The sequence below is a fragment of the Podarcis filfolensis genome (assembly GCF_964270895.1).
Source record: "Podarcis filfolensis genome assembly, chromosome: 7".
In the NCBI taxonomy this organism is placed as follows: domain Eukaryota; kingdom Metazoa; phylum Chordata; class Lepidosauria; order Squamata; family Lacertidae; genus Podarcis; species Podarcis filfolensis.
Genome location: NC_139603.1, coordinates 54797624 through 55085981, shown reverse-complemented (window position 1 = coordinate 55085981; position 288358 = coordinate 54797624). Strand labels below are relative to the sequence as shown.

The window sequence follows — 288358 nt, the reverse complement described above, 5'->3', positions numbered from 1 at the left end:
TGAAAAAAAGCTGCACTCTTTAAGTTTTTCTTTTTCAAGGGGAGGGAAATTTCCCCCCCTCTTTTTTGTTGTTTGTATGACTTTCAGTGGTGATCTCACAGCCTGGATCCAGCAAGATTCACCATAATTTCTAATGATAACTTGCATGAAGTGGTACATTCCGAAATTCAGCCACCTCAGTATAACTTTTTGTTCTGCATTGTGGCAATGGCTCAAAAAATATTCTAGAAAAGGAGCCATTCTGAACTGTATTTGTTATAATAAAAAAGAGCAGCAACAGCAGCAGCAAAAATGCTGACATCCTGGAATCCTGATGATCACATTAATTATTTTATTTTACATATTCCCACCCCATTTTTATGCTACAAACCCTCACAAAGCAGATGAAAACATATTTAATATTCTGTTACATATTTTTTGGGGGGGGTGTCAGTCTGGATCATATCTGTGAGTTCCTTCCTAGCCTGTATACAATGAAGTTTAGAATCTACTAGAACAAGCTGTTGAACTGGTCAGACCAGCTTCTCTGAAAGATAATGGCCTAAGCTGGCCAGCTAAGTACCTCCATTTACATGTCTGAAGAGGTAGCCCTGTTGCCACAGAGACAAATTGAGGTAACCCTCTTTCCGCCTCTGCTTCATCTAGTTTGAAGTGATGTCACTTTGTGATGTAGAAGGACAACTGGCAGCGGGGTTGGCTGGGGACACAGTTTGTCTTGCTGCATGATGGACCCCAAAGCCATGGCTTAGGGATCTCCCTGGGAACCTAATGGGAAGGCAAAATCTGTTACAGTGTTAATGCTGTGCACCCCTCCATCCTAAGCTCACATTGCATGTATGTATAAATGACACCATATATCCTAAAGTCGCCACTGTCTCCATTGGACTCATTCCAAGGAAATTGAACCCTTAGTCAATGCCAGCACCCCTGGAATCTCTTGCTGGGATGTGTGAAACAATACAAAGCAAAGCATCAAACCAGCAAAAAGAATAAGCAATACTTAATACATGAATCATTAACATATTTGTTTTTTTTAAAAAACATATATTACCCACACTTCATTGTGGCAATAATTCCAGAGTGACATGTGTAAATACACATGTGAGATCTGAAGGGCCAAAAGAGGATAACAGCATTCCCTCCATTGGTTCTAAAGCAGGGGTCAGCAAACTTCTTCAGCAGAGGGCCGCTCCACTGTCCCTCAGACCTTGTGGGGGGCTGGGCTATATTTTGGGGGGGAGTTGCAAGAGCACCACAAGCCCCCGTGGCTGCTTACCTGTGTCTTGTGAGTAGCAGGGGCTGGCCGCGGCAGCAGAGGGACAATGAGCATTGCGCGAAAGGGCCCTGGAGAGGGGCTGCTTAAAATGGCGGCCGCTCAAGTGCTGCTGCTGCTGGCACCAGCAAAGCCCAGCCCCCTTCCTCCTCTAGACAGAGCAGGGAGAAGCCAAGAGGAGGAAGGGAGGAGGTGCCACTGCCGTCACTGCTGTGTGAGGGAGAGGGAGGGAGAGGGAAAGAAAGTGCGTGCTCGTGACCCAAGTGGTGATTCCCGGACCATCTGCAAACCAGATCCAGAAGGCAATTGGGCCTGATAAGGCCCGTGGACCTTAGTTTGCCTACCCATCAGTGGCGTAGCGTGGGGGTACAGGGGGGGCCGGCCGCACCGGGCGCAACATCTGGGGGTTAGGGTTAGGGGGCGCAAATCCACGGGTTAGGGGGCGCAAATCCACGGGTTAGGGGGCGCAAATTACTTGCCTTGCCCCGGGTGCTGACAACCCACGCTATGCCACTGCTACCCATGTTCCAAAGGTTTGTCATTTTATGTGATTGGAGGAGTGCTGGTTATTTAAGTAGAGACAATGGGAAACTGGGGTGCTTCATTGCTTAAGTTGGCATCCTTGCTTAGGCTGCTGCTTAGGCTGCTGCTTTTACTGGCTTAAGTGAAATACTTTGCTTGCGCTACTCTAGGAGCTAAAGCAGACTGTGCTGCCTGATTAATACCAGTCTGGGTTTAAAAAAAGAGAAAAACCAAGCTTAGCGTCATCTTTCTTTCAGGAGCTATTATCCATCAAGGCTCTTTGTATATTAAAACACTGTTTATTTCTTCAGGCTCCACCACTTATATTTGGTCTAATGTTTTGGCATAAAGAAATTAAGACACAGCTTTAATATTTTAAAGACATAAGGGAGAAGTATGAAGAAAATGGGAATAAATTATTATGGGGTATAAAAAAAAATCTCAAAAAACCCAAGACCTGATTATCTGGGAAGAGATCTGCTCTGCATTGATATTGTACGATAATGCCTTGGCCTAAATGTCTTTCAGTGTTTTAACCAAATTACCCTTTAAATTATCAGCCAAGAGCCAGATGCTTTCCTCATGTATGCCCTCCATAGCTCAAATTCGTTCTTAATTTAAACAAGTGAGATGCGATAAGTGTCTCTTTAGTTTAAAAGAAGCACAGAGGCAAATTTGCTTAGCTGAATTGGAAAGTCAGCATGCTGATCGTCGCTTTCCTACATACCCCTCAGCCATTTTAGGGGAGTCTTTTTTTCTTGAGCTAACCAGGAGACAAAATCATCCATATTTGAATAGATGCACATGGAGAAAGTAATTATTATGCAATTGGCTAAATGCCATTCAAGGATATAGGAGCAGCAAGGTTTGTTTTATTGTTGGTTTTGCCACTGAAAGGGGGGGGGGGGAATGTGGTGGTTAAAGTGTCAGACTAGAACCTGGGATATCTGGGTTCAAATCCCCACTCAGCTCCCCCTTTCATCAATTGAGGAGAGGGTGGAGAGGAACGGAGAATTGCACTCATTGCTGTTAGGTGCCATTTTAATCTATTTTCTTTCTTTCTTTTAAAAATCTGATTCTAATTCCTGAATATTGGGGGAGATAACATAATGAAGTATAAAAGATAAGGTGGAGCGATTAATTGAAAATTATACCACAAAAACGTCACTGTTGAACAGATAGGGTAGTCACTAGGAGAAAGAAGAAAGTATGATCACATATTCAGATGGAAAAGAAAAATAATGAACACAATTTTTTTAGTAAACCAGTAAAAAAAATACCGCAATAATCCATGCAAGATAACATCAGGGGACAAGTTATAAAGAATAAGTTTTAGAGAAAGATAGGAACAATTTTTTGGAAAGATGCAATAGTTGATTACTTTCATTTAAGAAAATAGGCCAAGGTGGCTATCAACTTCGCTATTAAAAACAATAAAAATAATAAAAATAAAAATTAAAAACCCTAAAGAGCCTAAAGGTGATATGAAACAGTAGCAAAAGACAAACAATAACTGCAATTAGAAATTCACATGAGCAGCATAGAATCATATGAAATCAGTTATGAAACCTAGATGTTAATGAAAGCTCTTTATGATTGGCCAAAATATAATGATGAGGACAAAACAAACTTACCTTGGGAAATGTGGACAAGACCAGCCAATCAAAGAAGCACAAGAAGAGCAACATCAGACCAATTTAAAGGATGAAGATGATGATGATTTAGTACAGTGGTCCCTCGGGTTAAGAACTTAATTCGTTCTGGAGGTTTGTTCTTAAACTGAAACTGTTCTTAACCTGAGGTACCACTTTAGCTAATGGAGCCTCCGGCTGCCACAACACCGCTGGCACGCAATTTCTGTTCTCATCCTGAAGCAAAGTTCTTAACCCGAGGTACTATTTCTGGGTTAGTGGAGTCTGTAACCTGAAGCATCTGTAACCTGAAGCGTCTGTAAGACGAGGTACCACTGTAGTAGTAGTAGTGGAACCATTATTAGACAGTAGCAACAGCAAAGGAACTAATCAGAAGCAAAGAGGGAAAATAAGAACAGCGCTCCATTATATACTTCAAAGCAGGAAAGATCATTATGCCATAGGGAACTTGACTGCGGCTTTCCACAAGCTTAACTTGGCCACATTTATAGTGCTCCACTAAGAGTGTAGAAAAGTGCTTTCAGTGGCAGGGATTCAAAGAGCTACTTTAGGCATGACCAAACACTTGTGTACACAGCAGACTTTCTTGATTCTCCCCACTCCCTTACTTTGTGCAGACTATTCTAGAAACTATGCCATGTGTCCTGGTAGTCAGGGTGTGGGTTGCTTGGGCTCATAAAGATTCATTCCATGGTTCTTTGGATCTCAGCTGATGGCAGAAAGGCAGCTTCTCTGAAGTGGGGAAATTATCTCCCTAGAATGACAGCTGGGAGGAGTGCAGAGAGAAGAAATGCCATGGTGCACCTGTAGCAGCAAAACGGGATGCTTTAATCTGCCCCACCTGCAATAAAACATGTCTCTCCTGTATCAGTCTCTACCGACACAGCGCTACAGCAAGCACTGTAACTCTCCAACGGTTTGACTTCACCCCTCTTCCATTGTCTCCCAAGACAGACGGATGCAAACAACAAGAAGTCCATATTTTATCTGGAAGCCAAACTGCTAGATTTTAGGAAGATTGATTTTAAATATATTGCTGAACTAATGGGCTAACAGCAAGATAGTCCCCTCTGGATATATGTGATCATTTCACTACTGCTATTACAAGCTCAAAAGGCACACTCAGAAGCAGAAGAATACTGCAATGATTGTTTCTACATTCAGTGTTTTATGCTGCAGTTATTATAGAACTATTGTCCCTCTGAAAGTATCTATTGCCCCGCTATCATTTATATATATATATATATATATATATATATATATATTCTCATCTAGTGGTTATTTTTTCAGTTTATTATCATACAAATGCTTGATTATTAGAGCCCAACACTTCTATGCATCTATAAAGTTGCATACTGTACATGCTCTCCTAGGACTTTAGAAAGCTATTTTTAATGATACAAATGGCCAGCAATATTGCACTTGTCACCGACATGAAACAGGAGAAGTAATCTTCAAAATGTGTTGCAGTTTTTTGCACTCTCAGTTTGGGACCTAGGCATAACTAATTAGTACACAGTTCAGCTCGTAAGGGAAAGAAGAGAACAAGAAATTAAAGACAGGTGCTTCTGAGCTCCTTTCAGAGAAGTCAAACGAGGTGTTAGGCTGGCAGACATGTCTGTCAGAATACCAATTTCCTAAGTGTGTTTGATGAGGAGGTGAGGGATGCTGAACACTTCGCCATCGTGCACTTGTCCCAAAAGTTAGCCTTCCTTGCCACTGAATTTTGTTCCCAGTGGAACTTCAGCACCCGAATAATCCTGCCCAAAGACAAATGGCTGGGGCCATAGGAGCTAACTCCTAAGGGCTGAGGTCCCTTTGGCCCCCAAATAAAATATTTAAGGGGGCTTCCCCCCAATTTCTTTCATTCATTCATTATATTTCTATGCCACTTTTCACTCACACGAGTCACATAGCAGGTTACATACAACAAATAAGAACATAGTAGGACGTTGCCATTACAATATATATCATATAAAAGAATTAACAAATCATCAGCAAAGCAACCACCTTCTATAAAACACTATAGACTAAACAGCATCACCACAAGAAATGTCATATTATAAATTTTGCAAAGCGTTACAGCACTCATAATCCACAAAAGAATATTAAAAACATTAACAAACTAACAACCAAAAGCAAACTAAGCACTCTCTCCACCTCCATGACTCATAGGCTTCCACTCATTTCATCAAAAGATACATACCCATAATGCCCATGATGGCAACTCCATTCTGAAGGCTTCTAGCAATAGGCCCTGCCAGGTGTTTATCCTTATGCCCTGGCAAATGCCAAGTGCTGAAGCCAGCCATGATTTTAAAGTCTGAGGGGTACAACTTGGCAGGTTTTGATGAGTTAGGAGAAGGAGAAGCCAAATGAGTCAGAGTAGAGTTAATGGGGAAGGAGAAAGACATTTAAAATCCCTGTTCAAAATACTCAAATTGTTTGACCATTATTCAATATCTTTGGTCTGAGGCCAAAATACCACATGGACATGTAGTTGCAAACCCGACAGTTGCAAACCTACATTCTTCTGAAAATAAATAGAAGTTTAAGGTATTTTATTTTCATCTAATAAGTCTTGGGACATTTGAAAACGTCACAAATACAACTCAGTGGAATTTATGGTCCCAAAAATGCAAGGTTGCCACATTACATGCCTAGCCAGCTATATGAGAGTCCCTACATTATAAACTGTCAATGTCATTCAAGTCATGGGGTAAGAGGGGCTATCAGGGAAGCGAAGTTGGCGGAATATTCTCATTCAGTGACTTTTGAGCAACTTAACACCTTTTAACCCAACTCTCCAACCCTTCCAGGTTCTTACTGTAAGTGCTATGGACTGTGGACCACAAACATCCACAGCAATATCCTCCCACGCCTTGTCTATAGTAGTGACAGAGCAAAATTGCACAAAAAAGAAAAAGGGGCTGGCATGTGTCTGGTGGGACTGAAATAAATGCCTCACATATACATTCCAAGAATGGTACTCACCAATTTCAGGGACAGCCATTGTGTTGTAGTGGTTAGAGTGTTGGATTAAGACCTGGGAGACCAGGGCTCAAATACCCACTTGGCCATGAAGCTCTGTGAGTGACACTCACTCTCAGGGTTGTTGTGAGGATAAAATTGGGGTGGGGGTGAGGGTGGAGAACTAAGTACAGTGGTACCTTGGGTTACAGATGCTTCAGGTTACAGACCCTTCAGGTTACAGACTCCGCTAACCCAGAAATAGTACTTCGGGTTAAGAACGTTGCTTCAGGATGAGAACAGAAATCGTGCTCTGGCAGTGCAGCGAAAGCGGGAGGCCCCATTAGCTAAAGTGGTACCTCAAGTTAAGAACAGTTTCAGGTTAAGAACGGACCTCCAGAACAAATTAAGTACTTAACCTGAGGTACCACTATATGCCACCATGAGCTCCTTGGAGGAAAGGTGGGATAAAAATGTAAATAATAACTTTCAAAGAAGAGAGATGGGCAACACATGTTTGCTGTGGATACTGGAGTTCACAGTAAACTCACTACAACTATTTATTCTTCATTTTCTTCTTAGATAGAAAGCTGTTAAGAAAGAAAGAGAAAGATGAGGTTACTGGGAGACTAATAAGAGCTCAGAAATACTAAAGAGGTTCCTTGTGCAGGTCACCCTTTTGGTCTCTGGGGAAACTCTTCTCCATGTCTTTATTTTTTGTTTACTTCAAATGAAAGATTTATAAAATGGGACAAAGGTGGGGCAGGGATGAAAAGAAGGTAGGGAAAAAGAAAGTGGATAGACTGACAGCTCCTTTTTCTTAAAAGCAAAATACGGAGTATGAAGATGACAGAATTTTTGGATGGGCAACAAAGAGCCATCCATAGCAAGGGGTCGCGACATCTTCTCGGCCTTGTTCTAGTTCAATGAACAGCAGGACACTTATGTCTGCCTCAGTGCTAGACTAACCGGAAAAGAGATCATGTTAAAAAATATGAGTCAAGTGTCACAGGAAAAAGACTTACTCGCTTCATAAAATAGAACCTCTGGCATTTTCTTCCTCTTCTCTCTATTTCTCTGCCTTCTTTACTCTTGCTTTTTTCAAAATGCTATTGTTGATAGAGATCTATGAACAAAATAGCCAAAAACTATTTCTTGCAATTATATTGTTTCCAAAATGTTATCTCCCCCCCCCCGCCATATATATAGGGAGGGTGGGGTGGTGGCATGCAAGGAAAGTGAAACTTTGTACATCATCAAAACAGTTCTGTAGTAATACATAATTGGCTAATCAGTATCTTGTTTGTATGTGGAGGGAGGGAAGTTACCTGAATCAATCTTTCAGTCTCCCCCTAAGAGGGTGAACGGCAGCAAACAGCAGCTTCAGGTGGGGTAGGGTGGTTCCTATTGGGGGAATGGAAGTAGGGGTTAAATCAGAGGTGGGCAATCTTTTGGGGATCAAGGAATCGAGGGAAAAATTCTCTAAGAAGCAGCAACAAAAATACAATTTAAAATCAATTTATTGACTGCACTGTGCCTGTTCTTCCCAGCTGTTATTCTTCACAGACACATTATGGACCACCCTAATAATGCTTGTGGTCCACCAATGGTACACACACAACAGTTTGGGAACCCCTGATCTAAAGAGCACACTCTCTTCCTACTATTGCACTTACAGAATAAATGGGGATCCAAACAGATGATCTGTCATTCAGCAACTGTCATTCATACATGCCTTACTGTGTCAAGAATAATCACTGTCATGTTCCTGTGTTGTTGCTTTAGTTTGTTTTGGCTACTGGGTGTCTTATACCAACATTGCCCAACTACTAATTCTGGAGTAGTTGCACGGGTAGCTAAAATTAAACATGAAGGGGATTATAGTCCAAATTGCGAGTGAGGAATCTGTGGCCCTCTGGGTATTTTTGGACTCCAACCTGGCACTAGCAAAACATTTAAGCAAAGGAGCTTAAAGATGCATTTGGGGTGACTTTAAAAAGCAAGTGGAGAAGACCTGCATGCTTCTTTTGCCCATGTTTAGTGTGGGGTACCATTTGGTCTCACTGAATGCCTCCGCCTACACCACAGCAGGTAGCAGGGTAGAATAGGATCATGCTGCCACGACTAATTTAGAGACCGAGGGCAAGAGAAGGGGGCAATCTTGAGCCTGCAAAGACTGGTGACAATGACATGGCTGTGTAATTGTCATTCACACAGTTTTATCAGTTGTGTCCAGCAGAAAGAAGTATTCAGAGGCTTAACATTCAACAAGAACAAATAGCTAAGATGCATATTATATTGCTAATAAAGATCTGAACAATTAGCAGAAAAAGATTCTTCAGATTCAGAGCCTGGATTACAGTGATAAAATGAATTTACTGGGTAAATACTTGCTGTGGACAGTTTATTGTGTGTGAATACATCATGAACTTTTTAGAATAGTTGTACCTTTGACATGCAATTTAATCTTCCATTTATTCAGTATTTAAGGAGAGAGGACAATGCGTTAATTTTCTTTATCTCCTTTTTTTCTTCTTTTTTACCAAGCTGCTAAAGCCGTGCTTTCTTTATTGCAATTCATCCATACATAATCCTCTGTAGTAGTTTTTTTTAAAGTGCATCTAAAATTTTCAAACCCAACTTTATAAATTGGTTTGATTTATTTCTGTCTCTAAGGCCTAAAACCATTTATTAAAACAACAAAACATTCTGCTATTCTGGTGATGGAGGAACAAAGTCTCCCCGTTTACTGTGTAGTGAGAATTGACAGATGGCCAAATGGGGTGATAGATTTGATTTTAATGTGTCTTAAGAGAGTAAATGAACCAAAGGCAATCTTCATCTCATGTGAAAAGTTGGATTTTTGTGTGGCTTGTCTGCAACATTGAGGTGCAATTCTCACAGCACTTCATTGATTTTCCAATCAACCATGACCATTCAGATGGCAAAAAGCAGGGTCACAGAATTTTTATAAAGGCTCTCCTCTCTCCACCCACACCGCATTTCTCTGGAACAGCTTGCACAGACTTGGGTGCAGAGTGCATTTACACCATTTACTGTGTGCTTTTCTCCACCCAAATGTCCTTATGGGTTTTGCAGATTGCGAATTTCATTCTGCATAAAATGAAGCAACTGTGTCAAGAGAACCATTTGCATCCAAAAGTCAGTTAGAAGAAAACACATTCACACCTCCCCAGTTGTTATAAGACAGGTGACAAAGTGGATTGCATGATTGGTTGAAGCTTGGCAGGGGAGCGCATGCCAATAGTGGCACATGAACAACACCTGATGCTGCATACATGTGATATGCAATAGGACACTATGCCATTGTAATTAAAAGCTTCTGTTTTTCCTTTTAGAAGCCCCAGGCTGCTTGCTCTGGACTGGGGGAAAGGCAAACCTGTATGATTTATACAGCAGACATATAGTCTATCTGTCTCCCACGCCCCGCCCCATCCCTGGACAGACAGCTGAGCCATATCCCTGCTCTGTTTACATTGGAGTGCCCTATTCATCAAGCTTTATGAGTCCTAGGACTCAGCTACATTGGCAAAGGAAAAGCGCTTCATATTTGTTTGTTTACACCTTCTAACACTGTGACACCAGATGGCACTGTGGAGTCCCGTTTTTGCTAACCCGATTTCTCATACAAAGTTTGCAACGTGTTTAACTGAAACACTTCTTTGATGTGTCTAGATCCAGCCCTAAACAAGACAAAACATAATTATTTGACTAAGTAAAACCCATGAAGGAGGACTTGTCTACTATAGTGGACATAGTTCCTGCTCAGGTATTCTGGTCACTTGCTCTACAGAGAACATTCTCCATTTGCTAGAATAGAATCATCTGGTGTCTTCCACATGTGTCATAAACAGAGATGGGCAAACTATGCTTTGCCAGATGCTAAATTATTACTATGGTGGGGTGGTTGGTTTTATTGGAAGTTTTCTATTGCTAAGGCTGGATAACCTAGTAAAGCCCTGAAGAGCAGCTCTTGTCTCCCAGCTACAACAATATACTGATAATGAAGAGAAGTTAAAGAAAGTCAACAAGATGTATACTGTATTGCAAAGTGTACATTTCAGTGAGGCTTACAAAGAACCATATAGCACAAAAATAATTATCATTGTATTGAAGCATGCTCTAAGCAGCTGACAACAGACAGGTTTTCAGATAAGGTCCTGTTTTGAGGATCTTCCTCAGTAAACTTCTTCACATTATCAGTATATCGTTGTTACAGCCCTGTGACTTTCAGCACCTTTTCATGGTTGTTATATATAGCACTGGCCCCTTGTATGTGATTTTGATCTTGTCTCATTGCTGTCAGAAGGTAAGTTTTGGAGAAAGAGAAAGGGTTGGGAAGAACTTATATTTTGGCTCAGAACATAAACATATCTCCAGCACAAAGACAGGCCTGCTGCAATTCCAAAGATCAGCAGCACCCCTAGAGATACTGTGCCTGCATATCACAACTGTGATACATGCACGCTAGCTGTTGTACATGCACACCCCAGTCAGGCCCTCTGTATCCGATTTCCAACTGCTATGACTGTGGTTGTTGTTGTTGTTTAGTCATTCAGTCGTGTCCAACTCTTCATGACCCCATGGACCAGAGCATGCCAGGCACTCCTGTCTTCCACTGCCTCCCGCAGTTTGGTCAAACTCATGTTGGTAGCTTCGAGAACACTGTCCAACCATCTCATTCTCTGTCGTCCCCTTCTCCTTGTGTCCTCAATCTTTCCCAATATCAGGGTCTTTTCCAGGAAGTCTTCTCTTCTCATGAGGTGGCCAAACTATTGGAGCCTCAGCTTCAGGATCTGTCCTTCCAGTGAGCATTCAGGGCTGATTTCCTTCAGAATGGTTAGATTTGATCTTCTTGCAGTCCATGGGACTCTCAAGAGCCTCCTCCAGCATCATAATTCAAAAGCATCAATTCTTTGGCCATCAGCCTTCTTTATGGTCCAGCTCTCACTTCCATACATCACTACTGAGAAAACCATAACTTTAATTATACGGACCTTTGTCTGTATAATTATAAATATGACTGTGGTATATTTATATTAATATATTAGCAGTTTTCATTAAGTTTGCTAATTCACATAGTAATCTACCAATTTTCAGCATGCTGTTGCAAATCACTACAAAGGCAGTTGTGATAGTGAAAAATTAGTGGCTCTACATGGCAAGTGATTACTCACCAGTAGTTCACCACACAGAACAGCCTCCCCCTGGTTGCAGATCTCAAAAAGTTTCTCATATGGGAACTGAGGTCTTCATGTATCAATCTGCTATGCCCACAAAAAGCTAATGGCACAACAAATCAATTCACGTCCCAAACCTCTCTTTTTCTTTTTGCCGCTATAAACTAACGTGACAGCTGTTCTGGCACATGCCTTTAAACACTGTTCTCAGTATCACACTTGTGGAGTTATAATAGCAGAGATATAAGCATAGTTTCATAGATAGTTGGTGAGTCATGTACTTCTATAGAAAATGTGCATAGTGAGTAAGAATCATGTCCTGCAAGCCTTTGAAAATAGGCACATGGAGATATGAATTACATTTTTTAAAAGACATATTCTCTGTCTTGCTTTTCTTGCATGGAAAATGGAGATGATTCATTTCACATAATTACATTCTTGCCTTTACAAATGTAATGTGTATGGACCACATGGAACTTTGATTCTTTCAGCATTTGAATAGATTGGAACGTTTGGGGATATTAGTGCAGCTCACTGTAACAAAAGTCTGGAAGTCGTGAATACATTAATTTTTATCATGAAGAAGCATGCAATAAGACCGGACATTTATTCCTGCAGAGGAAAGAGAAGAGAAAATGTTTTCTACAGTGTCATCACTGAAAATTCAGTTTGACTATTGCACCATAATAATAGCTTCTGTAGGGTAGTGATGGGACTAGGAATGAGATTAAATGACTCAGCACCAATTGTGTGAGATTAATCATGTCTTTCAAAATTATCTACATAATTCATACACATATTTTCAACTGTTGTCATTTCAGATGTGCAACTACATAATATCATGGGTCCCTTTTCAGTACAGAATCTTTTGCCACTGTGATTCATAGCAAACTGGAGATTACCCGTGTGTAATTTCTCATTTGTTACTTAATCATCCTGACAGCTTTGGACAGAGGATAAATCCATTATTAGCTATAATAAATATGAGCCAAAAAGAAAACATTGTCATAATTAACAATAAATGACAGTTCAATTAAAAACTATGAATAACCATGTTTATTTTAAAAACAAAACATTACCATTACGGATGTGTTCTATATTCCCAGTCACTAATCATGGAATTTTTGCTATTTGTAGTAGTAGTATTTCATAGCCTTATGTCTTCAGGTCACCTAACAGAAAAAAACAAATTCACTTCAGTAAAAATAAACTGAATATATAAAAAATAAAAACAACAGAATCAGACAAACCACTAAAACAGTGTTACCACAATAACCAAAACCACCTCCCTTATTAACACAAATACAAACACCATTATAAAACTGACCATTAACCCACCACTAACAACAGCAGGAATATTGCTGTTTAAAATTACACAGAAGTATAAGAAAAAGGAATGGACTACACCCGACTCTGAAAAGATGGGGACACCAATGTGATCCACTTTGGGGGCACATTCCATAAGCAGGGGGCACCATGTAAAAGGCCTCTCTCTTGTCATCTCCCACTGTGTTTCTGCCTGAGGAAACCCCTCTGGTTGGTTCCAACACCAACTGCTCCAGGGCACAGACATTTAGGGTATCTAGAAAATTTACCTCTTTGTCATGAATAGAACACATATATAGCCAGTCTATGTGAAGGTAGTTGAAGACACCCATTACTACAATGTCTCCTTTATCAGATGGGTTTTTGATCCTCTATCAATTAGTGAGAAAAGAAATTGCATTCAGAAATTACCAAATTTCTCTTTGTGAAATCCTCATAGGTATGGTGCAGGGTTTGTGTTGTGTTTTGTGAGTATTCTTCCTTCCATTTTGCAGATATTCTCACCAGTGTCTTCTGCAGCCTTTTCAGGTGCCTGCATTCTGATGGAAGCCCAGGGGAAGACCTTGTGAGCTAACTCTTTTCATTGGACCTTTTCTGCTTAGGAAGCCTGGGCAGCTAGGGAGGCTGCAGAGTGCTGGAGAGATGGTTACTGCATAGAAGAACACACACACCACCTCACAACAACAAGGTAAGCTGGAAACCCCACATCCACAGAAATTCTCAAGCAATTCTCAAGTGAAACTGAGAACGAGGCAAAAAAACAAAAGCCTGTTTTCACAGAGGAAGAAAACCTTTGAGAAACTGGAGGACTGATTCTGGCATAGTACTAATCCAGAGTCCTGCAGGGTTCAGGGGAAAAAATGTAATACAAAGTGTACTGGGTTGGGGTAATAATAAGAGGTCAGTGATTGAGGACTCTCTGATGCACCACTTCCATGATTGCACTTTCCCCCAGCTGAAAATGAATCCATACATTTATAAACATTTCTTTGGCAGATCCTTTGACTTTCTCATGTTGAGACTCCCAACTTTAAAACATGCAAATTTCATATTCTTTTGGCTGCACAGCCAGAAATATGTGAGATTAACTGATAAGGCAATTCGTAATATCAAATAAATGTAAATGTATTCATCAATTCAAAGCAATGCACAGTCTGTTTATATACACAATACACTAATAAATAGCCATGCATTAAAAAATAATGAGGTTTTCTACACAACAACATCCTGTAGTGTATCAGGTCATAAAAAGATGCTTAAAAAAGGGACAGAAGATTATGGGTAAAATCTGATTAAAATACAAAATCCCTGTTATATTTGCAAGATAAAATAAATGTTTTATTAGTTAATTGTAAACAAAAGCACAAGTGCAGTAAAAGGTAATTAAAAATGTAAAAGTGCAGGGGGTGATTTATTTAACTGCAATAATTTTAATATTACAAGTGGGGTGTAAATTGGTAGCAGGCCTGTCATACCGAAATCATTGAAAGTTGCTCTTTTTTTTTTTAGAATGAGTTATGTTCTTTGTTCTTCTTTTTTACTTTCATTTTAAATATTTTAAAATGGCTTATGAATAATGCTGCTTCTAGGCTTTGTAGATCTTAACACAGAATCAGGCATCCATCCCCCTTTGTAGATGAGGATGTTTTAAAAAGACATCATAGAATTGGAAAGGACCTCAATTTTCATTTGATCTGAACAGATGTAAGGTCAATAGTAATAAATAAGATCTTTTAATAAAATACCTTTCAAGAGTCACTTAGATTTTCTTTACTATGTTGTTTTGACATTTTAGGCCCAGTAGCCACTGTTGTATGAAGTAACCTCTTCACTGTGCTCCATGTACCCAACAAAAAGTATTGCATGGTTCATCTGAGGACAACAGTATAGGGGAAACAGGTTCTAATACCTGCTGTGTATAACCAACCTCACAGGGATGTTGTGGAGATCAAATGGACCCCAAATAAACTGCTTCCAGTATCCTTGGGAAAAGAACAGGATATAAATGGAATGAAAAATGTTGACAAAGGATCATAGAATTCTAGAGTTGGGGAGGACCTTGAGGGTCATCTAGTCCAATCCCCTGCAATGCCGGAATTTCAACCAGATCATACATGACAGGTGGTCATCCATCCTTTACTTAAAAACTGCCAAGGAAGGAGAGTCCACCACCTTCCGGGGGAGTCCATTCCACTGTTGAACAGCTCATACTGCCAGAAAGTTCTTCCTGATGTTTAGCTGGAATCTCCTTTCTTGTAGCTTGGAGCCACTGGTTTGTGTCCAAGCCTCTGGAGCTGAAAAAAAGACGCTTACTCCATCCTCCATGTAGCAGCCCTTTAGATATTTGAAGATGGCTATAATATCTCCTCTCAGTCTCCTCTTTACCAGGCTAAACATACCTCAGCCGTTCCTCATAAGGCTTAGTTTCCAACCCTTTATCGTGTCGGTTGCCCTCCTCTGCACACATTCCAGCTTGTCTTCAGAACATCAGAACATTATAGCTCTGAATGTCAAGGTGAATTCACAGCTGCATGCATGTGTGAAATAGCCATCAAAGACCAAGTGCTGCAGAGTGAGCTTTCACATCACTGGATAGCACTGTACCTACTGTGCCATTTTACAGAGGAACTTTATATGTTCAGCTACAAGTCAACGAGTGATATTGGTAGCTTTAGGTCCCCGCATGTGAAATGGAAATGTCAAGAGACTGCCTCACTGGGTTCTTAAAATTTTGTTTCTGAAGATCATATAGCCTTAGAATTGGAAGGGATCAGGGGGCTTCTCACCACGCTACCTGCCATGCACAGAGTAGAATTCATAAAGTGTGAGAAGATGACCCATTTTAACATCATACTTCCACTTACAGCTCTAGCAAAAATCACAAAGGAAAGCCAGTGCCTTGGTAGAGTGTTAGAGAAGAACTTAACTGATGCCATCCCTAAGTAATCACCTTCACCCTATCAAACAAATCAGCTAACAAACTGATCCTGAATGAGCTATACTGTACTGTTAGGAGAAAGCAGAGGAACTTTAAAGCCATTCTTTAACTATCCTAAAATCACCACTGTCATTACATGAACAGTGCCCTAGAACGGTGCACTGTTGTGCATCCCCCACAATCTATGAGATTAGCACAAACTTAAATAACCAACACAATAAAGGAGAAATAAAACTGGTGACTTCTGCCCCGCTTCCAAAGCATCAGTTTGTGTTTCAGCTGTAGCATCAGGAGCTGATTCCTAGCCCTGAACAGGCCTGCATAACCTGTGATCCATCACACCAGAGGTAGTCCTTCATTAAGATATTATAGCCTACTAAGTGTTTAGTATCTCCTGTTTTACAGTTCCAGGCTGGCAGCAAAAACAGTTTTATTATACCCTCTGTATACTAAGCTGGTGAGTTGCATTTGACTTGGTCAGAAACAAGATATTCAGATGTAAGATTTGGGTGAACATGTCTTCTACATTACAGGGCAGAGTTCTCTGTATGAAGGCACCCGACATTTCAAGGACTGTATATGCTGGGAATCTGAGGTAAGAGATCCATGTAGCGGAAGTTGCTCCCATATCCAGTCACTACACAGTGACAGCTTAAGGTCCTAAATGTAGAACATTAGGCTTCAGTAATGCAGTTCTGGATGTTTATAAACACACACAGGCTTTATAGATAAAGATACAGATATATACAAGCACAAAATATTTCTGTTGCTTCAGTTTCAAGATGTAACACAGAGTCCGTCCGGCTCATGGACAGAAGCACAAACCAGGCACTGTATAGGGGGCACTGGGCCATTACCATAACAACTGGTTTACTGACCTTGCACCTGTTGGCTTATCTCATACATGGGATGATTTATGCTCATGAAGGAAATTAACCGCTTCCTCCATGTCCCATTCCAAGTCTGGTTTAAGATAAAGAACCATAACAAGGGCAAACAGGAGCTTTGAAGTTGTCCATTAACTGAGACTGAGCCAGCACCCAGATCACCTGATCACAGTCTTTCCTCCTCAGGTAAAATGGATTATATTTCTGTTTAAATTATAGCACTTATTTCTAAATTTGCATTTATACATGGAGGTGCATTCAATGCTGCTATTCTGCTAGTGCAGCAGAATTCCACTTGCATAATGGACCCCCCCTTCTTCTCTTATCCCCTGTAGCCTCCTGTACACTCTCAAAATCTCTTCCAAAGGGTAGGAAGACCCTCCAGAACAGATTCTGACTGTGCACAGGGAGAGGAGGGGAAGGGATGTCCTGTTGCCCAAATAGAACTCTGCATGCACAGTGTTGGATATGGTTAGTGTTGTCAGCTCTGACTGAGGAAAATTCCTAGAGATTTTTTCCAAACAGAGATGAAATTCCTGTGTGTTGCTTTCCCCCTCCAAATGCTGGTTAGAATTCACAGACCCCTTTAAACAGCAAGCCCCTAGGAGAGAGAGTGTCTCCCTAGACAACTGCTCACTCTCTGAGGCCATATCTGTCACCCTTCCTAAACTTGGGATATTCTCCCTGCCTGCATCCAGGCAGCTGGCACGACAGCTTCAGACTGAAGGACTTGAAATTAAAAGTGATGTTTTTTACCTTAAAGCTGGGTTGGCTTGCCCTCGGCAATGTGAAAGCGGCCACCTTACTTCAGATAAATATTTATAAATATAATGCATAAAGGGGGGGAATCTAAAGTGGAAAACAGGCATACCTCTTACATACTTTCACTCACTTGCTTCCAAAAAGTTAAGTAGCACTTAATTTCAAGTTATTTCAGTAGTTAAGCTTACATGTCTTTCTACTATTGAGGGCTAGATTTTTTATTATTATTTTTTGCTATGAGAAAGAAATTGTCCTTTAAAAGAGCTGAATGTTGAGAGAATTAGAAAAAACAGCAACACCTACCTACTAGAATACTCTTATAGGTATTTTGACTGAACAAACTCACCAAAACGATGAAGTTTCTCTTTCTGTCACTCAAAGGTCTGATTCCCTTGTACCTGAAAATACTTCCAACAAATCCATCTGGCACCCACACACTTAGCACAATGCATAAATTGCGCCTTTCTACTTGGAATCTACCATGGGTGCTTCCATTCTGTGACATTGGATACAAAGGTGACAGGTCCGTGTTCACGTCATCATGACATGATGTTTTCCAGGAGAAAGGGTAAGCACTTTTGACAGACCAGTCAGGTGACCATAATCTTTCTATCTCGTTTCTTGTTGATTGTGGCCACTACTGTACTAGCTTTTATCGTTGCATCACTTTGTTGTGGTGTTCTGATAAGTGCTGTCCCCCACCCAAAACAGAATGAAGCCCACTATCTTTATATGCTTTGATCAGGCAAAGGATCCAGCAAATAACATAGTCGCAAATAGTTATGTGGACAGAAATTATACATACACATTGTCTAGCTGAAATTTTGGCAGACGAGGAAACCACAGTCTAAAATGCATATATACATATAAACCATATTTCTTGATGTTATATTACAGGGATCGGTCTTTGAAAGTAAAGAAATAAAGGACATTCATTTAAATTGGGCAGGAAGGCAAAACAAATAGAACAAGTCTCTTTTGAAAAATCACAACTTATAAATAGCAACCCAAACTGTCTGTCTGACTTAGTGGGCATATGAGGTTTAATTTAGTTCTCAGTATGTCAATGAATTCCAGATGATTTTTTGCAGTCGTGTATTATGGGTACCATATCTCTGGGTTTCATAGTGTCCTCAGAAGCCAGAACTGTGGCTGTTGTATCTTTTAAGAAATGGTGTGTGAGTTTCTTTAAAAAAATAAAATTTAATAGGTAGTCAAATGAAACATGGCAGAAAAAATAATTCTCTCTCTCTGGAAAAGCAAAAAGAATTAGTGAAAGGAAATGAAAACTTCAGATGTTTGCTTTCTCATGTCTTGCTTGTATTGGCCCTGATTCTGGAATTACTTATGAGTATGTTTAAACTTAAACACCTGAGCAGCCCCTAGGAGGTCTGAAGCAAACGAAAATTACATCTGTTGTAAATTATTAGGGGGATCAGGTTCATGTTGCTGAGTGATAGAGACGGAATGCTATTCCTAGGAACACATAAAAATGATTGGGAGAAGTCTTCACAGAGTTATTAAAGCAAAGCACCCTTTTGCCCTGGGTGTAGGAGACAAGAATCAGGCTAAAAGAATCAATAGCAGATTGCACCAAAGTGATGAATCATGAAGTACCACAATAATAATAATGAGGTGGTGAAGCAAGTGATTGCTTAAGTGCTTTACCACAAGCATGGCTGGCCCATCCATTAGGCCAGATGACTCACTCCAAGCTGCAGATTTTGAGGTATTATTAGAGGGCGGCAAAGTATTGAAAGTTTACACACTCACACTATATATATATATATATATATATATATATATATATATATGAATGATAGAGGAAGAACATGCCATGTGGATTTTCTGTCTCACACATCAAAATGTCTTGAGCCATGTCTGATCACAAGCTTAGTTCTAAGTTAGGTACACCGCCATTTAAAGCACGTACACACAAAGGCAGTTGTTCAGACACCAGCTCCACTATCTTCACTTTTTATCTATGATGACAAGAAAAGTCATCATGGATAGAATAGAAGTCCGAAAATGAATCTCTGATTGGATATTTTGTTCTGATTTCTTCCTCTTGCATGTAACCAATACAAACAGAAACCTTAGAACCTCTCAAATGCATAGATGAAGCTGAAAGTCTGTGTTTTATAGTGAGAGATTTCATATTACATTCTCTCCTCCTGTAAAAGAGTGGGGTGGTTGTGTGTGCATGTACAATGAATAGCTTGTAGCAGAGGCAGATTTAGAGAAGCACAACTAGTTAGGTCACACTGGGCATGGAGCCTTGGGGAAACTGCAAGGGTTGCCGCAACTATGACTTAGAATGGAAGGTGAGAGGTGGAGAGGCAACAATTTTTGGTGTTGCACAGGGCACTGCTGGAATTTGAGACCCCAAGGACTGCCACTGCTTGGAAGACAGAGCATTCATGGTCTCTTTTTGGTTCTGGAATTCTGTTCCCACATATAATTTTGACCTATCTGGATCTTATATGCATCACAGCAACAACACTACAGCTAATTTTGAACAGGCACCATCATTCAGGCCTTTCTTCATGAGTGGCTGAGGTCATATGATGGCCATAGGAGAAGCCTGACCATGCTAGAGCCAAGCCCTTGATAATCCAGTTGTGTACACCTACCACCAAGTATAGCATTTGGCTTTCAGTCCATGTTGATAAGCCAGAGGCTTTTATGATAAGTACCATGCTTCCTAATGGCATGCGAGTGAATGGAATCTTAAGATAGTGTGAATGTGCGTGCCGTGATGGAGTGAAAATGATCCCTATGCGGGGTGGAATTTGCATTTCGACGCAGGCCATGAGAAGTGTAAAGCAGTAACACAATTGTGGTAAACTAATTCCCTAACTCATCGTAAATCTAACTTCTAATGCTCAGCGATGTATCTCATGGCAGTATAAAGAAATGAAAACATATGATTCAGATTAAAACATAAATCTGAAATATAGCGACAGAGATTGGGAAAGAGTATAATGAAACCACCAAAGTTTGTCCTTCTTCAATTATTTTGGCTAGACCAAATAAATTGTGATCCGTATGAATTCAGCCACCTTTAATATTTTCTCATGGAAAGGTAGGAGATATATATATAGATAGATCAGTAGATTGATAGTAGATGTAAAATGTAAATACAGTGGTACCTCGGGTTACATACGCTTCAGGTTACAGACTCCGCTAACCCAGAAATAGTGCTTCAGGTTAAGAACTTTGCTTCAGGATGAGAATAGGAATCGTGCTCCGGCAGAGCTGCTGCAGCAGCAGGAGGCCCCATTAGCTAAAATGGTGCTTCAAGTTAAGAACAGTTTCAGGTTAAGAACGGACCTCCGGAACGAATTAAGTACTTAACCCAAGGTACCACTGTATATAATGTTTAAAATTCATTTAATATGCCAGGGTTGCATTTAAAGCCACATCTAATGAAATATTAAATTTCACAGGAGCCTTCCCATTGATTTCCATAGGGTATGTGCTCTGTTTTCTTTCCCTCTTCAACTTTGAGAGCAACAAATGGACCAGCTATTAGAAGGTTAAGTGTCCAATCTTTCACGCTACATTGAACTAAATGGAGCTGGCAGTGGTGCAGTAGTGTGAAGATCACAGCCTAAAGGTGCAATCCGAAAAAAAGATAATTTTGGACTTAACTTTTATTGATACAGATGGGATTTATTTCCAAGTTTATGTGTTCAGAATCAGGACATGAGAGAGTAAATCCTAAGAGGAATACTGAATTAGAAATTCTTAGCCTGAAAAATAAGAAAAAGTGTCATTAAGTACTTCAAAGGCATTATCATCATCATCAGCATCAGCATCACTATTATTCTAATTATTATCAACATTGTTATTCTAATTATTATTCTAATTATTATCACCATCTGAGGACCACATGCCATTCTTCTATTATTCCACCACTGAGCAGCTCATATCACCAGGACGGTCTTCCTTAGGTCTAGTCTAAATCCCACCCCACCATTCAGTAATTTGAAGCCATTGGCTCAGGTCCTACCCTCTGGAAAAACAGAAAATGCATTTGCTCCATCATCTATATGACAGCCTTTTAGATATTTGAAGATGGTTATCATGTCACCTCTTAATTGTCTCTTCAGGCAACATAGGGAAAAGACAATTTTCACTAAATATGTCAATGACTGCTCTAAAACATATGCAAACATTGGTTTATACTGACTGACATGTTGATGTTCAGATACAGAAAACAGAAATGTTAAATGCTGTGAAACATAAGCCTCTTTCAAATTGTGCCATGTTCCATCATGAATGAACAGTGAACAAGGCTGTACCTAATAACCTCATCCCCAACAATAGGCACTCTGGCCTGCCCCACCCATTGGGATCCTGCATTCAGCTCAGATGTCTACAACACAGAAGCCTCTATGGGGACAGCAGTTCTCATGATCTAGAACATTATTGAACATTTGTCCTGCTTTGCTTATGTGGTGGTTAGGCTATGTCTAGTCTTTATTTAGCATTTGTTCCGATATGTCTGTGGATAGATTATATAACAATCAGCATGCACCCTGATTTGCTTGTAAAGTCCACCGATCATTTGTTCAGTGAAAGTCCTTATCACTAGCTGCAAAAAAGTGTGTTTCCATTGTAAAGTGGAATTGTTGTGCTCGGGTGACACAGTGATTTAGTCTGCTTTAGTTGTGTAAACCTAAATTTCCAGTATGTACTTGAATCGCTCCTGCAAAATGCTGACCATCTGCAGGTGACTTTTTGTTCCTACAAAGCTTTCTTATTGAGCTGGGCAGGCTCCAGTCAGATTTAATGGACTGCCCTAATGCCCCTATTTAAAACCTCAGTCTGCCCAGGTACAGAGGAAATGGATAATGAAGAACTCATAAGCTGCAGCAAAGGTGTTCTATAAAGCCTTCTCTTTCTGTTTTCTCATTCTCTCTCTCTCTCTCTCTCTCTCTCTAACTTGAATGTTTCCACTTCATTAATTTTACACATTTAAAAGTTTTGCCCCTCCTATCATCATTAGATACCTGAGAAAATGTTCTCATTGCTTATTCCACTTAAAGGTTTCCAAATGATTAACTTCTTTTTTTATGACATAATACTCATTGAGTAGAATTTCATTTGCTTTCGCAAGAAGGAGAAATGGGTAATAGCTACCCCCAGTTTCAACATAATACTACAACCTAGCTCTGAGATCCTGTGTAGAACACTATTCAATGTTTTGTAATTAGCCAATTTGCTTAAAACATCAAACCCAGTGGGAAGAGGTTCTATCCAGAGAAGGATTACTAATTAAACTATTCACCAAACTTAAGCATCAGTAACGAAGAGAGACCTTTTCAAGTCTTCCTGGTAGAGGAGTTCATTTAAGGACACTTCTTGGTGGACATACCTCTCTTCCATATCATCCGTAGAGACCCTTAGTATGCAGCCTACACTGTAATAACACATGGACTTTATCCTTACTGAAAGGTGTATGTTTTTCCATCATAATGTATTTCAGTAAATACTGTAGGTGAAAAGGATCATAATTTTTTTTTTGTACATGTCACAGCAAAATCTCATTGATAGGATCAATCAGATGCTGTGCAGTTATTTGGGATTTTAAAAGGGATACCAAGATAATATTATCATCTTAAATAGATACATTGAAATGTTACTTATATTTAGGTATATACTGCATCTTTCAGTATGTTTATAGCTGTCACTGGCAAACCTAAACATATGAAACCAGAGAGCTCACATGCTTCCATTCACATGCATACCTGGCATGTCCCATTTTCCAGTTTGCACTTTTGGCTACCAATGCCAATCTTTCCTTTCTACAATCTGAGGCTGCTTCAAGTATGTGAAGAGGAAGCTGATATACCTTCACCTTTCCATTGCATTCCATTTTGGCTTTTCTTGTTCTTTCTGGGGCGCTAGCTGGTATAAAAGCAGAGACATCACCTTGCCAACAAAGGTCCGTATAGTTAAAGCTATGGTTTTCCCAGTAGTGATGTATGGAAGTGAGAGCTGGACCATAAAGAAGGCTGATCGCCGAAGAATTGATGCTTTTGAATTATGGTGCTGGAGGAGACTCTTGAGAGTCCCATGGACTGCAAGAAGATCAAACCTATCCATTCTTAAGGAAATCAGCCCTGAGTGCTCACTGGAAGGACAGATCGTGAAGCTGACGCTCCAATACTTTGGCCACCTCATGAGAAGAGAAGAGTCCCTAGAAAAGACCCTGATGTTGGGAAAGATAGAGGGCACAAGAAGAAGGGGACGACAGAGGACAAGATGGTTGGACAGTGTTCTCGAAGCTACAAACATGAGTCTGACCAAACTGCGGGAGGCAGTGGAAGACAGGAGTGCCTGGTGTGCTCAGGTCCATGGGGTCACGAAGAGTTGGACACGACTAAACGACTAAACAACAACAGCTGGTATTATGAGGTTTCTCAAGTTTTGAGTAAAAGACACAAAAAATATCATTCTCCTTGTCTCTGCAGCACAAACGTGAGTTTTCATTCTATTTAGATCATGATGACACCCTAATAAAACACAAACAATATAATGAATATAAATACAGACAGTTTTCAGCAGACATGTGCACACTTCTTGCAGACCCCAAAAATTCTACTTTCTCCAGTGCAAGATGTTCAAGTATGTAACGGAGCGACTGCTTGTATTTCTCTCTTTTCAAAATGTTTTGTGCAGGTGACATTGTCAATTAGATGCTTTTGAATTAACTTAGAGCAGAAGTGGGGAACCTGTGGCCCTTCAGACAATTCTTATCAGACCCTAGCCATTGGCTCTGCTGGCTTGGGCTAATGGAAGTTGCCATCCATCAACATCTGGAGAACCACAGGTTGGTCACCCCTGACAGAGACTACAATAAGAAATATAAATATTTGTCTCATGGATAGGTTGCATCTATGCCATTGAGAGAATCAGAGGTCAGATGGAAAGACCAAGCTATAGAAAGGAATGGAGATTAATTCAATAGCTGGTGCTTCATCATTTATTCTGTTTCTGATGCTTTGGTTATGTCACCAAAACAGCACCACCTGTGTATGAAAGTGTGATACCAGCAGACTTGGAGGAAATCACAAGCTTTGTGGAAGTATAAACATATATGGGGCAGGGGGAGACAGGAACCTTCCAAACAGCCAACCAGAACTGTACATCTTCCAAGTGCCCCAGAAAAAATGGGATATCCTGTTTTTTCACAGAAGATCTGGGGGGCCGTTTTGGATGCCATGATCCTGTGTGCTCTCATGACAAAAAAGCACTTTTTTCAGGATGAGAGGAAGGCACAGGCCACGTGACTTGCCCAGGAACGCCTTCTGGAAGACACAAGATGGTTTTACATCAGAAAAACTTGGATGGTATGGAATTGTGGGTGTTCAGTCCCATGGAAGGCTTACTGAGGGTGGTGGGGAAACTATGGGAAGGAGCACTTGGAATCCTGAACATCACTACGCCACACTACCACATATTGTTGCAAGTCCCCCTTGTTATCATTTATTGTCATCCCCTTCAGATCTTCGGAACTGAAAAAGGCAAGGAATCAAACCCAATAAAAAATAAGATGCAACTGAACCTCAGCATATGTAACCAACTTCATATTCCTCCCTTGTTTACTCCTGACTTCCATCCCCTCTGCTGTTGAATTTTAGGTTGCAACTCCCTTGGGGCAGGGACCTTTCCTCTTGCAGTGTGCACCACACTGTGCTCACTAATCCAATACAAATAAACAGGCGATGCCTGTGCTGCAAAACATGACTCCTCCAGGCATTGTTCACAAAGTTCACAAGCCTTTTCAAACATGGTGGTGGGTGGTACTGGTTAGGAGCAGGCTATGTTTGAAAGAAGGAAATCCATAACAAGATAAGAAGAAAGCAGTATCAATTGCAGTAACAGTTGTAGCATGTTCCACTTTTTCTCTATACGATTTGAACCAAGTATAAGACCTAGCAGGGGTTGAAGATTATTCCTTTTGTCTTCTGAACAATAGGGTTTTTATCCCATCAGTTCTCTGTTACTTCCATCCACAAAGTTAGATACCCACCCAAGTTGTTTCAGCAATTATTAATGAAATATAATATATCTGAATTGCTGTTTTCACTGGATCTGTTACTTGAACACACAGTATTCAGAGCCCTGGTCCAGAAATTGATGGGGAAAAGAGTTCACATTTTTTAAAAAAATGCCCTAGGGATTACATAATGCAGCTGAGAACCAGGCTGTGTACACACTATACATTTAAAGGATGTTGAAAGCATATTATTCCCTCAAAGAATCCTGGGTACTGTAGTTTGTTAAGAGTTTCTGGAAAATGTAACACTGTGAGGGGTAAACTACAATGCCCAGAATTCTTCATGGGAAAATTTTGGTATGGGGTATACACAGCCCCAGTGTGAGATCTATTGAGCTGAGTGTTAAAGGTCAACCGGGGAAAATAAAAATGGGGAGAACTGCCAAATGGTTTGAATATCATTCATAAAAATTAAAAGGTGTGGTGCACATGCATCTGCCGGGGGGGCGGGGGGAGAGTCACCATTAGACTTTCCTGGTAGGAATATGCAAGTTTTATATCCGCACATTGATTTCAAAATTTCAGAATCATTATTAGTTCACAGTCCTGATTTCAAACATAAGTGATCTTCTCCTTATTGACAGGCAATTCATGACCACTGCACAATCTGACACATGTAGTTTGATCATATTGCAGAGTTTGTCATATATGTTGGGGATTTTCATGCAGTCTTAATTATGAATCCGTGCAATGTTTTAAAAGGAGTTATTCATTGCTAATGCTCTCAAAATGTAGCAAGTAAAATTGACGCTTCCTAAAACATGCTCCTATTCACAGGCACTTCATTCTGGGTAACCTATCTTCTGTATCCCAGCATATGCATTTTACTTAAAGCTATTGGTCAAGGAAATTATGCATTTTCCATGGAATTCAACTTTGCAAGTTTTGAATTCTCAAACTGGAGAAGTGTAAACCTCATGGGATTGTTTATGACTGACACAATATTTTATCTGCATACTGAAAAAACACACTTATCAAATGAAAGAGAAGAAGAGAAATTACCGGAGATTTGATCTCCCTTACAGCTCCTAATAGTAAAATACGCTGTGTGATTAATGAACCTGTCAGCTGTAATGGGAAGAATATGTAACAACTAACTGTGCATTACTTGTTTGTGATTTTTATCTTATATAAACTCAGCCAAGTGTAATATGATAAGATTAACTCTTTATACATTTAAGGTAACATTAAAATTATACATCTTTTTCTACATCCCTGTTCTTCCAGTTGCATTAAAATTGAGACTTCAAGAATGCATTTCCTTAAATCAGTCCTTATTTAGCATATCTGAGTCTTGCTATAAATATTAAGACATGAGAGAAGAAAGAGACGTTGCAATCTCTAATGTGTGCTTCCTTGTCACAGCTAGTTTGCTCCTTCAGGTCTGTTTTCTACTGCTCAATGACTGTTTAATTTAGTGATGCGGAGTACACCCTTGCAAGGACATTGCTGGCATAATACTGCTTGTGAAAACGGGTAGAGGGATTTTGTAGGTGAGCATCCTTTCTGAACCTCTCCTTTCTGAAAATAAACATACAATTTAAAATCATACAGCATCTAGCACAGTGCATTACATTTGCTACTGCAGGTAGAAAAATCATTATGTGGTCTGCCAAGATCACAATCTATTATCAGTTGGGCCCTGATAGAGGGACTTTGGAAACCACTGCCCTAAGGCCATGAGAGCTCCATCACATCTCCTTTCAGTGTCTGAAAACACACAAGGACTATACCTGCAGTCATGAGTTGCTTCAGGATACATAGCTCCTAACTATAGCTTGTGCTGTTAGGACTGGTAAGCACTACACAACCTCGATCTCATAATAAAGCTGTCCAATCTGGACGTAGCAACTGTCATTCATATCTGCCTAACCTTGAGGCTAGACTACTGTAGTGCACTCCTTCCCTGTGGGTCTGCCTTAGGGCAAAACTAAAGCTTACATGCAGTAATGGTCCTTTAAATGCTCCTTTTAAAAGAATGGGGGGCGGTGAGTGGGTGAGGGAGGGGAATTGCTTCAGGACAGAAACTCAGGATAAGAGTTTGGTGCAGTGTTCAGCCATTTATGCACTTATCTGTGGTGTTTCTGGTGCAAATTTGCCCACATTCATTGGTGCTTGACTTAGTTTATGCCCTTTAGATGACTGTGCATTCCAATGTGTGTTAAGATTACTCTGCTGCATTTGAGGGCCTGCCTTGCTTGTTCTGCTGAATGGAGTCCTTGAATTCTGTTCTAAAGTCCTTCCCTGCTAGCACCTCTGCCTATGTTTGGAACTCCACAGGAGAAAGTGCTTTGGAGTGGGAAAATTGCAAGCAGGCAAGGAAAGGCTTCTTCTTCTTCTTCTTCTTCTTCTTCTTCTTCTTCTTCATCATCATCATCATCATCATCATCTCGATCACTTCTCATCCAGAGCATATGAAAACTATGAAAACTATGAAAATTGTGGCTAATAGCTGTGTTCTGCCTCCACTGTATACCTCTGACAACATAAGTTGCTGGCAACCACAAGTAGGAAAGACGCTGTTGTGGTCAAGTCCTGCTTGCAGGCTTCCCATAGGAATCTGGTTGGCCACTGTGAGAACAGGATGCTGAATCAGATGGATCCAGCAGTGCCCTTATCTAAAGGAAAAATTTTTTTCCTTCCAGTAGCACCTTAAAGACCAACTAAGTTAGTTCTTGGTATGAGCTTTCGTGTGCATGCACACTTCTTCAGATACACATCTGTATCTAAAGGGAGAGAGTACCACAAAAATTACATTGCAGCCATGCTCCAGGTTCTGCAATGCAATTTCCTCTGGATGATGTTTTGCCTAGAAATACTTTAATAGCTTAGGTTTCATGCATAGAAAGAGACAGCCCTAGTCAGCATGGTCAATGGTCAGAGATGATAAGATTCATAGTCCCACATCCAGACGGCACTATGTTGACTACCTATGCAGGGTATTAATAGCAAGCAGAAACAGCAATCTAGCTTGCCAGAGTTCCCTTGCCCTACCCCCAGCTTTGCATCAGTTCCTCAAACTAGCCAGGTACACATCAAAGTCTATCAAATGCTGGTTGCAAAATGGGCAAAACTGAAGGAGACAGGAAAATAATTTCACTGACCCATTTCACTTGTTTATGAAAGGCCACTGCTTCTATCACTTCTCTGCTATGTCCAGTAGCTGCTATTAGAATCGGCAATTTAAGAAATCATTCTGGGGAAAATAACATTTGCATTCATACTATGATTAAACTTAAAATAGTCACAGGGTCTCTGATTTTATGCATATTTCAAAAAAAAAATATTAACAGATGATTAAGCACTTCAGAGAGATGGAGGGGGAAAGGCATTTACAAGGTTTGTCTTCAGTGTTGGCAGTAAATGCCTTCTCTGGCTTGTTTTCCTGCTGCTGCCATATGAGAAGTCAGTTAATATGTTAACATGTTTGGCATGCCAAAAGAAAAGTCCTTAAACCGCACCCACAGACATTAATGATAGACTTTGTAAAGGTTATTAATAATCTGCATTCATGTTTTACTGCCAGATGCCAAGAAAAGCACTCTGTTCCTTCAATAAAAGCACTCTGCTATTTGAATTTGTACCGTTAAAGAGCAAGGAAATTCTTAGGAAGGGTATTTTGAGTAACTATAATAATAACATTTCATTTGCATTCATGTCAGACAACGAGAATTTAATATTTAATATTTTACATTCTTATTCATTATTTACCACTAGGATACTGCAGGATGGAATGGGCATCAAGCAGCCCACAGAGAAGCGGGGCTCAAAGGAAATTAAACAGAGTGCAGCCTTCCTCTTCTCTTCTCTTCTCCTCCACTTTTTCTGGGGTTAGAGTTGCTGGGCTCACCTAGCAGGTTCTGGGAGCAGGCCAAACTCTCTGGGTCTTCAAAGAAACTCCTACGCATGTTGAAAGAAAACATGGAGAAAGTTGTGGGGCCATGTGGAGTAGCCTCACTCACTACTCCATCTCACCATCCCTTGACATCTTCATGTCCAGCTGGCATGGGAAGGAATTCTACCTGCATTCAGGTGCACAGGAGTATAGCTCTTCCACGGAGGGAAGGACACCAATCATTCAGGGGTGGGAGGCAGCAGAACGAGGCAGTCAGTTGGGGAGAAGGTGGGGGTGAGGAAGGGATGAATAATGGGGGAAGAACGAGAAAGACTGTAGGGCATGAGACCTGCCAGGAGGCTACCCCTCAAGGTTGGGTTAGGTGTATGGAGGAGGGACTGGTCACATGTGCTGATGAGTTGGACAAAAGGGCTGCCTGGCCATTGTTGGGATCAGTCAAATGGTCCTTGCAACAGTCCTCCTGATTGACTTAGATAACTCTGGTTGTCTCCTCATTTCTGAGTTTGGTGTTATACCCTGGATTCAAGCTTGGCGTCCCCTGAGACACATACATACACACAACACATAGTGAAACAAGGTAAAACATTCCACTTACAGCCCATGTGCTCCTGCTGTCTATGGACCTTTGGCTGGAAGTGGAGTAAAGAAAACTATCCTATGGTGTTTTACATTTGTGTGGTTAGGGAGCAGTGGTTAGGGAGCAGCTCTGTGGAGCTTATCATATGGGAACCCTGGGAGCACCCTCTGTTATGGCCAGTCATGCAAATATGAGTGGGACCACGTTACTCCAAGACTCAAACTTCCACCTCCTGCATCCCAGTTTCTGTCCTGTCTGAGGTGCCCCTCGATGTTGCAGTTGTTAGTGTGTGGCTGTCGCTGCCTCTTGTTGCATCCGCCCCAAAATGAGTTTTTTCTTCCCCAGAGGCTCTCAAACCCTTGTCCAGGAACTTGTGTGTGTTCTAGATGAGCTATATAAGCGTTGTATTGCATGCTCTTTCCACCCTTTCTGTGCTTTGTTCCAAACTGGTGCTTGTGAGGGGCACAATGGGATTTCAACCTCAAGGGATGCATGAAGACTGGTAGCTCCAAAATCATCATTCCCTGAGCTCCTGATGGCTCAGTGGTGCTGTGATGTCCTTTTGAATGCCGAGTGTGTTTTGATTCAGGGAGGGGTGCTGGGAGTAGAGATAAAAGGATCTGTCACAGTTCTCTCAATTTCTCATTTTTCCAATCTTAAATTCGGTTCTCACATTTCTGCAGCAATTTTGCAAATCCTCATGAGAATACATCTAATAAACACATGTTTGTATACACAATTGACTAAAGTACACATTTTTGCAAGCGCGGTCTCCTTTTGTATGTTATCTTCTCTAATGTATTCCTTCCTTTATATATCATTTTTATGCCCATGTTTACCTAGTATATTCATTTTTGTAAGCATTGATTGGAGAATGGCACCACAAAATTTGAATAACTGAGAATTTCAAATGTGACTCTGATTTGATATTGATTCAGAAAGTGCAAATTGGATGAATTCAACATTAAATGTGAACATAATCTGTTTTTTCTGCCATCCCTAGCTGGGAGTATATCCTTGGTGTAGAAAAGGTAAAGGTAAAGGACCCCTGACAGTTAAGTCCAGTTGTGAACGAATTTGGGGTTGTGGCGCTCATCTCGCTTTACTGGCCAAGGGAGCCAATGTTGTTTTGTCTGCAGACAGCTTTTCCAGGTCATGTGGCCAGCATGACTAAGCCGCTTCTGGCAAAACCAGAGCAGCGCACACGGAAACGCTGTTTACCTTCCCGCCGTAGCGGTACCTATTTATCTACCTGCACTGGCATGCTTTCGAACTGCTAGGTTGGCAGGAGCTGGGACCAAACAAGAGTAGCTCACCCCATCATGGGGATTCGAACCGCTGACCTTCCAATCGGCAAGCCCTAGGCTCAGTGGTTTAGACCACAGCGCCACCTGCGTCCTTGGTGTACTCATTATGAATTCACTGACTCCCGCCATGGGTGTGTGCCGTGGTGTTGGTGACTCAGGCACAGTTTCCTCAACTGAATGGGTATGCAATTCAGCAGTCACTCAGCTGATAGAGCTGCAGCATCTCCCAGGTCTAGCCCAGTGCAATTGATATATAGGATTGGCCTTGTTGGCATCCTTGTCTTCTTGGGAGTCAATGGAAGAGTGTACCTTTAGGGGTAAAGTCAAACCTTTGGAGAATTACAGCACCTTCTGTGGCTGTAGGGGGTGGGACATGTTTTCTTGCAGGTGTGGCAGACAAAGGCATCTGGTTTTGCTGCTACAGGTGCACCATGGCATTTCTTCTCTCTGTGCCCCTCTCAGCAGTCATTCCTCCTGTGGTCACTGGATACAGGACCTGGATACAGGATACAGGATACGGAACCTGACTGTCTATTTCCAGGCCCTGCGATTGTCTCCAAGTGATTCCCATATAGTGGGGTTAATGTTGCCAGCCTTGATGTCACGTTTATAGACATCTTTGTAATGCACATTTAGAATCTATCGGAATATCACCTAGCCAAACTGTGCATGGAATATTATTATTAACCAATTTTTCCTTGGTACATATACATTTCTCTAATTAACATCTACATTTACTTCCAGTGACTCCCAATTTCAATTATGTTGAAAGCTTTTGCTTTGATGCAATGCTTCTGTAAGTTGGTTATTTATATATATATTTTACAAGCATGAAGGGGGTGTTAGTCGTCAAGACATCATGAATAATATGATGAATGCCTAGACAAGACACTGAAAAGATTTTGTGGCTGTCATCATCCACTGGATAATGTTATCTGCTGCAGAATATGTTGTGCTGTGTTGTGTAATATATTGCAAGGACTGCACAGTATGATTGGGCATCTTAAATGCTTTCAGTTGCACAGCCATTTGCAACGAGTTTTTTTATCACATTATGACAGGGAAATAAAGGGGGGAAAGGGGGAAAATAAAGATGGACAAATAGTTTTAGGGCTGTTTGGGTAACAATATCTGGGTGCTTCTACAATGGTTCTGCATTAAATTTTAATCAGATGTTTTAATTTAGTTTCACAAATGTGACCAGTCTCTCTTAAATTTGGTGCCTTTTTAACCCTGAGCCATGCTAACTTTTCAGTTTGTAAAAAAAACCCCTTGAATAAATTATTCCATCAGCGCCTTGTTCTGCCCTTCTTTGCAAATTATAGCTTTCATTTACAGCACGGATGTGATATAGCAGAAATGCAGATTGTAAATACCACTTAATATCATGTAGGGAATGTCTGGAAAATAGCCAGCTTCAGTCAAAAGTGTTTTAGAGGCTGCCCAATTTGACTTGGGATTTGAGTAATTTCACTTCATAAAAAAAGGCTTCATTCCCCCCCCCCCCATTAAACATTTTTTAGGGGAAAACAATAAAACATTAAACATTTTTTAAAAAACTTCCCTATACAGGATTGCCTTCAGAGTCAAATAACTCCATACCCTCCAACATTTTCCCGATGAAAACAGTGACATCCTAAGGAAAAGTGGGACCTTCCAGAATCAAATCAGAAACTGGGACAGTTTCTCTAAATCAGAGACGTCCCTGGAAAATAGGGACACTTGGAGGGTCTGATCACTCTGCTGTGCCTGACCCTACCTATAGCTCTCCTAGTGGGGCCTGCTATAGGCCCAAGAGAAATGCCTTTCACCAGTACAAAATATACTGCATGGTAACACCATGTGTGGCATCTTATGCATGCTGGCTCCTTGCTCATCTCTTAATGGTCAAATATCCAACAGACCATCAATCAGAGGAGGGAGTGTGATGTTAAAGCCTGTGCACTTTACTGTGTTCCTGCTGAACCTCACAGGGCCAGCAGGTGATTGGAAATTTCCTGGGGAAAGACATGGCCCATGGCCTTGGATAACTATATTCTGCATAATACTTACTAGCATATTAGAATCACTATAGTGAAGAGGAGGGGAAATCTCGTTTTCCAAGCTGTATTTGCATTTTGTGCACTGGGAAATGGAATTTCCTTAAAGCAGAATTGATTCCTTGAAGGAAGATATCTGTATCAGCATAACTACTGAGAAATTACTGTGAATTCAATGTTGCAAAAAAAGAAAAAGAAAGATCTGGAATGACCCTTGCAAACTATGGTCCATAGCATACATTGTCAGTATTTGTGGATATTAGTGACTCCTTTATGCAATTCAAGTGACTTTATGAAAGCATTATGTAGCATTTTATGAATTACTTAACAATATATGTGTCTGTATTCTTTGCATAAGAATGTCTTGCTATGTAATCTCATAATGCTCCTGGAGCAATGCTGTAATAGCATTTTAAAAACACATGCACACACTAATTGCATCTGTATCCTTAATAGGACTCTGTGTTAACATTCCATACCTCTTTCCAGCTATGCCTGTCCATCCAACAACCAAAGATTTGTGCACAGCTGTTAAAATGAGTGTTATACACTTGATGGGCAACATTGAAAATATACTGGAAGAGGCGCTAACGCTGCCCTGTTTTAATTCTGTCTTTGTTGAACTAAGTCACGTGCCTGCCTCTAACTTTTAATCCTTCCTACTTAAAAAAAAGAGGGAGGCTCATGTGTTCATGTGCAAGCACCATGGGTCACACACGACAACTTCTATGCACCCAAGCTCTATGTCCAACTGTACATAGACAATATTTATTTTGCTGAGGATATTAAGCAGCCCATTCACATTTTAAATGGTTGCAAACTCAAATCAGAATCGGAAATGGAGAAGTAAAGGTTGTATGGTTTAGGATATGAAAGGAGATCCATGAGCTTGAAAAGGGTGAAAGAATCATTATCAGCTGTGTAAAACTATTAAGTGGAAAATATATTTCATGTTGTCAGTCATATATATTTCAACACAAAAATGTTAACTTCTAGTAAGTTACCTATTTGTTTTATTCTTGTGCACAAACTCTTATTGAGACATAGTGGCTGAATAATATTTTATATTTTAATGCCACGGTACGTAATAAACCACCAAGCCGTCTCTATTCCTTGAAGGGTAAGATTCTCTCAGTATGTTATTCACACTAACAGCATTAATGAAATACAAAGAATATAGTAAGATCTACACTGTTCATAATGTAGATGTTGTCTTTTCAAAGAAGGGCTGATTGTATTCTGAATAGGTCAGTCTGTGGGCCTGACATTTCTCTTCAGTTTTCCTATGACCTTTTAATAAGCGCCTTGTTCTTCCACTGTGGAAAATGGAACTGTCTGTTTTGAATCAGTAAATATGAGAGGCAGTTTGAACACCATATTTATTGTATTGCATTATTATAACTGCATTAACCTAATAAAGAAAAAAATGCATATGGGCACATTAGGCAATAAACAGTGGATCTGTATTAAGGAGAAGTGTAGAAGGGTAGAAGTAAATAGTAGGCTAGCAGCGCAATCCTACACGTTGTTCAATAGGACTTACTCCTAGGTAAGTAGTTATAGCACTGGAAATCATGTAGCAATCCTAGGAGGGTGGAAGGGGTGTGAAATGCAAAGGCGGTTCTATCACCAGGCTTAAGCCAGCAGGGATGGAGCAAGGATGGAGAAACAATCTTGTGTTCCTCTGTCCATTTTTCATTTTCTTTTTTTTAAAAAAATCACTCTTCAGCTTGTGTTATGTTAGGCATGTAGAACAGCTTTGGACCAAGCTGCTGCGCCAGACTCCCTGCACACACCCCTTTTGGCCATGAAAGTTAGAGCTCCAATGTCGGTTGAGCCAAGGCTAGGGCAGATCTGGCAGGGAGGCAGTGACCAACAGTGGACCTCCCTCTTTGATGTTGGAGCTATCTCTGACATCAGAGTAGATCCAATCTATCCTATGCAATGGGCTGCTCTTTCAGGCACCACAGGATTGCATCCCAAGTGCTGTTGAGTGGGAACTTGTGGCCCTCCAGATGTTTTTAGACTCCAGTTCCCATCAGTCCCAACCAGTATGGTAGCTGAAGTACAGCAACATCTGGATGACAAAAGTTTGCTTCCCATCTCAGCCATTGCTCAACAGCAAAAGCATTTCAGCTGTTTAATGCTGAAGAAACACGTGCGCTGTGTTGCCCAGCTGTGTTTAATGTTGAAATTAGTTATTTAGAACAATGTGTATGTTGGATATTAAACAGCAGTGAAATATTTTAAATACACCATTCAAACATTATTTTACCTCATACTTCAGGGACCAAGCATTAGATAAAAACATGTCAGCTCTGTAATGTAAAAAGTTCTTGGCTTGGGAGGTCAGCATGAAGAATGCTTCATTTTGTTGTGGCTAAAATAGTGTGTATATATCCCTAATTCCAATTGGCTATTTATCAGCAAGTATTATCACATTTTTTACACACATGCCTTTTGTTCTTGCAGAGTAAAATCAGTAATGCCTTTGCTGAATACATCTGTCTGTGGAATGGCCCTGTGAAGAATTAGCTATATAAATGTTCGCTAGCTATGTAAGGGAATTTGAAAATTAGAAGCTTTGATGTAATTTCTGATATTTCATAATATTTCATAGTAATGGGTAAGTCATTATCTTCTATTAGATTTCTGCTGAAAAGGAACATCAGTTGGATCTTGAGTGTAATAAGGAACAGTAGTGTCAGTTCCAGTGTGCTTTGTCAGAAGCCGCCGTATACCTAAAGAAACGGGGCTCACACCTGCTGTGTAAGCTTAGAGGAAGAACCTGCTGGCTTATTAGTCTTTCATATCATCAAAACCCAAAATGCAGCCTAACATTGTGGTAAAGTTAACTTGAACAGTAAAAAAGCAGCAAAATCTCCTGTGACCAGGTGGGGAAATGTTGGGTTACATTCTACAGGATATGTGGTTCATATATATAAAAAACTTGACATTATGTGAAAGTCACATGAGACAAAATAGGTCTAATAAGAAGGAGGACTCCTTTGTAAATACATACATAGTTGTAATCCCAAAATTTATATGATCAAATAAAAGGGGTGGTATTAAACTATGCTTCATGCAGATTCACTGAAATTAATGAACATGACTAAGTTATGCTTACTAATTTCAATTCCAATCAGTTTGCTTTGAATACAACTTACCGGGTAATTGAATACAACCCAAAGATTATTTCCTTGTGTGAGTGGTTCAGATGTTCATCTGTTCCCCAACTATTTTATGAGGAATGAGATCTGAACTCAACTATTTTATGAGTAGCCAGTGGTGGAGCTTCATGCTCCGGCACCGGGGGGGCGGAGAGCAGGCAGGGGCGGGGCTGGCACACATCCCGGGGGGCGTGGTGCGCTGCCCACAGGGGTGTGACAGGCATTCTGGGGGTGTGGTGCGCCACCTGCACTCCTCTTCCTCTGCCACTGTGAGTAGCAGACTTTCAGGATCAATTCTAATTTTCTTGTAGAACAACAGAGTGTATGAAGCTCCAAGCAGAAAACCCTGGGTACCCAAAGGATCTGTTGCTTTCAGAAACCAAATCAGTTATAGAAGAACAGCAGGGTAGCAACTTCAGTGAGAACAAGTCACAGCAGCGTATTCCTAGAATGAGGCTGCTAAGCATGGAATTAAAAACCCTCGTGTGAATTATATTGAACTGACCCAGATCGTATGAACCAACCCGGACCTGTGATCTTCATGTGCCTTCTGCATAAGAAGTCCGGAGGGTGGCAACACAAGAGCAGGCCTTTCCTGCAGTGGCTCCTTGCTTGCAGGGTGCTCTCCCCAGGAAGCCTCACCTGGCACCTTCATTACACATCTTTAGGCACCAGGCAAAAACATTTGTCTTCTCACTGACCTTTGGCTAATAAAACCATTTATGATATTTTAAAATGGTCTCTGTGTGTGTGCGTGCATGCGTGCGCGTGTGCGTGTGCTGCTATGTTATGTATTTTTGTGTTTTTATATTGTAAACTGCCCTGCGATCCTCAGATGAAGGCAGTAGAGAAATTCTGCTAGTTATTTAAGACTACAACAGAAAAGCAAAGTTCTGTCAGAAATGCTCACCAATTTGAGAAGGTCCCAAGTTCAGTCCCAGGCATCTCCAGGCCAAGCTGGGAGGGATTCCAGTCTAAAACCCTCAAGAGCTGCTGCCAGTCAGTGTAGATGACAATGAACTAGCTGGCCCAAATGTCTGACTCAGTACAAAGCATGCTCCTATGTAAAGAATAGGACTTTCACAGGGGCCTAGTCCAGAACCAAGCCAATCTGGGACTGATCCAACCCAGATCACTTTAGGGATGAGGGGAGGACATACTGCATCTCCCCACTGCCTGATTGCACTGCAGCCAGCAGGATTGTGGGAAATGCGTTGGTGAAGCAGACCCCTGCAGCAAGCAGGATTGAACCCTCTACTCATCAGTGGAGCTTTCCTTCCTGCTCATTCTGGCTCTGCATGCTCCTCCCCCTGCTGAAGACATGTTTGTGCAGCCAAAGAGCAGTGTGGGGCTGTTCGAAAGCCATTTTGCAAATCCCCCTATGCTGCTTGCGGAGGCTGCCTGCCTCTCCTTTTCCACCTGACCCCAGTGCCAGATTTAGGGCAGTGTGGGTAGTTTCCCTGCATAGGGTGCTGAGCCGAGGGTGCGCAAAATGGAGAAGATCCATAACTGAGAAGATCCATTTGGGGATGCCAAATTTTGGTCTTATACATGGTGCCATATCATGAAAGATTACTGAAGTCTGCCCCTTCCTGACCCCTCAGCCTTCTGACAGCCACAGATTGCTCCAGCCTGAGGCAATCTGGGGCTATCTCAACCCAAACTGACCCAAGCCTGTTTCTCTCCAAGTTGGCCTGATTTGGTTTGACCGAATCTGGTGTGCAGCCCTAGTAAATATAATTTTGAAGTAAGGTAGATGCACAATGGAAACACTAAGAAACATGGTAGTTAGTGCCAGTCAAGAGCAGAAGGTGTGTGGGTGTGTAAATAGTAATGTGTTAGGTCTGGTTTTTAAGTTTATTGTGGCTGTAATCAGACACAAGACCTAGACAAAAAGGCATTTGAACCGCATGCAAATGGATTACTGTGTACAAGGCGTAAGTAGGAGAACTTCAAAGCTCAGCCAATAACCTTCAGGGAGCAGACTGGTTTGTAGGCACAGCAAGCTGGTTGTGCCCTTCCATTCTTGCAATGCAAAGCCGAACAAATCAGGTGTGAATCATTTGATGCATGGAAAGATTAACCAGCATCATGAGTGAGAAGCTGGCACAGGAGGAAATCTGGCACCACAGACAAATAGACAGTTAATAGGAAATGTTGTCAAAAAACATTGAGATAATCTGATTATAATTCTACTGAAGCTTGGCAGTGGGCCTTATTTGTGATAATAAATTATTATTCTTGTTGTGTTTCCTGTTGTTCCCAGCTTTCTCTTTATTTTAGCATCTGCTACCACTACAAATCCAGAGGAGACTATTTCAAGGATTTGGGGAAGAAAGAAAAGTGATTATCAGACAGGTCACATGCAAACAGCTGGCTATAATCTGAGCACTCCGAGAATCGTCTGAATTTTCTTTATCAGGATAATCCCCTGTGTAGAGAAAAATCAGTGCTGATGATTTATTAATTTTTTGACATAGTTTCGCTGCAAATATATACTAGGAGATCTCTGTCTTCTTTTGGATGCCCTGGGGTCTGTGCATATTGCATGTCTGCTGAACAAGTGCCAGCTGCACAGGCAAAATCCACCCAATGGTGATCTGGAGGCTGGTAGTGAAATTAAATCAGTGGGGGTCTATTTAAGTAGAGCCAAATTCTGTGGTCTAGTAAATGGAAGCAAAGATCTGTGAAAGTTTTGCGGAAAGGCATTCTCTCTCGCATGTTTCAATGGGGTACCTTCAGCTTCTTTGGAAGGGAGTTGTCCTACTCTGATAGTTATGCCCTTGTGTCGCAAAAGAAATATGAACAGTCTTGCTGGATTGTAACGTTTATAAAGATTTCTGGGAGAAGTTGTTTGATCCACCTTGGGCTCATTTGAGAGGAAGCGTGGGATACAAATTTAATACATAATAAATAAATAAAAATAATGTATGGAAACCTATGGCCCACTTTATGTTGTTGGACTCCAGCACCCACCAGGAGAAGCAGCCTCCCCAGTGAAGCCACATACACACCCGGCCATCTTCGGCAGAACAAAACTGAAGAACTTTTTTTTAAAAAAATTGTTAATGGCAAAAGAGAAGAGAATTAACATGGCCAATTTTTATTTTTCCTTCCATGTAAAGTGCTTCTCAACCAAAGGGACAGAACCCATCAGAGAGTCTTCAGCCACTTTCAAGTGCACCTGAGTGCCACAGCCTGCCTGGGACCTCCTCTCTTGCTGGTCCTGCTTCCTAGCCATACCATAGCCTTTCACTGGACCAGAGCCACCAGCAGCACCTCTTTGCTTTCTGAGTGAAGGATGATGGAAGAGAGAGAAGTGGGGCGGGCAGGAAGAAAGGAAGATTTTCTTCAAAGGAAGTGAAAGGGCCAGAGGAAATATTGAAGGAAAAGTAGAAATTAAATAAAAGGGTAGTAGATGATGATGGTGATGATGATGATGATGATGGGCAAAGTGGGAGTAGAAAGAAAAGATAAGGAAGGAATCTGTCACAGGAGGAAGAAGTGAATGGAGAATAATCACCTGCTACCTGATTCCTTAACTGGTATTGATGGGGATTGAATCTGTAGCCTTCTGCATACAAAGAATGGAAATTCCCAGACCATGCCCCCCAATAATAGTACATGGCATAATTAAATTAGGCTTTCCTTTATAACTGAGGACATTGTTTGGCCATGCAGACTGGGGCTGATGGGTTCCCCATCCCTGGTTTAAGAGATCAATAAAGAACACAGCATTCTAGTTTTGCCAGCTAGTTGGCAGGCATAGAACCTCCCCTCAAGGTTTTCAGGGAAAGAATTCAAGATCTGATTTGTGTGTAATGTGAATATTTCAATACATATAGAGATTTAACCTGAGTACTTATAACAGGGAAGCATACAAAGGAGGTTGACGTGCTGGTGTGTGAAAACTTATTTTTTATCTCCTCCCCTTGGGACACTTTGGAACTGTTGTACCATTGTATTACCATTGTTGTTCAATGAAACAAGCCTAAGCCATTCATCAATTTACACACTTCCCCCATTTTTCTTTCACTTGCCTTCTCTCTCTTTCTCTCTGTCTCGCCTTGTTAATAGTTCCCCAGAAATCCTATCACTTTGCTAGAGGATTGATGTAAGTCTCCAGCAATTAACATAATTACAAGCCTGATTATCTTCTAATTGCATTATGAGTATTTGGTTATTCACTACACAAATTAGGGAAAATTAAAGAGGAGCAAGATCCTGCGGTGTGGGCGGCATGGTTTTGAAAACTGTTTATGAGCATCCAAATGCTACAATATAACAAGATGGTGAAAATATACACTGCATTTCTTTCAATTTAATGTTTTCATTGTCGTTGTGGAAGACTTTATTTTCCTCGTGCGGTGTTTCCCTGTACAGTTTCAAATTTATGCCGAAGATGCTAGGTGCTAACAGCACCATATTTGAGGTTAGTCTCTAATTTTAGCATGCGTCATAGAGAAGAGCTACAGAAATGCTATAAAGCACCCATCATCCAGGAATGTGATTGTTGGGTAATGTTCAAAGTGGTAAATAATATGCAGCAGAAACCAAATGTGTGATGTCTCTCAACGGGATTTTCTTTTTTAAAAAAGTGTTGCCTCCTATGGAGCAGTGCTGAAATAAGCTAGAAAGAGAGTCTGCACTGGTTTTCTTCCTCTTCCTACAGTCAGATATGCCACACAACAAGACACATATACCACAGATAGGCTTGCATTGGTCTCTTACCCTTGAAATAAATTTCTGTTTGATTTTCAAGAATATATACATATAACAAAATCAATTCTGAATCCAAATATCGCAATTGCTCTGAATTTCCTGACTTTCCCCCCATCTCTTCCATGGGTCCTATTGATACTATTTCCCACTGCATATCAATACTTCTCCAATTTTTAGTCTTTCTACATTATCCGTACATTCTGTTACATTACAAGTGTGTTAAAAATCCTGCCAATGTTTTAACCTACTTGCAATGATCTTGTATATAAATTATAAACTTTTCCCATTCTTTTTTAAAGTTCTTGTCTTCTTGGTTCCTGAGCTTCCCAGTTAATTTTGCCATTTCGGCATAGTCCATCAACTTGATTTGCTATTCTTCTCTGGTTGGGGTTGTCTCTTCCTTCCATCTTTGGGCTAGTAGTATTCCTGCCGCATTGGTCTACTACCAATTTGCATGTAGTGTGCTGATCTGTCGGCATGGTTCAGGACTACTGTGGTGTTGCCTAGAGTGCTGGTGCTACACTAGAAGATTAAACTCTCAACTCTGCAGAAAGCTCATTGGATACCCTTAAGCCACTCAACATATCTCAGCCTAGCCCATATCTCAGCCTTACTGTGATGCTAGCATAGAAGGGGCCCCCACAAAATGAGCAACCTGTGGCCTTCCAGACTTTGTCTACAACTCCCATCATCTCTGAATATTGGTCATGCCAACTGATGGCAGTTGGAGACCTACGACAAGCTGGGGAGCTCTGGATGAGGTTGCACTCCTTCTGATGGAATAGGTACATAGTTTGTGGGGGCTCCTAGATTCAATCCTGTCATCCTAGGTACTTCCATGGCAAGGAGTTCCTCTTATTAGCTTAGGTTGGTATGTGTCAACTGTGCCCTTTCCTGAACAAGGATAGCTTCGCTAAAGTGATGCACGCAATGGTATCTTCATAATGGAACTATAGATAATATTCTTCCCTTGGGACCAAGCTCAAGCTTGATGCAGAACACCGTTTCCAGGTGGTAGACTGGAACACCTGGACCTGTATATACTACACCTGTGCTGAGGGAACTGCACTCGCTGCCCTGAACTACTCAGAACTACATTGCACGAAGCATTACCTGCCCCTGTGTAAACCTGTAGGATCACTTAGATGAGAAGTGAGGAACCTTTTCCATCTTAAGGGCCACATTTTCTCACGGGGAAGCTTTAGGGGGGCTGCATGCCAGTGGTGGGTGGAGCCAGAGCCAAAACTGGGCACAGCAAGAGGATATAGTCCTTTATACAGACTATATTCTAGGCAGACAAAAATCAGACTTTAACACACTTTTACACACACTCCTTTCAATCTCCCATCCAGAAAACAAGATATGTTTTCAAGATTCAAGGACACATTCTAGCTAAGCAAAAGAACTTGAGAATGGTACAGTGAAGGGCCTGACCTAGGGAGGGTCTCAAGGTCCTGACAGACACATCTGGTCTCCTGGGCATGAGATTCCCCGCTCCTTATGATACAGAGAACTTTTTTACTTCTGGTGCCATACTGAACAGAATATTATAGGGCAGTGTCCAAATACATTTTCTTCTGTTGCACCTACACTTTGGAATGCTGTGTGTGTGGAAGGTTGAGCACCATCAATTATTTGCTTCAGACATCTTGTAAATATGTTTGTGTAGGAACTCACTACAAGCTAAATTAATGGCAAAGCAAACTTCATCCTTGAAGAAGTCTGAGGGCCTGCACAGGGTGATAAAACTAACTTTCTGCAACCAGGCTACGCTTCTGAGTCAGTTCTCCAGGAGCTGGCCTCCTGGCAGAGGCAGATTTAGGGGAGCACAATCGGTTTGCCCACACTGGGTGCCTCTGCAAACTACTCCTGCTAGTTTGCCAGATCTCAGGTAGGCACTGAACACGGCTCCGGAGCAATAACAGGAATCTGCCCTCAGGCATGCGCTTCAGAGTACATAAGAGGGCTTTAGATAGATGCTGGACTAATAGTAATAGTGGCTAGCAGCACAGAAGGATGGTGGCTTCTGTCCTTTTTCCTTTGCTCAGGGTGAGTGGGGGTAGATTAATCATGCTTATAATGCAAAGAGGGCATTTCATGTAATGAGATGGCCACCCACCCTGCTTCGTTTGTTTGTTTCTTCAGAAGGCAGCTGGGATAAGGAGAGATTCCCACACATGCATGGACTGTGCATGCTAATTGAAAAGAAGTTTAAGTCAATACAATTATCCCGTGTGTCACTGCAAAGAGGTGCAAACTTTAGCAGAAATAGCAGATAAAGAATTTGAAACCATATACCAAGATGTGATGTGTGGCTTGGAGAAGAAAATAAAATGTCCACTGTTTATTTTGTGTGTGTGTGTGTGTAAACTTTAGACCACCCATTTTCCTGTAGGATCCCAGGATGGTGTACAAATCAGATCTTTTCTTCACAGAACAGTGTGAAAATGGAAAATGCTGGATTGGATTCTGCATTTGACAATTAAAAAATCTGATATTTAAAAAATAGCTCCTTTAAAAAATAATAATAATAACTAGCTCTGGGAGGAAGGGTGTGATTCCTCAACTGGAGTAGGCTTGGAACAGGTGAGGGTCACATGCCTCGTCAAGTCCAGGTGCTGCAATCAGCATACAAAGCACAAAAAGGAAGCAGAGCTGGGGTGCTGTGTCTGCTCAGAGGCCCATGTTGACGGATCTCAGCTTGGAAACTCCAGGATCATTCTGGCATTGTGCTTTGGTCTGGACACATGGATTGACCCTGGACTGGGGACTTGACATACTGACTTCCTGCTAGGTAGGCCAGGGGTTCAGGACACAATGGGATATAGGCTTTGCCAAATTGATGGTGGCAGTAAAAATGGGGTTGGGGGAGAATCTGAAGCATTGCAGGGAGTTGGACAAGATGACCCTCGGGATCCCTTCCAATTCTACGGTTTTTTTCACTAATAATATCTCACTGGGTTGCCCCAGCCACTCTGGGTGGCTGTGAGATTTGGAATGTTAGCTATTTTCAGATAAAATATGTTCTTTAAGTGTATGGTTTCAGTTACATCATTCTCTTTGCTGGCTTAATTGACACTGGGTTGCCAGGTCACATGACCGAGCTGAGCAGGATTAGAATCCAGCATAAATTCTACCTTCCCCTGGCCTGCCATTCCCCTGGAATGCTCCTTTTGCTGGGCTGGGCTTAGCCAGCTGAACTGGGATTTGGGACTTATGTTGGCATATCTCTGTCTGAGCTGGGGTTGGCAGCATAGACTGGTTGACCCAGAGATCATCTGGATCCTAAATTGCTCAGCCTGGTGGATATGGGCTCACATTTTCTCCCATAATCTAGCAAGTGAAAATTATGTTTTAAATAATGGAAATATTTTTAATACTATATCCAACTGTGTTTAAAGTTATGCATGTGGTGCAACAAAAAAAGGAGAGTTTTTATCTGCATATGAGAGAGAGCTGTATGTGATTGCGTATGAAAGGAACTGGGTGGGCAACCACTTCCTGCTGTGCCTTTGGCAGCAAAGTATCTTAGGCTGGCATTGTTTTCCTGGTAAGCAAATTGGTGAAGTATTTTAAGAATAATTCGGCTGTCTACCAGTCTTTGGGGTTTACATGTAACCCTGCTTAAGGAAGGGTAGTGTCCTGTGTGCACCAAATCAAGAAATGCAAAATAAAAAATAAAAAAAATGACAAAAGCATACATTTACAGTAGCTCCTGAGGTGCACAAGATACACACATGCACTTCTGTGTAGCTGGCACAAACATTTCCAGGTCATGCCCAGTGGACCACTTGAAGTAACAGTGGGGCCATGCTCCTCTCCAGGCTTTTGTACCCTCGTCTGATGGAACACACACATGCAGCCTGTCTTCTCCGACATGGAAGTTACTGCTTTGTTTCCCTCTTCAAGCCCCTCCTAGTCCTAGGAGACACTGGGGCAGGGGACAGAGGGAATTCACCTGATCCATCCCTCACCTGAACAGCCTTTTCCTCTGCTTCCAGCACGTCCTGTGCCCTCACCTCTGTCTCGGACTGCTTGGACCCTTTCCCTTCCTGCTGACCTGGCCCTTGCCTCATGGAGTGTTAGGATATTTCCGTTCCACCTTAAAAGGCAGCAGGATGTTTGTGTCACAGCCTGCGTATTTCCTGTTCTCAGGATGTTTATGTTTGTCTGTTCCTTTCGTTTTCTGCTGTTTTGCCTGAGCAGTCGGAGCAGACGGTCATGTTTTCTTTGTTCTGACCAACGCCACAAATAAACTGTAAATATGCTCTCATGCTTGTGCAACTTTTGCTGTGTGAATTCTGCTGTTAAGAGTGTGCACTAAGGCCTGAGGCTTAGTGTCGCTAAATTGCTGATACTGCGTGACTACGGGAGGTCGATGGATCGTCCGGCACCAAGCTTGGGAGCTCAGATGGATTCTATCTCCCTGGCAGTATCCCAACAACAGGTTATGGGCCCAGCACGCTTCCGCTGCGCCACTCTGCTGAGGTATGTGAGGGAAAAGCAAAAGCAAAGGCTTTTCTGTTGCCGCGGCAGCCTTTTTGATGTCCGGCTGGCCTAATTGGCCTGGGAGCCGAGCCAAGCAGGCTTCGTGATTTATGGGTGCCAAGATAAGGAGTCTCTGAAGTGAAGAAGACTCACGGCTGACGTTAAGAGCTGGAATGGAGTTTTTCCAAGCCTCTGAAGCTGCTGAGTGCCCAAAGTTAAATCGGGACAATTATGAGACCTGGGCAAAATGGTGTGAGAGTTTGCTGCGTCAGTTTGGGTTGTGGCATACTGTGTCTGAAGCCCCTCCAGTTCCTCTGACAGGGAGATGGGAGGCTCAGAATTCGAGAGCCATAGACGTAATAGTCTTGTCTGTCTCTCTGGAGGAAATTGCTACGCTAGCTGGAAACACGACTGCACGTCAGATGTGGAATGCTTTGAAGATAGCCCATCTGCCAGTCAACCCAGCCCAGAGTTTGACTGCATCGGAGGTCCTGGCTGTTTCCCAGAATGCGAGTGAATGCAGGGATGCCGAGGGCACCGGTTGCAAGCTGCAGGGGGAGCTGACTGCAATGTCATCCCAGGCAGCATTCCAGCCTCCAGGGGGAGCCAAGGAGTCGGCAGCTGAGAGCTCTGTTTCCCATGGGAGCCAAGGTCAACTTTGCAGAGGCCGGAAGGCCAGACGTAAACAGAGACGGATGCCTGCAGATGGCCCGAAGCAGAAGGGGGGTGAAAGGCCCACGCCAGTGGAAAACAAGGCTTTGTTTGCTGGCACAGCTTCACCAAAGGCTAAAGGCACGTCTGATGGCCAGGAGCAGGGGGGCAAGTTGCAAAAGCCCACGCCAGTGGAAAACAAGGTTATGTTTGCTGGCACAGCTCCACCAAAGGCTAAAGGCACGTCTGATGGCCAGGAGCAGGGGGGCAAGCAGCAAAAGCCCACGCCAGTGGAAAACACGGTTTTGTATGCTGGCACAGCTTCACCAAAGGCTAAAGGCAAGCTGCAAAAGCCCACGCCGGTGGGAAACAAGGCCAAGGCCAGGTTTGTTATTGACTCTGGGGCGACGCGCCATCTCACCAAAGACCGCCATCTGTTTATCTCCTTCACACCTCAAGATGGAGAGGTCCACCTGGCTGATGGAAGGACTTTGCAAGCTACAGGAGTTGGGACTGTGAAACTTGCAAGTTTGCATACTACCATCAGAGATGTACTTTTTGTTCCAGGAGCTGCGGACAATTTGATTAGTGTACCACAGCTGACTGGGCGTGGTTTTGAGGTTTCCTTCAAGAGGACTGTCTGTGTCATCAGAAAAGGCAAAGAGGACATGTGGCATGCAAAGTTGATGGATGGTTTGTTCTGTCTAACTTATGATGATGTTGCTGTGTCTAATGCTGATACTTGTTGTGTTGCACAAACTAACAAGGTTCTTCATGCAGGGTGCATTCACGATGCACATAGAAGATTTTGTCACCTCTCTTGGCAAGCGCTAGCCAAGATGCCTGAGTTGGTTGAAGGTTTGGACATCAAACCTTGTAAATTTCACATGAAATGTGTATCTTGTGCAGAGAACAAGGTGAAGGTTGCTCCAAAAGGCAAGGAGTCTAGCAGGCAGGCTTCCAAACCCTACCAGCTAGTTCACGCAGACCTGGTTGGGCCTCTAGCGCCCTCTTTGGGAGGAGCAAGGTACTTCATGGTTCTAATTGATTCTTTTTCCAGGTACATTCATGTGTTTATGCTCGAGCAGAAATCGCAAGCATTTCCTAGGTTCAAGGCATTCTGTGCTTGGTTGGAGAATGCTCATGGTAAACGTATTGGCTGTCTGTTTACTGATCGGGGCGGGGAGTTCACTTCTCAGCAGTTTGAAGCTTTCCTGACTGAGAAGGGAATCCAGCATGACTTGTCAACGCCTAGATCGCCATGGATGAATGGGCTTGCGGAGAGAGCAAATCAAACGTTGCTGCAAGGAATAAAAACCTTGTTGCATGATGCCAACCTCCCTGAGAAGTTTTGGGGGGAGGCTCTCTCGAATTTTGTTTACACTTTTAATCGCAGACTGTCATCACCTATTGGCTGCACTCCCTATGAGAAAATGTTTGGTAAAAAACCTAACACCAAGCATTTGAGAATCTTTGGTTCTGACATGTGGGTACACACCCCACAAAGCAACAAGCTTGGGAAGCGTGGGGCACATGGTTTGTTCATGGGGTACGATAAAGGTGCATACAGAGTATGGATGACTAACTCAAAATCCATAAAGTTCACAAGGAGTGTTGAGTACAATCCTAAGTGGGGGGAAAATGTGGGAATTTTCCAGAGTTACCCAGAGGAGGACGAAGGTGATGTGAAGAAAGCAGATCATGCTGAGAAAGCTGAGGAAACTGAGGATGATGATGATGATGATGATCAGAGTTCGGATTCCAGTTCAGTGGGCGGCGCTGCTGCTGCTGTCAGTGACAGTGATGACACAGCAGACTACAAGAGCGCAAAGGCCTCAGTCAGACCATCTGATGCGTCTGACAATGAACTGGAAGAACCACTGTTCACCATTGGTCACTTTTCTCCTAAGAAGGAGGAGATGAGTCCAGAAGACTTGCGTCTAGTTCGCAGGTCTGAAAGGGCGACCAAAGGCAAACCTCCAAAGAGATTTGCTGATGAGTTTGCTAAGACAGCAACTGCTGTTCTTAGTAGCTCAGAGAAGGTGTGGGAACCTTCAAGCTTCAAAGAGGTCCAGGAGTTAACCTCTAAAGATGCTGAGCCTTGGCTTAATGCCATGAAAGCTGAAGTTAATTCCTTGAACAGGAACCAGACTTGGGAACTGGTACCGGTAGTCCCAGGGATGAGACTGGTTGGCAGCAAATGGGTCTTCAAGGCCAAGACAGACCAGAATGGCAAGGTTGTCAGACACAAAGCCAGATTGGTTGCCAGAGGTTTTTCACAGGTACCAGGGCAGGATTACCACGAGACCTACTCACCCACGGTCAAATATGAGAGCATTCGGCTGATGCTCAAGATCGCTGCGGAGGAGAAACTGCATGTTTCCCATCATGACATAAATACAGCTTTTTTGTACGGGATTTTGGCGGAGGAGCTGTACATGCTTCCACCTGACGGGATGCAGATACAGAAGGGAATGGTCTGTAAACTGCGGAAATCCTTATATGGTCTCAAGCAGAGTGCCAGGTGTTGGAACACAAAACTCACTGAAACGTTGCTTTCTCTAGGTTTTCACCAGGGCAAAGCTGATCCATGTGTGTTTGTCAAGGAGGAGGGGCAAAACAAACTGTATTGTTTATGTTTTGTTGATGATCTTCTGATGTTTTGGAAGAATCAGGCTTTCTACCAAAGCACCCTTGCTCAGCTGAAGGAGCACTTTGACATGAAGGATCTTGGTGAGGTATCCAACTATCTTTCTCTGCAGGTGGAGAGGGACCAAGCAGGTAATTTTCTGGTACACCAAACACAGAAAATTGCTGATGTATTAACCAGGTTGAATTTGGTTGATGCAAACCCAGCAGACACACCGATGGTGACAGGTTACCAGGTAGACAGTACTGCTGAAGCGTTTTCTGACACAACGCTGTACAGATGCATTCTAGGCAAGTTGAATTTCATTGCTAGATGTTCGAGACCTGACATTGCTGTAAGCACTAACCTGCTTAGCAGACATGCTAACAATCCTACTGTTCAGGATTGGAAAGCTCTGAAGCGCATAGCCCGGTATTTGAAAGGGACTATGCACTACAGGCTGAGGTTCACCGGTCAGAAGACTGGAGGTCTTGAAATCTTTGCAGATGCAAGTTTTGGAAGTGACACCACGGATGGTACAAGCACTTCTGGAGTATGCTACGTGTACAACCACTGCCTGTTTGACTGGTTGTGCAAAAAGCAGACGACAGTTAGCCTAAGTTCCTGTGAAGCAGAACTCAATGCTCTGTCATTTTCACTCATGGATTGTGAATGGTTGATGCAACTGTTTAAGGACATTGGGGTTTCTGTGAAATGTCCTATACAAGTGTATCAAGACAATAGATCTTGTTTGGCTTTGCTGAACTCGGAGAGTTGCAAGCAAAGGACCAAGTACTTGCAGATTAAGCTACATCGTGCAAGAGAGTGTATTCAGAAAGGACTCATTCAGGTGTCCTACATGCCAGGAAATGAAATTCCTGCTGATCTGTTGTCTAAGGTTGTTAACAGAGAACAACTTAAGGTTTACGTACAAAGGTTGCAATTGGGTTGAACCACAGGTACTACAGGTTACACGGAAAGGGGGAGGATGTTAGGATATTTCCGTTCCACCTTAAAAGGCAGCAGGATGTTTGTGTCACAGCCTGCGTATTTCCTGTTCTCAGGATGTTTATGTTTGTCTGTTCCTTTCGTTTTCTGCTGTTTTGCCTGAGCAGTCGGAGCAGACGGTCATGTTTTCTTTGTTCTGACCAACGCCACAAATAAACTGTAAATATGCTCTCATGCTTGTGCAACTTTTGCTGTGTGAATTCTGCTGTTAAGAGTGTGCACTAAGGCCTGAGGCTTAGTGTCGCTAAATTGCTGATACTGCGTGACTACGGGAGGTCGATGGATCGTCCGGCACCAAGCTTGGGAGCTCAGATGGATTCTATCTCCCTGGCAGTATCCCAACATGGAGTACCAAACCCCATCAATCACTGGCTCTCTCTTGCATCAGCCTCTGGTCCTGCCTCCATTGCACAATTGTCAGAGTCCTGCCAGTCTCTGCCAGGTAGTAATGGCATAATGTGATCAGGCTTTCCAATAATTAAAATGGCTACTAGTAAAACTTCTTAGTAAAACATAGCCCGCTCATGCATAAACTCCTGTCATGTTTAAGAATGTATTACAGTTTAGCCCAGAGGATGTGTAGTGGCACAGGAAATACGGGAGAAGGGAGACTTTATCTTGAACACTATAGTTTAACCATTGCTTGTCCTATTCAGGGTAGACTCATTGGGCGGTATTCAACTTCTGCTTGCGCAATGGGACTTTTCCCTTCTCCTCCCCCCCCCCCGGATGCATGTAGTTATATATTGCATCACAATCACCTACTCAATGACCCTTAAGGTATGAAAAGTATGATCATGACATGATGTTAAGTTATGTTAAATCTCTGTGCTTCGATCTGCAATGGCTGATCAACTTATGCAAATCATTTAAGTGAGCAACATCCATACATGACCTCACCTTATTCCATTTCACTTCATCACTGTTTTTAGGGTGGGCGATTCTAATCAGGACTTCTAACTTATCTTTTTAAGAAATATCACTTTAAATTTATTGCATTCGTTGTTGAAAATACAATGAGCATGATATGGACAATTGCTCCAGAGCCTATAACCCCTTATTGTATTTATCCGTTTAGCACAATTGCTGTTAATGCTTTGAAGCACTCAGTTCTGTTTTCTTAGATCCAGGAAAGTTTGGCCTTTGTACAACTTATTATAAGAAAGGTTAATTCGGCAGCTGTATTTACAACAACAGAAGCCCACAATGTTTCATCGAAGAACTTGAATCAGACTTTCCATATGCAGCTGGCCTCACCATTGACATATTATCCACTTTTATAATTTCCTCCTACATTAGAAGCAAACAGCAAAAACGAAGTACTGTTTCACTCCTCTTTATTTCACGTTCACCTTATTTGTTCACCTGCTGCAAGGTAAATAAGAGTGGGTGGTTGCTTTTTATTTGTTTAGCTTCTGAGAGACACCCATACCGACAAAATGAGCATAATCTCTAAAGCACAGCAAACCTCTTTTAGTGACCACAGCAAATGTTTGAAATAATACCTTGTGAAACACATATAATAAAGTTGTCCAGAAGAAATTAATAGTTGCTCAAACAATGTTGTGCTCCCTGCTTTGCAAAATAATCCATCCAAGCTGTTTCCACTTGTCTCCATATGTTCAGGATTTCTTTTGACAACAGCAGAAAAATCATAAAGTGCTGTTGATTTCTCTGCTCTGAAGTGGAGGTTGCAGGCAGGCCAGAAGAGAGGAGTGGGGGCAGGCTAGCCAATTGTCAGTGAGGTAAAATTTTGAGGGGTTCTACTGTGAGTCCCCCTGGTAGAAGCAAAGGAGGACCCTTTAGTAAAGTGTATTGAAATGGGATCTTCATTTCCAATCTGGTCTGGACCTATTACCAGCTTTGCAAAGCTCTGGCTGTAGGGCTTTTGCAGGATGAAATCTCTGAATCAGCCACATAGATACATGGCAAGAGGAGAAGAGGAGAAATGGGATAAAATGTTTCAGTGGTAGGAATGGTTTTCACACTTATAGTCCTAGAACACTGTCAGCTGCTTCATCCCTTGAGGATGTTTCTCCTTGACCCGAATATGGACTTTCCTCACATATATAACTCCACCCCTCACACACCTATTTGTAGAGAAGAGGCTGCCCACTATTCTCACTTGCTTATCTTACTTGCTGGCCAGTAGTGGATGGTGGGGTAGAGGTGCTCACTTGACCTCCAATCAATTGCAGGATGACTGTCTTTTGGTCCTCATATTGTTTCAGAAAGGGCAAAATTGATAGGTCTGAACTTAATCAACACGCCCCACCCCCCGGCATCTGTACTTGATGTTGGTCAAAAACCATGAGTATCCCATAGCTTCTTGACAAATAATCTTGTTTGATGTGCTTTCCCTCCAAGCAGATGCCATCCAGTTAGAAAATGGAAGCTACAGTTAAGCAGAGGTGTGTACATTTCAGGAAGCCCTTGAGCATGTGCACATGACAGCTTCAGCTAATAGGCATTCAGTGTGGGGAAGAAAATGAGGTAATGAGCATTGGATAAAGCTATCCCCATCTTCTCTCTGGTGTGAACAGCAACATCAAAAAGTGACTTGAAATGCAGTGCTGGGTGGGAGAAACAACCTCTCTGTGTTTCAAGCCACTACTGTGTACATAGCTTTGGTCTCTCAGCAGAATCAATGAAATGGCCCTTCTTTCCTTCTCTGCCTCTGTAGCCTGATGGAATGGCTGCTGCTTGAGAAAGGGAGGAGCTTGATGGAACCTCCCACCTCCCACTTCAGTGCAGCCTAAGTATTTTTCAGATACATGCTCCCAAACCAATGGCAATCTTCTACAATATGCATTTTTGTCATACAAGTACTATTTTTGCCCTATTATTAGATAGGAAACAGTACAGAGTTCTGCATTAAAAACCCCACAGGCGTCATTGTGCTGACTGTACATTTCTTCTGCAGTCTCAGCAGAGTGTGATGCCAACAATGGATGTAAAACCTCACAGAAACTTTATTATAAGGCTTACAATAACCGAAGAGTTACAGGAACCTTATACTTTCTTTTGCAATTTTCCTGAGAAATGAAAGTTTTTTTGTAAATTATTTAATCAGAATGAGAGTGTAAAGGATGACTCAGGCAACAGCTTGGCTGCTTCTGCCTACTACACTTTGACTATAAATAATAGCAGAGCAGAACTGGTTTTGTAAAGAGAGTGGTGGGAACAAGTGAAATGGGCTGTCTCAATAAGCTGAGTGCGGGTCACCCAATGGTTAAAAGGAAAATGTCAAGTTAAAGGCAGCAGTTTTTATTAGTGAACTAAATTCTTCTGTTTAAATAATCTCTATTAATTTTCAAATGGCATGCACCAACAATGACACCAACAGGACCAACACAATTTATTCCCATGGGATCTTACAATATGCTGATTTTTATTTATTTATTTATTATTTTGCAGTCCAATCACTTGTAGCTGAGTAAGATTTTCTTCCATAAACACAGTTTTAAAAGTGAGTCTGTAAGTGACTGTGGAGGCCAATGCTGGATCCACACATCCTTCCTCAGTGGGGACATAGGTTTCCAGGTGGCAGTTGGTCACGGTGAGGGTTTGCTAAGCGTGCATTCTTCTCAGCGCGTTTCTCCCTTTCGTCCTGGTTTCAAGCGTCTTCAAAACCCATGACACTTTTCGTAAAGGCTGTTCTCCAATTGGACCGCTTGCAGCCAGTGTTTCCCAGTTGTCAGTGTATATACAGTGGAACCTCCGTTGTCGAACATAATCCATTCTGGAAGACCATTCGACTTCCGAAGCATTTGACAACTGAGGTTCTACTGTACTACATTTTTTTTAGATTTGCAACTACACAGAGTACCTGGGTAGAAAGATGCTCCCTAAAACATCATCAAAGTCTTTCCAAAAGAAGGCCTGTATCTCAGACAACTTAAGTGACAGAACCTCCTGTTGATCAGATTTTGAAAATGTAACCAGCTCATCTTTGTGGGGACTCCCCTGAGCAGCTACAATGTGTTAGTCATGCAGGTAAAGTTGTTAGAGAAATCCAGTTTGAATTCAAGTGAGCATGCCCAATATAATTTTGGATCCAGTCACAACACTACAAGCAGAATTTTTAGGAAGTTTTGAAAAGTATGTTTTGAAAAGTATTTTTATGTTCATTACGATAATGCACATACTATCTATATGGTGACAAAGGTAGAAGTAAGGATGGATTGAGGGCTTAACTACATAATCAGCAGATTTATGTATCTGCTGCTGGACTATCCCATTTCAGAGTGCTGGTAAGAAAATTAAATATCTCAAGGCTCTCTCATGTTAAAAAATATCACTTCTGGATTTTCATTAGATTTTTATTTCTAAAATATTCAGAGTTATTACTGGTCGCTATGTCTACAGTATGAAGAAACCACACCTCATTTTAAATCATTTCCCCCCAAATAGAATGATTAAAAAGGTTCCTTTCCTAGGTCTTATAAATATTTATATAAAATATTTCTGTCCCACATTTTCATGCTAAATGATAGCCTACATCAGTGATGAAATTAATAAAGAAGGTGAAAATAAACTACTATATCTGACAAAACCAGGATCAGTATTTGAATCACTGTTTCCCCAGGAACAAGATGTAGATTTTCTCAACTGGATCACCAAGTCCGGGTACATAGCATTGTTTCTGCCAGATATTTTGTAATGTGGAATGAAAAATGTAATTTATTTTCATTTTTCATACATGCATTTTGCTTCCAATATTAAGCCAGAAGACAGGTGGTTAAAACAATAAATGAAGTCCCTACTAGTTGCCATACCAGCAAGCTAAAGTAGTATTTTTGTTGTTGTTTACATTCCTACACAAGCTGGTGGATGGAGAAACTGCTTATTTGCAGCTTTTATACACTCCCATTTTTATTCTGGGGTGAGGGGAATCCCCTGAATATATAGTGCATCTGTTATTGATAATTATGTATGAAAGTGGCTCAGTTCATATCATATCCTGAAATCTGTCATTCCTTAGTGCTCCACTTCCTGTGTTATTGATGTGAAAGCTTGAAGCTCAATAAGCTGGTCCAAACCTCCTCATGATTGATCTGAACAGAAGTTTCAACCAATTCTTTAACATGGACACTACTTCAATTTATTTCTATCTTGTTTAAGAAAAAATAATGCACAATATAAAATAAAAACCGTCACATTAAAGCAATAAAATAGATGCACTGGATTAACAACTTGCATAATTTGCTGCAGTAGAAAAAAATATTATGAAGACTAGCATAAAATAATTTAGGACAAAGGAATATTGAAATCACATATAGGGCTAGATGCTTGTCAGATGAATCTCAGCAGGAATGGAATTCCCTGTTGGTGGCACCACTACTTACAAGGCCCTGGTACACCCCATTTGAAACCCACCTAGCCTAGAGAGCAGGGCCTCAAAGCCAATCTCAGGGGCTGGATCAGGCAGGCCTTACAATATTGTGGTCTCATACCAATTAAAGCTTTAAAGGTTTGTGGAAGCATAAATTGAGCCTGAATATGAATCTAGACGGTGTAAGATCACTGTGATATGTTGAGAACTGTGTTCCCTTGAGTAATCTGGGTCTTCCTTTTGTATCATTTGTAGTAATTAACATCATTTAGTCCCCCTCCCCAGGTTTTTCCTGCCTGCATGACACACTTCAAAACACACATATCTTAATTCAGCATGGAATCGGTGCATCCTACTTAGCACAAAATGATATATGTGCATGACTGATTATAAAAAGGCTGGAACCTGGCCTGTGCATTATATTTACCCGGCTATCATACATCCATACAGTTGTCTGAATTAGCCTTTATTCTGGACTAGTGCTTCTGAAGACCGCTCTGGAGCAAAGGGTTTGCCAGTAGCAGTGTGTCAACATTATTACTATCTTTACTCATTCTGATACAATCGGGATACTAAAGGTTAAAAACTATCTCATTTTGATGTGTGATTAAAAATGAAGCGCTTCTTTTCTTTTTATGGCAGCTATTTTCCTCCAAAATAAATAACTTACTTAATTTCATCTTGATAGTGTGCTGTAGCACAGCAGATAATTATTTTCTGATGCATTTTTACTGATGGGTCTGTCACTTCAGCTGACAAATCAGGATTTATTGTCATGCTTAAACCTAAATGATAATGTAAAGTTCTCACTGTTGCTGTTATTGGCCTTGGACAGCACTTCACAATATATAAATTTTGTTTTTTTGCAAACAGACATTTATGCTACAGGTTTCTGTTTTGTTACTGATATTGGGCTGCGGTATTCTTTAGTGGGGTTTGTTGCTGTTGGTTTTTTGGATCTTTATTTTGGATCTTTATGTGGAAATTGATGAATTTGGTTGTGTACTTCTTGATGTTTTGTTTTTGTTTCCAACTACTTTTGTTATGATGTTATGTTGTAAGGTTACATATAGATAGATATGTTGTAAGTCACATTAAGCATGGTTTTAACTTTGGAAATGCAGCATACAAATAAAATAATTGATTGACATTGCTGGGTTCTCAGAAAGTGACAGATGACAATGGGCCAGATAACTGGATGGTGGGGGGTGGGGGGTGGGATGTAATGGGCCTAAATCTCCTTAAGCTTTCAGAGAAGATAACTTCTCTATTCCATTAATGCCCATGCAGGTGTCTAGATATATGGCTGAACTAGACAAAATGTTTGATCACAATGTTCAGTGTTAAGCATATTTTCCCCTGTTGTCTGCTTGTCTACATATTAGCAGGCATACAAAACACCCCCTTGTGCATTTTAATTTCTGTGAAATTATATATTGGCTTTTCTCTAAACTTCTCCATTGTGCATTGTTCTGCAGCTACCACTTAATGCTCAGAACAACCCCATTAGGTAGGTAAGGCTGAATACACACACACACACACACACACACACACACACACACACACACACACTGTGATTTATAGGCTGTCCAATAACAGAATTTCCAGGTCAGATTAATCATGGAATGTAGCATATTAAAACTCAAAACCAAAATTCCATAAAGTAATATAGACAAGTGAGCTTTGTGGTGGTGTAGGGATTTAAATATGAGTCTCTGCAGTTCTTGTCCACCACTTTAACCACCCCATCAAACTGAGCGCACATTATGAAATATGTGCAGAAGGGGATGTGTGTGTGTTATACTACCCCAAGATAAATGTATCTGTGCCCTGTACTATATCTCATGTTCCCAAGCACATGCATCAGGTTTAAGTTGACTAGAAATGGCTAGGATTTGCAAGGCATCCCCACATCAAGAGTTTTGTGCATTCTTCAAAGCAGATTATTTCAATGGTCAGGTTTCTGTCAGGTTCTCTGGCCTTCTCAAGTGTGGACAGCAACACAGCAAGGGAGGGCATGCCTCTGAGTACCTGAGACACACCCTCAGTGACATCATCATCACCTCTATGCCAAAGGATCTGACTGCAGAACTAGTCAATGGCACCTTAAGAGCAGAGACAGCTCTGCAGTGGAAGCAGGTCCAACAGCAGGATCCTGAAGGCTGCTGAACCTTGCTAAGACAACAGGTCTCCTTGTATACACTAGACAGCATCATCCAAGGTGCTCTTTCCAGGGTCCCGAAAGCTTCTGCCTTGCAGCATGTGACTCTTCCTTACTGGGTGCAACTCTTCCGTGCTTCATATGGCTGTCATATCAGTAAGTGTCTCTCTTGCAGACATATTCCTCTGTGAATCTTGAGTCTTGATGGGACATAGCAGTGCTGATGTAACTGCCTGTTTAGAGCCCTATTTGTGTCTAATCCCCAGTTGGCACTATCGGATGACATTTTAGTAACTAGTCAGGATGACATTTTAGTAACTGAGCAGGGCTTCCTATATTCTTCACCTGACATAACTGGAAAGGATGAACTGGTGAGCCTACATAAAAGGGTAATTTTTAATGTTTCCATTCACATCTTTAATGATTAGGTCAAACTGGATGTCATTATTTTTTTTTACAATGAACTATAACATTTCACATGCCAATCCGTCTTTTAACTTTTAACTTTTGCCCTAACTTTTGTGTTTCTAAAAAAGAGCATATTGTGTGGTTTTAGCCACGTTTCAAATTACTGATGGGCATTTTATCTTCACAACATCATCTCCATATTAGCATAATCTGACCTGACTCTTTCCGTCTTCTCAGGACAATGTGAATCACTTGCAATGTCATGCTCATAATTCCCCCTCCCAAAGGAAAATAAATTGTACAAAGTCCATATGGTTGTTTCAACAAACAATTACAATACTCCCTTTTGACTGAGCTAGTTTTGTTGTTATCTCTACTTTACTTCATTATTTCTTCTCACACTTAGAAAAAAAACCTAGCCGTATCTGATTTCACCAGAATATATAAACATGTATAGCAGTCATTTTTATCAACCACCAAAATATCCACCTGTCTCTTTGATGTAACAAACCATGTTATTCTGACATTGTTGCTAGAATGTGATTCTCTGAGGAGCCACTCACAAGCAACCAATTATTGCTTCAGATGATGAAAGAATTCATCTTTCATCAGAGAACTGCTTTTGGTACATTTTCAGGACAAGCCTCTGTTCTTCCCTTTCTACACTCACTTTCTTTTAAAATGCCTACATGTACACAGTTTACCCAATTTGTTTCATGACCTAATAAAATCTAACTTTCTCTGCAGCAGGCGTCAGTGTTTGTTTGCATGTGAAATTAGTTCTCCCTCTCATGCCGCTTAAAATAAGCTTTATGCAAAAAGAGCAGGGGGATGGTGTTTAAAAAACTTAGAATAGAATTGAAACGAGTCCCATTTAGTTCATCGCTCCACCATAAGGCAGAAGCATCCACCGTAACCATCCTGTGACAAGGCAGACAATAGATATGCCACCAAAACATGCCTTTAAAAAGCCTACTATCTCCAGATGACTAAAACAAAGTCACATACCATAGAAGGAGGAAGCAAACATCAACTCAGATAGTATCAGATAGTACAACACCAAAAACAAGCCATCCAATTGAACATGTCAGGGACATCATCAGAGCAAATCCTCTCGTCAGCATATCTGAGTGAAAGAAGGTTATCCAAACTCCTGGCTGTATTCTAGTCATTTGATGTCAAATACATTTTCAAGCTCAACCCATCCAGATGGAGTTATGTTGGCTGTACTGAAGCTACCATGGCTGCTTCTAGTTCATGGACATTATACAATTCTGTCCTCTGAATCCCCATTTTTCCATACTTCCTCTTTGTTTTTGTTTTTTCATTGCTGCCCTGTGTGGGCTTCAGTTTTGGGCTTCCTCTAGAGCACCGTGTAACTGACACACCCTAGTCCTGCTCCTGTCCCATCTGTCATCACCATAACATTCCCCTAACCCACTTCTCCATTCCATGACAGCTTTGCTCAACATCACAAAACTGCAGCTGGGCATGCTAGTGGCTGCTATGCCTAACACAACAGCACTGACTCATAAATTCAAAGTGCTGGTCCTTCCCTTTAATGTCCTAAATGGCTTAGGAACCAGGCTTCTGAAGCAACATGCCCCCTGCATGAGCATTAAAATCATCCTCATTAGCTATTCTCCAGATTCTCCCCACCGTCTGAATTGATGCAGGTGGTGATCAAGGAAATGGTGTTTTCTTGTTATGTCTCCCCAGCTGTTCGTAAAATATTCTGCCCAGAGATCTTCAGCTGGCACCAACCCTACTGTCCTTTTGGCACCAAATGAAAAACTATTCATTTGCCCCAGCTTTTGGGTCTCATCCTTAAGATGGTCCCGTCCCCCTCATTTCCAGAGTTGATTGTGGTTTTAATTGATTTTACTAATGCTTTCAAATATTTTATGTGTTTCGTTTTATGTTTTGCTTTTAGAACTTTTCTAAAGTCACAAGCTACTCTGAAAGTCTTTGGATGAATAGAATGGGATATACTTAACTGTAAGAAATAGAAGTCTCACTCATCCTGAGAGCTTGATTTCCCCCCACCCCTCTTTCTCTCTTCTCACTAGGTTCATTAAAGTGTGAAATATACATCAAGGATCGATTCCACTCCCACAACAACAACACTTCACCCTCTGCACACACACACAGACACACACACACCCCGCAACACCTAAGTGCCCCCAAATCTGTTCCATATGTTTGGGGGAACTCCCAGAGCTGATTTGGGGGAGCACATTGCATGAGCAGAAGTCTGCTCCCCTTATATGGATACAACCACAAGAGATTTCCCCTGAAAAAAGTAAGCCAGGCCACACTTATGAAAGAAGGCAATCCTCAGCGTTAATCTGATTGGTATGGATAACATTTATTTTTATTTTATTTTTTTGCATGAAGAAACTAATTACAATTATATACTGTGTGCTGTGCAGTCGACTGATGTTTCTCAGAAGGAATATGCTATATTAATATAACTTTTTGGCACCATATAAATGTATGTTCTAATACTGGAAAGTGTTTGAATTTGTACAAATTGGTTCCAATTTTTTATTTTATTAAAAAACACTTGCATACGTTTTTACATGAAGCATTGCTCAAAGTTGTAAAATGCTGTCTTTATGTGCGCATCAAACTACATGCATGGTCAGCAAGTGCAAAGTATTTTAAACATGAGAAGACTTCTAGAAATAAGCCATACATTTGTTGCATATTTTCCTTTATGCATAAGGACTTGTCACTTTGTGATGAATATTTCATTGCACTTTCCTCCAGAGGAATGAATGGCAACCATTCACTTGTATCCATATGAAGAGGTGTATTTGAATGCACCAGCGAGAAGCCTGGCTTAACCTGTTCCCTGTCTCTGGTGCCCATCAAGCTGTTGCTTATCTTCATAGACCTACTCTTTCATCAGTACAGCCTCATTCTGTGTTCTGTTTTGTCACACTACAGTGGCTTGTGTGTAACAGAGAATTTGGAATTATGTAGTGTTAGGAATTATTATGTATTTGCTACGTTTAGATACTGCCTTTCTGCCATTGCTCTCAAGTGTGTTCATGGTTTAAAATAATGGCTTACAATTGTTCATTTTATTTTTAAGACCTGCCTTATTTCTGTGGTTTTAAGTTGTTTTAAACTGTTTTGAATATTGTGTTTTAATTGTTGTAACCCCCTGGGACCTTAAGGTAATATATTATCATTATAAAAATAGGGGAAAATCTATCTATTTGCTCAGACTTTCTCTAAGCAGTAGCACTGCACTCTTCTGCCTTACTATTATCTGTGATTTGGTTTCTCTGTTCCAAATTGTCATCATTTGTATTTTTCCTGTTGTGAACCACTTTGAGATTTCATTTAACAGTAAGTAAGATAGAAATGCTATTAAACAAAAACAAGATAAATAAGATTCTGTGCCAGAACTGTGAGTAACTTTCCTGTCAGTGGTCCCTGTTTTCTCTGTTTTGTATCTGTAGCATGGCTCATTTTCTATTTTGTTAAAATCCTGAAGTCTGGCCAAAAAGAACTGTAATCCTAAAGAATTCTGGCATTTCTTTTTACCATCATTTCTTCTCCAGCAGAGTTGTCTTCCACACAAGGGAATTTTCGCTTTCGCATAGGAGTCTGCAACAGTTCTACTCAATTTCAGGAGACTGATGTATAAGCTGTTATTCCTAAATTGCTCATCCTTCCCCACAATCAAATAGACTACAAATTGGATAAAGTAACTGGCCTTGCCCAACTATGAGGCAGAATTTTCACGCTTACTGAGTTTTGCAACTTTTCAAGCCATTCAGCCGTGAAGACTGAGTATGACTTTACTAAGCTGCATATTCCAAGCCACATGTTTTATACATTGTAAAAATGGCATGCAGACTATGTTTGGGGTGGTCACCCTTTCTTCAGTGTACTAATTTAGTCATACTTAATAGAAAACCAAGCCATATGTCAAGACTTCTAATTCATATTTAATTATATGTAGCAGAAGCACAAAATTCCTAGACTTCAATATATGTGTCATAACCTTACACTAAAGGTTGCTGGAAACCACAGGAGAGGAGAGTACTTTTGGACTCAGATTTTCCTGGGAGTAAACGCCACCAAGCACAACACAGAATTTACTTTTAAGCAGTGCTTTTTTTCTTTAAAAAATGTTTAGGGGTACTCTCATTTTCCTACTCATATTGAAATACTGCTCCTCAATGAGGCCAGACTTAGATTCACAAAATGTTTAGGGGTATGCACCCCTCCCCCCGAAAAAAGCACTGCTTTTAAGTGAACATAATTCTTAGGCTCTTTTAAGTGAACATACATATAATTCTTAGGCTCTTGAAGTATTTTGTGCCTATGGAATGGAGCAGAGTTGTTCTCTTGACACCAGCAATGCTGTTAGCTTACCTTTGTGGGGATCTGCTTGGGCAGGGCAGTGGCACAGGCAGGGTTGTGCACCACTGAGTGTGCCAGAATGCCTCTGTCAGTACATCCACACAGCTCTGAGTTTGCCACTGCTGCCCAGCCCAGCCCAGATCAGATCAGCAGCAGGGACATGAGTGTCAGGAGGGTGGTTCCACACTATCATGTGGGCTGCTGCTGATTTTAATACAGTGGTACCTCAGGTTACAGACGCTTCAGGTTCTGGGTTAGACTCCGCTAACCCAGAAATAGTACCTCAGGTTAAGAACTTTGCTTCAGGATGAGAGCAGAAATTGTGCGGCGGCAGCGGGAGGCCCCATTAGCTAAAGTGGTACCTCAGGTTAAGAACAGTTTCAGGTTAAGAACGGACCTCCAGAACGAATTAAGTTCTTAACCCGAGGTACCACTGTATTTCAGATTGTTTCCCTGCTCATGTAAACAAATGGAATCACAAGCCTTAAGACAAATTCCAAGCTCTAGCCAACCATCTACTTACAGTAATTGCTTTTATCTTCTCAAAAAGCTCACTGCGCAATCCGAAACATCCATACTCAGCCCAAAACAAGCAGGTTGTTCCTTATTCATGATGAGAGATATGTGTGCTATGTACCTCTTGAAGCTGTCAAGAAGCAGGGCAGGCTATGCAACACACATTTAAAGCAGATCACTTCCACTAAAGGATCATGGGAAGTGTAGTTTGTTGAGGGTACTGGGAATTGTAGGTCATGGGGACTACAATTCACAGGATTTTTCATGGAAAGTAATGTGCTTTAAATGTGCATGGGTTTTGCCTTAAATGTAGGTTAAGGGTCTGCCCGCAATCTGTCTTCACCCAGTGGTCATGGTAGCAGGAGGCTGAGCAGCATGTGAAGGGGGAGGGGGAGTTGGTAGGGGAAGGAGGGGAATTGCCTTTATATATGGCACACGTAAGGAAATTGTGACATTTGAATCTGCTGGGAGGGTGAAGATTTGCCAAATCTGAGGAGACAGTGGAACACACTGATGACTTTCAGTATCTGGGCAGCATATCCTGCTGGAAGTTAAAGATTGATCTGACATGGAATTGGATTTGTGGCCACAACATTCAGTCACAGTAGCAGATGCAAAATATGCCAATGAAGTGTAAAATGATATTGCTACAGTCTCTTGTGCTTTGCATCTGGTAAAAGTGTAGCATGTGCTGAGAAAAGAGGGCATTCAAATGGTATCTCCTCTTTGAACAGGAATGATACCACTGAGCACTGCTAATTAGGTAGGAGTCCTCCGAACAGAGCATTCAGAGTAGAAAGTAATCTAAATGTCCAGCACAGAAGAGGAAATGAATATTAGTTCAAATACACTGTGCAGGTGAAGGAAGAGAGTTTTGCAGGGTTTTGTCTCAAGGACAAGGACTAACCATTATCAACAGGGCTTGATAGCATTGTGGTTTTATGCGGGAGAAATGCAATCTGCAACAAGTGTTGCCATATACTCCCAGCCTCTTTGAGGAGTGTTCCGGTTCAGTATTCCAGCTAGCCTGGAACAAGAGCTTTATAGTGCTCACGGCGGGAGGAGGAAATGCAAAGTTTCACGCCAAGCTTATCTCGCAGGACAAAGTTCTTTGTTTTATTGACCTTGCTTTCAACTGAAAGCCCTCACTGTGGCTCACAACATATAAAAACTGTGGTGGATATACTTCAAACCATTAATTTCAAACAATACAAATGCTAGCCTATCTGAACCAGGGCACAGGCCTGGCATTGTCTTTTCTTGCCTCCCCCTTTTTCTCTCTGAATCCTTCCCACAGGGCAATGGATGTCAGGTGGCGGAAGAGGAGACAGTTCAGCTTGAGTAGGAACAGGCACTTGCTTTTGTCTTCACCTGGTCCTTCCCACTGGGCATCTGGTCTTGGATTGCCTGTGCTTTGCAAAGGGGTGGTCCAGCAGGAAGAGCCATCTGACCATAGTCTTTCCCTGCCTCTCCCACCCCTTTCTCTCTGGGTTCCTTTCCACAGGAGAGACAATCCAGCTAGACAAGGAAGAGGCATCTAATGTTATTCTTGTATGCCTCACTCAACTCTGAATTCTGAGTTGTTATCAGGATATCCTGGATCACCCACTGGGCAAGGGCCATAGCTAAGTGGTAGAGCATCTGCTTCACATGCAAAAGGTCCCCAGCATCTTCAGGTAGGGCTGCATAAAACCCTGAAGAGCTGCTGCCAGCCAGTGTAGACAATACTGACTAGATGTACCCATTGTCTGACTCATTATAAGGCAACTTCCTATGTTGCACATTTGTGTTTTCCTGAACTCTTTAGAGCACAACTGGTATTCAAACTGATTAATTTAAAATCAGGGGGATCACATGTAACTGATTTTAATAATATTCCCAAACATAAATGTAAAAAGTTTTAAACAAAATTGTTTACAGGGAAACAGGAGGCACCATAGTTCTTCCTGCCCTGCCACCATCCCAGTATAGCACAGCATCTCATGAATTTAAACCTCACAAAACTAAGGTATGCTCTTTAGGGCAAAAGAAAAGGAAATATGCAGCTCCCTGGTCCATGGTAAAGATGAGCTGGAAAAAATCCAGCTCACTAACAGATGACCAGTCCAATTATGTTTAAGCACTTTATGGAAAATCTAGTTTATAGAAAGGTATTTATGGTATTGCAACTGCCTCTCTAGATTCTCTCCGACATATAATTCTTTTTTCAATCTTTCCATAAGAAAATCAATTATTTCATATTCTGTTTCAGTTCTGCTTTGCCTTGCCTCAGTTCTTCCACCCTCAAACTGAAAGCCCCCCCCCCTCCACCTTTTCCCTTTATTTCATATCATCTCGCAGCTTTCAGGGGGGAAAGCTGTCTTTCTGTATGCTATGTTCTTAGGCTTTAGCAATTTTCCATTTCACTTCTTCCTTGTTATACTTTTTTCCATTTAATATTTTGGGAGAAAATTTGTTCTTTTGAAGGTGAACAGGATCCTGTCAAAATGATTCAAGCCAAGAATGTTTAAGTAGAAAGTTTAGTTTATGCCCAGTTTCCTTTTAATTCCCTTTAACGCTTGGGTTTTTTGGTGTGTGTTTTTTAAGTAGAAAGCTCCAACAGAAGACATCCATTCAACTTCTGGGCTTTTGCATGCACACTTGCTGCTGGCTTTGGAGTATGTCCATTCTCAGCTCTGGTATACCTGACCCACTGCTAAGGAACTGAACTGTGTAGGTTTTTCCAGTTGTGCGAGTTTGCCAAATAGAAGAACAGTCCACCTTCCAAACATCCCTGTTTGCTTAGTGGCTATTTGGTTCAGCACAGTGTATCTCTTCAGGTTTAATTTTTTTACATCCAGAAGGGTTGGAAGAAAGATGTTAGAGCCACAGTCAACAGATCTTCTGTATCCATTGGCTCTTTTGGGTTCTTATAGTACCTAGTGTATCATTCTGGGGGGTGAAACAATTGTGTGCTGTCAATATGTCTACGCACCATTGACCCTTTCTTAAGTAGATTGATAGTTAAGTGTCTAGAAGGTTGGCACTGTCCTAGTTCACACATTCATCTTCAAACAGGGTGTGTACATGCAATGACTCACTTATACATATAAGTCATCACCTGATCTTGCAGTAATCAAATGATAAATAGTGCTCAGTACATGGTGTATCTACAATTACTGCTTTCCAGAGGTAGTCACACCTGCGCATAGTGCTATTATGAAAAATACCATAGGTGACCAGTTCTCTCGTGCATTTCCGTGGGTATTCAAGTTGCTTTGAAATGAACTTGAAATGGATTGGTGGCATATTGGGGCCTTTGGTTTTTCTTTTCACAAACACTGCAATGTATATTAATTTTTCAGTGTATAGCAATTTATATTCCATTTCTGTTAATGTAGGCAGTGTACACAGCATCACTTGAAATGGTGGGAGATCTGGTCACAGCAAATTGTGTGAAGATGAAACTATGCATACAAGGCAAGACTTTCTATATTCTTGTATTTGGGATCTTGAAAAAGTAGAAAAGTGGGAAAGATTTGGAAAAGTGGATAAAAACATTATTTAAACTGGGCACTCTATATATAAGAGGATACTTGGAGAGCCCCCTGGTTTGTTTGTTTATCACAAACATCCTCATCAAAGCAGGCCTATATTTAAGACTCATTTATTGTTGCCGCTGATGACTTCTAAAAACTGCTAACCCACATAATTGAACATTCAAAGCAAGCAAGACAGGGAGGGGAATCTGTGGCCCTCCAGATGTTGCTAGACTGCAATTCCACCATCTCTGGTCATTGGCCCTGCTGGCTGGGGCTGATGGGAGTTGGACTCCAGTAACATCTGGATGTCAAAGGACCTCATCATTTGTAGGCCAATGAAGCATCCCTTAGTCCACAAGTAGATTGTAATCTGCCAGTTGGGCATCACTACAATTTAGATCTCTCTACTAAGAGAGACTTGTCTCTAGTTATGAAAAAACACAGCAAAAGAGATCATGGTAGATATTTAGGAAATGCTTGGTGTAGAGAAAGTAGACAGAGGTTTTTCTTCCTCTACCACAGTAACAGATCATGGTATCATCCCATGAAATTGATTGACAGTAAATCAGGATAAATAAACTTAAATACTTCTTCACAGAATGGCTTAGATTGCTTCAAATAGGAATTAGATAAATTAATGTAAGAGAAGTCTGTTAGCCATGATGAAACTTCATATTCATGGGAGCTATGTCTCTCATTAACAGTTGCTGTGGACAAAAATGGGGAAACTTTTCTTCTTCTTTTTTTGCCCTTTCCAGTAGCATTTGGTTGGTAACTGTGGGAAGCTGAATACTGATGGACCTTTTGGTGTAATCCAGCTGTGTTTCTCTTAAATTCTTATGAACTGAGGCCAGTCCACATATCTGAACTGGAGGTGGGAGGGAGAAGGTCTTCTGAATGGCTGTAACATTGTGAATATTCTAATATGAATACTGAATATTCCTGCATTAATCCTGATAATGAAATTTCTAAGAGAATGGGATTGCATGACTGTTTCTCCCATATAAATACAGACACCCCCATTCAAACCTAGAAAACATGTTTGTCAGGAATAAAGCTCACATGTTAGGGTTCCATGGACCAGGAGGGTTTATTGTTATTGTTGTTTTATTATTATTAACCCAAGAAGCATTAAGACATGTGATACCACCACCCAAATTTTGATACAGTTTCAAGAAAAGCCTTAATGTATAGACTGAACTTTGGAATATATTTATTTGCGGTACTCTATAAGAATATTGAGTATCATATCAAGCTTTAACATTTTTCAGTGAAACAGTAATGGAAAGTTCATGCATCACTGTATATTGTAAGAAAGAGGGCCGATGTGTCTCTGCCTAATTCTTCATAGAGAAATTGTTCAAGTACAGCTCAATTCTGTTAAAATTTATTTCCTTATTGCTGTCAAGGTTGTTGATGTGCTCTGTAAATGCTGATTCAGGAAATCACAATTTTCAAGGTCATCTTTGACGCGCTTTTTAAAAAGTAGACAGACCTCTCTGTTGAGCTGCTGGAGCTTAGAACAGATGCCCAAACATTCTGAAGGAGAATTATGGTTGAGATTGCCATGTTCCATTAGAGAAAGGTGCATTGAACAAATGAGAAATGAAACAAATTAGTTTTATTAATTTATTACTTCTATTCCTAGGCTGTTTACTATCCAAAGATCTTGAACTCATTTTACAATACATGAACACACACACACACACACACACACACACACACACACATAATGAGTACAACAAAAACCATGTCAGCGGATTGTTAGTATTGTGGATATATCAGTGATGGTTGCTCCCTGACTTCAACTGCCCACTGCCAACAAGTGAAAACTTATTTCTACCACAGGCTGAGTGAAATCTAGCTATTCAGCCCCAGGAATGGTCATTGCTATCCTACTAACCAAAGGTTGTAAAGGTACTCCTAGCTACTTCAATCAACCCATGTTGACAGGAAGTCTTCTTTTGTTAGCTGTTGGCAGTTTCCAGAAAACACCACCCACAAATGTCTTTGGAGGCAAGAGAGTGGGGCTGAATAGATTTGTTCACAATGCTATTGGTGCAAACAAATTTTAGTTGCCCAGAATCTATTTCTTAAAAATGGTTTTAAAATAATTACAGCTAGAAATGATTTCAGATAAAGCTATAACACCTTGGCCAATAGACCCAGCCCCAGAAAGAGAGGTCTCTGCATAGAGTCCTGTGCACACAACCAACAGGGATACAGATGTGAGTTTACATTGCAGACAAGAGTAGAATAGAGGTGGGGGTTACTGTGGTTGCTCCCTAGTGACAGCAGTGAGCTCCAGGGAGTGTGCAGTTCTGCACCACCACTGAGCTTGAGCTTGAGTTGGGGAGCCAAAGTGAGTGTATTGCTGCCAATGGGGGCTTGCGCCCATTGGGACTGGTAGGGTGGAAGTCAGTGAGACCAACAGTAGGTGGAGCCAGAGCCTATGACAGGTGGAGCCAGAGCCAATTCTACTTTGGCTACTATATTCCTCTTTGGAGAGTTAAAGAAGAACAAAACAGACTAAGGAGGAAACTGACAGACAGGGACATCCCCGGAACTGGTTGTAAGTAGAAAAGCAGGCAAGTGGCGGCTGGCACAGGGCAGACTGAAGTTGATGAGGGCATTGTTCCATTTGCCTTAAAGGACACTGATAAATACATGATTGTATACTTGGTAGGTTGGGTTGGTTGCCTCTGTTGTATTTCTGTATTTTGGATCTGCTAGATTGGCTGTTTTAGTTTATCTCTATTCTATTCTATTCTGGGTTTAATAATAATAATAATAATAATAATAATAATAATAATAATAATAATAAAATAAATTTTATAAATATCCCACCCTCCCCGGCCAAAGCCAGGCTCAGAGCAGCTAACATCATACAAGACAATGCATAAAAACAAGTGATCAATAAATTAAGATACATCCCACAATTAATTCAAACAAATTAAAATTAAAATTAAAACTGGACAAGCGGCCATCTTCAGGTTAAAATTGAAGGCAGTTACCAACTGTTTCCACTGATATTATAAGCACCTGTGAGCGGGCTGGGAACCTCTTTCATGCTTGTTCTTATACAAGGAGAAAATGAGTCAGACTGAACCCTGACCAAAGGCCTGGCGGAACAGCTCTGTCTTGCAGGCCCTGCGGAAAGATGTCAAATCCCGCAGGGCCCTAGTCTCTTGTGAGAGAGCATTCCACCAAGACAGGTCGAGGCCAGTCTGATCTCCCTGGGGCCCGGAATCTTTAGGATGTTGTTATTTGCAGAATTCAAGGTCCTCCGTGGGGCATACCAGGAGAGGCGGTCCCATAGGTACGAGGGTCCTAGGCCATATGGGACTTTAAAGGTTATCTATATTATCTAATTGTTACACTTTAAAATGTGGATTATATATTTTTTGTATTTATTTGTGATGTTTTTGTAGATCGTTCAGAGACTTCTTTGAAATATAGAATGGCAGATAAACTACCAAAATAATTCACCCAGACCCATTGAACTAGTAGCATACATCTTTCATTATGGATTATTACATGCAAACCAATCCAGATACTTAATGAGTTAATGTGGGTGTGCATTGTGTGTAGCAAGTCAGCTGTTTAAGGGAAAGGATCCTCCTAACTCCCACATGCTTGTTTGGCTTGCAGTTTTCTTGCACTTTCTTGTTCTCTTTTTCATACATTATAAGGCTGAGCAAGAAAAGCTGGAATTTTCTTTTTTAGGAGGGCCACAGGGGTAAATGGGAAACCAATTCCCACAGGTCCTAGTGGGCAATTCAGTGAATTAATATTGCACTGGAGATTCTGCTGCTTCTGGATTATGTTGTTTTATAGCATTCGTCTTCTGTATATTGGATATACTGTCATGCTTTCTTTTTATCTGCTGAGTGGGCATTTTTCCATTTTGTATATAAAGAGCAGTATTTAAGTTGAATAAAATAAAGATTTTAGGGGGAAACTGGGGAAAGTCATTTTTGGAAGGGGAAATGATATGTGGGGTTTAAAGTTTGGAGCTTAGTTATGTACTTTCGCTTTGTGCTCAGTTTGCGGTCTTAAGCAAGTCACTTGTCTCCATCTAGGCCAACACTTTGTTGCCCTGTTGTTGGTCTCCAGAGCTTGCATTTAGAGATATGCTGCCTCTGACATGAAGATGTTATTCAGCTACCTGTACTGATAGGAGCTGCTTCCATTGGTGTAGTATGTAGAAGGGACTTTGGGTCAGTGGGACTTAGGGAAGGTGTGATGGTAGTAGCTTGGCAGCATAAGTAGGGCTTGAAGAATCCCCACTAGCTGAAGGTACTGTCTGCTTGATATACATATCTCATTTGAGTTTATAGGAAAGCCAACTGGAATTGAAATGTTGAAGAAAAAAAGAAGTGTTGATCCACTGTTAGTTAATTTATTGTCTATCTCCATCCTGTAAGCTATGAGCTTTTTGCTTTCCCGTGCGTTGTTCAGTTTTGTTAACTGTTTTACTGCTTATGGTTTCAAAGCTCAACAAGCTACCTGCTTAATTTCAAATCCTTTGCTTTTTTTTATTCTGCAGCTACTAGTGACAAACAGTAATCATCTTGGTGGGTTGTCAGTAAGAAAACCTGCTAAGTTCATTTAGGGTTTCCTGATTTCATTTTCAATTTAACCACCTCTATCTGTGCTTGACAACTTGACCTTGAGCTTTCTATTTCAAGAGAGACAGCATGTGCAAAGAGAACAGTATGGAGCCAGACTTTATCTCAAAGGTGATTCAAAATGGGTGGGTTGTTTGATTAAGAAGATATGGTATGTGCAGAAGAGAGTTAAACATTCTGAAATGCCACAGCTTCTGCTGTTTTAAAGAAAGCATTTGGAGCAAAGCCAGCTTAGGCCTCAAACTTAAGCACACTTACTTGGAAGTAACTCCATTTCCATTTAAATCAATGGGGTTTACATCCATGTAAATACATCTGGGTTCAGGAAACCACCTTGACAGAGTTGTACACAATGCTAAGGATTGAGGCAAATGGAATGGGAGATTGACAGAAATGTCTCCCCAAGTCTCTTTGCATTCAGATGGATTGTGGAAGGATGTGTGGGAGAGAAAAGAGTAGAACTTTGAGATTCTGGAGAAAAACATAAAAAATGCTTGACATTTTACTGGGCAGGGCTGGACCTTAGTTACCCTAACGGACCAGACTCCACTGACTTTAATCAAAAAGCAGCATAAATGAAGAGTGGAAACAATGCAACAAACTAAAATACTACAATTCAACAATGGTGATTCATTGTAACTGTGTTTCAGAGGCATCCTCTCAGTTAACCACATACTGTATCCTGATAACTAGGAGTTGGCTCTGCCGTACAGGGCTCTAATCCCACTCACACTACGCATACATGTAAATCTGCCACTGTGAACATGTGGTTTTTGTATGTATGATTATAGGGGCAGAGACTCATCAACCGTTTTGCCCAAGCTTGCAAGGAATTCAGCCTTACAATCAGCTTGACAAAGGCTGACAAATTTTCTACATGTAGGGATTTTTCTACCTGATTTCCAAAATTATAGGACCAGGACCATCCTTTGTGATAGCCCTGCACATGCTGTACTTATTTATGTATCTAGAGCACTAAAATTATAATTCGTAAAGGCAGGAAAATGAAAAAAAAATAAAGTTTCACTATATATACTAAAATAAAAGCTTTTATAGATCAGTTAAGCTAAATGATTATTATCAAATCCTATGAATTAATGCACATTCAGTTGTCTTTTGTGTTAAATGAATTTAATTACTTTTATAAATTAGTTTTATAAATTTTGACTACACCTGAACCACATACTTGTACCAATCCTTGAATTAAACAAAGCTAACTGGCCAAATTTGCATGATAACAAAACTAGAACAGGTTTGCTGTGGGGATTAAATGAGGGGGAGAACCATAAACACCACCTTGAGCACCCTAGAGAAAAAGGTGGGATACAAATGCAATTAATTCAATAGTAAAAATAATGTTTTGTGTGTTCTTCTTTTTTTGGCCTCTGCTGTTGTCCCCACCCCACATGCACACTACTTTTCAAAGCTTTGCTTTACTTTCTTATGCCACTTTCCAGTTTCATTGTCCTAAATAATCATAACAAAAAGGCTATGTCTGCAAGATGTATACATCATCTAAAATTGTACATTCTCCAGTCCTGCCACTACCACTGCATCCGGGTGGCTGAAGTCATTATTCCGATTTTATGTGCTGGACAACTGAGACCCAAATGGCTGATGGAAAGATGTCACATGACTTAGGAGTTCCCAAGCGCATGGGGAAGTTCCCCGTATTGTCTTACTGCTCTGTGAGCATTCAAAATCTCTTTGTGGTGTGCAGTAGGCCATGCCAGCGAAGCTTTGAATTGCTTTTTCTCAATCTTCATCTTGGCTATTAATTTCAAAATGGCTCATTTCAGTGGTAGAGCGTCTGCTTTGCATGCAAAAGCTCTCGCCTTCAATCTCAGTATTTCCAGGTAGAGATGGAAGACACTCCCTGCCTGAAACCCAGGACAGCCAGTGCAAGTCAGTGTTGACAATATTGAGAAAGATGGGCTAATGAATGGTCTGCCCTGACATAAGGCAGCTTTTTGTGCAAAATGCTTTGAAGCATCAATCTTGCATTCTGGACATAGGAAGCTTCCTTATACAATGTTGGACCACCGGACCACCTAGTCCATTTCTACCTTGCACTCACCATGACCCGTTCAGGATCTCAGACAATTTCACATCACCAGCTCCCTAGCGAGGCATGGCCCTGAACTTGCAGCTGACTGTAAGCCCAGCTAGATCTGTTGGTCCGAGCATGGTGCTGATAATGCCAAGGTTTCAAGTTCGCTCCCTGTATGTGACAGCTGCATATTCCTGCATTGCAGGGGCTTGGACTCACTGGTCCTGGAGGTCCTTTTCAGCTCTGCAATTCTACACTTGGAAGCTGCAGGCTAGAGCTGCCTTGAAGAAGTTCAACTCTGCACATGCTCAGAGGCTCTCCCCTCTCTTCCACATTGCTTCCAACGGTCCAAGAGCAAAGCTAAACTACTGGGGACAGGCAGGAAATGGGGGCTCAGCCTTGCTCAAACTATCTTAAAGTCCTGGCACCCACCCACCCACATTTTCTCTCTTCTTTTAATCGTCTCCTGTCTCCCCCCACCCCCCTTTTGCCTCGTTTCCCCTTCCTTCTTCCCACAGAAGCGCGGAGATGCCATAGTAACTAGCCCGGGTAAGGGCAGAAGTGCAGCAGGAGAGTTGGCAAGGGAGGCCCGGCTGGCGGGCGCCACAGCGCCCCCTGTCTGCGCTCCGCGCGCGCTCCGCGGCGAAAGCAGCAAATGGCTCTGGATTCGCGAGCTCCTTTGTGTGGAGCACACTCGCAGCGAAGCGGCCGAGGCGCACGCCGGCTGCCTCCTCTCCGCCCTGCCGCCAGCGACGCGGGGCAGCCCTGCCGGAGCCGGGGGTCCGCCTCAGTCCGAAACCCAGCGGCTCGACGGTAGCTAGCGGGGGCTGGTGCTTTTTTCCCCCCCGGCTCTCTCCCTTGACTCCTCTCGAGGCGGGGAAATAAAGACCTCCGAAATAAAGCCGCTGAAAAGAGAGCGGAGAGAGCGAGCGAGAGGGCGCGGGCTGGGCAGGGAGAGGCGAGGGCGCCAACTCTCCTCAGGCGCAGCGCGGTCCTGGGCTGCTTCGGCGAGCGGCGCGTGTGGGGACAACGGAACTCCTCGAAGTTACCTGCCCGGCTGTGAGAGAGAGAGAAGAGGCGGCTTTTGCCTCAGGTAGCCGTCGCCGCGCCCGGCAAGACCGGCGCTTTTCGGAAGAGTTTCTCTTCCCTCCCACCAGCCCTTCTTCTCTTTTACGAACCGCAAACGGATGTGAGGCGGGGAAGGTGTTTCTTTCCTCTCTTCTTCTCCTCAGGCACCTCAGTTTTCAGGGGTTTCCCCGCCCCCCACTTTCTCTCTCCCTCTCTCGTTTTGTTTTGTTTTGCCTGAACGCCGACACGAAGCGGGAAGACGAGGAGTTTGCTTGATGTTTTAGTGCGATGGACGTACGGTTTTACTCGCCGCCGCCTCAGCCGCCGCCTCAGCAGCCGCCGCCACCCTCGCAGTCCGCCGCCGCTCCGGAGACCCCTTGCCTGGGACCTTCTCCTTGCCTGGACCCCTACTACTGCAACAAGGTGATTCGGCGTGAGGGGGGGCCCTGGCTACCCCCACCCCGCCCGCCCCCACCCCACCCGCTTCTCTTTCCTCGAAGGGAGTTTGGCTTGGTTGGCAGATGGCTGGGCAGCTTGAGCGAGACTTGGAGCGGGGCAGGTTGCAGGATGGAGCCAAAGGCACCACCAGCGCCCTGTGTGTGTGTGTGTGTGTGTGTCTGCTTGCCTTGCCGTTGTGCAATGTTTGTGTTGTGCGCGACGGCGGGGGAGACAACTGGGCGCTTTTGCGAAGCCCCTCTCGGCCTGTTGTGTGGGGTGGCCTGGGCGCCTTCAAAATGCAAATCCATGAATTAGCCGAGGGAGGGAGGGGGAGGGAGAGAAAGCCGCTTCGGACTCGCAGCCCTTACTCGTGAGTAAGTCCCATGGCAGTTTATGGAGAATCCAACGTAGGGCAATGCTCCCGGGACTGCAGCCCTGCCTAAGCGCAAAGTCTTTTTTCAAGTGCCCCCCCAACGCTTGGGATGCTCATGCGGGAGATTTAAATTCACCCCTCTTTTGGGTGTTACTTTAGGGGAGGGAGACTCGAAGGACAAAGCGTGGTCAGATCGCAGGCTGGACAGGGTTGGGGTGGGTGGGTGGGGGACTGTGGGGGGTTTCCAAATTGCAGAAGCGTGGCAAGTTTAGTGTCGAATAGAAGGAAGCCCAGAATCAAACTGCACCCGTACCCTTTATAACTTGATTCAGCGCCATCAGAACAAGTTTTCTCCTAAGTAGGAAAGACGAGGCGGAATTTGCAAAGCCCTGGGCAGGGCAGAAAGAGAGTGGAGTGTACTGCTCAAGAGTTTCGCGGGACTTATTCCAAGTATGTGTGCATAGGGTTGCAGTCCGGGTCGTCTTCTTCTCCTGTTTGGTTTTGTGCTACACTCTTTAACGCTTAAGGCTTCTGCCCCAGAACTTCAGGGCCACTGATTCTTTATTTTCCACATTCTTTTTTTCTCCCTGGCTTCAGCCAGCTGCTAATACTACTATGCATGATGTGCAACTCCCCCCACCCTCCTCTGTTGTAGAATGGGCAGTGCTGGCCATAGGAAATAATCAGGAAGTGCAAGCTTTCCAAAACACTCCCCCAGGAGGGGAGAGGAACAGAACTGCGAGCAAGCATTGGTAGTAAGATTTGTTTAAACCTGGGTGCCTGTTAAGCTTTTGTTTAAGCGCATAGTCTGGAAGGCTGGAGCTTTTGCAGGCAGCACCAGATCTTTTTGTGTATGTGCCGTATAAACTCCTCATCTGACTAATCAGCACCTGGCTATTCCTTGCTTGTTGGTGATTCTGTGCTTGGTTATTGATTTGCAACAGATAAGGCATTAAAGATGCCCTTTTACAAAAGGGGAGTGTGTTCACTTTATGTTCGAAAGTGGAGTGTGGGCATAAGCCCTGGGGTTTTTGTCTGTTGTCACCGGTGTGTTTGTGTTTAGGAGCTATTTCAAGTGTTTGTCTAAGGCAAATTGCACCTAGACATAGTGCTGTAAATACAGGCTTCTGTTTTGCTGCATGTTTTAAGAACACAAACTGTTGCACTGTGATAAAGACCCATTCACTTTTCAGGAAATATTTCCTGCATGATATCATCTGTCATTCATTATCTGAGAAACCCTGATGAGGACAAGACTTAAGAGTGTCCTAACGTCTTAAACTTGGAGCTTGCTGGCAGAAATTCATTAGGTAGATTTGTGTACAGTGATCATCTGGGCTGCAGCACTTGGGCTTTTAATTGTTACAATCAAGTAAAACCCATCCTTTGAAAAAGTTACCTCTTTTATAAAGAAAGAAAGAAAAGATTGAAGTTTGGATAGCAGGAATGAACCCTATTTATGTGCCAGGCTGTTCATGTGCTGAGGCTTCTTAAGTATTGAGCAATGATGATTATAGAACTACTTTCACTCTGTGACTTGCCACTATAAAATATAATCTCGATTATCTTTTATTGTGAATTGTAAGCCTGCCATGCTGAAAAGTAAAGAAGCATTGGGTAGAATTAATGACATAACCGTCAAAGTGCCTGAAGAGCCATTTGGCAATGAAAACTGGACGAACGGTTATTAAATCTATCAGTGATTTAAAGCTTCAAAAAGAAGGTAATGACTTGAATACACATTTCGCTCATCATACTCAAGATGGTGAGCCAGATTTAATTTAAAAGTTAAATGCTTTGGAAAATCAGGAATTACGTTAATATATTAAATCATTTTCCAATTAAGTGCTTTAAATCATTTTGGGTGGCTATCATTTCTGATTGAATAAATTAATTTAGAAAGCTTCCCCCCTTCTCCGTTTGCCCTATGTTCCTAGTCAGTTTTTTATTTGCCACCCCCCCAAAAAAAACCTGGTTAAGTCCAAGCATAAAGAAGCAAACTTCTTTTGACTGTGAAAATGAGGCACTCTATTTAACTTAGTCAGGACTGATAATGGATTTCAGAAATGCTCAGTTGTAAGACTTGCTCTGTTCTTCTTTCTTTCTTTCTTTTTCTAAGCTTAGGAATGACATACCAGGAATGTTTCTTGTAAAACAACATTCTTCAAGCAATGTATATCTCTGTCAAACAGCCCTGCCAATGACCATTGATTATAGAAAATGGACTTAGAGTAGCTTTGCTGGCTGGGCCCCTATAAGGCATGTGTTGACTGAACATCTCATTTTCCTCCAGTCCCCCAGCCCCATCTATCCAGGCTGATTAACGTTGTTATGAAGCCTTAACTTATGTGTGCTGTTGTTCTTGGGTACAAAGAACATTTTTATGAACAGCTGTTGGATAATTTCCCCCCTAAATGCTGCATCATCTTCAGCAGATTTTATGAGTACAGATGCAATGGGAAGCCCTGTAACCTAGAACACTAATAGCAGACATGCCTGTGTTCACTGTTTCCTCTGAACTTTCAAGCTGATTAGACATTGCAGGGCAAACTTGTTTGCTTTGTATAAACTGTACTATAAGCTGCATTTACTTCAGAGTGATCCCTTTTAAGCCAGCAGAGTGGATCACAGTCTTAAACTTGTTTGAAATGATTGGCAATCAATCAGTGATCCTCGGGTGCAAGTCTTCTGACATACAATGTCATAGTTCATGTGTAGTATAAGAGTTGGCCGTATCTACATATGTTTGTGGCACAAGTTAAAATGAATCACCCTTGGCCATGTTTTAAATAACATACAATAGTATAGATCTTTCTGCTCTGCTGATTTTTCTGTTGGCTGTCTTTGTTTCAAAAGATGACTGAGGTCTTTATAAACTTAAAAATAATGTCCCGAAACATTTTAGTTGGCCATTGCCATGTTTTGCCTTTCTGCATAGTGTGCTTTGTACGTATTGCATTGGATCATGTTTCTTTCCCATCAAAACCTCAGAGGGAGAAAAGTGAAAGAACAATGCAAACAATGTTGGTTATGGCAACTGTGTGAGGTATCTCTTGTACAAACAGAGAGAATGGATGGTATGCTGCTGTATATAGGTCAGCCTCTGAAATAACATAGTGAAGCTCATAGGCTGGGCAGGCAGATTTAGACTTGAGGTAATATGGTTTACCTCTGAAACTTCCAGGAGAGCTGTTTAGGGATGGCAGCCTAGATCCTCATAACTTAAATTTCCCTGGAAACAGTTCTGTTGTTATATGCACAGGGCATGAGCACAGCAGTAAAATAACCCACTAGCCTTCTGCTGTTTAGAGATGTCATGCCTTTAGTTTGAAGATATATCCATAAAAACCAGTATTTACTCCTTACATATACTGATTTCTTAAGTACTGTGAGTAGACGGTTGCTTATAATTTTTGTAAAGTTGCTGTTATTTTGAGCACAGCTGAACTGTTTAAGTATCTGCTTTAATATAATTTTGTTTTGACACTGGTAATAACAGAGATGCTGACTTATGCCAACAACAGGAGGGGCATAATGGCCTTTATGGCTCCCAGTAGCTAGCACTGCAAAATTATGTACGGATTTTCTCCCACCCCCTGAGATTTACTGGTAAATATATATATGCCCATGGCTCATTTGCTGTTTACTTCTTTATACTTGTCAATGCAGTGGAAAAATACAAGCTGATTAGATAGAGAGAAAAACCTAGACTAAACAAAATGGGGGAAGGGAGCAATGCAACATAAGGAAATGAGTACATAAAACTTCTTTGTGGGCAAGTAGTATTTTAAAACTTCTTTGTGACTCCATAGTCAGAAAACCATAGTATTTACAACAAAGATTCTTGTTAGTCTTTAAGGAGCTATAAGACTCTTTGATATCTATGTTGCAATCTACAACACAATGCAAAACAACTACCCCTTGGGAAATGTTTATAGTGTTTATTTTACTATTGTATCTTTATCATGCCAAACCAAAACTAAAATTGAGCTCTTTATAAAATGTCCCAAAAGTGTATCTCTTTCACAAGCATGCTTTGTTTCTGATGCCTGGTAGTCAAACTCCTACTCCCCATTGAATTCTAGGAGAGTCCCTCAGGAAAACTCTAAAGTCCTTACGTAGCTAATATTTCGAGAAATTTCAACATCTGTGTGGAATCAATTGGGTGTTGAATAAATTTTGTTCTTTATTGTTTTCTTGAAAGGGTAGTTTTGGGTGCTTGCAGAACATTTTTACTCCATTTTTACTCTTAAAGAGAGAGAAACTGTGCTTGTATTACTGATTTGTTGTGTTGATGTTTTTAATAAGCTTTGATACATTTTATGGTACCAGTTAATGGCCACTACTTATCGTGGACAAATTAGATTGCAGTATTCCAAAGAAGCTCAACAACTTTTGTTCCCCTAAAAAGCTGAACAACTTTGACCTGAACCCCCAAAAAGGGGATAGATCACTGCCAGTTTTTAACTCTGTGAGTAGATTACAGTCTCTTGGGAGTTGGCCACCCCTGACATAGTGAGTTAGCGTCTCTAATATGTGTGTAATAATGAGTGGCTCAGACCATCACTTTACCTATAAACAGTGACTTCTGCCAGTCCTCTCTTGGGAAAGGCCTGCACGAAACATATTCTCATGAATGGATTCAGCAGGAGCTCTAGATTCCCATTCATTGCAATTATTATGCAGCTGAAATATTTGCTATGTTGACCATGTTGAACTAGGACATGGATGAGGCCCTTCAGATGCTGTTGAACTCCAGTTCCCATTAGCTCCAGCCAGTCTGTGGTCAGGAATTATGGGAATTGTAGTCCAGCAACATCCGGAGTCTCACAGGATTCCCAAACCCTGGTGTGGGGAAATCAGGATATATTGTGCAGCTTGACCTATCACAGTTTGAGATTTTCAGTTCTTAGGTCCTGATCTTGAAAGGCTTGTGTCCTCTGATACCAAAAAGTATTAGATAGCACAGAGCTATTTTCACAGTTACTTTTTTAACAAACAAACCACAGAGGTTTTGATAATAATATAACCTAATAAAAATATAACATAATAAAATATATTTAGGCTCCCTACCAAGGATACAAACCTAGTAAATGAAATGCCATTGATTCCAATAGACTTTGCTCAGAGGCATGTCTGTTTAGGATTAGGGTCTGAATACTTGCATTAGGTGAGAGACCAGAATTCCTGAAACACTATATCCAAGGCTGACACAATAGCACATACTGAATACTCCTAGCACAAGCTTTCCCCTTTCAATCAGGGTTTCACAAACTTTTAATAGAAAGTAGGCGTCCATTCTCTTCTATCCATGCTCTTTGTGTCAAAACATATAACGGTGGCAATTTCTGACATTTTTTTTTTTTTTACAAAAGTGATGCTTGCTCTGTGTGGATGTTTTCATTAAGGAATTGTTATTCATTAAGAAACCTGTTATAAGCTGATCAGTAAATGAGGTTCTCAATGCAAGTGCCAATAAACAGTTAATTATAGACAGCGAGACATGGAATTTGCTTAACCCCAAATGAGATTTTTCTGGTGGTAACATTTTCCCCCTACAACATTGGGCTTGAAAATGGCAACCTTGTAATATACTCTGCAATGAAAAGTACATTCCAGTTTGGCAACAGATTAGACAAAAAATTCTGTTCAGCTTGTTGTCTGTGCTGCAATGTTCAGCGTAAAGTGGATAAATGATCTGGGCTGAAGAGACATCTTTTGTACTTGCATTTTAAATGCCTCTTTGTATGTAGTCCTTTCATGTTCTTTTGTGTATGTATATATATATGCAAATATATAGCTATATATATAGATATATAGTTACTTTCTTCAAATCTACTTTAGTGTATAAACCAAGTGAAGTTTGTTTTTGTATAATTGCTGTGCTCCAACCTCTTGTCCAACCATTTGATTTTGTTGGTTGTTGGGTCACCAGTCTTGAGATGATTCTGAATAGCTTGCATATCCATATTTGTGTATGAAACATGTTGGATTACCTTTACACTAGAAACCAGTAGCCAATGATTAGCCAATTTTGTTTAAATGATGCACACACTATACATATATATTGTAGCTATTGGCTGTGTGTAATACATCTCACTAGTGTTTAAATAACTACATTGTCTCCTGGTCTATTTCAACTAACAAATTAGTTACTGCCATTAAACAAACAACTTGGCATGATGGTACTGAAGGACTGCCTTCTTCCTCATGGCTTCCTGAATGGTGAAATTCTCCTTGGAGTTCCTTTGCCCACAGAACTGGCCCTGCCATTAGGCAAAGTGACATTAAGCTGCCTCAAGCATCTGATTTTGGCTGTCATGAAAGGACAGCAAATTATTTAATTTATTATTATTATATATTATTATTTTTAAAGAGGGGGGCGAGGTGCTTGCCAAAATAAGTGGCTGTGGGTACTTTGCACCTTTGAAGCATACCATATCCTGTTCTGTCTCAGACAGCAAAATGTTTGGGACTGGCTTTGTTCTCTGAGTCCCCAGCCTTTGAAGGTAAGGTGGATGGTCTGGCCTTTTCTGTTGAAAGGCCTTTTCTGTGGTGGTGACTCAATTATGGAACAGTATCCCCAGGGCAGCTTCTTTGTGCTAGTATTCATTGGTTGTTGTTTTTTTTATCATCGAGTGAAGACAGTTTTATTTGCTCAGGCCTTTTACATTTGGTGGTTGTGCTAAGGTACAACTGGTTGTTGTTCATATTGTATTGAATTTTTTGGTCAGCAGTTTAACTATGTAGCATGAATTAATCTGAAAGCCTTTTGACAGAACAGCAGGATAGGCAATCTTTGGAATAAGTGAATAAAAGTATCAGTCATTCCTGTCCCTATCACTTCTTTGGCTGGCTTGTCCCATAGGCCGTAATGCCACTGAATACAACAGCAACTTGTCATGAGAAGCCCTGTATCAGTTTCTCCCCTCAGTACTGCCACCTTGTTTATTCAGCACATAGGCCTTTCTCAGGACTGTACACTCCATACATTTAAACCACTGGGAGCTGTAGTTTACCCTTCACAGAGCTACAGTGCCCAGTACCCTTAACAACCTATAATTCCAAGGATTCTTTGGATAAGTCATGTGCTTTAAATGTGTGATGCTTACACAGCCTCTGTCTCCTTTGCCCAACATTCTCTGCTTTTCAGTTAATAGTCTTCCATCTCTCAGCCACCACATCCTGACTTTAAACCTCCTTCTTAGCCCTCTGCTTTGACATTGCCCAGCACTTCTGTCCTTCCTTCATATCTTATCCCTCAAAGCTGCATAAGCTATGGATTGGCAACTGGTCCAGATACCATTGGACTCTAATGCAGGGGTAGGCAACCTAAGGCCCATGGGCCGAATGCGGCCCAATTGCCTTCTCAATCCGCACGGTCCGGGAATCAGCATGTTTTTACATGAGTAGAATGTGTCCTTTTATTTAAAATGCATCTCTGGGTTATTTGTGGGGCATAGGAATTTGTTCATCGCCCCCCAATATAGTCTGCCCACCACATGGTCTGAGGGACAGTCGACCGGCCCACGGTTGAAAAAGGTTGCTGACCCCTGCTCTAATGTCTATCAGCCCCAGGTGGTATAATCAGGGATGAAGGGAGTTGTCATCTAACAACATCTGGAGGGCCACAGGCAGCTTACACTGGCATTAACTTTTCCTGCGTAAAGGTTTCAGTGATGTGAGCCAGATAATTTTCTAGTACTTTTATTTTCCATGGGAAATTTTCCATTTCTTAAATTCATTAGTAATGATGTCGAACATCTAATACCATATTGGGCAAGCTTGAAAGCTTTTAACTTCGTTGACTAACTAGAACTACAATAAACATGCTAAATTAGATAACTATCAAGAGCATCGGAAAAAATTCATGTGCAAACTGATTCTTTTCTGATGCATCTGGTGGGGGAGGGGGGGATCCAATTCTTCAAAAAAGAAGCCCACATCACTGGAAGGTTTCTCTATTTTCCTATCTTCTCCCTAGTATTCTTATCCTGTCTCTAAGCTATGTATTTCCTCAGCTAAACCTAACCTCCTAGAAAATGCCTCACTCCACACAACCCCAACCTCTCTGGGGCACAAATGGTAGGAGGGAAATAGGACAGGCAAAACAAGAACAACCAAAAAAACCTGTCTACTATTTGTATACTTAATTTGTTGAAGTCACTTATATCCAATTCAGCATTGTTTTCAAAGGTATATAAGGTACTGGCAACATACAGGGATTTACTGTATGTGTAACTTGTGTCCAAGGTGGGCCAGTGCACAGTGGTGGAGGAAGAGGAGTGTGGGGGGAGCGCCCCGCCCCCGGCAGCACGACCCCCAGGGTGCCATTGCAGCTGCTCCCCTTGTCCATACTGGGTGCCCCGCCCCCCGCAGGTGACGTGCCCTGCCCCCAGGACACGCGCCCCGCCCCTGCAGGCGGAGCAACCCACCCCCGCCTGCTCTCCGCCACTGCCAGTGCATACTGTGGTTCATGTAATGGGTTTCTCAACATTCGGACGGAATGCCTCCATCGTGCATGTAATGGGCAAATGGTAGAGTCCTTCTTCTTTTACTTATTGAAACTGATACTATCGAAAGAGGGATACACTGTTTGTGTGGAAACAGCAATACCAGGGTATAGGCATCCTGCATATGGTGGGTCTGTCTGTGCTAAGGATCAAAGGCTTCCCCTCACTCATTCCAGCTTTCTCTCTACCTGTGCTCACTTTCTCACTGTTTTCCACAATAGAGGAGCATAGGATGCCTACTTGATTATTTAGCATGCCTACTTGATTATTTTGGACGCTAGTCTTTCTGCTGTGCTCGAAGAGAAGTTGATGTCCCTGCTGTCATTAGATGGGGAAAGGGATTTGGTATAAGAACATGAACTTCATTTCTTTTTTCTGCTGTGGTCAGTGCTGAGGTAATCCATTGGTGTGTCATCTAGGGCAGGGAGGGTCAGAAGATACAGTGGGATCATCGTCTACTGGTAGAACTTTGGGTGATTTGCAATAGAATGGAAGGATTTCTGCCCCCTAATTGCTAAACAAGAGCAATACACCAAAATGATCCTTCTCCAAATTAGACTGCTGAAGTGAAAAAAAAGATTTGAATAACCAGGAATGGATTTTTATGTGAAAGGACTGTGAGTTCATCTTATTTCTGGTACTCAAAGCAAATCCTTGTGCTCAGTAGCTGCTCAGAGGGAGGCTCCATGTTCTTGGATATTCCTTTGGAGCAGGCTACACACACACAGAGGAGGATCACTTTGTCTAATCCATGTAGAATTTGATTTATAGTTATAAAACATACATAAAGGGAGAAAAGAACTATCATTTTACAGGTTTCTGTGTTATATTTTGTGGTTAGGCTGAGTGGTATCCTGCGTGTTCTCATCCATTAGAGTGTCCTCTCATTCACTAGTTAGTTTCACTTTGTAAGCTTAAAGATTTCATACTCAGGGTCTCTTAACAGTTAAGGCATAGTTAATCTGTGTGGGGTAGCCAACATAATGCCGTACAGATGATATTGGACTATAGCTCTCATCAGCTCTAGCCATCATGGCCAATGGCCAAGGATGATAAGAGATGTAGTCCAAGAGATGTATACGGAGGGCATCATGTTGATTACTCCTGATCTATACTGAGCAATCCTCTCTGGGTTAAGAACATAAGTAATAAGTAGTTACTTGCCTATGCTTTGGAAGAATCCCAACAACACTCACACACTAATATTCCTCCAGAAACTGAACAGTCTATCTTCTGCCCATCTCCACAAGAAAACAAATCTTTATATCTGTATGTCTTCTCACCCCGTTAGTATATGATGTTATAACTACTGAAGATGTTTTCTTAAAAATCCACATCCCTTGCTCATTTAATAGTGGAAAATAAACTACCAGTTCTGTGGTTTTCAGCTGTGAACATAATAAATGACACTATAGTTCTCCTTCTTTCAAGTTCTAGCATTGTGATACTTCAGTATTATATTCCATCGCTGCCACCCTTTGCGAATGCAATCAAATTTTTTGAATGGGCTATAATTCTTCCACTTTGGGCAAGGCCATCCTTACATCTGACAATAAATGTTTAATGTGTTGTATTTCTCCCCCCCTCCACAAAGATATATGTATTGTAAAGCTTGTCAATTTATTTCTGGATCAGTCCAGTTTTTGTTGTTTACAAGACTTGCTTTCCATGGAAGAGGCTTCCAATGTTACAAAGTCCCTTTGGCAAAGAATAAAATTAAGCTGATACACATTGTGCATATCAGCCTCAAGTAGCATGCTAAAAAAAAGGGGGGAGTAAATGTAAAATGGCAAGAAAAACTTTCAACAAAGGTACATTTTACATTTGGCAAATGCAGTAATTAAAATTAGTCATAGAAACCTACAGATAGTAGAGCTTAGCATCATAGTTAATGATTTATTTTATGTTAATGACTTTCTGCTAGGGCATAAAAGACTGCTCATAATGGACTCTCAATGCTCTATTCAGTTGCCAAGGATAATGGGATAATCTTCCCCAAAATTAAGCTTTTTTTGAAGTATATTATGCTGTTATTTTTCAAGTTAACTCTTCAAAATTTATTGCAGCACTAATCTTTCAAGACCTACTTGTATCCTTAATGGAAATGTGTTTTAGAAACATCAGGTTCCTTGCTCGTTAACCAGGTCAGTTAATTATGTTGGAAATGTTTCATTTTATGTTTAGTTTTATATTCTAGAGATTAATATTCATGAAGTGGAAGTCTTAAATGTGGCGTTAGATTCTGTGCTGAAGCTGTAGATGTTCTAGCGGATTGCTTAAGTGAAGGGGTTGGAATATAAAGCTTTTTAGAAATTTCCAACTCATAACTAACTGACCAGTAGTGAAACCATTTTTTCATTTTGGACTGGGATGTTTGTGGGTTCTTTTTTTTAAAGAATGTTGATAATTGGTTATAACCAACACTATATTTCAATAACAGATAATTTGCCTACTGAAGTTTGCATAATGTGCTAATCATGTCTAGTGGTTAATAAAGGCCTCCTCTCTCACTCCCCTGATGGCTATAAAAGGCTATTATGTTTGTGGCAGCAGTTCAGGTACAGCTGCTGTGTGTTAATAATGCATCATTGTCCCACTAATAAACACAGCAAAGGTCATCACCCTAAGCACCTAAAATACCTATTTTCTATCCAAAATATTTATTAACACCTTAAAAGCATATCTATTCATTTTAGTTAACTGTATGTGAGTTAATGACACTCATAGCTTCTTGTGTATCAAAGCTTTTGACTCCTCTGTTGTACTGTGGACATATGTTAGTGTTGTAGGTAATCTTTTACTGCTATGTTCCCTGCCCCCACCCTTGCCCATTTTAGCAAGCTGTGCAGTGTGTGAAGACTGGTCTGGTGTTGTACAATTAACTAGATATGCTGCTTAGCAGTAATGCTTAGTTTTTAGGTGGCTTAGTTGAAGATCATAGGATAAGAGATCAGGCTGGTGGGATGAAGGACAGGGGCTTTTCTACCGTTGCCCTATAGCTATGGAACCCCCTTGCCGAAGATGTACAAGCAGCCTCCTCCCTGAGAGTGTTTAGGTGGCCTCTGAAAACATTTTTGTTTAGGATTGCTTTTAATGAAGGGTTTTAATAGGCAGTAGTCCCTGTTTTTAGTCTTTTGGGTGGCTGTATTATAGGGACAGAAATCCAATCACTTAGAAAGATATGAAATGTTATCATGGTGCTGTTTACATTTTATATGGTTTTAAATTGTTTCAAAAGTTGCCAGCTGTCAGGGGAAATACTGAATTTTGAACGGCACCTAGTAAAAGTATTAAATAAGTAAAAAAATAAATGAATACACAGTCTTGAAGACTGGCTGACAGTAATCATAGTTAAAATGTAGTGACGTTAATTTGTGTGTGTGTCCATGCACACGTTAGTAGGGTGTGGATGAGTTTCTTGCATCTGTTTGTGCAGCACACTTATTTAAGTTTTAGCTTAGTGCTCTGTGCTGTATGTCCATGGCCTATTTGTTACTCACATATTCCCTTTTAAAAGGCAGGGATTGCTGTATTCATAAAGGCTTTATAAAATATACTTTCTCCAGACAAAGAGGATTCACATGGGATTTCCATTTTGCCAAGGAAACATGCAAATCAATAGGCCAGCACTTATCTGCATTGAAATTAGGTATACTGTAATTTATGGGCATAGCAATATTTTTTCCTCTGTGTTCCATAGCCTAACATTCTTTAAGGTAACCCTGGTTATGTCTCCTTGGAGAGAAGCAACTGAACAAATCTCATTTTCATATCATGTGCTATTGTCTCATGTTTTCTGTTACTCATTTTGATAACCTTGCATTTCTCCCCTCCTGTTTTGATTTGGAAACAAATGTTCAGAGAGCAGAGTGATTCAACTGTGTTTCTATCATCAAGAGAAATGAGAAAAGCCTGACTAACTGAAGGAGTTTTATTTGTGCCGTACACAGCACACAACAGTTCATTTGTCATGGTTTAAATATATAATACAGACAATAAAATGTGTGCAGGCACAGTTGTGATATATGTAGTGTCTGGCCTCGTTCCTATTGTTCGTGGTCTCTACGGTTGTCATACATTGTTCTTTGCACATCATCCCCTTACTTTGACACAATTTCTAGCTTTCAGTGCTGCAGCATTTTCATTGCACAATATACATGAGTTTGACAGGGTGTGTTGAGGACAACTCTGGCAAGCAATTGATATTTTGAAGTGGCAAGCGTTTCAGCAGCTGCTTGCTTGTGAAAAAGGAATGATAAGATATACTGTATTGTTAGTTTCAGGCAAAGCATTAAGGTTTAAGCTCTGTAAAAATGTACACATTATTCGTCAGTGGTGAAGCAAGTCTTTTATGTTTTTTAGAGCTTAGCTCCCTGGCTGATGTGAACTAGAATGACATTGGTTTAATGGTCAGTAAATGAATAGGAGTACTTTGAATTTGAACTGCTGCCAATTTTGCACCAACAAAGAAACTGACAAAAGAAAGATTTTATGTGAAATGCAAAGCGCAAGAAATGTTTTGGAGGGAGAGGAGTAGCAAAACTCCAAAAGAAATATTCTTTAAGACAGCGTATAATTTAAATGATACCAAAATGGTTAAATTATATTCATTTCATGTGGCTCAACAGTTTTGGACATAAGCTGTTACATTTAATGTCTTGCAGAACTTGTGTGTCTGCCCAGTCTTTTAGAATATATCTGTGTGGAATTCACAGTGTGTTTTTCTAAGTACCGCACTGTGCCCTGAAGGCCTGTTGGAAGAACATTAGAGTTGTCCACTGCTGGGGTTCCCAAGTATCTCTCGCTATCTGGTAGTGCGAAATTGTAGTTTAATCAGTTGTGGCATTTCCAGTGTGTAACATTCATTAGCAAGGCAATTTGTCATGACTGTTAATAGTCAGAATGCATCTGTTCTCCTCCTCAGTCACTGACCATGATAGGTACAAAGGCAAATATTTCCTTTTCTGAACTTAACTTCTACTGAATTGTAATCCATGGTTAACTGCTTCAAGATGCATGCACCAGCAGCACATCAACAGGACTATGTTTCCCCGACTCTGCTTTTTATAGGTTTCCCCCCCATAAAGTATATTAAAGGCATTAAAGGGTAGGCATTCTTTGATTAGTTGTTAAGCAGGAACTGTAAGTTATGGGTGTAGTATTATCTGTATTCCGAGAATAACACTATTTAGAGAGTGTCATATATTAAAATGCATGAATATATATATTAAAATAATAGCAGCAAGTATATAGTCTGCCAGTGATTATTTACTTGGAATGCTTCACTGATTTTATATTCACTTAATATTTTACAGCCAAAATCTTCCTTTAAATTAGAAAAAACTATTATTGTACATAGCAATATGATCAAGATCTAATTAGAAAAACTTTATATGTTCACCCTACCCCTGCAAACTCCCTCGTAGTTATGGTTCTAAAAGTAAGAGGTTAATTTATTTCTGTTAGATGTTTTTTACACATAGATATTGCTCCTGTGAAAGACACAAGCTTTATGGTGCATTCTTAATTTTAATAAAAGGTCCTCTACATTTGATACTTAAAAAAAAAGAATCTGAACCCAATGTTGATAAAATCTCTTCCTGCTGATAACAAAACTGTTACTGTTTAAGTTCTCATTTAGCAGTTAGTTGGTACGCTTCAGTGAATGTTGTCAAAAAGGCTTTTCTCTTGAGTGATAGCCTTGTAGGAATGTGAATAGAGATTTTAATTGTATATCATGTGTGTATATCAGAGTGAGTGGATTCACTGACTCTACTTAGCTACATCTTTACAGGTCAAACATGCAAAAATACTGTATATATATATATATATATATGTGTGTGTGTGTGTGTGTGTGTGTATATATATATATATATATATATATATATATATATATTGCTTAAAGATGCAGCCAACCACTGGGTTGCTTCCAGTATTATGTACAGTACCTTCATTTTCATTATAAAGTGACCAGAGAATGCCAGGATGTATTTTTTCATAGCCTTTGCTCAGCAAAAATTTATAGCTATCGCAAAACTAGGTTTATTTTCTAAGCCAGTGAAAATTTTAGCTGAAGCCAACCCTCCTTTAGTAACGTGGTTTCTACAGTCTTGATTCACAAATCAATAAATAGGAATGCATATGATTGAATGGGACCTGACTTGGCCTAAATCTAAGGCTGATATTTTACCTAGGATTGCACAAAGTGAGGATGACTTTGAATAAAAATGCGCAAGGTTCTAGAACCAATGTGCACTCCCAACTGAGATGCCTACAAATGTGAAGATAGTGCAAGCCTCTTGCATGGGAGGAGATCTGGAAGTTCTGGTTTGTATTAGGAAGCAGAATGCTTGAATTACTCCACTTTCTTGTTTCTCCCTAAAGTTTCAAACATCTAGAGCTAGCTGCTCTTTCTGTGATGATTTAAGGTTCGTTTTATACCACAAGGGTACTAAGCATTATAACAGTGTGAAAAGTGACATTCTAACCAGAAAGCATAAAGCCTAATCAGGGGTCAGCAAACTTTTTCAGCAGGGGGCCGGTCCACTGTCCCTCAGACCTTGTGGGGGGCCGGACTATATTTTGAAAAAAACATATGAACGAATTCCTATGCCCCACAAATAACCCAGAGGTGCATTTTAAATAAAAGCACACGTTCTACTCATATAAAAACACACTGATTCCCGAACCAGGCCGGATTTAGAAGGCAGTTGGGCCAGATCCAGCCCCCGGGCCTTGGTTTGCCTACCCATGGCCTAAGTGTTAAACTTCATATTACATTGAAAATCAATAGAGTACTGTGGTTTCCTGAACATTATTTAAAATTGAAATGAAGCTATTATTGGGAGAGGGGCTGCCAACTAGTTTGCAATGGTGGTGCTGAAGTTGCCCTCCTCCTCTCAATTGTTTTTACTCATATTGCCCACTGTGGTTTGCCTCATGAAGAGAATACCCCACCAGGCAAACAGCAGTTGCCCTTTGAAAAAGGGAAACTTGGTCCCACTCCAAAAAGATTGGCAGCTTCCAACAGCTCAGTTTGGGAAAAGAAGTCAGAGAATCCAATCACAATGTTTCATGTAAAGTGTAGCTTGTCCTTGAGTAGACTGAACAGGGCAGAAGTCAAAGGAATTTGTGACACCCCTGTAGCCTTTATCATCTTTACCCCGGTTCTGTTCTTAGCACCCCAGAAAGTCAACTGGATTTACCTCACGATTAGATCTTCCTTCAGATATTCGAGGAATCAACAGGTGATATCACTTGCTGCAAACAGTAAAACGCTTGCATACTATGAGGTAGTAGAAATCTCATTAGGATGCTTAGGTTCCAATCTTCAAGGCTGACCCTAATACAGGGTTGGCACACTGTCTCTGAAACTTGCTCATGAGCAGCACAACATCAACACAGACCGGAGAAAAACATTTACTTGGATCAGGCACTCCTGTATATGTTAACTGTGAAAGTACAGTAGTTTTTTAAAAAATTCATTGAACATTTAATTGCAGTCGGGTGAAATGTGGAGAAAAAGTTGTCTCTGCTTGCCTTGGCTGTTAATTAGGCAGGTAGGCCAACCCTGTCTTTATTTCAGTATAGTGTAAGATCTGATTGTTTTCCTTAAGTCTTTAGAGATTTGTAATAGTTCAGCATGGTTTGTAGTTGTTAGACACTCTGGTGTTTTAAGATTGTTGATGTTATTCATGGGTTTTATCTGTACTTTTGTTTTGTTATGACACTGTGTTTCAGATGGAATTTATCTACCTTGCTCTTAAATGGATATGATATATCAATTGATTAAAAATAGTTTTACTTACTGAATAAATATCTTACATAGCACCAGGAGGTCCTTAGTACCAGGTGGTAGGTATGAATTTAAAGTCTTTATTTCTGTGCACGTAGCAGAAGATGCTGCAAGGACTACAGGGAACATAGCAAGCTAGCTCCACTGGAAGACCCTTAAGACCTGGTTGTAGCTGTATAGCACCCTGCCTAAGAAATTGATTCAAGGCCTGCTTAGGATATTGGGCCTTAGTGAGCAACATGTACTTTCCATTAGGAAAACAGGTAGATTTGGGTCTTGATGAAACAAATTACAGGTACAAATTTAGAAATAGTCTTAACATGTCTGTAATTTAATTTGTTGTATCTTGACTCTCTATGCTTTTTGAGGGTGAGATTTGATACTGAGGCCAGGGAAATGGGTGTCAGGGGATGCAGGGGAATGTCAGCAGACAGTTCAGAAAAGTAAGAACTAGATCCAGAAAGAACTTTGTCAGGAATTATGCAAGTCAGAGGGCAACTAGAACGTACAGGGTGGTGGAGGAACTAGCATGCTTTCCACACTGCTTCCTCTCACACAGTAACTTAACACATAATTGGAACACCTCAGGTTAAGTACTTAATTCGTTCTGGAGGTCTGTTCTTAACCTGAAGCACCACTTTAGCTAATGGGGCCTCCTGCTGCTGCTGCGCCGCTGCTGCACGATTTCTGTTCTCATCCCGAAGCAAAATTCTTAACCCGAGGTAATATTTCTGGGTTAGTGGAGTCTGTAACCTGAAGTGTATGTAACCCGAGGTACCACTGTAAAGTTTTTGTTGATGTTTGACCAGTCCTGGACTCTAGGAATGTGTTCTAGTTTTGCCTAATGATGCTTACTTCTGACTAAGGAATGTAGCCTTTGCCAATGAATGAACCAATTATTATTTGGCTTTTTCTTTTTTATATACCAAGTGTAAAAATAGAAATTTTGTTTACACATACAGGAGCAAGGAAAGGGGGATGTCACATCCCATTGCTAACCTTGTTTATTTCTCTGTGATGAAAACTTCTGGTCTGTACTCTGCTTGTGTATAATCCCCAGCAGGAAAAACTGAAACAAGCCTGTGACATGGTTTGCTCACAGCACATCACAAATTGTTAAAAAACAAAACAAAACATGAAACCCATTGAATTACTGTACCATTCTGCAGTGTATCTGTGTTCCTGGGAATAATCCTGGGTGATTCATTCAGGAGAATGCTGTCAGATTAACTTGTGCTGTGTTCTCACCAAACTGAGGTAAATATACGGAAGGTAAAATTACCATTAGTGAAGAAACTTCAGTTAAATGTGTGTTGCTTTTTACAGCATACTCTCATTGTCTTCGCTTTCTTTCATGGCGTCCCCTGACTTTGATGCGGAAAGGGCTCCTTTTTAATGCTTTTCAGTGTGACAGTCAGTCTATGCTGAAAACTGCAGCCATCTAGTTGCAAGCTGAAGTTAGCCCATATTTTTTTTAGCACAACGCTGTTACAATCTCATATTTATCCAGTTAATACAACAGTATAGTTTTGTTTATTGGTCAGAGAGTCAGGGTTTTGAACCAGAAGAGTTGGATGCAGTACAACACTCTAATAATTTCGTACAAGTCATTTTGGGCCTGCTGGAAGGAAATTTGACTTTCATAAGTCAGTGCTTGTAAACTGTTTATACTTGCAAGTATATAGTTGGATATACTATTGTAAGTGGGTGATGGAAATTACAGCATGGAAAAGCACCTTCCAAAAGAAAGTGCGTGGAAATATGTTTCATGTGAAGTCTTCTGACTGGAACACTGAATGGAAGCACTCATGTGTTGTAGCATTCTGTTGCAGTTGCACTTGTACTTCTGAATACTAGATTCTTGGGTAAATATCTCAAGTATGCTGTTGCCTTTGTTCCCTGCTTGTACATTTGGCTAGGATTTGAGATGCCATTTGCCCAAAACAATGCAAGTGAGCGACCTTACTCCCAGCACTAACCACCAATACCCCATCATTCTTTAAAAAACTGCAACATGTGTCTCAAAATCAGTGGCATGCCATGCATGGCATGCTGTGAATTGTTTCTCCTCCTACCTCTAGTGGTATCCAATCATAAAAGCCTAATGCATTCAGGGATCCAGTCTATAGGACAGAACCACTAAATAAGAAGACGTCCATTCTTTATTGTGAGATGCCATACACTGACCTTTCCAAGAATTCCAACAGTAAATACAATATCCTTGGAATGCAAAAACATCTTCTCCACTGAATCAAAAGCCCTTGCCCAATTGAATACAACTGAAAGTTAACATTTATACCTCACTGATGAAGTATCTGTTTTAACACATTTTTTATTTCATCTATAGATAATATCATTTATGATAATTTATTATTTTTAAAATATGTATATTTTTAGAAGAAGCTCTGTTCACAGTAGCCTGGCTAATTTAGTAGTAGTTTATGTCTTGATTTCAAAAGATGAAGTCCACTTAAAAAGCAATTACCTGACAAAACATATTTGCAAGTAATTATGGCCAACCTTGCTTACAATAGTTCAACAAACCCTATATTTTCTTAACATGGTATGCAATTAGATTATGATTACACCTTCACAATGGTTTATTGTAAGAATTGAAATACACTCCGGGAGCTCTTATTGCATTTTAAACACTCTGTTTGCTTGGGACCACTGATGGCTGTCAGTAGCTCTTCCTTAATACAATCTCATCTCTCCGTTTTTACCTTCATGTGTTTTAAATTGAGTTCAGTGCCAATAAAATGCTTTCTTCTCTTTGTTTTTGAATTTTTAATGTTCCAGCACTTAAAATAGCTGAAAATGACACAATGCTAGCCACAGTTTGGTAGGCTATGTATGTCTTTAGAGTTGTTGGCTCACTAAAAAAAATGAAACTACTTTTCATGTCAAAAAGAAGGGGGGAGAGGATGGGTTCAGTACAGTGTGTGCCCTTTTATTGTTTTTAATATTCATCTCTGAATTAAGAATTACCTCTTTAACATCTTTCTTACTTCACTGGTTTAAAATTTGCCTTTCATATGCAGGGCAATCTTTGGATGAGTCATTCCAAAGTGCTGGTGGTGTTTGTTCCTTCCTTATAATTGCATTTAGTGTAAAGCTCTCTGCTCTGGGTTATGTCCACTTAGTTGTTTAGATGAAATAGTGTGTTGCTGAGATGGACAGATTGCACTATTGCAATATGTTTAAATGCAACAACACATGCAGAGTATATGTCATGTTTTTATATTAGCCATTTCCTTGGCTTCATCATAGCTTTGGGATTTTAGAAAACTTAGCACTAATAGTATATCTTAATGTCACAAGTTTCTTCCTGAAGACCTTATTTATATTCATAAATATTTAAGGAACTTTTGTCTACAAGCTCCTTTATTTTGTCAGAATTTAATTTTATTCAGGAGCAGACATAGTGTCCTAACATACATTGTAACATTTAATGTAACACGTAAATCACATCTTATTAAGGATTCTATTAAATAATTAAATACTACAATTTTTTTAATGTCATATCTTCAACCTGTGACCAAAGTGTTATTGGCAAATAGATGCTTTATTGGAACCTGCAAAGAGTTTGTAGCTTTCTTCTAAGGAGGTTTGACCAATGTTGTGTTTTTCTTTAAAATATTTTCCCAGAATTCTTATGCCTGTTATGCAGGTGCTAGTGTTGTTGGGCACCTAGTTTCCCATGCCACAGTGAGATGAACTGCACCACTTGAGTTAAACCACAATTTTTCCATAGTCAACAAGCACCAGGTCCATGAAGCCAGTAAACCTCATTGACACATGCCTGCAGTTACAAGCAGAGGACACTAAACAGTGTTATCAGTGACTACTACTAAAGCATATTCAGGGGCGGTATAATTCTGAGGACCAGAAGCTGGTGATAGGCACTGGGTGGTATTTGATTAAGTCAGACTAGATCCATTGAAACAAATGGATTTAACTTAATCCTAACACAACCCAATTAACCTCACTGAGCCCACTCTGAGCATGACATAGTTGAAAACACCCATCATTGGATTGTCATTGTCAGCTTGACTTAGTCCTAGAGGATGGATCAATTTGCATGATCAAGAAAACCATCTCTGTCTTACCTGAATTAGCAGCAGAGGATGGAAAGCCTTCCCATTAATTTATGATTTCTTCATATCTCTTAATAGGCATTTCTTGGAGTTGCCAGTGAAACTTTAGAAAGGAGCTTCTGCTATGTGTAGCGGTTTTAATATAAAGGTCCTACTTGTGTGTGTGCAGACATGAAATGAATAATGCACCAAAACATGGATGCCGTGAGCAGACAGTGATCAACTAATCCCACTGTCAGGCCTAAGGCAGGTTCCTCAGAATACTTGTATCCATCAAAATATCTGTCCAGAACTATGAGAAAAGCAAAACTATGAGTCAATGAAATAGGTTGTCAGTTTTTGTAGTTCTGAAAGCCTTAGGGAGGCATTCATGATAAACTATGAATTCATTTTTGGTTTGTTAAAGTGAATATCTGTCTGTTGCTCTAAAAAGAGGGAAAAAAATCTATTTGTACAAATAAATTAAATTAAAATGTTTATTGTTTATAACTTTGATGTTTTTATTCAGTATTATTTACATAAAGGTTATCATCCAGAAGATAAAATTTTGTAAATAAAACAAAAAATACAGAAAATATCAAACAGATTTCTAAGTATTAAAATTAACCTAGCATAACTTCTTAAGCTGCTTGATTATACTGTATCATATTTTTGTGGCAATTAATCTAATAAAGAATTAAGAGTAGAAAGAACAAAAAAAATGAAAACTCAAAACTATGCTGTGTTTTAAGGAAGCATAAGTTCTTCTTAAAGTATTTCAAAAATGGACTCCATTTTGCAATAAAATTGTTGTGCCCCTGTCCTATTTCCTTGGTTTAAAAATAAAAATCTATTTGATTTTGACCTTAGAGCAAAATCCCAAAGTTTATCAAACCATTTGGCTAATGTTTAATTCAACTGGGGACCTCTATTCCTGTATGAGCAAAACTCATATGGCAACTATCAAATGCAAAGTCAAATCTAGATGTTCTGTATTGATGATAATGATAGTAATAATAATAATAATGGGGGAAGTGGTAATTGGTATCCCAATATGTTAAATATTAAATTTGTAGCTTTCCCACAATACCGGTATTTGTGCACTATACAGCAGGGGTTCCCAAACTGTGGACCACCAGTGGTCCATGAGCGTCGTTCTCATGTTTCATGGCATGTGGCGTCAAATATTAGTATTATTTTTAATTGTGTTTTTATTGCTTCTTTTATTTTGTATCTTGTATTTTACTGTATTACAGTTTGAATTCTATGGATTACACATTGTAATTCAATAAAATACAGGATGCAAAATAAAAGAAGCAATAAAAATACAATACAAAACAAACAGCATCTAGCACAGTGGATTACAACTGCAACAGAAGGCAGAGAAATCATTAAGTGGTTCTTTAAGACCATCAGCAATTTTCAAGTGGTCCATGGGGGGGGTGGATTTCAGAACCACTACTGTACTACATTTCCAACACATACAATGCTAGCCTCCTGGATGTTTCCTACACCTCCAACATGTTTTTGAAGAGTACATTTTATTCTATTGATTGTTACTGGAGTTAGCTACCAGCTTGACAACACCTTAATATATAATGAGAACCTAAGGGCTTTATTTCAGAGTTTTTCCCAGACTCTCTTGGAAATATTACATCCAACATCTTGTGCTCATTTTACTATTTATTCTTTCACTTGCTCATTTTAGCTTTCATATTTCAACAGCAATTTATATATCTTAGATAGTTCATATTTTTCAGTCTTTGAAATAACTTTCTCAAATTCTGTTCATTCCCTTAACGAATGATTTGCTCTCAGATACTCTAGTAGTATCTGAAAATTCTCAAATCGCGGAAAATCTTCTGAATGCCTTCTTATTTCAGTCCTATTATTGTTTTATAAGGCCTTTATAGCTAAATAGGTTGTTCCTTCTCCAGTTCTTACAATTTAGGGGTTTGTTTTATTACAGCTGTTTTTATTGGATCATAAATAACTGCTTTTGTTGTTATAGTATTGATGACCATGCCATTTAATGACTTTTGTTTGAATTTCCTTGATGGTTTCTGTTGTTACTCTCATATGACTACTTTTTGTTCTTTGTTCTTTTGTAATTTTTGTTTTCATATCTTGACAGCTGCTGTTAAGACTAAAAGTGTAAAGGTAGTATTTTTAAAAATGAATGAGTGAATGAATGAATTTATCTATGAAGAAATCTCCATAACTTCCAGTGAAACAGTCTTTTAGCATCTCAAGAAATAATAATACAGTGGACCCTCCAGATACAAACTTAATTCGTTCTGGGGGTCCGTACGTACCCCAAAAAGTCCGCAACTAGAGGCGCTGCTTCTGTGCATGTGTGCGGTGCGATAGAGCGCTTCTGCGCATACGCGTGTGGCAAAACCCGAAAGTATACACTTCCAGGTTTGAAGCATTCGCAACCCAAAAGTTGCGTTACCCGAAGATAACGTAACCTGAGGGTCCACTACAAAATTATTATGTCATAAACTTTGTGGCCTGGAACTCAAGTCTATGAAAGTTTATGTCATCCGAAATTGTTGGTCTTCAAAGCACTACAGGATTCTCTGGGCACCTTCTGGCTGTCACTACAGGCATTGCTGCCACTTACACAGGGGTTAGGTTCTGGGCCCCCATGCGTATACCGTATTTTTCGCCCTATAAGACACACTTTTTCCCCTCCAAAAATGAAGGGAAAATGTGTGTGCGTCTTATGGGGCGAATGCAGGCTCCTTGGCTTCAGCGATAGCAACGCGAAGCCTCCGAAGCCTGCGTTCCGGAGGCTTTGCGTTGCTTCCGCTGAAGCCAGGAGAGTCTGCTCTTTGAGGCTGGCGGTGGGGGAAAGCAGCGCCTCCTCCATCGCCAGCCCCAGAGGATGGGGGGCAGCGGGAAGGCGCGCGACGCCTTCCGGCTACTCTCCGACCCGGCTTTGAGGCTGGCAGTGGGGAAAGCAGCGCTTCCCCCATGGCCAGCCCCAGAGATTGGGGGGCCTTCCCGCTACTCTCCAACCCGGGTTGGAGGCTGGCAGTGGGGAAAGCAGCGCTTCCCCCATCGCCAGCCCCAGAGATTGGGGGACAGCGGGAAGGCGAGCGACGCCTTCCTGCTACTCTCCAACCCGGGTTGGAGGCTGGCGGTGGGGAAAGCAGCGCTTCCCCCATCGCCAGCCCCAGAGATTGGGGGGCAGCGGGAAGGCGTGCGACGCCTTCCCGCTACTCTCCAACCCTCCTGTGGGCTTTTGCAGGAGATGGGGGAATTCCCCCACCTCCCGCAAAAGCAGGCAAAAGCCGCGCGCTCTTTAAAGGGGCTCCGCGGCTTCTGCTGGCTTTTCTAGGAGGTGGGGGAATTCCCCCACCTCCTAGAAAAGCCCGTAGGAGCTGCACAGCCTTTAAAGAGTGCGCCGCTCTTGGGGGCTTTTCCCCGAGGAGGGAGAAGGGACTCACTGGCCGAGTCCATCCCTTCTCCCTCCTGTGGGCTTTTGCGGGAGATGGGGGAATTCCTCCACCTCCTGCAAAAGCAGGGAGAAGGTCTTAGAGTAGCGCACAGGCTGCGTGCAGCTTGTCCGCTGCTCCCAGAGCTGCAGGGGGGGGGATCATATTTTTTTCCTTGATTTCCCCCCCTGAAAACTAGGTGCGTCCTATGGGCCGGTGCGTCCAATAGGGCGAAAAATACGGTAAGTTACAATAGCGTAAGTGAGGAACGGGTGGAGCTGTGGTCTAAACCACAGGGCATACCAATCGGAAGGTCGGCGGTTAGAATACCCACGACAGAGTGAGCTCCCATTGCTCGGTCCCTGCTCCTGCCCACCTAGCAGTTCGAAAGCATGCCAAAAAGTGCAAGTAGATAAATAGGTACCTCTCTGGTGGGAAGGTAAACAGCGTTTCCCTGCACTGCTCTGGTTTCGCTAGAAGTGGCTTAGTCATGCTGGCCACATGACCGGGAAAAACTGTCTGTGGACAAACGTCGGCCCCCTCGGCCAGTAAAGCAAGATGAGCGCCGAAACCCCAGAGTCGTTTGCGACTGGACTTAACTGTCAGGGGTCCTTTACCTTTCATGTGAGGAGCATCCTATAAAATGCCTCTAAATGCTCACCTGTTTCTGGCTCTCCAGCTCACTCTTCAATCCAGACCAAAAAAATCTACCCTGCATGTCAGCTACCAGGCAGGGAGTCTGAGCAGTTGAAACAAAGCTCCGTTGTACCTCCAGTCTCTTTGGGGCTTCTTCCACCCTCATGTCCTCTTCTGGCTATGGGGAAGATCTCCTCATGAGCCACAAGGACTCTCCAGGTCTCTCCTGCCATTTCCTGGTATGATTTTATTCATTTATTTCCCAGCACTGCACGTATACGTGGTTGCACGTGAGTCAGTCACATATAAGTAGGGAGACTCCTGTATTTTCTGGTGGAATTCAATCATATACTGTAGTGGCAAATTCAGGTTATGCAGTCGTTGTTGATTAAGAGACCTTGCACAACAAACCTGCGTCCTGCAAAAAAAGAGAGAGAGACCTTTTTGTGAAAAGGATAGTTTTGGGAGATTTGCTGGGCATTGTAGGATAACACATTGCAATCTAACCTTCCTGGAGACAAATAAGAATGAACAGGTTGTCTGGAAGGTCCTTCTGCTGTCTAACACAGCTACTTCTCTGCACGTTTTTAGCACAACATGCATTTTCCCAAATCACATTCATATTGTCGTGTGCTCCATGTGAGCTAAATGACTAACCTTTAAATTTATAGGTCTCCTGGTCTTTTAGTCACTAAATACATTTTGGCCCAACAGCAGAGCCCTATAGTAGTTGTTCTTGGTCCATTGCCTATATTCATGCAGACAGGTTTTATAGGCAATGTGGTTTGTTTGTGGTTGTATGAAATAAATGAAAATGTTTACATTGATCTCAATTGACTGTAGATTGAATATAAATACTGCCTACTCTTTCATTTTAGAAGGAATGCACAGTTATTTTATAGTTTCTATATACTGGGAGTATCAATATTCAGTGCTGCATGAATTAATAACATTTTTAAAGTAAATATATGATGCAGCCATGCTATTTAATTTGGGGTTAATAAATGCTTGCCAGACAAATGTGCAGTCATGTAGTTGGGCAAATGCACAAAAATGTCATTAACTTGTTTATATCTCTAGGCAGTGATGTATGTGACAATGACTCTGAATTGTCTTGCTTTGCATACATCAAAAACTACCTCATTTGCCAAATACGGCTGTGATCTTTTGTCTGTATTAATTGAGAATGGCATCCTTATTCATCATGTACAATTTTCTTTGTAACCATTAAAATACCATCCAGAAATGACCCAACTGAGGAGAACCACAGAATAATACATAGCTCTCAATGATCTGTTGTTGTAAGCTTTCAGTTTTATGCCACTGAAATGAATGAGACCAGAATGATATTTGAGTTGTAGTACAATTGCTACAGAGTAGAGATTTCTTTCTTTCTTTCTTTTCTTTTTTCTTTTTGGAATATATCAGTAACAGCATTTTGCTTAAAGCAATTTCATCAGCAGTGCATTTTTGTTGCCTCCTTTGACCTTCTGGCAAAAACAAAAGCTCATGAAAAATATATTAAGATAATTTACATTACTTGTCAAAAACTGTGTTTGTTTCTTGGATAATAAAGGTTTCATTCCCTTGATTAAATTTATGTTTATATTTGACATTTTCCTGGGGTACATAAATCCACATGGCAGTTAAAGTCTATGCACTCCCAGTACCGAGTGCCAGCTTGAGTTGAATTTGGACACATCGCATAAATAAAAGTGGTTTTACATTTCACCTTCATCTGGTAGGTAAGCACTCCACCTTTTCTTGTGAAACATAATCGCTTTTGACATGGCAAAATTAGATCCTGGCTATTTATTATCTGCTGAAATCAAAAACCATAACTGGAAAAAGCATGTGGCAAGTCCATTGGAGCAGCTTGCGTGCAGAGAGGAAAAGAGAAGACTTTCCAATTTTTTTAGCTCAAGGTGATTTTCCTCTAACACCCATAGCATTTTAATTAATTACCCTGAAAGATAGAGTAAATTATTATTTGAATACTTTATGGCATTACATGTTAACATTTCAAGGACAAAGTGCTTTACTTGCTTTTCAACAATGCTTCATCTGTCAGAATATATCTTGTGAATTTATGCAGTATACCACAGTGTAAAGGATAGTCAGGTCTTGACTACTATGAATTATTATTAGGAGTCTTAGTAAAATTTGGTCTCCTGGAGTAGAACCGAATATTTTTGAATGCTTTGTTTGGGCCTGAAAATTAGCAAAAGTGCAGATCTCTCCTGCTTCTTGCAGTTAATACAACCTTTATATGGTTGCCCCCCATTATGTCAGTATAGCATGGAGGTTTTATTGTATAGAGTTGTGTACTGATGTTGTGTATCATTTTTACAAATTTTGTATATAACAATTGTCCCCAGCTGTCAGCATAGTAGTCTTTTTTTGTACATTTTTTTTGTACATTGATATCCCATTTATATCCCACCATTCCATTTCACAATGGAACTCAAGGCAACTGTAGATGGGGTTTCTGTGCAGTCTGCTATCAAGGCACTGACCCTGACCTAAACCTGCTTAGTTTCAGCAAGGTGGCTCCATCATGTGATCTCCAGCCATGCCCTGGCACAGTGTCTGGGCCCCATGCCAGCTCTAGCTCATGTTGGGTGGGTATTTTAATGTATAATAAATAATGTAATGTATTGTAATCTGTTCAGCAACATTTGTGTGTGTGGCAACCTAGGGGGTGACACTGGGGGGGAAAGGGCTCTAGCGCTTTGTCCACTGTCCTTTGCTTTGTCCCATATCAGGATTGGACTGCTCCTGCATGGAGGTATAAGCTCCCATTGGGTTGTGAGGAGGATTGGGAATGCAGTGGGGCACCAAGAGCTAAAGCCCCCATACCCATACCCACCCCGGTGTTCCAATCTAGATCCTGTCTGGAAGAAAACTCCTGTGCTGAAAGACAAACTATGAGATTAATGTAATGTGTTGTTTGGCTCTTAGCTACAGTATGGCAATCAGCCTTTACCTGGGCTTTGCTGTATTGCCACATCACTGATGCTAAGAAAAGATGAAAGAAGGCAAATATTCTTCTTGGTTCCACTAATCAGAACAGTTACAGTACACACCCTAAGGTGGGAGCAGTTCTTCACATTGGAAATCCAAGACTGAGATCGTGGAACCTATGTGCATTGGCCGTTGAGGCTGCCATATGTGCATCTTGGAAGTGCCAGGGAGGCTCTGTTTTCTATGCATTTTTCACCATCACAGTTGTCCTATAGCAGTGAGACTTTCATCTGTGCACCACCACCTCCAAAATCTGGATGAGGCTCATAAAAATATTCAGTTTTCATGTCTGTACATTTATAGTATCTATACCTGCACCTTGTACACTATTAATGAGGACAGAACGGTGGCCTGCAGTTGTCAGTTTCATTGTTGCAAACTATTGCAACTAGACTATGCATCTATTTGCCAAGTTCAGCAATGATTTCATTTGTTGGACATTAAGTGCATTTAATGAATTCCGTTTACTCCAGATTCTGTAATTTTATGTGATTAGTGAAAGAAAACAAGATATAAAGCTGACACTTGCCAGTGAGTCTACTTAGAGGTGGAAAGCACATAAAATGTCTGAGCTGTTAACTGAACTTTCTAATCAATAATAACAAGCTGTACTCAACAGATATAATATGTCTTTTGCTATAAAAGCACCACAACCTTCTCCTGACTTCAGCCAACCATCAGTAGATTAGATTAAATTCCCATTTGCTGCATTATATTAATATTTTCAGTCCAAGAAATAAATGCGTCAGTTTCTATGACTACACTATAATGGGCACAGCCATAAGAGAATGCCTTAAGGGCACATAAAATACTTAATGTACAGATTGAATAGGTGCACATTATTTATTACTAACCTATCAAGTCAAGAATTTAGTGATCTCATTTTTTCAGATTTGCTATTTGAACCAAACTAATTTGCTTGGCTGAGGTTATTGACTATTTAAAGACACAGTGGGGTTTCTTTAAAAAAAAACTTTTAAGGTAAATTTGGTTTAGAGCCTTTTCATTATTACTCTGTCATATTTTGTTAATAATAAAACATAGCAGTCTTCTTGCATGCCAACTATCACGTGACAATAATACAATGTTTGTTAAATGGATAAGTTGTGAAGTTTAGTTCTGAAGTTTGTTTTATAAAAATATATAGCAGTTTTTACAAAACTTCTTGCTTAGTCTGTTTTATATTACTGTATGTGTATCTGAAAGCATCCTTTCCATGTGTTCCATGTTTGAGTACTCTGCTATGTCAGAAACCTACTGTACGTGGGAAGTTAGCACATTAAGCAAGATATGCTTTCACTGTTTAGAAATACAACTTATAACTTTTGTTATCAAAACACTGCAAACACTCACAGCACCTATATGTGGTCTCAGAATTAGGGCAATTAAAATAGTGTGTTGGTGTAGGGGAAGCCTGCCAAGCAGTTTATGAAATGCAATTGACCCTCTTGATTGGTTCTACCTTCAGTTAAAAACAAGCAGCATTCTGGCATTTGGGAAGGAAACGTCATGAACTAGTAAAGCATTATACTTACAGGCTTTATTGGCATTTCTGGTTGATGTGCACCTAAGTCATACCCAGATCATATTTTAAAAACCTGCTGCACATGGAAAGCTAGTACATGAGAGTGAGGGCTAAAACCCTCATATATTGTGCTACTTGTGCTCCAAACATGTGATCCTCACCTGCAGTCTGAAGTGGTACAATACTGGATGAAATGTACCATCTAGCTTTTTGTTTGTTTGATTATAGTATTGGCCAAAACAATGTTTGATAGGTAAGAGTAAGTATTGGTTGCACCTTACAACAATACATGCCAGCAGCTAGGTACAGTATATGTTAGAGGATGGGAAACCCTCAAATTCTATTTTTTCTGACTTGAGTGTAACAATTTCAGAAGAGTGTTGCGGGTTAAGTGTCATACAAACTAGATTAGGGAATCCACCATGTTAATAACAATAATATTCAAATATGTTACATGCAATAGTTAGCTGCAGCCCTTTGACTTGCATTTTATTTCTAATGAGTCCACTGTTGTTGAACAGCATACTAGTAGCCCTCTGCTTTAGAGCTAGCAGATTTAGAAGAAGGCTTTACAAATGTGCAGGATGAGATTTTTTCCCCCACTGCTTGTTGAAAGTAGTGGGGAGAGTCGATACATGGTGTCCTAGAGGAGTTGCCACGGTCCTAGCAGGGCCAACTATTATGTCTGTCCTGGAGCCCCCTCTAGGGGAAAAAATGACTTGTCTGGTTGCTCTGGGGCACTAAATGATTTGCTCTGGGGCACTAAAAAAATGTAAATGGTGGCTTTTAAACCCAACTGGTTTGTGTTATTTCTGGTGCTGCTGTCCATTTTCATGACCCACCAGCAGAGTACAGGGTTCTACTAAAGGGCATTTGGGAAAATGTTGATTAGAAATGATTGAACCTGGTGCTTGCATACTTATAAACAACATCTCTGTATCAACACTAGTGTCATATCTCTTGTGGGTTTTATCATGAACAGTTGGAAGTATGTGGAATGGATTGCAACAATCCCCAACTTGTTAACATTTTTACAATAGGGTATGACTGGGAAGCCACTGAGATTGTTTCCTGACCATAGACTGTGAATATACCCATTCTGAAAGATTTGATGAAGGAAAAAGCTGTATAAAATATTATTTTGCACTTCCTATGTCTACTGATATTATGCTTGATCTTAGTCTGCTAATATAACAGTAGTAGACTGCAGTGCTGCCAAGAGCTGACATTTCCAGAATTTCACATGTCAATAAAACTGTTTAAAACATTGTAGGGAGTCTGAGTGAAGACAAGAGAGACTTAGCAGAACATATTAGTGGTTTTAACAGAGGCCTCCCAATCTAGTTAAGCCTTAAAATTTATGTTGTGGAAAATCCCATTTTTAGTAAGTCAAAATAACCTTTGTGACAACTTTTATAAACATAAAATGCTAAGGAAAAGTGACGGTTATTTACAGAGCATAGCTTATGTAGAGTGTGAACATAAAGTTATAACCTATGAACTGGTTAGAAATAGAATAATATGCCCATGAAGTACTACAGACTTGGGAAAACACAGAGTGTAATGTCTTTGCCACCTCATAAGTGACTAACGTTTATAGGCCCTTTGTGGGCATTTGCCATTATCAACACTACAGTAGTCTTTTGCTTTTAAGTACTCTTGTGGATTAAATACATCTTGTTAAAACAACCAACTGACTATTAGATTCCAGAGAAAACATAACTTCTGCAGTTTTTCTGCTGCTGATGGAAAGAAATATGGAAGGAAATGAAACATCTGTAGAGTGTGCAATTGATTTAGCTAGGCTGTGTAAAGAAATACCTTCAAAGACAGTGATATTTCTGTGAAGCCACTCCTCTCTGGTGCTGTGGCAAACTATTATGATGCAACTGTTTGGATATGTTAATTACATTTAGAATATGTTACACTATCCAAGGCAAAATGTCCTGGAAAGTATGAGGAAATAGTTGCTTCATGCACCTTGATATAACCTCGGCACGAACAAATCAGGATGAATGCTCAAGAAAAAAGGTTAACTGTTAAGAGGCTGATGTGGCTAAAGCTAGAGGGGAAATAATTTAGACAGAAAGTGTTCACAGTTTTAGGTCTAATATATGCCCCATATTTGCCACTTCCAACCTCTTCTCTGGGTGGACAGGCACAAATAAGACATGAAGCAGGCATCCCATAGTTGCCAACAGAGGCTTTGAATCATGTGTATACATCAACTTTATTTTGTGAGTTTCCTTTCCCCCCACTAAAGGTTGAAGGTTAGTGCAATGTAAGATACAAATAGAAACCATGTTATCAATGCAGAACATTGGCTTATGTTGTCAAGTGTCTTATCTGATTGGCAGCTGCTCTTTGAAGCTTCAGGCGGATAACTTTTGTCAGCTGTGTACCAGCAGTTTTACTGCAAACCATTCAAATGGTGATGCCAAGCTCTGAAATATACCAAGAGAACAACCAGCATGATGTGGGCCTGGAAAACAAGTCCTGCGAGTAATGGCTAGAATAGCTGGGTGTCTCTAGTATGGAGAAGAGAAGGTAGAGAGGAGACATGATACAGTGGTACCTCAGGTTACATACACTTCAGGTTACATACACTTCAGGTTACAGACTCCACTAACCCAGAAATAGTGCTTCAGGTTAAGAACTTTGCTTCAGGATGAGAACAGAAATCATGCTCCGGTGGCACGGCAGCAGCAGGAGGCCTCATTAGCTAAAGTAGTGCTTCAGGTTAAGAACAGTTTCAGGTTAAGTATGGACCTCCGGAACGAATTAAGTACTTAACCTGAGGTACCACTGTAGTTGCTTCAAATACCTGAAAGCTTACACAACATCAGATGGAGCAGAACTGGGCAGGACTGGAACTAATGGGTGGAAACTGCAGAGAAACTGATTTTGATTAGAGATCAGGAAAACATCCTAATGGATGTTTGACACTGGAACAGACTGCCTTGGGAGGTGGTGGACCCTCCTTAACTGCAAGTATTACAGCAAAGACTAAATGGCCATCTGTCAGGGATGCTGTAGATGCAACCTGCATTTTAGATCTTAAGCTGAGCAAGGGATTGGCTTAGATGTCCTACAAGGTACCTTCCAACTTTAAAATTCTGTGATCCAGTAAAATAGATCCCAGTGTGCTAGCATGGATTGAGGCTTGGGCTTTCTTTGTCGGCAGACTGTTGAAATCTGTGCTTCAACACAGGATCGCCAAGTTACATACAAATACATCAACCAAGGCTGGCTTACTTTGCATTGCTCCCTGTGAATGATATTAATATAACACCAATAATCCAGTACAGTTATAATGATTAGTGATACTATTTGTGTATTTTTTAGTATTTATGTTTCATATCTTTTTCTCTTTTTTGGTAATGGGTTTATCAGTCTGAATTATCTTTAATAAGATATTACCTCTGATGCTGGTGGTGATACTAGCTTAAAGTTAATTGCACATAATATAAATGTATATTAGGGGCTCAGTTACAGCATTTTAGTTTGCTTTTAATGAAATAAAATGGGATTACAGTATCAGAAGCAATACTTGTGTTCATGTTGCATTCTGATGCTTAGCGGTGGTGTGGGAGATAATCAGCAGAGAAAGGTATTGCTCTTCTCTCTAGGAGCATAAACAATGAGAGGTACAGGATTCTGCACTCTACCATCCTTGCTTTCCTATCTTTTCCAATACAGCAGTACCAGCTGGCTTCTTCATAAATTAATAGGAAATTATTAATTGCTTGTGTTGGTGGTCTTTACTTTTTTATTTATCAGCCCTGTAAGCCAATAATTTTTTTTAGGATGTAGCATTTAATCTTGGTCTGGTAGATTGGTGGGACATACCCTCCATCATTTCTTTGATGAAAAAGGGACGTTCCGTTCCATAATGATACTTTTACTATTTATACCCCACACATTTTACTGGGTTGCCCCAGCCACTCTAGACAGCTTCCAACATATATAAAAACATAATAAAACATTAAACATTTTTTTCTCTAAATCAGGGATGTCCTGGGAAAATAGGGACACTTGGAGGGTCTGGTGGGATAGTGTGAGAGGGAAAAGTGACACTTAAATTCATGCAATCTGCTTTTGGGAGGAAGTTAACAAAGCTTTAGAGCAGGCATAGGCAAACTCAGCCCTCCAGATGTTTTGGGACTACAACTCCTATCATCCCTGACCACTGGTCCTGTTAGGTAGGGATGATGGGAGCTATAGTCCCAAAACATCTGGAGTTTGCCTATGCCTGCTTAAGAGCCTATGACTGAGAAGCTTTTTCTAGCCCAATACTAGTAAAATTAATGTAACAAAAGCACATATGAGCATATGGGACAAGGATTTCTAAAATGGGAACTCAAAGGATACAGTCTTAAGCAAGGAGTAAGGCCCATTGAACTGTATGAGACTTACTTCTAAGAAAATCTACCCAGGATTGTACTTTCATTATTGACTCAGAAAGCTATGCTTAGAGGTTTTTCACAAGTATCTATTTTCCTTGAGAGTTTCTTCTTTGTACAGTGCTACCTGAGTGGAATGCAGTGGTTCAGGTTGGCAAATGCTGCTTATCCAGCATGCATATTAAATCACAAGTATTATGCTTATAGGGACCCGGGTGGCGCTGTGGGTAAAAGCCTCAGCGCCTAGGGCTTGCCAATCGAAAGGTCGGCCGTTCGAATCCCCGCGGCGGGGTGCGCTCCCATTGCTTGGTCCCAGCGCCTGCCAACCTAGCAGTTCGAAAGCACCCCCAGGTGCAAGTAGATAAATAGGGACCGCTTACTGGCGGGAAGGTAAACGGCGTTTCCGTGTGCTGCGCTGGCTCGCCAGATGCAGCTTTGTCACGCTGGCCACATGACCCGGAAGTGTCTGCGGACAGCGCTGGCCCCCGGCCTCTTGAGTGAGATGGGCGCACAACCCTAGAGTCTGTCAAGACTGGCCCGTACGGGCAGGGGTACCTTTACCTTTACCTTATTATGCTTATGTTTCACAAGTGTTGTTCTGTATAAAAAGTCCCACTCCACATTATCAAGGGCATTTTTGGATATTGGTTTGTAGCTTTCTCTTTGATGAAGTTCTTTTGATCCTGGCCAATATCATTGTTAATTCCATTAGCAATTATTGTAGTCCCAATTTTAAAATCCTGTATGAATAACAATATATTGAAAATGTGAAATATCAATTTGAAATTCAGTCAAAAATTCCAGGTCATTAAATTTATATTTTAAAAAATGTAACAGATTTCAAAGTACCTGATTTATTGCCAACTTACACAGCATCAAAGCCATCAAAAAAAGTATTGATATTTTCAAAAATGCTGGGGCCATGGCAAGTCTCCATGGAGAGAAAGAGAGATCATTGTTTTCTTTCTATAATGAAATGACTGAATAGTGTGTTCTTATGAAACAATCCATTGTTTTAGTGAGAGTGATGCCCTTTTATATACAGTGCTTGAAACATAGAGAGGCAAACCCATTTCAGGTGGTCACAAAGAACATGTGGCGATGCAGCAAGTGTTTGGATGTATCCACTCCACTCCAACCTTTCAGACTTCTGCAGGAACAGTGGCATAGCTGAACACGCTTAAAAAATTCCCTGTCTGATAATGCAGTGTTCTTGATTGCAGGAGGCATATAAGTATATACATACAACAGAACAAACTTAGTATCTTTGCTCAACATGGAAAGGTTGTTAGTGCAGCGGGCTTCCCCAGTGCACACAGGAGTTGGAGAAGCCCCAATTACTCTCCCTAGTTTGAGTCATCCTGCGCTCATTTTTAAATGCCTACATTTCTTACAACAAAAATCTTTCTCCATTTGTTCTAGTTGCATTACAATGAGCAAATCAGACCTTTGAAGAAACATCTCCCCTGTCTTCTAATAAATAATTTTCTATGCCTAGGTTAAGCACAGAGTTTTATCCTTTGAGTCATCTCTGTGCCTTTTGGAGAGACATTAGCAAAATATATTTAAATAAGAAAATGTGAATGATATATTTTGAAGCATTCTTAGAAGTGAGCTTTTGCTCCTTTCTGCTGTAGTCATTAATAATGACAGATGTATACAGTGTTCACCCACATTATTGTCAGTACCAGTGAAAGAGAGAGAATATTTATTACTTGAGGAGGAGAGAGGGAAAAGACATGAGGTTTCATTGGAAGAAAAGAACAAAGCTGAATGTGTTTCTTTCAGATATTTAACGAAGTGCCTTTGTGAGGGTTTGGAGCTCAGTAGAAGTGAATATCAATATTTATATAGCATTCGCTCACTTCCTAGTCCTCTAGGTGCTTTTCAAAATATAGTGAAGTAAACTCAGTGCTTACATTATATAATAATATTTACATATCATGTGAATGTTATTATGGAGAAAAGTGTGGATATATATACACTCACATTTTGGGGAAGGGCTTTAGCTTAGTGGTAGAGCATCTGCTTTGTATGCAGAACGTCCCAGGTTCAATCCCAGCATTATCAGGTCGGACAGGGAATCTCTTCTTCCTGAAACACTGGAATGTGGCTTCCAGTCCGTGTAGGCAATACAGCTAGATGGTCCAATTTTCCGACTTGAGACTAGGTGGTTTCTCGTGACCCTGAAATAGAACAGAAAATTTTAAAATATAAATCTTTGACAAAAGAGTGAGGTTAAGAGTAAGCACTACAATTTCAGATTTCAGTAACTGTTTATAGGGGGAGTGTGATTCTTCACAGAAAGTTTTAAACTACTCCCAAAAAAAGTTCATAGGAGCATATGTTGTGGTTACTTTGTGTACCTTGTAATAACATTGCTGTAGTTATCAGCACAAATTAAACAGTCCCTTCCTCTACACCCATCAAGGGTATGTAGGCCTTTGGCATGCGCAACTAGTATAGATTCAGTTTTAAAGTGATTTTTAAATGTGAGAATGAAAACCAAGATAAACATTTGGAAGAAACAAGTTCCATGCTGCAGGATCTAACAAAGCAAAGGTCAGATCACCCTCTAATTTAAGATATGATGGCATTGGCAAGTGCCTTAAAGAGGGGGTTCTTCTGCATGATCCCTACAGTGAGGCCTTAGGAGCGGGTCTACCTAGCAATATATCTTGACTTGGCTATGGTGTAGTTTCGACAGATAAATACAGGCTTAGTTCTCACTAATGTGGATCTGGAGATCCTCAGTGAAGTTCACAAAATCTTCATTAGCATGGCTGGTCTAGATGTTGCACTTAAAGAATTTAACCTGCGTTTGTGTTTCTTCACATGAAGAGATTGTCAGTGATTTGGAGGGCAGTAAGAAGAGGCCTAATCATAGGGATTAAGAGATGAATTGAAAGTCAGAAAGTTGAGTCAGCTGAAAGAAACATCATATTTCAGGAGTCTGGTGGCAAAGGTTTGGAAAATCAGACAGGAGAGGGAGAATGGATCAATGGATTTTATGTAATATAAGATGTTTTTGAATGTCGTAGGAAAGAAGAGATGAGTGCAGATGAGTGATTATGTGCTTGAGAGGAGGGATACTGTCATGGGAGATAGTGACAGGGAGTTGGGAGCAGATAGGGTCAAGGGAGCGTGTAAGGGATTACACAAGGACATCACTGAATGAGATGGCAGGAGGAGGGTTGAGGGTATGTAAGAGGGAGGAAAGCTAAAAGAGAAGAAAAGGGTCAGGAAAAAGAGAGAAGGGGGGGGAATCAAAGTGGATAGTTTCATTTTTATTGTGGAATAAGGATGCAAACTCCTGAGCAGAGAAGAAAGAGTAGTGAAATAGTGTGGACCCTGCCTTGGTAAGGCACAAAACTCTAAAGATTCTTAGCCCTGAATCATAAAGGTAAAGTAGTGTTATTTAGCCAGGTAAATGGAAGATAATAGTGCATCAACCTCCTAGGGGTGGGGGGAAAGTGTCATGTACTGGGGAGCTATAAACCCTGTTTAGATAGGATACATTCCTGTTGGCTGCTATTCTGAATATATGGTACAGATATGCATACCATTGCTGTGTTTTAGGAACCTGAAAGAGCTGGCCTGGCATTTCATTGGACTTGAGGGCTTTAAAAATGAGGTGCTGAACTGAGTACTGTAGCTCTATAGGTGCTGTGGTTTAAGAGTGCTCTTCTAATACTACTCTTATTTCTCAGCTGATTTAATGACTATTATTTTTAGAGTAACGTTACTGTTGTACAGAAGATGCTTTTAAAAAGGAGATGGCAGTGTAAAAGTTGTGAAATAATGATTTCCACCTGTGTTTACATATAAAAGTAACTTGGAGCATGATCTTATTACAGAGAGAGTTGCCTCTATTGTGGGAGGGGGGAATATTATTTTTCTTTTTCTTTCTTTCTTTTTGGTAAACTGAGCATTTTAAAAGTTTTGTATCTATTATGGGGTTTATTTTTACAAACAAAGAATTTTAATTAGGGATATGTTTTGGGTTTTGATAACACTGGAATGAAAGTTGAATTTAATTCATTGGGTTGGGTCCAAAGTGGGGTGAGCAGACATCATAACAATTAAAGCACACAATTATAGAGCAAAATATTTAGGTCGCTCTTTTGTATAAGGATGTTTCAGTCTGAAGCTGGAATCAATCTCTCTGATAGTGAGGAGGACTCCCTTTGCTTACGACATTTTAGGGAAGAATTTGTAGATGTCACTAGTACTGTATTATTATTATAATCAGCTCTGGTTAATTATTAACCTGCTTGATAAAATCCTGTCCTGGTCAAAATGACCGTGATACTGTTGTCAGGAACAAAGAAATAAAATGTAGGCCCAATATAGGAATCTCCAACCTTTGCAGAGCACCTGAATGTCCATCTTTGACCATCATTGCTGTGAGAATCATTGAACTAGAGTCTTCAGCAATGTCTGATGGAGTCCTTGGTATGAGAATAGGGATTTTTATAAGGATGTCCCTATTGGATAAATGTTGCTTAGAGTTTACTGTGTGTGGAGCTGGGCTCATGTGGTTTTGTTTAAGGCAGTCTTCTAGTCAAGGGCCTGCTTGTGTGAACAGGGTCTAAGAAGTACTACTATGATAGTGAATGTGGTGCTGTGCTTCTGAATTATGACTCCTAACCTGTATTTACTTGTACTGTTGATTAAGCATACTCTTTTGTCATAGCTGCTTAATAATATTGTTTTGGAAGTACAACAGATAGACAAAAGCAAAGATAATTGCACTATAGCAGTGATGCATGTTGACTCTATTGACATGTGACCCCCCCCCCCAATCTTCCCATGCACATAAAAAAGTTAATTGACTAGGTTTCTTTTGGCTCATTACATAGAAGACATTTCTTCTAGCCAGAATCATATTCTGAATTTCTTCAAATGAGAGCAGAATGGAACTATAACAAATAAACTGTGTTCTCTTTTTGTGTTTCAAACTGCTGTGATTTTCTTTTCTTCTCTTACGAAAATGTTTCTGAAAATGCAGTTTATTTCTGGTCATAGTTTAAAATGCTGCATTATTAAAGAAGGTATGAAAGGGCTTACTATTTGCTCTTTAATTTCCTTACTAATATGTTGGCATGTTTGGTTTGAACCTGAGCTAGTGGAAGTTTATTCTTAACCAAAGCAGTTCCTTTTGGAAGAAAGTAGGTTAAATGTGAGTTGTAGAGCCCCAGGGCTCTTTTTTTTGTTCAGCTTTAAAACTCCTTCAAGTGGGCCTCCTTTTAGAGACCTGGATTCATATGTTTGCAAGGTTGATCCAAATTAACATCAGAATACTTCCTTTCAACTTTTATATATACAAAGGACTGAAGAAGGAAAAAAAACCTACTATACTAAACTAACAGGGTTTGAAATCCCTCTGAATAAAGAGAGTTAATTTTCCTTTTGCTCAACGGGATTTTTAAATGCCTGTAAGAGTATGTTAAGGTGCTGTAGAGTATAATAAAATGCTATTACTGTCAAAAAAAAGGTACATAATGAAGGCATCTGCACAAAAGGCTCGTATAAATGTCAATCACTTCCTTCTGGCTTATACTCTTAAGTGCAATATTTGAAGCAGATAATGTTTAATGTTTGGACAACATTTCAGAACCTTCCATTTTCATCAAAATATCAATCTGTCTTTATCGCACCATGGTAGAATGGCTTTGTGCGTTATTTAAGTGGCATTATTTAGGAAACAAACCAATATTGCATAAAACATTTTTAGTCCCCAAATGCATGCATGTGTGTATGTGTGCATGTACTCACATGAACACACACATAAATGCACACGTGCATGTGCACACATGTTAGAGCATGTTCAGGTTGCTGCTTAAAGAAAGTGGGCAGCCATTTCCACAGTTCTTTCAGTTCCTTTGTTATTTCCACCCAAGTCTCATCGCTTCCACAGTCCACAGTGCAGGTTAACTGGGAAGCTAGGATAAGGTTGTATCCTTCATAAGATCTAGTTGTGTGTTGGTAACATGTAACGATTTGAAAAAAACAATGTGGAAACTGAGAAAACAGATTATGTTAACTTCTGTGTTCAACTGATCATATGAAAAGCAATGTTCAAAGAACATCAGATCTGATCTATAATAGGGAGATCTTTTTAGCCTTTAGAAATTATCATAGAATATATCTTACTTTACTTAAATTACTGTTATTTGGCCTTAAAACATTTAAAGACTTTGTATTACTTAGATACATACATTCACTCAATAAATTAAAATTGAATTTAAAAATTTAAAAATTGATGTGTTCCACTGCTGTGTGTAATCATCCAAAGTTATGCCTGAAATGTGTATAATTCCATCAACTAAGCTTATAGTTTTGCTTCTATACAGCAAATAAACACTGTGTCTGAAAGTAGCATTGTAACATCCAGTAATTGTAGGTCTTTATAGCCTGAAACTTCATGCTTATCTATTTTTATCGTCAAGTTTATTAAAAGCTCAAACATATATTATTTCAAAGCATATATCAAGAACAAACCATAGTCAAGAGCAAGTTCAGAGGATAAATAAAAACAACAATAATATTAGTTTCAATTACACACTTAAGCTTATTCACAATAGTACATGGAGATGTACAGCTTGTGTGGAAGGCTTCATATCAAATATGAGTTTTGAGAGAGGGTTTGAAAGAAGCAAAGGAGGTAGAATCACATAGGTGAGGGTGTTTCGAACAGAAGAGGCAGGATGGGAGAAAAGTTGGAGGGAGAAGGAGAGCTTTTGACAGCTGCAAATAAAGGGGCTGGTGGAGCAGAGCTCATGAGCAAAGATGTATTGGGATATGAGAGCAGAGAGATAAAAGAGGACAAAGCTATGGCGAGCTTTTAAGATAAACACAAGAAGCTTATGTAGTTTATGGAAATGAACAGGGATTTAAGGAGGTAAGAACACAGAACATAAGAAGCTGCCTTATTCTGGGTCAGACCATTAGTCTATCTAGCTCAGTATTATCTACAGTTTCAGGCAGGGGTCTCTCCAAGCCGTACCTGGAGATGCTAGAGATTGAATCGGGGGCTTTCTGCATGTAAGGCGTATTCTCTACCCCTCCCCAATGTTCAGTTACCCCTTTCCTCATGGGAGGTGTCCTGCATGATTAGAAGGATGAAAGAAGTGAACAGTTTAGGCAGCAGAGTACTGGATAGCTGTGGGAAAGATCAGAGGTAACTATTGTGTGGAACACCCCATAGTCACCTTTGACTGGACTTAACCATCCAGGGGTCATTTACCTTGTGACTTGGCAACATTCTGAATGTGGGGAGCAAAGGAGTCAAAGCTTCTTCATGTCTGCTAATCCAGGGTGTCCTGTTATTATCAATAGCTAGGGAGAGGAGTGAGGAAAGCAGGATGCCAGGCTTGGGAGAAAAGATGAGAAGCTCAGTCTCTGTACATAGTGAGTTTTAGAGGACAATGGAGCATCCAGGCAAAAATCCCACAGGCAGGTAGAGATGAGTGACTGGATCCATAGTAACATTTAAACCTGGGAAGAAAGTGGTGGTGGGAGCGTCAGCAGTGTTGGCAGGGCTCCAGTGGCTTTCAAAAAGCTCTTTGGTTGATTTTTTAAAGGGTTTAAATGCTAAGAAGGAGCAGAAGGAAACAAGGCTGTGTGTTGAACTATAACAAGGTGTCCTAGTTCTGTGCACCAGAAATGTAAGTCCACTTTAATCATCATCATCATCATCTTCATCTTCATCTTCATTTATTTAAATCATATTTGAGCATTTTGTTATTTATTTTTTACATGGTAAGTTGTAAACACACTGACTAAGAGATGAGGTAATATTAAATAGAGCAATAACACTATACACCTAGGATTTCCATTTTCAACAGTTTTGTCCAATTTCTTGAATGGAGAATAAACCTTCAGTGCTTGTCAGAATTTCTGGGCTGGTTCAGACTTTAACTTTTATGCTCCATTCCACTCTTTCCCCTCCATCCATGAGGTCTGATTTCACCTCTGATCTGCTGTTTGGGCAAAGCATGACTGGTTGTTTTATCTGAATCAGCAGATTATGGTTTGCAGTTGCCTTTCAAACCAAAACTAGAAATCATAGTTTGGAGGGCAAGCATGAAGATAAGTGTGCTGATTAAGAAGTAATGGCAAATTATGGCTTGCTTAAATAATAAAGCCATGTAGGTCTTTAGGTTATATAAAGGGCATAGGAAACACAGAAGCCCCAGCTCTTTGATCAAACAGTGGTTTGCATCTGGAGCAATCTATTATCATTTCTGAGGTCGAAAAGAAAAGGAAATGTAAGTGTAATGAGTAAATATTTGAAAATTTATACAATTTATTTAAAGGCCAAGTCTTTCTATGCTTTTTAAAGGACTGGCTCTATGGGTCCTGATCTATGATGCAGCAGCAAAAATGCTATTCTAGGCTGCATCAACAAAAGTATAGCGTCCAAGGGAAGTAATAGTAGCACTCTATTCTGCATTGGTCAGACCACACCTGGAAGTCTCTGTCCAATTCTGGGCACCACAATTTAAAAAGGATGTTGACAATTTGGAAGGGCAACCAAAGGAGGGCAACCAAGATGATCAAGGATCTGGAAACCAAGCCTTATGAAGAACGGTTGAAGGAGCTGTGTATGTTTAGCCTGGAAAAATGAGACTGAGAAAATATGTGACAGCCATTCCAATATCTCAAGGGCTGTCACATGGAAGAGGGAGCAAGCTTGATTTCTCTGGTTTTGGAGGGCAGGACCCAAACCAATGGTTTCAAGTTGCAATCAAGGAAATACCAGCTAAACATCAGGATGAATTTTCTAATAGTAAGAGCTATTTGACAGTGGAACAGACTCCCTCTGAAGGTGGTAGCTCTCCTTCCTTGGAAGTTTTTAAGTGGTGATTGAATGGCCGTCTGCCATGGATGCTTTAGTTGAGATTCCTGCATTGCGGGGGGTTGAACTAGATGACCCTTGGGGTCCCTTCCAACTCTACAATTCTATGTTTTATGCTTTAAGTGTTCTGGCAATATTGTTCACAACCAGAGCACTTTCTGACATTTATGCAGCAGAGCTAGAGAAGTTTTTGATCAAGATAAATAAGAAGCTACGCTATTAGATACTGTTCATATTATTTGTTAAGCTCGGCTTTGTGCACCTTATTCTCGGCCAAAAGTTTTTCAGCCATGAATACTGACTGTAAAAGTTAATCCATCTACATACATGGTCATGTTCCTTTTATCATTACACTCACAGATTGCTTCCTGTCCTCCATAACCTACAAGCAAACTAGTTGTTTGATGCAATGATTCTTCTGTAAAGTAGTCTGAGATACACAATCCTTAAAATAAAATTATGTAAGTCTCTTGGACATATTTTGTGTAACAAGCAACTAACAAGTTTAATAAATAATAATGATCTTGAACATAATAAACTATGCTACTATTGAACCTACTTTTCCAGAATGGTTAACGGATTATGTTTTTCCTTGGCAGTGAAGGTCAGTTGCATTTCTTAGACCAACCTGCCCAGTCTGACAGTACAGGAGCATGAAGGGTTTCTTAAGAATGGGTACAAATGAATGCCAAGTGATCATTTACTCCCCATAAATTAAGTGTAATAAAAGAGGATTTGCAAACACTGCTCTTACATTGAGAAGTGACTAAAACCAGATTATATTGTGTAAGTGTGTGTATCTGTAGAGGTTGATGTTAGCAACAGGTTTTAAACAGTGCATACTACATTGTTGTTTTCACACATGTGCATTTGGAATCCAGGGGAAAACATTTTTTTAAAAAAGATGTTAAAGTGGTGTGCTTCTGTTTTCCGGTTACCTTGGCTGTTTTCCCAACACAGACAATCCGCTATGACTGTGAGTTGCATGTTTGGTTCTTCTGAATCTATTAGTATGTTGTGACCAAAGCAATGAAACTGGGCACCAAGGCAGTTTGCTTGAAATATTTGAAGATCAAGATAAGTTACAAGTACTTTTCATGCCACCCTTTAGGCTGCAATCCTGTACCTACTTTTTGAATAGTCATTGTGTTGTTAAGGTTAAACTACAATACGGGCACTACCAAGAAGTCCTCTGTAGATGTTAAATGGGCCTCTCAAATATGTAGGTAAGTGTAAATTATTTATTTATTTATTTATTTAAAAAATATTTTATTAAATGTATTTTAAATAAATAAATAAATAAATAAATAAATAACTTCCTATATTACCTTTCCTTATTTCTGGGAAGGGTACAAAAGAAGCATGGAAAAGATCTGTAGGAAATATTATGATGCTAAAATACATCCAGGAATTATTTGGCAACAGACTAAGAATATATTGAGGAAATGTGTAAGAGATACTTATCAACTTCATCTTGAGATGCAATAGAATTTTTCCTAAACTGTTTCAGTCTACTGTTGAAACACTACAGAAGTTATTGATATCTAAAGTAATTTGTAGATTATGGTACCTGGTTCCCAGGTGAGCTCTATTCTGCTGTTACTTGCAGTTAATTCTAGAATTGCCTGGCTCTTAATCTGTTTCTTTTCAGTTATTTTACTCAAGATAAAGTGGTTTTCTTTCCCTACAAATGTAGATGTTCAAGGGCACATCTTGTAGAAGGACTCATCTACAAAAATGCCTTTTATATTTCTTAGCATATATTTCTTAGCGTATCTAGTATGTATGACAAATGCAAATACCCTTTAAAACATTTATCTGGAAAGGTTTACAGTTTTTAGTAAACCTGTTGGATTTCCCCCCATTTTACTTAGGAACTGGATTAGCATTTTTAGACTTTTACACTTTAACAAGTTACTGTCATTGATCAGCTACTTAATTACCATTGATTCTCCATGTGAGTACATAATCTCATGGCATCGCTAGAGTAACAGTTGTTAAGAACTACCGTATTTAACATCATACTCTCCCTGTGTGTAAATATATAAAATCATTTGCTTTCCTTTTGGGGCAACATGTTTCCTAACAGCTGGGATTTTTTGAATAACTGCCATCACTTATGAAAAATGGCAAATCTTTTTGCAGATTTGTGGTCAGTGTTATTGAATTCCAATCCATATAAATGTTGATTAAAATCTGTTTAAGAGCATAAACATTCTGAGATTGTGCTGAGGATCCATGGTTTATAAAAGTAGGTTTTCTGTGTGAAAAAAATGGAGATAAACACATATATTATTAAATACATACAGCATTTCAGTGTTCGGATTTGATTATTCTGTGATTCGCCCTGAGATCTATGTAGAAAGGGCAGTATACAAATTTAATAAATAATAAGTAAACAAAATATTAATAATTATGAATCTTTGCTAAAATATGAAAGTCCTGACAATGGCAGTTTATTAGCTTTTCATTACACCTATGTTAACAATCCACATTTTTTTTTGCTCAAATCCTGCTACGTAATCCATTCTGTGGTGAAGTACGTGTTTCTATGTTCAGGGCATCTTCTTGTCAAATATTTCCTATCAGGTTCTAATGTTAACATCTCAGGATGCAGTGTGTTTGGGCACAGGAGTCTCTGTCAAAGTGGAAAGGCCAGTTGAATATGACAGGGTGGTTCCTTGGGACTGCCATTGACTTCTGAGAATCAAGAGATTAAGGTGCTGAATGTCATTGGAACCTTTGGCTCAGGCTCTTGCTATCAGGAAAAGACAAATGCAGTTCCAATAGTTCACTCTCAGGTCTGCCATAGTCCATCTATTTTTCTGACCTTGAAGTCAGTATCTGTTTCAAAGATTTAAGTTATTGGACCCGTGAAGATTTAGGCATGCCTTTTGTTTTGTGGTGAAGTCTGCCAAGCTTATTTATTAAATTTGTATGCCTCCCTTCATCTGTAGATCTCAGGGTATTTCACAACACAAAATACACAATAAAAACAAAACCCACAAACCAATAAACCTCCCTTCTCCCCTTCTTCCTTCTCCTCCTAACAAATTTTTAAAGGGGTATAAATAAGATGTTAATCAGTCAAAGGTCTGGTTGCTCAGGTGCCTGTATACGGTAGGTGTTACCTAGAAACCTACCTAATGGTGGTAAATCAGAGCATGTTACTCCCAGAAGTACCATCATTTCACAAGGATGGCTGGGAGACTTTATAGCACTGGGGGAACATAGGTCTTAGCTGATGGCTGGGGTCAGAGATACAGTGGTATAGCTGGGGTGAAAAAGTGGTCTTGCTACAAAATTTAATTTGCCCACTTTTCAGAAAACAGGCTTGTCCTGTTCATAATGACCATAGGCTGTGGGCCTGTTTTGGGGGTGAGGTAGTCCAAATCTACAACTGGAATTAGTGGTGTGTTACAGAGTGTTGGATCCACCACAGTGTTGGAATTTCCATTCCACCTTAAGGAGGATTGTTACGTGTCACATGTTTGTTTACATTCCAACACAGTTTGCTGGGAACTTTAGCTTTTGCTTTTGACTCTCTCTCTGAGGAGACGAAAGAGAGACATGTTTTCTTTGTCCTGATTTATGCTTAATAAATCTGTAGTTTGTTAGTATGCTTCCACAAGCCTCACGCCATTTCTGTTTGCGCAGTATGCTCTGCTGATATAGTGTGCTCAGGCTTTGAAGTCTGAGTCGCTGATTTACGTTGCACCAGAGATTGGGGGTTCGTCATGACTGGAAGGGCATGATCCAGCTGGGGGCTAGCCAGCTGGCTTCTCGACCCCCGAAGGATGCCAACACACAGCACCCAGAGCCCTTCTGCTTGTGCTGGTCAGGTTGGAAGGTGTTGGGGGAAATGCATTTTGTTTTTTTGCTGGGCACCCCATCCATCAGCATTGTGGGGTTAAGCAGAATCATTTATACATTCTTTTAAATACTTTGGGGTTAAGCAGAATCATTTACACATTCTTTTAAGTACCACATTTTCATCATTTTTAAAAAAAATTAAAGTTCTAAAAATGTAGTTACAGAACTAAAGTAAAGTAATAATAAATTCATCCTATGCATACTATATTTTTGGAAATGCCTAACTATTAAGACATGCCCTTGGTTACACCATGTTTATTTCACATTAAATTACTGTAATGTTGCACAAGACGTGTGTATATATCTAGTGAGTCAAAAGAAACAGTAAAACAACCCAGAGTATAAAGGAACAAAAAGAATTTTCAACAAATAGAATGTATTCCCACCTTAACAAAAGAGCTTTAGAACTTCCCAAGGGTCATCAGTAGGTCAGCAACCCAGAGAAGATAAAGAATAGTATTTTGATAATGTCTGTTTGCCTTGCCTCCCACAAGTATAAGATATACACTGTTTTAAAAATTGCAGTTTTAACACTCCAACCCTTCTTCTTAATTGTTTATACCATTTCTCCATTTTATTTCACTGGGCATTATCCTGTTTTTATCTGCCTCATTACACTTACGAAAAATAGCTTTATGGCCTGATCTTACAGATTGGTGTTAACTGACATTGTCCGTTTCAGAATCATTCCTGCTAGTAGACTTGTGTCTTTCTTTAAAATGGAGAACTATTGTTATCTACATACTGAAATAGCTTTCTATGCCAGCGTTCTTTCTTTCTCACAATGCTCAAGGTACATAGGAAATCCTGCACTTTTGTTCATTTAAACGGCCAGTGACCATGTAAGATATATATATATATATTGCTATAGATGGGGAGGGCGCTATGAAGATTGGAAACATTTTTTTTCTGTTCCCCAAATATCTGTTACATGTACTGTTGAAATGGGGCAGGTTTATTGGAAGGCAAATGTTGCAGCTATCAAACATAAGCTACACTTCTTGGCTGCCAAATGTGAGTGATTGGCATAAGCTGCTTATTTCAAAATGTGTTAATTATTCACAGTTTCTGCAGAATTGTTTTCCTTCACACATGATTGGTGGCTGTGATGACCATTTTGATGAGCTGCTTATAACATTATTAGGGTGTTTTTGTTATTTGTTTTGCTTTCTGGTGCCTTGCGGGTGGGTATGCTTCTCCATCACAATTAAAGCATGTTTCTTACATGCCTAAAGCCAGAAACTGAAACACACAATTTACCAAGTCTACCTCCTTTCACTAGGTGCTCATAAATGTAAGTTATGCAAGTTCATGAATAATGATACATTAAGAGTGCTCTTTAGGACATTAAAAGTTAAGTACTGTGGTTCAGCAAAAAATATTATACAGAAAAAGATTTGTGGGGCAGAAGGAGTTTAAGGATGAGAGCATAACATATATATCATGTGTGTTTATGACTAAACAAAGATGATAGAAAGGTACACTGCATCCATAACTGCAATTTCTTGCTTGGGCTTAGTACAAGCTTGTGGCATAGTGGCAAATTCTGAAGTGCAGGCATTCTTCCTGACAACCCCATAGCCAGGTACCCTTAGCCATGCCCCTTTGTAAGACTATATAACAAAAGTGCATTTTTAATCAGTGCAGACATTATTTCTTCAGTAACCAGCCTGCTTTCCCCCCTCAACCTCTGCGCTGTCTAACATCCAACTTGATGAAAAGTTCCGTTGGACTCAGTATTTTATGGTACTTGGCTGGTCACAATAAAGAGGCCTTGGAATATTACAAAATAATGGGCAGTTTAACCCTTAGCCTTGCCTGCTAATGCAACCCGCATCTTCCTATGCTTAGCTTATTTGGTTGGATTGTAAAGAAAGTTTATTTATTTGGAGGAGGATTAGGCAATAACACCCCAAGAGATGAAATCATTGACATCTTATTGTAATTATTTGTATGGTTTTAATAGATGTATATCGTTTTAATTCTATCAATGTTTAATTGGTTTTCAATGATAGTTTTCTCTTTTTTGGTTTGTTTTTAATCTGTCAGCCACCTTGAGTCCTGTCAGGGGAAAAGGCAGGGTTTAAATAAATATATTATACTAATAATCAACCATACTGTGAAATAAGTGGTGATGCTGCATTCTCACTTACCCGGCTCCATTACAATAATTACTTCTGTAACTGTGTTCATTAAGTTATTATATCAGCTTCGGAAGTTAAACTGGATCTCTTGGTTCCAAACAAACTATTATTTTAATATGCAGAATGACTTACAAATAATCGTTTTCCATCCATTATTATCACAGGTAGCAAAACTTTTGTGCTTGAATGAGGACTGCACCGGACTTTGGGGTTGTGGCATGACATGGTGCTCATGATGAGCCCTTAGCTGGACTATAGATTTACGAAACCAATAAATTTCATAGATGTAAGGGCTAGATCTTCACATTTTGGGTAACTCAGTATGTTGGGAGGCCACCACCGATAGGAGCTTCACTTCACTTCCATTTCCGAGCACAATTCAAAGTGTTGGTGCTGACCTTTAAAGCCCTAAACAGCCTTGGTCCTGTATACCTGAAGGAGCGTCTCCACCCCCATCGTTCAGCCCGGACACTGAGATCCAGCGCCGAGGGCCTTCTGGCGGTTCCCTCATTGCGAGAAGTAAGGTTACAGGGAACCAGGCAGAGGGCCTTCTCGGTAGTGGCGCCTGCCCTGTGGAACGCCCTCCCAGCAGATGTCAAAGCAATAAACAACTATTTTACTTTTAAAAGACAACTGAAGGCAGCCCTCTTTAGGGAAGTTTTTAATGTCTGATGCTGTACTGTTTTTAATATTCAGTTGGAAGCCGCCCAGAGTGGCTGGGGAAACCTAGCCAGATGGGCGGGGTATAAATAATAAATTGTTGTTGTTGTTGTTGTTGTTGTTATTATTACATTTAAAACCAGCACCATCACCTGCCCCTTAAAAGCATCCCAGGGTCTGGCAGGAGTTGTGCCAGTGTGGGGCCCCTCAGGTCCCTTGGGACCTTGGCGGGTGTCCAGGCTTGGCTTGATTGACCAGAAATTAAGGAATCTTCAGTTTTGTGTCCATACAAATAGAATGGTAGCAGGTCCCTCATATTTAAGGTACAGTGCAGAAAATGGAGGCTTTTGCTAGGGAAGAGTATGTTTTTAAAGGAATGATTTGGATTAAATTATTTATACAAGGCATCTACCCATCCTTGTTTCAATTTGCCTCTAGATGTTTGAGGCCAATGCGCTAAGAGTCACAGCTGCTGAGTTCACATGTTACATTATTCACATAAGTGCAGTTCACTTGATAGACTGAACTTGTGCTACTCCTGCCATCAGTTATTTCCCAATCCAGAGGGTATCTGTTGTGCATTTACATACTATTTGACTTAAATTGACTGAAATTATCCCCTTTGGACCATTTTACATTAGCAAGATTGTTGGAATATATCCTTTACCAGGTGTGCCATCTGCTGCCCATAGCCATATATCCCTCCAGTGGAAAGCTGAGAAACCAAGTCATCCCTGCAGCCACATTAGTCTTTTATCTGTTTGAAAGATTATGCTCCAGGAACTTGTGTAGCACATGGTGAAAAAGTTTCTTTTTCTTTATTTAAACCATTCTACGTTATTCTTTTATGCAGGCATTTTTCGACATGTTTTTGTTTCCGTAGCTTCACATTAATAACTTGAGTACTCATTTCAAAGAGGTAGCAGAATAATATGATTGAATAATTTCTACCATTGATCCATAATTCTATTACTGTATATATACTATATCTATCTATCTATCTAAGCTGAAATTGCATATCATATTTTTCTGGAATTATCTACAGATGTTTGTAGAATTTCCAGTCGTATGCTTTATGCAAGTTTCTTCATCCTGAGTTTCCCCCCCTTTTGGGATGGAGGCAGAGCCTGCTATCTTCGGTCGCATGGATTTTAACTATAGGTTACCTAGGAACACTGGATTGATTCTAAACACTAGAATGGTGAACTCTGACCTTCTTCATAGCAGATGGAACATTTAGTGAGCAACTGGTCATGTGTAATGTTAACTCTTAGCAACTAACAAAGACACAACATATGCCCTTTGCTTTGCACAGGATAGAAATAGATGTTATTAAAATTGCATCCTCCAAGCACTATACAGTTGTAACATGAAATATTATGTTCATTAGAATGGAGTAACATTTCCCTGTATTGCCTTTGCAACAACTGCACAGCATGTTTTTAAAATGAACATTAACAGACATTACACATAGCCACAGTTGTCAGTGTTTAATTAAGGAGGGTCTCTGCAATGTAGAATGTCACTGTTTGTAAATGTGTTATAAAAGGTTCAAATTAAAATGCTGTACAATTAGTTTGCATGACAAAATGACTTTGCAAGACCCCTACAATAGACAATTTAGAGAAATAACTATTCTGTGTTTAAAATACTAAAGGAGCAACAATTTAAGCAGATGGCAGTGGCTTTCCTCTTGATTATAACTTTGAGGCATGCTTTACTAAATGGAATCAGCGGGGTTCATTAAGGTCCCGTTTGATGTATCAGTATTATAAAAATACCATGTTAATTATCCTCAAACGTTGCAAGTTACCTCCATTTTCCTGCAATCAGAAGATGAGAGAAACCCTGTGAAGCAAATTAGTCCTAATTGAAAGAAGACTGATTAATATTTAAATAAGGCATTGTGTGAGGGATTCTGCCATGAGAAAAATAGGCTGAACATCTGAATTAATTGCATAGCAGGTTAAATTAAATTTCATATAACGGGTTGGAAGATGAGTTGGCACAGTGCTTTAGCAAGGAACACAATGGCTGAAATACCCGTCTTTTCTTCCACTCTTGGCTGGATTCCATCAAGGTCCTTGTAGCCCTTACCTCTTTGTTGTCCCTCTTTCAATGCAAACAAAGGTACTAACAGAAAATTGCAACTACATTTTAAAAAAAAAATGTTAATCCTCCCCCTTTTTAGGGGAAAATGGAGGGAGGGGAGAAAACACCTGTCTACATTTTGTCTATTTCTCTTCCATGTTAGCTGCAAAACTAGGAAATATCAGTATCTTTCTTTCTTTTTCCCCACCCCTCTGTTCCACATTTAATGAGGATTGATGACATAAAATGCTAATGGCTGGAATTTAGTTAGAATTGTGCTATTAGTGGGTTATCACTGTCTGACATTTTCATGTACAGGAGCATACATGTGGAGCCTGTTTAAAGTGATTGGGTTACTTAAGGGTCCCTGTTAGGGATATTTAATCCAACATAAATTACTTATGTACTTTGTTAGTGTTCAAAGAGAGAGTGTCACGTTGTACATGTTGGCAGTTTTCCAGTCAAGAGCTGTTAATTACTGTACAGCTCGTGAATACATTTTGTGGCAATGGAAAGTGGGGAGGGGGGCAGAGGAGGAGAGGAACTCTGTATCCATGGTCTGTTTTACTAAAAAACTGGCTAGGTGTGAGTGCAGGGGGGCAGCAGAAAATTACACTGAAGTCATTTTCACCCTTAGGAGTTACAATGCAGTTTGTTTTCATGTTGAAAATAAAAACAAATGACAGTACAGCTCCCTAAGGGGGAGAGTACTTTAGCTTTAAAGAATCCCTGCCAAAAACAAGCCATTATCTATTTGTTTAGTGATAATAAAAAAAGATCATCTCTAAAGCTTTATTTCAGAGTCTCACATCTTTGTAAAGTTCAGGGTTTGCTACGATACTGTTTGCTTATCAAATTGCATACAAGTGATAACTCAGGAAATTGTGCATACAACGTATCTATCATTTCTTTTAAGTGTATGACCATATATGTGTAGCCAAGTTCTCTTAACATTGTTGAACTTACATTAGTAAATTAATTTTCATCCCTCAGTACAAGGGATGGGATGGGGGTGGGGAATAAGCAAATGTTGGTTGATATAGTTACACAGCTTAACCTTGGCAAGTAGCCATAAGAAATACCACTGACCAACTAAATATATTTAACATGCAGTCACATAGATCATGTTACTCTATTAGCAGGATGAAAAATATTATTGTTTTAGCAAGCTATCTGAGCACTGTGCAGATAAAGGGTCTTTTTCTGCCCTTCATTTGTGTAAAATGGAAATGAGGGGAGCTAACATTTGTCCTAAAGTAGTATCTTTCTTTCACATTGTAGTCTAACATTTCTATTACTTGCGGAGTTGTCCATAGAAATTCCTTATCATGAACACATTTCATTTTCTGTCTGTATTTTGAAAATAGCTTTGGGCACAAAATATGCAATATTATGATTATGCAAGGAAACTGTTCTTTGCATGCATCATTTATAAAGCTGGGAGGGGGGCTTTTCCAGCAATTTTACAGATACCTTGCCCAGCTAAACACAGACTGTGAGCTGTAGAAAATCTAACCAGCTGTTTAATAAGTTAACATACACTTGTTATGGGTCATCTTATCTGTGAACAGTTCTATTTCCTGTTTTGCAATTCATCAGAATCAGTATGAGGTCATTCAAGTAAGTTCAGGTTATGTCTTCTCTCTAGCTGAGAATGATTTTTCTGTGCTTTTTCTTTTTTGCAAGCTATTAAACATGTGAGGAGCAAGGGTGCCAATCTCCAGCAACCCAGTACCCATTGGTACCTAAAAACAGGGGCCTGGCAACTGAGGAAGAAACTGGTTCCTCTTCCTCTGATGTATGCTGCTGTTAGTTGAATTTGGCATCAGCATAACTTTGTTGAATGTGTCCAACCTATTAATTCTGTTGCTTCACTTTATCTAACCCAATTACTATTTCATAACTGAGATAATGGCCTGGTTGGCATGGCACTGTAAGCCACACTATGGCTTGCCAAGACTGTGTAAATGTGTGGCTCCCAGAGACAGAAACTCATAGCCACTTTGCTCATAGCCCCAGTTTCCTTTACTGCTGCACTGCATGCCAACTGAACCTGGGCTCATGGCTAAACTCTCCTCAGTAACCTCCAACTTTAGCCGAGAACGAAGCTTGGCTATTGCTCATGGTTAGTTGGATTGAAATAATAGGGACTCTTTAGATCCTTTTCCCACCTTGGGTTTGTAAAGAGCCTGATTTTTTGCTAGAGTGTGTGATCTAAGACAGGTTTGTCTTACAATGAAGACTAGACTGGTTGTTGAATAAGATGTCCAAAAGCAGAAGCGTGGTTGTTGCTGCTATTCAGCTGCTGCAAGAGCATGGGGCTTCCCATGCTTTCCCTCTAGGGCTGGTCAAAAATATATACTGCCATTTTTTCCCAAAAACTATTTTTTTTAAGTGTTAACTTTACTAGAAGTCTAAAAACAAATACTTTTATCTTTCGATACCTATATTAGTTACAAAAAAAATGAATTAGTTGACTGTTGTGAAATGATCAAACACTTTTTTGGGGTGGGGGGACAAGGGTATAGAAATTTAATAAATAAAATAAAATAAATAAAATAAAGCAGCCCCCATTCCTGCCCTATTAAATAAATGACACCATAATGAAATTAGAAAGGTACACTGCCACCAGCACAGTTGTATTTGTGGTTTCATATGGATGATTTACTGGTATTTTTATTATTGGATTTTATTCTTGTTTTAAATTGCATCAGGACCCCTTTTTGTGGGAAGCAATACATAAATTCAATACACCTAACCATTAAGGAAGGTTTGTAAACTGGAATAAAATAAACTGACTGACTGTGAGCAAATAATAGGTGGCTATTGGCTGATCTAACTTGTGGTCCACATCTACATAGTTCACCTCAACCTGTTGCTTGAGGTATTTTTTCATCAGGCAGGGGAAAAAAAGAACCTGGGGCAAGGGATGGAGGGATGGAGGGGGATGTAAAGTGCAAGAGGCAGGCAAGAACCATCAGTAACTCTCTGCCAAATGTTCATTGAATGGAAGAAGTAAGCCATTTGCTTTATATGTGAATGGGGATGACATGTGAATAATGACCCTTGTGGCTTGCTTGGATATTTGGGCACTAGCTCCGATTCTACAATTAAAACCAATTGGTTTTCTCTATATTGGCTAGCTTTCCCTTCAGTTAGTAGAAGAGGAGAAACCCCTGTCCTTTTTTGGCTTCTTCTAACAGTGCCTGCCCTTTCCTCACTATTAAGTGTTAAACAAGTCTGTTAGTTTAGCCTGTATTAAGCTGCAACCTTGGTCTACAGCATGTGCAGGCTAAAGTATCTATGGGATAAACAAATACATGAGGACAAAAAACCAGCAATACAGAAACCCAGAACCACTTTAAAATTCAAAAATATCCACAGCGGCCTAAGTACCAAAATCCCACATTGACAGACACTTCAAAACAATTCACTAAAAGGACCTTTAAAAGGGTCAGTGGTTGCAACTTAATATTCAGGCACTACTGTGCTTGGATTGGCCTGTGGTTTTTCACTTGAAAGCCATGGGGGGTTAATTATAGTAGTACAGATTTATATTATAAAAAATAATTGAGACAGCTTTTTTTTACTAATTATTATTTAAATTTCAACTTACTGATTATTAAAGTTATTTTAACTACAGTATTATTTATGGAAGCTACGGTAATATGCAACCAGAGTATGTTCTCTGCTATTGCACCATAATCTGTAACTAGGGATCCCACTTATTCTAGCTTTCCTTCTGGAAAAGAAAAGGCAAAATTTATCTAAGGATGAATCTGTTGACGATTACGAACTGAAGTTCATTCATAGACAATTCATCATTTAATGTAAGAACTGATTCTCACGAGCCTATTCATAACTAAATTACTTCAGCTCCTGATGACATGCAGCTGAAAATTGAAGTTGTCTCCCATTGAAAAATATTATGTTTCAAATGATGCCTGTTCAGAAGAAGAATGTGCCTATGGCATTTGATCTCTGGAGGCTCTTTACACATATAAGCTTTAATTTGTAGCAACCATGCATGTAGAAATTCTCCTAAGAATATGGACTGACAAGAGACCACCAAGAGCCAGTGTGGATGGTTAAGAAAGCCATATGGTACAGTGCATCCAGGAACACACCTCCTCATAATGTACAGGCTGATTCATAATGAAGTATACAGTTTCCATTCACTATCAATGGAAACTGTACACAGTCATACCTCGTGTTGCGGTCCGCTCTTGTTACGGACTTTCAGCTGATGAATGTGGCAAACACGGAAGTGGTTACTTCTGGGTTCGCCACCCACGCATGCACGGAAGTGATCTGCACACATGCAGAGAAGAGCTCAGTCATGCCGTGCACATGCGCAGAAGAGGAGCTCTAGTTGCGGACTTTTTGGGGTGCGAATGGCACCCCGAAACGGATTAAGTCCGCAACTAGAGGTACCACTGTACTTCATTATGATTCACCCTGTACTTTGCATGTATAGTATTAACATTCCATATTAAAATGGGCCTGCCACTTAAAACTAGGGTATCAGGGACAATATTGTAGCCTGCCAACACATGTGGATGGATGTAGGTGGGGGTTGCCTGATCAAGCATTTCATAGCAGAATGACTGCCAAAATATGTGTCATTGTCTGTATCTTGTATTTGTCTAATAGAATTGAAGAACTTGATTAAAATAAACGCTATAACGTACAATGTCTCCACTAAAAGACAAAGATTCACTGTTCCAAACCATGGTTATGAACAGCTGCCTAACTGTGAGAATTCCCCCCCCCCCCCGTTTTCTTTGTAATGCCTGGTGATTTGCTTATCTTCACATTTGTTGAAAGATGTAATTAGAACATTTATTTCGTGAACAGCTTTTAATGCACAGTCAATAGTATCTGTGATTATCTTAAAATGAAACAGTTATTACAAAGAGCTTATTGTTAAAATTAGGGACTGCAGATGCAAAGTTGTATTGTTTATTCTAGTTCTTTCTGTGTGCTCTGCAAGTTCTTATAGCATGGTAAATTGTATCATCCTTGTTTGGTTTTGAATCCTAGCACTGTTCACAAACTCAGACCCTTTAAAAAGGTTATAGGTGATAAATTTGCTGACCATAGAAATGATCAGACACTGGTTACTGAAATTTCTGGCAGATATCATATACAGTTGTACCTCGGGTTAAGAACTTAATTCGTTCCAGAGGTCCGTTCTTAACCTGAAACGGTTCTTAACTTGAGGCACGTTTTCATTAATGGGGCTTCCTGCTGCCGCTGCACCACTGGCGTGCAAATTCCATTCTTATCCTGGGGCAAAGTTCTTAACCTGGAGCAACCACTTCCTGGTTAGTGGAGCTTGTAACCCGAAGTGTCTGTAACCCGAAGTACCACTGTATAGAGTGATCACAGCATTGCATTTAATGTAGTTTAGGTGGCCATCCCATTTCCATTTAAATCACAGGAAGCAATGAGAAACCTTTAAAATTAATGTATGTTTATTGTTAACTTCAGCAAATATAATTGCACTGAGTGACTACAGGTTACCCAGCACAGAGACACAAGTGATTTGTTTGGTGGTCTGTCTGTTCTTTAATACATCAACTTGATTCCTGTAATTTATTCCACCTTGACTTTCTGTTTTGATTATTGCAGTGCATTTCAGTTGTAGCTATCTTGGAAGATAGCTTGGAAAAGCACATATGGTAAAACCGAGTCTCTAATCTTGTTAGGAAGCATTAGCCATAGGGAACAGGTTACCCCAGTTCTTCAAAAACTTCACTGACATTGTTACTTCCAGGTCAAATTCATGTTATTTAGACTGATCTTTAAAGACGTATGTTGGCCATTACCTGTGGAACTATTTCTTAGGCTTGTTTCCTAAACTCCAAGAAAGGCAGTGCACTCGAACACCCTTTCAGTATTTTTTAATCCTTGCTTTCAATTGGAAATGACCTTTAACCTCTAAAGAAGCATGTGTGTGGGTGTCAGTCAGATCTTGCTCTTAGTTTTAAAGCAAATCTCCTGTTTCTTTACAAATAAAAAAAGAAAGTAACTGAATTAGGCAAGTGTTGTGTAAATTACAGTTTTTTCTTTGGAAACAGTTTCAAAGAAGAAACTGTAAATTACAGTTTCTTTTTCGAAGAGAATCAGCAGAGGTAAGAATAACAACGGATCTATGAAGGAAGTATTCAAATTACTGAATGTTTTGCAAAACATACATACTACTTACTAGGCAGAAGATCTCTAAGCTGTTTACAAAGGGCAATCCAAAAGATTCATTAAAGCACACAGATAAAAGGTAACATTGTTTAAAAAAATTAATATGATATTTAAAACTATAAATAAAACCATCAATTTAAAAAGTCTTTATGCTTATTAAAGATCCTTGTTGGCCACATTGGTCAGAAATGTACATATGCTCTTCATTTACTTCTCAAAATGTTGATTTTAACAGTGAGTTGCTTGTGGGTATTAAGTCACTCTTGTTTCATGTCCCATGCTATAAAAGTTACACCTATAAACTAGAACCATGTGCATCATGTGACAAATACAGTTGTTCTCCATCTTTACCTCCCACATATCAGATGCTAAATAACCTATAAATTGTGCCATAGAATTGATACTTTTGTGGGGTTGACTCCATAAATGTTTAATTCAACACTTCTGCTGAAATAGCTGACAGTTTTGGAGAAACTTCACTGTTTTAAATGGACCTTTGATCTTGGTTTATTATAGTGGTTCTTATACGGTGGTTCCTTGGATTAAATACGCTTCAGGTTACATACGCTTCAGGTTACAGACTCCGCTAACCCAAAAATAGTGCTTCAGGTTAAGAACTTTGCTTCAGGATGAGAACAGAAATTGTGCTCCGGTGGCACGGCAGCAGCAGGAGGCCCCATTAGCTAAAGTGGTACTTCAGGTTAAGAACAGTTTCAGGTTAAGTACCAACCTCCGGAACGAATTAAGTACTTAACCCGAGATACCACTGTATTTGTGTGACGGATCCTGTGTCAGATACTAGGAGCGATGTACAAAAGGAAGATCTGGTTGCCCAGAAAAGCATGTTGAAACTATATGAATAGCTTTCAGTGTGCAGGTACATAATTCCTCACAAAATAAGCCCAGACACCAAATTACTTGACCCTGTCTTGTTGAAGTTGTTTGTCACAAAATAACCTCTTTGATACTATGAGTTCATAGCATCAAAAGTAGTAGGATTATGGCCTACTCTCTTCAAGACATCTTTGAAGTTGGCAGAGTATCTTTAATTTTATTTCAGCTTTGGGATTTAGATGTGAGTGCTTAGGAAGCTATTAGCTTGGGTGGATTCCAACACAGTAAAGAATGGGACTAAAAATCTCTAATAGCATACATGTTGAGAGAGTGTAGAGTACTTGAGTTGATAGAAGGCGTCTGTAAACCAGCTGTGGTGGTGAGTGGCCTTTGTGGTCCTGGGGAATAGGTGACTAGGTGTTGAGCTTCCGTGCAAATTCACACTGTGCAGATGTTAGGCAGAGGAAGCATGAAGCGGTTTAAGTCTGCCCTGCCTCTGCATCAACCTGTCTTTGAGCACCCACCCTACCCACGTATAGGCATTGTTAGTTGCTGTTGGAGTCCAAGTAGGAATTTTTGGCTACCAGCTGATTGGTCTTGCTAGTGTGTTTTTCTACCTACTCTGTATTGATTGGGTGGCAGATTTAATTAGTTTTTTTGGGGGGGGGCACACACAGCTGTTAAATAGGTTAAATAAATTTGACCGAGTTCATCAAACCTTGTCTCCTGCTTTCTTATTTCCCTGTGTGGTCAAAATAATGGGACTAAAATTCTCCTACAGAATGTGTTGAGAGAGTGTATGATTAAAAACAGAGCTCTATGGATTCATGGGTTCGTAGAAGATGTCTAAAAGATTCTGATGCATTGGACTTGTTGGACAGAGGTTGCAGTTGGAGATAATACATTAATGCTGCAGAAACATATAACTAACTAGATGTTACTACTAAATCTACAGCTGCATATTTTTTGAGCTACTGTTGGATGATACAAGCATCTGATTATGAAGGAAAGCATATAACTGTATTCTTATCTTTGAGAGATCCTTCTAATAAATGTTTTTGGTAAATGTGTACTTTACATTGTGATGATCTTCTCTGTTGGCATTTGATGTTTATTTATGGGAGATTTGTTTCTGGACATCAGTGTTTTAGATTCATGACAATTCTTCTAATATGCTAAAATGACAAAGTTCAAGACATAGAATGTACCATTGAAGATCTCAAAGGGATCAATGATGTTTTAAGTTCTCAAACATAGGGCTAAAGCGACTTGAACTTTATCTATACATGCGTTATGATGACAGCAGATTCCAGATCTGGGTCTAGTGAAGAAGTTTCATTGATTTTCACTTCCTGGACTCAGCTACACTGGCAAAGAAAAAGTATATATATATATATATATATATATATATATGCATTATAACACTGTGACACTAAATGGCGCTGTGGAGTCCCATTTTTGCTAATCCAATTTCTCATGCAAAGTTTAACAAACGTGTTTAACAAACTGAAACGGTTCTTTGATGTGTCTAGATCCAGCCCATCTTTGCTGGAAAGTGCATTACCCTAAAGCATGTAGGCTTAACTGAGGGTCAACCATGTATTCTAAATCGGGAGCTAATGGGTTGCCTTACTATGCTGAATACTTAACTCTCAATAAGAATGGGTTGTTTTGGCAATCAGGCAGTTCAGCCTATGTTGTTAGGGATCCTAAATCTAAAATTATGTGTGTGAAAGCCAGTGTGGTATAGTGCAGAGTGTCAGACTAAGACCTGGGAGACAAGGGTTCTAGTCCCCACTTGACTGTGAAGCTCGCTGGGTGACCTTGGGCCACTCACAGTCTCTCAGTCTAACCTACCTCACAGAGTTGTTGCAAGGATTAAATGGAGAGGGAAGAGAAACTAGGTTTGCCACCTTGAGCTGCTGGGAGGAAAGGTAGAACCTAAATGAAATAAATGAATGTATGTATGTTTATGTGCCGCTCCTTCTCAAAGGGTTAGGCAAGCAATGAGAATGGAAGCATACATGACAGTCTGTGACTGTCTATGCGGTTTATGGTGTTGAGAAGGTGCTTAAAGCTGTCAGAACTATTGGAGACTGTATTTTGGTGGGGGCAGCAGATGAAGGCAAGGGGGCTTCCTGTATGGATATGTTTACCTCTTCCTGCTGTAAACCTCCATGCAGCAGGGCTTTCTCCTCCTGCCAAAGACTCCTGGGAAAGTTGGGGGGTGGGAAAATAGCAAGAAAAGGCTAAAGACTTTTTTGATTCCTCTTCCCTTCTCAGCAGCACAATCATGTCTTTAGATTTTAATTATTTTGTCGCTTGCAAAAACTTAACCATATATATAAAGCAAGAGTGATATCAGGTTGTCATATTCAGAGTGCACCTATTGAAATGAACCCTAAATATGACTTAGTTGTTATCACCCTAATATTATAATATGTTTTTCTAAACATATTTACCCCCACTTTTTAGGATGTTGCAAGGATTTTATACATTTGGCCCAATGAAACAGAGTGAGCTGAAATATATTTTAGCCAAGCAATCATTTTAAAATTTTCATACTTTCGACAGTGACTTTTATGCATGAAGTAAGGTAGGATGAATGGCCTACTTCTGTCTGTTTTCATTACTCCATTATTTCTCTGTGCTGCTCCATCTTTTTTTACTCTCTATGCCTTGTGGGATATTAAACTTTCTCTAATTATTTCAATAAGATCAGGGGTTATCGATTTTTAGGGTATCATTTGCTTGTTTCCTAATAAAACCTGGCTCTGTGCTGAAAGCCAACAAAGTTATTTAAAAACAAAACAAAATAAAAAAACCACCCCTTTTAGTAAAATAGATTAGAGTATATATTTAAAGGCCAAAATTATATCACATGTAGTTTTTCTTTCCTGTTAAAATAAGAGTCTCATTTGTTCTAAAGGCTAGTAAGTATTGCAGTTTTGGTGTTTCAAATAAAAAAATATTTAGGTTATGTGGCAAATTTCAAATATTAAGTGAACCTTTAAAATGAGTAAATAGGGGACACTGGAATTTTAAAAAAAGAACAAAAGCCGGAACCATCAGTAAGTTTGTGTAGCATTGAAAGTTCAGTCCAGCTAAGTGATTTTCTTACTTTTCATAATAAAGTATTTTATAAACATATTCCCTTAAAAATAACAGTGAAGATGGATTAGGACTGGAATAGGCAGCATACGATCTTCAAAACTATTTCATACACCCATTTATTATAGCTTACATTTATTTTTGAACCAGCCACCAATGGCTTCTGCATAAATTGGATCTCGTTAGTTCCTGCCTTGATGGCAGATTTGGCTCAACATGCATGGAGTTCATTGCACTTATGATACCACGTTAGGATGGTGGATGACTGTGGAACCCTCAGGTAAATTCAACCTGTCTGCCTCGTCTTGCTCTCCCAAGGCCAAAGACAGTGATTCATATACATGATTATGCCTTCAGGACTTCATCAGATATGAATGATGACACAACATATACACACTGGATAGCCTTACCTAGGTAAAACACGGCAAAAAAACATAGATAACATCTTAGTTTGGGCTTTGTAGGCCACCTGTAGACTACAATCACCCAGTAGCAGATGGTGTTGGGGCAGTGGGGCTGACCTAACCTCTGGTTAGTGGCATCATTGCTTACCAGGCAGCTAGAGGGAATAAGGTAACAGTGTCATTCATGCACAGCAAGCACACTGCAGGGACACCAGATTGGCTCCACCAGTGCATTTGCACCACAGCCAACTCACTGCCCCCTTGCCCCCTCTACCTCCTAGTAAGCAGCAGCGAAACAACTGATCGGAGGGCAGCTGAGCACCCTCCAACCCACCATATTATCTGCTGCTGTAAGCTTCACTAGGAAATCCTTACAATCATAAAATATATGCAGTGTAAAATATATATATAGATCTTGATGACTGCTCCATGGCATTTGATAGGTCTTCTGCCTTGAGATTATTTTAAGTACATGAGTTTGGAATTGACTTTAGGGACATGTAATACATGTGCTAAACAATAGCTATCTTGTCCCTCTCCCATTGTCCCATGGTAGTTCAAATTAATTATTATAACAGATTTTAGTTTGGATATAGACTACATGGTGTTTAAAGATTTTTATCACATCAGATTTACATTATTTGGGGCAGTACCTGGGCACTGTAATAGATGAATATAATTCACACTGACATTTAAAAAGCATAGTTTATGTAGATTCTGCTAAATAATACCATAGCTTTGTTAAAAAAAATATGGAAGCAAACTTGATTCCTGGATAAAAACCGCATTACTGTTTTTGATCAAGGCTTAAATGTTTACACATTGGGTGTTTTAACTAATGTACACAGACATCGTTTTAAGACTAACTGTGGAATTGTGCTACCTCTGACTGGAGTGCAAAGGCAATTGAGCTTGAAAATTGAGTAAAACTATACAAGTTCGTTTCTCTCTGTCTTTTGTTTTTAGCAGACATTGACATCCTACTTAACTTTCAGAAAAGATTTAAAACTATTTCTCAAAATCCTTGAGAAGATATGGAAAGCAAGCCTGTCCCTTCACGTCTCCACATAGTTTATATGTAGGCTATAGGCATGTGTTGTTGGACTTCAACTTCCATTAGCACCAGCCAGCATTCCCAGTGGTCAGGGTGACTAAGGGAATATGGGAGGCATGGATCAGCATGTTGGCTACCCTTCATTAAAACTCTTGTTTTTACTGAAGGCACTACTTCCTTACTTTGAAAGTTCTTTACAACCTTGCCTCCCATCTGTCTATGGTCATATATTGATACATCGCTGCTTTTGACCTTACTTCATCAGCCCAAAGGCCCCATCTTTTATTAAACAGTTCTTATTTGTTCTCCTCAGTGCCCATTGTACCTTGGACACCCTCCTAGAGTTCTTAGCTGTGCTATTTGCCTCTTTTTTCTCAATTCCTTGTGCATAAATATACCATTATCTGTGAACAGGGTCCACATATTCACTTTTCATCTTGTGGCAAGCACAAGGTGGGGGTTAATCACTGACCATTTGCTAGACTTTGAAGCACCTAGAAACACTTCTTTGGGGTACCTCTGAAACTGAGCTGTTTTGCAAGGCTGAAGAACCTCTGTCTTTCTCCCAGGGCAAGGGAGGTGTCTCTCTGCAATGTCTTTATTTTTATTTTAAAAATATTATACCTTCATCCAGGTTTCATCTTACCTCCAAAAGGAATTGAAGGCAGCTAACAAATCAATAAAAGCTATAAACCATATTAAAAATAAGCATATTAATACAATATAGTTAGCAGGAAACAATACCTAGGGATAATTTTTTTTAACCCTTTCAAATTAAACAGGAAAAATGTTCAGCCAAAGCCCTCTTTAAATAACCAAGTTTTTACTGGCCTCCCAAAACAGTGAAGAGTAAAGAACATCAGCTGACAGAGCAGGCACCACTACCGCTAAACTTTGCCTCTGGTAGCTGCCAGCCTCTAAGAATCTTAAGTACAGCCTCCAAGGATAAAGGGAACATACAGAGAGGAATTTCTGAAATAAGGTTGTCCTTCAGGTACTCACTTCCAAGCTAAACTTAACGGCTTGGACACCAGCAACTTGAATTGAACCCAGAAACAAGCAGGCAACAGTTACATATCAAATGGGACACGACTTCAAAGTGTCTTCAACTCTTCTAGTGGTTGCAGGTGTGATCTTCTTGCCCTCATTCTGAAACTAAGAGAAGAGGAGGGTGGGATTGTTCCTTCAGTTGTGCTGAATTTTAGAGGCACCAGGAAACTCCTCTTTTGGAATTCCACAAGTGGAGAATGCTGTTGCACACAGGTTCTACTTACATACCGGCTTCCCTTGAAAATCTGGTTGGCCGCTATAAGAACAAAGTGCTAAATTAGATGGGACTTTGGCCTGATTCAGAAGGGCTCTTCTTATATTTTTAACTGCAGGATAAGTCTCAAGAGCATATAATCAGTGAAGGGGACCTTGGGAGGGGGGAAGAGAGTTGGCAATGGCCACATTTTGGCTGACAGCAAGGCCATTCTACATTTGCTGGTTGAAGTTCTCCATCCTCAACTGAAAGTACACATTTCTTCTTTACTCCCTTGTTGCTCTTGTCTCTCTCCCTCCCATCCATCTGTTGTCACAGGAGCTTTGCCAGGAAAAACAAGCTGGAAACCCTAGCAGTGTGTAATTGTTAAGTGGAATAAAGGATACAGAGCAGTAAGATTATGCATTTAACAGTAACAGTAATTTGAGGTGAAAATAGGTTGCTTTGTCCTATTCAGCTGTTGACGTTTTCTGCAAAATTGGGTGGGCTGGAGTGTGTACTCTTATGGGACAAAACTCAAAAGTAGGTGAGTGTCAATTTAAACTATGTGTGGAAGTTACTTTGCTTCAGGCAAAGCTCTAATCTATAGAGCAAGCATTTTAGCAAAATAAAACTAGTAGGTTGAAATGCCAGTTTATGCCTGGTAGGTAGCCTATGAACTACTTAGTGCATGGGGTGTGTGTATATAAAAGGGGTGAATAACTGGCTTAATTAGACATTTTAGTAACATAGCACCTAAAGCACAAGTGTAAAAACAACTTTTTCTGCTTGCTCTTTTATTTTGTGGTGGTCATAATGAAAAATAAAATAAAGTTATTGTTATGTACTGAGTTGAATAGGATCCAAACTGCAGCAGTCTGATTGGTCCTAGAACAATAGGATCCAAAAGGCAGCAGTCTGATTGGTCCTAGAACAATAGGATTCAAAATGCAGCAGTCTGATTGGTCCTAGAACAATGCAGCAGTATGATTGGTTGGCAGGAACCACCCAATCATGCTCCAAATAGAAGTGAATCCACAACCTGATTGGCTTACAGTAGAATTCCGGAATTAGCCAATCATGTGCAGCCCATTGTGTAAATAATGTATATAAAGCAGATACTTTGAGGGGACATTCATTCATTCCTCCTCACCACTATGAGCTGAATAAAGAGCTTGAAATCACTTTGCGACTCTTGAGTATATTTCAGTTATCGAGAGCTGAAGTAGAAGGAAACCAAGTAGTTTTTTCCATTCACCTTATTACTGAGCTGTGGTTACATGAACTTCCTTTTTTCTGTTATCAAAGCCTCTCAGCTAAATGTCAGTTAAATATGCTAAATAACCAAACTGTTTCAGGCACAAAGAAAAAACGTAGAGGTACCTGTGCTTGATTGATTATGGAAGGCCAAGATATACATGTAAAGTGTAGTGACTGGTGCATTTTGCATTCCTCTTTTAGTTAATAAAATAGTTGGAACATTCATAAAAAATATTTTCCAGTTGAAAAAAAGTGTTCAAAACAATAGTAAATAAATAAATAAATGTTGTGGTCTTTAAAGTGGATTACTTCATAAAACTGAAAGTGTCGCATTATGACATAGCAAAGTAGTGCTGTCCAAGAGATTAAGGCTGTTATCCATTGGCCTGGGAGTAAGCTCCATTGAACTGAATAGGACTTACTTCTCAACTGACAGGTACAAAATTTCATTGTAAATATAGTAAAACTATAAAATATAGTAAATATAGTAAAACTGCATAACCGCACAAGCTGTATGGGTGATACCAATGTTAGTACATCTACTGAAAGCACTGGGTGGCATTCAACTAAGTGCCACAGGATGGATGAACTTTGCCACTTGGGAAGGTCTGATAATTGCCCTGAAATAATGGCCTTATAAGGTGTATGGTTGCAATAACAGAAAAATAATAATACAAAAGGGAATTTGACTGGAAATGAAGACATTGATCTGACATAATAAACATAAAATCAGAAATTCTGACTGAGTCTACCCTTCCAAAGCCTCTTCAGCATGTCAAATAGCATTTAACTTGGCTGACTTGGCAGAAATCTTGCTGCAGAATACTGTGTTGGTAATAGGCTTCAAATGATTTTATTGGTGCTGGTAAAGGTCATTGTGACCTCAACACCACTGAACTAACTTAAACTGATGAAAATAAAGCTTTAATGGGTTGGATCATAACATTTAATTTAATTAAACCACATTTTCTATTTATGAAATCATAACAGTATTGTGTGAAGTTCATGATAAGGCACTGTAGATAGTGTCAGTACATAATTTATTCGCAAGATGGCACTGAGTTTAGTTGTATCTTAGTGAAGTCAGGTGTTTCCTGTGGCTTATTGGAGAAAGAATAATGTTCTCCTCTAGCTTCCTAACTGGTGTGTCCTCCATGTCTTCCAAGCCTTCCATGGACCAAGCTGTGGGTGACCATCATTTATTGTTTACAAGCTTTGCCTCCATCCACAGAGGTTGCAGTTTGCAATGGGAAACCTGCAGGGAAGAAGAAATTCAATTCCCCCTGGTTGTTTTTCTGCTGAAAATTACTTTTTCTAAGATGCTTATTGGCTGGAAGAACATATAATGGTACTAATTTGAGGTATGGCTTTTCCGGGGGGGGGGGGGAGACTGATGAAGATGAAAGAAGGCACTTACGGCTGGACAGTGAGGGCAATCCATATATGGCACTGGCATAGCAGTGGTATTTCGAGTACCACCACTCTACCCACCATATTCCTGTCATGGAAATGGATGGTTTGGGGTTTATTTTCACTTTCAAAATATGCCATCAAGTGATATTTTCTTGGAAACGTGCAGCATCCTTGGATATTGAGCAGAAATATTAAGTTGGATTTGGCTGCTGCTATCAGTAGCCCTGTAAGTAGCATATTGCATGTAGACTGTTTACAGCTGGTGAAAATATCGACCTCCTTCAGGCAATTCTTCAGCGTCAAAAGTGTTTGCAGCATGGCTGAACACTTGCACAGGCACATTCTTCCTACGCTCACAAGTCTAACCTCCCATCCCCACTAACTTGTAGTTGGGTGGTCATGTGGTAGGGGCCAGGACAGTAAAATGTGGAGAGCAGCAGTTATGTTCAGGGTTGTGTACAAAAACTGCTATGTATGTTGAATTGATTAGATTGTCTCTTTTGTTGTCCCCTCTCCAACAAAGACTATCAGGGATACTATTCTAAAATAAATTTTATTGGGGCTCTTCCAATTTTATTCTTGATTTCCCCACCAGATATTATTATTGTAGAGCAAAAGGAAGACCAAGTACTAACAGTGTATACACATACAAACCTACTTTCATTTTCTTTCTTTCTTTCTAATCAATGAATTTGTTTTATAATGATGAAATTGCAAATGAAGTCTGTTCTAGAAAGATTAATTTAGTCCTGCTCACAGCTGTGAAGACTGTGGAAATAAATATCCCCTGCAATAATGTGTTCTTGACAAAGGGCATAACAAAAGAATGATTTCTATTCAGAGATAGGGGGAATATTTATTTTGCATGCTGGGGGGAGGGGTAGTGGTCTGTTGCTGCGACCCTGACCTAGTTTTGTAGCTGCTTATTATTCAGCTATATGTTTCAGCTCTTTCTGTAATTTAATTTGGCAACTTTTTCTGCATGTCTGCTCTGAGCTCATACCAAGAGCACCTACTGCTATGTCCCGTCCAAAATCACATTTGTGTTTTGTTTTTAAAAAACCTAACACATTCATAACTCAAAAAAGAAATTCTTTAATTGTTACCAGAGAACTGCCTGATTACAGACTGACTGTCTCGTCCAGGCCCTGCCATAATTAGTAACCACTGTTGACATTTAGATTTAAATTGAATTTTCTTCTAATTAAACCCAGAGGGGGTTGATCCTCTCAGATGTACAGGTTAATAAAATTAGTCAGAAACTGTTAAACAGTAAGCTGAAATCTCAGAGAGTGCTGTGCCAGTGTATTGTTAGAAAATCTGTAATTAATAATAAAAGGATTCATTAGATTGCAGAGTTGCCTTTTTGTTTTGGATTGCGTATGATTTTGTTGCAGTTATTTCTTTAATTGGTCCCCCCCCCTTTGGTAACTATAGTAGTACTAATTTTTATAATACTTGTGAATATGTAATCAGAAGCACTGTAGCACTATTCATCCATGCCTTGCAATATAATGTTTAATAACAGAATCTTTTCCCCCCAGACATGCACTGAATGGTAATGAAATACAAAAGACAAGACTCGAACGGCTTAAATTTTGAGCAATATTCTTCCTATCATCAAACCATGCAGGGCAGATAACATCTTCATTCCAGTGGTGTCTTACTATTTTTGCCCAATTAATAATTTGAACTACATCTAATGAGTCTGATATTAATTTGTAATTTCTTTGCCTACATATTGCCAATTGAGTTGTAATTTACTTTATTTTTGTCTGGCCAACAATCTGTTGTTCTGCTTTCTAATCCTACTTAGAGAATGAAAGAAAAAAACAATTAGGAATGTGTTAATATTGGGAAAGCTTAGTTGTCAAGACAATACAAAAACATAAACAATGTACATGCAGGAAAGGTATGGCATTTCCTGTGATAGCCAGGGTTAAAAACAAAACAGAGCAGGTAAAACTGTACTTATCCAAGACTAAGACATAACTTTATTTCTCATATTATTATCTGATGCTACAAATGTTTCATCTCATAGAAGATGATGGTGAGGTCACACGTTGTTGTTGTTGTTGTTTAGTCATTTAGTCGTGTCCGACTCTTCATGTCCCCATGGACCAGAGCACGCTAGGCACTCCTGTCTTCCACTGCCTCCTGCAGTTTGGTCAAACTCATGTTGGCAGCTTCAAGAACACTGTCCAACCATCTCGTCCTCTGTCGTCCACTTCTCCTTGTGCCCTCCATCTTTCCCAACATCGAGGTCACATGTTATTCTTCATTTTAAATTTATACTACTATTAAAGGCAAAAGAGCATTGGCCTAATCCAGCAAGCTCTTCTTATGTTTTTATGGCATAGCTGAGAGGTCCAAGAATCTGACCCCTTCAGGGATACAGAGAATTCAAAGCTGTTGCTGTTCTACCTCAAAATATCACATGTCAAGGCTTGTTGCTTGCTATTGCTGGTGAAAAAACTGGCTATTGCTGGTGATTAGCTTTAGTCTTCTGGAGTGCACCTGCACTGTGACAGATTTTCTCTTTCCCTCCACCAGCGGAACTCCTCTCTGCCAATGGAGGCCAACAGAGAGGCACCAATGTGACATTCTAACCACACAGTGATCAATATGGTGGAGGGAGGGGCGGTTGGATATAATTGTTAAATCATAGTTATGGTGCATGAAAGTTTTAGTTCCACCTGTACTATGGACTTGCAATGAGACCTTAATTTCTTTTCACTTCTCCGACTGTGAAATAGCAGTAATCGGACCACTTTTTTGAAGCTATTGCAATAGCATACAGAAGAAAGTATTTGCAACAAGGCACACCAATGGCAGCTCCGGCTGTTCCAGAATTGAAAGATACTGCTCTGATAACCTCTTGGATAGATTCATGCAGTATATATTGCATAGGTCTACCCTTGAAGATAGCTTAGGAGCTACAACTGGAATGGAATGGCACAGCTTGATTGCTATGGGGAGTAACAAGAAGGGATCACATGGTTCTGATTCTTGAAAGAACTGCCCGAGAACCACTATATAGAAATAACTCACACTGTATTCAGTACATAGAGTTGAGTACCTGTATGATAATTTCAAATGGTAACTGTAGTTGCAGGTGCAGGGATTTTCTTCTAAAATGAATGGAAATTTCCTTCAAATGTGCTTGTTTTTCCTGCGTTTTGCATATCCATTCAAATATCTATGTAAGGTATCTACACAGATAACCTCACAAACAAAGTTAGTTAAAAGCAGCATGGGTAGTGTAGTCATATTTAAAATACAAGGGTTTTTAGAATAAAATAATTGAACAGAAAATGTATTGACGAAGCACTCTTCTCATATTTTGCACTGTTAAAGTGTAGTGGAATGGGGAATCATGACTGAAGGTCAGTCCACTGACACATTTTGGACTGTTCTTTATTTCTAGAGATCACAGCTCAAGAGAAAATGACTAAATTGCAAGTGTGAACAGCAAGGTCTCATAAACATACTTAATAAATTCCATAATGATTTTTTTTTTAGTTCAATGGCATTCGAATTACTTAAATTCCAAAATGCTAAGTACTATTATGTTATGGGTCATCATTTGAAGGCTATTCTTGTTCCACAGGGTGTGTTGGTACAGTTTGGTTCGCCCTGCCCTATTGTCTCTGTTCCATTCACCATTCTTATACCTTTAACCTATTTTCCTATGGAAATTTATGTAAACATTGGGTTCGTTTTATTTGCTTAATCTCAGTAATTGGCACAAAGCAGAGAAACAGATCAGAAAGCTATTGCCTGAAGTCTTCACAAAATGTTAAATGGTTAAAAAGCAACCCTGATCTGGCCTCTTCATTCACATCTTCATGCAGACTATTAAAATGAAAGATTGCTTTTGCTCAGGATGTTTATATTCAATCTGTAGCAACTATTTATAGACACCTTGTGCTTTTATTATTATTACAAGTAACCTTTGTGGTTCTGGGTATTAACCTGTAGACTAGTATCCATAAGACTAGGGGGGATGCATAGTAGTTTCTGGGCAAATAAGTGGATCAGCCATATTGTGGTGAAAACTAAACATCTGGGGAATGGAAGAAATCCTGTTTGTTTGTATACTCCCACTTGCTAACTGTGTAGAGCGTAAGTGGGTAGTGAATGTATAACTAAGTGAGGTAGTGCAATTTAAATGGAAAGCTTTCAGTTCAGTTTTCTTAAAAATAGATTGTCAGGACTTCAATCCTTAAAAGAAATAAGAAAAAACTTTTCATGAATTTCTGCTAAATGAAGATTCATCAGCACAGTGTTCTTGCTGAAACCATATAAGGTGTGCTGTGCATATGGGTTTAGTAGTACCATAGATATTCAAACCTAATGGAGCTAAGGTTTCGGACATGTGGCTGGAAGGTTAAGCCCCGTGCATTGGGAGCACCCATGCTGCCATCTACAGACAGCACACAGTAGTACCAATATATTTGCATGTTTTGCTCCTTGAAGCATTTAACAATGCCAGTAGACTGAGACGTCCCGAAGTGTATCATCCTGTGCTAACAGCAGGATTTATCTTGCCCTGAACACTCCAGACAACGTATCTGGGCATGCACTGCCGCTCACACTGCACAGTTCTATGGGCATATTTCCAGCACTGCTCTTGAAGTGAATAATCAATGAATATGTCTCTGTCAGTTCACATCTGTGGTTGCCTGATATGTAAATATTCTGTTTGGCAGTTTTTGGATGACTTCCTTGTTCTTGTATAGAAGCTATGTACTCTTGTGCTGTGATTAAGCAAGGAGAAGTGTTTATGTTTCGGGGGGAAAGGCTTGCTATGGTGTGCTAGAGAAACCTGTGACTAGAATGGGAAAGGTTGTTGCTTCACTTCTTTCCCCATGCACAGCCTGACTGAAGTCAGTGCCCACAAATATCATACAAAATTTCACTAAATATCGGGACTTTGCGCAACAGCCTTTCACGGCAACATAAAACAATGATTTAAATGACTGGCAACTCAAGAAAATGTGTTGGCGGAAAATGTATTAAAGGCACCCCTGAAAGCCCAAAGTAAGAATGCCTGTCAAATCCATACTGGAATAGTGTTCCACAGGATGAAACCAGTGGCACTAAATGCCCAAGTTCTGGATGAGGCCAGTTGGGCCTCTGTAACACGGGGGACAGTTAACAGCACTCCTCTGTAGTAGTTATGCACAGGATTCTTGTCATCGCCATTACTTGCACAGTTGACCACTAAAGCAAACAGGAATATTACAAATAAGTGTCTTTAACTCAGCAGCCTTTCCTTTTTATTTTTTAAAAAACGTAATTTGGAATTTAAGATGCTTTCTGTACCTTAAAATGTATTGTGTGACAGTGATCTTCCATTTTTCAGTTTATACATAATCAATTTTTGGCGACTATTAAAGATGTTTCACCTTTTTTTGCCACTTAAGTAAAGTTTAGAATGCTAGGCAACACCAAATTATGCTTCGCCACTACATGAATGAACCTTGGATCATGAGTTTCTCTTCATGTGCTGCAGTGTCCTTACTGCCATTCTGGTTTACAGCAAGCTATAGCTTGCAAATTACATTTGAACCAGCAACCTGTGTTAACCAGGTTTGATAAACCAGAGCTTGATGCTTCTAAATGCTGGTTGTAGGGCAGGTCAACCCATTGTTTGTCAGCTCCGTTCTGCAACATACTATGGTTTGCCACAAACAAACAAAGAAGTCAGATCATGAAAGGGGGAAGGGAGTGCATTAAATCAAGTTCATTTATGTCGTGTCAAACTACAATTTCTCTCTCTCTATATATGAACCAAGCCATAGCATAATAATTATGGCCATGTTCATATAAACAATTAAATTTAGCAAAGATGCTCGAAATCTTTATTTGTTCATTATGGATAGTTCTGTACCATCCTTAAATATTCTCAGGGCACTATAAATAAGAAGAAAATACACAATTAAAATACAAATCAAACAGAAGAAAGACCTTCAGATCCAGATAAAAACTATCAGAGGGGTACAATTATCCCCTCCGCTAGACCAGTAAAGAAAAAGCGATTTATATGTGTTGTATGTGCGATATAACATTGTGCCATCAGATGGCGACATGGAATCCCATTTTTCTGTACTTGTTTTCCCCTTTTAAATTTACAACACTTCTTTGATGTGTCTAGATCCGGCCCATGTTTAAAAGGCCTGGGAAAATTGAAAAGGACAGTATCTGAAAGGACAACACAGGAGGGATCTGGTGGACCTCTTTGGAGAGAGCATTTCATAGTTGGTGTTTCTACCACTGAGAAGGCCTTCTATTTTCAATCTGGTTTGCTTCTGCCTATGTATATACTATACACAAAACTAGAATGTGAATATTTGTTTCTATACATAAGGCATTTTCCCAGACTTTAAAATAATGCTTCACAAAATATTCTTGTGGTTTGAATTCTACTGGTCCATAAAGATTTGCAAATGACTCACTAAAATAATAAATGCCAAGCATTTGTTCATCCTATTTTCTTAGTTTTGAATCGAAATCTGCAGATCTTTTCCAGGAAGCTGCCGCACTTTGAAAAAGTGTGCTGTTAATGTTAGTGCTGTTAAAGAAAAGAGAGAGCTGAAGAAAATTGCTGTTGACTGGAATCAAACTACACTTGTTGCTTACAATTGATTGTATGTTCTTCAACCACAAAGATAAATTAGAACACAGAAATACTGCAATAGAAAAGTGGTCTAGATGTCAGCAACAGTATAGCTATTTTTATCTTTCTGTTGTAAACCATAGCTTACACTGGCTGAAATGACATTGAACTGTTTTTCTCTTTTGATGATTTACAGCCTGTAGAGTGCATTGGAAGTAACAGATATCACGTTTTATGTATTTGAAAGTATCAACACTGATGAGTTATGCTTGAAGATTTTGAGCTTGAGTCAATATAATGTAGCAATTTCAATTTCTTAGATCTCCCCCCCTCCCGGGGGGGAAAAAACATAATAAACTACACACCCAGGGAATACTATCACTATAATGAACTTTCATTTCCCGCCCCAGTTTTACTAATAACAATCAAGTGTACTGAACTAGATTTTTATTTTGTGAAATATGTATTCTTTTCTATCTTGGGGAACCAATGATGAAATCTCTATTTTTACCCTTGGCTTTGCTTATGTTAGGGGCATTAAATATATGCTGTTACTCATTTACAAATATGAGTGATAAAATGCAATACAAACTGAGCAAAGGACTACATTAAGGTTGTTACAATGTTAAAAGTAGACAGTGCAACCTAAACAAGTTTACTCAAAAATAAGGCTTTTTTTATTTTAAAGGGACTAGCTTCCATGTAAGTGTGCATAGGATTAGAAGCTAAAGCTGCAGTACTGAACTTAATGTTGTAGGCTCCATTTAACACAGTGAGACTTACTTTTGAGTAAACATGCACAGGACTTGCCTTTAAATAATATACATAGAATTATTTCTTCTGGTTCCCTCCCCTTTTTCAGATTGATTTTATCTGAGCATTTTAGGTCAAGTTGCTGAGTCCCTTAAACGAACAAAAACACAAATTTGCATTTAAATGGAAAATGCTTTGAGCCTGAAACTTCTCTCTCTCTCTCTCTCTCTCTCTCTCTCTCTCTCTCTCTCTCTCTCTCTCTTTCTCCCTCCCTCCTTCCCTCCCTCCCAGAGAGAGAGAGAGAGAGAGAGATTGGAGGGCTGGGAGAGAGAGAGAGATCAAAACAGTTGGACAAGTAATGAAGTAAAGACCCACAAGGAATGCAGTCTCATACCACCTGTATGTGTATTTTGAGAATAAATTCCCCACATATAAGTATACATATATATATATATATATATATATCCCAAGTCTTAGCTGCTCAATGCAAAACAATAGAATTATGGAACTGTAAGAGACCTTGGAAATAATCTAGTCCAATAATGCAGGATCTGCAATGCAGAACACAACTAAACCACTGCTCACACATGGCTGTCCAGTCTCTGATTAAATACCTTCAATGAAAATAGATATGTTCCACCAGCTCCCAATGCAAAACAACTCATACTATTAAAAAGTTTCTCCTAATGCTTAACAGAAATACATTTCCCTTCAATTTCCACCATTCATTCTAGGTCAGCAGTAACCATGTTTTATATTTTTCCTGGTACTGCGGAATGCTCCTAGTTGCTGTTAGACAGCAACGCCACCTGAGTGCATGAGGGCTTTCTGTTTGTCAGGTTTTTGTTGTTGTTAGTCATTTAGCCGTGTCCGACTCTTCATGACCCCATGGACCAGAGCACACCAGGCACTTCTGTCTTCCACTGCTTCCCGCAGCTTGGTTAAACTCATGCTGGTAGCTCCGAGAACACTGTCCAACCATCTCGTCCTCTGTCGTCCCCTTCTCCTTGTGCCCTCAATCTTTCCCAACATCAGGGTCTTTTCTAGGGAGTCTTCTTTTCTCATGAGGTGGCCAAAGTATTGGAGCCTCAGCTTCACGATATGTCCTTCCAGTGAGCACTCAGGGCTGATTTCCTTCAGAATGAATAGGTTTGATCTTCTTGCAGTCCATGGGACTCTCAAGAGTCTCTTCCAGCACCATAATTCAAAAGCATCAATTCTTTGGCCATCAGTCTTCTTTATGGTCCAGCTCTCACTTCCATACATCACTACTGGGAAAACCATAGCTTTAACTATACGGACCTTTGTCGGCAAGGTGATGTCTCTGCTTTTTAAGATGCTGTCTAGGTTTGTCATCGCTTTTCTCCCAAGAATCAGGCGTCTTTTAATTTTGTGACTGCTGTCACCATCTGCAGTGATCATGGAGCCCAAGAAAGTAAAATCTCTCACTGCCTCCATTTCTTCCCCTTCTATTTGCCAGGAGGTGATGGGACCAGTGGCCATGATCTTAGGTTTTTTTGATGTTGAGCTTCAGACCATATTTTGCACTCTCCTCTTTTACCCCCATTAAAGGGTTCTTTAATTTCTCCTCACTTTCTGCCATCAAGGTTGTGTCATCTGCATATCTGAGGTTGTTGCCTTCTATATTTGTGTTCTGCTGGCAATAGAAGACCTTTCTTTTTAAACAAGCTTTGGGTCCTTTCCTTCCTTAATTTGATTTAATTATTATTGAGGTTTTTTTGCCCTTGATGCTGCTTTTAGTCTGGTAATTTATTATTATTTGTGTAAAAATATTGTTGGCATCCATCTAACTCTAGAGACAATGGAGTGCTCCTCTGGGGGTGAAGTGAAACCACTGGAGAGTCACAGTGCCAGCTGTAGCTGCTGAGACTGGTAACCCATAATTGCTGCCTCCTATGCTGTTCTTGCTGTGTTAGCAGTACCAAAGTCATCTCCCCTGGGGCACAAGTCTGGGCAGTGTGTATGGAGGTCCTGGGCTGTCCAGACGACAAGATCCCCCTCTTGGCTTCGGTGATATGGTCCAAAGGAAAGCAGAACAATACATTTTGCACAGCTTGGCTGCAGGAGTTGCCAGAAGGAGGCATACAAGATGTCATCCAGCCATCTTAGGGACTCCATTCCTTACTGTGTAGGGCTTACTCCTCAGCCTTTTGTTCTCCAGAAGCTGTCCTACAAGACAGTGAGTATAGATTTTTCCTCACGATTTACTCATGTCTAAATAAATAAATTGAAATTGAAATTTGTGGGCCACAGTATTAAGCACACAATACCTATTTTTATTGAGTGCAAATGTAGCTAACATTCTGTCAGTTTTTATTTGATGCACAACACTTTTGCATGTCATGGCCTGCCATAACGGGAATGTTTAATGATTTGCTGTTGCTGTGTCCAAGCAACACATTTTTAGGCCTCACATCTGTCAGTAGGCATGCTACTGCAAGTCCCTTAGCCCTGTAGAATTGGTATAAAGCTAGAATAATGAAGGCTACCCTGCAGAAGGCTTCGGTAGTTTCCACCAACCTATGCATAAATCCATCAATGGCCCCTATGACGTTGGACTCAATCTTCTTTTAGATCTGCCCACTTTAGGGGCATGATACTACAAATAGGGACCATTAGAAAGAAATATCCTGTATGCACAGTCAGAATTGCTGGAATTGCCCTATTTCCAGTACAGAGCCCACATCATTTTTCAAAACTGGCAAGTGCTTTTCAAGAGCAGCTCACTCCAATGAGTACAAAGTAGAACAAGTGTCTTATCTTATGCTGGTTTTCTTCTGTTCTTTTAAAATTTCTTTCACATGTTTGCATCTGAGAAATGGCCATATCACAAGATATATAAAGCTCAACTATGTGACAGGGAAAAGGGGGATGAGGAGTCACCACTCCCATCTCTCAGATGCACACATGTGAAAGAATACAAAAATGTTCCCCAGCTATAGAAGAAATAGTGCTCTAGACCTTTCAAAGATGTTGATTACATTACTTGTTAGTAAAACCTGCACTTTCCTGGGATTATGTGAATGTTTGTGAATTGTTTAAGGGGATGGAACATGGTTCAATGGTAGAATATTTGCTTCGTCTGTAGGAGGCTCCAGATTCCGCCTTTGGTATCTATAGGTTTTTTTTTTTTTTTTAAATGAAATATTTCTGATAAAGACCTTGGAGAGCTACTGCCAATCAAAATAGACTATTCTGGGCAAGATGGACAAATAGTTTGACTTAGAAGAAGGAGAGTTCATTTGTAATTTAAATTAAATGTGGCTCTACAGCCCAAAAGGAAGCCATAAGCTAAAACAGCATTACCAATTCACACCCATTGTTGTCTGAATTCTGCTCCAGAATTTGTTGGCAAATTCTGAATATGAGTAAGCACTACTAGAATATTGCTGTCAGTTGAGCCCTTCTGTTCTTTTGGGAGTCTGAAGTTTTAGAGGGTTGATGTACTCTGTTGGATAAATCTCTCCCCCCCCCCCACTTTCTATTAACTTGTCCAGTCACATTAGATACAAGTTACATTGCTTGCCATTATCACATCCCCATCATCTTGCTCAGTTGATGAGGTCTCTTGAAGGCAGCACATTCATTACTGAGGAGCTAAAAATAATCCTCTTGGATTTTGTGTGGTTAGCCTAAACTCTGTCGTTGAATGTGTTTGATCTAGGTGGTTTTCTTCTGTGTTTGTAAAGCCGTTGGCTCCCTAACCCTTGAAGAGAGTTGGCTGTTATCAAACCCATGATCTTGTAACTGGTTTCCCTTCTCCTGACGTCTCTAGAGAACTGTCAGAAGCTTGATCCATTTGAAGGGAAGGTACCGTCTTTCTTTTCATTCTGTATCAATATGCTTTGACATTTGTATTTTGTTATAACACACACACACACACACACACACACACACACACAAATAACCCCCTGGTACCATACCAGCTGCTACTTCAGCAGTGTTGATAGTCCTCCGTGTTGATGCAGTAAGCTATGTTGTAAATGCAGCAGGATTTCAACAGAATTATAAGCAATCATTAAGATGAAATGGAAATGGGGAAAGAATGTAAGTAGAAGAGGGTTGTGTTTATTTATGAGCTTTACACTTGAGGGACAAAAATGGGCAGGACAGCAAATTCTTGGGAAATTGTCATTCACAGATGCAGACTGATCTTCACTGATATATTCTGTAAGATTTACATATAGCAGTCTACCAGGACACATGTCTTGTTCTCACATGTGTATGTGGTAGATATTTTTTGGTAGTGTTAGCTACCTTAGACACAGGAGAGATCTCCCACTCCCTCCAATATATAAATCAGTTAAGTTGGATGACTTAAATTCAAGATTAGCTTGATGTGGATAGGGATGCAAATTTGACTTCATATCTTTTAAATTGAGCAGAAAGTACCTCGGGAAGGGGGGTGGGGCAAAGAGTTGCATTTGTTTTCAAGTCAAACCAGTGTGTAGTGGCTTCATTATTTTCAGCAGTTAGAATGGCTTTATAATGTAAATAAGTACAGTGGTATCTCGGGTTAAGTACTTAATTCGTTCCTGAGGTCCGTTCTTAACCTGAAACTCTTCTTAACCTGAAGCACCACTTTAGCTAATGGGGCCTCCCGCTGCCGCCACGTGATTCACATCCTAAAGCAAAGTTCTTAACCTGAGGTACTATTTCTGGGTTAGTGGAGTTTGTAACCTGAAGCGTATGTAACCGGAAGCGTATGTAACCCGAGGTACCACTGTAGGGGACTTTTACACCTATTCTTATCAGGTTTAGGGCTTTTAGTTGCACTGAGCTTTTCCTGTTAATTTATACACTGTGGAACAAAAAGATGTGGAGAAACTTTGATCAAAGCATTAATGACTCCCAATTCAGTGATGAAAATGGAAAGCCTGACAAATGAAGATGCATGTTTGTCAGGTTAAGGGAAATGGATAGCATGTAAAAATCAGCTGGTTTTGTATGTGAATATTCAAATATATTAATATCTATTATTCGAACCCATAGTTAAATAATCTGTTTTTCACTTCTTTTATCCTTAAATCTTGATTTCCTGCATTTCATCAGAAGCATCTGTCAACTGACAGGCACAAAGCACTATAAGAATATAATTTACCATGAGTTTTAATTACTAGTTGATTGTTCTTGTAATAGTCAATTAATTTAGCTATCATATTTGAGATTTAAAATGAGTTTCTTCTCAGCTTTCTCTACTGAACTAAATGTGTGTTTTAATTTTCATTCTGCTCCTATATTGTAGATTTAGAGTTTTCTGGCCTCTGGCTGAGACAGTTTAATTACCTCTAATATTTAATTTTTTCAGCATGAAAATAAACTTTCTAGACACCTGCGGCATTGTTTTAGTGCATGAAAACTTGAAAGTCAGTCTGAATAGGTCTAGATCTATGGTGCAGCCACTGTAGAAAATAATAAATAACATGGCATAAATTTTAATTCTGATCCTTATCATGCAGGGAGAGCTAATTTTGAATTAAACTTGCGTGGAAACAATTTATGAATCACATTGGTACAGTTTTAATGTGTCCCTATTCTTGGAGATTATTTGAGTTTAACTCAACTGGATGAGCAGGTTAAAAGCTGTAGCATTTGGGTAGCCTAATTGCTTTACATTTACAATGCAGTAGTTTGTGCAAGTTACACCGTTCGTCTTTAGAAATAACATAATATGGAGGCTTTGGTTGCTTTGCTTTTATTAGCATTGTTCTCTGTTTTTACATGCTTTCAGAAAGGCAACTTCCATATTGCTTTATGCACTGCAATAAAAGTGTGTTTGTTCCTCCTCTTTTCATTTGGAGGTGCCATTCACTGACCAGTAGAAGAGACCTCTTTAGAATGCTTTCCTGTCTATAAATAATGGAGTGGGGGACAAGCTTATTATCTCTCTAAGAAACAAGTTCTTTAAGGATGTGCTTTTATCAGGAATGAAGAAACTCTGCTGGATTTGTCAATCTTAATTCAGGAGCTGCTGTTTTCTGTTAAGAAAGTAGATCATTTGCTGTAAGCCAGTCATCATGAGTAGCTGTGGGGATTTTTAAGAGTTGAACTAAGCAATTAAATGTAGAACATTACAAGGGTTTTGGGGTGTGGGTGTGGGTGTTTTACAGCTGATCATTATGCCTTAATGGCTTAATGCATCATTTGTAGTATGGTCACTTGTGTTTGGTCATGTTTCAGTGGAACATGAATGACACAAAACTGGTACATTTCTAGGTGCTGATTTATTACACCTGAATTTAACTGATTAATAGGTGAAATTGATCAAGAGAAAGTAGAATAGATTGGATTGTAGATTTCTTAATCCACAGAAGCCAATAGCAGACCACTGAAATCCTTATAACCTCACAACGACTGAAAGATGAACCCCTAAGTGAAAAAATGGGAATAGGTTACTTTTAAAATAGTCAGATTACAAGCAGGTGTTCCATTTTTCATTTGGTTTTGCTGGATATGTTTTTTCTTACTAAGTTTTTGTTAAAATTGTTTACAAACTCCTCAGTTATTTTAATTTGTATACATTTAGTATTATAAGAATGTATTACATTCAGCATTTTACTGTCTCATCTGCTATGTATGCATTTGTACATTTATAGTGGCCCCCAATGAATGATTTCTTTGAAACACATTGGGCCTGGAGACTTTCTCTGTTTTTACCTCCAGATAACCTTCAGAAAGCTAGTTTTCACTTAGACATCGTTAGAAGTTAGGAAAGGACTCTTCTAATAGAGACTCTATAAGCATGTATCAACTAACATTATTTGTTCCCATTGTTATGTGGGAAACAAACCATGAGTCAGGGTTTGGACAACATGTTAGGTCAAGGCTTATTGTAAGCTGTTGCTGCTATAGTATACCCAGCAGCAGAAAAAGAGCAAATCAGGGACTTTTGAACAGTGTGCCAAGCATGCTGCTTGTTTAAATTAAACCATAGTTAAGCATTAGCTATGGTTTAACATGACACCTTTGAACACACCCAGAGAACATTTCCTTTAAATGTTTGGACATCTATAACATATTTGGGGGTGGGTGGGAACAGCTAGAATGATGTCCTGGTAATAGGTTAGATAAGCCTTCCTCAACCTTGACTCTCCAATGTTGTTAGACTGCAACTCATCCCTAATTATCAGGACCAGTGGTCAGGGATGGTGGTAGTTGCAATCCAGCAATATCTGGGGAACCAAGGTTAAGAACAACAGTGCTAGATTGTTCTAAGCAGTGCTTTCTTCTGGAGGTACGCAGGGGTACACATACGTTTTGTGAATCTTTGTACTTTTGTTCATTTACTGTATTTATTTTTCCTGATTTGAACTATAAAATGGTGATTTTCAAAATGAGAGTACCCCTTAACCTTCTTTTTTTTTTTTAAAAAAAGCACTGGTTCTAAGTACAGGTGGCAACCATTTTGTTCGTGTTCAGTTGATGCACGGCCGCTGATATTTTATATTTTATTTTATAGTGGAGGTCGAAGCCCCCACAGCGCCTAGGAGTTGGCTCCAATGTGTCTTTACAGTGACTTATGGTGCTAGAAATAGATGTAAAACATTTGTCCTTTTTGTATGGAAGGTATGTTATGTCAATTTAAAAAATAATAATACATGGCTTATGATTATGATACGGAATGTAGGTTGACATATATTTTATTGGTAGTTCATACTACTATAATGCATGGTGTCATAAGAATTAAATTATATGAGAAAAGACCTATCTGCTGCTTATATCTGTTTCTTATAATGTGAGTCACTTGAACTGAAATGGCATTAAACCAGTTGACAACCTGTATTCAAACGTATCATTGTGGCAAAATCAATTTGGAACTTTAGTGCTGAGAATTCTGATGGGAATTGTGCTGTCTTGTATTCAAAATATAAGTGTAATATATATGTCATGGTAATTTGAGTTGACCTTTTCTATAAGTTTAGAATGTAAAAATTAACATTAATTTATGGTTTACAGATCTAGGATTAGGTTTGTTAGGGTGTTCTTGTAACAGTTAAAAAAAAACCCACATTTAAGTTTTTTGTGTATGTGAAAACAGAATGCAAAGCTGAGACAATAAAAAGTTACTTTGATTTCTTCCGCTCAAACTTCTGTTTCCTGAGGTTTCCTTCCATGTTTCCTGTAACCATTTTTATTTTAACTTCTTGCACTTTTATACCTGTCACATTTCAGCCTTTTATGTTCTGTTTGAAAACAAGTCTTTCTAAATAAGCTACAAGCTAGTTTCTTGAGCAGACCAGAAAGATAGCCTGAGGTTGTCCTGAGAGTTTTCATTTTATCATTGTTCAGAAACAGCAAGGCCTGCCAGGTACAACTAGTGTAACAAGCACTCCAGCATCTCCATCATGCAGTAAGCTGCTTCTGGCAAACAGATCCTGTACAGTGAAAACATTGGTGGAAGAGCACAGATTCTGTAAATCATGTTCCTTTCATTGATTACAATTTCAAAGTGCATTAACCTTCCTTAAGGCTCCAGGCACCACTTTAGTAAATACTAGTGATGTGTACAGCTGTTCAAGCAAGCTTTATGAAAATACATTTGTTGATGCAAGATAAATACACACAGATAAATGTACATGGACACATACCTGACTGCAGGATGTAAATATGTATCAGAGGTATCAATTACTTTCCCGTTTCTATGTGTTTTACAGGTTGTAAAAAAAGAGAGAGAAAATTCCATTTGCATATTTACAATGGGTGAAATTTTAAATCAGCTTTGATGCATTCCATATTAAAATAATAAATCCATCAGCTATGTAAAGCAGTCTTTCCCAACCTGGTGCCCTCCAGATGTTTTATATTGCAACACCCATCAGTTCCAGTCAGCATTGGGAATGATGGGAGTTGCGGTTGAAACCATCGGAGGATACCTCATGTGGGAACAGTAGAGTAGAGAAAGTAGAGCAGGTTATGTGGAAGCTTCAAATAATTGCATGAATTCAGGTTTTGTTTAAGTAATCAGGTTTTTATGAAGTGCAATTTAGCATCTGAGTTTTCCATAGCCTGGATTATATTTGTTTCTATTTTTTAAAGTGCCTTTCCTGTTGGGTTTTTCATTTTTGTACTTCCATGCCAGTACTTTGAAGGCTTTAACATTTATGTGAGTTGATTCAGAAAAAAATTAGACTTCCTTTCTGCTTGAGGAGCTAAGTGATTTACTCTGTTTTTGAGCTTCAGGGCCAATGCTTAATTTTCTTTTTATCGCATTCTTAGTTCTGTATGAAGCAATTTCCTTTAGCTTCACTGCACCAAAATTCTTTGGGTTTATGCTATTTACATTTTGCATTGGTTTTAGGCTTCAGTTTGGGTTCTGCTATAGTGGACCCAATTTTACCTTTGTGCATAGAAAATGATAGCAAAAGGGTACAAATTTGAAATCCTAGGGTCAGGGATATCCCTGCCCAAGGCATTAAACAAGGAAAAAGGTCTCCTGTGTCCCAGGTATCAAAGAGCAAAGCATCCTTCAAAGATCTGAATATGCAACAGCATCGTGCACAGTATAGGCTTAAGCAAAGGAGTTTCTCCAGTTACTGCTGGGGGTGGGGAGTGAAAGATTTTTGCTTTCATAAAATTTTATCCCATATTTCTTTCTATAAAAAGAAGAAAAAGTTAGATGAGTAAGTGTACCTTCTTAGAGCTTACAATTCCTAGCAAGAACGTCAGAAGAGCCCTGGTGGATCAGGCCAGTGGTCCCTCTATCTAGTCCAGCATCCTGTTCTCCCAGTGGCCAACCAGATGTTGATGGGAAGCTCTCAAGAGCTGAAGGATTTGACCTTGTCTTATAAACAGAGTATTACTTACAAGAAGATGTAGCAGTGCTTTACCAGTTTGAGTGCCATAGAAATAAAGGGATCACTGCAGAACTTCGTGCTACAGTGCAATGGTACTAAAGCACAATTAGTTGCTGCAGAGGTTTCCCGCTGAACTTTGAAGAGGAACACTGTAGCTTTAGTGTTCAGATTCAGAGCTGGCAGCAAATCTGACCCCTGCAATATTTCTGTTCAGGGTTTTTTCTCCCTGTTCATCATAGTACAGTCCTGTAAACTTAGGAACAAAGGCTGCTGCCTTATCCTAAGTTAGACCTTTCTATTTCAAAGCCTGTATTGACTGGTGGCACCTCTCTGGAATTTCAGACAGGAGTTTTTCCCAGCCCTACATAAGGGGTTGGGACGTGGGTGGCGCTGTAGAGTCTACAGAGTCTAGGGCTTGCTGATCAGAAGGTCGGCAGTTCGAATCCCCACGGGGTGAGCTCCCATTGTTCGGTCCCGGCTCCTGCCCATCTAGCAGTTTGAAAGCACATCAAGTGCAAGTTGATAAATAGATACCGCTCCGGCACGAAGGTAAATGGTGTTACCGTGCACTGCTCTGGTTTGCCAGAAGCGGCTTAGTCACGCTGGCTGCATGACCCGGAAACTGTCTGTGGACAAATGCCGGCTTCCTTGGCCTATAGAGCAAGATGAGCACACAACTCCAGAGTCGTCCGCAACTGGACCTAACGGTCAGGGGTCCCTTTACCTTTATACCAGGGATTGAACCTGGGACCTACATGTAAGACTTTACCACTGAGCTACAGGCCTTCTCCCTAAATAGTAGCTTGCATTATACCAATTGAGTCCATCCAACTCAATATTTTCTCCACTGATTGGCAGCAGCTTTCCAGGGTTTCCTACCTGGAGATGCTAGGAATCAAAACTAGGACCTTCTGCACATAAAGGAGATTATCAGTCTTCCTTGCCTGCTGTGTGTTTTATGGAATAGGTCTGAAGGAAAGTCACTGTGGATACTGGTAGTTCAGCAGACACTGTAAACTGGGACTTTCAAAGGTTTTGGCAGAGTTGTTCACCAAAGGCTCCTGAACTTAGCAATCATGGGATAAGAGGCAGATCTTACACATTTGTAACTGGTTAAACAGCAGGAAGCAGACAGTAGGAATTAAATAGACAGTTGACATAATGGAGGACTGTAAGAAGTGGGTTCCCCCAAGGATCTGTATTGGGCTTTGTGCTTTTAAACACATTCATGAACAATCCAGAGCATTTGTGGCTAATCTGAAGCACAACTTCCATCATCCATGCTAGTTGGAGCTGATAGAGGTTTCCTCTGAGATTTCTATGGTTTTTGCATCAGATTCCCTCTAAAAATTGCATGCAACTGCAGAAACCACCTCCATATCTTTATGAATCTAATCAATTTGACCTAAATTGATGAGACTACATGCCTGTGACTGTGCAGTTTCAAAGATTTTGCAGTCGGTGGGTTTTGTGTGTAGTAGTATGGTTCTGGTGTGTGTGATTCTATGGTGGCAGGGTGCCCATGACAGTTTCTCAAGTTTTTTGTTTGTTTTAAAATTGTCACAGACCCACCCCCCCCCCCATCTAACGACTGTACCATACTGTTATATTCAATAATTAAAGGAATAGGCATTATGTATGTCATCCACTAGGTGGCTTCCTCTGTCAGTATTGTAGTTCTGGCAACATTTTTGCTTCAAAAATCAGTCTGTGCATGCACTACCATATTTTGCCAGAAGTTGCTGCCACAGACTTCAATGGGGCAGGAAAATCTTAATAATGTTCAAACAACTGCTCAGATCTTTACTAAGCCAATGAAGAATTGCCTTACGTTCAAAGACTGAACAAAGAATTACACCAGTAGTTTCTCCCATAATTAAATATAAATATGTAATTTGCCAGTTTAAAAAAATGAGTAAACTGGGAGCCAACATGTCAGTTTTAAGCACTATTTAACTTGTTCTATCTGTGTTAACTTTGATTGGATGGGTTTGAAATCTGGCACATTCATGGACCCTGTCAGGTACACGTCTGTAACGTTTTAAGTTAGCTCAATGGGTGCCATTTTTATAATATATAGAATTTTGAAGCTTATTATGGTAGGTTTTTGTTTCTGTTTTGCTACTCGTGCATACTAAAAGAGCATTGTTTTTATTTGTTTCTGTGTTATGTATTTTTGTGTTTTTATTTTTTAAACCGCCTTGTGAGCCTCGGGAGAAGGGTGGTATAGAAACATAATTAATTAATTAAAAATACTTTGCCCCTTTGGTATTCAACTTAGTCTTTACGTGTGTATTATTCCCATACTTTAATCAGGAAGAAGCTCACAAATACATAGACAAGCCATGTATACATCTTGTTCAGGGGGCAAAATGCTATCATTCTTGATACTATGATCAGATGGTTCTTGGTGCTCCTGTTCAGCTGGGACGATACTGAGGGGTCGTCCTGCAAGGATATAGAAGTCAGGTCTTCGCTGTGAGTTTGTGCCTTATCCATCTTCCTTCCAAATGTGCTAAGAGAGCAAAAAGCCTCCTCCTAGTTGACTCTTGCTAAGCTTTTTGTTTTGGCAATGACTGCCAAGCAAGCTTTACAGTTGCCTCCTGGAAAAAATCCTCATGTTTGCTGCTCGGACATTGTTTTGATGGTCAGGGGGTAAAGCCTTGAGACAGGATGCCTTTGCCAGTTTCTGGAAATTGTGCTCAGATCCTGCTTTTGGACTTTACACAGACATCTGTTTGGCCACTGCGAACAGGATGCTGGACTAAATGGCCTGATCCAGGAGAGCTCTTTATACGTTCCTATGTTCTTGTGCAACTCTTTCCTGTGGGCTTCCTTCTAGGTCTTCGCTCACCTCTCTTCACAATCAGAGCTCCGTATGAACCATTTATTGGTTAATAAGTTGTCTGACAAGGTAGCCACTTTGTACCTAATTGCTCAGTTTATTTATGTATTATTGATGAGCTCAGTCTTGAACTCCATGTTCCTTGGAGGCTGCTTGATAAATCTGTCAGCTAATCCTGTGTAAGACACAGAATTTCCTGCTGTAGCATAATACATGACATTGCTTTTACTTTGTATTCCTGAAAGAAACCTGGTTGCGCATTTTCAGTGGGCTGTGTCTGGCAGCATGAAATAAAATCAGATACATAATTCACACTGCTTTCTGCATTACCTAGAGTTCCACTGTGGTGCCCTGTAATGTGGTGAATATCTGTTTAGCTTTTTAAATCAGTATTCTGGCTGTTCTGGCTTGTAAAGGGTCACCCTACTGAAAACTATTTGAGTGAGGCAAAGGAAACAGGTGTTTTTAGCCTGGAAGAAAGAAGGCAGTTTGAGTATCCAGAGGGTTCTTATGAAGAAGGAAAAGGTGACAGTTTATCACAGTATCTGAGGAAATGGAGATTAGAGGGCTCAATCTGTAACAAATAAAATTTAGGTTAGCTCTCAAAATATAAATAATGGACGTTAGTCTAGAATAAGTTACCAATAAAGTTGTGAATTTTCTCTCTGGGATGTTTCTAAGGCAGAATTAGGTAGTGAACTGCCTCTGGTAGGCTTAAGTAGGGAACCCTTCTTGAATTTTCCAAGTTTTATGACTTCAAACTGAAGACACATTGCCAAATGTGTAAGCCCCATTTACTTAGAGACTGTACTGAAGTAGCACACGATGGACTCTGTTTTTACCTATCTGTGAAATCTGTCTCACACAACTTGATGGCTGTTTGTAAGTGGAACTACACCTTGCTGGGAGCCACAGCCTCACATCTTCTCTGATAAAACCAGTAAAAAAAGAGTGTGTGACTTAACTGTCTGCTAAGGAAGTGTAGTGCGAGGGGGACTTGAGAGGGGGAGAAGGAGATCCTTTGAGGTCTTCAGAAGAGGACCCGGCTTTAGATTCCCCTATGGAACTGTATAAGATTTATGGTGGTATATGGTAGAGCTTTCTTGGTGGTGGATAGAGCTGGGTCATATCTGGTTTCCAACATCACAATATATCACCAGCTAAACATCGTGATACACCAATATACACAATATCTGAAATAAGGATGGAGCTATGTAGAGGCATTAGCTGGCTTCACAGTTTTCCCCACATTGTGATTTTTGCATAGCACTCTCACACATCATGATTCGTGATGTATTGCCAGGTCAAAATTTATGAAACCAACATCACGATATGGACTTGAAACTGGTTTCGGATGATATATTGATATATCACCCAGCCCTGGTGTGGGGCTGATCTACATCTGTCTTCTGTGAAAAAGTCACATCAAGCTTGTTGATGGATAGTGACACCAATTGATATTTAGTGTAAACCATTTTGTTTATTCAGACCTTTAGTAATATTTAAGTTATAAATATTTCACTGACCTGTCACTGTTACATGTTCCACAAAATGGTATGACCACAGTTTACAGAACCTCAAAAAGCAAGGTCCAAAAGAGAGAGGAAAGAACAGGGAAACTGAACTCTTCACGTATACTTGTCACATGAGCAGTCTTTGCCAGGCTTGGTTCAGAGATAAACGTGACTGCTGAACTACTGTTTCCTAGATAGAACCATGCAGGTTCTGTAGTTTTTTGTATGGAGGTCAAGTACTTATATATTCTAATTCTGTGAATTTCAAAATGTGTATTGTTTTCAGAAATATATTTCCCTTGCACTTGAAGGTCACATTGAATGAAGCTGTAGGACAATGCTAGAGAACAGTCTTATTTTTCTAGGTGAAGTAATCACACCCTCTGGGAAAATAGAAAAAAAAGACTTTGCACCATTCTTGGTTCATAACTGAGGATGAGAAAGACTTTCCAAAGGAAAATAAGCCAGAATATGAACTTTTCTTGCTATGGCCTTGTTAGGCTGCTACCCTGCATATTGGCCAGTCTGCAAGAAATCCTACTCATTGTGGCTAACTCAAGTGTCTGAAAAACCCAAAGTTAGGAAACTAGATACATGTATGTGGTTAAGTTTTAATTAGTGAGATGGATTCTGTGTTACTAACTATCCACATAGATACTGGGGAAAGCAGGTCATTTGAACTGTATCCTTCCTCAGCCTTTTCTCATTTCTCATCCTCTAACAAAAACAAATTCACTTTCATGATGAGTCAATTAAATATATTAACGGAACGCCAAATTCAAGGAATCTACCCGAGAGAGGGTGCATTCAGACAGGATTATTGCATTAGTTTTCCTGGTTATAACGGTAGTGCTGCTGCACAATTTATATATTGTGTTAATGGTTGCTTTATGATACTGTAGCTTTTTAATCAATATATCACTGCGTTTATTACATTTTAAAGGGCAGGGGGGAGTGTATAAGTGTCTAACCACTACATCACACTTTTGCATACAAAAGATAAAATTGTTTAATGTGTATATGACCTTCAACGTACTTTATGCAGCCACCGGGTTCAACTGACAAGCCAAGTCTGGTGAGAAAACAAATGCATACTTGAGAATCCTATGTATGCCACCCTGAATTTGCAGATTGAGAAAGCAGAATATAAATCTATGAAATAAATATCAGTGCACCCATGAATTGTAGTGTGCCATAATTGCACCTGTACATTGTGTTCAATCTTTTGGAAAAAAATATGTAGCAGTGGAGAAACTTGAGATTGTAGAGAATGTAGTTTCCATAATAGTGAAGTATTATTATTTATTAGACTTTTCTGGTTTTGGTTTCCCAAATGTCTCCAAGCAACCTGCAACACGTTTAAAAACATAAACATAGATAGGTTTTATCATTGTGTAAAAATATCAAAATACATAACATTAATTAAAATATATAAATACAAAAAAAAACCCCTTCCCCAATATATTTTTGCACAGAAGGGAGAACTATGCTGGCTATGGCCTCTCCCATGGTTTGGATTGTGAGAAGATAAAAATCTAGAAGAGAAGAAAGACGTAGCTCAGCTATTCTCAACAAAACATTGCCTGCTCTTCCTTTGGCGTTTCTTAAATTCGTTATTTTTCTTTAATTCATTAAATCCCAGACTGTAGTATAGGCAGCATGAAGAAGTTCTCACTCATAAAGAGTTCTCATCTACCATGTGACCACTGAACTTTCTTTCCCCTAAAGCATAATGCAAAGTGCCAAGGGAGGATGCTTGGTGCCAGGTTGTTTTGACTTTTGGCAGATTAGAAAGTGACGGTTCAGCTTCTGCTAAAATAAATAAGTGTGCAAAATTTACTAGACATCTAGGTGCATGTTGTGCAAACGTGGTACAAATTCACAGTTAAAGGAAAGAAGCTAACTCTGCTAATGAAGGATGTTGGACAAGCTAATGTCCCACATGAAGACTCTGCTAGACACCTATCCTAAACTATTGAACAAGCTTGTCCTTCTTTTAATGAGGTGCCAGATTTGCATACTTATTCAGGAAAGTGGAGTAGCTTGGGAATGTTCTGTAGATTATATTCTCCTTCTCACATGTCAGATAATCTGACATGCTTTATACCATGTCTGGTTATTTGTCCATCTATCCCAGTACCATCTACTCAAACTGGCAGCAGCTCTCAAGAGTCTCAGGCAGAGTTCCTTCTCATTACCCGATCATCATTTATTTATTCTTAACTTGAGATGCCAGAGATTCAGCCTTGGATCTTCTGCATGTGCACTGCTACTACGTTATGGCCGTTTCCAAATCAATATGAATATAATCAGCAGATGGCACAGAAACCTGAAACTCTGGATTAAAATGACAGAAGTGATATATGGATAATTGGCAAAGTAAAGCTTTGTGCTTGCTTACACACACACACACGGTTATTGACTCTGTTGAAATACTTAGACTTTTGTGGGGATGAGATACAATGAGAGTTCTTGATGCTAAGCTTCAACACTTTGGTTAGTGGAGAGATGCTTGCAGCGTTTTTTAAAAAATCTAAATGATTCAGAATGCCTCGACCTGGAAAAAGTGAAATGCTGCAGTTAAAATGGCCTCCTGTTGTTGGTCAGGACACAGCAGCTTAATCTGTTGCTTCTGCTTTACCCCCCATATTGTTTGCAAATTGCAGAATGACCACTGCTAGCTAGGTATATCTGCTTGCAAGCTAGTGCAGCTGGGAAGCTAATGGCTGGCTCTACCACAAAGCTCAATGTTCTGCAAGCAGGCTGGTGAGGTTGGTGGCTGCCTCTGTCCCTTTCTGTCACCCACATTTTTTCCTGTATGGTGATATCTCCCACAAAAGGAGCTAATATAAGAAAATAACAAGTTGGTCCAAGATGCGGAACATTTAATTAATCCATCACTGACTTATTTTTTATTTGCTTGAAGTGCATATCCACTTTCCCCACCATGTACAGTGGACACTCGGGTTGCGAACGTGATCTGTGCGGGATGCACATTAGCAACCCGCAGCGTTCGCAACCTGGGTCTGCGCACACACGGGTTGCGCTTCTGCACTTCTGTGCATGCGCGACCCCCAAAACCCGGAAGTAAACCGTTCCGGTACTTCCAGGATTCGGTGGTCCGTAACCCGAAAAAACGCAACCTGAAGTGGCTGTAACCCGAGGTATGACTGTATTCTAAATGGTTCACAACTGGGGGAAGGGGATAATACTAGAATCATCACTGTGATTATTTTTCTAAGATACTAAGATAAATGAAAGAACTAATACTGTATATGACCCTACTGAAAGCCATGCCCCTGAATGGAAATCCCAGATGCCAGATGGAAAACACAAACACACACAAAAAGAAACCCAGAAGCTTCCCCATTCCTTCCAAATAGACAAGCAAAGAAGAATTATTGCTCAGCTCCAGAATGAGGTTGTTCTATAGCAGAAAAGGTTCTCCTTCTAGCAGCCGATTGTCATTACACAGATGGATGGTACCATGAAGCAGGTCCTAGTTTTACATGCAAAGATGGAGGAACAGTCCTTGTCATTTATTTTCAGAACTTACAGACCTAAAAAAGCTGCTCATTTAAAATGCAGTAGTTTCTTTTCCTGGGAATTCTGTTTTTAAATGAATGATCATATTTATTGCTCTAAGATGTTTATAACAAGGTGCTTTTTGGATTCTACAAAACTAATCTATCCTTGAAAGGTTGAGCACATCTGCCAGAATTGGGAGGCAGCTTCAGTGTTGCCTGTCCTCTTCAGATGTGTCTGATTGCTTTCATCTCTATATTCAATAAACAGTTTATTCAGTGTTTCAGGATTTCAGTGGTCTTTTAAAAAATGCATTTAACCCACAAGGTCAAAGGAAGATGAAATCCCACAGAGAGGGTGCATAGTTCACCTCTGCATGCCCACAGCCTTACACTAAGCAATATGGTAGCCCACCCTGTGGTGTCTGATATATTCACCATGTCTCTGTCTGGACTCTCCTTCTCCTCCACTTAGTTTGATCCTGCTTTTACTAGCCTGCTGTGCTCAGTGCTGCATCTTCATTCACTGCAGAGAGAGATGACAATAATTTTGAGACTCAGCCAGGCACTGACATATGCAGCTCAAGGCAGAAAGCTAAACAGACTTACAACCTCTCTTAAAGTGTTGCATTAACTTCTGTCAGAGGTATAAGAAATGAATGAAATGGAGGCTTGACCTCTGTTCTATGACTTCAAAATTCATTCTGCTTGTATTGCACATTTAACCAAACATTCAACTCCTCTATATTTCCACAGGTTGTATAAGAACAAATTAAGTGAGAAGTAAACACTCATAATTTTAATAATATTTATGTTTCTTAAGGATTGTTTTCACCACCAGTGGTATAATATGATCTTTGTGGTTGACTGGAAGCAGCTTCTACGGTATTTTCCATATAACTGGCACCAATGGTGAAATCCCACTGGTGATCACTTTCAGTTCAGGAGATTCTTCTTCTTTTTTGTGCTATGTATACATAATCAAGTGATTAAATTGCAAGGCAAAAAGGAATGTTGGTATGATTTTAATATTGAATCAGAATTCCTTTTTATGGTTGTTTTCAATTAATGCACATACATGATCATACATAATGGTAATCTGTAAGAAAAAATAAGTAAATTATATGTTCTGTATATAATTTGTATTTGCTCAGAAGTCTAGATCTTTAATTTAAAAAAGCAATGACAATAAAAATGGAAGTATGGTGGAGCAATAGTATCGATAGTCCATAAATTGGATCATGTTGTTTAGATCTGGAGAATTTTGTCAGCATTACAACAGTTTACTTAATGATCAAAATGTATATGTGCTTTTAAACTCATGTAAAACTATTAAATATATATCTTTATTTTTGTGGAGCAGCTGAACATGAGATTGGGTTCTTAATCTGCATATTATTTTTCACAAGCATGCTCCTGAGAAAGGACTCTGTTTGTTCTGGAGTCATTTTCTGAACTTTTGAAAATTGATAAATGCTGAAAGAAAAAGAAAAAAATCCCAATCACACATGCCTCAGTCATGAAACATGGGAAATGCAGCAGTCATGGCTTATTGATTTATTACCGGTAATTGCATCTATGTCTCACCTTTCCTTCAGGGAGCTGAAGTGGTGAACATATTTCTCCCCCACTTCAGTTCATCCTCTCAACAACAGCACCATGAGGTAGGCTAGGGTGTGTTGCGTGCTGAGGTCCCCCAAAACACCCCTACCCCAATAACTCACACATCACTCATAAATTTTTGTTTAAGGTTTTTGGCATAGTTTTGGCCACAACTTTATTAAACATACAAATTGTGAGTGGTTGCTTAGGCATTGGTTATGACTATCTGTCCCCCCGCCTGGGGACAGAACTGACTTCCGGGCACCACCGAAAGACAGTGTGGAGGAACAAGATCAGGGATAACTGGAGCTGCGACACAGACCCTCAGCTTCTCCCCGCATGCTCCCAGGAGCTTACGCAGCCCGCACCCTGCACCAAGGGTTTGGACGAGAGGATGGTAAGCCCCTGAATTCCTTTAACAGAATTCCCATGCAGCAGCAGCATTGGAGGGGCAGGCACAGCCAATCCATACCCCTCCACCAACCAATTTAAACCAATGCCTAACCGCCAACCTTACAAGTTGTGACGATTTGCTACGCAGTAGGCAAAAACCAAATGGCACACACTAATCAGCCAAATGGAAAAATTCCTACCAGGCCCCCGCACCAAGACGGACGACCCCATGATAGGCATAGCAAGGTCAAAGCACAAGCCCAAAAGGGAGGGCGGGCGGGCGATCCGGTTCCCACATTGAAAGAGAAAGCAGCTTGCTGTGAACCTTGTTTAAATAGCCTGTTCCCACCCCCAAATTGGCAACATCAATTTTATCCCAGCAACTCAAACAGCCAATCCTTGCCAGGCCCCTCTATCTTATACTGCCTGGCAACTATGGGGTGTCTTGCTAGGCCCCATCCGCAACACGTGCTCTCCTTTAGTGAGAACACGCTTTATAGGAGAAGAGCATGCCATGAATAGAAGGGGAATGGAGCCTACACTACTGGCCTTGCCCATGGCATAATGTGCCTCTCCACACAATGTGCACAGGCATCTGAACTTTGCATGATCAGGGTTCCATACGGCACAAAAGCCAAGCACGTAGAGTTGAATACAGTAGCACTTCTCCTTTAAGATGAACCCTAGGAGATGATATAGATAGATAGATGAATAGATAGATAGATAGATAGATGATAGATAGATAGATAAATGTATTGTCAGAAACAAAGGCTCATGCCTTTTAGGGTTTTTTGTTTGTTTTGTTTACCTTCACTTGGAAATTTCATGCTGCTGTGTAAATCACATGAAGTATTGCCAAGTTAGGAGAAGATTCTGTTTCAGTTTTATAATGACATATCATTTACAGAGCCGTTCTGTTTTTAGCTATAATGGTTTCTGTAACAAGATCAATTTTTCCCCTTTAGCCTAATCAGTAGATGATTTACTTCTGTAATCTACCTTTGCTTCATCCATATTTTTCCATTTCTGACTAGCAAACCCTAGAAATTGCTCTTTCTGGATCTGGGCTTTGGGTTTGTTTTTTAAATGACTGCACTTTGAAAGCTTTTTTTGGGATTAGTGTTTTACAGAAAATATAGGTTAAAAACATTAGTAACCCTCCCCAAGCACATTAAAATACAAAGGATCACTAAGTGGTTATGGTTCATATTCTCTCTCTCTCTCTCTCTGTATGTGTGTGTGTGTTTGTGTTTGAATTTTGTAATGCTGTGCTTCCTAACAAATTGCACTATAGAGCAAAATCTTTCCTGTGTTTCTTTTAAAGAAAATTATATGCAGCTAATAAATCAAATTATAATATTGGCTAGAAGGCCAAAAATTGTAGTTATATCTAAAACTTGTGAAAATGGCTACTTTTAGTCAGCATAAGCAATCAAAATGTGCTGTCTGTTTAGAATTCTTAAGCCATTTAAAGAAGAATATCCTAGCAGGAATAAAATAAAAGGAAAAGAATAATGTTCCAGGAAATAGGTTTATTTGAGTTGCTTGCTCTATGTCTATAGCAACTTTGCAGAATGGAAGTTGATCACTTTATGTTGAGAAGAAAATGTGACCTTTTAGGAGAACCTGTGCACTTGGGGCCATTTGTCACATCAGCATTAGTCACTTGACAATACTGTATGCGCAAAGAAGAGCCAGCTCATACCCTTCTGTCTCTTTAAGAATTTTTAACTCTCCACAAAGACCCTTTAGTGATAGCAAAGCAAGTCAGATGATAAACTTCGCTTGAATACACAAGAAAATAGTTAATTCCACCTAACAGGAACTCAGGAGGACAGCCTTCCCAATTCACACCTCTCTTGTCCTACTTCTAGTGAATAGGAACACACATATAAAATTGGGGTTGCTTCCATATCTTCTTAGCCCATTAGTTCCAGCAGGGTAAATGCCCTGGCTGACATCTAGGGTCCCACTCTGCATAAAGAGCAGGAGGATCCTCAAAGACACAGGGCTCCCTTAACACATTTTTAAGTAAGTGAAGTAAGAGATATTACCATTTCAAAAGAAGCCCCCTTCCCTTGTTAAGCTCAGGGTCTGAAATAACATAAGAATACCACTGTATTTATCTCAGTGGTGTAGACAGCCAAATGAGATGTCATCCACTATAGCTTTGTTCACAGTGAAATTGCATCAAATAAATTGCCAGTTTCTCTTGTGGGAAGACCTTCTTGCAGCACCTGTTGGTTCCATCACGATCATTGTGAGGAGTCTCACTTATAGGCCATTCCAGTCTTAAGTGTCTGAACCCAGGTGGAACATATCCCAACCCAGCTGGATCTCATGTGCACCTTCCCTTAATTCTTCAACTGCTTATGTTTTCCACATCCATATTTCTTGTGTCACAGGAGGTATTCAGGTTTATCTCCCCCTCCCATCCTTAATACTATTCACAAACCTTTGAATTCCTGCTGCTGTATTATAACATTCTTCTTCAGAGATGTGAAAGCCATCACAATAATCACCTGACAATAATCCTACAATTACCCTTACAGTGGTACCTTGGGTTATAGACGCTTCAGGTTACAGACGCCGCTAACCCAGAAATAGTACCTTGGGTTAAGAACTTTGCCTCAGGATGAGAACAGAAATCGTGCGGTGGCAGCAGGAGGCCCCATTAGCTAAAGTGGTACCTCAGGTTAAGAACAGTTTCAGGTTAAGAACGGACCTCCAGAATGAATTAAGTTCTTAACCCGAGGTAGCATTGTATTTATTTTCCTTTTACCTTACTCAACTTATGGAAATACACAGACCTTATCTCAGCATCCTAGAAACTATCTCCATCCCATCTATCACGGTGCTGAGAAACATCTGTTTAATGAACCTGACATCCCCTATACCCTTGGTAACAATGTATTTGTTTCATTGTTTGTATTAGGTTGTTGCCTGTCCTTCACTCTAAGGTCCCAGGGCAGGTTGCAACAACTCAAATAATACAAACAAACACAAATGCAACACCATAATAACATTAATTAATAGTTTTCAGGTAGATCACAAAAATAGTTTTCAGCTGTCATGACCAGCGAAAAGGGAAAAGTCTTGGTGAGATATGTGACCTTGATAATTCTAACTCAGGTAGAATTGAAATATTCTTTCATCTGTTGATGCAGGAGTTGAGTCTTTGAGAGGTAATGTTGGCCTTGCGCTCCCATTTGGCACTGCAACCAAGGGTAATATATTATTTATTAACTTTATTTAATCACTTCTTATTGAAAAAAGTCTCAAAGTTTCTTATAACAAGTTGAGAATGCAAAGATTCCATAACATAGCCAAAAGCAATGAAAGCATGCATGATACTAGAAGTGTTCATCCAGCAGTAATCAAGAATAAGAAAAATACCACTCCCCACCCAACTAAAGGAACATCAAGAATAGCCCCCTCCCCCCCAAAAAAACCAACAACTCACAAACCACACAAAGATCCAGATGCCTGGGTGAACAACAATATTTTTGCTTGGTGCTGAAAAGCTGACAACGTTGATGCTAAGTGAACCTCCTTTTGGAGAGCATTGTACAACTGGGCTGCCATTGAAAAGATATTTTGTACATTATAGGACTGCAAGGTCTTTGGTAGGATACTTGCATCCTTTAAGTAATGTTTGTGTTGGGTAAGTACTAGTCTGCCTATGTTGGTCAGCCAAAGGACACAAGGGTATATTCAACAGTTGGGACTTGCATAACATAGATTGTAAACATCCCTGCTTTAATTACCTGTCCAAAACGTAAATCCTTTGTTTGGTGACCTAGTAACAAGCATGTAATACAAATGGGCACACTTAGTTTTCACTGAAATTTTTCAGATTTCTTAGCTGGCAGTGAATGTAGAGCATTGATACAGAATATTGCATATTGCAGTTTGGCAAAATGATCAGCAGCCCAAATTGAGCATTTTAGACCTTTTTATCAAGGAAGAAGTGAAATAAAATTTACTGATGGGGGAGAAATAGCAGAAACTTTTTGGGGGAAAAACTCTGGTGCAGATCCTGAAAACTTGAGCTGGTGGAACCATTAGAAGGCAAGATTGTACAAAGTATCAGAATTTCACTTACCATAGCAATCAAAATCCCTAAATTTTATCCACACAACTTTTTTTTTTAACCTCCAACTGGAAAAATGCTAGAGCTATTTGTTAAGTGTTATTCTGCTCATAATGTTCTTTCTTTATCTCAGTCTTGGTTTTACACTTTATTTTCTGTTGCTCTCCATGGGTGGTCTCCCACTGTAATAGTTCCTACACCTAATTTTCTTCTGCTTGACTGTATTATATGAAGCTTTAGTATATGCAGACCTTTCATGTCCTTCACATTCTAGCTTGACATTTCTTCTTTTAAGTCTTTGAGATGTAGCATTCTAGCTGACCAGGTACATTCAAATTGCTCAATAAAAAAATATATATAGCTCAGTTTGGATTTTAGTTCTCAGACACACTATTTTTGAAAACAGATAAGGATTCTTGCCATTAGTAGTGCTTCGTTCACTAGCTGGTTTTTCTTAATTAATTAATTTTATTTTTAGTTGTTTTTAGAGGGGATAATAGTCTTCTAAAGGACTTGTACACATAAACAATGCACAATCTAATTAAGTCATTGATTACATGGTACTAAATTGTCTTTAATTCAAATAACTTGGTTTGACAGCCTCTTTTGGACCACAGTTCTCAACACAGTTACCTGAACTAAATGGGATATACTTCTGAGTAGGCATGTATAGGAGGAATATCTTGCTAATGCATGTCTGCTTGGATGTTCCACAGTACATAAAGGGTCTTACAGCCATGCTACATGACACATTCATCATATAATTTGCCCTTGAGATTCTTTTAAGAGATTGCCATGTCAGATTCAGACTGAAAACCTAGCATTTGGGGAGTGAGGGTAGGGAGGCTTTAATTATTCGCCCCTGGAGTGCTTCCAGTCTGGATTGTGCACCTACACACCAACAATTTGGACTGGCAAAATTGTCCCATCAGAGTAAAAGGACGCTTTCCAGAAACAAACAAATTGCAGGCACTGAGGAGGAGCAGTTCAGATCCCCTCATGCTAATGACCTGATTCACCAGCAGTGGTGGGGTGGAGTCACCCTCCTGACATTGGCAGGGCTGGGCTAGGAAAGAGACACAGCAAGATGAGGACTACATGAGTGTAATGGCAGGAATCTCAGCAGTGGTCAACCTGTACACTGAGATAACCTCACCACCATCCTGCCCTAGGCCCATCCAGCTAAGCAGCAGTGACTCCAGTGTCAGGAGGGCAGCTCTGAGGCTCCACTTCCCATGTGTCATCATGCTGGCAATTTGTGAAGGATGAGGTTTGCACCATGATAAAAATCAACTACTGGGTTAGTGTGCATAAGATTTTAATCGAAGTTGCAGGCACAACCACCCACTCCTTTGCCACATTAAATATTTAGTGATTTGAGCGGAAAGGGTTGACTACTTTCTGCCATACAAATTTCAGGTAAAAGTCCTACTGCAATATTAGGGTACAGTGTTAACTGCATACTACTTTATTCATTTACAAGGTGTATAGAATCCTTCATTCATTTCAAGTTATACTAGGAATCATGCTACAGAATCCTGATAGTCTTCTTCCTATTCTTGTTGGTTTCACCCAACTGCTCATGCAGTACCAATTTAATGTGAAAAGAAAATTTGTCAGAAGTAATTTATCATGTTTGAAGTATCATATTAATTTTCATATAACAATGGGTTTCAACTAGCATGGCACTTGGAAGCCCAGATATATAAGCTCAGGCTAAGTATCATATAGCTAAAGAAAGCGTAGTCAAACCAGTTAAGCCAGAGGACTATAAATATTCTTGGATTGACATCAGTCTGGCTGATGAGTTGATTCTAGTAAATTAACAGCACAGTCCCATACTGAGCGGTAGATTCCATTATATCCAATGGAATGGTTTTTGGCTTAAGAATGTCACATAAGAATCTGAATTTGAACATTTATATATGGGCAGACTTCAGGCTTGTTAGATCTAGTTTGGGGTTGTTGTTTTTAGAAATCCAGGATCTACCAACCAGAGTGTGGTGCAAAAGACATACAGCTAGAAGTGAAGAACTGGGTGCCTCTGAGCACATTCCAAATTCAGGGATTATTATTTTATTCAGTATTAGAACTGAGTTCACAGCTCTCTCACACAAAAGTTCTCTGCTGGCTACCTTCATTTCAACAGCGCAGATTAGGTAGGAAAAAGACATTGTTGCTATTGTTAAACAATTGTGAGTCAGAAAACCTCACTCCAGAGTCAGTGGACTTTCTCTGGGCTGTCTAGGGCAGTAGCAGACAGTTTGTTGTCTTGTAGGTACAGCAGATTAAAATGATTTTACTTTCTCCTACTGCAAATGGTTTTCAGGAAAAGTGTGAGTGAACAAGGATGGGGAGGAAGCTAGGAAAGAGTTCAATTTTAACTCCTGTCATTTTAATTCTTGTCAAGAATGATAGCAGGGCAATCCTATACATGTCTACACAGAAGCAAATCCCATTGAGTCCAGTGGTGTTTCCCAGGTCAGTGGGTATAAGATTGCATTCTAAAAAGGCTAGCTTTGCACAAGTTAAACACTGGATACAACAAGCCAGAGAGGCTTCCAAAAAAAACCTAGTTTAATTAAAACTGTAATCCTACCCACATTCACCTGGAACTGTGCTCCATTCAATTCAATGGAGCTTAATGCTAGTTAGACTGTATAGGATTGCATTGTTTAGTACTCTAAAATAACATGATACAGGAAAGTGATTTGGTACAAAAGGTAGGTTTTGTAACTTGAATGCTGTTGGGATAAAATCCTGGCTCCTTGTTATATACTTAAAAAACAAAACAAAAACTTCATTACTTCCTTGCTCTAACTTTATATGATCTCTTACACCTGTGAGTAAATTGCACAAAATATACCCAACAATACCTTGGAGAAACAATTTTAACAAGCATAGTACAATTCTCAGGATTTGTCTCTTAATCTTCTTCTAAAGTTAAGTAGGAAAACAATGAGAATTACATGCACATTTAGATGCATACTTAAGAGTGGAATATGAAGTATGAAATAAACAACACTTGGCGATAAAACGTGTCTTCATTTCATAGTTCTGTGTACTTGATGGTATTTATATAATAGGTTATGTAATGTTACACTGACAAAGAGATTTATCACACAACTGTATTGAATAACATGAAATGTATATCTATTCCATCAGTTTGGGGATGGTAATTTCAGTTAAGGTAGCAGAGAGTAATTTTTTTTCACTCTATCAAGTCAACTGTTGCCTTAACATGTCTTTGTTTAGCTACATATATTTACCACCTCAAATTTCTAAAGATTTTTCCTTATTTTTAAATGGGTATTTAATATATTTAATTATAAGTTGTTATTTATCAGTACTGAAACATAGATTCTGTAAAGGGCCATTTTTAAACTTTTCCATTATTCTGCTTTTCTCTACCGCTTACTGCAATAAGTATACATGGTGCACAAAATGAGCCATTTTGTTTTAAAACAGATTGCAGATGAAAGGAAACCATTCATTGCCTGCTGTAATTACTAGAGCACTAATTACTCCTAATCACTGGCATCCAGGGTCAATAAGGATGACAACAGGAACATCAAAGACAAGACGTGCACTTGCAGTTACACATCTTTTAAACCAGGCTATAATTTTTTAATGGCGACCGTTTGTCACTTGACGCTAGAAGCGTTCAAAGTTGCTAATTTTTAATCCACAGATAGATAGATAAATAAATAAATGTATATTTATTTCTTTTTCATTTGCAGTTTGACGGTGAGAACATGTATATGAGTATGTCAGAGCCGAGCCAGGAGTACGTGCCAGCCAGCCAGGTGGGTTAATTAATCTTCTCTGCCTTGTTTCAAATTGTAATTAAACAAATTCAAAGAGTTGCATTGCAAATGAGTGGCACTATCAGTAACTGCTGCAATCAGAAATAATCATAATTTATAAACAAAGCATTTAAGCCTTGTTTCCAGCTAATGAGATAGCACTGATAAAACGCCAGAGTTGGCAGTTGTTGAAGACACTACCTCGTTTGCTCTCCAGAATGCAAGCAGCTGTTTTGCCAGCATGATCATTCCCAAGCAGTTGTTTTACCTTCAGGAAATCCTCTTTACAGGTGCATGCTATTTGTTTATCTGACTACAGACAACTTCATCATTATAAGCCACAGGTGCCACAAATTGCTTAACTTATCACGTTCAGGTCTGTTTGGTCTAAAGAACTGGTGTATTCAATTGCAAGGACACCCTATTCCCCCCAATAAATTCTAACCCACCACATGGCCTGTTTAGACCTTCAGAGTTACAAAACAGACCAGACAATAAAATACTAAAAAGCAAACAAAAGTTCATGCTGAATCAGGTCTGGCTAGTCCAGACATTTGTTTCTGATGCTGGCAGGTATATATATGGCAGATGTAACATAGTATGGAATATATATATATATATTACCACACACCCACATACCCTTCATTCTGTAATTAAAAACTTTAACATGACTGGGCCATGATGTTAAATATTTTCTTTTTTAAAGCTGTGTTTAAAAAGAGAGTGTTCCCAGAAGATTACTTCCCAGTTGCCTGCTGAATTCATTTTAGAGTGCCTTTTGGAACTTCTATGATTGAACTTGCTTGGCTAAGACTGCTATAAACTCTGCACGTAGTTTTGAATAGAACTGTTTGATTAAAAATTGGGGGTGGGATATTCTTTTTTAACCTTTACATCCAAAAAACTGTCTTGACAAGTTTAGCAGTACTGTGTTAGATTAAAGCAACCAGGCATCATCTTGTTCATGCCTTAAGGGCTTTGAAGCACAAGGGCTAATTGAATTTGTTTGAAACTGTAGAAGTACAAACTCTCTGAATGATTGCTGTTACAAAGCAGCTGCTACCTTTCAGAGAATCATTATGTCTGTCTTAAATAGTTTTGAACAAAGAATGTACCTCCACATTTTCCAACTGAGCCATTTTCCTTCTGCTGATATGTCTATCCTATGCATATTAAAATACCAGGTATCACTTCCTTGGGATATTTTAAGGTATTTTTAGAAGTTGGTTACACATTTTATGCCACAGGACCATCTCAGGTATTTACCAAAAGGATGCTAAAATGCCCTTTATTGGTTGTAGGATTAATCAATATTTATGATTTTACTCAGAGTATATCCATTGAAACTAGTAGACTTGAGGTTGTCATGTGCATTGTTTTCAGCAGGTATACTCTGAAAACGACTTAATGTTGTCTACAGCCTATACTTTTAAACTTTAAATACATGTATTCAAAATGCGACAAGAAAGGAAAATTCCACAGATGAAAAATGTTCATGCTGCTTCTCATGAATTTATACTTCACAACAAGAAATAAGATGAATGTACTAAGAAAGCTGAACTTCAAATTCCTTATGTTCACTAGAACGTGTTCATATTCATGGAGGCATCTTAGGGCCTTATTCTAAGGCTTTAAAAGTCAATTCATCACCTTTAGGCTAACATAAGTAAAAACTCAACTGTCAATCAGGAAAAAAGTATAACATCAAACATCTGCATAGCTTGGTAATCCAAGACAACTTGCCTCACAGCATCACTTGACAATTATCATTTCTGTTCAATTTTCAAATCAGTACATGCTTTGGGACTTATGTACTAAGTTGCTAAGTAGCAACATATGGCTCACTACAGTTCCTGTGATGTTGCTGCAAGCAAACAGCATAATTCCAGACTTGAAATGATTTCCACAGAAAGCCGTTCTTGGAAATGAGCCAGAAGTATAACTATACCATAAAAAATAATGATATTCTTTTAGTTTGTCCCAAAAGACTGTTTGATGCTGCTAAGCTTGTGTATATTTTATATATGTAAATATTGTATTCTTGGTGACAAATATCTGGTGTAATGTTATGCATCCCAGGCAGCTTTTAAATTATTCTCGCCGCTCAGATATTCATTATCACACAGTAAATGATGACGTTTTCATTAATAATTGAACTTCAGTGTGATGATATTTAAAATAGCATGGAATGTGCACCCATAAGGGACTCTTTTGCCTTTGCCTCATGGCAATCTTCCATGGTCATCTGTTTGCACCTCCTGATAGTATTTTCCATGTTACATATCATGGAACTTTTTAGAGTTGAGTATTTTCTAGAAATCTGAAAAGATGACCACAGTATTTTATCAAGAGTCCCTTGGTTATGATTATGTAATAGGTAACACCACCCTGGAGAACACATCAGACATGATGCCCTATGGAATGGGCATTGCCAGTTTCCGTAAGTATCTAAGATCTAGTGCTTTAACATATAATGATTGTTATGTTTGAGATTATGAATTAATTTTCACCAATTCCAGCCTTTAAATCAGTGAAACACATCTGAAAGGCTCTATAATTACTTGATAAGATGGGGTAAATTCATTCCTATTTTTTCCCACTGCATGTCATAGGAAATGACCTTTGCATTTTGCTTTCTAATTTTTTTGTTGATGACTTGGTCTTCCGGACCTGACATTGCACTCCTTTATTTTTCCACACTTTTTTGTTATCCTAAACAGCTTTGATATTGGCAGTCTGATGCCTTCCCTTTATAGTTCAATATAAGCCTGGATTACAGTTATTATTAATTTTTGTGCAAGGCTATACCTCATTAAAAAGATATGTTAATTTAAACACTGTATGCTATCTATAATGTGTTATACAACTTTTATCAGCTGCAGTAGCTGGCTTCTCTGTTAATCAATAAAACAAAAATAACAAAAGCTATTATTTTATCTTCCAGAAGGCAAACAGAAAATCAATCATCCAATGATACATTTTCAGGAAAGTGCTCGGGTTATTTCCTCCCAACTCATAATACCTGCTTCTATTTTCTGCGTGAGATAACATACCCTTGGATGGTTCATACCCAGTATAAAATGCCCCTTAAAATATGCACTGTATGTTCTTCTGTGCTTCTTTTCAGGTGTAAAAAGTACCCTGCAGGTATCATAAAATGTAAGCTCCTTTCTAGGAAACTTTCTAGGGCAGCAGTTTAAAAATAAACAACCATGGGGAATATTGAATGAACTTCATGAATAAGATGACCATCTAGGTCTATCTGTGGGCATTAAAGTATTTTGAACAACTTATTAGGCAAACGACTGTGGACCTATTCCTTGCTGCAAAGGCTCCCTCTGTAAAGTGAGCTTGACCTGTTGACCCTTGACCCAGTGAAACAATAATGATAGGAGGCTACAAATTAATCTAGTTAATCTCACAATGTCTGGCATCTCAACAAGCCCAAACTAGTTACTCAAACCCGTCTTCAGCATAGCATTCAAATGATTACTCTGTGCAATCCCAGAGGTATTCATTACAGACAAAATTGCTCTTGCTGCCTTGCATACAAGCTGAGTTTTCAATGGGAAATGAAAGGCTGCCTGGAAAAATAGGACACCTAATTAAGTTAAACTACTCTAGCATTTGGCTTGACATCTTCATTACTCAAAATTAAAAAGATGCTTCACTTGAGCACACAAGTTACTATTGTTTATGTTGTTGCCTTAAATTGGCGGCTCACACGGCAGTCTGTTTTTCAGAATTATATCTTTTAATAGCTAGCATATTTCTTGCAGTTTATAAAAATGTCTGAAGAGCTACCAGAGGTACTCATAATAGTCTATATACTGTAAGTACAAATGATTGCATATCCAGTCCTAAGTCTCAGCTGTTAGATGTTGCGCTGGACTCTCACACAAGGCTTACCCATCCTGTGAGTCTTTATTGATTTAATTTTTTCTCATCCACCCTAATTTTGCAGATTAAATTGAATACTCCTTCCAATAACTGTGTCCCCAAGATCAGATTCCTTCTCCTCCAAGAGGTGCTTAGGACTGTATGGCCACCTAGAGTTGTTGTTTTTTAAAGTACTGTAGTCTTTTCAGCTCCCTTTGAGTGGTGCTCAGTGGAGAAGCAATACGACAAAATTGTATAGAGCAGCAGTCAAAATCAGAAAATGGAAGTTCTTTTGACAATAGCAGAACGGAAACTGAATCATTTTGGCTCAGTTTTACTTCTAATTCTGAATTAATGGGTCGCATCCTAGGATGGAAAGAGATTTTTACTGATTTACTTTCCTGCTTGCAGCTCATATGACCCTCACCCCGAAAAGCAGCATAAGAGGTGACATGGGGGATTACAAAGGAAGATGGAACTGGTGACAGTTGCCCCCTCTGTTTCCGTTCAGATGCCCCTTTTGTCAGGAAAGGACTGTTTGTGAGTGGAAAGTCACCTTTAGATCCAACGCTTGTGTGTGTGTGTGTGTGTGTGTGTGTGTGTGTGTTTTAATGTGCAGTAAGCCCCAGTTGACATATGGTATCATGCCTAAAGCTAAAACTGTGTGTAGTCAAAACATGTTGGGTTAAATGGGGAGTAGGTTTACCAAAGTAACCAGAATCCCAGTCTCTTTCCTTACCCTTTATACCCGCCCGCCCCCATTATTAATTTTTTGTTACTCTCGTAAAACTGAATGCGCACAAGTTAAAGGTGTGTACTTTGCAGGCTTGCTGTCTATAGTAGAATAGAGGTGGATTCAAAAGCGAAATAATACTAAGCAAAATCTGACTGTGTTAAAATACAGCTGTCTTTGTCATATTAGGGAGTCATCTATTCACATACCGGAGTGCATTGCCCCCTCCCCGACCATCAGATTAATTCAGCTAGAAAATAGGTTCTGTAAAAATTAATAGAGAATTAGTAAGAGTAATTTTGGATTTCACCCTAGGAAACCCAATTTCCTTTCTTTCTGCATAGTACACCTTGTTGTGTTCTGATATGCATTATGACGAAATGTTTTCATAGTAAGCGACTTTAGGTTTGCAGCCTAAGACTATCACAGTAATGAAAAGCACAGCATCTTCATTGCCAGTTTTAAAATCAAAGATGTTAATGAAGCATCTGACAGGTTAAATGTGGTGTATAATATACATTGTTGTGTAGTAGCAATGTTAATATTAAGACATATTTTTATGCTGCAGTTTGATTGCTACATTGTTTTTATTGGTGTGGCGTTGATTAATTCTACTGCGTTTATTTCCAGTATAACTTAGGCTATCTGACAACCGAGTCTATAAAACAGTACTTGCAAGCAAGCATCATTGATTCCAGCAAAACTTACTGGTACTTTCAAGTACTTGTGTTCAGGGTTGAGGGATGAAAATTATCACTTGGACATTTATTTTCATACTAAAGCTCTATGCTTCACAAACACTAAAATATAAAAGTAATGGGTGGCAGACTGCATGGCTGATGTAAGGGAAGAAGAAGAGGAGCAGAAGGAAATCATTTTCAATGGGTTTTTAAAATCTTGTTTATATGTGCCACTTTGGTAGCTGAAAAGTGAAGTAAAGATTTTAAAGAAAAGGGGGGAGGGGAAAATACTCTAAAATGTAAAAAAAAAAGTACGTTTGGAATGGAGTGGAACATCATGAACCTCACATGGGCAAAACTACTACAGAACCTAATAATGTCAGCCACAACTTCAAGGACTCATTCACCCGTTCATCTTCCAATGTGATATATATCATCATCTGGCAGCAATGTCCTTCTGCATTCTGTCTTGGACAAACAGGCCAGTCTCTGCACAAAGGAGTAAATGGATACAAATTTGATATTAATATGTATATATTGCTTAAGATATTTGGTAGTTTTTAAGGTGCCACAAGACTCAAACATGCCCTTTAGTATCTTTGTCAATAGTGCATTTTCCGCTGTTTGGAGAGAGGTAGCACGTATGCAGCAATAGGACCATACTGGTATTTCATCAGACACTGAAAAGATGCGGGCATGGTGAGGGTTGTAATAATGACCACAAGGAGCTAATGCTGCTTGGTTACTTTCTGAGTAACAGTTACTAATTACCTAGTACAATCAGTGAACAGATTATTGCATCTGCAGCCATTTAGCTGCCTTAAATTTCCATGGAAATGGGGTTCTATCTGTTGGCATGGCTTTTTCCTTTTGCTGCCAGCAGCAATCCTATACACACGAGGAGTAACCCCCATTGAATTGAATGGGACATAGTTGTAAATATGCATGCATAGAATTGTGATGAACCAGTTTAAGGTTGGGTCACTACCTATATGAAAATAGTTGGGGAAGCTATTCAAATGGCATGTTTAATTAATAAACACCTATTTCCTTTTAGGGGACTCTGAATTTGCCGCTTTAAAAATCAGTTATGCAGCAGTCAACATTCTCCTGGTCTTGTAGTAGAAAAATAATGTTTTGCTTGAAGCACTGCCCTTTATCTAATGTGAATTAAAGAAACTGATAAACACTTCACAGGGAAAATGTACCTTCTGCAACAATATGCTCTTGATGACTTCTGCTTGACTCAATTTATTGTGTGTGTTTTTAAACGATTGTGACTTATTGCTGTTGTCTGTTCAATAAAGAAATATAAGAAATTCTTTACAGGATCATTGACTTAGACATATCAGTGATGCTGTTGGACATTTTTTGTTGAGTGTTAAGATGATTTATAAAGTAGATAGAAGTGTTGTACAGTAATGTATTATATCGGAGGAAGAGAAGCTGTCACCTTCTAGATGTTGCTGGACTACAACTCCTATCATCCCTGACCATTGGCCATGTTGATGGGAGCTGGAGTCCAATAACATCTAGTGAGCCATAGATTCCTCAACCCTGATTTTTTAGTTCTACGCTATCCTAGTTTCTTTATGTGTAGTTGAAAAATGTTGACCACTGCTTGGTTCTTCAATACTCCTAACTTTCAGAAAGATGCATGTTGTGGCTTTCCCTCTGTTTTAACAAATTATGTCTACAGTAGTCTATTCCTAGCTACAAAAATACTCATTTCCATTAAAGTCACAATGATGTAAGCATGTGTAATTGGGTATAAGCTACAAGGCTTGACCCAATGAAAGTGCTAAATAGCTTACTAATGATTAGGTTGCATTTTGCTACCACACTAAGATCATCATTCTTTCTGTAAAGTATGGTCAATAATATTCGTGTCTAATAGATTTGTGGGGAAAGAGAGGTGGACCGCAACTGCTGGAAAGCAGTCAAATTTTAGTGATTGAATTCAAGCTAGAATTAGTCACTGAACAAGCATCAGGAAACAAAGCCATTTCCATGTAACCCAAAGGAGAAAGGTGGCATATATTTATACTTAATTACTATCTTTTCATTTTCAAATACTTTGATGATAGTCAGGATGTCATTATAATTATTATATATTAGCTTCACTTATTAAGTCATGCTCTGTGCTTTGCCATAAAGTGTTACTGGGCATATTTTACAGTCCATTTAAGAGACAATAGTTTAGACTCACTTAGCTGGTATTGTGTCAGGCAATTCACTCACATTGCTGACCTTCAGTACATACTGGATCCTGATAATTTGTTAGAATGTGAATGACTGGATCCTATAGGATATAGCATACTGTTCAGTCACAAGACCTGATATTGTAGGCAGATACACTGACACATCTCAGTTGTATTTTAAATTAGTGGTGGGATGTGGGGTTCTGGCTTTCATAAGTTCATTGACATAGTTGGAAAAATAGGTAAAGGTACCCCTGCCCGTACGGGCCAGTTGTGTCCCACTCTAGGGTTGTGCGCTCATCTCACTTAAGAGGCCGGGAGCCAGCGCTGTCCGGAGACACTTCCGGGTCACGTGGCCAGCGTGACGAAGCTGCTCTGGTGAGCCAGCACCAGCGCAGCGCATGGAAACGCCGTTTACCTTCCCGCTATAAAGCAGTACCTATTTATCTACTTGCACTTAGGGGTGCTTTCGAACTGCTAGGTGGGCAGGAGCTGGGACCGAAAGACGGGAGCTCACCCCGCCGCGGGGATTCAAATCGCCGACCATACGATCGGCAAGCCCTAGGCACTGAGGTTTTACCCACAGCGCCACCCGCGTCCCTCTGAGTTGGAAAAATAGAAATGATTTAATTTGTTAGTTTCCACATAGTGTACATTTCTTTACTATTATGTTGCTAGAGAAATATTTATAACACAGTTCCATTATGTCTAAACTATCTCTAGCAAAACATAGATTGATTTTCATATAATAAGTGAGCGTGTGAGACTCCCACAGTGAAGTCACCATCATTTCACTCTCCTTTAAGTATTACGCAGATGCTCTTAACCTGCCCTCTATTCCTCAAATCATGGATATCCTCATATTCTTTACATACAATGCTGCTTTTCCTCCCTTCCTGTTTGGCCTATTCCTTTTGAATAGGTTATACCCCTCATTTTCCACATTCCAATAATGTGTCTCATTCTCAGGATCCAGCCCTGTGTGACATGTAACAAGGTGAAGGTGAGTTAGTCACAGGTAGCTTGCTGAGAGCATTAAAACTTGTGGTTTAGTTTGTTCTACATTGCCATAAGGCAGCTCTAAAAAAGACACCATGTTAAGTTTGTCTTTTTGCTCATTCACCTTGATATACAGCACAAGTTGCTAAGAATTCCTTGTGCTTCCCTGCTGTTTTTTCAGTAAGAAGCAAACATTATATGTTTGGCAAAGGGGTGTTTGGGTTACAATCTCCAAGCCACTCAGTCATCCAAGGCATGTATAACAGATTTTCAGTAGAATATCCTGATGATTCACCTCCAAACTTACTAGCAAGTATCTGAGTCAAACCTGGCAGCCATACCTTATACTGAAGCCATACCTTATACCTTATAGGTGGGATTGATGGGCTTCTCCTGTTGACCCACAGAAGACCAATTCCCTTGTCCAGAAGGTAGGGATCTTGGACTTTCCCAAGGCATTCTCAGTCTTTCATGGATATCCTAGTTTCTGTTAGGAGAGGCCCTTCCTAAGAAGTTCTTCTTTTTTGATTGGAATACATGTATTCCCAGAACTTGACACACATGTATTTTCCTTCTCCCATTGCAACTTTGAACAGTATTGCTTACAAATTTCTGAAGAGTAGCTCAGTGGTGCCCCCCCCTTGGTCAGGGTTAACATTCAGAGCATCTAAGTCATGCATAGGCAAACTAAGGCCCAGAGGCCGGATCCTGCCCAATCGCCTTCTAAATCCGGCCCACGGACGGTCCGGGAATCAGCATGTTTTTACATGAGTAGAATGTGCCCTTTTACTTAAAATGCATCTCTGGGTTATTTGTGTGGCATAGGAATTCATTAATTTTTTTGCCTCCAAAATATAGTCTGGCCTCCCACAAGGTCTGAGGGACAGTGGACCGGCCCCCTGGTGAAAAAGTTTGCTAACCCCTGATCTAAGTCATATTTCCTTCTAAGCTAGTAAAGGAGAGCAATTATAACAACAACCCTTTGTGGGGTATCAGAGTGCATTGCCCATTGCAGTTTCCCCTTGGCCACAATATGGCCAGAATGGAAGCAAAGTAGGCAGATTGGAAGCAAGAGATTGAAAGGAGATAGAATTCAGGAGAAAGCAAATTATACCTGTGTATGTTCTTCAAGTCATTCAGGAGTACTTGAGCATTATAAGCCACGTTGCTGAGGCTTTAAACCAGGCTTCCTCAACCTCGACCCTCCAGATGTTTTGAGACTACAATTCCCATCATCCCTGGCCACTGGTCCTGCTAGCTAGGGATCATGAGAGTTGTAGGACAAAAACATCTGAAGGGCCGAGGTTGATTAAGCCTGCTTTAAACAGTGCTTCAGTAAACATGCACCTGAAGGGAGAATAATTTCAGGTGTTCTAATGCTTCTACAACAGTTTCAAAGGCTACTGTCTTACCCAACTCTCTTTCTCATGCACAAGCCCCTTTCACAAAATAGTTCAGTTATAAGAATACACTTACAAGACTTTGTGCTGATGAAAACAAACACAGCACAATTCTGAACACTTGAAGAAGGAAGGAAACGAGTTTTCCTTTGTCTTGCTGACATCCAGCATAATTCATTTGGTTCACTGTTATTTAGAAAATTATTACTCTGCTTCTGTTGGATATTTACCATCTGCCTAATTAACACCACCAGCCAGCAGGAAGAAAAGAAAAAAACCTTATGCAATCAAATTATCGTTTAGGTGGATGACTTTACATTAATTTGTATGTAAAAATAATAATAATTGTAATTTGGTATGTGGTTACAAAAATACAACTTGATCCAGCTGGATAATGCAGGCATGGAAGCAGTACTTTGTACATGGATCCAGGCTGCATCCAGTTTCTGTTGTTGGACTGAAAGTCATGAGAGCTACTTCTCCAAACAGATGGTAGGAGCTGTCAGCACCATTAATTTGTTGGGTGGACAATGGGTAGTACTGTCAACACCATTCAGATTCACTCCCAAAACTGTTTGTTTGTTTGTTTGTTTGTTTGTTTGTTTGTTTGTTTGTTTGTTTGATTTATATGCCACCCTTCATCATAATATCTCAGGGCGGTTCACAGATTGTAGGTCCTGGGTGGCCAAGTTGATATCACTAACAGTCTTGATTGGTGTATATGTGTGTAAGGTTAACATTTGCATCCACAAGTGTGCATAGAGCTGAATCTACGTGTAGATACCTATGGAACTGTATCAGAAACAGACTTACATTCTGTTTCTAGGTTAATTTGGTTCTTCTAGTATAGCTGAATGAATGTATTCTTCTCCTGTACACCTTAGAGCAACACTGAAGCACAATATTTCTCCCACACACACACACACTTCTATTATTTTTGTTCTTGAGTGGCTGGGAATCTTATGAGGTCTTTTTGATCCAATGTTAATTTCATAAATTGCATTCCACTTCCAAAGTTCCCATGAAAAAGGTATTCAACCTGATCAAGACTCTGAGAAAATTGTAATGGGGCCCTTGAATTCAGCTGCTGGGGAGGGGGTTTTCTATCTAATGGAAGCTGTGAAAATATCAAAGGTTTTATGCCTTTGAGGCAATTTTTATTCTACACACAGTAGTGCAATTGCTTTATTACAGTGTAAGGGTGTTTAAAATGGTCTCTTTTCCAATGCAGAAATGACTGCTTAATACTCTATAGGATTTGAAAAGGGAATGTGGTCATTTTGTTTAAGGTTTGCGGTGTTTTTATTTATCTGCTGCCTTTTATCCTACCCTATCTTAAGGCTTAGGGTTCATGACATTTTAACTGAAACTCTGCTTTTCATCTTTCCACAGTCTTTTCCTGGCCCAAGTCTAGAAAGTGAAGATTTTAACATACCTCCCATCACTCCACCTTCATTACCTGACCATTCACTGGTACATTTGAATGACACAGAATCTGGTTATCCTTCACTGTGTCACCCGATCAACCATAATGGCCTGCTTCCATTCCATCCACAAAACATGGACCTACCTGAAATCACAGTCTCCAATATGCTTGGCCAAGATGGAACACTGCTTTCAAATTCACTGTCGGTGGTAAGACTTTTATCTACATATTTTTCAAAGCATGTTTCAAGTGCCCTTATATCCTTCTGTAATTGAATTTAAGCATCTAGTACTGTTTCGTGGTTTGCATATGTAGCTTTCTTGATAGATATGTCTGATATGCAATGGTTTGAGCTAGTGGCTGGTGAACTCTTCTTGATTCAATTAAGAATTAGACTCGGCAAACAAAACTGCCCCCACCCCCAAGAATCAGAAAATATTTGTTTCTCTTCCTGAGTCCAGAAACATTTAGGGTGTGTTGCTCTCCTGATGAGCAGAATCAGGCCCAAATATCAGGCTTTCCACTCCTTCCCTCAAATATACTGGGTATATGGTGGAGAGCTATTCCTTAGGCTTCCTGGTACCTGTAACACAAGGGAGAGAGGGAGGGGAAACCCTGGTTTAGGCTTCATAGTGGAACCTTTGAAGGTAAATGTATTTGATTTATAATTAAGCTAAGCATTGTGAGCTGGAAATATTCATAGTTTCCAAACCAGGCTTGTAAAATTTTTGGTTACATCACCTGCTTAGATTTAAACCTACATTGAGACACAAGTAGAGTTCTTTCAGTTTGACTGGATATGGTCCAAAGTAGTTATCTAGAGTAGAAAACCATAGATCACATTTGTACCCGTGGCAAGAAATCCACAGCTGGCCCTGCTTTTTCTTGCTTCTTATTATCACACGTTTTGTTCATTCCAGTGTTGGAAAATAGTTGAGGACTAGACAGTCCATTGAATTTTCTGTTCTCTTTCGAGGTCAGAGCTTGACCATAGTCCTTCTATTCTACTGGGTGAAAGGTTATTTTTAGTAATTTTGGGAACTACTTCAAATTTGCTTCAGTTTCAACTTACAGATAAAATAAACTATCCCAGCTTTACATAAAGGAAAACGATCTGAATGATATGGAGGGTCTTAACAATAAAAAAGTATAACTACCCAGAGAAGGTAAGGGTAAGCATCTGGCACTTCAACAAAGTGCTCCAGCAGTGCTTCATGGATGTGACCCCTTCTGTACTGAAGTTAGAGTTTGGAAGCTGAGTGTTCCCTTAAGTACTGAAGCTTCATATCTGATTCTTGCAAAGAAATGGGAACAATAGAACTTTGAGAGCTTATAGATCATTGCACTGAGCAACTGGAGCAAGGGAAAGGAGAGCGAGGCCAAGGGATGCAAGTAGCCAACCTTCTTTTGAGATCTTAAAGTAGGACAGGCAGAGAGAAACTCAAAACTCAAGGGGAGAAAAATGATTTAATAAGACTCAAATAGTTTGTTTCCCCTTGAATTATGTGTGATCATCGTTATTTCATCACAGGGTATTTATTTATTTTAGGAAATGGATAAAATCATTCATATTGAAGCAATCTCTAGGCGGTGCACAATAAATTAAATGTAGAACAGCAAAATCTTTGTTTAATTCATTCTTTCTCTGTGTTCATCAGAGCCCTTCCTTAACACTTCTCAGAAAGCTAAAACCTCAGTCTCAGCCAGTGGACATCAACGAGAATGTCATCCAGGCAGGAATCAAGCAGTGGAGATAGGGACTAGCCCCCTGGAACTAGTGACAGATATTACAGGAAAGGGTACAGGCAGAATCATCAGTGATTCACACAAGCAACTGTATGGAGCCAACTCCTAGGGGCCAAGGTTCCTTTGCCCCCCCCCAATAAAATAATTGAGCACCCCCCCCAAGTTGATGGGCATTGCCATTCAAGTGGTTTGTGTGCCCCACATCATGTGATTAATTATGCAGGGTGGGGGAATCCAGAGATGAAGTAGGCAATTAGCTGCCAACTACTGAGTCATAATAACTATTATAGCCCCAATTCTGTCACTACTCTTTTTCTTGTATCCTGGCAAAACTTGCGGCGGAAATTTTTTTCTTCCACACTTTTTCTTTACAGTCCCCAATGACCTAGCTGACCTCTTCAGCAAGTGCTCCTTCTGTATCTTAAAATTCTTTTATGCTGCCTAAAACTAAACCTCATTTTCCCCGCCTAAGTCCCGAATCCATCATCCATCACACCTTTCCTTTTTCTTTAGCAGTCTGAGCTCGTTCTTGGGAGCTCATCAGTCCAAAGCAATTCAATATAGCACTTACTAGATTGTATTGAGATAAGACCTCATTCACTGACAATGGTTGTTTTGGAAAAGGTTGGTTTGGGGTTTTTTTTATTGTAAAGTAAGAAACCAAGGTTAATTTTTTTTTGTACCAAAGAACATCTATGTTCTTTTAAAGGTCTATTATCTGCATGGCAGTTAAAATAGAGCACATATTCTTTCAACATTATGACATATTTTGGAAACTAAAGAAGGAAAAGATAAGATGGATTTCACTTTATCTGAGTGGTTTAAATTTTTAAATTGTGAAGTTTAAAGTGAAAAAAGACAGTAAAAGGCAGTAAAAGTGATGGATTTATTTCTGAAATGCTCTTTTTTGTACTAGCAACAAAAGCTGGGATAATGCGGGTTTATTATCTAGCTTAGCATATATTCAAAGCTCCCTTTGCATTCTAAAGGCTACTGAACAAATGTTTTGACAATGATTACACCAATAGGTAGAACAGAGGACACATGAAACTAAAGTAGAAATGTTTCTATGAGTTTGTAGCAAAAGCAGCATATCAATACATTCAAATGCTTTCACTGTAGCATTTCCAATTTGCTGCTTACAGGAAAGAATGACATATTGAATAATACCACTTTCAAAGAGGACCATTGTTGTTTCCATTTCTGAAATATTCTTAAATGTTTGCATTAATTTATTTTATATAAAATTTTCAATATGTCAGAATGTTATTTAATTTTTTAAAATCTATAGAACACCAAAGATCAGATAAAGTTACCAGATGCAGAATAACAAAATCATTTATTTAAAATAAAATAAATATTAGAGGGATTCAGTTTCTTCATACAAAAACTCAATATCACAGCATTAGCGTTCCATCATATTGGCGGCAATAAAGGCTGCAAACTGTTATATAACATTTCTGCACCAATAGCTGAAGCCTATTTTTTATTTTCATGAGAGGACTAAAGAAAGCATCTTACAAAACACTGGAGGAAATGGAACACCTCTACTTTATTTTTCTGTATCATGTAACATGTTTATTTTTTTGTAACTGGTGGTAGTGAACCTTATGTAAGAAATGCCAGCTGTCTGTAATGACAGCAGCATTTTTTATAGTTTGAGCTAAGCTCAAGTTACTTGTGGATCTCAGCTTGCATGTACTCAGAAGGATTTTTAACTTCCTCCCTTCTCAGTACCACTTTCCCTTTAACACATCAGAAACTTCTGACCATCTCTCTCTCTCACTCATCTTCCACCACTTCATGTGAAGCGAATCTGTGTGTCACATAAGTGTGAGCTGAACTCTGAGTGCTTTATACCTTCACCTGGTGTTGGCTGATTACATTTGATTGCTGTGTCATCCTGAAAACCAGGGCTCGCAGTGTGAGAGAAAACAGAAACCCTGTGACCCAAATGTGTGGGGTAAATAACAAAATAATCAGCTGTGTACCTAGATTCAAAACACAGGGCTAAACACAGGGCTGAACTCTGCAGCAGGGGAGATCACCCAGTAGCAGAGTTTAAAGTCAAGCAGAAGTATAACATTAGGAATACAGTTTGTTAGACACTTTTGTCTCATTTAGTCTTCTTGCAAACAGCACTCCCCTCTTTCTACCCCTCTTAGCATGAACAGGACCACACACTGTAAAGTAAGTTTTAAAAGCTTTACTTACAAAACATTCCAAAGGTCAGATTAATGCATTTATCCAAGCAGCAGCAAAGAGAACACAGGCAGAATATGCTTGGGTAGAAAATAAAGATAGTTTCAAACAAGTGATCTAAGCTTGGATCTTGCTTAGACACATCATTGACACAGTGGGGAGAGAGAAGGAACAGGAAGAGAAGGCTTCGCTTCCTGCCTCATCAGAGAAGAGGGCATGTGACCTAACCGAGTCTAGGTATCTAGCTTTTTTGTCCTAACCCCATCATACACTAACTAGTACTCATACATAGTTATGTTTGACTGCAATTCCCCACATGCAGAACTTGCTGTGACCCACTGATAATCTGTGCATTCTTCCAGAACTAGAACATTACTGAGTTGCACACACAAAGCTTATAGTCTAAACTCTAACAGAGTGGGTACACCGTAGAGCAAAAAAATAGTTGCACAAGGATGATGTGAATAACATGTGAGAGAGAATTCAATCACCATACTTAGACTTAATTTCTGTCCAATGGCACAATCCTATACATATCTATTCTGAATGAAGCTCAACTGATTTCAGTGGAATATATCTCTAGATAAGTGTGTTTAGAGATAAGGGTGTATAGGACTGCACCCTAAAAATACTACCAAAACCACCAAATGATACAAAATGCACTTTCTATATATAATGCACATTCCCAGTTTAACTGTCTACCCCACATGGCTTGATTCGGAAGCTATTTCTCTATGCTGAGATAGCACTATATGAAAAAAGAAAATACCGATGTCCCTCCTCATGAGAGTCCATAGAAAGACTACACACACACACACACACACACACTAAACCCACCAAAAAGTAATGAACAAAGTTGCCTCCTCAAAAATACAGGCATGTGCAGGCATGTACACACTCACAGTTTCTCATTCAGTAATGGAGGAGTACAACTGGGTAATATGGGATGATACTGCCTAGATAATATTGACTTCATTCAAGCAGCAATATTAGGAAGAATATGTAGATGCAAAATCTCTTCAGTTTTTGAAAACTGAAAAAACCCCACCCATCTGATTGTCTCTTCCAAACCTTGCTGCAAAATATCATGAAATAATCTAAGAAATGCCTGATGTTAATGCAATATGGTGCTTTATTCCCCTCTTAACAGAGATTCCATAGAGGTTGAAGGAAAAGAGAAACCAAACATTTATAAAATTGTTGCTGTAGATATAATTAGATCCATTTTAGGACCAAAAGTTTTATGTAGCAAACTGACAGAAGGATACACAATAATTATAGTTCGTTGAAAAGCTGAAGAGAGTTCCCTTTTTATCTTGCAGCTTTAGAAACTAAACTGTAAATAAATATGCTATTTGACAGATTGTAATTGCCATCAGCAGGGCATCTTTTCATTTAATCAGATGGTGTTATTAAAAAGGGGGTTACAATTAAACATTTTATAATGTGACGTAGAACTCCATTAAAATTCTCCAGCAAACAGTAATTTGCATTTGATGCTTCTGCAGCCCCTTTCTATTTGCAGAAATGTTATTGGCTGTGACCTTCCACTGGATGGGTCTCTGTTTGCTGCTCTTTTCATTCTTTGATAAATGATATTGAGCATCCTGTCTCTCTCCCTCTCTGCCTGCCTCACAATGCACTTGAAAATATAGCATGTCTACATTAGATCCTTTTGACCCTTACAGTGGAACATGCAAAACAAACGAAATGAAATGTTGAATTCTCTTGATGTAGAATTAATGTTCTGGATTTATTTTGCAAATAGTAGGTTCTATCCAATTTGCTATTAAATCTGTTTCACTCAAGAGTAATAGGATTCTTTGAAAGGAAAAAAATAGCAGTTAGGGCTCAACTTAGGAAATCATTTAATATCACTCAGTGAAGGATACTTTGGAGAATAAACACACACACACACACACACACACACTGAGCAAGAGAGCTCACATTTCAGAAATGTTAAGGCAATGTCTCTTGCTGGGTTCCCCTTTTCACTTATATTCCTGTTCTTTACTGATGTTCTTTATAGAAAAGAACTGATTGAGCTGTAGCTCTATATCCTGCCTTCTGAATAAATACAAACCTATTTTTTCTGTGGGTTTGTGTTATAGAGACTATACAATGGAGTATTTGATCCAAAGTACTGATATAGATATCTCATTTCTGGATCACCACATAAATTTCTCAAGAAAAGTTGGTATATGTGGGAAGAAGAGAGAGCAGGCCCAGTATAATACATTTTGCTGCCTGGGGTGAAGGATAAGATGGTACCCCATGATTCCACATGTAGAAGCCAACTGGAATGGCATTTCAATCTTAATTCTGAGTGGGTACATCAAGGGGAAAAAATCTAGAATTCACACATGCTTTAGCCACACATGCTTTATTTGTTGGTCTGCATCCTTAACCTGCTTAGTCTTTTCGCCAGCTTCAGCTTCTTTGTGCCTCCTTTCCCCTGCCCTCTGCATTCATTTGATGGGGAACTGCTACCTATGAAAGACCAGCACTAAACACTGTGCCTTTGAATACTAATTGCTGAGGAGCAAATTAAGGATACTGCTGTTGCGCAAATATCCTGCTAGCTTCCCATAGGAAGTCCCGGGGATCAGTAATAATAATAATAATAATAATAATAATAATAATAATAATAATAAATCAATTAAAACTATCTAGCGAATACAGGCAACCCCCTATTTATGTGTCTTCAATATGTGCATGACTATGCATATGTGCATCACACCAAACCCAGAAGTGACCCAAAAAGTCACAAAAACATCTGAAAAAGGGGTGGAGTAGGGCAAGGGCAGGGAGTAGTGGGGGCAGAATGGAGTGTTTGCAGATATTTTCAATGGTGCTCGAAATATATGCAATTTCACTTAAACACATGGTGCCTTGGAAGGTAACTCCTGTGTAAATGGGGAGTCATTCTTCAGCATATAGAGGTAATTGCTCAGTTCTTCGGATCCTGGTCATTTATTTTACTTCATCCAGTTCAAACAAGCATTCTCATCAAGCAAGCACCCACAATGTACAGATGGAGAGTGGAGACTGAAAACAACATGTCAAGCCATCCCATTCTGCAAGATTCATGATTTTGAGGCGTATTTAAATGATCTATGGTACAGCTGTAATGTTTGGCAAGATGAGCCACCTGTTGTTTGCTTTTAGCATATATAAAAAGAATTAAAATGAAGGCATGTATTTAATTTATGTGCCCTGCTTTCTCTGGCTTTACTTTCACCATGGGTCATGTAATAGGACCTGCAATGTTAAGGCATAAAATAGCTCGTGAAAGGGTAACTAGTTACTACTCCTTGGTGAAAGGAGATCTGAAATGAAGTGTTGGCAGTTCCATTGAATCACAGGTTACCAGGGAGACTATGGCTCATGTTGCATGTGCTTATGCCATAACAGAGCCATACACAACACTCGAAGTTCAGCCAGGAGCCACAAACCAGGAGCAGGAGTTGCACCAGGGATTCCAGAGGAAAGGGAACAAGCCAATAGTCAGAGCTAAAGAATGCATGGAAATATGTCATAGAGGGGAAGACATTGTTGCTCCAAAAAGGTCCCAGCACAAACAGAAATATCAATGAATGTCCAATTGCCAGCCTAGTTGTGTAGAGCTTAACATGGTGATCCAACCACCACCATCCCAACAAGTCCAGGGGGTGGATTAGGCAGATGAGTACTTCTGCCCAACTCTCCTGGCTCAGCTGACGTCCTGGCAAATGGATGGCAGACCCACTAACCAGTTCCTCACTGGCAGGCGCAAGTAGAAAGCCTTGAAACAGGGTGTTATGAGAGCCAGTGCAGGATACACTCGATCCAAAGCTGTTTAAGTGGGAAGGACTCAAAAGCCATTGTCAGTCTGTGTATGAAGCTAATAAACCAGCAATTTGGTATGAGGCAGCTCCATGTATTTGAGCTGGAAATATTTTCCCTATTCACTTTCAGTCATTATCCACTGCCCAGACAAGCCGGTATGTTCTATAAACCAGGTTCTGTAAAGCTACTTTAGGCTTATGAAAGGCCTTGAGTTTAGTCACTAGGATTCTTGACTTCACCTTTTTCTTTAAACAACAGCTGCCCACTCCTCGTTGCCACATCACAAAGCTGTTTAGCATGCATCAATGTGCTGTGAACTAGATGAACAGATCTTTGGATCCTGGCTTTGAATTTGACAAATTTATACTGGTCCAAATAGGCAATGATATGGCTGATCTTACAGTACCATTTTTTAGTCTGAGCAATACTAAATCTAGGCAGGAAAGAGACACAAGAAGAGAGAGGAATGACCAAACAGCCAAGTACAGTAGAATAGTTTTGTGTTTACGTGTTACATTTTGTACTTTCTTGCACCCTTGTAATAAATCCTAAGCTTCTGATTATTTTCAGTTTATGTTATATGTTCCTTACTGGAAATTTGAAGACTTACTCTAGACATACTCTCCCCTCCCCTTTTGTGGGGGCTTATTTACTACCCTTAGTAGTAGAAAAGTCCTATTTCAATCACGTTTGAAATACCTCATTTTAGACAAGTACGTGCTGCTCTGCTTACAAAACATATATGAGTGGAATATGCAATTACCACAACTCAGTTGCCTGCCACAGAAACATTTCAGCATTATAGCATTACAAAAATAGAATGACATGCATAATGAAAGATTTCAAGATTCACCCAAGGCATTTATTCTCTTCACCTTAATGTTCTCAGCAGAAGCAGAGTATCCATTAAAAGGTACTATGAATTATGGTTGCCTAGCAACAGGAAAGAGCTTGTAACAGCACCACAGAATGAAATGGCTGGTTGATAAAATGAATTTTCTCTGAGCATTAGCCTGTTGAAACTGCCTTTTCTTGTGGAACATAAAGTGCATTTATTTGTCTCATGCATTTTTTATTAGAAAATTATTTGAGTTCCAGAGACTTGAATCATTTTGCTACAGGAGATATTTGATTTTAATGTGTTGTACTAAAATAAGTGATAAAAGACATTTTCTTCAAAGTAAAGACACCGCACAATTCTAGGTAGCTTCTTTGAAGTAAGAAATAAAATCTTATATCGGGCATGCAATTACTTATTTCTAATTAAGAGTGACATTAAGTAGCAACAAAAGTAAACTTTTAGATTTTTCTTTGAGGGACAAAGTTTGACATAGTAGGCAATATGTGGTGAATAAGGCAAACAGTTCTGTTGTAGGTTTGACGTGAGGAAAATCAGATTTTGCTTCGTTACATGGTACATCAGTCTCTATAGAAGCCTGGAATACAGAAACAGTTGTGACTATTATTCATGTCTACAGTTTACTTTAATGCTTATTTTTATCTTAAATTTCCATAAGTATTGGAGAAATGTATGTTCAAGAGAGAGAGAGGATATGACATCTGGTAGATAGGCTTTGTTTTAGCTATTGCTAGTAAATCATAGCATATAAAATATGAACAGCTTTCTTTTAAGCATTTTATTAGGATACAAGTAGCCAATCTAGTGCCCCCCATATGTTGCTGGATGTTGCGGTACAATTCCCAGTCCCCAGTGGCCAGTAGGCAGGGATGAGGGAGTTGTAGTACAACATCATTGGCTGCACCTATACTAGATTATATGTATGGATAATCTCTAAATTATATTGTTTTCCCTTTCTGTATCTGGTTTATCTAACATCTGTAGCAGTCATGGCGCAAACAGAAACTTTCTCTGTAATAGCCATAGAGTCATCCTGTGTGTGGCAAGTGGGCAGTGCTGGCCTAGAATAGGGAAGAAGTATTCTTCCTGTAGTCCCTAGTTGGGATTGAGTTTATGCCTGTATTAGGAGTCTAGCAGCCCTTAGCAAGTGGCATAGGAAGTTACAATAGCCTCATGAGCTCCACCTTTTCTCCCCTTTCCTTCCTTGACAAAGTTCATAGAATCACTATAGGTACAGGGTCTAGACCTTGGATTGCAAGCTAATAAGCATGGGTAGAGAAGCTACCAGCATGAGTTTGACCAAACTGCGGGAGGCAGTGGAAGACAGGAGTGCCTGACGTGCTCTGGTCCATGGGGTCACGAAGAGTCGGACACGGCTAAATGACTAAACAACAACAGAGAATACAGACTTTAGTTGCCAGTACACATTACATTGTTTTCTTTCTTTCTTTCTTCCTTCCTTCCTTTCTTTCTTTCTTTCTTTCTTTCTTTCTATTTCTATTAAGAATTTTCAGTGTAAGAGACAATAAAAGTCAATCTAGTCTAAAGAAGAGACATAGGAAAGAAGCAAGAATAAGCAGAGAATAAAGAAAAAGAAAGAGGAGAGTATAAAGAAGAGAGAATAAACACTAGGCCTTCTGTCACAATTATATCTTAATCCTTATTCCACACACAGAAAAGTGAACCCTCCCAGCTCTCACCTGTGAACTTCCTCCTCTTCCCCCAGCTTCCCACCCTGGGAGATCCTCTCTACCATGCCTCTCACGCAGGGCCCTTCACCTTCCTGTGTGTATCTTCGTTAATCCACGATAGGAAACTTCAAAAAACAAAGCATAAATATAGAGAGAAAGCAAAAAATTAAGATTATAGAAAAAGAAGATAAGAAATAAAAAAGAAGTGAAATAGGATATGCCAGTTAATTATATTCAAAGTATTCAAAGTGTGCACTCCAGAAAACTCTAGCTGTGTTAGTGTCTAACTTTTTCTCAATCTGCTGGGCATCCTTTTCCACTCAAAAAGTCCAAAAGTAACTCTTACTGAAGAGCTGTTTGACAGTGGAACAGTCTCCCTTGGAAGGTTATGGACTCTCCTTCCTTGGAGTTTTGAAGCAGAGGTAAATGACCATCTGTCAGGGATGCTTTAGCTTAGTTTCCTGCATTGCAGGGGGTTGGACTAGATGGGGGTCCCTTCCAACTCTACAATTCTATGGTTCTATTGTCATTAAGTGTCCAAAATAGTCTTTCTCTGGTCCAATATGATGGATTTCTCCCCAAGGGTTCCAACAGATCTTAAACATGTAATAGTACATACTTATTTGCTTGTTATGTCTTCCTAAAATCATACTCAGTTCCATATTCCAGTCCCATTTCCTGATGTCCAAGCTTCATCCTGGTTTTTTAGAAAAAAGTTTTTCATGGTCTGAAAACTATTAATAGTACATAACATTTTAAAAGTAAAATAATGTAGCTTGCAATTAAAGGTAAGATAATTTCTGCAGGTTAAGAAAGGCTTATGCTATACAATGATAGATCAGATCAGACAACTACTAAGGCAAAATTAGATATTTTCATCTGTGATCCACCCTTTTGCACCATACTGGAGGGGTTTGCATTGCCTGTAGGTGTTTCTCTACCAAGTCCTCCTACCTTCACCCACAAAGTGATGACAGCATCACTCCACTGGTACAGAGCTCCCCATTCTGCCCACCAAAGGGGCAAATAAGCTGGATCCCAAATTACTGCACCACCTCCAGGCAGACACAGCCTTCCCCAAGCTTCCAGCCTGGCTGACATGAGCACTGGGGCTGTGAACGAGGTGGTGGCTCCACCAGGCTGTCACATCCTATTGTTGTCTGGAGGAAGCTTGGATTGTCTTAATTGGACAGTTTGGTTAACAATATTCAATTAAAAAAAATACTTTAACAGATAACTGCAACACACTTTAATTGCTGGCAGATGCTGTTTCTAACTTTTTAAAGTTCTTTACTGTGCTTTTCTATGCATATACATTCAGAATTAAGTTCCACTGAATTCGGCAGGAAGGGAAAAGGAATAGGATTGCAGTCTTTCATAGCGGAAATTGTTTAGTCTTATGTCACATTATAAAGCACAGGTAAAGTGCGTGTGATTTATTTTAAACAATTTTGAAACAGTTCTTCATTAGGTTACATGCTGAGGTGTTGTAATTTAGTACTGAACCTTTTATTAACTTTGTGGATCAATGCAACAGATTGATACTGATTGCAAACAAAATATTCCATTTAAACAGATAATTTATTATGTTATTAGTATTTAAGGTGTTACAAGAAGATTATTCTGTCAGCTCTAGTTTATTAATAATACTGCTTCTAGATGAAGTCATTTCACACTAATTTGCTGTTTCATTGTTTTTCCCCCTTACAGAAGACAGATGTTCATAACATTTTTTCTGAAGATTCCAATGCTTTGCTAACCATAACATTATTTATTACTTGTTGTGTTTCATTGCATTCTTGAATCTTTTTTGGAAAGGCATAAGACTTTGTATGGGAAAACCTGCATAGCAAAAACTAAGTTTAAATTAGAACACCTCATTTAAAATGATGTAGTTTATTTTCCGGTACTTTACCATTTGACAATGCATATATATAATATGATGGGTATGTTCTTCTGAAGAGTAGCTTTTAAAGGGCTTCCTGGTTGCATACGGTTTTGATTCATAGATATGGGGCCAGGGGCTCTTTGGGTTTCTTTGACTTCTACATGACTTAGAAACCATGAATACAATATCAGAAATTGCTAGAATTTTTTTTTTGTCCACATGGTTATTTATTGTTGCTGTTCACAAACCAACTGACCAAGCTGTTTGAATGCTTTGATTTCAGCAAAACGTTTTATGCCTTTTGTTTCATTTATTCTATTTATCAAAGCCAAGTCTTTTAAAGAATTGGCTAGAAATACCATTCTGGAGTGTACAGTCAGAATGAGACATATGGTAGATAAAAATGTGTAAAGAAATAGCTAAATGTGGTTGTAAGTATTTCTCAAACATTCATCCTAATAGATGGAATCAAAGATACATAAACACTACCCACAGCCAAATTTAAACAATGGGTCTGCCAAAACAGATAATATAGTAACAACATGACAGTATGCAGCATGCTGTTGAACCAAATCTTTATTTGTCTCTTGTGTTGTTAATTATCATGCGCTGTAACTAAAGGAGTTGCAATAGAATCTACACTATTCAGTTATATTGCAAAGACCTGGGAGTTGTGTGCCAAATAAGACAGATCAGGAAATAAACTTCATAAATAATGTTGAAAAAAATGCTTATTATGTAGCAGGAACTTAAGGGAGCATACCTTGCAGCATCTGGTTCGCATAACTACATCACCAGGAAAAAAGCAAAGTATTCAAGGCAGAGAACCTGCTGTTTTTCACCCTTTAAGCCTGAAAAATTCATAATCGGATGCAGGACTGAATTCTGAGCCTCAGAACCAAACCACACTTTGAGAGAAGTAAATTTCACTGAAACCAGTTACCTTTATTTCCAGGTACAGGTATAGCACTTAAAACAGAAAGCATGGTCCTCTTTCAGGTTCCAAGTCTCCCATAGATACTAACACAGATACTGTTCATCCATTCATCATTCATTCATTTTATTTGTATGCCTCCTATACACAACAAAATCATGTTCAACGTGGACAATAACAAAGAAACAGATGCATCTCAAACAAACACTACAAAAATAATTTCTTAATACGTCCCGGGGGTGTGGCGCGCTGCCCACAGGGGCGTGGCGAGCATCCTAGGAGCATGGCGCGCCGGCCAGAGGGGCATGGCGCCCAGCGCAGGCAGGGGGAAGCCACGATGGCACCCTACCAGGATCGCGCTGCCGGGGGCAGTGCGCTCCCCCCGTACTCCTCTTCCTCCGCCACTGATCATAACCCAGTGGCATATGTTTTGCACACACAAGGCTCCAGGTTCAATGATCCTGGAGAGCTATTACAAGTCCGAGCAGATAGTACTGGTGTTCTAACTACTAGCCCAGTGTTCTTCAATCTTGGTTCTCCAGATGTTGGGATACAACTCCAACCATCCCCAGACAGCTTAGCCAATAGGCAGGACTGATGGGAATTGCAGTCTTAACAACATCTGGGGGCTCAAGGTTGAGGGACATTCGCCTAACCTGATACTAAATTGTTTCCTATGTTCTTATGGAATCCCTTGTACCTAGGTATTTTTAGAAATGAATGTATACTATAACATTATTTATTGAGGACTGTAGCTTAGTGGTAGAGCAGCTGCCTTGTAAGCAGAAGACCACAGGTTCAACCCCCAGCATCTCCAGGTAGGGCTGGGAGGAGCTCTCTGTCTGAAACCCTAAAGAGCTACTGACAATCAACGGTCAGTATAGACAGTACTGAGCTAGATGGAGAAATGGTCTGTTATCTATTTACATTAATACAGCACCTTCAACATTCAGAGAGTAACAGAAGCAAAGAGAGAGGCATGGAGAAGGGGGCAGTGAAAAAAATTATTTCCTGCCTCAAACTAAACTTATTCCCAAACACCTGCTGCCAGTGGCATTGCTAGACACTTAAAAGAATCGGTGTCCAGAGCTATTACACAAATTTGCGCATAATTTGCAAATACTAATTCGTATGGAATTGATAAACATGTGGGCGTCTGAGAAGATGGTGCATGCCGATCTTGCTGGCACTGCATTTTGTGGCAATGTGGAGCCACCCTACAAGCAAAGTATTTTTAAAAAGCTTATTTTTAAGAAACAAAATGGAGGAAGTAGCAAGAAACTTGGAACCCAGCAGAAGAGACCCATTTCTCAGGCCTCACTGGGCCATCCCCTAACAGTGTCACAGAGCACAACATGTTAAAATGCACAGTCAAAACATCTAAGAAGTAAGCAGATACTGCTTAAGACACTGCTAAAATAATCAAACTTATTTGGAAGTAGGTGTCATTGAGGTCAGTGAAACTCAGTTCCGTGTATACTTACTTAGGGTTAGGCTTCATGTGACATAGATGGATTTGCTCACATATTTACCAACACAACAAAAGAAAAGTTTTGTATACTTCTAATAGGTCCCTTTTTCAAAGTGTAACCATAGTTACAGTATGCAGTTTTTGGCTGCAGGTTAATCACAGAGCAACACTTGATCTCTGCAATTTAACAATTTGCTTAGCCAATGATCATGAAGGTGGTGTACAGATGATTGGAGACAGTATTATAAGCAAGAAAAAAAGTATGATGTGTAAAACTGCACAGGTGCAGGATTAGTAATTATCCCTATAAAGCAAAAACTGCCTAAACTGCCTTTCCCCAACCTGGCACCCTCCAGGTGTTTTGAACTACAACCCCCATCTGGTACATCCATTGGAAGCTGTAGTTCTGAAACAGCTGGAGGGAAGCAAGTTGAGAAAAACTGGCCTGTATAAGTTGGTTTGAGGTTTTTTAAAAAAGAAAAAAGAAAAAGAAAAAGCTTCCTGTCTTGTTCCGAGGGTACATTTTCTTCAGAGGATGAACACAGTAAGAATATTCTGTTATAAAGTAGAAAATAAAGGAAGAGACAGACTTTTGCTCAATAATATAGAAGTCATTGAAGAAAAGGTTGTTTTCTCTCTTATTTTGCACCTTAAATGATGAGCATTTAAGGTCCCCAACCCCATTTTGTGGGTTGCCATCTGAATGGATTTTATTCTGATCCTGATCTGATTTTAGGATGTATTTTAACAGATTGTGTGATTTTATGTTATTGTGTTATATACATTTGATGTTAGCCGCTCTGAGCCCTGTTTTGGCCGGGGAGGGTGGGGTATAAATAAACATTATTATTATTATTATTATTATTATTATTATTATTATTATTATTATTATTATTTAAACTGGAGAAAGTTCTTAGCAATCCCCTAAGGTACCCTTACATGTGTCAGGAAGATTTTTTAAATCTCTCTTCCTGGTTTAGTTATTTTATGCTTTATACTAGGGATGGAGAACCTCTGCCCCTCCAGATGTTGTTGATTCCATAATCCATGACTGTTGGCAATGCTGACTGGGGCTGATTAGAGCAGGAACACACCAACCTCTGGAGATTCTCTCTACTTTTTATTAATAAATATTAATTGTGCACCTGTGTGGTTTCTTTCTTTCTCACACATGGTTGGTGGTGTAGGAATTATTTATTTATTTATTTATTTATCTATTTAGCAAGGGTAAAGCTGTCATTGTTCAAGATACAGATACTGAGTGTCTGTGTGTCCCATCTTGATCTCCGATCATATTGGTTTTCTTGGTCATTTTAACATTTCATGCTTTCCAGAATGGTGAAAAAACTCCAGTGAGCCTCACTTCATGAATTATGACCCGCTTTGCTGCAACAGGCGTCAGCTAGAAACTGTTTATAAGGAAGAAATGCATACCTATCTTCCACTTTTAAAAATACTTAAAAAAAATATTCATATATATTTAAAGTCTGTGAAAAGGGTGTTTAAATGCAAGGTGGCCTCCCCTCAGCAGATTTGATTAGAGTGTATATATAGTTTGATTTCCTTTATGTGTTAAATTGATAGAACAGAACATGTTTCCAACTCTGGTTTGGTCAGATTTCACCACTCCAGTGAGGTGCTTGGGACTAAAAGAAACAACTACAATTAGAAACTAGAAAAAAATGAACTAACAAGCTTTCTCGCCTGCAGCAAGCCTCCCCCATTATGTCTGAACATTTATGAAGCTACCAGTGGTTGATTTATTACTGCTGTAATGAACTTCACAGGCATCAACAGATTAGTATCTACTTTGACAAAAAGCCATTGTCAAATCTTGTTGGACTGCCTGATCAGTTTACTTTTGTTATTAATGACTCTGGCCAGCTTTCTTGATCTATGAGCAATACTGTTAGATGACAGAGGTCTTCCATTTGGGCAGGAAAAAGAGAGAGAGAAAGAATCAATGCAGACACAAAATAAAGCATTTTGTTTCCCAGCATTTTGTTTCCTATCAATGTTGTTGATCATATAGATTTGTAATTTCAAACAAAGTCATTAAAGTAAGTACTTCTAGTGTATGAAATCTTCTGTGTTATTTCCCCAATGTTTATTGTGAGTTTACCTGTGGACTGTTTTTTCTGTAGCTGTTGGAATAAATGGATTGTCAAATGTTCCTTTCAGTTGTCCTTACCTACTGTTCAGAATACAGTTAACTACTTATTCAACTTCTTCTTCTTTTTCTTCTTCCCTTTGGAATGTCACAAATAAACCTCAGTGACTAGACCAAAATAGTTATTACCATGTTGCTTGCTTTCCAGTGTTCCAAAATGTCAGACATTTGACCTGCGTAGCTTTTAAACATGACCTCATTGCTGCTTTCCATTCATTAAGCTATCCCCTTTTGCTCTCTTGTCATAAAAGATAAATGAAGATTCACACAATCTTGGTGTGAGTGAAGATTTATTGTTTACATTAATGTAGATTAAGTAGAAACAAACCAATTATAAATCATGCCAATCTTGTCATTTTAAGACTCCATCAGTTTTCTTATTCCCATGATTACAATTTCTGGCCCTTTATAGCACTTCAAAGATGAACAACTCAGACTACTTTCCAAGTTATAGTTAGCAATTAGAGTGTATTCTGCAGTAGAGTTCCGAGATTTAATTATGCAAAATTCGTGCTTTCTCCAATTAAATTAATAAATATATCAGACGTGTTTTTTATGCAGTCAATGATAAAATGTTCTCAGCTCTGTATGTGAACAATGCCTCTGGAAGCAAATAAAAACATTAGTTCTGCCTCTGAGATTTACAGAATAACCTACATCTTTGGTGGGTGGGAATTCAGTTAGTCAGTGTTTTGGTGGCTTGTTTCCCTCAAGGAAACAGATTTGTAAACTACTAAAGATAAAAATACTGGCATTGGAACAGCATTCTAAAACTTTTCTGTGTGCTCCATTTGACTCTTTCGTTTACTACTGGAAAGTGATCACACCTAGATATGGGATGTGAATACAGATGGATCTGAATCCTACAACCATCTGCGGAGTTGTAATTGCTGTCTGTACCCACTAGTTGTGGACATATTACTCTGCATGGATTCCACATTATTATTTTTGTTTGTTACTTAGTGCCACCCACTATATCTGCCCCTCTTTTTTTAAATACCAGTAAGCTACTGGGGGTTCTGAACCAGTGCCTCAAGAGGGTAAGGATCTGGATGAGGAATAGCACACTGAAGTTCACTCCAAACAAGACATGTGCTCCTTTTCTGGAGGAATACAGGCTTGTAAACAGAACTTGTTTTGGATGGAATTCTACTCCACTTGGGAGTTCTTCTGGATTCAGCTTTACATTTGACCAGGTAGCAGCAGTGGCCAGGATTGCATTTACTGTATCAGGCTGGCATATCACTCATTCCTCCATTATCAGTTACTTCAATGCACTCTTCATGAGTCTGCTGTTGGTGAATTTTTGAAAGCTGCAGTCAGTCCAGATTTCAGCAGCAATGATGTTTGTGGGCATATACTTACATAATTTTTTTGCCATTTCTCATAATACTAAAAAAAAACAAGGTTCACCAAATAACTTGAACACTGGGAAATTCAACACAGATAATAAGAATTGCTTTTTGCAACAGTGAATCGTAAAACTATGGGATTAGCTACCACAAGATATCATGGTGGCCACCAATCTAGACAGCTTTAAAAGGGTTAGACAGCTTTGTAGATGGTAGGATTATTAGCAGCGGCTGGCATTGCCTCCAGCAACAGAGGCCACTGAATACAAGTTGCTTAGGAGCGTGAATGGGGAGTGCTGTTCATGTGTTGCCTTAGGGGCTTCCTATAGGGATCTGGTTGACCCCTGTGAAAACTGAATGGTAGACTAGATATACTTTTGGTCTGATCCAGCAGGGCTATTCTTATGTCCATGTGCAAATGGCATTTTCTGACTGGCATGCAGAAAGTTGATCCATCCTGTTATGTTGCTGTCTTGGGCCATGGTAGTTGCAGATGCACCCAGTCCTTACCACACGTTAAGATATTTGTGTGACTTAAAGTTATTTGTACAGAAGAGGCAGCAGGATTACCCTTTATGAACTGCTCTATAGGCCAAGACTTGTTAGAGAAATGGTCTGCTGCTATTATTCAGCTGAGAGATGTAAGGAAACATCATAAGTTGATGCAGTGTTCATGCTCACAGGGAATAAAATGTGTTAGCCTACAAAAGTATCTTTCCTGGATTTATGGATCTGCCCAGCAAAAAAATAAAAATAAACCACTTATTATGCACATCAGACCTGTTGGGAGGAATTCAACATAGTGCTATAGAAATTGTTCTGTCAGTGCAAACATTTCAGCTTGCCAGATGGAATAGTCTCCTCTCCCTCCTCTCGCTGCACTCTGTTCTGGAGGTTTTCCCAACCACCCTGTGGAAGATGGGGGCATGGGGAAGGAGAGAGGGGAAAGTCCCGCTGTGCTAGCAGAAGTCCTTGCAGTGGCTTCTGCTAGCGGGACTCATTAGTTGAAACTGGCCCATTGCATCTTGAAGATAACTTGTGGGTTACATTTCTCCAGCTCTGACCTTTGAGATAAGTGGAATTAAATATCACTTTCTTTGTTACGTATCTGTTACTATGACTCTTCCACAACTACAAAAGCTATACTTATAGTATCACATCATCTGTCATGCAGAGGAAATACCAGAATGATGCAGCTTCAAAAAGCACAATAATGCTGGGAAGCAGAAAAGAAAAATAATTTGATTTCTTAATCAGTGCACAGTTCAGTGATGTTAGTCTTTTGATATATAACATGAAGAGCAAGATCAGATTTGGCAAGTGTTCACAAGTTAATTAGCCGGTGTTACAGTTTCACAGATGCTGTGGACGAAAACAACCTGCAGTTATATAATGTGTACACAAAATGCTACAAAATGTGGTATACTAGAGCAATTGTGAAGGAAATTCATTGTTGCAGGGTGAAGCAGCAAATCGGGCATCAGACTGAAAGCACTGTAGAACATTTCTATTCTTGTTTCAGAGTACTCTTATTTGTGCTACCTACCATCCTGACATCTTGCAACTGTCACTGTGAACGAGGGACCTTCTGCATGCATATCATATATTCTGTGGCCCTTCTTCAGGAAAATTGAAGCATAATAATTTAATCTTTTTGATCATTAAGCAACTATAGAAGTTTTAATACAACTGTTTCAGTTTTACATCAACCTTGAACCCCATTGATACTACTAAGACCTGTAGAGATTTATAACGTATAAGTGATGGCTTCTTGCTGAACTATACAATGTTCTTTTTAAATGACATAGAATTGTAGAGTTTCAAAGGGTTCAGGGGTCCAACCTCTGAATAAAAGACAAATTTCTTGCCTTGCTTTTGTTGCACAGAAACACAGATTTATTATTTCTAGTGATTCTTAGGGGCCCAAGGTGAAGCTGAGAATGGTGTGGCATCCAAGATCTGCTTTAATAAACCATTGCAGAGTACCAGATGGCAAGTTTGGTCTGAAGAGAATGGACATGCAGAAAATGTTAAGGTTTTAAAAATCTTTGGAAATACTAGCTGCTGTATAAGCTTTCTAAGGCAAAAGGGGAGTGAGTGGTGCATTCATCTGAAATGGCACATCACTGCATTTCCCCTTAGAAACTGCACCTGAGGGCAGAGCATGGGTGGGGACAGATTATTTCAGATTCTGACTTAGCAGAGCAAGAGTAAAATGAGATACTGCAGTGATGGGAATTGTCACTCCTGGAATAGGGCTAGAACTGCATATTCCGTTGCAATTACTGCTCGTCATTGACAGGTATCAAATTACATGGCTGGACTTATTAGAAAAAATGAGTGAACAAAGTATTAAGAAAGAGGTTGAAGAAGGATTGCAGGAAAGGAGATGCTGCATAAATATTGGAGCAGAAGAGGTAGCCAAGCAAGGAAACTACAGCAAGTGATGTCAAGAAGGGATTAAGACCTTTACCTATCATGCAAGAAGATTAAGCATCAGCCATTGAATAAATAGATACATGAGATGAAGAGATTTCTCTCTCTCTCTTTCTGGCATGCTGAATTTTTCAGAATTCTCATTTGGGGCTTCTGAGATCTTCTTGCCAGGAAGCATGTATATGATCCCAGTTTAGATTCCCTACATTGTCACCTAGGAAACATTGGTTGTGTTTGGGTTGAAATGAGTACACTGTGATGTGAAGAGAATCACCACACAACATAACTGTGGGTTGCACCCTAGAAACAGGGATACCTTTCCATATAGATAAGCCCAGGAGCGAGCAGCTTTTCAAAACTGAGAATTAAGATTTAGAAGCAGAGCCATGTGTGCAGTATAAAGGGCACTCTAGACTGAAGTGTGTTTTCTAAGTATGTTAGTGTATTCTTTGTTTTATTATTTTAACTTATATATTCAATTCTAGTGTTGTTCTTAAATAGCTTACCCAAGGTTGACATTCCTTGCTTTATTTTCACTCTGAATTGCTTTAATACATTTTCTTTCAGAGAGCCATTGAACGAGCCAAGTATATATTATTTTAAGACAGGCATAAATGTCACTTGAGATTAGATAAGTTGTTTTAGATCACCATGGGCTGTTTTATCTGTTTTACAATGTGGTCCTATACATATCTGCTCAGAAGTAAGCCCCATTGGTCGAAGCCTTAAGCCACTCTGGCAATAAATTTTACCATTTTTCTCCAAGGGGAAAATTTTAGTGAATGATGGGACTTGATTTGCATGAAAGTGGGGGGTGATAAGTAAATGGGAGAGCCAAATAGCAAAGATCTGAATTTGTCCTTAAATGGCTGCGGTTCTGGTAATCAAGCCTGTGTTCTTGCATGGGAGAATTGCCATTGCTGGTTTGGTTATGGAATGTTCATGGAGTTCCCAACTGCTATAAGCTGTGAATGAGAATCCTGAGGATATATATGTCTATATCAGCCTTCCTCGGATTGGCACTCTCCATATTTTTTAATTTGGCTCAAATTCTTATTAACCCCAGACTTTATAGCCAGTGGTCTGAGCTGATGGGAGTTGTGGTTGAAACATTGGGAGGGCACCCAGTTTGAGGAAGGCTGGTCTATATAGTGTGACCTTATGTTAAATTTACACCAACCAAGATGTGGTTCATTTCCTTGTTGGACTCTGTCAATGAGCATTTGTGGGAAATATTGGTCTATGTGTCCTGTTGATAGAGACTTACATTGAAACACATTGGCAGTGGTGATGTTAGCTAGGCATTGCTAGCTGTAAACAAGTTGCTCTGGTGATACCATTTGCTCATTATGAGGCTTGAAAGGGATTCTCTCCCCCACCCCCACCCCATATCCAAAACTGGCTCAAAAAGCCACTGATTTATTTATTTATTTCACATTCATTGAGGTATGGGGCCGCTTTCCAAGCTTAATCCTGGTTTTCCTCTCACATAATGAATAAGTAATCTGTGTTTGGCCTTGTGTATTGATTTTTGTCAATTATGTAACTAATAGCTGTTTTTATTTTAATAATGCAGATCTTTCAGTGCTTCATTCTGAAATCAAACCTTTTCACATTGGCTTACTCTCCTGTTCCAAACTACTTGTCTTTTATTCCCTCTTTGTTCTGTCCCCAGCCATTGAAGCTTCAAATTATTTTATTCTGCAACCTCTTATTTTTCTTGTCCCTCTTTCAGAACTCATTGTCAGTACCCCAGTCTCACTGTCTCACTTTAAAACTAAAGCACATCTAATCCACATGATGGGTAGAATATTTCTGCTAGTTTTTTGTTAGATTTCTCCAGTTGCAGTTCACAGGGCTAGGCTTTGGCAGTACATATAAAGAGGAGAGGTGTTTTATCTTAAGAGTGGTTGATTTTACTGTAGGGGGTGCAAGGATGAAGGAAGTGCTACAAAACTGGTTTCAACACAATACCAGTTAATTGGAAATGGGTACATTCTTTCTGAGATGTTGGGTCATTTGTAAAATGTCAGCAAGATGACAATGATAAGAAGAATCTCTATTTGCCTCATAATTATATATATGTGTGTGTGTGTGTATAGCAAATGTGTATGAAATAACCTAATGTCTTCATATCCTCTTGTTTAATGCGATATGCCATGATTACCCTCTATTCTTTGAAGACTGTGGCCATTTCCTTTCCAAATACAGCAAAACCAAATCATTAAGTTTTCCTGTTTTTAAATATACAGTGCTTGGGGTGGCAAACTGCAGTCACATTATTATCCTGCAGATATTAATAAGACAAAGTTGTAAATAATACAATACAGGAGAAAGAGAGACTTATTAGCATATCATTAAACCACTTTAGTCCCCAGAGCAAAACCCATTTTTTATCACTTACTAGAAGTGTCTTGCCTTATAATTATACATATATGAAATTGACAAAGGCACAACATTTGACTGGGATGCTGGGTAGCTTGTTCACTTTGCCATAAAAAGACATAGTCAGAATATTTAAATTGCTGCTATTCTTATTAATATCAGCACGGTCATATGCGTGTCTACTCAGAAGCAAGTTCCATTGAATTCAGAGGGAATTACTACTAGGTAAGCAAGTATAGGATTGCAACTTAAGACATTTAGGGTACTGTTATTGCTCATAAGTATTTGAGCACTGTTTTCAGTTAATGATTCTGAGACGAAATGCAATTACCTTAGTATTGTTACATGTAATAATATCTGTGATTTCTTATGTAGTTTAATTATAGAATGTTATATTATAAACCCCCTTGGTGACTCTGAAGAGTCTTATAGTGCCCATAATTTCCCACCACCTCACTGGACAGTGGAATGTTGATGAATGAAATAACCAGTACTCCTAAATCAATACATTTAAGAAAGAAACTTCACTTACTAGGCCATTTAGCTTTAAATTGTTTGATAACTTGCTTAAAATAAAAAGCAAAATGGTCTTGCATATGTTTTCTTCTCAAGTATTTAATGAAATGCATCTTCATACTATAGGAGGTGCTTCAGAGTTACCGTACTTCTCTACGGCTTCACCCCTGTTGTTGCAGATCGTGTCCTTCCTAAAAGTGGGCACGTGTTGCAGTGAGACCAGGGACGACCTCCTGTGTTGTGGGCGGGTAAGATTGGATAGCCACAACACCCGATTGGTAGGTCCCTTGATGTTGGGTTTAATCTGGCCAATGGGTCCAAACGGATCGAGGGACCTATATATACCCATGCACGTGACCCAGAGCTTCCTTTTTCGGCTTGTGCATTTGGAACACCTGCCCACCTCTCCCTACTTTTAGGGCATTTTTTGCAACTGACCTTGCTATGCCGTCATGTGTCGTCTGTCGTTGGGACAGGGGCACGGCAGGAATTTTCCCCACTTGGCTGATTAGCTGTTGCCATTTGGGTTTCACCTGCCGCATAGCAAATCGTCACAACTTGTAAGGTTGCGGATAGGCACTGGTTCAGGTGATAGGGATGGGAGAATGGTCTTGCCATCCCTATGTGAAGGGTATTCCGTTAAAGGAATCCAGGGACTCAACTGGTTTGGTCAACCCCCAAGAGGGGGTTGTGTCCATAGTTGAGTCCAGGGGAGCATCTAGAGGGTGAACATAGTCTGTTCCTGGCTTTTCGCCTACCCAGGTGTTCACCCTTGGCTGACCTATGCTGGTGCCCTGGGTCAGCGCTGCCTACAAGGGTGCAGGGAGCTAGTCAAACCAGAGCCTATGCAACCACTCACTTCCTGTAATCAATAAAGTTGTGGCCTAAATTCTGCCAAAAACCAAAACTAAAATTTGAGTCAAATGTGTCTTTATTTAGGGGGGAGGTATCTGGGTCTGAACACGCAATAACATTGAAAGGCCTGGCACTATGCAGTAGGACCAATGTCTTTCCCATTGTATCGTCATATTGAACCATAGGCGATGGTAGTGTTGAATGGGGCTGCATGACTGGTCCTTCTGACATGGTGCCAAGCCTTTAAATATTTTGACTGCCGAATAAAGCAGCTCTAGCATATATGAAGGATACCTGATTTGGTGTCATAATGTAATATGCTGCTGGCTTAGGGGTTCTAGGAAAGTGATTTAAAAATATGAAATAAGGAGTTCCCTTTTCACCTGTGATTCAGGCTTAAGTTATAATTAAGTGTAAAGTGTCGATAAAGGCAAGTATGCTAGTATATAGGCTCACGTATTAAAATATTAACCTATTAGAATTAGGATGCACTGGGTTTGGTTTTTCTAAGATTCCCCATTAATTCTTCAAAATGAGTCACAATTAGAAGTTTTATTGATTGCTAAGAGGGTTCAAATGAGTGGACCCTGAATGATGAAACTAAATTAAAGGCATCTGTCCAAATTAAAATGGAAGCATGCATGAAGAATATACTAAATGAACATGTATGCTCCTGTAATAATACTTTTATTATCTTCAGCTTGCAGGCCAGACTTTTAATTATGACCTCTTTTTATATATCAAGGAAAACCATGTATTTGGGATTAAAAACCTATTTCTTTAACTAGTCAGGTTAAAGGCTGTGGCTTGATACATTCCAGGCTGCAACTTTTATAAAAACCAGAGAACACTTCTAATAACACTTTTCTAATTTAATGGTTCAGTGCACAGTCAGTAAAGATTTAAATAATTCAGAAAGAAAGCCTATTTTCTTCCTTTATTGGAAGTTTGAGTCAGGCAAATTCTTTGACATTTAATAGGTTTTAACCCTTTTAATAACTTCTTATAATGAAATTTATTGGAGGTTGTTTTAAATAAAGGGTTATTATATTAGAGTGAATAGCAGTCAGTGTGTTTTTTATGATTAGTTTTGAGACCTTGGCCCTGTGTGACTCAAAAGGTTATTAACACATCAAGTAGAAGAGAATGTTAATATTCACAAAATTAAGTGTGTACCAAGAAATGTTACGCTAGTACATTTGTGTCATTACATGATCATGCTCTAAAAACCTGCCGTTAACATTTGAGTATTTAATTGTTTTAAAGAAGCTTACGGTCACTTACAAGAGCTGATATGGTGAAAGACAAGATGGCTTCCTTCAAGAGAGCATTACCCAATGTTAATAGTAGAAACCAATAATTGAATGTTATTTTTTCTTGTTTTTTTAATTACTGAGAAATTTATTTTAAGCCTTATAATTTCAGTTACTTAAGAATAAGATTAGTTTCTCATCAAATAAGAAGTTAGAATTATATTTTAATCCTAGCCTGAAGCAGATGAGGTTATTTAAACTGCAGCATGCTATAAACCAGAGATCCAGGCAATGTACATCTTTTGTTACTTAAACTTTATCAGTAAATCACTAACTCCTTTAACAAATATATGAATATTTCCTATATTAAGGGTATATTTTGCACCTGTCATGGGCATCTTTAATTATCATATTCAGATCACTCTTTTATTTCATCCTTTTGAATTATTCTATTGCAGTCCATTGTAACAGGTGACCAAATTGCAAAATTCAGCTACAGATTTCAGTCATTACTGCTGTGACTAAAATGCACAGGCAGGTTTGTGAGGCCTTCAAAAAAGTGTTTTCCTCGATACAAGAGGACTGTTGATCTGGAAAAATATTTCAAGCCTTGGGTGAAAACATGACATCCTTAGAGCAGTGGAAGTTCCTTTGTTGCATTTGGCCCATATGACCTCTTTGTCAAGGTCTGGGTGGGAGGTAGGGATGCCTGTTTTAAGAAGCTTGCTGTGCTCAGTGCTGAACAGTGAGATTCCCTGTTGTTATTACTGAAAACTGTCCTACCACATCCTGCCACTAGCCATCCATGCAACTTTTAAAAGTTAATAAGGAGTGAACAAATGGATTTTTAAAGGAATGCTTATGTAGCACTTAAAAACTTTAAAGGATGGATAGCTCACCTGGAGAATACAGAAGGGCAAAACTAATCACAGGCATGTCTTTTATTTCAGCTGCGAAACTGGACTAACATGGCAGCTGAAGAATTTGCTGTGAGCTCTGTTTTTATATTACATCTGTCTTTTCCCTTGGCTTTGGGGTTAATTTTCATCTTGCTTCAGCTAGCATGTATAGCAGGGGTGGGCGACCTGTGGCCCTTAGCCTTATTTTATGTGGTCCTTGACCAAATTCAGAAGCCCACTGCAAGTGGTCAGCTCAGACCTCGTGACAAGAGCCATCTGTTCCTTCCTGGCAGCTGCTGGGTAAAGAAGAAAAGTGAGAAAGAAAGTGTTGAAAAAGTGTCCATTTTTAGTTCTAGCCTCACCAACAGCCAGTTTTGGTCCCACACACAATTGATGTGAGGTTCCTGACAAATTGCCCAAAACATGGGATGCCTTGTGGAAATGGAAAGGTACCTGAATTCACACAAGATGTATTCCCAAATTTCCACCAATTTACTCCTTCCATTGAAGCTCAACACTCCATCTCACTTTGTTCAAGAATGTCTCCCAACAATTGGCAGTGGCATTTGAGCATTTGCAGAGATGTGCATTAAGGAAGAAGGGGTGGGAAAGCCATTTTCTTTGGAATCAAGGTATTATGATTCATGTAAGCATGATTACTGCGATCTAAATCAAAAGAACAACTTTGGTTGTTCTGTGCTCTAATAACTAATGTCATTAAAGCCATAGTTATTTACAATTCATACTTATCTGATCCTTGTGTAGTTCTATGCTTTCTTCTTGATTCAGCCAGTTTGTGCAATGGGAACAATTGGTCGGGCAAAGGCCCAGTGGTAGATCATGCGCTTTGCATGCAAACGATCTCTGGAATCTTCAGGTACAACTGGGAAACCTTGGAGAGCTGCTGCCGGTCAATGTAGACTATACTGAATTAGGTTGACCATTGACCCAACTCAGTATAAGACATTTTCACATATTTCTGTAAATTAAGAACAGCTGACTGCAGCCCCAAACAAATACTGCCATAGAGATTTTCTGCCAGTATTTCTTTCCATATTTGATCACTTATCAGCATTACTAGGTTGAACCTATTAACAAACTGCCTCACTCGCTGCCCCAATAGCTGTCTTACACAATTTCTTACACATTGTGGTCTTCCTCTTCCTCTACATGCAAGCTCCTTTTTCCTTCTAGTTCACTATGGTGCTATGTTTCAACTGCACAGATACCACCCGTGGGTAGTTTTCTAACTAGGTGCTAGTGGTGGGTAGGGCAACAAGCAAAAGTGGCTGGATAAAAGACTGCTAATTTTACCTTTGTACAGTAGGCTTCTTTCTACCTGCACACACACTGCCCTTCATCCAGGAAAAGAAGACGCATTATCAGGGTTCATTGACACATTCCAGCCAGACAGAAATGGCACATAAGAATGCAAGGCAGGGCGCACGGGGAGAATGGCCTGAGAGAAGGAGTTGTGGCTGGAGAGGTGGCCAGATAGAGACGCCTGGTACCTGAAGTTCCACACAAACACATTCTCTACCTGTACTGTTTTGTAATTGCAGGAAACAGGATGTGGTGGTGTTAATGTGTGGGTTACAATTTCAGCTATCTATTTTAACAAAACTCAGCTCTAACTTTGCCTCATTTCAATTTTTTTTTAAAAAAATGCTATGATAATGTCCCACTGCAATGTATCCAAAAGGCCCTGTAGATAAGTGCTGGGGAGGGGGGATATTTTGTTGAGTAATTGTACAGTATAAGCTCTAGTCACACTTTAACTCCTGCAATGCATTTCAGTAGCCTTGAGGAAAACTCTCTCCAGCGTTCAGGGTCAAACGATAACAGGCAGGGCTAAATGGAAGGGCTTCAGAGATGCCTCACTTCTCCTTGTTCTTGCTGCATCTGGCACACTTCCAGGCCTTTCCTGCTAACACCACAGAAAGCAGCAGCTGGTGACTAACATTAGCAAATAAGGCCTCAGGGCTGCCCATATTCGAGTTCTTCATTCACCAACTGCTATTCAGCAAAACAGCTGGATCAGAAGCGATACAGCCAAGAAATAGTTAGAGTTTTATGTGTACAACTGTTCAGATATAGATTGTCTGCTAGAGGCAGAGATAATGATAGCTTTCAAGGCTAATATGTTTGACTAGGATGGAGCTGGTGTTTGAAAGAAGAGATTAAAGTGCCAGTAACAATCACAAAATGTTTTTCAAGATTCAAATGTAAGCCATTGGTTGACAGTATACATTGATTCCCCCCTCTCCTCTTTCCTTTCCCCCTCCCCCTCCCTAAGTATCAATTCTACACATGCCAGAAATTTTATTACACAAATCTGTACAAAGCCTGTTAAAAGTGATAATTCATATTGCAATATTCCACATTAAAATGTTTGGGTGAAAAATAAAACTACAGTGCATGTTCTGGGACTTCTAGATACAGCTGGCATGAATGTGTTGCAATCCATGTGCATGCCAAAAAAATTAAAATAAAGCAGATCAAAACCTAATCTCCATAGCATTTCATAACCTATAGTCAAGTCCTTAGTTCTTGATGGAAATATTACAATATTATAATGAATATCCTACCTGTCGTCAATAGTTATATGATGATCTCTAAGGGTTCTATGAGATGCAAGCATGTCTGTGTCCAACCTAGTTCAGACATAGTTGGAAGAAATGTTTCCTGCTTGGATGCTGAACCACAGTGAACCTCAGGCTCCCCATTTCTCCCTCTTTATTCCGTCTTCCTTCCTTCCCTCCTTCTTTCTTTTGGATGACATTTAATGCTTTTGAATTTAAACTATCCACATTTCCTCATGATGTTCAAACTTGGGGAACTGTCATTTGCTAAAATTATGAGCTAAAATCAAGCCAAGGTAAAATCATGGTTATAGACCCTGGCTTGTTCTCAATTCAAGTTTTAAACAAAGCTCACTTTCCCAGACTCAGACATCATAGGGAACTGTAGTTAGCTTCTGGTGCATGAATAAGCAGAGGGAAGTAAACAAGCCCAAAGCTCTCCATGCCTCATTCTCATGCAGGAAACGTGGCTCCTTCACAGCTAAACTGGGCCTCTGTTTTCATAACCAAATGTGTAAACTTCCTGGAATTTAAATGTTATGATAAAATATAAATCTGAGAGAAAATTTAATTATTTGCAATAATTAGTTTATGATTAGACTGACATTACTACTTTCTGTTATATATGTTGGGCAGACTTCCAGACTGTGCCCCTTCATTAAATATCTAGAGCTGTTCTGTATTGTGCAACACTTGAAAATAAATACATTTACAATTTCCAGTCTTCTATCCTCATATAGTCAAATACAGAAGCAATTCTATCATTACTTACATCACCGATTTGTTTACTTGGATCTCCTAGAACTTCTAGGGTTGTGTCCAATGCTGTGCCAGCAGAGTTTCACTGGTACAACAGACTTGTTTCCTTTCTTCCCCTGCATGCCCAGAGAATATGCTCTGGAGGTGACAGGAGAGGAGGGAATGCTGCGTGCTCAGAAGTCAGTTGTGCCAGCGAATTACAGTAGGACATTGTGGGATATCCATGGACAAGTATGTTTGTCTTCTGGAGAAGTAAAGCACTTCATTGTCCACTGATTACTCCTCATCTCAGCAAAGTTTGGATTCATTGCTTGAATTTAAGAAACAAAATCAGAAGTCCATTAAGGTTAAAAGCAGTGACCCAAATAACGCAATGGATTAATTTGTTGGGTTCAGAACTTTAAAGCTCTTTGCATTCATTTATGATTAGTCAGTTCAATGATAGCATTTCTGAAATCAGAATAGTTCCTCAGGCAGTTTGGGATATATTAGAACTACAGTACCATCTACTGAAGAATTCTGCAGGCCTCATATTTAAACCCCATTGATTTAGGAAAAGTTAAGATTTAAATCTAATTATACAATTGCAGCTCATAATTTTTCTGTGCTTGGAGTGTTTTTCAAGGCATGATACATGAAGGGATATTCTTCACTGAAGTCATTAGAATTTCCTTAAGCACTGAGCTATTAAACACTGTTGTTCTTAAATGCTGCAATGTTGTTTTAAAGGTTAAGCAAAATATTTTCAAACTCCTAATGAGACAGAATACTTTCAATAGTGGTATAATAATGATACACTCTCACTTTACAAATTCTCCTTTTTCTTTTAGATGCAAGAATTACGGAATACAGAAGGAGCTCAGTATAGTTCCCATCCCCAGATAGCAGCCATGAGACCAAGGGTTCAACCCGGAGATATGAGGCAGCCTGGAATGCTGCAACATGGTCAGCTGACAACCATTAACCAGTCACAACTAAGTGCTCAGCTTGGTTTGAACATGGGTGGAAACAATGTTCCACATAACTCCCCATCTCCTCCTGGAAGCAAGTCTGCAACTCCTTCACCATCCAGTTCAGTTCATGAAGATGAAGGAGATGATACTTCAAAGGTATGACTAGCAACATAATTTTGTTTTTCAAGGTTTGCAACCAGCAGAACATCACAGTGTAAGCGGTTCTATAGTAAATATTTCATTCAGTTGTATGATATTGTTTAAAATTATTTCCATCAAAACCGCATATTTCTGAAATGCGCTAACAAGAAAGATGAGGTTCAAGGCTGGAGTAAGAAGTATGGCAGGAGAGCTGTTCAGCAAGAAAGAATTCTAGATTTTTCTTACAATGTGTTTGTTTTAATGAATGAGAGCATGGGGACATATTGACAGAAGCAGAAGAGGACAGGACAATAGCACAGAAAGGGAATGTGAATTCACGCAAACAATATGTAATGATGGCCACCAGCTCAGGCGAATGAAGGCGTTGTGACACCTGGGGCAGGGCATCACTGTGTAGGGCACATGTGCAGCGTTGCTACATGCCAGGATCCTCTGCTCGTGGCTGCAGCCACAAACTGAGGATTCTCTACATGCGGCTGTAGTGGAGACGGAGGGATCCCACTGCTGTCCATACAGCACTGGACAGTGCCGCCAGCAAACCACTATGTACAGCGCATGTGCGTCGTCGTTACGTACAGCACATGTGTGCAACACCGCACATGCACTATACATAGCGGTTTGCCACTGGCGCTGGGATTCTCTGCTCACAGCTGCAGCTGCAAATGGAGGATCCCCCACATGCGGTTGCGGCGGCGTGAGGAGCTTCCTGCAGCCAATCAGAAGCCGCGCTTTGGTTTTCAAATGTTTTGAAAGTCGAACAGACTTCCGGAACGGATTCCGTTCAACTTCCAAGGTATGACTGTAGTACTATTATTACCTGATTAGCTTAAGTTGTTAAACCACAACTCAAACAACAAAATAGTATTTTTATGGAAAAATTAAATTTCTCACACACACACACACACAGACTCAAATGTTGATAATTATGGAAGGCCAGATACAAGCCCAATTTTGTCCAAATTTCCCTTTTTGGGGATTTTCCCTAGAAGCACAGTCCTTAGAAGAAAGAAATCTGCTGCATTCATTTCTGTTAGTGATGGATGAAGCTTTAGGACTTAGCAATAACTAGAATTTTGCAGTTTCCACTTCTATGTACCTTTGAGATTATTTAATGTAACTTTCCCCATTTTCTTCACATTTATTTTGACCACTTAAGTGTTCTGAATGAGTACTGTCTTCCAATTAAATGTAACAATTCATCCTATTGGTTCATTAAACATTTATATTTCTGGTGAAGTGGTACCTCAGGTTACAGACGCTTCAGGTTACAAACTCCGCTAACACAGAAATAGTACCTCAGGTTAAGAACTTTGCTTCAGGATGAGAACAGAAATTATGCAGTGGCAGCAGCGGGAGGCCCCATTAGCTAAAGTGGTACTTCAGGTTAAGAACAGTTTCAGGTTAAGAACGGATCTCCAGAACAAATTAAGTTCTTAACCCGAGGTACCACTGTATTGCTATTTATAATTGTGACACATTAGACGCTTTGTATGAGCACAAATCCGTATTCCTAACTAGACAGATGACTGTGTGTTGCATGGTTGTTTGAATTTCACTTATGAAAGGATTTCATGGAATTTAGAGAACAGAGCGTAATGAGAGGACTGTAAACAGCAAATGTTAACTAACTGAAACATGATCACTAAAGTACTACTGCAGCCTATTCTGTTTATGTAGCAGAGGCTTTACCATTTTTACTTTATATGGTAAGTTATAAGTAGAATTTTATGTTGTTTGTTCAGTCTATTATGCAGATGGTACTTGATTAAAATCTATTTTAAACTATGGTGATTACTGCGAGATAGTGTGAACGAAACAGCTCTCTTACTGCCATTAAAGGCCTTGGAACTATTGCAGTTTATTTTAAATATGCTTATAGGCGTTCCTTAACTTCTCAGGGGACATTTAGATATCAACAATGTGCCTTATTTGATAGTCTTAAATCCTCTACTATATATCCTTGTGATCTATTATTTGTGCAACATGGTTAATACACACATTTTTAAAGTGAGAGACTATTGCTTTCTTGTGATAAATAAGTTAAATACATCACTATAATTAAGCAATAAGGCCTGACAGGAGGTGGATTACCATGAGCTAACTACACCTCTAGGGATTTTGAAGCACAAGTCTATGCTTAGCAGAATAAGTATGAGGATTTTTTTTAATTATTTCCCATCTGTCTCTGTTTTGGTGGTTAGCAGAAAAGTCTGTGTAACTGCTAGATGCTTGTAAGCATAAGGTAGAACATCATCCCCATTATTTTCAAGGTTATTAGTTGTGGAATTCTTTTTAATTTCCACGTTATAAAAAGAAAAAAGAAAAGAAAGAAGTGAATTTCCCCGAGGAATATTCGCTCTGCAGCGTGGTAGAGAAACAAGTCAAAGCCAATGGATCATTTAAACTCCTTCAGAGATGTTCAATTTGCCAAGTAACCATTTCCATACTTAACCTTTTGTGAACATTAAAAGTTACTCACAAGGCTAAGCAGTGAGTTATAACTGTAGCCCAAATATGTAAGATTTTATTTAGATGCTTTTGAAAAAGTTGAATTTCCCCTTAGTGCTATATTTCTGGCATGATAATGCATTGCCGTGTGAACGCGACCACTCCAGCAGGGGAAATGCTTTGGAGTTGTACATGGGAAGATGGCAGCCTGACAATTGTGAAAACACGCTAGTGCTTAGGTATTTAGGGAACAATCCCAACTCGCTCCAGTGGGGCAACCACTACATCACTAACGCTGCTTCCCACAGTGCTAGGGGATAAGGTGGGGCAGACAGCCTATGGAATCTTCTACCCCAAGGTGTAGTAATGGCCACCAATTTGGATTGACCAAAAGGATTAGACAAATTCATGGAAGATAAAGCTGTCAGTGACAACTAGGTAAGGTGGCTATGTTCTACCTGCACTCTGGATGGCAGCATGCCTCTGAATAGCAGTTGCTGGTGAGCACAAGTGCAGAGAGTGTTGTTGCACTCATGACCTGCTTATGGTGCTTCCTGTGGACATCTGTTTGGCCACTGTAAGAACAGGATGTTGGATCAGATGAGCCTTTGGCAACAGGTTTCTTATGTTCTTATGAATCTAAGGGCTGAAAAAGACCACATGTTTGGGTGCTTGCCCAGGCCAAAACCTTCCAGCAGGTGAAAAGCTACCACATCAGATAGATTGTTAGGCTTGCATATTTTCCACTACAATGCTGCTATTAGACCAGAAACAGCTATTACATAAGTAATCAATTTGTGGCATAAGATGGAAGATTTAAACAACAAAATTTAAGCTGAATGAGCCTTACTCTTTTTCCTGAGGTTTCTCCCACTTTTTGGTAATGGTAGGCAAACAGATTTGGTTTAATAATCCATATTGTGCATGCAGCTTGATTACTTCCATTTCATTCCCCCTCTGATGCAAGCAGGCAAACAAACCAGGAAAGGGGGGGGCGCTTAGTCCAAACTCAGGATCATGACTTGTTTCTATCTAGTCATGATCGCCCACCAAAATTAACTCATATTTGTTGACAGTTTGTGGTTATTGGATTTTTAGACCGCAACAAACCACAATCCCAGGTTTACATATGATGCCTCCCCCAGTGTGAAGCAAACTGGAAGCAACAAAACTGTGTGCCCCAGCTTCTTAGCTTACAGTTCACAGGGCCTGTGTAATATTGGCCACAGTGACAACCATTTTAAGACTGCAACCATTGCAGACTTTATGGTCTAAGCCAGCTTTCTGCTTGCTTGCTTGCTTGCTTGCTTGCTTGGTCTCTCTTCCCCACTCCCCCTCGACCCCACACATTGCTTTCCTTAATATCCAGTCTGATGAAATGTTTTTGGAAAACTCGAAAGCTTCTCACTAAACCTTTGATATTTGAAGATCTGAAGAAGAATTATATGGAAGATTTTCCCTATTTGTCAGCAACACCATCTTTATACTTGCTCTCTGATTCTTTCTTGGCTTCAGTGGGAGTGGCATTTAGAACATAAATAACATTGTGCTTCTAAATGAATTGTTGGAATTATATTACCCCAGCACCAGTATCAAAGTTTTAATAAAGCTGTTTTCTGTTCTCTTGTCTGGCAACTGAACCTCTAGGGAAAAGCACAATAGACATTTGACCTTGAAAGGCAAAGTGATAAAAAAATGATACCCCTGGCCATACAGTTATGTTGATCAGCAGCCACATAATAGAGATTCTTTTAAATATCCAACTTCAGATACTGTTACACAAACAAGATTTCAAAAATAGTTTCATGGTTTTTGATACAGCTGAATTGCAATCATATACAATTCATGTCCAATCCCATCCCTATTAAATCAGGAGGAAGACACATTGGTTCTTATGTTTTTTTTAAAGCATGCATACAATTGCTGCCAGTACTAAAGAGGGAGGGAAGAAATCTCCATCAGAGAGAATGTAACTTTTACTGCACATGGATTGCCCCAGTGGTTGAACTATAAGCCAGTGTATAATGTGTTATGAAACACTTTGCAGTGATGTCATGCCATTAGCAGTAAGACTTGAAAAAGATGAAAAGCTAAGCCAGAACTTAGATGCAGCAATGAAATGAAAGCAAACTGTAAATGTATAATAAAATTATGAAAATAAGATTACATAACCAAAAATACCTAAAATGCATTTTATAGATGAAATCATGTAAGATGCCAACAATTTGGATTATGAAAAGCACTCTAATTAAAGCACAATTTCCAGCAGAACCCCAGATGCATATTGGTTGAGAAATGGGGATTTAGTTTGCTCTACGATCGTGATAGTTTGTATTGTAATATAGTCTTTGCTTTCTTTGCAGATCAATGGGGGAGAAAAAAGACCTGCCTCCGATATGGGAAAGAAGCCCAAAACTCCCAAAAAGAAGAAGAAGAAGGACCCTAATGAGCCACAGAAACCTGTTTCTGCCTATGCATTATTTTTCCGAGATACTCAAGCTGCCATCAAAGGCCAAAACCCAAATGCTACGTTTGGCGAAGTTTCTAAAATTGTCGCTTCCATGTGGGATGGCTTGGGAGAAGAACAAAAACAGGTACAGCAATACACATATACATATATTAAGTTGATTTAACTTTCCAATAGAAATGGGTCTATTGGCTACTGTGTTTCTTTGATTCCAAAGAGAATCAATGTGCCACATCAGAATATGAGCCACAAAAGGAAAACTTGCTAGAGGAAAACTGGATCAGCTGCATTAGCATCCTTGCCTATATCTTGACAGTGTTGTTGTGATTGCACGAGCTCTGGGCCTAGATTCAACTGCTGTTATATTAGGAGACTTTTGGCACAGTTATGACCAAACAGCTGCAATTTTGGTGCTCATCCCAGGCACATTCCACCTTAGAAGTTGATTCTGATCTGTTGATCTTTTCAGGACTTGCCTCTTCTAGCCTATCCTTCTTTGCTGGTTTGAAAATTCCCGTGGGATCATACCAAAGGAGTGTCTGCACGTTCCTTCCATATGACTGGCCGTGCACTTTGCTCTTTTATAGGAGAGCCTGTATTTCCTTTTAGTCAGTGCCAGTCGTCCATCAAAGGAAGCCCTTCCCTGTAATATCTAATATTCTTCTGGCTCCAGCAGAATATGATTGCTGTAGCACACTGATGTGCAAAGTGTTATTCTGTTTTTAACATATCTATATGTTGTGTGCCTGGGCCCTTGTCGGCAGAAGAGAAGTAATAGGCACCCATGATACACATGCCGTCCCATTCCAGACAGCGTTTGGAATGGCTATTGTTTGAGAAAATTGCATTTCCCAAATGACAATGTGTTTCTGTTTAAGTGGTAGGAAAGTGTGATTTCCTCATCACAAAAGAAACCTTTAAGAAAAGATATCTGGATTACTTTGCAATAACTGTGAAATTATTGTATAATAAAAAGATGTCTAGAAGGGCCCAGACCATGTCTTGGGCTTGAAAGAATTAGCAGCTACCTTTGTAATGCAGCCCTTCTGTGGAAAAGAGAAGTGAAAGTCTGTGATTTCGGATGTGTGTGGGGAGGGTATTATTTTAACGCAAATGCAAAAAGGAACTCTCAGCACTTCTTTATATTCCTCCTGATTGTCTCTTCCAACCACTTTGGGACTTTCTTCAAGTAAATGGTGAGGGGAAACTATAAATGAGACCTGTGAAATCAAATGATAAGGAATACAACAATTTCTAGACTCCTAATACCATTTTTTTTTAAAAAAAATAATAATATAGAAACAGTATCTTCCATATGCAGAAGAAAAATGCATTTCTTGACCACATGTCTGCTATTTAGCTATTCCCTCTGCACTGTTGCTGCTGGTTCTGCTTGCTTTTTGACACAGTCTAAAATTTTAGTCGAGTTTTGCTGTGTACTGTGTGGCTTATTTGTTGTTTTAAGCTGAATGGAACCTGACTTGAGGCTGCATGGTGAAGGGCAGGCTATAAATGATTTTAAATGTTTCCATGATCCCCAGCCAGCATGATCCATCCCAGCCAGGGATGATAGGAGCTGCAATCCAGCACCACTCATAGGGCCACAGGTTCCTCACAACTTCATAATGCAACAGGAGAAGGTCCCTGTTACCATTCACAGAAAGAATTAATTCCCCTCCACTACCACCACCATACAATGCTGCCCCATCCTCAGGCCATGGCTATATCCCACCTTAGTTCCCCTAGGGGGAGGTAACAGAGATCTTGCAATCTGAAAAGACAGAAGGTAGTGGAAGCCCAAGAACTACTAGGAATACACTCCCCTCCACCCCTTAAAAAAACAACCCTTCTCCTGTCACATTATAGGGAATTCACAACAAGAAGCCAGTCAGCTGAGATGAACAAATTTGTCCCTTGTTTAGAATTTACACAGAAATGGTTGCATACAATTATTTTCTTTTGAGTATTTGCCAGACATGTTACATTAATTGACGGAAACATCCAGGGGTTTCTCATTTTCCAGCTGTGTTTATTTGACTAGCATATGGGAGCATGCAAATTATTAAAGGAAAGCTGTGTTAATCACTTGGCTTTGGCAGTTTCTCTTTGTGAATTGCAGAGAAACCAATGTGTATTCCATTAAAGAACACGTAGTACAGCCATCTGAAAAGTTGCTACCTATTGTCATGTAAGTCTTAAACCTTGAAGCCTAATTCAAGTCAGTGACCACTTTGGCATTATCTTCAACAAAACAAGATTTTGCCCTAGGAATCTGTCGGGAAAGGTTATTCTTCTTAGCCATCATTATTATTTATGTGTGGCTTATAAGGACAACTAAATTGGCTAGTGGGCCAAACACTGGGGCAATGGATAGCTTGTCCAGGTGCATTAAGGAAGGATTTCCCCCCCTCTTCAATACTCTAATGTATACAGCGATGTCTATTGCTTGAAGTAACATGCTGGTTTGAATGGACTATTTGTCCATTTCAATACAGGATTTTTCCTATAATATGTGAATATATTATATTTCAGCATCATGTGAGTGGCTGCTTGCTTCAGGCTTCTAAAGTACATGCTGTGTTCAGACTAAAGCTCAGGAGCAAAATAAATTGTGGCTTCCTTAATATCCCACCCTCTTCTCCCAAGGCCAGCATTAAAATGATAGAATCATGGAACTTCAAGAAGCCTCAAAAACTTTTCCAGAAATATATTTATCACCGCAATCCATGTTTTGGTCCTATCCAGGCTAGACTGCTGCAAAGTGCTCTACTTGGAGGCTGCCTTTGAAGGTGGTTCAGAAACTTCAGCTGATTCAGAATGTAGCTGCCTGACTACTATTAGACAGCTTTATTATATCAGCTACACTAGTTACCAGTGGGTTTCTGAACCAATTCCATGGGTTTTGACCTTTAAGGGCCTAAGCTGTTTCCCTGCAAGCTGTTTATTTGACTGCCTGCACTCATATTTCCTTGCCCATGTCTTATGATCTGTTTTGTAGACTTTCCTGCTGTGCCCATCCCCATGGTCAGTAAAGTGGGTGGCCACAAGAGAAAGGTCCATTTCTGTGGTGGCACCATGACTATGGTATTCCTTCTTATTGGACCTGCACCAAATCTCTAGGCTGCTGGCTTTTCTGAAGGCCCTGAAAAGGAATCTTTTCCAACTGCCCTTCCAGGCATGATGTTTGTTAGCTGAGTGACAGTCTGACTCAATTATGTTCTCCCCTGTTCTGTATTTTTTAAACTCAAGTGTTGGTTTGCAGTGTTTTAAATTTTCTATGTTTTATTTATACACTGGTTTGGATAGGAAAGCTGCCTAAAGATACTTTAAACGAATAAAATAAAATAAAAACTTCCCGCATTATTTGTGAAATAAATATTGCTTGCAACTCTTATGGTGTTAGCATCTTCCATGTACATCTCTGAGCAAGACAAGACTGGCTTAGGTCATCTTGCCACCACTTTATCCCTATATTTCTTTTCAGCTTTGCCTTCAAATATTTACGACATGGGTACTAAGCTCTAACACTGAATCTTTTAGCCACTTGTGGTTTGGTTTTAGGAATGTTGCCCTCTGTTCCCCCTCCAGATCACTTGGCGTGCCCCTTTGGTTTCTTTGTAAGTAAACTTACACTGGCCATTTTTCTCTGCTCGTGCAAAACATGCATGTGGCAATTAAGAGTTAAAAGTATTGTGATAAATGGAGCTTTCCTTGGCTTTCAGACATAAATCTGAGTTAAAAGGCAATGTAGGTAACTTTTCTTCCCCATTCTGGGAGTCTAAGAAAAAAACCAACAACTTAAATCCAAACCAGATGTAAATGTAAAATGAAACTTAAATTCCTAATTGGAGACCCAGTGAAGCTATAATAGAATGAACAAATTACAAACAAAATGTTCTTGTTTACATTAATATAACTGACTTCATGGCTTCAGCCAAAAGAGCTCAGTAAAACATGCCATTATGCTAAAAATGGAACGGCATGGCCACTCCAAAGTGTGCTGCGCAAAGTTCACCTCTTATTTGTAATGCCACTGTTGTCAGTTGAGTCAAAGCAGGAATGGCCTGGTCCCAATATATGTGCATTTGCACGTGTATGTTTATTTAAACCTTGTACTTGGACCTTGTAGGAGGAAGACCAGTCTATGTTCCTAGGGACCCACTGCTTAATGATCAGATAAGACATGCCAGGGAACTGTTGGAGTGCTGTAACATATGCTTTCTTACAGGCTGCATAATTTGTTCTCAGTAATATTAGCTGCAACAGTTCAGCTCAATAGCAACACCTCATTATTTTATCCCTCAGTATTTATTCCTATGTTTGACGCCTCATGAAATTACTGTTAATGTGTTTATATAAGGGCAGATCTGACACAAGTGGGAAGGATTTAATTTCCCACTCAGTCTTTCCTGCTGATATGTCCTCTTTCCCCCTGGTAGAAGTGGCAAGTGTAAATAGTTAATTTGCTTCAATTATGAGCCTGTCCTGCTAAATTAGAAGCAGCAGGGATATGAAGAGCTAGAATTATACTTCTGAGGCAGCTGACAAATCCTCTGAGCCCACAAAATCAAATCATTTACTCCTCGCTGGTGTTCAAACACCCACTAGACAAATGCTGCAGCTTATTCTGTATCATTGGATGAAACTCAGATTTTATCCTGCCAATACTTAAGGAAATCAAAAGCATTTTGATGATACTGTCAACGTTGGTGTTGCTGTCTGCTTCTTCTTTACCAAACTGAAAGCTTACAAGGGTTTGAAACATGGCTACTAAACATTTCTCATATTGCGTAAACACATGCAACCTCAAAACATGGTCATATTAAGGAGTACAGGAATGCACCTTTAGTTGAAGCAAGTACAGTAGGGGGGTAAACCCCATTCATTATTTTCCTATATATTATTCTATATTTTGTAACAATGACAACCTGTTGAGTCAATGACTTGAAATTTGTCATATGGTTTACCTGATGAGGTCTATGAATGTGCCAAATTTTAAAAATGGCCGGAGGTACAGCATTATTTTAAAAGTGCTGAAAATAGATGCTTTGACCTTCTGGTGGAGGCTATATGTAATGCTTACTCCTTTCGTTATGGGATATGACAGTATGGTGCATTGGTTAGATGTGGGGTCACCAATCTTTGGGCACAACCAACCTGTTCCCTGCCTCACAACACCTGTCTCTGCAGCCCCGCTCCCACACAAGCAGGCAAATAGCACATATAGCAGAATTTTTAAACACTATTTTAAAATAGTTTTTAATATTTTAATATATTATTAATCTGTTGTATTTTATAGTATTCTTTAAAATTTTAATATATTTAATCCATTTCATTTTTAAATACCATGGAAATTCAATTATAAAAAAAACACCTTATGGTTTATGACCAGAGCTAAGGCTACCTTGTGTTGGATCAAGCTCCCCAAAGCCAGCTACTGATGTTCAGACATAGATAAATTCACAGGGCGATTTCTCTAGCAATACAGTTAAGGCTCAGACAGCAAAACAGGACCAATAAAACTGTGTGAGTTATCATCCTCCAATCATCTGGATTGAGCCTGAAAGACCAAGGAAAGATATTGGTGTGCAGAGGCTAAGTTGTAAGCAAAACCATTTAAGAATACCAATGCCTTAATACTAAAAGCCTAAGAACCATACCAAAATAAACTACAGTAAAGCATAATCTTAGTAAAAACCAGCCAGACACTGACACAACAGTCATAGTTTTAACTATGAATATTCATTTCCAGGACATTTATTCATTTTTTATTCATCATCAACACATTTAATTATTATTTTTATTGCTCATAGAATGAAAGCATTATATCTTCTCAGACACTCACACAGGAAATAAGAATGAGTTGTGTCCAAACATTGTGTGAATTGAAATCTGTTTGTGCGATATGTTTTCTCCCTCCCTCCCAGGCCAGCCCTGAAAAGCCTTGCATCCATCTTGTCCATACATCAGGAAGGGCCTGGCATGAGAGGTTGCAGTGGGAAGAGGCAATCACAGAAAATTGGGCAAGAGGAAGCTGTATCATTTGTTTATATTTTGTTTCAAGAAGACCTCTTTCTGATAAAATAGTTTAATAAACCACTTTTTTTAAACAGCATTCATTTAGATACAAAAACATCCATACTGCTTTGCTTTAGACATTTGGTTCCTTCATTGCTTTCTACTCTTTTGGATGCAACTGTGCTTAATGCACTGCAACCCAAGTAGCTTGATAAAATGTCAACTGATGGTGAGATACTAGCATATTTACCTAAATATCAATACTGAAGTCTTCTATGCAAACTAAGTTTGTTCCCACTGGGTCTTGTGTGATGTTCCCAATAATTTCTGTGGGAGTCAGATTTCAACATCTACAAGAGGATTCATAGACTGAAAATTATCGGCAATTTTGAGCAATTACATTTGAGATTTGTTTTCATATTTTTTTCAAATGTCTATCAAAATACAGTTAACTCTATCCACCTGTAATAAGTTTCCATGAAAGATGACACATTTAAGTTGGGAGCCGCCCAGAGTGTCTGGGAAAACCCAGCCAGATGGGTAGGGTATAAATAATAAATTATTATTATAAGTATGTTATGTTTAGGCTGTCTGAAACTTCCTACACCCCAACACCATTGATGCAAAATCCTGGTGCTATCAACAAATCACTTGCTGATTCTTGCTATGAAGTAATGTGTTTATTAAAATAAGCATTTATCTCCCTTTTAAAATTATGTATTGACTTCTTAATATGTTCCTTCAATAATATCACACAGCAAGTATAATATTTAGCCTCAATACCCTCTAGTTTATTGATTCAATATAGAGCATATTAATTATCTAAGTCTCAAAGCATGATTGAGCAAGATCGCCGGCCTGGATCTAAACATTGCCTTGATGGGACACTGCCTGGAAACTCTTCAGTTCCATAAACTGAGTGGAGCCCAGTTGATTGAATGGGCTTTCTTACCCCAAATGTCTCCCTTTCCTTTGCAGCCCCATGAAAATCCACTCTTAGCACTTGGACAACCCTCAAGAATGCCATGGCATGAAGGGCTGCTATCTGTCTTTGAAAGCTTGCCAAACCCTCTGAATTTGAATGTAGTAGCAGAGTAAGAGGTTACAAGAAAGATAGTATTGTCCTGGATGACTTTCCTTAAACACAATCTCTGTATTTAAGAAGCCCCAAAGTCATGTTGTTGCCTGAGTAAGAGCCAAATTGTCCTATTAAATTTCTGTGTTGAATAGACGTGTGGAGAATTCAGCTCTTTGTGAGACTGCTGTGCAATTTCTCCATCAATCACCATCAGGTTCATTAGTCAACTCACATTTAAGGCACCACCACTGACTCTACTTTTAGTAGCTTCACTGAGTGCAGTAAGCATGGTTAAATTGTATGAACCAATAAGTGAAACGTGATTTGTCTTAACATACTTACCATGAACATCAATTTATTTTTTTTAAAGTTTCTTGCAGCTTAATTTCCCATGAGAGTCCTGGTGAGATCCCATGGAGAAGAGTCCTGCCTTCATATTCCATTTCACCAGGCCCTAATTCTAGGGTTCACCATAATGAGGCTTAAAAATAATAATCCAAAGCTTATTGTGGTTCGGGAGCGGAGGTGTATCAGCAGAGGGTTGCAGCTGGGTGCTAACCCTTCCCTTTTCAGCTATATCCCCTTAAAATGTCTCTCTGCTGCTGCAGTGAGGCTTGAAAAAGCCTTCCATTGGCTGCAGTTGAAAGCTTCCCTGCCTGCGCCCCCCCCCCCATATTCTTGAAGATTAAAGATGGGAAGGATGAATTCTTCCTCCGTAGCTGAACTTTCCAGAATAATTAAACACACACACAAAATTAGGCTTGGAGGGTCAGGGAAACAAAAGTAAAGGTTTTTTTTATTTTTTAAAAATCATATTCATGGGAGGGGCAGCAGATAATGTGTGAGCATGTGATTATAGTATACAGTCATACCTTGGGTTGAATGTGCTTCAGGTTGAGCGCTTTCAGGTTGCGCTCCATGGCAACCCAGAAGTAACAGAGCGCATTACTTACGAGTTTCGCCGCTCATGCATGCACAGACACTCAAAATGACGTCGCGCGCATGCACGGAAGCGGCAAAATGTGACCCGTGCACGCACGGATGTGCCTTTGCATCTTACATTCCATTCAGGATGCGAACGGGGCTCCAGAACGGATCCCATTCGCATCCCAAGGTACCACTGTATATAGTTGCAGTGCATGTGGTTATGGTTTTTATGTAGTGCCCAGTTTATCCCAAAAATAGAATTTGTTGTTGTTGTTGTTTAGTCATTTAGTCATATCCGACTCTTCGTGACCCCATGGAGCAGAGCACGCCAGGCACTTCTGTCTTTCACTGCCTCCCGCAGTGATTGTTAGGATTTGAGATCTAAATAGAATATAGATATAGAATATAGATCTCAAATATATAATATGGATCTCAATTCCTAACAATCAATGACACTAATGGGAAACCTGTGGCCCTTCAGATGTTGCTGGGCTACCACTCCCATCACCCCTGACCATTGACCATGTCGGCTAGAGCTGATAGGAGTTAAGAGTGCAACAAAATTTGGAGGAGCACAGGTTCCACCTCCCTGATTTAAGAGTGTTAGCCCAAAGCTACATAACAAAATTTCTCCACAAAAACCACTCAGAGAAAGGTCAGGAGGGAGGGAGAGAGATTTGAGGCCTTCCAGAAAACCTGAGTAGTTGTAGTGAAGAACTACAAGATTCAACAGATTTTCCTTCATGTTGAGAAATGATTTTACACCCCCCCAAAAAAAACCTCCCAATCCTTCCCACTTGCAGCATGTGGAATGACTAGGAGCTACATTTTATGTTAGTTAAAATTAGTAGTACAGTAGTAGTAGTAGTAGTTAGTTACTTTATCTTGCCCAAGGCAACCCAAAGTGACTTGCAACTAAATATTAAAAGCAAAACATCTAGCCTAGCACATAAAAAGAAGCAGCACAAATAACTTATGTATTCACTTTCATGCTTCTGAGTAATATGATAAACAAAAACAGGAGGCTGCTTGAACTCCATATGTAGTAAGAGAAGAACAACAAGTGTTTAGGTTGCCCTTAACTAGTTGTCTTTCCAATTCTCTATTTTTTACAACACTAATGGGCCATGGTTGTGCTTTGTTGTTGTTTAGTCATTTAGTCATGTCCGACTCTTCGTGACCCCATGGACCAGAGCACGCCAGGCACTCCTCTCTATCGTTGTGCTTACCCTCTCTAAACGTGGAAGGAGGCATTCTCACAATGATAAAATGCAGTTTTGAATATTATCTCTCACCTGCAAGTCTTTTAATCTACAATTTATGCCTAAAGGGCTGTAATATTTGGCATCTGCAAAAAGAATATGGGTGGAACACACTGTCTTTCGTAAGTATTTTATGTGCTGCAATTGCCACCCAACTTGTGTCTCCAGCTGCCTGCCGTCTATGGGGCATGCTGAGGCTGGCGCAAAAGGTGAAGATCTGGCTTTTGCCGCCAACAGACTGCATTCCCATTCGGACTTGTGTTCTAGTCAGTATTGGTTGTACATACCAAACCTTTGATGGGCCTATACAGCCAACCACTTCCCACCTACAGCTCAGACATAACACTAGAAATTCTTCAATTCACCTTTACCCGGGTGCTTGAAAATGGCCTAGTAAGCCCTAAACGCAGTTGATTCTACTGTTGTATCCATGGATAACATGGTTTAGCCTGCCAAGAGGAACTATGCTCCAGAAGGGAATTGTTTGGGGAGGGTTAAGGTGAATTGGTGGGGACGCGGGTGGCGCTGTGGGTTAAACCACAGAACCTAGGACTTGCCAATCAGAAGGTCGGCGGTTTGAATCCCCGCGACAGGGTGAGCTCCTGTTGCTCGGTCCCTGCTCCTGCCAACCTAGCAGTTCAAAAGCACGTCAAAGTGCAAGTAGATAAATAGGTACCGCTCTGGCGGGAAGGTAAACGGTGTTTCCGTGCGCTGCTCTGGTTCGCCAGAAGCGGCTTAGTCATGCTGGCCTCATGACCTGGAAGCTGTACGCTGGCTCCCTCGGCCAATAAAGCGAGATGAGCGCCGCAACCCCAGAGTCAGTCACGACTGGACCTAATGGTCAGGGGTCCCTTTACCTTTACCTTAAGGTAAATTGTATTAAATCAGAACAGTGTGAATCGTGATTCAAACTACTAGTGATCTAAATCTTCTGGTTCATATATTTCCTCAGCAACTTTAACAGCTAATTGGTTGTTACACTAGTTAAAGCACCCAAGTTTATATTTGAATTGAGCCTTTTCAGAACGTAATCCAAAAATTTTAACTATTCATTTCTAACTTCTAACATTCATTTTTGCTGTACAGATTTGAGGTTTGATCCAGGCTAAATTAGCTGAAATCAGTGGGGAAAGTTGTAATTCCCATTGAAACTAGTTGGATCTAGTTCATCTGACTTAGTATGGATCTGTCCATCATAGTTGCTTAAAGACAAGAAAGCACTTGTGAAATCAATTATTTGTTTAAGGACACTGTATAAGGACACTAAGCAAGATCTAGCTAATGCAATGAGGTAGGATAGACCACGAGTCACAAAGTACTTCTCTGCACAGCTCATAATTAATTTTCTTCCAGAAGATGAAGTAATGGCCACCAAACTAAGCTGCTTTCAAACTGGGCTACGTGACATGACAGCTGTATATTACCATCAGCATTAGAGGCAATATGCCTCTGCGTACCAGTTGCGGGGAAACTGCAGTTGCAAAGCAATACAGAGCTCATATCCTGCTGTTGGGCTTTCCATAAGTATCTGAGTGGCCATTGTGGGAAATGGGATGGTGGACTAGATCAGCCTTTGGTCTTCTCGTGTCTTTATGTTTTATTAATGCTTGCAGTACATGGATATAGCTAAATGGAGACGGCTTCCCCAGTCTTAATTTCTAATGCAGTTACTGTCAGGCCCCTGATACCCAACAGTTTTTTTTTTTTAACTTCCTTCAATTCAAAACCACATGGAAGTACAATCAAAACTGAACTCTGCATAGTCAATAGCCCTTTATTGTGAATGTTGGCACCCGTATCAAAATAAAATGTGTGGTAAAATGTGAGTTTTCACATGATATTTGAATCTTGGGACTTGAGCCTACCATGTGTCTACAGGATTATTCCACTTTAGTCATAATATTTTCCTGTCACGGTTGTCCTGTTTAAACTATAAGACTAAGACTAGTTTTATTGCACCACAATCTTAAAAGAAACCCAGAAGGTGCTTAGAAATGCTTAGCACCTAAGACTGTGCATGACTGGATAGGGGAAATGGCACTATGTTTGTATGATAGGGTGCCATAATCATGCTTGCATAAAAAGCTCTATAGAAATACCATTAATTGGACTTACAAAATGAGAAATGCCAGGAATAAATCTCTGTGATCTTTTATTCTTATTGGGCTCTATTTTTTGTTTTGAAAATGAAATAACACAATTATGCAGATGTATTCAAACAGAGAGTGCAATTTGCATTCTTGCCTCTTCTTTCAGGTCAGGCAAATTTAATTTTAGCTGCTGGGGAGGGGAAAAACCTGTCAGCTAACGGGTGTTTCATTTCCTTGAAACAAACAATACGTTTTAGCAATAACCACAAACAATCAACTCAGAAACGCAACTTGTTATAAATCCTTTCTGAAACAAAATGAGCTCAGCTTTGTAATCTGAAGAAATTGCAAAAGAATGCACACATGCCGTTGCACAGCTAGAACCAATCTATTATATTTATTCCTCTCTCGATATTTACAGCTTTAGTATCCTAGGATGCCTGTTTCTCCATTATGATCTTATGTTTCCCTGGGATGCAAAATCTTTAATCCTTTTAAGCAACCTCTGGGTTTTCCCAGCAGAGATCAGAGGGACCTGCATGCTCTTGAAAACACAGCTTTGATGGAATAAAATAAAGCACATTTCATAGGAATAATGTGGCACCACTTCACAAATAATTTTGCAGTTTAGAAATCTACTTAGGAGTATGTATGTGTTCTTCTTCTTTGGTGATCACTTGTAGCCAAGTAAGATTGTCTTCCATGAACACGGTCTTAACAGTGAGTCTGTAAGTGACTGCAGAGGCCAATTCTGGATCCACATATCCTTCCACAGTAGAGACATAGGCTTCCAGATGGGAGTTGATCATGGTGAGGGTTTGCCAAACGTGCCTTTGTCTTAGCACGTTTCTCCTTTTCATCCTGAGTTTGAGCATTTTCAAAATCCATGACACCTTTTGTAAAGGCTGTTCTCCAACTGGAGTGCTCACAGGCCAGTGTTTCCCAATTGTCAGTGCTTATACTACATTTTTAAAGATTTGCATTGAGAGAGTCTTTGTTGACCCCCAGCATTACAGTTTCCATTTTTAAGTTCGGAATAGAGTAGTTGCTTTGGAATATGATAATCAGGCATCTGAACAACATGACCAGTCCAATGAAGTTGTTGTTGAAGAATCATTGCTTCAACACTGGTGATCTTTGCATCTTCCGGTACACTGGCATTAGTTTGCCTGTCTTCCCAAGTGATATGTTAAATTATGGAATCTTTCGAGGAGTTGGAGATGGGATTTATAAGTGGTCCATGTTTCACAAGCATATAATAAGGTTGGTAGTACAGTAGCTTTGTAAACAAACATTTTGATTTCCCTGTGAATGTCCCAGTCCTCAAACACTCTGTACTTCAATTGAGAGAAAGCTGCACTCGCAGAGCTCAGGCGATGCTGGATTTTGGCATCAATGTCGGCCCTTGTGTAGAGATAACTGCCCAGGTAGGAGAAGTGATCAACACTTTCCAACGTTACACGAGTGAGTTGGATTTGTGGCACTGCAGAGTGGTTGTTTTGTGCTTGTTGGTGCAGCACTTTGGTTTTTGGGATGTTGAGACATAGGCCAAAGCTTTTCATAAGCTTCTGCGAATATATTTAGGATGGTTTGGAGGTCTTCCTTTGAGTGTGCACACACTACGTTGTCATCAGCATACTGAAATTCTATGATGGAAGTTATAGTAACCTTACTCTTTGTTTGATATGATTTCTTGTCTGGTGGGGAATTTCCCTTCTACAAAATTTAGGATCATGACAATGAAAATAATAAAAAGAGTTGGGGCGATAACACAACACTGTTTAACACCTGATCCCACTGTGAATGGTTGGCTTTGAGAGCCATTGTTATCTTCGATTGTTGCTGTCATATTATCATGGAGGAGCTGAAGGATGTTCACAAATTTATCTGGGCAGCCAAATTTCAGAGGGACAGTCCACAGGGCATTACAATTTAGTGTTGAAGGCCCTAGTCAGGTCAATAAACATCATATACAGGGGTTGGTTTTGCTCTCTGCATTTTTCTTGTAGCTGTCAAGTGGTGAAAATCATGTCCACTGTTCCCCCTAGAAGGTTGAAAACCATTTTGGGATTCAAGAAGCATAGCCTCAGATATTGTAAGAAGATAGTTTGCTAAGATCCTTGTCAGAATTTTGCTTGCTGCAGCTAATAAATAGATGCCTCAATAGTTTCCACAATCTGTTCTATCACCTTTCTAAAAAAATTAATTGATAATTTTTGCATCCCTAAAGTCTGCTGGGATCTCCCAGATTTTTTTGATGAGTTTGTGAAGTTGTTGTGCATGTTTAATTCTGCCCTCTTCAGCAGGCATCCCATCAGGTCCACTGGCTTTGTTGTTTTTCATTGGTTAATAGCTGTACACAACTCTCCCAGATCTGGAGATACTGCAAGCTCATCTCTAATTTGTTTTTGCGGAATTTGTGAGAAGACCTCAGCAGCTATGGGGGAGTTGCAGTTAAGGAGATGCTGTTAATGTTCTTTCCAGCTCGTGCAATAGCTTATCTTTTAGAAGTGTGGTACCATCTGTTGAGGATAGGGGGCATATGCCATGATTTATTGACCCATAGATGGTCTTTGTGGCTTTAAAGAAACTCTGTGCATCATGAGTGCCTGCTAAGTGCTGGATCTCTTGAGGTTTTTTTATCCACCAGGTGTTCTTTAGTTCTCTGGCTCTGTGTATGCATGCACTATATTAAAATAATATGGAATAAGAATATCAGAAGGGATCAATTTAAAATTGCAGGAATTGTGCTTACTCTAAAACATGAGTAGGGAACACTATAGTCTTTGTGGAGATCGTGAAACTGCCTCCCCTCTTCCAATGACATTCTTTTGGACACACAAAATGATTGTGCTCCTTTGGACCACATCAGCGAGGCCAAGAGGGTGTGTATCTTGCCGTTTGAACAGCTCAGGACCTCCATACACACTTCTCAGGCTTGCATCCCAGGGAGCTCACTTTGACACTACTAACACAGTGGTTTGCCTTCATCTCAATGGGCACACTCCGTTGTCTCATGAGACAGATGAATGCCAACAACAATTCACTGTTCCTATCAAATTCAAAACAATTGGCAATAATTAGTTAGAGAAGATGTGTAGCTGGAAGTATCAATAGGTAGGTTGTTATACCTGCCCCCAAACTTTGTAGAAAGAGCCCTGTTGCTTTATTTCCAGTAACAAATAGAAGTAAGCAGGATAACGTCCCTTCTTCCACATCCTTTGTCCGACTCCATCTTTTCCACATGAAGTATCCTGTTCCTTTAATTCTCATTCCCAATTGAAATAAAGTACAGGTAGCTTCATTTGCCCACTGAGGTGCTATTTCTGGGTACACGGAGTCTGTAACCTGAAGCGTATGTAACCCAAGGTACCATTGTATCCCTACACAATAGGGAGTTTCTGAGAAACACAAACATTTACAAAAGTAAAGTAAAAAGCTCATTGGCCATAGAATGCTAACTGTCTATTGTGGAAGAAAAACAGGAATGTATGGGAGAAGGAGTGGAATGGAGTCTGGTGGAGGGCATTGCTGGCTGGCTGGCTGAATCACTGATCGGGAGCTCTGTACACTACAACAGTTTGTTGTAGGTCCTACATGTTGATAATGCCAATAAATGAAAATCAACCAGGAGATAGCCATGACTAAGTTCCAACATAAATTGGCACAGATAACTTCAGTATTATGATTTGCAAGTTTGTAATTAGATTGGAGACATTTCTCATTCTGACATTAGCAACTCCTATTGCTATTTTTATAAGATAGGCGACTTATGGTGCAAAATAGCTACCATAGATCAACAGATATGGCTTTCTTATTACATGAGTGCAGTACCCACTCTGGAGATGAGTGAGTACCTCAGGTGATAATCTTACCGCTTTTTAATTAGCATCTCAAAATGGCCGTGCAAATTATTTCTTAGGGCAGCTAGTTCTGTTCTGACTTGTTGAAAGAAGAAGGTGCAGAGACATGGTGAACTCTGCCCTCTTTGCCTTTGCAAGTCAACATGTCATACCCCATCTCATTGGATGGGATCCAGACCAAGCTGGTTACACATTAGTCCCCTTGAGATCAATAGGACTTCATTTAGTCATGACTAATCCATCCCAGAAATTTATGTAGGACTAAATGTGAGGTTAAATGTGGTCAGGATCTGACTTGTTTAATTTAGGTCAGCCCAAGAGAGGTTCTTTCATTATGACCACCATATAGTAATTGCTGGAAATACATCACTGTGGCAGGTTATATGGCCATATACCAGTGCCAGCCACTGCCAGGAATCTGTGGCATGAAAACATACATGCTCTTGCGATCAGAGTGAACTGTAGGTCAGCCCAAGTGACTCTTGCCACTCCACAGAGCCCCTCCCATGCAGGAAACATTTCAAGGAGCTTCTACAAGATGTTTGAGTAAACGAAACTAATCCTAATTGCATATTATTATTCTTACTGCATTTATTCGTCATTTACAATATAAAATGTCTCAAGGCGAACTACAAAAGCATACATAATACAGAATGTAATATACATAAAAAATATATGAGAACATTATGTTCATCCTAATGTAATAAAAGATTCTCAAAATATAGTAGCTCTGATCAACCACATAAAAAAATAATTATTCACTCTCCATTCATTTTTTAGCTTTATTTTTTAATTGGATCATGGTGTTTTTGTCATGTGGATAGTGTTGAACGTTGTTTTTCACATTTCAACTGCTATCTTGCTTGCTTAGTTAACAAACAAGCAAAAGTTTGCAAGGTAAAAAAGATAAAGAGAATAGGGAAGTTTGCTGCTTCTGTGTAAATATTGCAGGTTATGGTGTTTTAATTTGTAGCACAACAAGCCTAGTTGCTGATTTGCCACTCTTCCTTCTTTTTCAGGTGTATAAAAAGAAAACTGAAGCTGCTAAGAAGGAATATCTGAAGCAGTTAGCTGCATACAGAGCAAGCCTTGTATCCAAGGTAACATGTTTTTAATATTTAATATTGAAAGTCACCCTGATAAGTTGTGTTTTAATGGCCGGGTGTAAACCCTAATAAATAAATAAATAAATAAATAGGCATTGGGTGGATTATAGGTGTTCCATCCATATTTTTTTATTGTCCAGCTGCGTAATATGTAAAAAAACAATTATTGCTTCTCTAAGCTTTTAAGTTAATTCTGGGAATTGCTGCTTAATACAAACAGCTGTTTGTTTATGCTAGATGGCAAACCCTATCCCCCTTTCATTTCCATAGCTTAGAGGCATGAGCAGGACCGCAAATGAAATATAAAATTGATTATTGATAAATCTTACGTCTGTCAATGGAAAGTTGGACCGCAACCAGTAACTGGCTGTTTTGATTTCCAGTAGTTTGTGTGTACTTGTACAACATGCTCACCACCTTGTAGGTGACAAATGGACTAGTTGTACATGGCGTGGGCTTGGATTAGTGCCTTGTACTAATTGAAAAGCCACTTTTGAGAAGGCAAGGTAGTTTCTCCACCCTTCAGTTTCTGCTAATACCTTCCTCCTGCTGCAGCCCTCTGCGCCTTTTCCAGTGCTGTTCCAAAGGGTTCCTTGACCTTCAGGAGTCAGGGTGCAGAGGGTATATAGAGGAGGATTGGTGTACAAGAGAAGCTGTATTTCCAGTTTGGATCCAATCCATTTTTCTCCTCTCTCTCTCTCTCTCTTTTTCTCTCCCCCCCCCCCCACAATAAATGTACCTATATGTTATCCTTTATCTATGTAACCCATTGTAAGCATCCGTATGCTGGTGCAGCAAGTCTTAACAACATATTTGAAAGTCCTATATATTCAACTACAGTGGCTTGAAATGAGAAGTGTTTTCATGCTGATGAGTCTAAAATTTGATATTTCAATACTCTAGATTTATTTTATTTTATTTGTTAGGATTACCAGTTGCCGAAAGGTGACCACTGTTCACTTGGAATTGATGATACAAATGTACATTAGTCTCCATTAAATATATTACAATGTTTGCTAGAGCTTTTCTCAAAGCCTATTCCCCACTCCTGTCTTAGAATTATTGAAATTAATGGGGCTACAGTCAAGCTGTTTGATGTGTGTGGAAATAAATATATAAAGTAAAAAAATCACATTACAAAGCTTTTTTTATAATGCTATTCAGATTATGATATTATTTATAATACTGACTAAGCTTTTGCATTGCCCTTAGTTGCAACTTTTACTACTTTTGCTAGTAGTTTGTATAGCAAATTGTATAGCCTTATTTAAAATGCTGTGAATTGCAATTTTGAATGTTAAAAAACAAGCACTTTTATTGCTTAACATGGCATTTTTGTGTTCAAGCTGATAGTAGATATGTTAGTTTACCTGTTGAGTCAATATTTATAAAGTATTTTATGGAGGCAGCTCTAGAAGCTTAGGATATAAAACATGCCTTATTTTATTTCAAAAGATATAATGTGCTATTTAGATCAAACTGGGGCCCCTTCTACATGCAATCAAATATAGTATCTAACATGTAACATTCATTTCATGAACGATTTAGGCATTACGCCTCCTCCTTTGGAGAACAGCTACATTTGTTAGGGGGCTACTTTGGGACTCAGGTGCAGGATGTTGAGTCCACACTCCAACTGGCATCAAGACTCTTTTAAAAATATTATAATCTGTTTATTCAAATATTTACATAAGAGTCTACATATATTATTATGAATAAAAGAAAATAGATATATGAGATGATCCAAGATATAAACAGGTAAAAATATAACTCAACCAGTGTTTATAAAAGCATGTATGTAGATAATTTCATTCCTTGTAAAACCCTATCGTTATTCAAATCTGCAGACACATAAAAATCCCCATTGAAACCTGAATAAAGGGTATTATCATAACAGTATTTAGATAGCTAAAAATATAAGCAAATATTACTATATGTCCTCTAAAGAATATGAATTAATTAAGTCTTGCACTTTGTTATTATGATTGCCCTTTTGCCAGAGCTGCCTGCCTGTCCATGTCTACAAGTCTGATATCCCAGGACTTGGCACAGATATTTTAAACACTTTACAAATATTAGACTGTCTTTGAAAGACATAGAACAAATAAACCAGACAGGTCTTTCTTTCCAAATTTAGTAACAAGTTTCACTTTCTGAACCACTGAAGTCTTTCCCCTTAAGCTGATAAAACCTTTCAGCTTTCAAACAAACGTCCTCACACCATCACTGATGCTGCACTTCCAATGCCTGGGTCCCAGCATCTTTAATCTGTCACTTCCCAGCTCTGGTACTCTGGATTCTTGGCCCCATCTCCTCTCTACCATCACCACTCCCTGCTTTTTATCCAGTCCTCCATTGCTGGCTGCAGCCTAAAGAGGCAGGGGTCTAGGATCATAGAATTGTTGCATTAGAAGGGACCCCAGGGGTCATCTCGTCCAACTTCCTCAGAGAACAATTAACCTCCAACCCAACCTGGCAGGCTGGTAATTCTGTCTCTAGCCCAGGCTTCCTCAACCTCAGCCCTCAAGATGTTTTGGCCCTACAACTCCCATGATCCCTAGCTAGCAGGACCAGTGGTCAGGGATGATGGGAATTGTAGTCTCAAAACATCTGGAGGGCTGAGGTTGAGGAAGCCTGATCTAGCCCCTGAGACTCTGCCCAGGCCAAGCTGCACTCTTCACTGAACCTCACCTGTTTCCTCTTCTAGTGTTTTTACGTGGCTAGAATGTGATAATTACTCTTGCTTGCCTGTATGGAGAGTGGTGTGTGTCTGACCACACCTATTTTGCCACACCCACCACAAGTGCATGCCTCCACCCCACCAATAAGGTTGCATTTGAGGGAATGCAGTTCTAAGGCTGAAGAAGGTTCCCCACCCTAGTGGGGTACATAACACCGGAACAGTGGAACAATGCTATTAGTCAATCCCCACTCAGTTTAAGAGAGCTTTAGAGAACGTGAAAACCCTTCACATTGAGAAAGAAAATGACTTCCCCTCAGTATGGTCCAACATTTCTTTTATGCCACCATAATAATAATAATAATAATAATAATAATAAAAGAGAGAACTACATTTTAAATCTATTGCCTTGTGTTTGGGTTTTCTATGTGCAAGTGGAGTAGTATATCACATTGGGTGCAGGTGGAACTCATATTCTTACCTATGCGCCGAGAATTGAATTCCCTTTATCATTTCCATTTAATTTTGCTCAGTTTACTGGAGAAAATACGTTTTTGTTGCCATCATTACTACAGCTTGACTTGGGCAAATGAAGTTATCATCTTTTTCATTGTATATCATTGCGCATAATGAACCAATTTCTGTAATGTGCATATTGGCTGATTGGTGGTGATGGTGCATACATCAAAAGGAATACAAATGGTTCTTCACAGGCTCCAGTGACCCCAGAGTGCCTGGAGTAACGTTAAACTTATTTTGACTTGTAAATGGAGGAAATGTGACATGGAGGTTATAGAATAAGGGCATATATGCATCTTCCAACTCTTGTTTTGACATAGTACTGCCTTCTTTCAAAGGAACATTTTATCTCTCTCTTTTTTTCCCTGGCATGTTTCACCTTCCACTAGTTATTCATTCAACTTCTCCCTAAGAGATGGATTATTATTCAGGTACATATCCACTGGCAAGCCCCGGGGGAGTTAATCTCTTGCTCTTTGCTGCATTTATGTGAGCACATCTAGTTTATAAGTCAGCTCTGATGAAATGACTGTGGGTAAAACTGATGTAAATAAACTTTTAAATATATATATGTTATATGGAAGTTATTAGGAAACACAGTTATCCACTGATTGTTCCAAAAAGTTTCTTTTTTAAAAAATGTTGCTGGATAACTTTATGTTCATAAATGTATATTGGGTTGATGACCTAGAATTAGTACAGCTGAGCCTGCTGGAGGTAATTTCTGAGACCTTGCATAGACTTCTCTCTAGGGCAGAGATGAGGAGTGCAACTCCCATCCTCCTGGGCTCAATGGAGTTGGAGTCTCACAACACCTGGAAGGCCACAGGTCCCATGTCCCATATCAGTTCCACAGGCATTCGGTCATGAGTCTGCTTCATCCTGATTGAGATCTATAGAAGGAGCTTCTGTGTAGCTGCAGAAAAGCCCTCTAAACACAAGTCTTGGTTTGTTTTTACTTATTTTATTTAACAAAATTTATATATTGCTTGATTGTAAATAGAACCTCTAAGAGGTCTACAAACAGTAGTGTAGTCAATATCACAATGTCATTCACAAATAGTGATGTGATAATTACTGAACAATCGTTCATTACTTTTCTTTTTGAAGTAATAATAATAAAAGCCATGTGCCCCTCCTTTCTCAGTGTCCTTGGCCATACTTTGGAAGAGATGCTCACCTAGGCACTTCATCTGCTCTTGTCCCACCCTTTCTCTCATTTCCATCTACCACTCAATACCTCTCAATGGGCCATCTGGAATGAGCAAGGATTCCTATGCAAAACAGCCATAGAATGTAGAAACAACAGTAAGGACTTGGCCATGCCTCCTCTTATCCCACTGCTTTCTCCCAGGGAAAACTGTTCTTTAGTGATCAGTCAGAGCAAACAGCAATTCCAGTTTTCCCAAGATTGACATTTGTTCCAATCTATTGCTAAAGAGGGGGTTTGAGAGGGGGAAACTGCTCGGACCCATGTCTAGAAAGTGTGGCTCAAGCAGAAAAGTGCTTGGACCTGTGCTTTCTAGGCTTGGCACAAGCGGAAATGTGGGTGAGCTCAAAGACTTCAACTCAATGAAAGTGAACGCAGAGGCAAGAGATAGTAGGAGGAAAACAATGGGGTCAAGGAGAGAGAGAAAATATTAAGGATGCATTTGCATGCCTTCCCAGAGGTAGTAACTACATCATGCAAGTCGGTAAGTGGTATGTTACATAGCTGGACATATTCATGACCGGAAAATGTTTGTCTAATTCCAGGCTCTTGTTTTCAAGGTCATGTACAACTTCTTGTTTTGACTTGCCTTTAGGTTTCCATTGCTGTGTCTTTTATTATTTTATATTTGGGCGAGCAGAAGAAACTAAGAGCTTGTTGCAGTCATGCCGCCCTGCTTTAGTCTTTACATAAGCATCTGCTTAGCCTCTGTGAGAACAGAATGCTGGACTAGACGGCCCTTTGCTCTGATTCAGCAGGGCCCTTTGTACATTCGTAACCATGTCATGCATTCATTCACTTTGGCTATAATGCTAACAGTACTAACAGCCTTTAAGTATTATCTGGTGTTTTTGTTTTATTTTTTTTCTGAACAGAGCTACAATGAACCTGTGGATGTTAAGGTATCCCAGCAACCTCAGATGATGAACACAAAGCAGTCAGTATTCCATGGATCTACACAGCCTCATTCGGCATTGTATCTAAGTTCCCATTACCACCAACAAGGAGGAATGAATCCTCACATAACAGCCATACATCCCAATATTCCTAGGAATATAGCACCTAAGCCTAACAGCCAAATGCCAGTGACTGTTTCCATAGCCAATATGGCTGTGTCTCCACCTCCATCCCTTCAGATGAGTCCTCCTCTTCACCCGCACCTCAGTATACAACAACACCAGCCACTTACAATGCAGCAGTCCATTGGGAACCAGCTACCAATGCAGGTCCAGTCTGCTTTGCATTCACCTACAATGCAACAAGTAAGTCCTACATCTGTTTTTAATCTCTGATGATGCATTAATATTTGTGTTACTTCCCATTTTTGCATTGGCTCAGAGTTCCAGGTTTCATATTGCAGCTGTGAGTTATGATCCCCAGAAATCTGCTTCTCCCTATGGAGGAAAACCAGGTGGTTCCTGTTCTCTAACCATATAAAAAGTCACACACGTGTAGACAACTTGCAGGCTAGCATGAGCAAGGCAGAAGCTTAGCTGGTTATTGTATGTGAACCTATCTTCTTCCAAGCTTGTGGCCACTTTGTAGCCTTGTTGAACACAGGAAGCTGCCTTAGCCTGAGTCAGACCATTGGTTTGTCTACCCAAGTATTGCTCACTGTGACTAGCAGTGCCTTTCCAGACCCTCAGCTAGAGATGCCAAGAACAGAACCTGGGACTTTCTGCATGCAATGCATGTATCAAAGTCCTGATGCCCCACAACCATGCTACTTCCTTTATGATAGCAACAAGTTAGAAGTAGGGAGATGCCAGGAGGTTCTGCGCTCTTGCTTCCCCTGTCCATTTCTGGTGTGTATGTGAATGCTATTAGAACTTATGCAAACAAAGGAGAGAAAAGTTGTGGCAATTAGAGCCATAATTCATACCATTAATCATTCTGAATTCCAGTACCGTGTTTTATTCTTTTTATTCATCAACAACACTTAAGAGGAATCTTCCCCTAAGCTTACAACTCCCATATCTCTGACCATTGGCTGTGCAAGCTGGGGCTGGTGGCAGCTGAAATTCAAAACTTCTGGAAAGCACCAAGTCAGGGGGAAATGCATAGTAGAGTTCAGATGGGCCTTTTTCTACATTGTGTTATTTCAACTAAAATATCAGAGTACTTGTTCCTCGGCCCCAAAATGAAAGAACTCCATTATTTTCACTTGATATTCTCTTAAGTCTTTTCTTTCTGAGATACTTTTTTTTAACATTAAAAGACATACCATCAATTAAAATCAATTTTAACATTAAAAGGCATACCTTCAATTTAAATTGCAGTATGAAATCAGTAGCATCTTGTTTGTGGACTTTTGTGACCCCGCCCTCAGTGCTAGGCATTATTCAGATGTTTTCATTTAGTGTGCACTCAAGTGACCAGAGCTTTTTCCTAAGCGGTGTCAGTTAATTTAGATTCTCAATATATGAAGGTTCCCCCAATTATTTCCCCCCAATGTGCTTTAACTTATGTATGTTATAATGAACCCATTATGTTGCTCATTCACTTAGATTCATTGCCCCTCTCAGAAGTTTCTCACAGGTCACCTGTCAGATATTACCTTCTAAATCATGAGCTTCATTAGAAAAATGCAACCCAAATGAAGTCTAGCTAAATTAGTCACATTTCTTTTGATTTTCATAGGCTAACAAGACATTTATACAGGAATTTTGTGTTCACACTGAAAACAAAAAGCACTACAATTCTTTTTAAAAAAAAAAAAAAAAACACCACACCATTTCCCCTCATCTTCTAGAGAATTTGGTAACAGAAACATTGTTGCCATTATGTGTGTAACTGTCTGGTTTTTGGTAACACAGATACTCCTAAAATGAGTGATAGATACTCATAAAATGAATCAACAGACCCAATGAAATTCCATTGCTGTTTTCAATAAAACAGAACAAAAGTCGTGTATAGGGAACCCAAAGTCTACTGTGTGTTTGCAAAGATTTGCGAGCCCTCTGGTTAACTTCCTAGAATATTGAAGTTCATGGATCTGACTATGAGCCAACTCCCTTCTCACCCATCCCAGTAAGACCAAACTGCCTGCCTGTCCTGTGAAATACTTCTTTCATACAGTTTTTTTTTGTCATTTATTACATGAGAGGTAACTACCACATATACATACCTCTATCCTCATAGTGCTAGTATTCTGTTCACTCTCCTGTTCTTTCACACCAGCCTTCCCCAAGCTGGTGACCTCTGGATGTTTTGGTCCGTAACTTCCACCATTAGCCTCAGCCAGTTTGGTCAGGGATGAGGGAACTTGTAGTTCCAAACCATCCAAAGGTCACCAGCTTGGGGAAGGCTGTGTTGAACTAGAGATAGAAGTACCGCTCTACTAAGCTGATGTTTTTCTATATTGCCATGATAGAAGGCCTACAATTACGTTCTTTATTTTTATCACTTCCGTTGCAATGTGATCACATGGGTGGCCTTTTCAGACATTGCAGCTTCACTTCTTCCGATCTGTTTTTATCCCGTCAGTTCTCGGGCATGCTGCATTTTCACCACTCTTTATTTCCCCTGCCCTCCATTTCCCCCCACGTAGCATGTTTCTGAATGTGGCTAACAGGCATGGGGAGAGGGAATCATTAATATCTGTCAACTGTCCTTATAACCTTAAGGGAAAATCTTTGTATGATATCACACAGACATATTTTCAATTTCCTTGTGTAATAAACAGATGCTTTAGGATTTGGATGCAATTTAAAGGTTTAAAAAACATCACATTGAGATTGATGAATAAATCAGTTGTGAAGACAAAAACATTGATGCCTGTTGAAAATACCTCTCCAGACAGGCAGGAAATGAAATTAGTTCCCGGTAAAGTGTAGAGATGAGGATCGCACTTTAGGTTCTGCTGCAGGCTTTTTAGTACTTGCTACAGTCGCACACAAAAACCCCAGCTAGGGATACAGAAATCTAATTAAAGAGCAAATGTCCCGTCTGACATCAAATTAATCTTTATCAAGTCCCCTATTTTTATTTCAATCTGGCGCAAGAAAATGAAACTTAAAATTCGAGGCATGTTGCAAAACAGTTGCTGATTTTATCTTGAGCATTACAAAGCAAAACATTTGGCATTGTCTCATTAGCCCACAGAGCATCCATTTTCTGATATTTTTTATTGCATTGTTGTTTGCAAAACCCTTACATGAAATTCTATTTAAGCCATTCTGCATCAGAGTGGCACAAGCGTCCAGTGAATATTATAGACTGCTTGAAACAGTAGCCAAGAAATTTGGCCTTTTGTTAGCTTTGCAATTCTAAAATTCTTCAGTTATATTTTGTTAGCTTTGGCTTAAACCTTTTCGGCAAATATTAGAACAGCAACATGATTTCCTGGGTTGTGGGAAGCTCCTACATCTGTCCTGTTGACTTGTAACAGGGGAGAAGGGAGCCTTCATTAATAAGGAATCCTGATAACCCAAGGTTCAAAGAACTATTAATTATGGTATGACATATTTTGTTCCTTGTTGTTTTCAATCAGTATCCATAACTGTGACTGCTTTTGTACATAGGAAAAACAAACGAAAGTAAGAGCCATTAGTCGAAATTCAAGAAAAGCCACTAATCAGAGCTGACAGTTCCAATATAAGCCTCAAATTAGACAGTTCCAAAGCACTTCCAATATAAACATCAAATCACACACTTGACAGCTGAAGGAGCTATACTATACGAAATATAGGCTCCATTTGCATTGTCAGCTTTAGTACATGCTTTGACTTAAGAATACTAAAATCACAATTTAGTGAGACAGTTGTTGTTTGTCTGAGGGTTGAAGCTTATACATGAGCGTATAGAAGCTTGTAGACAAGTCAACAAAGCAGGCACAGCATAGTATTCTGATTTAGGCTGTATCGTCTGCATGTGTAACCCCTAATTGAAATTGGGGATTTATTTTGAAGTAAGGAATCATTGGATCAGGTTACTAGTCCATTTGACTTCATTTGTAGCCTTGGACAAAGTATTCCATACACTTGGTTCCATAGGGTCACTGGAGAATATTTTAAAACTGATATTTTTTTTAAAAAAAAGGGTTTTCAACTGACCCATAATGTTGGCTTTGCCTTAACTGCCTGAACACTTGGTTTTATTTCATTTATCTAAAATATTTCATTTATCTAAAATGTCACTATTGCCCATGTCCTGTGAACTAGTGACATTTTAGACAAAGCGAGCAAAGGGTGTTTTTTCCTGGACTATGGGCAATCATGGGGAAGTACTGGTTCTTTGGGGGAAAGGCAAGTGTTGCAATTAGATTACCGTATTTTTCGCTCTATAAGACGCACCAGACCACAAGACGCACCTAGTTTTTGGAGGAGGAAAACAAGAAAAAAAATATTCTGAATCTCAGAAGCCAGAACAGCAAGAGGGATTGCTGCACAGTGAAAGCAGCAATCCCTCTTGCTGTTCTGGCTTATGGGATAGCTGCGCAGCCTGCATTCGCTCCATAAGACGCACACACATCTCCCCTTACTTTTTAGGAGGGGAAAAGTGAGTCTTATAGAGCAAAAAATACGGTATATGTGCAGAGGCCTCTGCTTGGCTGTTGTGGGAAACAGGGTTCTGGACCAGCAAGGATCTGTTGGTCTCACCATAAGCTTAAAAGATGGAGAAAATAGAGGCTAGAGAGAGAAGGCGTATCTATAGGTCATTAGGATTGGAGGAGCTTCCATGTACTTGGTTGAGGCCATAGCCCTCCACCCCAAATCCTAAAAAATAATCCTTTAGAGACAATGCTTAGCTCTGCCTGAGCAGTACTTAGTGCTCAGGGTTTAGACATAAACGGAAAGCATTTTTTTGTGTATGTGAAGAATCTCATTTTACATTTTGAATTGCAAGAGGACTTCTCAGACAAATTACATTCAATTTGCAAGACATTAGTGCGTTATGAGATAGGCAGATTTGTATTCTGAAAACTTCAGAAACATAGTTTTCCGAGACCCACTTCAGATAGCAATCTCAAAGACTGGTCAAATGGAAAATCTGGTTAACAGCTATGGCATTTCCTGAATATAGATAATGTAGTCACAATGACTCATGCTCTGGTAACCTTCCATCTGGATTACTGCAATGTGTTTTACATGGGGATATCGTTAAAAAATGACCTGGAAACTTCAATTACGGCAGAATACGTCTGGCAGAGTGTGGTCTGTGACAACCACAAGGGACCATGTAACACCAATACTGAAAGATCTTTATTGCCTGCCTATACGTTTCTGAGCTGATTTTAAGCTGCTGGTGCTAACATGTAGAGCTGTAAATGCATTGGGACCCAAATATCTGAAGGCATGTTTCTCCCTCTATCAGCCTCCTTTATCAGGTGCCACCATTAGAGTCCCACCAAAGGAAGATACACCATGTGGTGACATGAGATAGGGCCTTTTCTGTGGTGGTTGTGAAATACCCTCTTCCTGGAAGCACAACGGGTGCTGATTTTGTTAGCATTCCAGTGCCATGTAAACATATATCTGTTTCACAAATCCTTTCAGGCATTTTAGTCTGGCACTGCAGTGAAAAGGGCCGTAGCTCAGTGGTAGAACATCTGTTTTGTATGCAGGTGGTCCCTGATTCAGTTCCCAGCATCTGCAGGTAGGGCTGAGAAAGACTCCCTGTCTGAAACCCTTGAGAGCCAGTGCCACCCGGGTCAGACAGAATGGCGGCTTCTAATGAGATGTTCTTTGAGGTTTTCTGTTATGCTGGTTTCATCATTGCTTTTATCTGCTCTTTTCACTTTCTGTTTTATTGACTGTAATTTTAACAGAAGCATAACCTGCCTTAAGATCATTGGATGAAGGGTGGGACTAAAAATATTTTAAATAAATAAATAGCCATAATGTTACTTTGACTTTAGTGCCAGTGAACTATTTAAGAGAGAATTTGCTCAAGGGAAGTGAGGATCTGTGAAATGGGAGAGCTAGTTCTCAGCAATGGTTTCTGAATATCGCTTAGGAGCCACAGTTACATCTGCACCAATCCTATATTTTAGGTAGCAACATTAGATTTCATCTTATGGTAGAAAAGTGGTTCCAAGTTTGTTAATAATGAACTCCTCTTTATTTTTTAAATATTTATTATTACATGTATATTTCAACTTTGTCTCCAAGGATCTCAATGTGCTGCAAATAATTCTTCCCTTTCTCAATTTATACTCACAACCACCCTATGAGGTAGGCTAGGGTGAGAGAGTGAATGACCCAAGGTCACCCAGTGGGAATTAGTGCCCTGGTCTACCATCTCTTCTAACTACTACATCAAACGGACTTAAATAATGGGATTTCAAAAGAAAAAGCAAGAGTGTTCTAACAACTCTCCATTTATATGTTAACCTCTTGGTTTGAACTAGGCATTTATTGTATTTGCCAAATGCAAACAAGGGTCATAAAATGTACCATTTCAACCAGATAGGTTCTCCGTAGCAAAATGAAACCTTTATTTTAGTTAGTGTACCTCCTTCTGATGTCACCGGGAGGTTCATCTCTCTTCTCTTCTAGTCAAAATTGGTGGGTGTATAATAGTGTTTCTGCACAAAAAGTGCTTCTAACCTTTCAGCAATGCTCTCTGTATATTTAAGCTAAATACTGTACTGAAAATCAATGCATACCATTCCTGAAAATCTGATCTACTCTGCTGATTTTGGCAAACAGCATTTAGGCATTCTCACTCTTGGCTGAAAACAACAGCAAGTTGGGGTTTTATGCTGCTTTTGCTACATTAGTCCAACAACTGTTAAAAAGCCTTAGCTGAATTTTTGTGTAGTTGAGAAAGAAGTGCAAATAAAAGAAGGAGCAGATGGTCCTTTTGTGACTGAACCAAATAAAAGGGGTTTGAGAACAATAATTGTGAATAGGTGTAGTCTAATAAAACACTCAGCCACCTGCTGCCTGCATCCTTCAAAAAGATTCTGTTGCATATTCTTGGAATTAACTAATAGTGTATCCTTGGGTTGAATCGAAATACGAGCTGTAAGAAACACACAGACCTTTCTTTTATTTTCCCGTGTTGAATGAGTTGTTTTTCATGGCTTTAAAATGTCTCTGTTCTTTGTCTCCGAGTTCTACACTATTGCAGTGTGTTATCTAGCATTTCTTCTCAACCAATTAAAAAAAATGTGTGTGTGTGTGTTTTTTTCCTTTTGGAAAAGCACAAGCATCCTTCTATTTCCTTTTCTTTTTTTTTCAAGTTTGAAAATGTAGAAGTACAACATTGGTACTTTGTCAGAACTTTCAGTTAAGAGGTTAACTTCGATCTGCAAACCTTATTTTGAATTCTCCCCCCCCCCTTTTTTTTAGGGTTTTACTCTCCAGCCTGATTACCAGAATATTATCAACCCAACATCTACAGCTGCGCAAGTTGTTACCCAAGCGATGGAGTATGTTCGTTCAGGGTGCAGAAATCCCCCAGCACAGAGTGTGGACTGGAATAATGATTACTGCAGTAATGGGTGAGCAGCCAGTGAATGCCACCTTGTGTTGAGTAATATTTATGACAAAAGCTGGGCAACAATTGTGGCATCTATTTTTATATTTATCATCTAGCTCAGATTACAGGGTTCTGATGCCTTTGGTTACTAACAGATGTCTAGTGAAAATAATAATAAACAAGCAGTGGCTTGCTTTACATCAGACCAATATATTTTACTATTAGGGAGACTGTTATTTAAGAGAACAAGGGCTGCAGTACTGCACATAATTAATTGCAAATAAGACTCGCCCTCCACTGAAATCAATGAGAGAAATGGAAAATTGTGTCCAACCACTTACAATAAACAGAAGAGAATATTACCTTGATAGCCATATACTTGTTGGCAGCTGTCTGTCTTGGGAGACAATGAAGGAGTGCACATTTGGGGAATGAAGTCAACCTGCTGGAAGGTTACAGTGGCTGTAGAAACCAATATGAGAGAGACATGTTTTGTTGCAGCTGGGGCAGATGAAGGCACCCAGTTGTGCTGCTGCAGATGCACCATGGCGTTTCTTCTCTCTGCACTTCTCCTAGTGGTCGCAGACTACACACTCCTTATCCAATACAGTGGTACCTCGGGTTAAGAACGTAATTCATTCTGGAGATCCGTTCTTAACCTGAAACTGTTCTTAACCTGAGATACCACTTTAGCTAATGGGGCCTCCCGCTGCTGCTGCGCCGCCGCCACGCCATTTCTGTTCTCATCCTGAAGTAAAGTTCTTAACCTGAGGTACTATTTCTGGGTTTGCGGAGTCTGTAACCTGAAGCGTCTGTAACCCGAGGTACCACTGTAAATGAAGATCTACAAATTTGGTGGGGTTCATGGCCCTTTCCTCCTCACAGCAGCCATCCCCGACTCTGTACCCCATCGCTTCTAAAGTGATAGGGTTCTGGGATATTGGTCAACTTGCTTAACTAAGGAAGAATATTAAACATGTCTAATACAGGGATGGGGAAGCTGTAGCCCTCTAGATGTTGTTGGACACTCTTCTCTGCCAAATGCAGACCAGGGTGCTTTTCCCATCAACCCCAGACAGGATGGCCATTGGTCAGGGGTGATGGGGATGATAGTCCAAACAACATGTGGAGGGCCAGAGTTTCCCCAGCATTAGAAAGAGCATGTGCTTTTCTGTTTTCATGTCCACAGCCAAGCAAAGATGCTTTGTGTCCAGAGCATTTATGTTCAAAGACTTCTGGTGGGAAGGGGCAATCAGACAGGCTGGTTTATAAAGGGGCACAGGCTTACTCTCTGCTGGGCTGAGGTGCTCCCTGGAGCCTTGGCTAGAATTGCATGCCTGTCTTTGGCCCAAAACTGGGGGACTTTGAAGAGAAGAAGAAGAGGAGTTTGGATTTGATATCCCACCTTTCACTCCCCTTCAAGAGTCTCAAAGCGGCTAACATTCTCCTTTCCCTTCCTCCCCCACAACAAACACTCTGTGAGGTGAGTGGGGCCCAAGGTCACCCAGCAGCTGCATGTGGAGGAGCGGAGATGCGAACCCGGTTCCCCAGATTACGAGACTACCACTCTTAACCACTACACCACACTTTGCTAACACTTCTGGCCTGCTTAAGATATCAAAACACTGATCTCCAAGGCTTAACATGTGGTTTTGAATGTCAACATTAAATGTAATTTTCTTTTCTCTCCCCCTCCCCCAAATTCTTTCTGAACAGGGCCATGCAGAGGGACAAAGCTTTGTACCTTACCTGAACAGTTTGGGAAAGCGCCTCTTCTTTCCACTGAGGAATGCAGGGAAGTCTTTTCATCCCAGATTGCTATATGCAGTCAAGGCAGTTCTGCATTTATTTAGAAAATATAAGTTGCTAAGCACTTAGGACTATTTAAGCTGGTGGGTCATTCACTCTGGGGGGAAAAATAGTCTTGGTCCTTCCTCCACCCCCTTGTTTCTTTTTCTTTCTCCTTCAGCATCCTTTAAATGGACGTTGCTTTTCTTCTTTCATTTAGGAAGGAGGCTTGGACCATTCAGATTTTATGTTGGTTTTTATTTTTGCTGTGAAGTGCTGCGCTAGTAACTGCCTTAGCAACTGTAGATGTCTTGGATAAAAGTCCTGGATTTTCCATTGGTTTTCATAATGGGTGTTTATATGAAACTACTAAAGACTTTTTAAATGGCTTGATGTAGCAGTCATAGCAAGTTTGTAAATAGCATCTATGTTACACTCTCCTAGAGTATAAAATGTGAATGTTTTTGTAGCTAATTGTAATTTGAAACTGGCTCATTCCAGTTTATTGATTTCACAAAGGGGGTTAAATTGGCAAACATTCATATTTTTACTTCATTTTTAAGCAACTGACTAATAGTTCTATATTTTCAAACTCTTTGAAAGAAAAAAGGAAAATTATTCCCAAATGAATTTAATTAAACAGAAATTGGCTTTCTGTCATTAGTTATACAAAAAAAAAAAAGTTTAGTGTTGGGAAAAGAGCAAACACATTTATTTTGTACTGCCTAAAACTGCTTTTTTATCACTTTATGTGTAATGGTTAGTAAACGTCATTTACGTCCTCTTATGTATAAAATGGCCAAATGCTTTCTTGATATTTTATTAGATGCTGAAACAGATTGGAAACATCTAAATTATAACCTTTACATACAGCTATGTATTATTGTTTCTTCATACTGTGTCTGTATTTAATCTTTTTTATGGAAGCTGTTGCGCCTATTTATGAAATAATAAATATAGGTGTTTGTAAGTAAATTTGTTAGCATCTTAAAGAAGATTTTTTTAAAACTACTTTTGTTGGCATCAATGTATTTGCTGCTGGTGTGAATACTTTTAGTTTAGTTTTTACAGTGATATGAATAAAGCCAAACCAGCTTTTCATGGCAGAAAATGAAGGTAATCAACATTTATTCTATACTTCCTAAGTTGATCTGTGACCAAAAAAATAAGTAGGGGGGGGAGCTAAATCCTTAACAAACTTCCCTGTATCTCTAGTCACAAGTTACCTAGATCACATTAGTGAAGACTAAATAAGGAGATATAGAGTATGTCAAAAGTCTGATGTGCACAGGGACTTCCCCATTCTCTTCTATGAAGGGAAGCTTTCTGCACATAGGTAGGAATGGTGTTACATGCACAGGTCATTCCTGTGCCTACAGGCAACAGCAAAGAAGCCCCTACATGAATACAGCTCCATATAATGTATTGGGGCAGCTGGAGCAGCGCCACTGTTTTAAATGGATGCCTTTGGCATTCAGAGAACATTTGCCCCAAAAAACAAAGGTGAATTATAATGGAAAAAAGAAACCAAAATGTAAAGTTACCAAAAATACTTCAGTTATGAAGGCAAAAAGGGCTAGGTCATAATTTTTATGAGTAGGAAGTAGCAAGAACAGGGCTAAATTATTCAGTAACCACTGAATGGCCCAAGAGTAGAATAGTGATTAAGAGAGGCCAAAACTGAGTATTTTTACCACTTAGATTAAGGGAAGCCCAACATAGTACCCTCCAGATAATATTGGACCACAGCTCCCATAAACCCTGACTATTAGTCGTATTGGGGATGATGAAAGTTGTAGTCCAATACTATCTGGAGGAACCACATTGGCTACCCCTTGGTTTAGAACATGAATAGTTATGAATAAGCCATTCTGAGATGAATCCATCCACGGTCCTCCAAATGGGAATGGGCCTACTTAGGAAGGGATGAATAAGGGATGTTGTAGGTGTGTCAAACACTGCCAGTTCTCCCGTCTGTATATTGACTATGCCAGAGACAGAGTTAACCAATCATTCTCCAATTAACATTGAAGGTAGCACTCTTAATTTTTGGACCCTATCTTTGTTTCCTTAAGAGTTCTCCTTCTCCCCATCCAAACAGAGCATCAAATTATGTTTTGAGCAAGCTGGTGCAATTTCTGTTTCCTTTTGTCCACTTACTCTTGGCTACAAGCTCTGCCAGGCAATTCATATCTCCTGTTTGGGAAAATCTAGTATTCTCATCTTAAGGGATGCTCAGGGTGGCAAACTTGTACTGGTTAAATTGCGAATCAGCTGGCTTCTATTTCATATGTGAAATAGAGATATTGTGTTAATCCAATCCAAAAGAAAAAGATGTAAAATGCCTGAAAAGTACATTATGTTTGCTTTGAAATGAAATTAGGCAATGTACAAACTTGAATCACTTGAGCATGTAATAACTAATAAATAATGCAGATCAGATGTGATTATTCAAATGGCTATAGCTGAGTTCTAATTTTCTTGTCTTGAATCCATATAGGAAGTCACAATTACATTCACGGTTTTATAGTCTTTATGTTGAGTACTTTAGAAATAAACCAGCACTAACAATTAGCTAATATTTCCCATTAAATTCTGTTGTAGTAAAATTTCATTTCCCACTCAGAATAATTCTACAAAGAGAGAAGCAGTTGGCAGTTATGGGAATCAGCTTCAACAGGATTTGATGGGAGAGTGCTGTGTTATCAATATCTTTGCTAGAGAGGCTGTGCTGTCACAGAATACCATTTATTAATTTCAGTAGCCAACCAAGGTTCAAACTAGAAGCAAATATCAATGTCAATAAAACGTATGTCATAATTAAAGAACTTCTGTGTGGTGGTGTTGCTGTTCAAGTATATACTGGAGATTAAAACCTCACCCCTTTACACTGCTTGGAGGTATTTTAGTCATGTTTCCATAGAGCAAATGGACATTACGTAACTGCATGAGTGGTTGTTCCCTAACACACATTCTGTGGAAATTTGGCCTGATTAGTGCAATGTGCTATTTCGCATTATAACTGCACAGGCAAATGTCCAGCCTAGAGATCAAAGTTGCCGTCTTGAAAATGAGAGTAGCTATTTACTTGCCTAGAGCAATCAGCTGCCCTTATAATAACATCCTAAATACTCACCTAAATGTCTGACTAAGTGCATATTTGCACACCAACCACTTTTAAATATGATTTCTATATAGTGCAATCTTATATTTATCTACCCATAAATAAGTCCTACTGAGTTTATGTACCTGGAAGTGAGTATAAGATTGCAGCCATACCCATGTTATCAAGCTTTCTGGAAAGCACCATGCATTTAAAGCATTTTGCATGTTAAATATTGCATCACTGGTAAAATATTTTGAATGACAGGCGGAGGACTAAAACATATATTTCAAACTGCAACCATGAAAATAGTTTAGTTATATGAAAGATGTCCACAAATTATACAAGAGGCTAGCAACCCTTTCAAATTTCAGTACCCAATGCTACACATATGCATGTCAAAGAAAGAGACCCAGCATGCAGTGGCGTAGCAAGGTCAGCTGTTACCCGGTGTGGAAAATTTCTTGTCCCCCCCCCCCCACGCTAGAACAGAACATTTGTAAAGAGAGATGAAAATGTTTGTCATCAACACTGACAACTTGGGATTTGGGGGGTTTTCATGCAGTATCCTGCCAGGTGTGAAGCAGCGCATGTGGTTGATTTCGCCAAAGGCAAACATGGGCAGGAATGCACAGGAACCAGTAAAACATTTACCCAATGCTGGCAAAGGATTTCATCATGGTTCATCACTTATCTTAGAGCACTGGTATAATGTTACAGGACTTCTGGCCAAAAAAAAAATAATTGTAATCCTCTTATCACTACACATGGCACAGTGTATCCTCCTTAGCAAGGTTATTTTTCTGTTTTCAGGCATGCTAAATTATAAGTGAAATGTAGTCCTTTTATGGAAGTAGAAAAATTCCCAAACTTTACTGTTGGTATTTTAGAATTCTGTCAAGGTTGCTGCTAAATGAAAAGAAACCCACCACTATTTATGTACATCAGCACAAATTGATATTAACTGGTGATCGCATTTTGCCAAGGACTTCATACTTGGAACATCAATTCATTCATGATATGCTACATTTTAAAAGGGGTTTAGAAAATTAAAACTTGAACCAGCAGACATGAGGCAGAGCATAAGGGAACGTGCATTTACTGTGTATTTGTTATGTTAATAGCTCATCTTTTTCTTCAAGGAGCTCAGGTTGGTGTAGGTGGTTTCTCCTCCTCATTTAATCCCCACGGTGCCCCTGTGAGGTAGGTTAGGCTGAGAGGCAGTGTCTGGCCCAAGGTCACCCAGTAAGTTTCATGGTTCAATGAGGATTACACCACATTGGCTCCCAAATGTACGTAGCTCCAGTCTATTCCAGAACAAAGGGTTCATCGTTTAATTCAAATTTACATTGAAACCAAGCATAATTGTCCTGGTGGGCTGTCAAGGCAAATATTAATTTGGCAAAGATTAATATTGACTTGCTAAGATTAGAATTGACTTGTTAAAGCTGTCTAGCAGCTGCATTTGGCAACATTCCTGCAAGTGCATGTCATATCAGAGTATAAGGCTCAGATGTGGTTGCTTGCCAGCTGTTACTTAAAGCACCCTTACACCATTTTGAGCATTCTTGTTCTCCAGGCTAAACAGCAAGGTATTGCCAACTGAGAGTCTTTTATCTGACCGAAAGTTAAACTTTCAGTTCATGGCTGAGCTGATAACAAGTACCGGAAGCCAGTAGGTGGTTAGGATGGTATTTGAAACTCAGGTTCCCTCTGCTGAATGTGGTTGTGCTGTTTCTTTCCTTAAAAAGTCAGAAAAACCACAGTGAGTAACTGTTTCATGCAAGGGGCTTAAAGCAATAACAACATATAGTTTGAGATTCATGGAGCTGCTTAGATTCATGCAATGGACTTGAGCAAAGCTAGTGCATTTTTTGACACTTTCTTTGTTCTTTTTGACACACTCACAGTCTGCTTTTGAAATTCAGACTGCAATCCTGTGCAGCCTTATTACCCGCAATTAAGCCTCACCGATTTGGGGACTTACTTCTGAGTAAATTGGGATCATACTGCTCCCCAAGTTTCTAAAGCAGATTGCCAACAAACAAGGGGGGGGACAAATCCCCTTAGATTTATGGAACTAGTTTCATGGTATTTGGGCTCCTATTCATATATACCTTATGCTTTCTCAGAACATACCCATCTGCTGTACACTCTATTGGCAAAGTTAAACACAGGTGGGTAATTTATTACCAGCACACAGCATATAAAAGCCAGGCACAGATCTTTCTTAAACATATGCATGGAATATCCTTGGTCAGTGAAACTAACCTTAAACTACCGGTATATAAGCTGCTTAAGTTATGCAACATAAAGCACAGTTTAGCATCAAATATAAGCAATCACAGAGATTCTGGAGTAAAACAAACATTAGCAATGAAAAGAATAATGCTCCGCTGTGGCTAAATGTCAATATAAATAGCAATGTGCTACAATTAAAGTTGATTTGGCCTTTCCAATAGAAGTCTGATTTTCTGGGATTAATCTCGACCTTTTCAAGTTGCATCAGGCTGAAATAAGTTGTCAGAACAGATGTGAATTTTATTTGCAAAGAACAATTGTAATGTTGTAACCCTTAGAGGGCCAATGTTCTCCAGATTGCCTGGCAGATGAATGCATCAGACATGGACATTTTGATAATTGTAGTCATGGAGCAAAATCCTTCCATGTCAAAAGATGATAATGATTTTAATTTTCATAAAAGAAAGATGTACAGTGGATGTGTTTACCTTGGATGACTGCTTCTGCAGCACTGAGACATTTTCCCTTGTATTTCTTTGTAATATGGCTGAGATCTCAACACCCAAGCATTATCATATCTCCATGAATTTTTTTTTGGGGGGGGTACCCTGGCCCTGTTATGAGATCTTTTACCTATTACGTAGTTTTGGAAGTCTAGGGGGTTCAATTCATTAGACTCAATTTAGGTAGAATTGGCTGGAAATTATGGCTTTCACTAAAGCTCCCCCACCATACCTTTCACCCCACAATTCAAACACTGTCTCTGTGCAACAATTCACAAAGGAAGAAATCTTTTCTTAATCTAAATAGGCAGAAAAACCTGAATTATATTACAGAATTTAGAAATTTACAGAAGAAGAGAAGTGCTGCCACCACCAGATGCCAAAAATGAGGCTGCAATCTTATGCATATAATTGTAACAGCCCACTGAAACTTATAAACAAGCACAGGGTTGAGCTACAATTGTAAGCATACCACTAAAATCAAAAGGACTTACTTCGGCTGAATGGGGCTTAGTCCCAGAGAAATGAGTACAGCGGTACCTCGGGTTAAGAACTTAATTCGTTCTGGAAGTCTGTTCTTAACCTCAAACTGTTCTTAACCTGAAGCACCACTTCAGCTAATGGGGCCTCCTGCTGCCGCTGTGCCACCACTGCACGATTTCTGTTCTCATCCTGAAGCAAAGTTCTTAACCCAAGGTACTATTTCTGGGTTAGCGGAGTCTGTAACCTGAAGCGTATGTAACCTGAAGTGTATGTAACCCGAGGTACCACTGTATACAACTGCAGCCTTCAATGGGGATGTCAAGTTTCACTTCTCCTTATTCCCCACCCCCCATCCCATTCTAACATTTGGTTTGTATGATTTTGATAGAGCTGATCTCCATGCAGTACCATTTCCACAGGAAGAAAAAATGCCCCCTTTCTCTGCATAGATCTGAATAATGTGCTGATTACAGTCTCAAGATGCTGGAAATGGGTGGGGGAAAGATTTGCAGGAGAGGGGTAAATTTAAATCAAGTTTGCTTCCTAAGTGGAATCAGCCAGTGTCAGTGCTGGATTTACGTATAAGCTAAACAAGCTGTAGCTTAGGGCCCCAGTCTCTTGGGGGGCCCCAAAAAAATTAAAGGAAAAAAAACTGGATGTACATTTCCAAAATATAAGATAAAAAACAAATAAAATAAAACTTACATACAGCAACAGTGCTTTGTGTTGTGTAGGCTCCTGTGATGTAAGTAATGGGCCCCACCTGCTAGCCTGCTCCTTAAAATATCACTGGTTTGCTCATTTCTGTATCAATTACTTTGATAAAATACATATTTTGTTATGTGCAAATGGCATTAGGTCCATAAATTACCATATAGCATATATTCAACACAAAAAACAGCGACAATTTGTTGTTGACAAAGAACAACTGGACATATAAAGGGTCCCATTACCTTCAGTAGCTTAGGGCCTCTTCAAACCTAAATCCAGCCCTGGCTAGTGTAGAGGGCCAGAGACACCTTTCTGACACCAGCGTCACTGCAACTTATCTAAGTGGTTCTAGGGAGAAGCTTGGTTACCTGGACACACCAGTGGAACCAATCCAGCCCTGCCACCAGTGCATCTGTGCAGCCCAAACTTCACCACTACCCCACCCTAGTCCCCATTCAAGTAAGCTGCAGGGACACCAGTGTTGGGGGGCAGCTGCTTATGCACCAAACTGACCACTAATGATCCTATGATAAGTATTTGCTGTACGTATGCATGAACACCAGTGGATGGCACTAGTCGCTGTACAAGATGTCAGAGACAAAACACTTCCCCTTCCACATTCACCCAACATGCTTCTGGACATGCTACGTGATTGGTCACAGAGTTTGGTTAAAGAAAAACCGTGTTGCAGGGCCAATCGCTGGATCTGGACTATGAGTTGGAGGCAGAAAGCTTTGAACTTTTGCTCTTGCTATAGTTCCAAATGGAACCAACCCCTCGCTTCCCATCCATATTGTTTGCAATGGGATTTCTTTCCATTACAAGTTGCAAGTGTGTCTGTACAGGGAGGGGGGAATCTGATTGCAGTCAGGACCATGGAGCAATCCAGTTTGTTGACAATGCCCGCCCACCTCACCCCCTGCACCATGCCAGCTATTGTTTAATGAAAAAGCAACTATGCAAGACCAAACTACATGACAAAACATCACATCTACTTTAGTCCAAAATTGTACCAACTCTGAAATTGTATTCAAGATTTTTTATCCAAAGTGGACATCCTGCAACTCAAAGAATTGTAGTTGCAGGTCATTACCTTATTTGCATTTGCTTATTTTTATTTTTTAACTTTAGAGTGTTCCATTTGGATTTTGCATTTAAAAAGAAAGCAAAAGTGGATGTTGCTGCGAGTGTAATTCCCTGTGGAGGTTTATCTAAAAGGAAATAACCTTTCTCAAACATATCCTCCCAGCCAAGCACACAACTCTGATTCTTGAAATGAATTTGTTTATTATTTTGTCTTTCTGGGACCTTAACCTCTATGCCCAGAGAACTCTGGAAACTAGAGTATTTTTGTTGACAAAGACAAGGTAATTGGTCTGAATTGGCTCTCTGGTGAGCTGGACCTTAGACAGACGAGCGGAAAGACAGAGCATCCTTTTTCTTTTTCTTTTATGTATAGCAGTCAGAAGATGTCTCTGAGGCTTCCTATACGTGACTTCACATTCTAATGCGTTTGCACCAACAGATGGTTTAGATACAAATCTGTTAACTTCATTTGGGCAAATGGTCCCATACCAGAAACAAAATCCAGTTTTTAAAAAAACACATTTTGCTTGAAGCTGTAAGTTAACATTTTCAAAGAAGTTGGAGAAAATTTTACTAGTGTCTATTATGTTAATCATCATACCTGTCATCAGATAATAGGCTTCTGTAACAGACGGGGACTCTAAAAGGAAATTTATGCTTTTTAAAAGGGCATTAAAATGTCTTTGTACATTTTGATTTATGTGTCTTATACACACACACACACACACACACACACACACACACACACACACTTTTACATGTTTGCAATTTCCCATCAGTTTTGTTATGATCGTTTCTGCTTCAGAATAAGTTAGTATCTGCTCTGTCAAGCATAATGAGGCAAGTTCTTCTTTTGCTGTTGTTGTTGTTATATTAAAAAAAAGTGTCATTGCTGGGAAGGATCTGATCAGTGAATGAAAGCTGGGGGAAAGACTGCTTGGGGAAACCTAATTACTCCTCAGGGAACTTCCAACATCTCTGAGTCCTTTCTTGACAAGGTAGCCTATTGGGTAGCTGCCATGAAAAGCAAAAGTATGGCTTTTATGGGTGTTCAGCTGTGTTCTGCTGGAGCTCAAAAACACCAAGGCCAGAGGATTTACCACATGGGGCCGACTTTTCTATTCTTGCTGATATTACACTACTGTAGCTGTTATAACTCAACAGCCTTCACACACACACACACACACAGAGGCTGAATTTGTCATTACGGATGTGATTACAGATGCAATTAAATGCTTTAAAATCAAATAGATTAGAATGGACAATTGAACACATGTGTAACTGCTTCCCAATTCTGGTAAGCATTATCGGGAGTCTCACCTCTCTCTCCACCATCAGAGGTGCCTTTGGATTAAAGCGGATTTCAGATGTTCAGGTCTGAAAGGCAACTGCCATAGGGACCTGTCTCCTCACAGACAGAATGGTAGTATTTGCTGATGTGTGTAGTCAAAGCTATGACAGGAGCATCACCAAGTGAGCAGCTACTCAGACCCTGCCAGAATGTGCCACATATGCACATTTTCCAGGCTAGCCCCAATGACAACTTGTGCTTGCATGATTATGCCTGTTTTCTTTGGGAAATAGGCAAATTGCATTTATTCGTTTTCTAAATTGAACTGTTCCCAGAGCTTTCAGTAGGTTATAGGGTGAAACTGGGTTTTCTCAATGGGCTTAGAACAGGAGACTCTGAGAAGACAATGCAGAGCCCTCCATCCCCATGACCACCAGTCTAGTCCCCTGCATCAGCAGGCTTGTTTGTATTAAATTCTCCAAAGGGAAAAATGATCATGATGAGGTTGCTATTAGTGACTTTCAAAGTTCATCAGTAGAAAATATAAAGCGGAAAGAACTAACAAAAGCCAGGGCAGTGATTTAGAATTGCATAGTTGGGATTTTAATAGCTACAACTACAGAACTCTAAATGCCAAAAGGAAACAAGCAATGTGCGAATAGAGTAGCAACATTTCCCACTACCTGTACTCAAAATACGGAAGAGATCATTGGTGCTCTGTGGGTGGATATGCCAGGACTTTAAAAATATTTCAAATATGGATGTTAGGTTATTTGGATATCATAGCTGGCTATCAGTTTCCTAGAAGGGGCTGCTATTTTTAAAATCAGATGCCTCCTAGTGGCTTGCTCTGTGTCTGCCTTTGTATCCTAGAATTTAATAACTTAAGAGGCTCTGAAAGCTGACTCTAAATCCTGCTCTGCAACAGATATTCTAGGAGTCCCAAAACTTACAAGGGAATCGGCATTTTACAAAAAACAACAAAACAGGATAGATTTATTACTGTACCAAGACAAAATGCTTCATCCCACATAGCATAGCTTTACTTACTAAGCTAGTACAGGGCTAGAAAACCTCTTGCCCAGATGTGGGGAACGTTTAGCCCTCCATATGCTGCTGAACTACAACTCTAGCAAGCATCAGTTAGCAAGAATGGCCAATAGCCAGGGATGGTCCCATTGAAATCAGTGCAGCTTACTTCTGAGTAGATATGCACTGGATTGCAGTGTGGGAGTTGGAAGATCAAAATGGCACTAGCATGTGTGTGCCTGAAGTTGCACAACTGATATTTGCTGCCCTTTATTTTCAACCCTATCTAATGCCAGGAGGTGAATCACTTCACCCTGCCTAATGGCATTACAACCTTGATATCAACTCTTCAGTTATGCAGGTGTATGGAAACTTTTTTGTTTGATGGAACCGATGCTAGACAAAACTTGGTTGGAAAAAACTAAAGCATCTGGTGGGAAAATAGAATAGATATGCACCAGGGCAGTTTCCTATTGCTGTACATTATTATTACAATCAATATCACTTATGTTCAGTCATGTGGATTGTCTTCATATTAGTTATGCTTCATTTTGTATTATGAAAAAGGATATATTTGAAAACTGATCAACATAAATTATGCAGCTCCTAAGTAATTTCTGACTGTGTTTCATATGGTGAATTACTAGTCTAGAGTTATCTTGATTTCAATGTGCTTAATTTGTGTTACATTAAAACTGGAGAGGGTGTTACATTTATTCCATTAAGAGTAACTATGTTGGGTCAAGCAAGCAAGGGTCAACTCTGTCACTGATCTGGCTTATAGGACAGAAACCACACCCCACAATTATATATGAGAAGTCACTTCAAAGTTAGAATCCTCTCAATACCAATGGATGTTTGATTTCAGAAGTTTGCTTTCTTAGGAAAAACCAGGAACTTGATCTCAATAAGGAAACAGATCAAGGCTGTGCCTTGGAAGACAATCAAGTGAAAGATGGAATTCAGCTTTGATAACAGCCATGTCTACTCAGAAGTAAGTTCTATCGAATTCATTGTGCCTTATTCCCAGGGTAAGTAGATTTTGAATCAGAGGTAGCAGGTGTGCTGGCTTATTGCCACGACACTTTCTTCTATTCTGCCTGAACTATGTTCTTATTTAGTTCATGAGTATTTAAGCCTATAGGCATGAAGCTAAAATCAAATCTGTTCTAACGCAGTAGAGCTCAGGGTTATGTTTGGGAAATGGAAGTTTTCCACTCTCACCCTGTACCCTTCTTATGAAACATAACCCATAGGCTTCTCATACAAATCCTTCCATTAGGTAGAGTGATTTAGGTGCTTCAGGCATGCAGCTGCTGAGGGATGACAAGATCTTGGAGTACAGAGCTGTGTGTGCCATGTGGTCTGGGCTTGTGCCCTCTAAGCTTGCCTGTTGCCCGCAGGTGCTGTGGCAGCACCAATCTGATCAGCTTCCATACATGGAACGGGAAAGTAGCACTATCTTCTGCTTTGCCTCAGGTGGCAAAATAACTTAAGCTGTCCCTGCATATAAAATCTAAAAAAAATGTTATGATTGTGTACCTGCCTGCCCCAATATTGCTTTAGCCCAGCAGTTTTGTATATAAAACCACTATACTTGGTTTCACTGAGCAATGGCATGCATATCTCCACAGACCAAATAAGAGATATTGAGATATCCACCCTGGGTATCACATTGCAGCCCTGGTGGGAATAACAGCTTGTATGGTTGTTTGACATATATATCTGTGTGTTCCAAAGAATGTATAAAGCAGCCATACAGTGGTGTGTATCAAAGACATTACAAACTTTAGGTCCGGTCCAGAAACATATAAATGAACCTAAGTCCTGATCAGTGGGATCATTAAGTATTTATTTATTTATTTATTTTTTATTAAATATTTATTGGTATTTTCAAAAGACACACAACAAACAAAAGCAAAAAAATAAACAAAATAAAAACAACACAAAAAAGCATATTCGAAACTAAACAGAAAAATAGAAAAAACACATACAGTTTCTGATACTTATTTTCCTCAACCTTGTTTCTCAGACCTCCTCACACCTCCCCTTCTTGTATTCCAATTTAAATTGTCAATTCAGCAAGTCCTTAACTTATTTCTTCACCTTAACTTAAACATTTATTCTAACATACTGTTATTTTACTTTACTTCTTTTTTCCATTTCCTCCATTTATTTTTAACAGCCTTATTTTCACTTAATTTAAAAAAAGAAAAAAGAAAAAAAAACCAATTTCACCTTATTAAAATTACACATCAATACTTATACCTCATTAATTTATTCTTAAACCTTTTTCCTAAGGTCGACCAAAATTTCCCTTCCACGGTTTACCCAATTTCCTTACCACTAACAAAATATAAAACAAACAAAGCAATGCAAATTATCCTTATGTACCCTTTGGATTCCCAACCTCCACCCACCCTTCTCCCGGTTCCAGTCCCCAACCAATATCCATCAGTCTTTATATTATTTATTTAGCCTGGAGATCTCAGGTCTGAGGCCCTTATGTCTCTCTCAGTTCCTTTCTGCCGGTCTCTTTGATAGACCTTGATGTTAAGCCCCAGGTCTCGGAGGGGCTCCGGCCCAACAGAATCGATGTTGCTTCTAGCCAGTCCTCCATGCTTAAAAGCAGAAGCAAAGCCTATGGGGTATTCCAACTCTTGTTTCAAATTTCTTTCAAATCCAAGTGTCCCCACAGCTCCAGCTTCCACCTTCAACAAATTTATAATCCTCGGGTCTTCAGATCTCCTCAAAAGAGGATCTCTCCATTTTCCAAATTCCCAATCAAACCAGGCTTTCCGCATCCAGTTTTTATTGTCCTTTTTTATCATCATGTCAGGCCTCATATTGCAGCTCTCCTTTGACTCCTGCAAACCTCCATCTCCTCCTTCGTTTTCTTCAAAAAGAACATATTGCTCCATCGTGTCTACGCTTTCGGTTTCATTTATTTGTTCAGTTGAATAGGCTTCCTGTTTCAAATCCTTATCAGACTCCAAGCTGTTGTTTACTGTCCAGTGTAATAGCGATACCTCTGTAGACAAAGCATCGTACTCATCTTGTAAGTTTCCCAAGAGAACCAGTGCTCTGTCCAATTCTGCTTGGAATTTAGACACTCCAGCCATTTTTGTAATGTAGTATCCTTGTTACCCCTCTAGGGGGATTTAATTCCTTGATCTTCCTTTCAGCTCAAAAACCAAAAGTCCAGTTATTTTGTATCAACCTTATTTTCAACAAGTTATCCCGAATAAACCAGCAAAACAGCAGAAACAATGTTCTCTTTTTCCAGCTGACAACTAGCTGACTAGCAGCTCACTTGACAGCTGTCAAAATCTTCCATGCAACAGGCTTTCTCATCGGACGTTCCCGGGTCTAGGGGGGGGTGTAGTTTCAGCTCCCAAAATTCTTTTTATCCTCCAGAATATCTTCTTATAATGTCCAAACCGTGAGGTCAGGATCTTTTGTTAAAAAAAAGCAAGAAACAGATTCTCTCGACCTTAGCTGCCCAGTCCTTTGCTTTAAGTTGTTTACAAAGAGGGGGGGGTGAACTTCCTTTTTAGCCCCTTCCCGCTCGTTCCAAATCCAAGATAAGAAATTTTTTAAAGTTCCAATCTCCGTATTACTCACGGGTTGATGTTTTAGGATCCAATCACTCTTAGAAGAAGTTGGCGCTCTCTGTCAATGGCTTGCGGCTTCACTCCGTAGACGAGGGAGTACTCTCAGCACCACGCCTTACCCTGCCTCCGTTCCGAAGCCTTTAAAAAGGCTCCGTCGCGGATTGGGGGGGCGCAAATGGTGCCCGCCGAGTCTCTGTGTTCACAGGCATCCGCGCCTGTGATTTTAAGGGTCCCCGCTTCGCCGCAGCGGCCAGACCCAGACGCTACGGAGCCGATTCCCTCCGGAGCTCGGAGGGAATCCGCCATTAAACAGTGGCACCAACCCGGAAGTCCCGGGATCATTAAGTATTTAAAGCCCATGGAACACAAGAAACTATCTTTTTTCAGCTCACTGTTTTTTACACTTGGATTCATAGAGCTGGAATTAGTCCAACCCTTTGCCAATGTAAGAAACCTACAGCAACTACAGCATCCTGATAGGCAGTCATCCAGCTGCTGTTCCTAAAAACAGCTAATAAAGAAGAATCCATTACTTTCCGAGGCAACCTATTCGACTGTCAAATAGCTTATACCATCCAAGGGTTCTTCCTAAGCTTTAGTCTAAAGAATTTTTATTTTTATTAGAATCCATTGGTTTGGGTGCAGAGCAGCAGAAAACAAATTTGCTCCATCCGTTCAGTTATTCTATAAAATGGTCACCTGAATTTACATATATACAACCCTACATTTCTAAGCTGTGGTTGAAAGCAACTCTGTACTGGTAAGTAAGAACATCATTTCGACAGCAAACAAGAGTGGAAACCACTTTAGACTCTTGGAGTAAAGTCACTTTACTTTGGGATAAGAGCTGCTAGTACGTACAATGTCCACACACACTAATGGTGCTTTCACATGGTCAATGTAGTCACAGCAGAAGCATAAGGAGAAGTCTTCTGGATCAAAACAAGAGGGCACCTGCATTAGCATCATGCTTCCCACTATACCAGACTTTTGGGAAGTCAACAGTGAAGGCAATGACTGGCCACAGTAACTGGTATTCAGAGGTACACAACTTCTGAATATGGAGAGTCCATTGAGTTAGCATGGCTAAAGGCCACTGAAAAGCCTATTCACTAATGTCCTAGCACACACTGCTTCCACATCAGGCCTACCTGCATTCAGTATGGAAGTCCAAAGGCATTTCTAAGTGTATTCAGGTGATCACACTTAGAATCCTTCCAGCAATCAGAAACCCTTTGTTGTCAGGGTACCTGGCCACAGAGAAGATGCTACGCATTAGCATTCAAACATATATAGGCATATTCAGCTTCCCATGCTGTGAACAGGAAGACTTGAAGTGGAGCCAGTGCATGCTGGGACACTGGGTAAAATGCTTCTTTTCATGAAGCCTCTCTCAACTTTATGCCCACATGCATTTGCCCCAAAAGGATGGATAGGGCTACTGTGTTGCAATGGAAGGGGAAATGCTTCCTTGGAAATGTGGCTCAGTTTCAGAGCACTAAACGATGAGAAGCCCTTTCTGTTTTGAAATCTGGTAACCTATGGCTCTCTGTGTGCTTGGAAACCTCAGCAACTGTATTAGTAAAACGGCCATGCAGCAGTAGAAGGAAAATAGGTTGCTCTGGCTTCATGCCACTACATTACCATCTGAGTAAATGGTAGCTAGCCATGTGTTCTGTCAAATACACAAGGCATGAAATTGGTCTAAGATTAGCCCTATGTGCCATTAATCCCGGAGTAGTTCTGGCCTTACAACAGCATACGATGAAAGAGACTTCTGATTGGTTGGAGAATATTCTGTATCAGGAGCACATCATTCCTTGGTTGTTTATTATAAGACTGAAAAGAAGCCACATGCCCATCTTGCTTTATGTTTTCCCTTTGCCGGCGGGGAGGGAATCAGTTAAATAGAATAAGCAAGCAGCTCACAAAAGGTAAACACCAAGAAGAGAAGATAACCAGATGGGATACTGTCAAGGTAGGTTGCATTTTTCTCTCAATTTAATGATAAACTCTTACAATTGATAAAATCTTCAAGCCAGCCTATGTTTGGTACAGAAAATAATTTGTGCAAGGGAAGCATCTGTTCATTATCATTCAAGGGTTTAATTGTAAGTTTCTTATAACCTAGAGGTGTTTATATACTAACCACATGCATTTCCGTATGTCCAACATCTAAGAGAGAACAGGTTTTGTTTTGTTTTTTCGTCTCACAAAGAAAGGTAGCTTCAAATTAGGAAAGAGACAATACACAAGGAATGGAAGCTTGTGAAAACTCAAATGATTGTTCAAAGTATTCTACAACACCAAAAACCTATGAATGGTTTCTAGGGATGGAAGGGTCAGTTTATTCTGGTCCACATCAATTTCACATGTACTTATTCATAAGTCCATTTCTTTTTTCCATTTGAATTTTTAATATATATATTTGGGAATTCATATGTAAATTTGTATTTAATATGTACTTAAATACCCATTTTATCACAAAATATGTACTTAAATATACCATTTTATCTCAATGTGAATGCTTTAAAAACTTATTTTATCCTAAATACAAAATTTTAAAATGCTTTTTGGTACTTTCTTGATTCAAGAACTATATCACAAAATTGGGGAAGTGTGAAAACTGAAGGCTAATTATGTTCTGATCTGTACATTTGTCTGGAAAGTTTGAATTAGATCAGGTCACTTAAAAATGTGGACCATTCTTCTCTAGCCCTAGAGGTATCAAGTCTAAGTCGGTAGTGGGCAACTTTGGGCCCATGGGCCAAAGCAGGCCAGCCAAGCCTTTGTGGTTGGCCAACAGGCTGCCTGGGTGAACCAAATCCACCTTTCCTATGCTTGACCATCATATGACTTCAGGTGTGCACAAGACGAGAAAGTTGATAAGAGGAATTCAAACTGTGGCTGCAAAGGAAGAATCAGGAACGCACCCCAAGAGACAGAAAAAGGCTTCAAGTTCAAAAATTACCCAGTTCAAGCTGCATATGTTTCAACCACCTGACATCTAACTTTCCCCCACTGCTCTTGTGCTGATGTAGATGGTGGGGGGAGGGCATTGGCAGCTTTCTGCCCCATGCCAAAGCCCCTCTACTACCCACCACTTGACAGGGTTCTGAACCAGCTGCTCCTCCTGTGCTGGAAACTTTAGGGAGAAAAGTACTGAACTCAAGGGCAACTGACACAATAAATGTCAGATGCAGTTTTGAAGTTACAAGATTTATTGCTGAGGTCTCAGTCCCATTTCCAGAGTTATTTCTTTTTGTTTATGGCTTGTACTCATATATTTACAGTGTAGTATTGATGGAATGTATTCAGTAATATTCTCCACTCCAGGTGCAATAAAAAATGACCTCAAAGAATGTGCTGTGGGGCATTTATCTATACTTTCATTGCAGCTTCCTGTATAGAATTAAGTGAAATTTTATGCCTGACTTGCTTTAATACCTTTAAGGGGCCCCAAATGAGTTCTTGTCCAAGGGCTCCCAAACTCTAGGGCCACCATTGCCTATGAAATTTTGGGCAGAATGCATATCATTGATACCTATTTCCCCAAATGAAGTTGTTGTTAAGTATAATTGTTTAATTTCACACAGAAATGGAGAATGCCTGTATGCATGTTGCTAAGGGTTTGACTGTGGAAAATTCCACTGGTGTTCTCTGCTAGCATTCACTTGAGTGTTTAACCTTAGAACATGTGACTAAGGTTTTTAATCACAAATTCACCATTTTGAAGGTAGTTGCCTTTGCCTTTTGTTCCTAAGCACAGTCAGAGAAAGAGTTGGTAAGATGCCTCTCCAGGAACTGCATAGCCTTAGGCTGGATGCAGGCTAATGCAAACTATGGGAGAGACAGAGCATTTATTTCAGCTCTGATCATAATTATGTTATATATTTAAGAAAAAGAATCTATGCTTCCATATGCATATGATTTATACAACTTTCTAGATGTATCATTGATGTTCTTGTGCCTGTTTTTGAAGAAGTTCTGGTTTGAAGAATAATTATGGGTCTGGACAATTTTTATTCCAAAAGGATTCAGTTTTTATGCATCCAATTGCTTCATGCTGAACAATATTAATATCTGCACTAGTTGTTTTAGCTCATATTGAATCCAGTACTGTCAGGTGACCCAGGCCTTTATAGTCATGGCTTTACAGGACAGACAAGACTGGATACAACTAATGAAATTAATCACCAGGGGAACCATTTTTAAATATCCATCAACACCTCCCACTAACACACTTTTTTTAGATGAAAGGATGCAATAATAATAATAATAATAATAATAATAATAATAATAATAATGAGATCCTCCTAGGACAGGCCTACTCCTCATGGTGCCTTGTAGATATAGGGGAAGGACTATGGATATGCCTGCCCCTCTATCATGTATACTGGATTCTCAGAAATGTGAACAATAAGAATGATACATGATGAGTAAATATAAGAATGATCTACTTTAGTTCAATCACTATCAGTATTAGAAACATAGAAAAGTGAAGTGCCCCAGCATACAATTCAAAAAGATGAAATCAGAATTTACTGCAAGTGGATACATATTCTAATAGTTTGATTCACAACTATAGCCTATAAGCAAAAATACACAAAATATATTAGCAGCAGCGATTCATGAATGTAAATGTGGTGCTAATCAGGAAAAAGAGACTAAGGAGTTACAGTACATAAATCCCCCAAAGCCCTCAGCCTAATTAGTGAAGATAAACTGGTTGACAGATTGCACAGCTCGAAAAACATACAGCAAAGAAGGTTATAATATTTATTATTGTGGTATAAAGAGACTGATTAGACAGCCCTCACCCCCCCATACATATAGATCTAATCACTAGCCTCCACAAAGGATAACAACTTGCTCTGTCTGCTTGGTTTGATAAATTAATCCAGATCAGGTCCAAATAAAGGGATTTGCATTCTTTAGAGATTAATGAACTTCATGCTAGTAGAGAAGCATCCTCACCAAATGTGTTAATTGCATCGCTGCTAACTAGAATAAAATGCACCATCGCAGAACTGAGGGCAACTTCTCAGATTATACAAACATATCCATATGTAGGGAAATGTGCAAATCCAAAGTGTTGGGAAAGTGTTGGGAGTTTAGGGTCCCTGGTAAGATGCGAATATAATAATACTATTATTATTATTATTATTATTATTATTATTATTATTATTATTGGGCGGCTTCCAACCAAATATTAAAACCACAATACAGCATCAAACATTAAAAGCTTCCCTAAACAGGGCCGCCTTCAGATGTATTTTAAAATTAAAATAGTTGCTTATTGCCTTGACATCTCCTGGGAGGGCGTTCCACAGGGCGGGTGCCACTACCAAGAAGGCCCTCTGCCTGGTTCCCTGTAACCTCACTTCTTGCAGCGAGGGAACTGCCAGAAGGCCCTCGGCGCTGGACCTCAGTGTCCGGGCAGAACAATATAAGCTCATAGATCTCCAGCCAGGCACAACCACACATTTATCAAGGTGGGTGCTTACACTTGCAGAGGGTTCCTGCAACTTGCGCATTCACATGTAAGGAAACTGTAATACCTGAAGTAGCCTATGATTGTCCAAGCACTATTGAAACTAGAGATGGATGAGCTTTCCCCCCACTCAATTCAGATTCTGAAAGCCTCTGAGGCGTGGAAACATCCTTCCCACCATTCTCCCTTAATCGCCAAAGCATTCTCGTTGCCAGCCTGCACCCTTTCTATCTAAACCAGTGATTCCCAACCTTTTTTTGGCCATGTCCCAACTAAGCATCTCTAAAATCCTGATGCCCCCCTCCCCGTGACATAGAATTATTATTATTCAAAAAGTGAACTCCTATTTACATGAAGGAAGCCCAAAACACCGCTCCGAAAAATGGCGACCACTCCAACTGAGCAGCTACAGAGCGGTCGCATTCAGGGGGAAATTCCACAATTGTTGACGGAGGACTCCCGGAGTGCTACTCCCCTCGGAATGCGCCCAGTGTATTTTCTGTTTAGATAACCTTTTCTATTTAGATAACCCCTCCATTATCACCAGCTGACCGCTGTGTACATTGTGATTTTAATTTTTAAAACGTGTATGTCACAATATATATTTATATACTGTATATGATCATAAAGCTAGACCATAAAGAAGGCTGATTGCTGAAGAGGAGGAGACTCTTGAGAGTCCCATGGACTGCAAAAAAATCAAACCTATCCATTCTTAAGGAAATCAGCCCTGAGTGCTCACTGGAAGGACAGATCCTGAAGCAGAGGCTCCAATACTTTGGCCACCTCATGAGAAGAGAAGACGCCCTGGAAAAGGGAGGGGAAAATTGAGGGCACAAGGAGAAGGGGACGGCAGAGGAAGAGGTGGTTGGACAGTGTTCTCGAAGCTACCAGCATGAGTTTGACCAAACTGCGGGAGGCAGTGGAAGACAGGAGTGCCTGGCGTACTCTGGTCCATGGGGTCACGAAGAGTCAGACACGACTAAATGACTAAACAACAACAACAACAACTGTATATGAGGCCCTTAGAACCATAAGGAAATGAAAAAAACCCACTGTTAATAACTAATTCTCAAATTGCCCCCCTTAAAAATCAAATTGCCCCCCTGTGGGGGGGGGTGCCCCACGTTGGGAACCACAGCTCTAAACTCTCTCCTCCTCTTCCCTGTAAGGTTTTTCTTGTTCCAGGCAGCTGTGGCAGGAGCACTCGTGGTAGGCTCAGGAAAAGAGGAGGAGGAATGTTTTCTTCTCTTTGGCCCACCTGCTGTTATGGACCACTGTTGTGTTAATGTTCCTGGGCCTGGTGATCAAAATTAGAAATGAGCTCTTTTTTGAGGCATGGTTTTTTTAAACCTCCAAAGTTCATTTTAAAGTTTGGGTCTGAAGAACTTTACTAGCACTCCTCATCAATACCAGTTATGTGAGCATTTAGTAAATGTTTGTCCCTAGCATAGATATTGGTAACAAGCAGTAACAGAAAAGGATAACTGAAATGATTGGAGTAATTCCCCTGTGACGAAAGGTAAGGAGTATGGGCAAGGGGAAAAGTGATAGAGGTGCATAAAATTGTGCAGAGTGTGAAAAAAGTAGATAAGGAAAAGTTGTTCTCCCGCTTATGTGATACTAGGACTCAGAGCCATCCTATGAAGCTGAATGTTGGAAGACTGAGGGAGGCAAAGGAAAGTGTGTCTTCACACAGTGTGTAGCTAAACTGGGGGATTCGCTTCCACAGCAGTTAATGATGGTCATAAACTTGGATAGCTTTAAAAGGGAATTGGGCAAATTCATGCTGCTCTACTCAAATTCTGCTTGTCAGCTTCCCATAGGTATCTTGCTGGCCACTGTGAGAATAGGATGATGGACTAGACAGACCATTGACCTGATCCTTCTGACTCTTGGGTTATTCTCTTCATGCAAAACTTTATTGCTGGGCCATGCTATACCAGAGCCAGAGACACGCCCAGCAAATATGGGGCTTGCATGGCATGAATTTGGGCAGCCACAAGAAATCTTTAGACATTACTACTGCCACAGAGAAGAATTGTTCACTGGCACTAACATGGAGAGAACGAAGCAATTAGAAGCAATGAAGTTCTAAAAACTGGCACAGTAAGAATATTTTATGCAGTAGAACCATTTCTCATCATGAATGTTCAGGAATAGTTCGACACAAAAGGACACTACTGGCTCCATGCCCATCATTAAGGAAACTCTGCAATAATTCAGCATTGTGAACAGCGAGGAGACTGTTGCCAAGCAGGGTGTGGTAGGAGATGAAAGATAAAATGGATAGCAACCAGAGTCATTATAGGACCGATCCGGAAAGAGACCACCCATGAAGAATAGGTGATAGCTCTTTTATGTAGCAGCAAATTATGTGATGCGCTGTAGTTGGTGCAACTGCCAAGAACTTCATTCTGCAGGTGGAGTATGTTGTAGGAGAGCCTGGAGGTTTACCAGAAAGCAAAAATGCCTTGTGAACGTGTTTCTGCACCTCAGGTGCTTCTAGTTGAAAAGTGCTTCAAATTCTGCTAAATATAGATCATTCTAGGGTATAAAACATGCTTGAACCAAAACTATAGCCATTAACAGCTGCCAAAGGTGGGATCTGGTAATTGTTTAAGGACTGAAAGAGCTTTCTTTCACCTTCAAACTATAGTACAGACATCATTAGTATTAAAAACAATAACTGGTACTTTATGGGAGTGGTCAAGTACTGAATGATGCTAGAGAGCTTTAAAAATGTAAGAGCTATGTATGCAACCGTAGGGAAAGGACCGGGCTTGCTACATGGTTGCATTCTTAGAATACAGGATGTGTAGTAAGAAAACATCTAAAAGTAGCACTCAGACAAGACTTTGGTCATTAGACTTTACTATGTCCTCAGAGACATCTCAATCTAACACAAACCCTCTCACGGATAAAGAGATATTTGCTAAGCCATGATTGCCCCTCAAATATTTTTGAGGGCGTTCATTTTGTTAGTTTTGCTTTTAGAAAGTCGACATAATGTAATTGGCCAGGTGCCATATGCCTTGGCTTTTGTTTTGTGTTTTATATATTTCCTAGAAGCAAACAAGAAATTATCCATACTGAAGGCAAGATGCTAGGGCTAGATAGACCAAACAGATGCACCGCTCTCATAAAAGCTGCACTAAATTTTGATAATTATATCTGATTTCAAATAATAATGCTCTAACATGCAGAGCCTATTTATGAAAACTGAATTTCAATATTTATAGAATGTTTCATACTTTCAAAAAATAGGCAATATGGGAATTATTCTTGGAAAGATGCCTTTGTCTAATCTGCAATATCACCTTCTGGTCTCCTTCTACTCCCCAAAACCATCTGTTTCACTGATAGAGAGGAGATCATATATATATATATATATATATATATATATATATATATATATATATGAAGTACATCTGGTTATATATGTATACTTGAGACATCAGAGAAGATAAAAGTCAAATGTTACATCTGTATAATATATTATACAAAATTATCCTTAGAATATATTTACTATTACTCAGCCTTCAATATTAATTTGACCTCATTTTATGGCAACATTTCCAGCCTCTCTTGGGTCAAGATTTAGTGTTCTTAAATATGACTGTTCATCACGCATACTGGTTTTTGTCTGGTGAAAAAAACCATGCTTATAGGTCCTTATGTACAGAGCTGAGTCTGCATGCAGAGGGTAAATGTACCTACTTCAGGCAGCACAATGTGTGGAATGGGGGGAGTGAGAAAATGAAGGCAGAAATTGGTGTCTGAATGGTGCAGCAAGTCTTTTTAATGTGTTGGCCCTATAGGAAGGCAGGAGGAGGAGAAGAGGACAATCAGATGCCTTGGGGAAGTCTATTCTCCACAGTTTTGTTCCTCATTAACTGGGTTTTCAGAGGCACACTGCCTCCAACAATGGTAGCAGAACATACCTGTCATGGCTACTGGCCAGAGTTAGCCTTATCATCCATGAAGTTACCGTATCTTCTTTAAAAGGTGACTTATACTGCCTCAGTTTGCACATAGCACTAAGCCAAGCCCATGGCTAGCTACAAATGAGTGAGTGTAACCAAGAACAAACCTTGGATACAGTTTGTGGTTTGTCTGGTGTGAGATAAGCCACAAGCTTGGGCTCAGGTGTAGCACTAAGCCAAACCATGGCTTAGCTCCAGGCAGCATGGCAGCAAGGCCAGGGGAGGAGTCAAGCAGCTGTGATTTTTCCTCTGAGCACTTCCATGCTTGCTTGTTCATGCTTAGCCATGGTTTGACTTGCATGTGAACAGAGCCCCTGAGCCAGAACTTGAGTCTAGCTCAGTATTGTGTAGATTGAGTGGCTGTGGCTCTCTTTAGAAAGAGGTCCTACCTGAAAAGGTTGGAGGTTGAACCCTGGAAATTTAGAATGTAAAGCAGGTGCTCTACCACTCACCTATGGCATCTATAACTACTTAAAGCATGAAAGTTTTGTTTGGTAAATTCCAGTAAAGATATGGAATCCAGCCATCTCTAGTTGCAGTCTACCTCTTCAGTTTCCCTGGTTCCAAGTACAAAAATATCAAAAAGTAAGCCACAAAGCTTACTCCTTTCTGATATTCTAATATTCCTTTCTGAGCAAAAATTATCACTGGAATTTATCTAAATTATCTGGTTTTTCAACCTGGCATATAATCCATCTTGTGGCTGTAACATTTAAGACAGTTTGCTGCGCTGCACAAACTTCTGGGTTTTATGGTTTGGAGGACTTATTGAGGACAGCTGGATGCAGTGTAAAGAATGCCCAAATAATAATTATGTCCTATAGGTTGGGGGGGTTGTTATTATTTTCATTTATGAATTTCTTCCTAAGACGCATCTTGAAGTGATTTCAAAATACTATAAAACGGTTAAAACAACTGCAGGCATAACCCCCCCCCCCCAAGCAATAGAAATTCTGAGGTATCTATTTTTTATATATATAAAAAAAGCAACTCCACTCAGAAGGCTTGGTGAAAGAAGACAGTCTTCATTAGATGCCAAAATGACAACAAAGATAGCCCCAGACTGATATGTAACGTGAGTGAGTTCCAAAGGGACATGGATTACTTGCCACATGGAGGCCTTTACCAGTTCTCTTCCGTGCCGAACTGCGCAACATGGGCCAGTTTTGGCATTTCTTGATTTAAGTTTAGAGACTCTTAACAACAGCAGAATGTGGAGGTTTAATCTTCTCACTGCACAGAGAAATCTTCTGGAAACTCTGAAAACCAGGGTTCAAATCAAATCAAAGTGGACAATTCTCTAGAACCATCTGCCATTTTCATAGTATTCCAGCTCATTTGCTCTCCCAGTTTCTTGAGTATTATCCTGTTAAGTAAAAGAAGATAATGCCTGCTGTTTTCAGATAGCTGTTACTTCTCTTGAACGTTTCATATCATATTGGTTCTTTCCCCACCCCCTTCCAATTCAAGCCACACTTCTTCTCAGAAATTATCAGAGAATTGGCCCTTGTTTCATCTGGCTCAGCATCTATTAATAGAACTTTTGATCATTAAGAAAAAGAGCATTTTATGTCCTTTTTATTGCCTCATAATATTGATGAATTCGACCCACATTGTGATTCATCGCTTCAATTGGTTTGATGTACTATAAGATGGTTTTAACAGGCCTGTTGACTAGAAGGTGCTTTGGGATTTTTTGTTTTATTTTTATATTCTTTATTAAAAATAAAAAGAAATATCTGTGCTGGTAGCTGCACAGATCACAAGTTATAGAGATCTTTATTTGTTAATCTGCCAATTTATAGCACTCTAGTCTGCAGGATTGGGACAGGTCACAACAACACATTAAAGTATAACAGACTGAATGCTCATAAATGTCAAACAGGACCAAAATCTAAACTAAAGTTCTCCAATAACACTTGAATCCTGTGTACTCAACAATGTTTCTGGCATGCGGCCAGGTTGAGCTGATTTGTCACCTGAGAAACACATTCCAAAAGAGTAGCCATGTTTAGTTTCTTAAAGAAGAAAAAGGTGCCCTTTGATACCATGAAGATAAAGAAATGCATTGTGGGGCGAGCTTTCAGACACAAACACAAGAATTGCCACAATCAAAATTTACCTTCTGAATACAATTTCTTCTTTACAAAATTAGAAGGCCATGAGATTGTGTTATATACATTTGTGTGTTAGGTTAGCGAGATAGTGCATGGCAAAGGTTTGAGGATTCAATAGCACCCTAGACACATCCATGCAGGATGCAGGCCAGAGGTGCCATAAGAAAAAAAGGACAAGAGTTGTTTCAGCAGCAGTCAACCTCAGACAGAGTCTTTGATAGGATCTGTAGCTGTAACATAGCTAGCTAGCTATGCCTTTAGTGACAGCAGCTTCCTCAGCCTGTTTTAGCAATTGGCTCTGAAAGACATGGAGAGACTGTGGTTTTTACTGGTGTTCTGCACTAGCAGCCTTGCACCCAACCTTGCTTGAGAATTCTAAGAAACCAAGAAATCAGTGCAGTTTTGAAATTAGCAGTGAAAATCAGTGCATATTTGAAAGATTCAGTTCTCCATCTTGATTCAGAATGGCATTCACTGTTATGAACTGGCAGGATGGCAGGGAGGAGGAAGAGGATCCCGGCAAAGGGTGTAACTGGGACTTGGGACACATTGGGGCAAGGAGATGGGAGAGGAAATACTCACAGGGTGACGGAGGATGGCATGGGGTTGGAGGTCAGTGCACAGGAACCAGAGCAGCAGGACCCATCATCAGAGGACACGGCAGACTCCAAGGCATAGGGAGCAGCAGGAGAGGCACTCTAGGAGGCTGAGACAAGCAGGGGCCCACAGCCCAGCTCTCTAGCTGGCCAGGTGGGGCTCATTAGCTCTGGGAGGAGGTATGTGATTCCTCAGCTGGAGTTGGCTAGGAACAGGTGAGCGTCACATGTCTCATCAAGCCCAGGTGCTGCAATCAGCATGCAGAGTACAGAAGGGGGACAGAGCTGAGGCGCTGTATCTGCTCAACTGCCTATGTTGATGAACCTTGACTCAGATGCCCCTGCACCTCTATGGGCCTCTTCTTTAAGTTTGACTCTGGACTGTATCTTGACTACGGGACTTCAGACTTGGCTACTTGGATTGACCCTGGACTGCATTTCCTGGCCTTTGCTTGTGTGGATTGACACTCAGACTTTGAACTTTGGACTTGCTGCCAGGTAGGCCAGGGGTTCAGGACATCCACTTACTTCCAAACATAGATGAAGAACTTCTCCTTGGTCTTCGGAAACATCATGTAAAACTTGGTTGTGATATTTTAAGTGGTCCAAATGTGATGTCTTAAGAAGTCCAAATGGAGAGCAGACAAATAACTTCATAAAATAAATAGTACAGTAGATTGTTCTACTTCATATCTGTATTATTAAAGCAAACTTGCATAGTGGGTATATATTATGTCATTGTTTATAAGAGGCAGCGAACCTCACTTCCTAGTGGACAGTAATGCTGACCTGATTCTATGGCTACAATCCTATCCACACTTACTTGGTAGTATTCCCATTGACCTCAATGGGGCTTACTACGAAGTAAACATGTATGAGATTGGACTGTTAGGTTCTCCCCCACTCGTACAATAGCTGTTGGAAACTTCAGTTAAATCCAGATGATTACCTTTGCAGGAGAAAAACATCACTTGGTCAGAGAAGACTTCACCAAATGTCATTGATACATGTCGAGTCCCACCTCCCCAAACCTGAGAATGGCTTTGCTAAGCAGCTTTTATCTCTTCATCCCATTTGTAGGTTACATAATTTAGAAGGCATTGCAAAGAAATGAAATGTAGCAATGTCCCTAGAGATCAATTATAGGATGCTACAGATGTCTGCATCCCACTGCTCTGGCTTCAAAAATACTAATGATTATGGGGTGCCACTAGGTGGCGCATCGGAAGATGGCTGACAATAACATCTCTCCGACCCACACGAGGTAATTTGGAGGCTATGATGGGGGTAATTAGCCTCCTTAACCCCCCCAGGATTGTGGGGGGGACGGCCCATGCCTGCTGTGCCCTATACCACCCCGAATTTGTGGGGGTGGGGGCACTAGGCACAAAGCCCTCCTGTGGGATTCCGGCACTCCTGGACGCCGTCCCTGATTTGCGCCGCTAGTTGCAAGCATCTTCAAAAGAAACAATTTGGACGAGATAAATTGCACATGCTTCAAGGAAAAAGGGGAGTAAAGACTGCTGACAGAAGAGATCTCTGATAACAAGACAAGAATAAAATATGAGAAGATATGTCAAGATACGGTATGACTGAGGGGGGAGGGGGGAAAAAACCTGCCTTCCTTTTTCTTATGTGATTTAACAAGAATCCCCTCCCCTAATGAGTCAGAAACTAAGGACTTAAGCTGTAGATTTAAGGCTGTGTGGAGATAAACTTTCGAACCAAAGCAATGTTTCAAGATAAAGCTGGAAAGCTAAGAGTTTTGGAATGACGCAGTTAAAAATGCCGTCGCCATTTTGGGAGGCATTGTTGGAGCTCTTGGGTCTGGGAGGAGAAAGAGAGAAATAGAGTTGTTTACATATCGTGGATCAACTTCTCGGTGGGACTTAAGAGCGACAAATACCAAATTTATGATGGAAAGAGCGATGTTATCTACGAAGGAGATATATGGAAACCATCTGGACTTAGTGGAGGAACGGGAAATCCACACAGGATTATTATTTTGCTTATCGGCTTAAGGAGACTAACAGAAGAGATCGTAAAGGAAAAATAGAAATTATATGAACAAGATATGATGTGGAAACACCAAGATAAGACTGGATAGAATTATGAATTTTGTTTCGACTGATTGGGACTGATTTGGACATTAACGCAGTAATAAGAAGATGATCTGAATCCCCCTTTGGATCTTGAAGTATGGGTTCCCCCAACAAAATTTAAAAATTTGGCTTTGTAATTTGGAATTTATGTGATGTGATTTAATTTGATGTGACTGGCTAGTTAATAAAAATTATTTTTTTAAAAAAACAAAAATACTAATGATTATGAGAAGAGGGAGTAGAAATTGTGTGTAAAACATTTTACCAGCATTGCACCATTGCTATACCAGCTTTTTGTATAGGACGGACACTTTGCTTTCAGCCAGGGGATCATGGGACCATAGGAAAGTTGTGCCTACCTGGAAAAGCATCATGGCAAGGAAAAGGTCAACCTGGCCCCATCCACCAAGCAGAGAACAAACAGCCGCAGGAAGCTCCATTCTCCCCATCCTAGCAAGAACAACTCTGGCTCCCCCTGCCAGTGGCCCTGACAGGGGTAGACTTTGGTCTTCCAAATTTCAGCTGCGCCCAGGGTGAGGCCTTCTGTTCTGCTCAATTCACAATGAATACTTATGAATATGTCATAGTTACGGTGCCCTGCAGCGCCCCCTATGCTCGGTACCCCTTGTGACGGGACTGGTTGTGCTGTCCTAAATCTGCCTCTGGCCCTGAGACCACAGAAGCAACGGAAAGATAACCCTAGCCTGTGGCAATGGCCAGAGGAACAAGGGCTCTTATGGCATTTGTTTGTTGTTGTTGATATGGTTATAATTTGTTGTCTTCTGCCTTGGAGATAATTTGATCAAAAGGCAGGGCATGCATTTATAAAATAAACACAATACATATAATCTGTTCTTCTCTATCACACCAAGGCCTTTTTTCCTATTGCTGATTTCATCACAGAGGCGGGGAGGATTATTTTCCTGGAGATTGCAGCTGGGGAGGGAAGGGCAAAACATTCCACCCCCTTGTGCTGTGGTCCTGATAAAAATCTCCTCCCTACACTTACTGTTTCCGAAGGGGTAGTCATTTTAGTCTGCTGCAGAAAATGCAACATGGACTCTAGTGAGTGGTAGCTTGAAGACTAACCAATTTTATTGTGGCATAGGTTTTCATGGACTAAAGTTCACCACTTCATAATGTATCATTGTGATACATTAAGCAACAACATGCCCACAACAATGCTACAATTAATACACTAACACAGCTTCTCCCAAACTGTGGTCCAAGATCTTCATTCAGGTGATCCATGGTGTGTCAGTGGATTTGTGGTTGAATATGGGAGATGGCAGGTGCATTGCATTAAATACTCATGTTGATTTTAATTGTATTTTACTGCTTTCTTTATTCCCTATATTGCATTTTATTGTATTACAATTTGATAATTAAATCTAGCAAAGCGCATTACAATTGCTATAACAGGAAGTCATTAAGTAGTCCTTTTCTGGTTAGCAATTTTCAGGTGGCCTGGGGGTGAGGGTGGGAGGGAGAACCAGTGCACTAGTAAAATTAGCACCAAGACCACTTGATAGGGTTTTTTTTAATGGCCAAATACATATCAGTTATTTTGGACCAGGGATCAGCTCTGGGTATTATATGTGAAACCTTAGCAAATAGTGTGCCTGTGAGCATCAGCAGTATGTTATTGCTTCATCACTGAGTAACCACTGAGTAACAGAGACAGTTTTGTGCCCTGGCAACTCTCCTTATAAATTAAACACTACAGACATGTAAACATTATGCACCACTCTTGCCAGACTCGGTTTCTTGACAGAGTTCCAAGTTTCAAGTGAGCAGCATTTCTCTAAAAGTTGAGATAGCTTAGCAAAAGAAAAAAGACGCTTTAGAGGTAGGGGTGTGCGTGTGTTTCTTTCTCTAAAAGGGAAACACACACAATCTCTAAAGCTTCATTTTTTCTTTTTGCTAAGCCATCTCAACTAAAGCTTGCCAGCAGAGTTAGCCCAGCTTGGGTTCTGTTTCAGTCACTTTCCCAAACCCCATTACTGCTGAGTTGTGGATTATCCTTTTCTTACAAACTCGAGCCACCTTTGCATGAAGGTGAAACTTATAAATTATCAAAAGAACCACAAACAGTGCATAAATTAGGGGCAATGTAAATTGAGAGGTTAAGGTGCATAACAGTTGGTCATTGTGCACACTCACCAGGCCTGAACATGCATGAAATCTGTCCAAGAAATTGTGTATATCACCTGATCTGTATACACGCTCTCCAACAGCTCTTGGTGAATGTGCATGCGTCAACTGAATTTTGTAGGTTATGCAACCATTATGAATAATCCTCAATAGGCTTTGGGTAATCTCAAGAAAGCCTTGGGGTGGGTGCGTAAGTCAACTGCATTTTGTACATTCTCCAGGCAGCATGCACATTATCTAGTGACGGAAGACCACCCGTCATTAAATGGTGCTTAGCATAGAAAAAAGACACAGAGAGGCAGCAGTATTCTCAGGATGGAGGGGCAGCTCCTTGTCCGGTAATTTTATTATCCTTTGTCTCTCTCTCTCAGCCTGCATGGCCGTCTGCCAATGTCTCACGTTACATCATCCGGTCATGGCTTTTACTACACCCATCACCATATAAGGTAATCACTGCCCTAAAGGAAACACAACTCCATATAAGGTTAATACATTCTATACATTGTAAGGCACAGACATGCTGGTCACCGAGGTCAGCAGGCACCAGGCAGCATTTACAAGCCTCTGCCATGGCTTTATGGCTCCCACAATCTAGTCAGTATGTACAGTCTCCAGGAAACATGCCCTTGTTTTCTACCTCTAGTCCAGAAGTGTGCAATCTGTACCACTTGGATTGCTTCTAACCTACTGCTTGACCTTGCCTGGGGCACAACAAACCCTCCCACTGATCAGCTGGGCAGTGAGAAGAATGGGTGAGGCTCCAGTACACCTGAAGCAGTCGAGCTTCATATTTCACCATAGTGAACAAGAGAGAGAGAAAACAAGCGCATGTTCTAGAGTGGAGCAGAGCTGGGGAACGTGATCCTCCAGTTGTTGTTGGGCTACAACTTCTAATATCCCTCCCCACTGACCATGCTGGCTGAGGCTGATGAGAGTCTAGGATGCCACAAGTTCTCTATCCCTGTACTGATAGTTGCATTTTTGAATTGGAGTGGGGTTTTCAATACCATTGCCTTCCCAAAGGGGGGGGGGCTGGCCAAGCTAGTTGTTAGAAGAAGAAACAACCCAATCATTTTCTCTCCTGCTGGAACAGCACCAGCTTTGAGTCTTCTTGCCCCCATTCCCTGAAGTAGTGCCACTTTGGAGCATTTGTGGAAAAATGAAACAGTAGCTCCGATCTGCTCAAGTGTTCACTACAGCATAAAAAAACGAGTCCAGAATATATGGGGGTGGAGGGAGAGCTGTCAAAGCTCAGGAGTGCAAGCAGTTTCCTGAAGAAAATATAAAATATACACAGAGCCACCACTGAAAAGGCCCTTTCTTGGGTACCTGCAGTTTCTCTCTCATCCAATGCAGGGACCGTTAGGGAGGGCCTCATTTGCTGATCTAAAGTTTTTTCACACTTTATTGGCTGCCACTTTGGGGGATGATATCACAAGTTTTTACTTAGACATTACTGAGGAAAAGCAAGAGGAAGAAGAAGAAGGAATTCATGTTTTTGTCACACTCTGTTCCACCTTGTAATTCCCATGATTTATTTAACAAGATTTATATAACACTTAATTTAAAAAGCCTCTAAATAGTTACATAATAATATATAATCATAAAAATACCAGCCATATCAACATACTTAAAAAATACGTAGGCATAACAAAATTATTAAAATACTGATGAAACCAACTGTTTTGAAAACAAATCTAGAGATAATTTTTTTAATGCATCTTTCATTTTTCAACAACAAATCTTTTTTCTAGATTCTTAGTTATCTCCCATTTGTAATGCCAAAATGCTCACAAATACGTGTGGAAAGATGATATGGTGTTTGAAATTCCTGCCTAGTACAAATGAACAAGCAATAACATTATCAGCGTATTGTGATTGTCTTTCATGTTCAGTTTAGTGCAGACCCTTCTAACCAGACTGACTCATATTAGGGAAAACATGTGCATTTTGTCAAGTTTTTCACAAAACTGTTTGAGAGTTGAAGTTGGAACAGAAAGTTATGGGCTAATAAAAACCAGCTTTCTTATCCCATTCACTTGTCCAGTCCTTTTCAAAGGAAAACCACCCATGCAGATAGAAGGTAGTTTAATATTCAGTTGGTGGAGCTCAGGTTTCCAGGTTCTTCCAAATAAATACTTCTTACTCCTGAATAAAGGAGCTTTATATTTAATCTGGGTGCAGGAATGTTCATGCTAATGTAAAAGTTCCATCACAAGAGGATTTAAACACTTCCTAGCAAAATGGGGGGTGGGGGTCATAGCTGTCAACTTTTCCCTTTTCTTGCGAGGAATCCTATTCGGAATAAGGGGATTTCCCTTTAAAAAAGGGAAACGTTGACAGCTATGGTGGGGGGGAAATAACTGCATGGTTTCATTTCAACTTAGACCAGACTCAATTTAGCCTATGATCAATTCACCCTCCTTATAGCCACGTAAGCGTTGAGATAATTACAGTCAGTTATCAATCATTATCATGCAAAGAACAGAGCTACCATACATGAAGTCAAGCCCATTAAGGAGTGTTTCTTAATATTAGGCATGACATACCTTCAAAAAAAGTTTCCAGATATCCTCATTGTGTAATTGTGTTGTCCAATTCTACCAAGTCAAATAAGACATTAATGATTTCTGATGGCTTCATAAAGCATGGTAAAAGCCCAGCTCCTGTGTTATGCTGCTTCCCTGGAGAACGAGGGATGGGAGTTGGGCTAAAATGATCCCCAAACTGCCTATTTTCTTCCTTCCTTTCCCAGTTTTTTGATTGGACCTTCTTGCTTCCTATGGCAAGGCAGTAAAGGAAAGGGAATAAACATATTATAGGAAGCAGCAAGGTAGGAGGGGAAAAGAGCTTGTTTTAAGCAAATAGAGCCTTGCTCATAATCTACTGGGACTCCAAAAACAACAATACTAAAAGACCTTTCTTTCCTTTTGTACAAAATATTTCCTCCCCTTCTTTTCTTTTCTTTTCTTTTCTTTGACAATACTGGAATCTTCCCATGAGATTTTTCATATTAAACAAATCTTGCTTTCCCGATAAACACTTAGCTTTAGATTTTCTTCTTCTTCTTTTCATTAACATGATCAGACAGTTCTCTAGAGACTGATGCTGAATTAACATCATCATCACAGAAGCTGAGAGGGGAAAGCAGTTTAAGAATAAACTGGCCATAGACAACCTAAAGTCACACTGAAGCATGATCAAATAAAACAATAAAGGATGCCAGATTGTTGATGTTTC

The 288358-nt window shown here is 39.8% G+C and overlaps 1 protein-coding gene across 2 annotated transcripts; it reads left to right on the top strand.

The window, feature by feature from the left end:
* Nucleotides 1-73578: 73578 nt before the first annotated feature.
* Nucleotides 73579-257436, top strand: TOX (thymocyte selection associated high mobility group box). 2 transcript variants are annotated; one of them, XM_083622992.1, is made up of 10 exons: nt 73579-74545; nt 176401-176466; nt 187751-187993; nt 214321-214359; nt 218441-218719; nt 223537-223767; nt 239898-239978; nt 245269-245655; nt 252691-252842; nt 254537-257436. In XM_083622992.1, the coding sequence occupies exons 1-10, from the start codon at nt 74411-74413 to the stop codon at nt 254571-254573; spliced, it is 1650 nt and encodes a 549-aa protein (XP_083479118.1). In that variant the 5' UTR covers nt 73579-74410; the 3' UTR covers nt 254574-257436. The 2 variants fall into 2 exon arrangements, with proteins under 2 accessions (XP_083479118.1, XP_083479119.1); XM_083622993.1 differs by lacking the exon at nt 214321-214359 and having other exon boundaries at nt 73688-74545.
* Nucleotides 257437-288358: the final 30922 nt, after the last annotated feature.

Coding starts and splice junctions, on each gene's coding strand:
- TOX (XM_083622992.1), top strand. CDS start 74,411: ATGGACGTACGGTTTTACTCGCCGCCGCCTCAGCCGCCGCCTCAGCAG. Junction 239,979..245,268: donor GAGCAAGCCTTGTATCCAAG/GTAACATGTTTT, acceptor TTTTCTGAACAG/AGCTACAATGAACCTGTGGA. Junction 252,843..254,536: donor AATGATTACTGCAGTAATGG/GTGAGCAGCCAG, acceptor CTTTCTGAACAG/GGCCATGCAGAGGGACAAAG.